Genomic DNA, 288,358 nt, shown 5'->3' with positions numbered 1-288,358 from the left:
ATACATTACAGGGCATTTAGCTGACGCTATTATCCAATGTAACTTACATTGCATTTTTAACCCTTGGCTTTTTACATTTTTGCCCGGGGAGCAATTACAGGTTAGGTGTCTTGCTCAGGGACACTTGGACATGGAGCAGCCGGAGCTCGAACCGCCAACCTTGCGGTTCCGAACGCACCCTCTCTACCCCTGCGCCGTGTTGACCCACATACATACTTTCAATTTAATGAGAACGTTTGTCCAAACGTTTGACTGGTACTGTACACGTGAAAAATAGAAATAATTGTTCCAAATAGCAATCGGACTACCCCTGTAATAGGACAACCAAGTGAGGGATGCTGAGGTCGCATACAGCTAATCCCCCTCTGAGTAATCTGGATGAGAGAAATTCCCCAAATCATTGTAAAAGAATGTTAGGTCATTGCAGTGATCCAGCAGAAGAGAGCAGAAGTGCAGGTCAGAGTGGCACACAACATCTATGAGGTATGAGATTCTGCGAGGTATTGCTGTTGTGTAAGATTTTATCAGGCACATCTGGAATCAGTTATAAATTATCTTGTCAAGAGTCAAAGTTGTATTTTCCATTTAAGTCTACAACAGCTATGCATGGACAGGCAGTGGAAGGCTTCTTATTGATGTTTGAGAGCAACACAGATACATTTACAACACAAAGCGTCGGGACTGTAAGGCTGTCCTTGCTATATTGCATTATGTTATCAGTTAAACTCATATACAATCAATGACAGTGAATACATGTGTTTATAGTTTGTTGTTTATTACATTTTATTAAAGAAAAGTATGTGTCTGCCTCAAAAAATGAAGGGAGTAGAGGGGGAGACAAAAGAAAGGACCTCTATAAGGCCTCTGGAAACAGGCCCAGGGTGTTACAGCTGAACCGTGTAATATGAAAAAAGCCTTCCTGCAAGTTAACACTTCCCCTGCTCTGTAACCATTAAGAGAAAGCTCAAAAAGTCGACGTAACTAATGAATCCATTCCGAACAGGCGGGCTGATCCATAATATGTGTGTGTGTTTACGTCCTGATTGGTGGAGCCGCCGCAGCCGCAAGGCACTGATTGGAGGGTCACAGACCAGACAGCGCAGATGATTCAGACTACAGTGTTTATGTTCAACAATATGAAATGTGGTCTTAGGTGTTTTAAATGACACCACGGTGGCGCATGCGCATGGGGTGGAGAGGGTGTGCTGGGAACCGCAAGGTTGGCAGTTGAAAACCCGAGTGCTCTATGTCCCATGTCGAAGTGTCCCTGAGCAAGACACCTAACCCCTAATTGCTCCCTGAGCAAAAATGTAAAAAGCCACAGGTTAAAAATGCAATGTAAGTCGCTTTGGATAAAAGCTGCAGCTAAATGACCTGTAATGTAACTTCCTCACAATTAAAGTTGTGATTACCTTTAGAAATTAATCTAAGTACATCACTAATGCCTGCTCCTCTGGTTTGCTCAGGGTTTGACATGCTGAAAAGTGGGAACAACATTTCAATTTAAGAAGCAAGTCCAAAACCCTCCTGGATGTGCACTTGGGGCAGATGAGATGAGTGTCCTTGCAGTGGCTGCAGATGTGGAGATAGACAGTTGTGGTCCATCGTGCTTTTTCAAGTTAATACTAATTGGGCTCTATGAATGCATCGTCACGTGCCTGAAGAGAGGTGATTTGAAATGGCACAAAGAGGCATGAGCTACTGTGAGTGACCTAAATTCCAGCAAGATTGACAGAACATTTTTTGTGTGCCACGACCTGTAACTCAGTGTGCACAACGGACAAGCTTAATCGGAAGGTGTATTGTGTTATGTACAGGGCGGCTTTATGGTGTTGGCAAAATATGTCCCCATATTTCAAATCTGAAATTGCCTATGTGTGTGATGTGTGGATGCCAAATTAACCTATAATCAACTGTGGATCTGCTGTCTTAAATAGTCCAGAGATGCTAAACTATGCTTTAATGCTTCAAACGTGCAGTTATATCAGCTGGTTATGGGATGTATGGCCTACGAGGGGGAGCAAGCAGTCCAGATGTCAGAGAATGTTGAGTGGGTTTGATAAGCGTGGAAGTAGAGGCTGAACTCAGCATGACAGCTGGTTGTTGCATGGAGACCTCCGTGGGGGCGATGGTGGTCGATGATGTAGAAGGAGTTTTGTGTTAGAGGGAGGAAGGGGAGGGATCAACTGGATCTTGGCTAACTGTAAGATTTATTAGCTCACGCAGCTGGGAGTGAGAGGCCTGGTGCCTAAACCACACCACAATCTTCAAGCTGAGCCATGAGGGCTTCTTGCTCGTCTGTGGGGGAGGTGAGTGGTCCTTTACCGGGCGCTCGTTCGGCTGAACGCCCGGCTTGCAACCTGACTTCCAGGAAAGGGTCTAAATCTGAATCCGATATTGTCTTCGTTACCACAAATTCTATGTGACAAAGGCTTAGCAAAACGCTTTTCCATAACCATCTAATACAAGCCAAAATGATAAATGACATCAGCAGAGAGAACATTTGACAGTTTGAACACAACCAAGCAAACAAAGGAAACGCTGCAAATGTCATTGGTTAATTAAAAGTAAATTAAATCAGCTGAGTAATCACTGTGAGTGACCGAGACTCAGACAACATGAATGAAAAGGAATGATAAGATATTCTTTGTGACTGAACTTCTGCTCTATTTATTTAAGCTTTATTTAAAGCAGACATATCATTCTCATTTTGAGACTCATACATATTTTTATTGTCACGCTTTGATGACTACCACTTGGTCTGATAGTGTCGGCAAAGACCCCGGAACTTCCAACGGGGTTAATTAGTATTAATTCATTACAAGAGTCATAAAATAACCACGCAAGTTATTTTTTTTCCAGCGCTTGGAGGTTGGTAGACAGGCCAGACGGCCACATTAATGTGTAGAAACACTACCATGGCAGAACTTTCATAATATGTCCCTTTTTTAATCAAATTGTTTTGATAGGGTTAGGGTTAATATCCTACAGAGTTGAGGATGAAGAGGTTGCCAGCTAAGATGGCCATCTGACTGTTTACGAGAGAAAAAAAATGGCGAAAGGTCATTAAGAAAGCTTTTGAGATTTGATGATGTGTCAACATCACCAGCAAGGACCAGGTTCGTTAGAAAGGACTTTCCTCTTGTTCTTTTGTGTTTTAGTAAGGGAAACCAACATTTTTTTATTTTGTTCCATGTAAAACCTTTTGGTATAGATTTCTATTAACCTCTGATCATTTGAATACCTTTTATTTTTGAATGTTTCAACTTGGTTAATAAAGTTGTTATGTACTTCGTCACTGGTGGAGGCGTTCGAAATCAGTTTTATTTCTTTTAAATATTCACAATATGGAGCTTCTCACTTCACCCCTCCTTGAGATTACTCTGTCCGTCTGGCATCTGGCACTGTGGTGCTTAAACAAAAACCTTGCTCTCAGCACTGGAAAGACCAAGTAGCTGCACACCACCAACGGAACTGAGGTTGAGCGTGTCTCCATCTTTAGGTTTCTGGGCGTCTATATCTCCGATGACATCTCTTACACCTCTCTTACACCTGTGATGTTTGTTAGGAGGTAATAAATTGTGATGAAGTTTGTTCGGAGAGGGGAACTGTTCTGGCTCAGACCGCAAGGCTGGTTAAAACGCATCACAGTCACCTCACTCCCTGACTTTGAGTCCATCCACCTCAAGCACTGCCTGCGAAGGGAACGCATCTTTAGGGGCACCACACACCCCAGAATCCCCCTGAGTCTATTTTAGGATGCTGATTGGCTAAATGATATGTCACTCATTTATATATGTAATCCGTAGACCTGCCTCTTTTGGGCCTGATCGATTTGGCCCCAGCCCAGCTGAGACATGCAGGCAGGCTGAGAACATATATTTTGAGCAGATCTTATTTAAAAATATTACTAGGTATGTTCCATATCTAAACAACACAAATATTGACTATTTGTAAAATGTATTATTAATATAAAAAAATATATATATATTTATATATATAATCTTTTTTTTCTTTTTGTGGCTCAAGGTGGAGCATGGCCCTCTATTGGCCAGCTGCCACTAATAATATTTATACATATCCACTGTATATTATATGTGCAGATTATATGCAGATTATATCTGCATTGCACTGTTCTATACTGCTTTCTTGCAATTCTGGTCAGATAATTATCTGGTCAGATAATTAATTATCTGACCAGACAGGTACTGAGACATCAACATGCAGTTGCATGTTGATGTCTCGGTACCTGTTCAATGACAATGAAGCTGAATCTGAAACGGAATCTATCTTACTGCAGCAGCAACAACAAAAGGCACATGCGTTACAGGAATGTCCACAACAAGGGCTCCGTTAGGCTGATTCTTTCGGTCCCAATAACGACCATTAAAGTACTTCAATACAATGACACTAAACATATCTGCATAATGTTAGGGTTATATTTACATGTTGTGCTTTCTACTTGCTTTCACAGAATTATTGTATGTTTAAAGAATCAGAACATGTCACAATGTCAACCCAAAGGGAATTTGACATTTAATTGAGTCCCAGACATAATCATCTCACTTCGACATCCCGTCCCCTGGTTTATTCTACGGCAAGGTGGAGCCCAAGTACGAAAGGCCTTACGAAGGAGAAAGGGAGTCCGCTACGGTCTCTAGTACCCAGGCAGACTCCGGATTTCAAAAAACAATTAGGACGAGGAGTTTTTGGATCCCAGCAAAGGAATGGAGTAGGTCCAGAAGAAGGTTCTCCCATCTAGGCTGCTGACTAAATGCATTCCTACCAGTACTGTTAACCAGGTAGGAATGCCAGAAAGTTTTGCAATTTCACATATTGGCACATCATTATTTTGAACTGGTAGGAGAAGAGGAAAAAAAGCTAAACACAGAGAATTGGAAGAAACAGTAAAAGACTTCTAAACTGTCTTCTAAACAATTTAAACTGCAACCACAAAAAGGAACTCAACAGCCTATTATCAGGAAATATTTAGATAAAGAAAAAATTCAATCATCTAATACGATACAGAAAATAAAAGCAAAAGAAACTTTTGTCACACAACTGGATGAAATATACACATTTTTATATAAAAATAAAAACCTGTTCTGATGATGCAGAACTCCTCGATCCTATAAAGCTAACTGAAGTGACAGAATCAGCAGCTGAGAAATTATATGAGCATATTGAGGAATGGGAGATCTAGCAGCACTCAAAAATAATAAAAGCCCAGGGCTAGATGGATATATTGATGAATTTCATAAAACCTTCAAGAATATGTTATCCCCACTCTTGCTAAAAGCATACCACCATGCATTACAATCTAAAACTAAGGCACTGTCTTGGACTGAGGAAACTATAGTGGTAATTCATAAAGACGGTGAAGACCCCACGGATGCCAATAGACCGGTCTCACTGCAGAACCAGACCCTGCGCATTCTAACAACAATTCTAGCAAGAAGAGTTAATCACATAATAACTGGAATCATCCATCCTGATCAGACAGGACCCATCATTGGAGGATAGTATGGTGAGAACTTTTTAAAACATTTATTCAACATAATATCCCATCAAAACGAAGGTAAACAGAAGCAATGATTTAGTCCCTAGATGTTCAAAAAACATTTGACCCTGAATCACAGCAATATTTATTCCAAACACCCAACTTTTCAGATTGGATACAAACATTCACATTCATCACCGCAGGCAGCTGTTAAAGTTAATGGATATATATCACAAAGATTCCCATTGGAACACGGCTGCAGACAAGGCTGCCCTTCATCATCCCTGCTGTTTGCAATTAGTCTCAAACCTCTGGCCCAGCTCATCTGCGATGATAGTAAAATAAAAAGAACTGTAATACATAAAGGAACAATTCGGGACACAGGATGTTGCATGTGTACAGACTGTAAAGCCCTCTAAGGGAAATTTTGGGCTATACAAAATAAAATTAAGAAAATAAAATTGAAGAGCGACCTGGAACGATGGTCTACACTCCTTCTGTGCCTGCTCGGCCCTGTTGAAAGTATTCACATGGATGCTCTGCCTGGACTCCTCTACTTATCCCAGCTGCTACCTATAGTACAATGATACAACTATATTCATTATTAAAAAATGCTTTTGGCAAATGAAGTGTCCTAAAATTAGGAGATTAGATTAGAAGATTTAAAACCTTACAGCTATCTAAGCGAAATATTAAAATATTACTTCTGGGCTGTGCAAATGAAACATTTGATATGTTTCGGAAAAACACATCACCGGCTCAACATTGACAAAAAGTCATGCAAATCCAGAGCAAAATACAGTCAGCTTTTGGGCTTATGAACAAGCATTTGGATCTATGAAGACCTTAGCATCTAACAATCCCGACACAGGCTTTAGAAAGTGGTCAGATATGGGACTGACTTACCTCCACCAGTTATTTAATGAGGAAAACCTCAAGACATTTGAGCAACTGAAAATGGACTTTAATCTCCCTAAAACAGACTTCTTCCAATATCAGCTGAGAAATTTTCTAACAACACTCAAAGGGTCGAGAAAGTTTGTGAATTTGTACACCTAGACATACGGATGGGAAACAAAGATACGAAAACAATAAGTTTAGCTTTAAAGCTTCTTTCTATTTATGAATTGATATTATTCCCTACAAATACATCGGAGATGGGAGGCAGAAATTAACAGGATCATTCCACAGAATACCTGGGAGGAAATGTGCACAGAGGCCTACCTAGTTTAAAAGGCAAGTCCTTGGAGAGAATTTAAATGGAAAGTAATCACCAGATTCCTCAGAGCTCCAGAAATAGAAGCCACGATGGGCCAAACACAGACCAACTTGTGCTGGCGGAACTGTGAAACACATGCTGCCAATCACACGCATATATTCTGGCTATGCCCCAAGTTAAATGCATACTGGATTCCGTCACAGTATTATTAATACAATGAGGGTTATCAACGTATGTTGCTCGGCCCTCTGGCTGAACTGTGACCCGTTAACTCACTTTATACACACACATTATACACTACCCTCTTCGAAAAGGATATGTGGCACCTACAATATTGCACTCAGGAGACAACCATTTGATGCTTCTTGTACTTTCTGTGCATTGTACACAGCACCTGAGTATTATGTGTACCAAAACAAAATTGGCTTATTTGATGAAATTGCACATTCTTGTTTCTTGCTCTTCTGAGTTTGTATCCCTATGGTTTAATGGCCGAGATTTAACAACTTATTTTTATCATTTTTAAAAATTGTATAATATGACGCAATTATTCCTGTGGAAACAAGTCTAAATGAATGGTAGCTCCCTTTGTGTGAGTGTGTGTGTGTGTGTGTGTGTGCAACCCTGTGTCTGTCTGCGAGTGTTTTTTTTTGCCTGGTGGCATCATTTGCCCTTCCAAGCCTTATTTACAGTACCTTAATGACAGGACCACAGGCATGATGATGCGTCACTGCTACACATTAAACACACACAGACTCAGAGACAGGCAGAGGGTCAGTTTACATGCCCGGTGTGACTGTGGTGTATTTAAGTATTTAAAGCGCCATAAACAACAAAGCCCACAGCAGGCCAATGACTCAGATGAGAGGCAAAATTACCCTTAATGGAGTGTAAAAGACTGCAGATGCAAACAGTGAGTCTGCGGGTGAACGTCAAACACTGGCCTAAACACTGTTTTAGGGGTTGAAATTACAGTTTAGCTGCTGGGCTGTCTACCCCCAACACACCAATTTCAAGAAGCTGCAGCGTCGCGCGCCGACGAGAGTTTATTCATTCATTCACTTAGTCATTCATCTCTCTACGTTTAACAGGGAACAACACATTAAGAGTGGAGCCTCTCTTACAAATGTAGCTGATTAAAGGACAGCCCTGCCCTCAACAAAAACATAGGGGGAAACATTAGGTTAGAGGAAAGTGCAACATTTTGGAAAAGAGGAATCTAGACTCCACACACTATATTAGAATTTTCAATTCAATTCAATTCAAGTCATTTTATTTTGTATAGCCCAAAATCGCAGATTTTTGCCTCAGAGGGGCTTTACAGTCTGTACACATACGACGTCCTCTGTCCCGAAACCCACCATCGGCACAGGAAAAACTCCCCAAAAAATGAAAAAACCCTTCCAAGAGGGAAAAAAAGGGAAGAAACCTAAGGGAGAACGTCAGGAGGGATCCCACTCCCGGGATGGACAGACTACAATGGATGCCATGTGTACAGAATGAACAATGTATAATACATGCAATTCCTATGACAGAAATGATTCAAGTAATTGTGAGTAGTAAGCCAGGCGCACAGCAGGATCACTGCAGGGGCAACCACCATCAGATAGAACCACCATCCACAGAAGCCTGTGGGGAGGGAGAGCACAGAGAATTTAGGAGAGGGTAATGTTGGTTGATGAATGAATCATGTTACCACACAAATGACCCATTGTCACACACAGGCCTGCCATTAACAATTATGTTCAATGGTGAATTCATTTGACAATTAATTTTCCTGATCAGTAAGTTGTTCGGTCTATCAACGCCAAAAAATGGTGATGTCATTTTTTGAAAGTCCAAAGTGGCATCCGCAAATTTCTTAATTATCTTGAACTCATTGATATTCATTTTTACCAGGACACAAGAATCATTCACGTTATTGAATTCTGGTGTCACAGAATTCACTATTTATGATCAAAAAGACTCCAATACCTGAGGAGAGACCAAATATCCAATTAGAGGAGGGATATCAGATTCATCTCTTCTCATCTGAATACGTAAAATAATAAATATTTCCAAAAGATGTCTTTTCTGAAATATATGAGATTAATATGCTTTACTTTGACAAAAATATTAAACCAAAATGTTAAACTCCCTCAGTACTCTTGAGACAATAATTAAGAAGAAAGAAAAACACAAAACCTGTTACTGTCGAACAAAGAAGCACTTTTAAATCAAACTTCAAACGTCATTATCATATCCGGTGCACCTGGGCCTTTGTGAGCCATGACGAAGACTTTTATCAGAGGCAAAAGACAAAACCTTCCACCGCTGCTAATCTGTATTTCCTTATCTGCCCCTCCTCAAACCACAATCGTATGCTAACATCAGCTGCTTTCTACTTCACACTCCATCTGTAGGGAGAACGGCAGATAACATTAGTGCATGGCTATCGTTAGCGCTATACTAACACCTATTAGACTATTAATAGCGGTATGCTAACAGTCAAACTTGAATAGAATTTGTTTTAAATAGAAAAAAAGCAAACACAAAACCTGATGACTGATGAAATGAAAGTATACCCTAAAGCTATGGGGTGTAGAGATATGTGCAAATGTGCAATGTAGTGTTGACATTGTTGACATTTTTATTATATACTATATATACTGTACATACCATTTATATATATATATATATATATATATATATATATATATATATATATATATATATATATATATATATATATATATTCACTATTTGTATTCAAATTGTGAACTAATCTGTCATTATTCTAAATAGAGTATACCTTACTTTGGAAAAGGCATATCCTTTAGCCATGTCAGGGAGACTTTCAAAGCTCTTGTGGTACTCCTTAAGCTATTAAATGGTTCTGGTTTGATCTGAGACTCCACTGCATACAGGGATGCGGGTCATAGGGAACATTCAAAAGTCTTTGACTTATAGTGGTAGCAGCTCAAACAAATCCACACAGGGAACAGGAAAAATCCCCGAACCAGAGAAAAAGACAATCAGCATATGAAATGTAAAATGCTGAATAGATGGAAAACAAGGTTTGCACGGTAGAGGAACAGGTAAAACAGCAGAGTATACAACAGAGAAGAGAAATGGCCCAGTACCACGTTTCAAGCTACCAATAGTAAGCAAAGATCGCTATTTAGTATTAGCATTTGTTTTGGGCTGCGTGACGTCATTTTTTTTATCGATGGCACTTGATTGACCTATTGGACACCCCTGCCTTAGTGACAAGGGCAGCGGCGGAGCCAATGGAATGTCAGTGGATGTCGTGTGTACAGAATGATAGCCGCAGGTATCCCAGAAGAGCAGAGACTGCTTTATTCCAGCTTCCCGAGAAAGGGAACTGGATAAAATGTGTCCAGACGGTCAGGTCCATTCCACAAACAGACGTGAAGACAGGCGGACAAATCTGTTATGGCTCTGGGTGGAAGTGCGGGAAAATCCTCTCTCGCTGTCAATATTCATATTTGTGATCATATATGTTTTTCTGTTTGAATAATGCTAACTGCTGGAACATTTTAATGCAAGTTACAAATAACAGTTTTACATTCCCCCACCCTCTTTAGCTGAAATACTGCAATTGAGGCTGTCAGGGGTTCCGTATTGTATTTCGCCTCACTCTGTATATGTTTACAGCTAATGCTCTCTTCTTCACTGGGCTTATTTCTCAGGGCCTTAAAACAGAGTGCATTTGTACGTTGAGCAAGTATACCATTATCTGTCTCAACTAACCAACTCAAGTATCCATATACGTAGTTTAATCCGGCAGCTTAAGTCCGAAATCGACACAGTTATATTATAAATCAACGAATCTTTGATGATGCCAGCCAGTAGATGCAAATAGGAGCCGTCTGGGAACAAGGCTTTGTAGACAGGCGCTAAAAGAAGGCATTTCAGACCAAAGGTCCCTACAGGTGTACGCAGGCAGATAGTATAAAGAAATTATGTATTTATTTAAACATGCACACATGTTCAAATTGCAACCCTAAATACTACAAAATGTCAAGAATTATAAACTTTCATGCAGCAAAAAATTCAAAGCGGTAACCACTCCACCTTGCCCTCTACTCACAGAGCAAAGGCTGGTTGTAAAAAAACAATGAAGAGAGAGCTGACACACTTGCGTGTGTTTGCTGTGTGCTAAGTGAGTGTGATGGCTGCATTTAGCAAGAGCAGGGTGATTATGGTGATGTATTACCAGGAGCTGTTATGGTTGGAGCTGACAGCTCAGGCCAAACATTTTCACACAGACCTATCTGGGGGGGTCAGGGGAGAGGAGTGGAGACGCTGTCAGGTTTGTTTAAGCTGAAGGAGCTTTGTTGCACTCTTTCATAATCTTTCTCTGTCTTTATAGCCTCCTCTCCTCGGCTCGCTGGTTCTCTCTTTCCGTCTGGGTTTTCCTTCTCTGAGCCGTGTCTGTCCCTCTTTCCCTCCACACAGCTTCGACCTAGGTGGGCTGGGGACCCGGTTCTGCTCCTCTCCTTTTTTATCCCTTTTCTTTCCCCTTTCTTCCTATTTCAGGTGCAGACACATAATTATGGGCCCGTACGGGGCTCAAGTCAGTCTCCAGCCCCCCCAACAACGTGCTGCCTTTTAACTTTGTCCACTCATGTGTTTGTTTGCTTTGTTCATGTTTCAGTGTGTGTGTATGTGTGTGTCAACACGTGCAGCCGTGTGTCTGGATGAATGTGCACCATGCACCATGCACCATGTGTGTGCAAGTTGGCTTCCAGTGGCTGAGAGTGTGTGTCTTCTCTTTATTTCTCAGCCTCTAAATAATAATAAGAGCAGAAGAAAGGGAAGAGGAAACCAAACACACAAACAAAGACACAATCACCTGGAATGAAAGACACACTTCTGGAACACAGACAGGATGCCTAATAAACAAATAGCCGTGTTTAGAGAGACTTTACAGAACGTCTCGTCTACTAAAACGCACTCACCCAGTAGGTAGGTGGTACTAACTCATGGAGGGACAACACAGATTATGTCAGAATCTTTAGTAAATACAAATATTTTTCTCCACCCCCTGTGTGAGAAGTTTTCCTGCTCAAATTCAACCATCACAAGTTCTCTGTGCTTACAGGCCTTCTGGACATGTTTGCATACTAGTTTTTGTAAACGAGATTTTCTTGCTTAAGCACTAAATGTGAATGAAGACTAAAGCATCAACATCTTAGCTTTTCCCTGCACATATTGCAACGTATAACACATATTCTGCTTTGCATTTTTGGCAACACAAGCCTGTACATATTAAAAAAAAAAAGAATTGAAGGCCATATCAGGCTGTGCATTTGCCCTCTGAATAGAACTCAAGCACGCTAATGTCTGAGAATTTTGCAAACAACATGAATGTCAGGGTTGAAGGGGTGGAAGGCAGGACTCAGACGCAGAGTTCAACAGGAACACAAAGGACTTTAATAGTCAATGGTCAAAAATCCAAGGGGGCAAAAACACACAGGCATGAACTATGGGTATCCAAGACAAAGACAGGACATGCGTGGCTAAAGACAATGACGCGACAAGTGACACACGGCTTAAATACACAAGGGAGGTGCAGGTGATTGGAACACAGGTGGAAACTATTAGACGAACACAGGGGATGACGAGACAAGGCAGGAAGTGAAGTTACCCGGGGACACGAGTGGCAGAAAACTACAAAATAAGACAGGAAGTGAACCACACCGTGACAGTACCCCCCCCCTCAAGGACCGACTTCCAGGCGGCTCACACTAGAGCAAAACAAGGGGTGGGGGGGCAGGGAAACCAGAGACGTTGGTCGGACCACCCGGGAAACTCTGGCGGGCGGCCCGGCGGGTGGCCAGACGAGCGGGGAGCCTCTGGGGGTCGGCCCGGCGGGCGGTCACCAAGCCGGCTCCGGAGCGGCGACTGCAGGGCACGGAACGTCTCTATAATGGCAGGTTCGGGGACACGGGAAACCTCCGGGGTCGGCGGCGGCAGCTCGGGGACACGGAACACCTCCGCGGTTGTCGGCGGCGGCGGCTCGGGGACACGGAACACCTCTGCGGTTGTCGGCGGCGGCGGCTCGGGGACACGGAACACCTCCGCGGTTGTCGGCGGCGGCGGCTCGGGGACACGGAACACCTCCGCGGTTGTCGGCGGCGGCGGCTCGGGGACACGGAACACCTCCGCGGTTGTCGCCGTCGGCTCGGGGACACGGAACACCTCCGTAGTCGGCTCCAGCTCGGGGACAGGGAACACCTCCGTAGTCGGCTCCAGCTCGGGGACACGGAACACCTCCGTAGTCGGCTCCAGCTCGGGGACACGGAACACCTCCGTAGTCGGCTCCAGCTCGGGGACACGGAACACCTCCGCAGTCGGCGGCGGCTCAGCCCCCCCCATAACCCACCCCATAGCCCCCCCCTCAAGGGCCGGATCCCAGACGGCCCTCAAATCACCAACGGGAGGGTGGGAGAGGACCATGGGATGGGAGGGAGGGAGCCTGAGTCTCGGAGCGGGGACTGGGGGCGTCGGGGGCATGGAACGTGGGGCCGGTACTGGTCGGGGCGGGGGCATGGAACGTGGGGCCGGAACTGGTCGGGTCGGGGGCATGGAACGTGGGGCCGGAACTGGTCGGGTCGGGGGCATGGAACGTGGGGCCGGAACTGGTCGGGTCGGGGGCATGGAACGTGGGGCCGGTACTGGTCGGGTCGGGGGCATGGAACGTGGGGCCGGTACTGGTCGGGTCGGGGGCATGGAACGTGGGGCCGGTACTGGTCGGGTCGGGGGCATGGAACGTGGGGCCGGTACTGGTCGGGTCGGGGGCATGGAACGTGGGGCCGGAACTGGTCGGGTCGGGGGCATGGAACGTGGTGCTGGTACCGGGGGCATGGATCGTGGCGCTGGCTCGGGGGTCGGGGGCATGGATCGTGGCACTGGCTCGGGGGTGGGGGGCATGGATCGTGGCACTGGCTCGGGGGTGGGGGGCATGGATCGTGGCACTGGCTCGGGGGTGGGGGGCATGGATCGTGGCACTGGCTCGGGGGTCGGGGGCATGGATCGTGGCACTGGCTCGGGGGTCGGGGGCATGGATCGTGGCACTGGCTCGGGGGTCGGGGGCATGGATCGTGGCACTGGCTCGGGGGTCATGGGCATGGATCGTGGCACTGGCTCGGGGGTCATGGGCTTGGGTCGGGAGGCCGGGACGGGAATCTGCTGCGGCCCAGCGCGGGACATCTTGCGCTGCGACCGAGCGGGGTCGGGACGTCGCTGCGGCCCAGCGCTGGACATCTTGCGCTGCGACCGAGCGGGGTCGGGACGTCGCTGCGGCCCAGCGCTGGACATAGTGCGCTGCGGCCGAGCGTGGGGAGCATAGGTGGCCTGTAGTCGGACCGCAAGGTCCATTACCCGCTCCCAGTGCGAATCGCCGCCAGACGACCACGAAATGGTCTCCTCCTCTGGGGACCATGTGGGGGGCGGCGGATGGTGACCCAGATGCCTACTGAGGGCTCCAGATGGGGAGACGGAGTAGTACAAGTACCCAGCTGGAACCCCCGGGAGGACCGTTCCCCCACTACGGGCAGCCCGCTGGAGACTCCGTGGACCGCCCATTGCCAGACGGGTTCCCCTGAACTCGTCCAAGGGAAAAAACTCTGCTGAGTCCTTTCTTGGTCGCGTCATTCTGTCAGGGTTGAAGGGGTGGAAGGCAGGACTCAGACGCAGAGTTCAACAGGAACACAAAGGACTTTAATAGTCAATGGTCAAAAATCCAAGGGGGCAAAAACACACAGGCATGAACTATGGGTATCCAAGACAAAGACAGGACATGCGTGGCTAAAGACAATGACGCGACAAGTGACACAGGAGACACACGGCTTAAATACACAAGGGAGGTGCAGGTGATTGGAACACAGGTGGAAACTATTAGACGAACACAGGGGATGACGAGACAAGGCAGGAAGTGAAGTTACCCGGGGACACGAGTGGCAGAAAACTACAAAATAAGACAGGAAGTGAACCACACCGTGACAATGAAGAGAATGAAGGAGGGGACCAGTAATGACATTGACTGCAATGTGGATGAGATGTTATAACCCATCTCTTAACAGAAGTCAGGATCCATAAACCATCGAAATTCCTTAACAATACTCACTATATGTTTACCATTGCATTTGACTTTTTACTATTATTGTTTTGGTTTTACAGTAACATGGTGTATTGAATACTAGGCTGTAATAGTTTCTTTTTGATTTGTATTTTTTGTCAAAACATATACTTAGATGTAAGATAAATAAGATATCGGTACAGAAACATGTGTACTGAATCTTGTGTGAACAAAATTTTTAATTCATACTACAAACAGCAGTGTTTTTATAGAGTGCATCAGTGTACTATTTATGCTTTGAAAGAGTTATTTGTGTGGGGAATTCTGCAAAAACGCTTTGTGAAGTTTCATGTTGACTGCTGGCGAAGTGGCCAATTCTGAATGTATGGCAGAAAAGTTTAGGGAAGAAGTGATGGGCTCTATTTCAAGTGCAAATATTCAGTCTTGGTGATTTAATTGATGTGATGATGGAAGGGGGGTTATGCGCGGGGATGGAGACGAATGGGAGTCATCAATGCTGTGTCAGAATTAGTGAGTGATTTTACTTTTACAAATAAAAGTTAAGAAATAACTGTATAGTTCCTATTCAGTGGTTGAGGACATCAAACATGATCATTGTCACCACATAATTAGTAAGGATAACTGGCTAGATTTATTCTACAAGATACCACTGCTGACTGTATGTTATAGTGTAGTCGTATTCAGAGAACTACTGCACAAACCCAACCATCTGATGGTGATCACGAGGAATGCAAATATTCCAGAAAAAAAACAGTATGTGGACCATGTGACATCTTTGCCCAATGAGTGTTTTAGCGCCTAGCATTTAAAGTATAGACAATACAAATACACACTATATGTCACTTTCCACTCTCTCTCACACTTTTCCCTGGTGTATTTTGAGCTTTCTGATCTTTCTGATCGTAGCTCGCTAATGTTTGTGGTTCTTTGTAAGGAAACAAGACAAGCCTCCTCTAGTTTGATGTGGTGTTAAGAGTGCTCCACTGCGAAACCACCATCTGAAATTAGATTATCATTTCACTTTGGAATAATGCCCTTCTCATTCACCAGGGGAGGCCAGGGCCACACACACTTTTGTGCAACTGTCCAACATGATTCTTCTGGAACAATTTTGCTCGGTCGGTTGTAGGAATTGAGGAATTTTTCCTTATTTGTATCTAAACATTTGCAAACAGTTGTTAGCACATTTGTACCATAATGAAGATACTGGAGTCTTTCATAATTCTGTTGGTCAACCACTTTGATCGAGATGGAATTAACTGTGCGAATGTTGGCAAATGTGCTTTGCAGCACAGTAGTAGTGGTATATTAATATTGGTTAATTCTAAAACTCATGATTCAGCAATTGTATTTGTTTTCAGCATATTCTGTTGTAAAAGCCATTCCACTACATTTGTATCGTGCATAATGAAACTGCCTTTTCTGTTGATTTATTTGTGATGATGTAATGATGACGTCAGGGGGCGTCGGCTATTTAAATGTCACCTGAGTAAGGCCAGGTGTGTTTTCTATTTCGAGAGCGGAAGGAGATACTATTTTTGACCGCATTACGCATTACGCATTGAATTCTCCGTTTGTTTTGAGTGTGATTTAGGTTGTTTTTGCCGAACAATGAATAAAGATTATTGAAGTGACAATACGAGCAAATGCGCGTTGATTTTACCGACCGCTCTGTCATTATAGCGCATTAACTTCAAGCATTTTTTCAAGCCCTCCAAGGCAAATTTGTAATTTGCGATTTTGGGCTGTATAAAATAAAATGAAAATAGAAACATATAAACTGGTTTTTACACATTAGAATACTCAGGGGCTCCACTTTATCCCCACAGACAAAATATTGCACAGATAAACTAAGTGGTTACAGAGTTATTTTTATCATGGGCATGTAAGTAAGCAGACCTCTCTGATCAAACATTAAACTGAGGAACAATAGCACATATCTCTAGGTCGGTTGTAAATGCTACTGGCATAACATTGTGTAAGGAAATATAAATGAATGTGTGACCTCAATAAAAGCTGCTATGTCATAAGTCATCTAGCAGGTATTTGCCCCAGTGGATTAATCTTATGCAGGAAGAACACAGTGAACCAATTTAGCTGCCACATCAATTGTTATGTCCGGGGTGATAAAAATACAGTTCATACAGATAGAAGAGCCGCTGTCAACTACAAAGAAATACATGTGTGGAAGGGCTGCCAATGATCTGTCAACCAGTGTCAGGATAAATTATCTCTTATTTTAAAGGTCTCAATGTGAGAAACCACAAACATCAGTTGGTGCATGTGTGTGTGTGAGACACAGAGAGGGAAAGCAGAAGAGAGATTAATTATATAGTTGTTGTCCTGCCCCAGGCTCAAATCGTGCTCTCACACGCAACACTGCTGACTGCCTGGTTGAGGAGGATTCAGAAAATCAGTTTTGGTTAGTCATTCCGCAATTGTCATGTATTCGAAAAACAGTTTAATATTTCAAATCCTGCATTGTTTACATCCATAAGCCTGTCAAGAGATCAAGAGATCAAACACTTTCTCATGCATTATAGCAACCTGGCTACTATTAGGGCTGCAACAACGAATTGATAAAATTGCTAATAACAACAATCGATAGAATTCATTTATCAAAACAGTATTATTACGGCCCTCAAATTGTCGCAGAGATGTTTGAGGATAAAAAAAATAGTTGAGCTGAACGTGGAGCAGAACGTTGAGTGTGAGAATTTGTGAGTGGGTGAGTCTTCACGGACTGGTTTGATGAGGTTTGGCGACAGGAGAGGGGCTGGGCAGGGAATGGGGGTTGTAGTTGTCGCGGACGGCAACAAAAGCGCTTGGCTGACATTTGGGAAATGTGTCAAGAGGGACAAGCGCATGGTACTGTCTGTTCTGTTTTTTTTTATACAGGGTTGGAAATAACTGCTTTTTAGTTTTCGTTAACCTTTTTGTTATTGTTATTTTACATCCGCATCATGCAGAAACTTCATTCAACTCTGACCTGCTCGTTGGTCGTGGTGTTCTGGCAGTGTATCAGCTGCTATTGGGTTGGTAGGTTGTCATGCCAAGATGCTCTGTGGGAAAACTAATATCAAATTTTCAATGGGTCCAGATGTTGGGAAAAAAGGAAAATGAGAAGAAAAGGGGAAGAGACAGAGTTTGTACAGCGTATGAGAGTAAAAGAGCTAGAGACGGGAAACGATGAGACGGAAACATCTGAGTGTGTTCCTTGGAACGATTCCCGCAGCAGTGGTTAAGACAATAAGAAAAGGGAGACAGCACAGCGTCAGACTGTCTTTCAAACAGTAAACCAGCTGATCCAGGTCTGGGTTCAAGTTTTACAAGGCCAACAACAAAATGGTTCCTTTATGCAAGAAAACACAAAACGGAGAAGGTACACTAGATCTACTCAATTCAGGTCTACTTTTGCAAAGACACTCGATATTTGGCGGTATTTTTGCCATGTACCCAGCATAATTTAAAGTTCCCGTGGAACCCTTTCAAATTTCAGGCCAGTCCCTCCAATATTTTAATTCTATTTGGATGACTAAGCAGCACACCATTTATTTCCTCTGCCAACCTTCTCTGCCAGGCCAGCGCAAGAAGAAACTTGATTGGGTGCAAACTGTGAACAAAAAAAATCCTCTTTAGACGATGAGAAAGAATAGATCTGAATCAAAGCAGTTTGTTATTCACGGGGTTATTTTTCTCAACATTCAAGGATAAGACTTGCTTTAAGGTACGGGTACCCCTGCAGGACATGAATGTAAGCCAGTGTCATGTTTCCAAAAGTCTCTGTGCGTTTGTGTATGCAAAATAGACAACTTAGAAAGAAACAGGGTTACCAGTAAAAACGTACACGAATCCACGCAAACCAACTACAGCCTTGTGAAGCAGACGTACAAGAGAGTGGCGGTGGAAACCTGTGGTGGGGAACATAGTTGGCTCAGAAGCTTGGAAGACAGTGCTGCACAACCCAACCAGTCCAAGTCAGGGAGGAGAGGGAGCACCCTCAGGGCAAATACCAGGCTGGAGATATTTCTGCCCAAACCTGACAACCTCTGAGGGATTGATGTGCCAGGATTAGGGGAAGCTAGATTTCACACATAATTGCTCGGGTTTGGATTCGGCTCAACAACCTTGTTGAAAAATACTATAAGTCATTTAGCAGTCAAAAGCCAGCAATTTAATGTTTTGTTCATGACTTGTGCTCAGGTCTTTTCTGACTGGAGTCAGGCTAGGAAACTGGAATGGAATATTACTTTTTGAAACATCTACCACCCACATAACCTACACAAAGATATCTGAACAATATTTACAACAACAACTTTAGTGAAATGGATATAAAATAGAGGCACAGCATTGATCCCACTTTTTCAGTCCGCTTAGAGATGCACAGACTTTGGGTATCGGCCGAATAATCAAATATTATTGTTGAAAAAAATAAACTTTGAGGAAGTGATTGGGATTGTTCTGTCGGTAAGATAATATCAGGCTTTTGCAGCTTTTCAAAACAAAGAATCAATGGATATCAATAAAAATTGGCATTGTTCTAGCTCAATCTCAACCCCTCCGCCACAGTTGCACCATCCCAACCAGTGTGTGAAATACACACTCGCAGAGGGAAGGGCCTGTCAAATATGAATTAGTCAATTATAATATTATAATACACCACAAGTACAGTTATCGTCTTCATCTTCAAGACAAATCGTCCACATCGATGGTTGTTCTCTAATTTGTTTCTGCCGTGTGACCACGTGCCATGACCAGGCCTGGGTCGGCTTGATTTTAAGGGGGACTGGAGGCGTCGGGGACACGAGTTTCGGAGCGGGGACCGGAGGCCAGGAGCTCGAGGCAGGCGAGCTGATAGCTCCTGGGACCAAATACGGAGTTTGTTTTGCGCTGCCAGAACGGGCTCCTCACATCAAGGTAGTCGGGTCCGTAATCTGGCAGCGGGTCCGCTGAGTCCCTTCGTGGTCGCGTCATTCTGTCAGGGGATGCGGGGAAGGCAGGACTCAAATGCAGAGTTTAAGCAAAAAATACTTTAATAGTCATAAACATAAAACACAAAATGGCCAAGGCTGGCAGGAACTAGAGACATCCAGGACAATAGACAATGACGCGACAAGTGACAAGAGACACACACGGCTTAAATACACTAGGGAGGTGCAGGTGATTGGACACAGGTGGAAACAATCAGACAATCACAGGGGATGAAGCAGAAACTACAAAATAAGGCAGGAAATAAAACCGCACCGTGACAGGTCGCTGCTGCCGCACCACAGCCATGTACGTCACTCCACTATATTCCAAATGTGGTAACTCTTGTCATTTGTTGCCAACATTTGCCAAAATTCCCAAAGTTAAGGCTTCAAAGCGGAAGTCCAAATACCAATTAATGACATCACAGTGACTACGTCCTACGCCCGTGCGGCTTAACCACTATAAAAAGAAAGTTTTGCTGCAGAGCTTAACATAGCATTTTATTTGATTTACGTTTGGTTTGTTTGTTCAGTCAAGCCCCATTGATAGAACGGAAAGAGAACATTTTCCTGCAGAAAGATGTGTGAAGAGGGTGAAAAAATGAGTGACCCGATGATTTACCATTCAAATGTTTCACCAAACACTAAGAAAATATTGAAATGCACCACCCAGGAGTACAAGGTTTACTCAGTTTGCTTGACACTCCATCTTAACAGTACGGTGCGTGCCAGTGGTTTAGGTTCAACTTGAAATGGAATACCGGATTCATAAAACAGTGGACTTAAGAATGGTGTGGAGGATTTGGGGAACAGAAAAATGGCTGATGTATACATCATGTAGGTGGTCTGCTTCAGTGTGACTAGTTTTGGGCTAATGGTCCACGGCGCCAAAAGAACACTTAAAGCCCAGGAAGAGTGCCACGGAGGAATGCACATGGCCTGTTTGAGTCTGCAGAGCCGTACACATGGAAGTGAGCTTATTCAGAATGTTTGGGGAATCAGTATATCATTAAAAAGAGTTAAGAAATGACTAAATAAAAGTTAAGAACTTAACATTTTTGATAGTTGGATAGTTCACAGTTGGACCAGCTGCCTCCTATGTACTCTTTATACTGTTACCATTGTTATCAGTGAAACATTCCAGGTTCATCATCTTAGCAGGGAAAGAAGTCCTAAGACAACCAATAAAGAAAATATCAGTACAGTCTAAGAATAGTACATTCATGTGAAATGAAGCCCAGCTTTGATTTGTTGTCGTATAAACAAAAGAAAAAAAACATTCACACAGGATTATTCTCTTTGCAGGCATTTGAGTGAGTGACCACTGCGGCCATACTTGGCGTAGTAACTAGGCACACACTTTTCTATCTGGACCATATTTAGGCCAGTAGATTCCTGACCCATTAGTTTTGAATGGAAACCTAGATTCTCAGGGATTTCAGTAAGTTTGAAAAAGAGTAGTTAGAAAAAGGTTTTTAACCCTCCTGGCGTGCTCACTTCCTAGTACGTATCATACGAGTCAGGCCGTGGCGCCTTTGCGAAACACTGAATAGGCTCATGCTGGGAAGTGTGGAGGTGCTCAGCCCCTGCAGATGTATTTGGCGCACCTGTAGCACACATGTGTTTTACAGTCCTTGTTTATGAGGCAGATCTGACACCTCTTCTTCTTACTTCCCCTGTCCGGAGCGGCACCAGCGGCCTGACCGAAGGCCACAGAGGCTTTCAAGGCACCGTACTACTCATTTTTTGAGGGATTTTCAAGGATGCTTACCCCAACGATTTCACGTACACTGTCGCCACCCTCCCACCATGCATCCTGTTACCGTGGTAACCCTTATTCCCTTGAAGGGAACATAGCCCACTTGCCATGGTGAATGATGTCCCTGAGAGTCCCCTAAACTAACACGTTTTGAATTCATCAAACAATTTTTAGTATTTTATTAGAATATGGAAAGCAGCAGATAGGCAGAACTTAGAAAGTACACTTAAATATCAATTTTTTAATCACAATTAATATTATTAGAGATATTCAGCGTATTTTATTCATATGGTTAAGCCTTAGTAATTATCCACTATAGTTTAATCTCAGACAAGTTAATCTCAGGTTCTACTCTACTTTGTATTCAAATAAACACATGAAAATGACATGCTTCCCCGCTTAAGGCTGTTACTAACTATGACTATACCTTAGCACTAAGTTTAAGTGCCCAGACCACGGGCTGGACTTACAAATGTGTGGCAAACTTCAAACATTTTTTAAAGGAACTGCAACACAATGTTTCTTAATTTCTTAACCAACATCCAATATAGATGGAGTAGTTATTCAAATGAGGCAGTGCTATAGAAATGAAAAGCTCCTAAGGCATTAAGATCCATTTGCAGGTGTAATTTATCCCTACGGAGAACATTTTTTTCCTCTTTCTTTCTCAGAACTAACAGACCCAACGGTGACAAATTAATTCTACTTTCCCTCTCAGAGTTACATATCCTTTATGTTTCATGTGCAGCTAACCTTAAAAAAGGGCTGCTTTCTTTCTGGCAGCATTGTGGCATTCTACATAATGTCAAATCAAGATCCAAACTACACACAAAGAGCACATTCCACATTAGAGGTGTTTCAGTGAGATTATTGTTAGTCATCTATTAGACATCCCAGGTTGAACAAAGCACAGGAGGCACGCCAGAGACAGCATCATTAGCAAACATAAATGATCTTGAAGCGGACATTGACCCAAGCGGGAAAACTTCACCGGTTGAAGTGCATTAAAAATATAAGGGAACGAGACATGCATTCTCTGCCCAGGAGACTACAGGTCACACAACATATTTATGTTAATCATGTATTATTACATAAGGCATGGTTAGTGCCCTTTGAAGAAATTTAGAGCAACACTATGAGAGCAATAACGTGTTCTTATATCGGTACCTAGTGTGTTGGTTTTTCTCTATTCTAATGAGAACTTTAGTGCTATTAGACAAATTAGTTTGTGTTATCCCAGGAAGACTGCCATGGAATATATGAGGCCAGTAAGCTTTTGACACTATTCGATGTTGTGTTGTTCCGAGAGATGGAAATGAATGGTATTGTGTAAATGTCAGCGGCGGAGGTTTTAAAAAAATGTGTTGCCAACAGCGCCACCTAGGTAAGCGCTAAGAGCCCGAGGAACTCAAAATAAATAATTAAAAACAAGGTTTGTTTGTTTGGGGGAGAGCAGTGGAACAATGACCCAAGAGGAGACAGGGGCGGAAATACTAATAAAAAATGATTTATTTTAATACAATTATTCAAATATATAGGAAAGCTAAAATAGTCTGTTCAAATTTATCACCGCAACAGAGCGAAGTCCTCTTCTGCTGTTCTGCTGCAGCTGCTATGTTTGCTTCTGCGTCTGCTGCTGCTACTGCTGCTGCTGCTGCTGCTGTTGTTGTTGTTGTTGCTGTGGTGTGCTTTTCCCCCATTTCTTTTTCCTTCAGTGTCCCGTCTTCCTGTTTAAAAAGACAAGTCCCACCCCTGGCCTTTCCCCATTGGTCCATTGACCATATGCCACTAATCGGTAGCTTGTCACTGGGGACGATTGTTAATTGATGGAGGATTCAAAGCAAACCAAAACTCAAAACACAATAAATCGTTAATCATCAAACATGCAAACAATCATAAATCAATATATCATAATAAAACATGCAATCATAAATCATAAAATATGCAATCAATAAAACATGCAATTGTCCTCAATCGTCCACCCTGTGACATAAAAGCTAAGTAGGCATCTGGATGCAGTGAGTACCAGTGTTCAGTTTAACTATATCTAAAGACAGATAGGCGTCTAGCTTCTCTGAATGTTTATAAGGCAGACGTACAGTAGGTAGAAGTGAACCGACTGAAGAAGGAGGCCTTCCGGGTTATGATATCCAGTGGGACTCCGGAGGCAGTTGCAGTGTACCGACAGGCTCGAAGGGCAGCAGCCTCTGCCGTGATGGAGGCAAAGCAGCGAATATGTCAGGAGTTCGGGGTAACTATGGAGATGGACTTTCGGTCGGCACCAAAGTGCTTATGGAAGACCATCCGACACCTCAGGAGGGGGAAACGAGGAAGCATCCAAGCTGTGTACAGTAAGGATGGGACCCTGTGGAGGTTATCAGGCGCTGGAAGGAACACTTTGAGGAACTCCTGAATCCAACTACTTCGCCCTCTTTGGTAGAGCCGGAGCTGGAGGCGGAGGAGGGATCATTGTCAATTTGCCTGGTGGAGGTCACTGAGGTAGTCAAACAACTCTGCAGTGGCAAAGCCCCGGGGATTGATGAGATCCGTCCAGAGATGCTAAAAGAAATGGGTGTTGGGGGGCTATCTCGGATGACACGTCTCTTCAACATTGCATGGAAGTCTGAGACAGTGCCTAAAGAGTGGCAGACCGGGGTGGTGGTACCCCGCTTCAAAAAGGGGGACCAGAGAGTGTGTGCCAATCACAGGGGTATCACAGCCTCCCGGGTAAAGTCTACTCCAAGGTGCTGGAAAGGAGGGTTCGGCCGATAGTCGAACCAAGGATTGAAGAGGAATAATGCGGTTTTCGTCCTGGTCGTGGATTGACTAACCAGCTCTATACCATGGCCATGGTGCTCAGCAGGAAACCGATGGATTGCCTTCTCCAGGTAGGGAATGCGTCCTTACCCCAAGTGAAGGAGTTCAAGTACCTCGGGGTCTTGTTCACGAGTGAGGGGAAGATGGAGTGTGAGTTTGGCCGGAGAATCGGAGCAGCGGGGAGCGGTATTGCACTCGCTTTACCGCATCGTTGTGACGAAAAGAGAGCTGAGCCGGAAGGCTGTGAAGAATTGCAATGGATCTGAAGACCTGACGGGCGGTATACCGGTTGAACCATTTATATTCCATAATAGATGCTTACTCCATGCTGCCGGGTTCTGGGAGACCAGGCAATATAGTCCTAATTTTTCATTGGTCCATTGGTCTGGGAATAATACCCAGACGAGAGGCTGGCAATGGCCCCAACCAGCGAGCAAAAACCCTTCCAATATTGTGACGTGAGCTGTGGTCAATGGTCGGAAACAATATATTTAAGGCGGGTATGTAGCAGAAAGCCATACGATTCCCACACTGTGGATGCTTTGTTTTGTTTTTCATTTTTTTTCACATTTCTATTTTTCACATTTTTGGTGGGGTATTTTACAATAATACTGAAGCTGAAGGGAATTTTTTTAACAATCAAAAACATTTCCTTCTCTTTCCATCTTTGAAATAAAATTCAAACTGGCAACACGAAAATGAACTAACTAAGACTGCATACATCCGTGAGTCAGTCAATGTAACAAGAGAAACTAAAATCAAAAACACTCAGCCAAAGCCTGCAAGTTGAAAACGTTTTTCTGGCTAAAGTGGTCCCATCCACCATTCAGTGACCACAATGAACCTGAGAAATGCTCCTCAGCATCTGGCTAGTGAGAATTACAGTACCTTTCTCCAGTGTCCCCGGGGCTCAGGGCTCCAGTAATGATCAGTCCCTGCCAAACACAAATGAGATTCTTTAACAGAACGGTGCTGGACAAAAACCCCCAGAGCACACGCAAACCCAGAGCAACAATAAATATTATGGTTGTTGAATCTCTGCTGGACACCAAACTGACCGCTGGAAGTAATACAGAAGTAACTCAGCACCCACGATGTCTGTCTGAGTGTTCATGTGTGTGTGAGAATGTGGTGCATAAGCGCAGCAATTGCTAAAACAGCCATCGTGGTCCAGTTCCAAAACGTGAATAATAAGACTTGGGTTGTGAAATATATCCTGTTAACACATATACGTTCTGCTCCAATCTGCCTCCAAAGTGTGATTATCTCTCTTTTAAATGCAATTCAACCGACCTGAGTGGGGAGCACGGCCGTCCTCCAATCAGAGGGTTGGCGGTTCAGTCCCAGGCCCGGCTAATCCGCATGTTGATGTGTCCTTGGGCAAGACACTTTACCCCAACATTGGTTCTGTAGCTGCGACTGCAGTGCGTGAATGTTAGTTACTGATGGGCAGGTGGCTCTGAGTATGGTAGCTCCTGTCATCAGTGTGTGAATGGGTGAATGGTGTCATGTAGTGTTAAAGTCCTTTGAGCGGTCGGAAGACTAGAAAGGCGCTATACAGTCCAAAGTACAGTCCATTTACCATTTATTTTTGCTGAGTCTGTAGGAGTCCTAACTGTGTTACTTAATAATATTGATTGGGATAAAAAGAAATACAATTGTAAGAACTCTATTACTTGCAAGCCAGTGCACTTTAGTGTATGATAAAGCTGCACAAATACAGTGCCTTGCGAAAGTATTCGGCCCCCTTGAACTTTTCGACCTTTTGCCACATTTCAGGCTTCAAACATAAAGATATAAAACTGTAATTTTTTGTGAATAATCAACAAGTGGGACACAATCATGAAGTGGAACGAAATTTATTGGATATTTCAAACTTTTTTAACAAATAAAAAACTGAAAAATTGGGCGTGCAAAATTATTCAGCCCCCTCAAGTTAATACTTTGTAGCGCCACCTTTTGCTGCGATTACAGCTGTAAGTCGCTTGGGGTATGTCTCTATCAGTTTTGCACATCGAGAGACTGAAATTTTTGCCCATTCCTCCTTGCAAAACAGCTCGAGCTCAGTGAGGTTGGATGGAGAGCGTTTGTGAACAGCAGTTTTCAGTTCTTTCCACAGATTCTCGATTGGATTCAGGCACTGTAAATATTCCAGTACATACAATTCATAAAACTGGTATAGGTTCCTGGTTCCTGGCATGTTGTTTTTGTCAGGCTACAATGGCGGACCCAAATGCACAACTCAGGAAACAGGGATAAGGGTAATCGGTTTATTGCTCCCAGAGAGATGCAGGCAACTATACAGGTCCAACAGGCAGGTAAACGTGGTCGAAGAAACAGGCAATAGGTCCAGGTACACGAGAAGACAAAACAAGAGAACGCTGGAAAGTGAGTCGACATGGAGCTACAACAATCGGGGGAGGGGAAGACAACTAGACACAGGTGAGAAACATCAGAGTGAAGACTGGCAATCAACAGGCAGGAATGGTAAATGGTAATGGTAAATGGCCTGTACTTGTATAGCGCTTTTCTAGTCTTCTGACCACTCAAAGCGCTTTAACACTACACGACATCATTCACCCATTCACACCCATTCATACACTGATGACAGGAGAACCATACACAGTGACACCTGCTATCAGTAACTACCATTCACACACTGTAGTCGCAGCTACAGGAGCAATGTTGGGTGTCATGTAAAGTGTCTTGCCCAAGGACACAACGACATGCGGGTTAGCCGGGCCTGGGATCGAAGCCACAACCCTCTGATTGGAGGACGACCGTGCTCCCCACTCACCCACAGTCGCCCGTGACGTGACGTGAATAGGGACGAAGACAAGTGACGTGAATAGGGACGAACAGTGGGTGGAAAATAAGACAGGAAGTGCATGGAAACAGACGGAAAACACAATAAGAGCAGAGGATGATCTTACAGTTTTTACAGGTCTTTTCACTTAATACCCCACTTAAATATAAAATAAAAATGTGTCTAATTGTCTCCTATCAAAGTCATTTAAAATGTGATGCTTTAGCCTACACCAACACTCATTTTAATACTAATTAAAAACAAAGAAACATTGCGTTTTGCTCAGCCAACAGAAAGAAGGCAAAGGCCCGAAAAACAGATGGAGGGCCACCTCCACCACCTCTGACAGAGCCTGAGGAGCTGGCCCTCAGCCTAAACAGTGGTTGCCCGGTGGCTGAAGGTATCCCTGGGGGAAGCTCTTCTGAACCTGTCACCCCCCAGGACACAAGTGACTACATCAGATGTATAGAAGTATACACTTCTTTTAAAAAACATTTTCAAAAGTTTGGGGTCACCCAGACAATTTCGTGTTTTCCATGAAAAGTCACTTTTATTTATCAAATGAGTTGGAAAAATGAATTGAAAATATAGTCACAATATTGACAAGATTAGAAATAATGATTTTTATTTGAAATATTCATTTTGTTCTTCAAACTTTGCCTTTGTGTGAAAGGATTTTCTATTAGTCCCCTTCATCGAGTGCAGGCGCAGTAATAGGAATATGTGTCCCATCTATGCATCCTTTCACATTTGGAAGCCCTGCAAAATGACAGCTAATTAAGCTTCTGAGGTCACAGCAGAATGTACATCATAATTTAAAAAAATATAATATATGATTTCTCACCTGCAATCCTGTGGAATTCCTCTTTGATGGTTGTAAGACGTTTGTGTCCGGGAAACACCACCATCACGGGTAACAGGTGTTTCAAACTACCATTTGCAAAAAAACGTAGCGCGGCGCATAAGATTTGCTCCGATGTGAGTGCACGTCCGCGGTGTGTGAGGTTGGTGATATACGGCCGGAGAATGTCAGTGAGATAAATGATACCTTGTGAGGAAAAGCGGGAGCGTTCTAACAGAAATTCCTCTGGAAATGATAAAACATCTAATCTGGGTCGGAAGACTCTCTCGCGATGTAAAGCATTTCGAATCACTAAGGCTTCGATGTCCATTGGATTTGGTAGGAATGGGCAATCCATGTCTACCAGCTTTCTTCATGTGGGAGGAGACAGTAAACGCCGGGTTTCTTATAGTAAACCTGCCAGCGAGCAGGTTACGTTCACAGAGTCTGTTACCATGGTGATTGACTGAGAGTTTCAGTTACCTGTCTATCTGGAACGGATAACTCAGAGTCTTCCTGATCTCAGGGTTAACTTACTCTGAGTTTTCACATAACCCGCTTTCTGGAATACCCCCCAGGTGTCACTGTGTATGGTTCTCCTGTCATTAGTGTCCCTTTTTTCCCTCTTGGAAGGGTTTTTTCATTTTTTGGGGAGTTTTTCCTGTGCCGATGGTGGGTTTTGGGGCAGAGGATGTTGTATGTGTACAGACTGTAAAGCCCTCTGAGGCAAATTTGTAATTTGCGATTATGGGCTATACAAAATAAAATGAATTCAATCAGTGTATGAATGGGTGTGAATGGGTGAATGATGTCATGTAGTTTTAAAGCGCTTTGAGTGGTCAGAAGACTAGAAAAGCGCTGTACAAGTACAGGCCATTTACCATTTACCATTTATGGTGGAATGCACTTATTGTAAGTCGCTTTGGATAAAAGCGTCAGCTAAATGACATGTAATGTAATGTAATGTATAGGAAAATTGGTGGAGTTGGTGGAGACCAACACCCAAGCTAAAAGAACACATTTGGACACATTTGTCAGGTTGAACACCTAAGAGATTTCGTGGAAATTGCTGGAACCTGAAAAAGTGTGTCTTAGCTGAGAAAGGATTTGCTTGTATGCATGCGCGTGAGATTGCACTTAGAATTATTTTTCTGAAATTGTTAAATACAGACAAAAACTGATTTGTTCTTGTGTGGGTTTTATATCCAATATGTCAATAATCATTGTGTTTTAGATGTCCATGCTGTGCGTCCTAAGAATAAACAAATGTCAGTAATGTTGTTGTTGTTGTGCTCTGTACAGTGTTTGTTTTTCATCTCCTCACGGAACAAAACGTAACCTGTTTGTCTGCTGGCTCGTTGGTTATACTGGAGATGGAACAGGTACCTGCTACGGTCAGCTGGCCTAAAAGAGTGACCAGTATGACAGTATGAACTGTCACATGCGACAAACTGTATTCTCCCAATTGCATGCTGAACAAAATCAGAATCTATGTTGTTGCTGTTAGATTTAGTTCCTGCCTGTTAGTGAGTGTTGTTTCATTGCACGGGTCTGCAATATGGCACAGTTTTGCTGGATTAAATTATCCCGTTGTTATGTTTTTTTATTTAACTATGATATACACTATGCACTAACCTTCATGCACACACGACTGGATTCCAACAAAAAACAGCAACCCACAAACTCATCACGCACATGCAAGTATCCACATTGAAAAATGCTCTGGCATGGCTGGAATAGATAATGCCTCCATATCCCCTCGACACCCCCCCACATCTCCCCACCTCCGCTGCAGTGACGCGTGTGTTGCAGGAATCCCCTCCTGGCTCTCGTTCACGTCTTTAAGCAGCCGTTCGCTGTGGTCTGGCAGCGGGGCCCTGCGACATTTCTTCCTTGTCAGGGCTGTTGCGCCATAACAAGCTGAGCAGTGGATTTACTGCAGGAGCTTCTTTGTAGACCAGCCAGGCTAATGGACAAGGGGCCAGCACTGGAAAATACCCTACATTTTGCTGAAAAAAACCCCTCTTTTGACACGCCTGCAACTCTTCAGGGATCGTGGAAGCCGTGAGGGCGCCCGGCCTGGCTCATGTTCTGCGCCGGTGTATGCGTAGAATGTACAGTTGGGTCTGAATGAATGAATGTGTGTGTGGTTGATGAGGGAGGATGTGAGCTCTGGAGACAAATTAACTGCTTGGCTAAACTCTCTCTCTCTCTGTGTGTTTGAGCATCGTTTCCCCTGGTAACGGTAAAAACATGTGTACTCTTTTTCTTAACATAAAAATTGAGCACTGGCAGGGGAACTATGCGTGTGAGTGTGTTGGTCCGTAACCCTGTGCAGGCACAGCAGTGAGCTCATATGGAGTTGATTTGACCGCACTCTCCGGAATGACGGCAGGAATGACTGCCATGAAGATGATGAAATGATGACGGCTTAACTTGAAATCACTTAGTTCCTGCTCTGGAGCGATGAGCAGTGGCGGTTAACACCCTTCAGCTGTGACGCTGGCCTTCTGACGTCCTTGCAATCCATGAAAACAGAGTTCACCCTTCATTACGTCTTTCTTAAATGGATGGAAAGCATTTTGGACAGCATGTAAGTCCATGTAACAAATAACTCTCCATAAAGGTTGCATTGTGACACATTGGAGAGGCAGTGGGCGGGGTCAAGTCTAACCATGTGCATTGTATGTCAAAGGCCCTTATTGCTGCAGTCCTTAAAGGTTTAGATGCACTGTAATTATTACGTTGATTCCTTTTGTGCATGTCCTAAATAATCAATTTAGCTTTTTCTTAAGAATATCACCTTTTATAATGTGTTACTTGGTGTTTGTTAAGTAAATGTTATCATTCACACCAAGTAATATCTGCTAAACCAGAGGTTTTCAACAGGGGGTCCCGAGGGGTACCGCATGGGGGCGTCGCAAAATTTTTGGTTGATAAGTCCTTTTTTTTTTCAACCGATTTTTTCCCCACAAATTGAAATATTTTCACAATCAAAATCAGAATTGTATTTATTGTCTTTAAATACACATTAAGATGAATCCAACATATTGAACCGGATGGTTAATTGATGGAGAAGACATTATCTTTCAGTCCGCAATACACACATTCAGCTTCCCACATGAGCTCTCTCAAGCTGGGCACCGGTTCACTCACAGCTCCTTTCATGCTGATACGACAGCACAGGCACCAGCAAATCAGATCGCTTTTATGCTCACGTCTAAAGAGCGCAAAGCTCAAAAATAAAAGATGGCAGACCAAACTCCGTAGAATCCCAGGTCAAAAGTTTTGTTCATTTGAAAAACGAATGTGAACCGGAAAGTTTAAGTTTTGTTGTTGAACATTGCAAAATACAATAATGTATTCAAAATAAAAATAATTGGACGATAATATTTTTGGGATGAATATAGTTTTGACTCGCTCTATATATTTTTTGAATAACATTTCTTTTTTTAATCTTCACTTACATATTTTTTTTGATATTTACTGTCTTATTTTTTTGGTTGCAGATTTCATATTTTCAGATTCTAAACTTATATTTTCATTTTCCGATTTTTTTTTTCTCACATTCACACTTTTGACCCTGATGTGGTGTAGGGGGCGGGGCATCAACTAGGAGCGGCTGTAATCATGAGTGACAGCTTCCTCAACCGCATTGCCTTGAGGAGACGTAGGCATGCAAGACTTAAGAATCAACCCTTTTTTTTCTTGATGTCTTCCAGTCAGGACCTTCAACAGCAAAATTTTAGTACAACTATATGTCTGACACTGAATTGTTGCAATTTTTGAAGGAGCTCCCCTTTTAAAAACACCAAAACCTAACATGTTACTGATGATACTGATAGTAATATTCCAATCTTAAGGCAGTATAAGATATTGCAAAATATGTCATTAGCTTAATGTCGCCACCCACATCATTCTCCCATTCAGCTTGATGCTGCTTCCCCCTGACTCCATGAAACGAAACCAAATGTAAAGTTAATTCATAATCACATCACAAAACAAAAGGAGAAAAGCAATACAGTTTGGATTCTTTGTGTAATTATTTTGAATGTTTGTAACATTACTGACTTAAAGTGATATTTCAGCTTCATAAATTTTCTAATTGAGCTCACATTGATTCATTTTTGCTTATAATATGATGTATAGCGCAGTGGCTTCCGCTAACATGAGCTGGTCGGTTGAGATATTTGTTATATATGTATTTTGGTACGTTGAGGTTCATAAGTAACAATACATGCACCCAAGGGAATTCAGGCGATGGGAAGAGCCTGGTTCAGGGGTGGTATCACAATTATGATGTGATGGTATATATGAAATCCTAGTTGGCCCATACATTATGAAGGGATATGCTGAGCCGCATAAGATATATCAGGTGTGTCCTCCAAATCGGCTGCGGCAGGCCCAGCGGCAACGGGAGAGCGCTGCGGCAGGCCCAGCGGGAACGGGAGAGCGCTGCGGCAGGCCCAGCGGCAACGGGTGAGCGCTGCGGCAGGCCCAGCGGCAACGGGAGAGCGCTGCGGCAGGCCCAGCGGCAACGGGAGAGCGCTGCGGCAGGCCCAGCGGCAACGGGAGAGCGCTGCGGCAGGCCCAGCGGCAACGGGAGAGCGCTGCGGCAGGCCCAGCGGGAACGGGAGAGCGCTGCGGCAGGCCCAGCGGGAACGGGAGAGCGCTGCGGCAGGCCCAGCGGCAACGGGAGGTCGGTGCTTCCTATTGCCAGGGCTCCTCCTGGGATTTAGGAGATCCCGGAGCTCGAGGCAGGCCCTCTGATAGCTCTTGGGACCGAATACAAAGTTTGTCTTCCGCTGCCAGAACGGGCTCCTAACATCCACGTAGTCAGGTCCGTAGTCTGGCAGCGGGTCTGCTGAGTCCCTTCGTGGTCACGTCATTCTGTCGGGGATGCGTGGGAGGAAGGCAGGACTCAAGCGCAGACTTCTTAAACAAAAGCGACTTTAATCGTCCAAAGGGCAAAAGCAAAAGGCCAACAGGCAAAAACGCACACAAACCAGGGGAAAAACAGCAGGCAGGAACTACGAACATCCACGACGATAGACAATGGCGCAACAAGTGACAGGAGACACACACCGCTTAAATACACTAGGGAGGTGCCGGTGATTGGACACAGGTGGAAAGAATCAGACAATCACAGACGATGAGAGGACAAGGCAGGAAGTGAAGTTACCCAGGGAGACAAGAAGCAGAAAACTACAAAATAAGACAGGAAATACAACCACACCGTGACACCTTGACTCACTATTGACCAGTTCACATTCTTCACATCCTCCACAAAACATCCACATCTTCTTGTAAGTGCTTGTATGACCTTTTGTATGAAATCCGACAGGCTGCTATTGAGACTTTACTTTTTATTTAAAGTGCTGTTACAATTTGATCACTGAAACCAAGAACTACTGATACTGCTTTCGAGCGCTGTTCGAGGGTATTTATAAAAATTACAAATCATGCCGGAACAGATGTAATCACGAGACAAACAGATATTCAACAACTCAGAGTCTCTTAGATTGTTCTGTGTCTTGCTGTAATAGCCTGGCTGTATACATTATTCTCTTAAGATTCATGAGATATTTCGCTTTCTCTTAATGAGCCTTCCCGATCTTTATCTCTGAAATGAAAGCATCTGACGGGGTAAATGAAAAGGCGAGGGAGGAGCCGTGATTCATGTTGGTCATTGATGTTTTTCTCTGTCATTGGTCAGCACTCCTTCACAGCTCGCTGACGCTCCGTTGTATTGCTCTGAAAACAATGAGACATCAAACAAGATGTAAGAGGGAGAAAAGGTCTGAGACCTGAGAAGTTTTGCAAGGCGGTTAATTATGTTTCACTCTGTTGCTAAATCATGATTCAGTCTGTTGCTAAATATCACATTACAGGTATTTATCTGGTTTTTGCAGCCTTTTAATTCGTTATTAAATAGGAGCTGTGAATCACTGCTGAGCTTATTGGCCTGAGTCTACCGCTAAAAAGCACTGTTTCGCTCAGTGACCATTTTAATTGAGTTACCTTTGAAGAATTTGTGCCTCGTCTGAAAGGAAAAGTCTTTTTTCTGGATGCACGAGATAATCAGAAACCGACATGCTGCCTGAATAGTGGAATATGGATAAGGCAGTTTCTCTGTTTGATTTTTTTTAACATATTGTGAATATGACAAAACTAGGATAAGTTTTAATAAAAGTATTGTGCATAATTAACATGATTGATATTCAATGATCCGTCATTGATAGATGTCACCTCAGCAGGGCTGCAGCTCCATCCATTACTGCATGGTGGCTGCTGTCTGCAGAGTCCTCCTTCAATACTGGACCAATTAAAAAAAAATCTATTCCAGATTAGTCACACAAAACATGGAAATATGCTCCAGGTTGAGCACAACCATTTATTAGTCTGTTGCTTGACAGTTCATGTGTATATGTGTGTTTTTGTTTCCAAGCTGAGTGTGTCTTGCAGGAAGGCTCTGGCGGCAGTCTAGACGACTGATCCCCCATCCGTCCACTCCCAGGATCCAAAAGTCCAAAATGTTGCATCACTTTAATGTGTCCTCAAAAGTGGTTGACATTGTCTGACGAAAGAAAAGGAGCGGCCCACTGAAGCTTGATCAAAGACATTCTATGAGCCCAAGTTCCCCTGTGTATTTTTCAGTTTCACAGAAAATGTTTGCTTGATTCTCACTATAACTACGTAGTGACAATAAAGTATACTATAACATAGATTAATTTGAAATGTCAGCTCTCATTTTGGGAATTACCTGTAAGCATCTACTTAGACATGAGTTGGTTTCACCATACAAGTAGGCTGCCTTCATGTGTTGAACTTTAAGTACCTCCCCTCCCCTAGAACCCAATAAAGACACTTAATAAGGTTTAAATCAAAGCAAGGGAACCTGAACTGGTTTCAAACAGGACACAAGCGACCACATTGGTGAAAGTCAAGTGAGTGACCCCCCCGAACCGTCCACGCTGACTTCCTCCCTTACGGCCATCAAACCACTTCATAGGTAAATTGATCCCAGTTCTGGCTTCTGGTAGAAAATCGGGGGCACTTAATGCAAACATTAATGCATACATTCAATACATTCAGTATGCATTAAGTGCTCAATCTATTTATTGATGAGTTAACATTCTCTGCTGATAGAAAGGCTTAAATATGTACTGCAGCATGGGAATAATAAAACAAACCTGAACCACTAAAACAACATTATTGTTGAGTTTCATCATGGAGCACTGGAGCTAATTACCACTAAGGAAGCAGAGTGATGTTCATTTTCATTAAAGACTAACTTAACAAAGAAGAATACGTCTGTAAAACTCTGTCACATCTGCTCTTTTCTCCCTTGAATAACACTATTACAAGAGCAGGTCCGGTTGCTCACATGGCGTCGCGGCATCGTGGGATTGGACTCAGTGAGCTGGTGACATTTATAAATTATAATGGTAAAGAGAGCATTACTAGTTAAACCACAGGTACGCTTGCAATGCAGACAGTAGATGATTGGTACCTCTTCTGGCTTTGTCCCATCGGCGGGACCCGCTGAGGTCTGCTGGGGAGCTTTGTGACAGAAATATGCTGCAGCTCGTGGGAATCTACTCCTGACGGAATGTGGCCATGCGGAAGAACTCGGGAATCCTAAACATGCTGCTTACCTGTACGGTGCAGCCAGCAAGAAAAGACTGCAAAGCACGACAATAGAAAAGACCTGAACAAGCTGTGTTACTCTCACTCCATGTTCATATGAGAAGGAAACACAAAGACAAAGTCTATTGATTCTGTTGACCCAGCTAGAGGTCCTCAACTGAAAGAGCGGTCAAGGGTTCTGTTTCTACTCCATACTCCAGTGGGAACATGGAGCATATTGACTTTAATGGACTTATTAGCACATGTTGGGGGAAATAATATTGTCTCAGCGTACTTCAAAGACTAGAAAGCGAGTCCGGTTTCAGCAGTCTGACTGTTGGTGCCGTTGTGGTATCAGGGAAGGCAGCATGAGAGAGGATCGATGAAAAGAGTAAGGGAATCCATAGTGGCCACTCTATTCAAACAAGAATACAAAAAGTACAGCGTACTGTAGAAAAATAAATGAGATCAAGCTTTATCCCCCGTGGGACACCAGAGTTGAGAGGGGAACAGAACAATCTTTGGACTGTTGTGCATTAACCACTTGAATGCAGTTCTTGATGAGCCTTTTAGTAAGCTATTATAATTAATAGTAAAATGAAGCACTGACATGAATCCATAGACGGGAATAGAGGAAACCAAGAGAGCCATTGACCTGAATTGATCTTGATCTATACAAACTTTACTTTTAAATCTGGGGAAAATCTCTACAGCCAGCCTGCATGGAATAGTGTATAGACAGTGTGTGTTTGTGTGTGTGCTGTTGGGATGGGGGTGGATCAGACTAGTTGGGGTCTCAGCCCCAGAGCAGCGGTGACTTTATTAAACAAACCTGATGGTCGGAATTTGTTTTCTGTAGCCCCTTCTCCTAACTCCACCTGCTGTCTGGGAATGTTCACCAGCTGTGGGAACACACTCACAAACACACACATACGTGGTGATAATGAATATAAAGGGTCCGAGGTTTACAGGCAACATGAAACATGAAGATTTTCTTCATCCAATCTAGTTGTTATGTGTATATAGGACGTGATCGGTGTTCTGACTAGTCCTCAATGTTGGTGAATTCAAAACCAATCACCCACAAAACCAAACTCATCACATTCCATATTCTGTATGTACTCTAATATGAAAGCGTTTTTACAGTATTTTACTGTTTTACCCCAGTATTCCCAGGTACAAGGCTAAGTTGTGTCAATGTTGTTTCCCCAGGCCTGCTTGTATATTCAGGGAGCAGTTGCCTGAAGAACAGTAAAAACAAACACATTCCTGTGCAGTTGTAACAGGTGTGTGCAGCTACTGGTAGCTTGGTAGGAAGGCCAGTGCCTCCATAGCAGTGTCACAACCTGCAAACACTGGTAGCCAGTGTGTTTTCCATCAGGAGACTGTGATAGCACAGGAGAAATCGGCTCTTTGATCCCAGCGCTGCTCGACCTCTTAGTGTTATGTTCCCCCTAAGAGCGCTGAGAGGCGCTGAGAGGCAAGGTCGGAGGTAAAGAATTACATGTGCAAGGGTTGTCTAGCACCTTTTTTGTAAAAAAGTTTTTTTTCAATATTACAATTCTACCTTGTTGCTTAGATGTGTACTGATGTGAGTAGTAACGTTAAAACATGTGTTTTAATATAGTTAAAAGAGACAGAGACACAGAAAGGACTGGTTATGGTGAGACAGAGACACAGAGAGGACTGGTTATGGTGAGACAGAGACGCAGAGAGGACTGGTTTTGGTGAGACAGAGAGAGGACTGGTTATGGTGAGACAGTGACGGAGAGAGGACTGGTTATGGTGAGACAGAGACGCAGAGAGGACTGGTTATGGTGAGACAGAGACGCAGAGAGGACTGGTTTTGGTGAGACAGAGAGAGGACTGGTTATGGTGAGATAGAGACGCAGAGAGGACTGGTTATGGTGAGACAGAGACGCAGAGAGGACTGGTTATGGTGAGACAGAGACGCAGAGAGGACTGGTTTTGGTGAGACAGAGAGAGGACTGGTTATGGTGAGACAGTGACGGAGAGAGGACTGGTTATGGTGAGACAGAGACGCAGAGAGGACTGGTTATGGTGAGACAGAGACGCAGAGAGGACTGGTTATGGTGAGACAGAGACGCAGAGAGGACTGGTTATAGTGAGACAGAGACGCAGAGAGGACTGGTTATGGTGAGACAGAGACGCAGAGAGAGGACTGGTTATAGTGAGAGAGACGCAGAGAGGACTGGTTATGGTGAGACAGAGACGCAGAGAGGACTGGTTATGGTGAGACAGAGACGCAGAGAGGACTGGTTATAGTGAGACAGAGACGCAGAGAGGACTGGTTATGGTGAGACAGAGACGCAGAGAGAGGACTGGTTATAGTGAGAGAGACGCAGAGAGGACTGGTTATGGTGAGACAGAGACGCAGAGAGGACTGGTTATGGTGAGACAGAGACGCAGAGAGAGGACTGGTTATAGTGAGAGAGACGCAGAGAGGACTGGTTATGGTGAGACAGAGACACAGAGAGGACTGGTTATGGTGAGATAGAGACACAGACAGAAGACTGGTTATGGTGAGACAGAGACACAGAGAGAAGACTGGTTATAGTGAGACATTGGTTTAAACATAAACCAATGGGAACAGACTGAGAAGAGCAGCTTGTGCATCCCATTCTCTTCATCTCTGCCACTAACTCAAGGTGGCACAGTAAGTTTCAATTATAAAACCATTTACTACATGCATGGCGAGGAAATGATAGAAGCAGACGATGTCTAACCCAGATGTTTGTTCCAGTGTCAGTCTTGAGGAATGTACGCAGTTGCCACAGGTCTAAACACTGCCCACTCTCTGTGGTGAGGAAGGGTTTAGATTCCCATTACAGGATATGTGTGTGTCTGGCCTAGAGTTCCCTCTGTGTGTATGTCTGCATATGGCATTATTGCCAACTACTAACCCACTCCTGTCTGGTGTGAGGCGTGACTCAACGCACACAAACACATACTCGAAAACACAAATAACACTTCTAGAACGGCGCAATTCATGCGCATCAAACCTAATATAAGATTATCGTAGTAAAATATAACCAATACCATTAAATTAGTAATGCAGAAATTGTGTTTGTGTGAGCCATTGACCAGAATTGATCTTGATCTATACAAACTTTACTTTTAAATCTGGGGAAAATCTCTACAGCCAGCCTGCATGAAATAGTGTATAGACAGTGTGTGTTTGTGTGTGTGCTGTTGGGATGGGGGTGGATCAGACTAATTGGGGTCTGTAGGATTAGACACAAATTAGAAACAAATTGACGATCCGGTTCATAAGTTAATTAAATGCATATAGTGTACACCAGAATACAGCCATGATTCTGAAACTGTGTAATCAATAAAGTAATGACAATATTGTAAAACCACTGTAAATCTGCAACTGCAATAGAATAATACCAATGCAGTTATGATTGTTTTTGATGTAATGTAATCAACTGGAATGCATGCATGAAATACTTGCACAACAACTGATATTGACTAAGGATCATTCAAAATCCGAGTTACATTGAACTCACCAGAAGACTCCCAGAGGTGTGGACACTGACTTTCACACCTTTAAGCATTGTTATAAATACCTGTAGGAACCATTGTTCTCGAGTTCGCTGGTGGACGCGACAGACGGGCACTAGGGATGGTCAAAGGACTGAGCTGGGGCCTGTTGGTTGCTGAGACCAGTGGCTCCTCAGCTGAGATGTTCTTTATACCACAACGCCATCTCTTTTATTAACTACATTTGATTTTAACCTTTGGATCAGCGATGACCTCTGTCCGTCCGGCGTTTCTTCATTTTTGAACACAACAGGTCTCAGCCCCAGAGCAGCGGTGACTTTATTAAACAAACCTGATGGTCGGAACACAAATATATATATATATATATATACATATATACATATATTTACAAGGGGAAATGCAACCTGCAGTCCATGTTAGTGGAACATGCAACACAAAAACTGGAATAAATCTCTGAACAAGTAGTACAAAAATACACAGTTGGGTAATAATTGCCCTTGGTCACAACAGAACAGGAACTAACCAGCATGTGCAGAGGTGTGTGACCAGCACGCACAAACCACAGTCTCCTGTTCACTTTACCAAGGAAGCATCCATTTATTTTACCTTCATATATATTTCTATACATTTACTATAGCTGTATTTTTTATACGTTTTGACAGTCTGTGAGTTCATGGGAACAGTATATGTTGGACGACCAGTATTTTCAGGTTCTCTCTGCTGTTTTCCCTACCTCAGTGGCAAGTTGGCTCTCTCATCTGGTTTCTTGCTTTGGTTTACAGGTTCTGTCTAGTTTACCACAATACCTCTGCTTTGACAAAGTGGTGGTTTTAGTGAGAGCTGATGGTCGACCCAGTCTCCCTCCCAATGCGCCAAGTCACCATTGGCGTCTCACCTAGAATCACCGATGCCTTCCTTTGCATGTGTAAGCGGCAAGCAGGGCTTTCAACCAACTCTTATGCAAAGCCCTGCGTCCTAATCGCACACTCTAATGACGACGTGAGATGAGAGGGAGTTGGTTCAAACAAACATAGGACTTATAACAGAATCCCTTCATATCCGAACCAAAAAGCAAGTGCAATTTCTTGTTCCTTGTGAATCGTCGATGCAAATGAGGCTTCCAATTTTTGATGTTTGCACTCTCCAACCATTGTACTGCAACTGCCATAAATATAAAAAATAGTCATTTTATCACGGTAAATGAAGGAATGGTGAATGCCTTTTAATGTTAGAAGTTAAAATTGTTAAAGTTGATACTAGAGTAAAAGTGATCAGGTCTCAAATGCACACCTTAAAATTCTGAGAAAGGTACATCATGACCTGGACATATGATAGGTATACAGATAACGTGACCAGAAAACCAGCAGGGGAGAAAACACAAAAAGCAAAAAGAGAAACAACTGTACTGTTGTCGTACAGAAGTTTGTCGTCAGGACTTTTTTCCAGAAAGCGACCACAACCTTTTCCTGAACCTAACCAAGTAGGTTTGGTTCCTTTCTTGTTCTAAGAAAGGCAAACTTCAAGAGATCAATTTAATACATACATTTCTATTGTCACATTCATATACAAACATACATGAAATTCCAATTTTGCCTTTAGGAGTTGTGCTGATATTACCGTTGCCCTGGATCAAGCCATGTGACTGGTTGTTTGAGTTGTGTCTATTAAATAAATCTTGATGTCAAGGCTGCACTGAGGTATATTATGCTCAGTGAGCTGTTCCCAGACAGGAAGCAATACATTTCTTTGAAGCAAAACTGAATCTCCATGCGGTTTCCATCATTAATAGTTAAGCATTGTGCAGTGACTGGTTGCCGTAGGTCACAGCGTGACAAAAGCTCAATGGAAGACTTTAATCCTGAGCAAACTGAAAAGTGCCAAACCGAACACTGCACCTCATGCAGAAGTTGTGTCATGAAGTGAAAGAGCTGGCATGTTCTGGAATTTAGGCTGAGCGACGTCTTGCTGTCTGTGGATCTAATCCCAGTGCAGAAATGTAACACTTATATTTACTTTACTTTATTGTGATTGCTGCATGTTGATTTTAGTTCTCTGCACTCTATACATCCATTCCTGAATTATACATTATCCTTTCCCTGACGTGACCCTTAAGCTAAAGTTTATATTCAGATTGCTCTCTGTGACCTGGCACTAAAGACATTCTCACGTCAAACGTTTAAACTCAAACCCGTTCTTTAGAGCAGTGTTTTGTAACCTTAGATGGCTCCTGGTCAGTGTTATTTGTAGATTGCTACACTTCTGACACACTGTGCCAATGGTGCTGTGATACGCACATGCATTCCCTCTCACTATGACGCACTTGTAAGTTTCATTCCGCTCTTCTGCAATTAGCACACAAATACCTGAAGCCAGTTCATGTTAAAATGATTCGTCTTCTTATCAAAGTTTTATACTCTAAGTCATGTTTAATACATGGTTTCTATTTTGTCTGTAGGTGAAGGTGTAGGTAGGCCCGAATAAAAACAACATTTCAATAGGGCGCAGTAATGGAAATAAAAAGTAAAAGTACAAGTAATTCCCAAAAAAATAAATGCCACAATAAAGTCCATAGATAGCTTGTAACCGTAAATCGCTGCCTTTGAGCACAAGTTTATGTTCAGTTAAATATAACACTCACCGTTTCTAGTAGAATTTATACTGTAAAATGTAATCAGTCAAGAACTGCAACTGTTTCCACATCACTCCCCAACATTCCTTTCTTTCCTGCATCCCAGCTAATATTAACACAAGATGCGATATTAATTTAACAAGAAATTTGACAATCAATTTAACATGCTTGGTGTTTGACGACAGAATTTCGAAACACCCGTCAACAGAATCTTCGTGGATGTAAACTGGATCAAGAATTACTGAATACTACCGCCAGCCAGCAATGTCTCTCAAATACAATCTGCCTTTCACCAGCTTCCATTTTAGAGATCTGTAAGAGTTTTAGTCCTTCTTATGACAAGCTGACCCTCCCCCTGGCAGAACACTGACACATGACGTTGCTCTTTGAAGGAAAGGGGTCAGGAAGGGAATTTTGTGATCGTTGATATACCAAAATATGTTTGTATATGAAGCATGAAGCTGTTACAGAATGAAGCTGTTACAAAATTGTCTTTTTGCATTTTTTTTTTATAATCTTTGCTATTAGAAACAAATCCAATATAAAATCAAGGCTCTGGCAGTTTGAGAAAAACTGCTCCTTTACGTCTTTAAGTTTGTAAGAAGATAGAAATAACAAATTGCAGAGGGAAAGTAAAATGAATTGGTGTGTGTTTATTGTTGTTTATCACGTGACTGGCTTCCAGGCAGTAGCTGCAAGACATTCACCTGTTAACACATGTTGACCTGCTTCCCTGCACAGTGGGGAAGAGTGAGGAGGACCAAAAACAACACACATGGGGAGCAAAAAGAAGAGCTGAAGGTAAAACAAAAGGCCACAGAGTTGGAGAGATCTAAAATAAAAACCAAAGTATGTAGCGATGGACTGATTAGGACAACAAGTACAAACAAAAAATGCACGAGATTAGTGATGTTACAAATGATCTGAATCTGCTGCCTTTACGTGAGAGTGTTAGCAGAACTTAAAAAATGTCTTCGTATGGGAAAACTATACGCACTATAACTATACGCAGTTCCATGCAGGAGGCTACAAACTGACAAACTCTCAAAAATAAGCTTTTTGAAGGAGTTGGTGCTGGTGATCAAATTCCATTGATCACCAGCATCTGTGACAGAAAATCCAAATTTGGATTCTGTTTTTGAGATCATAATTTATGTGAATAAATTCAATTCAACTCATTTTATTTTGTATAGCCCAAAATCGCAAATTATAATTTTGCCTCAGGGATTTACAGTCTGTACACATACGACATCCGCTGTCTCGAAACCCACACATCGGCACAAGAATAACGCTTCCATGGGAAAAAAGGGAAGAAACCTTAAATAAATATAAATGTTAAAAGGTACTCTGAAACCTCACAACTGCTGCATTTTTGCACCTGGGAAAATGCATGGCCCTCATGGCCTAGATGAGCGAATCGAACCGTTTGGATTATGGCTTATTCAGCATTAAATAAGCCATCTGAGGTGTTTGAATGTGCTAAACAGTTTAATGCCTTAAGTGCTGTTGCGTTTTGAACAAATTGCAGCTTTTTAAAACTTTTTTTCCCTGTGAAATTGGCCTTTGCATCTGACGACAAGGGCACTGGAAGTGAACTGCATTAAATAACTTCATGTTTTAATAAGTGCCCCTTTTTATTGCCTCGGGTGAAGCGTGAGAGGCAACCGCCTAACTTGAATAACAGCTTCGCAGAACGAGGTCAGGTACGACTGCAGGAAGATAGGAACAGAAACAGAACAGTCTGTCTGTTTGGAAATATGTGTGTACCTGCATACACAGGTGTGTGCCGATTGGTTCGTATGAGGACACCCAGGGTTGTGAAATGATGGGGAATAAATTATAGACCGACAGGCTGTTTGATTTATGTCTTCAGGTCAGTTCAAGTAAGGCTACTATTATAGTGTTGACGTTATTCTTTTCACAATTTCTAAAACTTTTAATGTTTTTATCTTCTGTGCCAGTGCATTGAGCAAATCAAAGACTGGATGTGTCAAAATTTCCTACAACTAAATGAAGACAAAACTGAGATCATTGTATTTGGTGCTAAATAAGAAAGGTTTAAAGTAACCCAACACCTTCACTCTCTGTCCCTGAAAACATCAAATAAAACCAGAAATCTGGGGGTTATTATGGATTCAGATTTACACTTGGAGAGTCACATCAAATCAGTAACAAAATCGGCCTACTACCACCTCAAAAATGTAGCACGACTTAGAGGGCTCATGTCAGCTCAAGACTTAGAAGCACTTGTACATGCCTTTATAGCTAGTAGGCTAGACTATTGTAATGGTCTCCTTGCAGGTCTCCCAAAAAAAACTGTCAGGCAGCTCCAGCTTGTTCAGAACACTGCTGCTAGAGTTCTAACAAAGACCAAAAAATGTGAGCACATTACACCAATTCTTAAATCCTTACATTGGCTCCCAGTATGTCAGAGAATTAATTTCAAAATCCTACTGCTCACATATAAATCACTACATGGTTTAGGGCCAAAGTATATCACTGATATGCTTCCACTACATAAGCCTTCAAGATCACTAAGATCTTCTGACACCAATCTGTTAGTGATTCCCAGAGTAAATACAAATCATGGGAACGCATCATTTAGTTACTACGCAACAAACAGCTGGAATAAACTTCCTGAAGATTTAAGACTTGCCCCAACTCTGACCACGTTTAAAACAAGACTGAAAACTTTTATGTTCAGCTTCGCTTTCTGCTAAATTTGACCTACATTGCACTTTTAACCTCTGCTTTTAATTAAACAATTTAAATAAGATTTTAATTTATAATTTTATTTGCTGTTTTTAATTGTCTTTTAATTCCTGCATTTTATTTCACTTTATTGTATGAAATAATGTGAAGCACTTTGAGTCTGCCTTGTGTATGAAAAGTGCTATACAAATAAAATTGCCTTGCCTTGCCTTGCCTTATAGCAAAACCACTCACTGAGTTTGCAAAACTAAAAGCACAAACACTGCTTTGCACTCAGGTTGCAATTTTGTAACACAAACTGCAAAACTGTAGGTACAATCCAATGCACGCAGTCACACGTCACATGTCAAAACTGTTTTAGATAACTAGTTCACTTTCCAATCAGCCTAAGCACTATGATGAGGTGAGCTGTCTGTGTGGAGTACAATGGAGGGAGCAGGAAGTGTGAGAATTAGAGGAGGCCGAGGAAGAGGACGAGGAGGTGAAGAAGTAGGAGGAAGAGCAGGAGGGAGAAGACGCAGAAGTGAAGAAGCGAGAGGGAGAGAACGACAAGGACAAAGAGGTAAAGTCAGAGAAAGAGGACAAGGAGGAGCAAGAGGAGGATGAGGAGGGGGAAGAAGAGTAAGGAATAGGATTACTGATGACATCAGAGCTACCATAGTGGACCATGTGATCAACCATGGAATGACCCTGATGGAAGCTGGCCAAAGGGTTCAGCCTAACTTGAACCGCAATGCTGCAGCAAGCATCATAAGCACATTTCGAAATGAGAACCGGTTAGTGCAGTCACTTTGCACTAAGTTTTGTAGCACCGCCATACTCTTATGAGACACAACAATACCATACAAATACTGACATTGTTACTTACAGAATTGCTAGACTGGGGGCAGAGGAAGAATGTTCACTGCAGAACAAGAGACCCATATAGTCAACATGGTGATTGCAAATAATTCCATTAGGCTACGAGAAATACAACAGTGCATAAGTGAGCATTTCTGTACTATGTTTCCTGCCCGCAACAGAATCCGAATGTCCCTTTTGAAAGAAACTGATCAAGGTTTTAACCTCCTTAAAACAAGGAGACGTGGCAGGAACATTATTGGACACCGTGCCATAATCAATGTCCCAGGACAACGTGGTGGTAACATAACTATATGTGCAGCTATAAGTAAAAATGGTGTTGTTCACCATCATGCAACCCTAGGCCCTGTGGTGGCGGGTGTGGTTTTTGGCTCGTCTGCAGGGGGAGAGAGGGGGGGAGTGGCTCAGGGAACGGTGCCATGTGGAGGCAATCGGCCTCAGCTCAGCTGATTGTATGTTGATTATGTTTGTCGTGACTTTAAAATGCAGTAACGGCAATCGGGAGCGAGAGAGCAACGGAGCAGCCTTACATGACATGCTCACTAATGTTCAGAGACCAGAGACGTCATCATATGGGACAATGTTGGTTTCAATAGGACTGCTTGGTCCGCAACTGGTTTACAGATCACCCACTCTTCACTGTACTCAACCTCTCTGCATACTCTCCATTCTTGAATCCAATTGAAGAGTTGTACTCTGCTGGGCGCTGGGAGGTTTGTGACCGTTATCCCAATCAACGCATAGAAATTTTACAGGCATTGGAGGAGGAATGTGGAGATATTGACCAGGCATCATGTACGGCATTCCAGAAGATATTTTCCCCGGTGCGTTGGACTAAAGGAAATTGCATGTGATGTAGATGAAATTTTGGGGCTGGACCCAGAGAGACGATATGATGTAGATTCATTTTTTTATTTTTCTTCTCAGTGAAATTACTATTCACCTTTTTAATTAAGGAATTGTGTAATGTTTTGGAGAGAAATGTGTGTTTACAGTTTTTTGCTAACAATTGATTGTTCAATACTCAAAACCACATTTTCAAAACACATTCAGCGACACACAAGTGTATATGGACCTAACTGTTAATCATTTTTCATTGCTTTCAGAAAAAATCCATTCAGTCTCCACATTTTTCAAAATCCACAATTATGTCATTCCTACTCCAGAATCTGCAAAAAACTGCATTGGCAGGATATATCTTTCATATGCTAACACAGCGCTTTCAAAACTGATAAAAGCACATTCAAACCAGAATGATGACAAATTTCACACATTTCTGCAGTAATTATTTTCAAATATAGAAATTCTCAGCAGAAAATCAAAGAATTATCAATCCAAGCTAATTGCAACTTCAGCTCAAAACCGACCGCTTTACTTTCATCACCATGTTTCAGTAAAAGGCGATAGCTTGAAACTGATTTTGTTTGGAAATAGGGATTACAGAAGACAGTTCGATGGGGAGGAGCAGTGATATGAGGGAGAGTGTGAATGGTACAAATGTTCCGGCAAAACCACAGGTGAGATGATACATATTACAGTACAATAAGTCTAAATTCTGAAACCTATTACAATGCAGTAATTTTTATGTTTTAGGATCCAAAGGTAGCCTTATACTGCGTTCACACCAAAATGGAAAGCAAATTATTTGCGCAAGTACAAGCAAATTTCAGAGAGTTTTTACATTATAGCCTGGGGAGCAATTAGGGGTTGGGTGTCTTTCTCGGGACACTTTGACATGGGACATGGAGCCGCCGGGGTTTGAACCCGGCTTACCCTCCCCAATCCATGCACCACAGTACGTAGAGTTAAACTGAACACCAAGAAGTGTGACACTGTACAGTTACATTTAAAACCTATCGAAGAGTTAATTTACATTAATGTCACAAATTAATCTGATATTGACACAGGACAATCCCTCCAGCGCTATCGTACAATTGACTCTGTCAGAGCTGAATCAACTTTGATTTCAAGTCTGCACTTCAACACTTTTGCCTAACACCGGAAAATTAACTCTAAGAATTTTGCTGTGTAGATTCCATGCAAAGTCAATGCACAGACGCGACTGAGAGATAGATATAAACTTGATTAATCCCTGAGAGGAAACTTGTGTGCAATAGCAGCAGTAAAGTAAATCAAATAAAAAATGCATAATATAGACACAGAACAATATAATAAAATAGCAGAGCAGAACATATTCAATTAAGTGAGGTGGAATATGTATTAAATTACATAGAGTGGTTGCAGAGGAAGCAAACTTTCAACAGGCGGCATGGAGGGCGCTAAAAAGTGAAAAAAGAGGATTAATCGCTCATTGCTTTCAGCATCTCTGGAGGGATTTCATCAATCCCCGGGGCTTTGTTTGACTGCCTCAGTGACCTCCACCAGGGAAAGAGTCTGCTGCCCTTCGAGCCTGTCAGTACACTGCAACTGCCTTCCGGAATTCCACCAGATATCATAACCTGCAAGGCCTCCGACTTCAGTCGGACGGCTTCCCTGACCACCGTTGTCCACCACGGGGTTTGAGGGTTACTGCCCCTTGATGCACCTAAGACCTTGAGGGCACAACTCACTGCCGCAGCTTCAGCAATGGAAGTTTTAAACATACACCACTCTGGTTCCATGTCCCCTACCTCCACAGGAATGTGAGAAAAGCTCCGCTGGAGGTGTGAGTTGAAAATCTTTATTCGTCACTCCTTCGGGCTGCGCCCGGCTCCACGGCAAACCCGGCCACTAGACGCTCGCTGTCGGGCCTTCCGAATGGGGGCCCCGGGCTCCCTTCGGGCCGGGTAGCTCCTTCCCTCCTCCGCTTTTTCATAGGGTCTTTTGAACCATTTTTATTGAGACCACTTTGCCAAGGGTTACCCTACCAGGAGCACAAGGCTCCAGACAATACTCTGGCCCTCAGGTTCATATGGACACACAATATGGTGATGGTTCCACCAATGCTGCTGACTGATGGAAATATAGTTTATTTGTCTCCATATACTCAAATTAGTCAACATGGAGATTCACAACAAGAAAAAAGTCCCTGTTTATATGCATCAAACAAACATAACATTGCATCCAGTATAAAAAAGATCTAAAAAAACTGAAAACACAATACAGAAAATGCTAAACGATCTTCCTCCTCTGTGGATTCTCCCTCTCACCCTCACTCTTCTCATTCCTTCCATTTTGATTGAAGAAAGATGAACGTGCTTCATTTTACAGTGCTTAAACCTGATTGGTGTGTCTACAATTAAGCAATCTTGTGTTTGCCCACCTGATGGCTGTGTTTAATTGGCACATGGGTGTGGTAATTTCAATCAGTGCTTTACACTTTCAAGGAAGTGACATCTTGATATACTTCTGTTTGTAATGTTTAGAAGTGTTTGCAAATCACTGTGTGTATTGTTTTACAAACGGTGTGAGGCTGACATTGTGCTCATAGTGGTCCAAATCCCGGCCAAGGTTTTGCCCCTTGAGTGTATGGTTTGGATGAATGTGTGATACTTATTTTAGGGTATATTGAATCTTAAAAAACTGTTTTGGATTCTCGCCTGTATAATTTATGACCTGCTGCTTATCTTTGAAGGAATCTTGGAATTTGGAGTAACGGATAGCTCAACTTTTGCACTTTCTCTCTCATACACATATATGCTGTACATACATAACACTGGGCAGATTGAAATATGCATAAAGGCTAGAGATTCGTTGATGGACACACACAATCAACTTGAAGAACAGTCTGTGATTTATGTCATGATTGCTTTAACTCACACTCAGCACATGGACACACGCAAGGTTAGCGCAATAGAAGTGCAATTTGCGTGTGCTTATCACTTAGAGCGGGGAAACTGTTCACTGCATATCTCAATTTTATTCGTTTTAAATCAGATCTGCAGTTAAGAGTCAGAGTCCAATGGCAGCCCCTGTGTTGCCAGGGGTAACTAGTCCGCTCAGAAAAAACAATAACACAGCTGTATTGTTAAACTTGCCGACAAATCTCATTCTGCTCACAGAAAGTGAGTTCACAGTTAGCTGCCAAGTTCTGAACGGTTCCATGCCAGATAACATGTAAATCCCACCCACACACATACACACGGGAAAATATCAAACATATGTATTCTGTTTAATCTAAATACATCCAGCTAAACATCACTGAAATTATAAGTAACACCTGCTGGAATGCACCTTGTTAAGCTGAAGCAAGTCAGTAAAGTGAGCCACGGGGAGAGCAGAAGTTTGGGACATTTACCACGGTGGGGATTTCATATGTCCACCAGAGCTGGATAGACCCAACGGGGAGGACAGGAAAAGAATACACTAGTGTCTAAAAGACACGGCAGCCACATGGGCCCTTCTGCAGGAGGAGGCGTCCTCTGTTGAGCCCCCCTGTCCTGTTAGACTCGGCGGGGGGACCACAGGCCTGTGGTTGGATCATCATCTTCTGGAGCTGGAACCGCAGCCTGAGGCATGTGAGGAGAAAGATTACCACGGAGCCAGATGATGATCCCCTCCACCTCTGCCCATCCCCCACCCGATGGGAGTCGTGCCACTGGAGTATTATAATAAATTATTGTTGTGTTCATTTATTAAACTCTGGAAACTGCTATTACTGTTACACTAATACATTAAAACTTTTTAAAAATACACTATTAAACATTTTCATTAAATCCTAACAATAAATTTAGATACAAAAATGTCACGGTGTGGTTTTATTTCCTGTCTTATTTTGTCGTTTTCTGCCTCTTGTCTCCCTGGCTAAGTTCACTTCCTGCCTTGTCCTGTGATCCCCTGTGATTGTCTGATTGTTTCCACCTGTGTCCAATCACCTGCACCTCCCTAGTGTATTTAAGCAGTGTGTGTCGCTTTCACTTGTCGTGTCATTGTCGAATGTCCAGGATGTGTCTAGTTCCTGCCTGCCGTTATGCCCTGGTTCCTGTGTGCGTTTTTGACCCTTGGCCTTTTGTTTTCTGCCTTTTTGACTATTAAAGTCTTTTTTGGTTTAAAGTCTGCATTTGAGTCCTGCTTTCCCCCGCATCCCTGACAAAAAAGAACATTATTTTTTCAGGAGTTTAGCATAACACATAAATAAGTGGTTAACAAGTGTTGGGAACAAACTACAATAATGACAACTTGTTTAACACATAACTTTAGAATATAACTGCGCAACGAAACTCGACTCAAAAATTGACTTGAGTAAACACAACAAGTAGCCTTAAACACTCACAGGCCCATTTAACAGCAACCAACTCCCCCAGTGTGCAGAATACTTAGAATAAAAAGTGTGTGCAGATGTACAAGCAGTGGGAGGTCACTGTGCGTCAAATTTACAAGCCAGTGTGTCACGGTGTGGTTTTATTTCCTGTCTTATTTTGTAGTTTTCTGCTTCTTGTCTCCCTGGGTAACTTCACTTCCTGCCTTGTCCTGTCATCGTCTGTGATTGTCTGATTGTTTCCACCTGTGTCCAATCACCTGCACCTCCCTAGTGTATTTAAGCTGTGTCTGTCTCCTGTCACCTGTCGCGTCATTGTCAATCGTCCTGCCTGCCTCTCGTTCCTGCCTGCCTTTTTGCCCCCAGTTCCTGTGTGTGTTTTGTGCTTTTTGACTATTAAAGGCTTCTTTTGTTAATCAAACAAACATTTGAGTCCTGCCTTCCCACGCACCCCTGACACAGTGGGTGAATAGGACATGTTTTTCACGGTTTAAAATAAATGTGATTGGACCCAGTACCAATCCTAAGAATTAGTTTAGGACATCGTAATCTTTCTCATAAGCTTTGTCCATAACAGGAAGGTAGATTGCTGCTTGTTTTCTACACTAGTCTACTTAGCCGTCTGATGCCTGGTCGTAGGACAGCAAGATGAACGGAAAGTGGGCTTCATAAGAACGAGAGGTAGATGACTAATGAGCCCACATCAAGTCTTTACAGAGTGATGCCTATAGCTCCATCGTGGCATCCCAGATCAAGCAGGACTCGAGTGGGGAAAGGGGAGATGTACTACGAGCTTACGTCATGATGCTCTGTGATCAAACAGGATCAAAGTTAATGGATCATTTTAGTGTTGAAAATGGGCTAGGAATGCATTTTGTTTACCTTTACCTTTAAATCCTTATGTCAAAAATGGTCGCACTCAAGGTGGAAACTGCAGTAATATTAAAGCCAAGCTACTTGCTAATAGGCCCTGACAAAACTTTTTAATTTTTTTTTGTCAGTGTGCACTTTAAACCCAGTTGACTTTTCCTAGAAATCATCGGTGTAGATAGAGAAGCTCTTCTTCTCTATTGAAACAACCCAGAGTTGTGTCACTTACACTTATCTGAATCCCCTAGTTGAAACATTATTATTACCAGATTGATATTAAGTAACAATCAAGTTGGCGTAAATCATTTGAGCCTTCTCAATGTTTCAGATATGGATTAGTTTAGTACCCTCATCTTATTCTTGCTTATTTAAGCCAATAAAAGATATTAAATCTAAATAAACCATGACGTTTACCACGACATAATAAAACTTTGGTAAACATTTGTCATGTGTAACATATACAAACTGATTGCCTTTTGTTCCTGCTTTGTACCACAGCGTAGCCAACTGGTCTAGCAGCAGCCTGTAGTCTGTCACTGCGTTTCTAATTGTAGCGTCCAAGTCTGCCGGGACCAGACAATGAATGGACTGCAGTGTACCCCCCCCACATCCCCCTTCTCGAACCGCGCTGTAACTGCTTGTCTTGTAACCATCACGCACTGCCAATGGTTTCCTACAAGGCTTTGGAGCGAGGGAACATGAAAGGGAGGAGAGGGAGACAGCTGAGGTGCCCACTTCTCCTCTGGATGTGGTAATAGATAGGTAGGGCCTGAGGCTGCTGGTAATTGGTAGCTTGGTGTTTAAAGAGGGGTCCCTCAACTGAAAAAAGCCTCATGGGAGGTCTCTAATTTAAGCTTCTAAATATGCCCCTCTCCCCTCACTCCAGGTTAAGGAAGCAAGCAATACAGACATTTGTGTGTGTGTGTTCCGCACGGGCACTCACACACAAGCACCATGCATTCTGTAGTTCCATGCATTTTTTGAGCTTTTTGCTGACTCAAGTTTGATATTGTCTCAAAGCTCTACACAAACTGAGTAAACTGTGCCATGTGTGTTGCACAAATACATTTCATGGTCACAGTGTTATTGCTATGGCAAATAGTGGGGTTTATGGGAGTGGAGGGGCATCGGACTCATGGGAGGCACTAACTGTGGATTTAATTATTTTTTTAAAGTACTCACTACTGTAATAACTATTATTTAGGGTATACTGTTTATATATATTCATATACATTTTTATTTTTAACACTTTTAGAACTTTTGCACTCTCGGATGTTTAGATTATCCTTTTCACTGTAACATGCTTATTTTTTTATATTTGCATTGTAGCCTGGAAAGGTTCCCTATGCTAATGATTGCTTCATTGTAATCATTGTGCTTCATTGTAATCACACAAAGAACTTCAATCGATTGAATTACGTCAGCTAAATTTGAAACCTACGTTAACCATAATACAGAAACAAACGTCTTTCGGCAGAGTGCTTATTTAATTAGATTTTATCAACAGCAGCAAGCTGAAAAGAGAAAAGCAGAGCGAGGGAATCTGGACTGATTGTTCCCATCCGCCGAGTCAGAATCCCCCTTTTCACTCCCTGGCTGTGGGATCTGGCAGCAGCTCAGAGACGAGAGTTAACAGAAACATTTGGAAGTCGTACACGGACAGGCCTGTGCACGTGGGCTCCCGGAGGCCTTCACCATGCGCTAGAGGCTGGTCAGAATTATTTGCAGATGAGACCCAAAGGCGCTCAGCAGGAAGCTTTCTTTCACTCTGTTTCCTCAGATTCATTTTATTCAGTCTTTCATCCACAATCAAAGGGCATTTGGTAAAAGCTTCAAACTGTTCACATTTTCATTGTCATTTATGGCAGTTTTGCCTCGAGAGTCGAGCAACCCAATAACAGCTGTGTATTGGACCACAATACATTTTTTTAGGCTTGAAAAATGTTTTTCCAATGATGATTGAAGTACAGATGTCTGGTTAAATTCCTCATTTTTTCAGTTTGTTATTGATTTACATCAAAATTAAGCAAGAAAGAAACAATTTAATGGTTCTTTGCAGTAAGCCCTTGAACACTATTTTAGATGAGCCTGAATTTGTGGTAAAGGCTGATAATCTTAAAACTTTATTAAGCCTTAATATGCGGAACCCTAACTTAGAATACTTTTTTACCCTACAAAACCGTGTAAATAAAAAAGGTCAAGTATGACATACATTAGAATTTAAGGTTGAATTTACATTTTGCTGGCAAAACATTTTCTCAAATGACAATTCTTCCATCCGACTAAAGCATTTAAAAGTGGGTTATACTTTTTGTATAATTCCTAGTAAATAGAGTGAACCATTTGTGAAAGCCACGTGATAACACGGGTTGAGTAACAAAGTTCAGAGGTAAACAAACCAGGCGCCACGACCACTTGTGAGATTCAATGTGCAACATGCAAGGACCGTCAACTTGTGGCGCGCATGCCGGCTTCACAGGCACAAGTAAAGACTATGTTTCCGGTGGGTTAGACCTTCTTAGCTACAATGACTCAGCTGACACAACATTTAGAAAAAGCTGGGCTAAAAATAATGATAAATGGTAAAGTTCCATTCGGAAAAAGTTTTAAAATTTGAGTTAAATATTTCTGCATTTGAAGTAAAACAGTACACAAGTAATTGTTAAAGAAAAGTTTTATGAGAACCCGCCAAATTTCAAGTATTGTGTCCTTGTAGACATTGACATTCTCCCCTCACCCTTCTGCATAAGACTTTTTTTCCTGCTCTCCGGCACTAGGGTGCATTCACTTAGGAAAAATAATCTATTCAAAATCAAAATTGTCAGACTAATGGCACAACAGGCCTTGTACTCTGCAATTCAATACAGTTTGAATAAGAAATTGAACAACAATATCTTGAAAACATGATCAGCGTGCGTTATCTGCTGCTACCATCGCTGCTGTCAAACTCTAAAAAGTGTTCTCTCTGCTGCGGTCAGTTGTCATTTCAGTGTCCATCAGATACCACCCTGTTCCCCCCAGACACCTCCAATCAGCAGCAAAGACCCACTTCAACACACATAAACTGTTTTCACCACCACCAGTGTCTGGACTCCATGGGGAATGTACCACATCCAACCTCAGCATCCTGACCCCTGGTTTAGTCCAAGCTGAGAAAACCACAATTCATATTTATTCATTTCGTCCATTATTGTTATGTTCTAAAGAAGTCCCTTCTGATTGAAATGTATTCATACACCTAGGACATGTCAACATAGACTAGCGGTGCCGACCCTCTCACTGTCTCCTCAACAATTGGAAAGTGCTGTTTCGCAGAAGAAGACACTTTGTGGGCATAGGCCTTTAATGTGAGGAACTCACAAATAAAAAACAATTTTGGACTCAACTTTTAATCAGCGAGGGATTAGCTCGCCACAATGCATGTGATGCAGCAGAGCCACTACAAAAGAGCAGAACAACAATGGTTCTACTCTTGGGGTTGGGCTCATGTACAATGCATTTAAAAAAGAATGAGTTTGTTTTTATTCTTCTGATTTAAGATTAACTAATAAGATCTTGGACTACACGCTTGGTAAACAGGCATGATGTTTGCTTGTGCATGAAATATTTCAAAAAGCGTACTTTATTTTGAGAAGTTGAGAAGCAGTCAAAAGCAAATTAAAAATAACTAATCATTTTGAATATTCCCTTGGGATATGTTATTAATCCTCCTCACTCCTAAGCACCAAGCACCAAGGTTATCAAAAACCCTGACCCCTGACCTTTAGCCTGCACTCTGACCTGCATTACAGGCACAATAGTGCAGCTGAGGGGCAGTCCACTCTGATTTCCTCAGAAACCCAAACAGGTTTGCCCTCAGTGGAGAGCCTGTCCCAACACGGACTGATTACTTCCTCCACCACGTAGCCTGACGCACGGCTTGATAGTGACCCTGTACGTGTGCATTCTTTATGTGTCTGCGATCTTGCTGATGTTTTGTGAAGGCGTTAACTTAGCCAAGAACAACGCTATAGCCCGGTCTGCTTCCTTCCTACCTTTTAGGGGGGGGGGGGGGGGAGGCTTTAATACAGGAAGCCATGCGGAGCCGCCAGTCAGGGACTTTACTGGCAGAGTTTGAATGCAAAATAGCATCAGAAAATAAATGACATGGCGTATGTTAAGAGCTGTGCGGTATCTGTACAGAGGCAGTGACAGAATGGTGAGGGCGAGCAGCAGAAACTGCCTCATGTTTTAGCTGTGAGGCTCTTGGAAACAGCTCAGCTGAAGTTGCCAATAGCCCACCTTTGCTAGTTCAAGCTTAATTGTTTAAAGATGGGCTGAAAAAAAGGATTTATTTTACAAAGCGATGGTGCGTTAGTTACCCCACGCTGTGCAGGTGTTTGGCAGATGTGGTCAGGTAGTAAGTGGGATTGTTGGCTACTTTTTAAAATGAACAAAAAAATACAATACTTTAACGTTACTGAAGGTATTTACTCAATTTATCACGAAGAGAAACTGTTGTAAAATCAGAATTGATCGTTTTTAGATACTCAACAGTCAGTTACTTGGCGTTCCTCATGAAGTTTTGTGCAACAAACACGTTACATATCAGCCAAAAAAGTTGTTGGAAAGATTTTTAACCTGGGGCCGGAAAGAACAGTTTGGTCTACAGCTCATCTAGAATGTAACAGCCCGGCTCGTCTTCAGGTTCTGACACACACCGTGATCCTCTTGGTCCAGACCAGGTTGTAGTCGACTGTCAGGCATTGTGACATTAAAAAAACACCGGCCTGAGACTCTAGAACGGCTCATTTTTCCTTGGCATCTTTTTGTGGCGTAGCGCGTACAGCCTGCCTTCTGTAACGTTGAGCTTGAACAAAACCTCTTTAACTTCTTTTCAATAGAAACCCAAACAGGTTTTTCAAGTAATGAAAAACGTTTAGGAGAATACTCTAGTCTATATGGGTGAATCGCATCCAACATCGTCGCCTCATCCGCCTGTCTCAAAGCATGTTGCCACCATCACAGTACATCAGTGAAGACTGTTTGTTACCTTCTAACAATACTAATCAGATTAATATTATTTAACAACAACGATACGATATCCTGATAACTAAACAACATATTATACCACGTGTGGCTAGGAACTAGAAGAGGTGTTGCTATAGGCCTTGTTTGTTCACCACGTGAAAGTGAAATGTGTCTTTGTTAGTAAATGATAAATCATCTTGTATCAATGCTCCCCGTCCAGAGCACGGGACCACCTGTGGTGGGGAGAGAGACATCGCACATATGTGTGAGGACCAATTCCATGCAGGAGTTTTATGTCGTGTAGCAGCACTGCAAACCGAAACTTTTCCTTGGTTTCATGCAGCATTCATACAGTATGAGTATCTGGCACTAGCAGGCGAATCCAATACGTGTCTGAAACTCGGATTCTCTCTACTAACTAGCAGGGGGCAACTGATCTGATGGCAAACATAAGCTCGATTATGTAGAAGTATGAGAGAGTGTGTAGATTGTGTGAGAAAGGATCTTACTTCATTTATTACCTCAGTAAACATTGTGAACATGAGTTTATAGTCTCAATCTCTAGTTTCAGGTCTTGTTTTTGCTTGGCTGTTGTCTTTGCGCCTGTCTTCATCCCTGCTCATTACCCTCAGGCGTTGTAGTGTGTTCTTACCTAGAAACCCCATTTTCAAACCTACGACTAGAAGCCCTTGGACTCCCTTGTTAGTCCCGTTGACCCGACGTCCCATCACAGCTCACCAGTTACCAAACCTCTCCTGGCAACTCACTCACCTCTTTCCTCTTTCTCTTATCAGCCCTGGTGTCCCCAAAGCCAACACCTTTACACATTCGTCATGCCATTTTGTTGACATTGCCATGCCCTTCTTATGTGTTTAACCTGTGACCTGATTTAGGAAATGATTACCTAACTGTTCGAATGTCTGCTTTTCTGCTTTGGATTTCTCGGCTCATTGGAATTCTGTTCACCCATGTGGATTAACTTCTTGGTGTTGACATGTAAGCCTTGTCCTAATAAATTACTGTTGAGTCCATAAGTTGGTCAAGCAACAAGAAACAAGCACATGTAAGCAAATCAAAATTCTAGAGAACAGTTTTTAAAAGTAACATTTGCTTGACACTCATCTGAGCAAGTGAATGCAACCACATTGATTCTACAATATTTTTTAGGATTAAAAATGTAGATTGGATTCAAATGAACAGATAATAAATTATTCCATCCCACATTCTTGCTCTGTTACTGGGGGGCAAAAAGCCTGGGTGGACTCATTTCTAGTCTCATGACCCATCAGACTTCTTCATCGTCCATATATTTCCAGTTCTTAGCATTTCGTAATATTGAAATAGTGAGGCATGAAAAAACTAAATTATAAAGTTTTTGATAAAACATAATCCTTTAAACGCCTCATTATTTGTGAATTATTTGTTTTGGGTTTTCCTACAGTGAATGTGAGAGGGCAGTCAGGCTGTGGAGTAAAGAATCACTGAAGAATCCATCCAAAACTGGAGAAACCTCACGGAAAACTGTCCCATTTCTATTACCTGATTGTGCTCTTAATGAAGTTTGGTTCATCGAATTGCACCAAAGCACAAGGTACAACTGCCAAGTGGAATAAGGCCATTTTACTCCAGAAACCAACTTAGCCACAGATAGCATTTAAACACAATGCCAATGAAGAGAACTGGACAGAAACCATTGAAGAGACAGGCATTGAGGAAAAGCAATTGTATTGTAAATCTTTGCCAGAGATGAGACACCGGAACCCAGTCAGTCAGTAAGATCAGATGTGATATTTGTTCAAATGTCTGAGAATATGTGGGGAGAATCCACGGGTCAAAGAAGTACACAGACTGAGACTATGAGTGTGACTGATTCCGAGCCGCCTCCATCATGACATGCATTTAAGATACTGCAATTCTATAGTCTGCTGTATGGTTGTGGTCAGTGTCGACTGTGTCGACAGTGACAAAAATCACATGAGAGCTATTGCAGCTTTTATGAAAACCAGAGAAAAAGGTGCTCAGGAAAAGACAACATAAGGCTGTCTATCTTTCAGCAGGATAAATCTTACGAATCCTTGTATAGGACTCAAATGGATCACAAAAACCCTGAGGAAAGTCGCTTTACTGACTGACTGCCATATTCAGAACTTCTGCCTTTTGCTTTTGTGCACCAAACAAATCAAATTAAATGATCCATAACTACTTCACCCTGGTTTCCTCTTTTCATTCTTAACCGGTAATCTATGCATATTACTACAAATTAAGGAAATTTCAAGTATTTCCCTTTCTTAAGTAAAGATTTGAATGAACATGGCAGGGTAGCCTCGTGTACTGGATGTGTCAGTTAAGATTTTTCTTTTGGTACTGTTTTTTTGTTTTATGATTGATGTTTCTTATAAAACAAATTATTGTGTGCCTCAAATTTGTAAAAAATAACAATTAATGCTTTTTTGATTTATGTGCAATAGTGGTAACACAATAACTGACAGCAACAGTGAGACTGGAAAACACACACAATGTAATCATGAGAAGCAAAAAGCTGAATATGAACACAAAGGACGGATAAACTCTTGTTACCATGGAGAGAAGGAGTGACAACTAAAGACACGCACACGATGTCCTCCTCTCCTTCACAAACATGTGGGAACAAAACTTGGGCAATATAGAGACACACACACACATTATTGGATTATACTAGAAGGCATGTGGAAGCTGAAGACTTGTAAAGACAGAATTAAGCTAGCAGCCTGTGATGACCTAATATGAGAGAGAGATTCTTGCAATACTGCAGGAACACATTACAACTTGTGGCTCCTAATCTGTCCGCTAATGCGCGATTACACACGTTGCAGTGACATAGCTTCTTGTGAAAGGCTGACACAATCACACAGCAGTCTTTGAGCTGAATCTCTATGTTTGCCTGCCAAAACAGAGGAAATTAATGAAAGCTTTTATTCAGACTTTAACAGGTGGATCCTAGGCAATAACCTACTGTGATGCCTTATTGTCATAGATTTGTGCTGATATTACAATATCAATAAATTGTACTTACAATGTGTTTGTACCCAAATCACTCAATTAAGTTTATGGTCTGAAGATGTCTTCAATACAGCAGGATGTCCATTGAGTCACTCTGGTTGCATAAATCAATTGGCGGCAGTAACAATGCTAATCTTTAAAACGCAAGTCTGCAAACCAATGAGTGACAGTTCACTGGAACTACTTCCACTTTTAAAACAGAGTCACTGGCCTTTGCAGAGATCCAAACCAAAACCTGTGCTCACTGACCGCATCTGCCAACTCACTAACATTTTTCACATTTCTGGTTGTGTTTGGATTTTTCAAGTGCCAACCAATATGTTAACTCTGAACTTTAGAGGTGTTTATGTGTTTCTTTTTACTTTGGAATGAGCCAGGCTTGCTTTTGATGGAGAAAAAGCTCAGTGTGTCTCAGCTCAGCATTAACAAAGAGAAATGCCTGTTGTGGTAAATTAGGACTTACTAGGTATTAATGTGCTAACGTAATAATGTGCTGTAACCTCTCTCATTTCTGATGATCCATTCACACACACATTCATACACTGAGAGCATATTACTGTCACAACATCTTATCAGCAGATAATCAAACCATTTGGGCTTCAGTATCTTCAGGCCTGGTTCCTTTATTTCCTATAAGATATTAAACACACGTACACAAAGCATTCATTTTTCCACCATAGCACAACATTAAACCCTTTAAGCTCCGCCCACCCTCACCCACACAAGTGCAAGACCCCCTGCTTCCACCCATTTTGTCCTTTTAATAAGAACTGCCAGCAAAAGTGCTCCCCTCACTCAGCAGCCACCGCGTCCCTGTGGCATCTTGTGTGTTGTGTGTATGAGAGCGAGTGTGTGGTACTGTTGGGGGTCTCGCCTCGGGCCACATTACAGCTCCCCATCACAAGTGATCCCGTGGTAATAGCAGGCCTCACCAGAAGCCAACGGCAGCACCCCTCGGATGATGTCTCCATTGATCCGGTGCTATTTTGAGAAAGCCGCAGTCCCCCCCCGTCCCACCCCGTCCCACCCCGTCCCACCCCGTCCCACTCGTCTCCGTCTTTACAAGGTGCCATTAGTTGAGGTCGGGCCTGTGAGGTGACTGTGGCCCGGGCTGGAAGTGGATCCGGGGCATCATTAAGATCAAAATGCCTGGGGTTAATTGAAGGCCGTTGCTCCTGGTTTGGGTTTCACAATGAGCCACTGCAGGGCTGGTGAGGATTTGTGGTTCGACTCTCAGCAACCAATTCTCCGGAGTTTATTTTTAAACCTATGCCAAACCAACAGCAAGACAATTGCTACTATCTTTTTCCCCTCAGAGAAATCTGCTCACCAAATGGTGTCACCCCCCCTCACAGCAGGGCAGCAGATAAAACCTGATTTTTTCAGGTTCCACTTTGTCATCTCTGCACATCAGGTTTGTTAAAACAGTACTAAATTAGGTGGAGGGGAAGACCTGAGTTCTTTTAAGGTCTACTTAGTTCTGGAAGATCTAGAGGGAGGGCTCATTTACCGATCCTAAGAGACTGATGTTCTGTCTGACGTCAACATGGGAAACCACTCACACATTTCGATCAACAGTAGAAAAAAATGCCTTTATCATCATTTTTTCCCCCGACTCTAGTTCTGCCAGGGGACACGTACTGTTCAGTTGCATAAGAAACACAACACTTATTTTTGCATGTTTGAGTTGAAGTTATTATTATATGGTTCTTATAAGATCGGAGACCATCCATGATACAGGGTACAGTGATATTAGGCCTTGGTCCCTTTAACTTCCCGCTCTTCCCTTTGGTAGAGCACATTTAAAGTTACTATATATTGTTGAAAAATGTGCTGTACTCTCACTTAACCCGTCTGAGTCATCTCTGCTGCTTGGTTCAGCTCTGATATTGTACAAAATATTATTTTGGATTGTTGTTATCTAAAAAAGCTACATGAGGACTTACCATCCAAACCAGGAAAAGCTGTTTTGATGTTACAGAGAGATAATACGTTTGAGTGGTCGTGGTGCTAGTTGTTCTTGTGGTTTGTCACATACTTGTGTGTGGTTTAACTGTCTTGTTTTACCAGTCCGCTATATTTGATTGTACGGCAGCTGGGTCTACTTTTTTGCATTGGTGTGAATGCATATGAATTTGTTTGGATACGTTCAGGAAGTTGTGTAGCAGAGTGACATTATGGAACATCAGACACAACCCGAGACAAGAGTTTACAATGGACTCGATCCCTCAGAAAGCTCAGGATGTGGTGTTGCATCCCACAGTCTGTTCCCCAGCAGATCCTTCCGTCTTTTGATTCAGGGGGGAAGAGTTTTTTTGTTTAGACGGCCTGGAGCAGAGAGAGCGCTGGACCTGCAGCAGCTATTTAGAGCTGGTCAGCAGTTGGTAATCTCATGTCATTACGCTTCATTCTGTTGACTCTCTACAGCTGATAAAGCTCATCAATGGATCTAACAAAATTGACTAGTAATCTGAAACTTTCTGGTTTATAAAAGGACAACCAGGGAGCCTAGCTGTTATTTAATGTAATTTTGATTTAATTAAAGTTGATCATTACTGTTCTTCTGGATTGTCTTGCTTCCATCAGGGTTCATTACATGTTCTAGAACAACAGAGTAACAGTGACGGTTTATATTGCCCCACTACCATTGTCTCCATTCCTTTGACAACAGTGCATCCCCATGGCATCATCTGTCATGGCGCATGCACATTCACACAAATACAAGAGAGACACCTGCAGCACAACAGAGGAACTGAGAGCTCTGTACATTTCAATTCAGCCTCATGAACTCATCCGTGTTGACTAAGTGGTGTAAGAAACACTCTATTTCTTACCTGGAAGCCAGAGATGGAGCACGGGATCCTAAACTTGACACATGTAAACCCTCCTTGTCCTTCTCACTGGGCCGGCCGAATTGGGCCATTATAAGATTCGCAACATGGCTCTTCACTTATCCAACTGACTTTACTGTTCCAACAGACAGAACCAATATCCAATAATGTTTCATTGTGTAATCACTGTTTTAATCACTGAGAGTGAGTAAAGCTGGAAGCCTTCATGGTCACTGACTGGTGACGGTGGGCTGGGTGGGCCCCCCAGTGGTGTGTCAGTAGTGTGTGTGGTGACGGTGACATAAAACCACCAGATGCATTTGTGCTCTGAACCACCTGAGTGGAAAGGAAGTTGTGTCGGTAGATGTGGATTATATTGCTCTAGCTCATGCATGTTCCGTCTCAAGAAGAAAGAACAAACATTTGTTTAATTTTAATAGTAAGAGACAAACAAATCAAGGAAAGATACTTGAGGACGTGGGATGATAGTCTTGATGGAGATATTTTGGCGCTTAAATGGCTACTGGGAGATCTGTGATCGAGGGGAGTCTGCCCTGAACCGCTGTAAGCAATACCCCCCATGGACTCCACTCGCTGGTGGCGGTGGCTGAAGACCCTGGTGATGCTGATAGGCTAAGACTGGTATATCTGTAAAGACTAGGCGATGTTGGTGAAGGCCAGTGGTGTGTGTGTAACATACAAAAGAGAATATTATTTAGAAGAAGACAATAGCAATGCAAAACGATATAGCTGTGCCCCGGAACTGCTTACAATTTAACTCCAACAAAACCTTAAGTCATATTAACCTAACATTGAAACTCAATATGTTTGTTTGCGCTTCCTGTAATGAAGGAGCTTGTCGATCCTTTATAGTTAGATGTGGACTTGATCTCAGGCCTTTTGCAGGCTGAAAGGATGAAATGTTCCATCAAAGAGGCGAGATGTGGCTGGAAGAATGCTTGTGACAAAATGGACATCAAGGGTTCCACGGTTGCTATGTTTTCAGGTGCGGTGACTCCCAGAGTAAATAATTTCAACCAAAACAAAGCCTCAGACGGTCCAGAAAGGCTTCTCCACCATTCAGTTTGACGGTTAATTGCCTCTACTAATGTCTTGTTATCAAACTCTTCCAGCGAGCCGGTCCACGGATCAAAACTCTGCCTTAAAGGAGATATTGATGCGCGTCTTATCCGCTCACAGATGCAGAGAAATAATACAACTAAAAGATCTTGTCACAATCCTCCAACACGGGGGTCGTCGTGGCGCAGGGGTTAGAGAAGGTGTGCTGGGAAGCACAAGGTTGGTGATTCGAGTCCTGGCTGCCCCATGTTCCATGTCGAAGTGTCCCTGAGCAAGACACCTAACCCCTAATTGCTCCCCGGGCAAAAATGTGAAAAAGCCATGGGTTTAAAGTGTAATGTAAGTCGCTTTGGATAAAAGCGTCTGCTAAATGACCTGTAATGTAATGTAACAAGAAACTGTTCCATGTGCCACCTCAGTCAACCTCCATCCAGCCAGAATCTTCAGTTGCTGCCTCCACCTGGAAATTGCGGTAGAAAGCTGCAACCACCACCTACAGCAACCTGCATTTGCCACTTTCACTTGCAAGTTGATAGCAGTCAACTGCTACTGAAATCTCCATCTACCACCTCCACATACAGCTCAGATTGCAGCCTTCTGCCAGATTTTGTAGCCCCTGCCTCCACCTGCACATTCTGGTAGACCGGTGTAATCCAACTTGAGCAACATGAAACCCCCCGCCTCCACCTAAAGATGAAGAAACTGCCATCTGCTTCCAGCTCCTGATAGAAAGCTGCTACCACAACCTCTACCTACTCCATCTGCAGGTTAATAGCAGACAGCAGTAACTTAACAACATCCAGGTGATGCCTTCAGCCGCAGGTTGACTGCAGACAGCTATAACCCAAATCCCCATCTACAGCCTTTGCTTGCCACCTCCATCAACCTCTACATTACAGGTCGTTTAGCCCTCTCTACCCCTACGCCACAACAACCCCTCTAACAGTAACCTGCAGTTTATGCCTCCAGCTGCAGGTTGCTACTAGACATCTCCAACCTAAATCTCCACCTATGGTTTCCACCACCAACCTGAAGATACTGCCTCTATCGAAGGTTGAGGTTGGATTCTTCTGCGGGGATCTGTGGCCTCCCCATTCTGGTAGAAATTTAAAACCTTAACCTACATCTTCCCCCAGCAACCTGCAGTTGATGCCTCCACTTACAGTTTGCTGTTAGACACCAGTAACCCACCAACCCTCAGTTGCTGCCTCCACCGGCTGGTTGTTGGCAGACACCTGTAACCCAAATCTCCATCTACAGCCTCTGCCAGAATTCTTAGTTGGCTCTAACAAAGACAAAACAGTGTTCCATCTACCACCTCAGACATCATGTCTGTTTAAAATGTAATTCCTTTATAATCACAACCTATCAGATGATTTGGAAATAAGATATCAGATTTTCATAAATGCATATGTAACTTTATTATTCACACATAACATAAGGAATGAAGTACGCATTTTCTTTTTTGTTCCATTGTCTGTTTTTTTTTGTTTTACAAAATCAGAAATGTTTTGACATTTGGCTATTGTTCTTTATTCTAATCAGACTATGTATTCTTCTGTCAGGGCCAAGGACGTGTTTTGTAGGTCACAATGACCACCAAATTCTAATAGCTTCACAACTGTCACTCTGTGGAATATTGTGGCAAAATCAAAAGAGTGAGACAGGAAAATAGCATTGGAAGAAAACATTTCTTTACTGAAACAAACAAATTCATTTTACAAATTCCTTCAGTTAATTCTTCTCAGGAGGAGCCAACAATAACAAACATCTCCTGGGGCAACACGAATCCTCTTAAAATAGACTACATGACATTCACACTTGATAGGTTTATGTGAAAGATACAGATAGAACATGTTTTACAAAACGACGCAGTAAAATAGAATAGAAAATCCCCCTCCTCATGTACAACTCTCTTAATACTTTATGAATATAATAAATTCATTCTCCACTGGACTGATGGAGTCCTTGAAGTGGAAAAGGTCCGTTCCTCTGAGTGCAGAGTTCACAGGCAGACGATGACCTCACAAGCCCACCACGTCCCGGAACTAGTGCAACGAGGCCAAAGAGCTTGAGGGCCACTCAATCCGTAAGACATTTAACAAACCTACGGTTAACATTCTCTTTTTTTTTTTTTACAAATACACAATGGCATCAAGTAAAAAAAATCCAATGTCCTCAAAAACAACTTAAATAAAAGTGCAATGCACAACTTTCAGTAAGAGAGCGAGGGAACAGTTGGGTAGACAAAGCGCGTTATAAATCTGAACGAGTTCTTTAAAATGTGTCTGTACTGTAGAGAAAATAAAACACACATCAACAACCTCGGCATTGGTGACCTTCTAAAAGCACCTTAAAAACTGGGCAGGTAAGAACAAGCCCCACCCACTTTGTCTAAATCAAAAGGTAAAGGAATGCAGTTCATTGTTGAAATTGCTCCTACTTAAAGAAATATTCCAACTTTATATTATTCATATTGTTTTGCATTTATTTTTCGCAATCATGTTGACCGAAATGGTGTGGTAAATGTTTCTACTTGCACGTGTGTGAAGTCGTGAAAGATTATTTTAAAACAGAACTATTCAGTAAAAAACATTTCCATGTCATAACCCACTGAGGAACTCAGTATGTCCAATACTGAAAACTCATTTTTGCACCGTATAACCTAGAATCAGCTCAACTCATATTGTAAAACACAGTTTTATGGTCGAGTCGCAAATCCGGAGAAACAAGTAAAAGGATTATTCTATGACACTACAGTGATAGAGGTCATGAATTGAAACCGTGCTCAGACGATCAACAAAAGAGTTGTCAAATACTGGTGCAGAATTTACTTGTTTGGGTACAAACCAAAATGTGTCCCTTCGCACCGATCACTGAAAGAAGAGCTGTCGGTGAGTATCTGGTCAGATTTGTAAACGTGTCTGCGCCCTTTTTAATCGGATAGTTTCTAAAGCAATTGAAATGTTTACCTTTTCTTTCTGATCCTGTGTTTGTGTTTCTTCATTTTCACAAGCACACAGCTGTAAAAAAACTTTGAGAAAATTGTATATTTTTACATTTCTAAGTAAGGCATCAAAAGAAGAATGCATTTGGTATTGGTGTTCACTTAGGTACTTACAGCACTCTAGAAATACGTTTAGTTTTGTCATATTTCTGCACATAAATACAGTTTATTTGCTGTTCAAGAAATGGTCAGGTACTATTTCGTGAAGGGCGGATGGGAATAATCTCATTATTAAAAGGATTTATGGATGAGGCACTATTTTCCTATGGTGGCCTCCTGGTGGTTTGCTTGTATCAAATGTAAAGAAATGGCTTTGACGATGCAACTGTTAGTTAGAAGTATGCTTCATAAGGTTACTACCCCACTGGTCGTTCGAATGACAGCTGCTCCCGACCATCCCGCTGCGTGGATTCAAATGGGAATGTCCGGTCTACTCTTATTATATTTTATTGAAGTAGATACAGCAAAAGAGGGTGAAGCTAATTTAGCCAGGTATTTCTACGCATTGAGGGTCATGCGTCATTCTTTAATATTGAAAGCCCATCTTGGAGACAGGCTTTTTCAATATCTCGTTTTAAGGACTTTAAGCAATTTGAAATGATCACGTGGTGCAGTTTTCATGGCAAATGTGGCCTCCTGAGACCGGAGAGGTCTTTAGAGGGAAATAATCAATCAGTCAAAAAAAATAAAAAATAGGAATTATTCTTTTAGTCTCTTTTTCTTCCTAGTAAAAAATCAGGAATCAATGAATAATTGCAATAAGGATGTTTGAAAAGGGATAGGGAAGTTTGAAAGTATTTATTCAGCCATGTGAAAACAAAATAAATCCAAACTAGTCTGAAGCGGATACCTGTCGAGCTCTGTATGATAGCCACTAATGGCAGCAGGAAAGAAATATAGAAATATATCATTTTTATTTTATTTGTAATTGAAAGGTTTAGCTAGGAGCAGTTTATTTAACATTAAAATCAAAATGTTCAAAAACTTTTTGCTTCCTAATTTTGTGTAATGCCAGGGCGGGACACCGTTTATCCTTTATGGGAAAAAATGACGCTGCTTTTTGTTGCTATTTTTTTGAGTGCTGTCAAATAACAAAGATAGAAATGCCTGTTGAATGATTTAAGATGGATGAATGAGAGAGACAAAAAAAAAGGAAAAACAGTCTAAAGTCATCTGGAGCTACACTCTCAGTGGCTAGCTGCTACGTTAAGGTTACATTGAGCGCCGTTCATTCTGTCAGTGCTGGTGTGTGTGTGTGTGTGTGTGTGTGTGTGTGTGTGTGTGTGTGTGTGTGTGTGTGTGTGTGTGTGTGTGTGTGAGTAGAAGCTACTCCATGATGGCTCTGTAGATCACAGGCTCTATGTAGTCCCCCCTGTAACGCGAGTTAATCACTCTCTGCCTCTTTGACTGCTTGATGATCTCCTTCCCTTCGAAGATGCCGTCAAATCTCATGTCTGAAGCTTTAGACTGCAGAGACAAAAACAAGTCCGCATTCATCGGCATTTTAGATTTCAGCTCATTAGCGGCATATCAGGTGGATCACAGAGTCTGGGGCGTATGGGTTGCACATACCAGTCTTGATTTGACTCTCTTAGGAAGTTCCTCGTCCAGAGCGTAGACGTCATCTCTCTTGGCTGTTAGCTGCGACCCATCCTCGAATTCCACCTGCACTCACCAAACGATGATGGTAGAACTATTAACATGCAGTCCCTTAAATAAAATCACTCAGGACGTCACACATGGCGGTGCAACGCTAGAAATGATGGAGCAGGTGGTGGAGTACTGCATGCCACACAGCAAGGATGGGACAAAGAAGCGGTGTACTGGCCTACTAGTATACTAGAGTGTGCGTACGCTACACAACACCTTCATTTCCCACCATGCGCCACGGAACTTCCCTGTGCGCAGCGATTAGTGGATGTAAAAATTAAATTCACAAATTTCTCTCTGTCACACACAAACTTACCAGGTACATGTGGATAGCATGCGCTGCCACAAATTTGGCCCCGTACACCAAGCTGTCCGTCCATCTCACCTGGACCACATCACCCTTGGGTGGCGGTCCCAGCTGAGCACAGTCTCTGCTCTAAAGAACCAAACACACACACACAAATACTGTAGAGAAAAACACCCCAAACAAATCTGAAGTATATTGAATTTTGGCATTTCCTTACAGCTTCCAACGCAATACTTCAAAATACAAAGTACATTTTTGATTAAATGAGAAGTGAAACCCACCACTATGTCTTCGGGGAAGAGATTGTCGCTGAAGGAGCCGTCGTCGAAGTTCACCTCGTAGAAGGTCTCCTTGGACAGCTGCACCACGTCACACTGGTAGTAACGGCCGTTCTTGTGCTTGCATATCACCTTCTGACCCACAGTCAGCTCGTGCATGGCGGCTTTGTTGCGCTGCCGGAGAAGAAATCCCATTGTTACAACACACCAACACATCAGCCCCGGACCACGGTTCACACGGGCCAACGGATTCCCAGATAGCTCCTTACCTCGATCTGAGTGGGGCCCTTGTGTCGGCAGCAGGTGACGTGCACCACAAAGGGCCACTCGTCGGGCTGCATGAGGACTCCGGCGGCCTGGGCACAGGTGGGGTGGTAGGCGGTGGGACAGCGGCCGTGGGAGCACTGCACGCAGCAGCCGGACGCCTTCTTCATCCTCTTCTTGCAGTAGTAACACTTCTGTATGGACACAGTCAAACACAGGGGCTCAGGAGGGCAAATGACTCGATGGAAAGTGAACAAACACACACACACACACACACACGCACACACACACACACACACACACCAGGAATCTTTCATCTATTTTCTCTCAGAGATCAGCCAATTTACTCCACATGAGACACCCCTGTTACGCGATGTTGATGTGGTGTGGCTAACAAGTAAAAAAACAAAAAAAAATTCCCCATTCGTCATTTCTTTTTGTTGCATATGTCACAAATAAATGTTTCAGATCATCACGGGCGACTGTGGGTGAGTGGGGAGCACGGTCGTCCTTCGATCAGAGCAGTGGCGGTTCGATCATAGGCTCGGCTAACCTGCATGTTGATGTGTCCTTGGGCAAGACACTTAATCCTACATTGCTCCTGTAACTGCAACTACAGCGTGTGAATGTTAGTTACTGATGGGCAGGTGGCTCTGTGTATGGGAGCTCCTGTCATCAGTGTGTGCATGGATGAGGTCATGTAGTCCAGCCCTATACAAGTACAGTCCATTTACCATTGGAGAAAGTAAGTGACACCGCTGTTGAACTCACCAGTTTAAATCTCTGCAAAGGGATTCCACTTAAGTCCACAGGACTTCTTTCAGTGATGTTGACAAAGCGTGCCTCCAGCACAGCCACTGCACACAGCACATGTACCCACCTGCAACACACACACACACAAACGCAACCGGTTAGATGAGTAAGAAGCCCATTCTGTTCATCTGCTACAAGCATGGATGTGACATAATGTGCATGCACATCTAGTGTTGCTGGATTCTCTGTTGTGTGAATCAGTAACATTAATCATATTTGATGTGTCGAGGGTGTGTTCACAGAACCCAGATTCAAACTTTAAATAATATGAGTTTACATTGCACACTAACAAGCAATTTCCTCTTTTTTTATTGTATTTTAATTGACATTGAAGGTTTTGATGAGCTAGTGTTAGGACGTTTAATAGGTCATCGTTCATCTTTGATATCTATTTTATGTTACTGTGAGACCAATTACATTTTTTTAATTTACCTTCCCTCAATACTCACTCATTGAATAGAGCTTGCGTTATTGTCTCTATTGTCTTATATCAACTCTTGAATTACAGCTGAAAATCTTTTGTGAGGCCACAGTAACTTTAAACTAGAGAAGAGAGAAACTAGAGTCCAGGTGGAGGTTTATGCCGTATTTTCAGAAAGTCTCTCCAGTTCTTGAGATATCAAGTTCACGAGAACGGGACAGACGTGAGGTTACAGCCCCCGTGACCTTTGACTGACAACCAAAAGGTTATACCTTTTCGCCAGCACGGATGCATACAAAGTGGGTGCATTAGAGTGTTTTACCCACAGGTGTGTAGTACTAGTTTGTAATGTGTGCAGTAATGTCAGGATTTATGAATCAGTTAGCAAGTGACACGCCATCTCATTCAATTGAAAGAAGAACTTACTTGTTGTTGTTGGCTTTCTGCAAGGCGCCACCCCTCAGCAAACACAAACAGCAATTCTGTAAGTAGAACATTATCATGTTGTCAATCGACTGTCCAAACAAACCACCCGTACATGTGAACCACTGAGTTCAAGCGGAGGAGCTTCCCTTAGCAGGCTTTGCATGGAGTAGCACAGGAGGCGTCAATACTCGCTGTATTAGTGCAAACGGTGAAGAATTGAGAAGACAAGGAGGGTAACGCATAGATGCCCGTAGACTGCTATAAACCAACCTTCACAATGATGGATTGGAATTCAACTTTAAAGTCATATCGCATGCATTTAATTGGTTGTACTTTAAAACACTGGTAACCACCACACCACCGCCCGGATTCTCAGCTATACAACAGAAATTCAGTAGAATTGAATAACTCTTATTCATGGACTAGTTCAGTGCCTTTGTACTAGAATTGTAAAGAAAGAAGTCAAGTGTCACATGCACGAAACTTGTCAGGTGATCACACAAAGAATGAGGTGAAGGCCCGTGATTAGGGCCTTTTCACTCATCTACCTTCATGTAAAACCTTCAACGTGGGAAGGCTCACCAGGAGTGCATGACGAGTGGTGTTAGGACAAAAGTACACACAACACTACTTATCGAGTTTTAAAGTACAAAATGAGGACCATCACATGCCTCAGCAAACAATGGAGGCTCAACAATACATAAGTGAAATTCCATGTTGGGATAGTAAATCCAGTAACAGTAGTGTGAATGGGATTAGAGAGAAAACGGCAAAGTTTAAGAGCTGAAACAGGGCAGATTTATTAAAAAAAAATGTTTTTTTCAGTTTTGTTGGGCATCTTGTTGGAACATCTTCTAAGATGTTGATGAAACTCAAGATTACCTTATATAAAAAGCACATGACATTAAATCAACTTTATTATTTTTTATATAACTGATAATAAATGTTGTTGGGTGAGTTAAATTTGTTTTTTGGGAAAGTCAATTTCTGAATGAGCAAATAGAAACCACAACAACAGTAATGTCGAACACAGAATGAGCTTCCATGGTACACAGATTTTGTGAAGAACAAGATAATGAAGAAATAACCCCCATGTTTGTGGGGCCATCAGAGGAGAAATGAGGACACAGCCTGGTGGTGTTACTGACCTCGTTCATGGCGTTGGCCTTGCAGCGCACACATTTCCACTCCTTGCTCACACTGGCAGGATCCACACCGTAACAGCCTGGGATACAAAGAAACACAGACTATCACTGTCGCGTCATTAGCTGAGTGGTTAAGACCCTGCAGTCTGCTGTCAAATGTTGGTGGAGTATGAATACAGTGGAATACGAGACACTGTCGTGTGTGTGTGTGTGTGTGTGTACTGACTGGTGTGGACCCGGATGCTGCACTGAGAGCAGCTGATGAGGAGGCTGGTTCCGTCTTCCTCCAGGTGCGGTGTGACGGGCTGCTCATCACACTCAGAGTCCTCCTCGGTGGTGGTGGTGAAGCACATCTCCGGGATCAAAGGCTTGGTCCGCATCCGCCCACCGGCCAACATGACAGGACTGTCTACGCTGCTCGCACATTCAGTCTGAAGGCAGCCACACAGACACCGCACTGAGCAACAAGTAACGTCTTAATCTGAATATGAATCAACGGGTTTACAGGACGGTAATGTTTGGGCCCTCAGTTAAGGTAAAAAGGGCATGGAGAGTGTAGCGGCTGGCCTGCTCTGGCACAGACTACCTGCTGGTATGTGTGGAACAGCGTGCAGATGGAGCAATATGGAGCTTTGGATCCCATGCACTGGTTGTACACTCTCTCTTTCTTCAGGTTGGGAGGTCTGTTCTGCCACAGGTGAGCCAGAGGTTTAGCCCAGCTCTCCCCTTCCAAACCACCCTCCTCTGCTGGGGGGGCCTCCTCCGGGGCCTCTGAGGGATAGAGAAGCAAACAGTAAAGTTAGCATACGCATTCACATCAGAAGCTTTGTTGACCGAACTCTCTGTTATTAGGAAAAATATAGAATAAAAGAGGGATGCACTGGTGGGAAAAAGAAGTTAGATTTTCTTCCTGCCCATCAAAATGACAGACAGCAAGACTGACGTAACCACCAATTCAGATCAAATAACAACCAGCGGATGATACTCTTCCTTTCATAACTATTCATCCTATGTTAAGTGTGAGGGTGTTGCTGTGTTGATTCCACAGACCTTCATCACTCAGGCAGTCCTTTATGAGCGGATGGTGGCCTGGAAGCTGTCCTAGATCACTTAGGTCTTCTTCTCCGGCAGACTCTTCTGCTACCTGCTGGAGAGACACACCCTCTGTTACAGGCTCCACGATTGCCACAGTGGAAGATCTGCACTTGTGTGTGTGTGTGTCTCCACCCACTGCTTTGCTAACATGTCTGCTGTCTCTCTCCGTCTCATCATCACTGTCGTCACTCTTGTCACTCTTGTCACTCTTGTCACTCTTGTCACTCTTGTCACTCTTGTCACTCTTGTCACTCTTGTCACTTGTGTCGTCCTTCATGGGCAGAGCGTCTCCTTCTCCGTAGTCTCCTTTAGCGTAGCTATGAACGTGCAGGACGTCCGCGGGGCTCATTGTTGTCTGGAACAGCTTGTGCGCCGGGCTTGTGCGCTGCTGCTGCTGCTGCTGCTCCTCCTCCTCTTCCTCCTCCTCTTCCTCCTCGGAGCACGGAGCAAGCGGCCGGCTCACTGCCGGCTCAGGAGGACATGCAGCCAACACGCCGTTCTTCTCTTTCTTTGATGCGCTTTGTCTGCTGGAGGTTTTCTTAGAGCTGGATTTGGACGGAGATTTAGCCTGAGACCTGAGATGTTTGTCCTTCCTGGGCTCAGTCTTTACTTTTACTGTGTCTGAAAGAATAAATCACGAGAATTGCTGCTGTTAAGATGGACGCAAGCAGATTGTCGCGGCCCTTTAGAATGCTTTCTATCATTTACAGAATGCACTGCGCTGGTTACTGAGCCAGCACTTACACACAGAAAACCCCAGCAATAATTAAAAACATGAAATAGCAGGCACCTAAAGCAACTTGTGTTTCAGAGCATGTGCAGGGCCTCAAAGGACTCCAGTTAAAGAGAGAATTATTACTCTGAAAAATAGGTAATTGTAAATAACACACAAAAGCACAAAACAGATTTCTTCAAGAAAAACTGGGAGTGAGGTCTGAAGAGTCAAGACCTTCGATGACGTACACAGAAATAATCTCCTCTTTCTTTGGTTTTCTACAACTAAGGGTATCCGGGTGGTATTGGGTACTCATCCATAGTCAGTGTAAGAAAAACTGTACAGCTTGGCAATGTACTGCTGTAGATGTATTTTAGACACCTTAAAAAAAAATCAAACCGGTTTATTCGTAAACTGCCTTTGGAATATTGTCACGGCTTAATGTCAGATAGCCCTTTCTGACAGGGAACCAAACTGAAAGGAAAGCCTATCTGTGCTATCCTCAACGCCACGCGCATGGGACAAGTTTGCCAAATTTCCCTTCAGGTCTCCCTGCAAGAGAGGGTTTATTTTAACACAAAAAAACCTCATCATGGATTTTTGTTGGATTAAGCTATGGAGGTGAGGCAAACATCTCATCTTATATAGTTCCACTCTTCTGTTCAGTTGAAATATTCTGAATATAATGCTACTGAATTCTTTAGGTGTCTAAACGATGTCCACAGCAATACATTAATTGTGCAATATCTCTTTGCTGCCTCTCCTGTCGAGTGTGTGGTAAAATTCCCAATGCACCCCACTTCTAAATATCCAAGCCGTCCCTTTAACCCCCAACGCGGAAGTAGGAGCTTAACCGACTGTACTGTACCTTTGTCTGGCTTGACTTTGGTCGGAGAGTCCTTGCGTGACAGCCTTGCCTTCTTTGGCTCCACCCCTTCTATCTCATTCTCCTTGACAGGCAGCTCAACTCCGATGTCTCCGGAGGCTTCGGTAGCTTGGAGCTGTCGCTTTGTTCCGGTCTGAGGCTTTGGACTGATGCACAGGAGACATTAGTGAAAACAAGCCCAACATGACTCCGGTTCCCAGCGATAGCCAAGCTGCGTGAAGCACATGTACCAACACACAATCTTCAGGTCTCTTTGCTGGAGACTTCTACACTACATTTGAGACCAAAACTCACATTTTTGCTCCACCACATTTACATACTTAGATTTAGATTTGGCATACTAAATGTGGCACAACTGATTAATGAGGATTGCTGTTTGAATTACAAAATCAGCAGCCCAGCACCACACAAAGTAAAGAAACGTAGCACCAATTTAACAGCTGCAACATTAAAGTGATGAATACACTATTGCATCAGTAATTATGATCTATGTAATGTTGATGGTTTAGACAAAATGAGTATTCATCACTTTAAGTGACTTTTACTTGAGTAAGCGTTTCAATGGAGGATTTTTACTTAATACAAAGTAGTTTTACAGTAGGAGTATTGCTCCTCTTATTTAAGTAAAACATCTGGGTACTCCCTCCACCAACCTACTGAACTAAAGGCTGAATCAGAGTGTCACACTGCAGTACGAATAACTGAGTAATTGAAAAAAATAACTAAAATTCATTTAGCTGAAATCTATTTTCTATTTCACCCACAATAGACATACATAGCGGAAAGTGGGACTCCAGACCTTTTGTCCTCTGGGGCAGGAGTAGCGGGCTCCTTGGATTCAGCCTCTTTGGGAGGTTCGCTCTTCTCCTCTCTCGGGAGCTCAGCAGCCTCCGGCGGGACTTTGGAGTGGTCGATGGCAGCGTTGTCTTTCCCAGCCTTCCACAGCTTGTAGCGGTCGGGCTGAAATTTGCGGACAAACACGTCCATGGAGATTTTCACCATGTCTTGACGGCAGGAACACTGGGAAGAAATTAACAAATGGAGCACGTAAGATGCGAACGGTGCAAAAAAAGCCTTTAAGAAGAGTTTGGCTCACTGGGGGGGAAGAAAAATAAGATCAAATAAGATCAAAATGTTCTTGTTCTTGTGCGTGGGTTAAAGGGATTAGTCAAAAGACGACTACACTGGAATGGGGTTGGTTTATGTACCAGTGTCGCCTGCTTGCCGTAATCAATCCATCGCTGGGTGGCAAAGTTGGTCGACTCGGCACAGTTGAAGCCGTGGTTGAATCCAGCGTGGTAAGCGAATGGGAACGTCACAACAAACTGCCCAGCCTCCTGAGTGACCTGAGTGGAAACACACAGAATCAGACACGTAACGCTACAAGGGCTGTCAACTAATATTCTATATTCGAATAGTGAAAATAAGTATTTGAATGTAAAAAATAAAAATAAACTGTCTGTCTGCTTAGCGGGCGGGCGCGCGCCTGACTACAGACTGTATATTGCATGAATAAAATAGACTAGATCGGCTACAACAGCTTCATGCATTGCTTTGATTATTTGCGGTTTCATGCCAATGAAAAGTTCTGTGCTTTTCAGCAGAGCTCGCTCAGAGTGTTCAATGTCGGTACTGTAAAACCTTCAGTTTCAATCACTGAATGAAGCCTGACGTATGTGGGACAAGAATCGCGACATTAAATTACTTGCACAAAACTCTTGATCAGCGCTCAGCAGTTGTTTATTGTTGTCGTTCATTTAAACCGCTTTGCGCAGAGAGCGCGACGGTGTGGCAGTGAGAGAGAGAGAGAGAGAGAGAGAGAGAGAGAGAGGGTAGGTTAGGTAAGGTTAATTTACTTTTTTTTGTGTAGGTAATATGTTCTTAAATATGTTTAAACTTAAATAAATTACCTACACAAGTAGTTATGTCTCGTTGTATAAATTTGTCCTGTTATTTACGCGCCTAATGCGCAACCTGATTTTCGAATATACGTCTTTTTTTAAAGCGAATATTCGAACGTCCTTTTTGAGCAATTTTGACAGCCATAGACGCTACTTTATAATACTTTTTTAATGTCAGGAAGTCAGCCTAAAGTAAAGGAAAGATCACCTTCTCAAATGGTATCCCAAATTTTTTCAGGATTGAGGGTGAAATTAAAGTCATCTTGTGGCGCAGGAAGGCCTCACAGCCTTGAGCATTCCCTGGAAAGAAGCCTGGAAAAACAAGAAGCCATCCAAGATATCAGTGCACCCCATCTGCATATACATTTTGAGTCACACTGTTAAATAGCAGCTGTGAACAAACATACAAAAACACTTAAGAAAGAAAATCTATAATATTTAATATAGGAAAAGGTAAGCTTAAATGACCTGTTGTCATCTGGCACTATATAGAAAATAAAATTAAACAAAATCACAATCACATACCTTTGGCAAGTCGTTCCAGTCGTTTCCCATGCTCTGGTGGGACGACGTACCTGCAGAACAAAAAGGCACAACTGTGTCATATATGATATTGACTAGCATACTAATATATCTTCTTGTTTGTGGTGCTCGATTTTTTTAAAGAGGCATTTCATACGCATTTCTATAGAGGCTTCATAAGCTGCTTGGATCAAACATAGACAATAGGCAGCTCAGAATTCACTATCTACTTTATATTGCAAAACATTACATTGGAACACAGTGAAATAACCGTCACCCAATACCCCGCTTTACAGAGAACATTAATTGGGATCAACGGCAGTCCGTTATACCACTGATAGTGTTCATACATGTTGGGAAAACTTACATAATGTTCGGTCTTAGTCACAGTAATTCCCATAGTCTCCAACCGTGCAACAGGCCCTTTAAACACACACCGGTTTAGCATACCTTGTGTTTTCAACCCTTCTTTGTAAACAGATAGTAAAGGTGATTTGTTTGTCAGTGTCCACATTATCTCACAGATCTCACAGCGATGTATGGTGCTAAATCTTGTGTCATAAGTGCTCAAAAGCAAAGTGTCCTCTTTACGCAGTAAGATTACTGTGCATTCAAACACGAGGTTTCTAAAAGCCACTGAACTCTTTTTAATAAAAAGGAACAGCAGGACTGTCTTTTACCAGTATCACACATTTAATGACCGTGGTGGCGGGTCGTGGTTCGGGTTGTTCAGGGAACATTGCCGGGCGGCGGCGTATGCCTCAGTTGCATCGTGTGGGGTTAATAGTTTCCCTATAAATAAGCAGTAGTGGCATTGGGCGGGGTTCCAGAGAAGACAGAGTAGAAAATGCCAAGCGAAAGGACAGACAGAACCGACGGAAAGAGACTTTTTCATCCACGTTGTCCATAATAATAAAGACGAGTACCCAAACAAACAAACGTGTGTATCCGCTTCATTGTACACTCAGAGAACCCACAGGTAACCCGGCACTTTACAGTCACATCGTTGTATCTGCAGTGGTGATTTGTGAATAAGGATTATTAGTCAGGTTGAGTGTATTTCGACATTTAGGCTCTTAAAACAGATGCAGCAGTGTGAGTTGTGTGTCAGCTACTGTACCAGGTCTTTGGCTCTCCAAAGTGCAGGTAGTTGATGCTGTACAGATCCATGTCCTCTGTATGCCACGCAAAGGCACTCTTCCACATCCCAAAGTACAGGTAAGGTGTGTTGACTCCTTTGATCTTGATCCCGCTCTCGTTCTCCACCGTGTCCAGGATGGTGTTGAGGCGGCCGATGTTCCATTCAGTCACATCCTAGAAAAAGAAAGGATTCAGCCGGGCTGTGAGACGCAGTGAGTGAGGGACTACAGAGTCTGTTTCCAAACCGTCATCACTCACCGGGTCATATAGGGTCCCGCTGACATCGGCCCCATAAAGGGGCGGGTTAAAGGTCAGGTTCTTCCAAAACTTCCTCTCTAGCTCGTCAAAATCCACATATCTGGGACTGCAGAACCTAGAAAGATAGATTCAAAGTAAGAGCTCGTTAGACTTAAGGAACACACAAATCATATTCTTACAGCCATTGATGCTCATTATTTGACCGTGCAAACTGACTTGTCCATGTTGGAGGTTTTGCGGAACTCGAGGACAGTCATGGGCTTCTTTTGGATGTTGTACTGAGTGAATAGTCCCGACTGGCCGGTCACCACCTGCTGAATGGGAGCGGGGATCACCAGGTCATCAATATCATTATAAGTCTGTCTGGGTTTCCAGTCTTTCGGTGGGATAACCTGCAAGAAAACACAAAGGCAGCATGAAAACCAGCGTCTCATGATGCGGTTGTGGTAGAGATGAGAGTTACGAGTTACCCGTGACGAGTTTTACATAAAGTGTGACGGCAATGGAAAATCACTTCAAATATTGAGTTGGAATTAACTACTGATTTATTAGTAATGTGGAGTGAGAACCACACCAGGCTCTGTTTCAAAGTGCTGCATTGCCTGTCAGCGAAACGGCCATTTGGTGACTTAGAAGCTTGGGAATCAATCAAATCGCAACTCCTGGCATTGACTCCTGCTGTTCTCCACCACTGCTTTGGAAGAACAGGAGCAACCAGCATTAAAGCCATTCTATTTTTAAATAAAACGAATCAAGGGTGAGCTGTATCGAATTTGTGCAATGTTTGGTTCCTGTGGGGGGGTTTGTGATGAATATTTATAGGTTATTTTAATGAAACTATAAACTTTTTGTCATATGTGCTCAAACTCAACCTTGGTGTGAAAGGGGTTACATTTTCATGCGCTGCCCAGTGAACTGGTGGGAGCGTGCTCACCTATGTGTGCGCACACGTGTCTGCGTGTCATTGGGGTGCAACTCTCTCTCGCAGGGAGCAGTGGAGAATTGTAAAAGGGTTTTATAATGGTAGGGGAACACTGGTAAGTTTACGGATAAATAATAAGTCAACCCACTTGGATTATGATAGCCTGACCAAATATAAGAAATGCAACTCACTTTAGACATTCCAGCTTTGTGGGCTCCTTGTGACTCCATATAGGCGATGTAGCGGCTGAAGTCCTTGAACTCCTCCTTGGTGGGGGTGAAAGTCATTATCCTGGAGCCCACGCTCTGGGCCGGTGTGTCCGTAGTCATCTTGGGTGCTGTTTTTTCCCAACTCTGATTGGTGGAAAACATAACATGATTGTCGGTAATGTATCTGACCGTCTGTGGCACACTGATTTCAGTGGCCCAATCCGAATCATCACTTGACAATAACAGACTATCTCAACTAAACTAAAGATGCTGTCAGATTTGTGGGTTATTCACACGTTATAGAGGCAGTACCAGACATCATAGAGCCGGATTCTGCTAAAAGGTTATACAGCCACAGTCGCCAAAGCAATCTACAGCTGTAGACATCGGCACCGGCTAAACCTACTTATAAGTTTTCTGTCATGGGAGTGTTCCCTTTAAACTTATTTGTGAAATTTAAATAACGTTTATCCTGCTTAAAAAAACAACCACATCCACTTGGAACTAGAAACCACTGTATACTTGAGCCAACAGGCAACATATTGTAAACTCTTGCATTACGGACATTACTAGCGAAACGATAACTACACGGGGGCCCGCCTGCTCGGCCCGGCTATTGGACAGCACCCTCACTAACGACGACGCTCAGGCTGTGATTGGATGAATACCACGTCTGTCACATACAGACGTTCATCGGAAAAATATTTAGCTAACGTTTGGCCGCTAGCTAACGTGCTAACTGCAGGCTGCTTCTGCGTCTTAGGAATTAAGTATGCCCAACAAAAACTACATCGCTAACAAATTCAGGAGTACACCGCAATAAACTAACATGTATACACAATGCAAGTCCTCCTGTCAAACAGGATAATGTGACTGGAAATAGGAAAACCGCTATGTGTGTAGCGGACTCGAATCTGACAGCTGCCTCCGCTCTCGGCTAAATCAACTAGCAAACATGGCTTGTTGCTGACCGTCAGTTTCTTGCGCCCAAACTTAAGAGTTACTCCCAGTTTCCAAAGAACAAAATAATTCGCAAGTGCCAAACACGAACTTACACAAGCTGAAGCAAGTTTTTTTCTTTTTTTCTTTCAGAGCAGGTAGTAGAGTAGAAGTACAGACATCATCAGTCCGGGTGGAAAAGACAGTCCTCCATTATTCCGACGACGCATGCTCAGTGTGGGTTTGTTTACATGGAGCTCAGTGGGAGGGGCTTCGATGGTCCCTCAGCCAATCACGACGTCCTCACTCTTCCCAACCGTGTCAGCACTAGTTTGTGTCATTTATTGATAATATGAACATCGAACCAATACATCTGATTCTTACAACCAAAACAATTTCCAAGAACGGACTACGGCAAAAGTATATGAACCTGTGATTAAACCTTGATTAATCAAGCCTTGTTTGAGACATACACAGCAAAATGGACAGACTCAAATTAACACTATTGGAGTTAATTTCAACACTTTTAAAGTGTCCCATGGGGTCCACACTACGCAGTGTCAATGTAACACTTTTTAAAGTGTTGCCATTTTAACACTGTTATAGAGTTAATTTTAACACTTATATAGTTGAAATTTAACAATACTCAAGCGTTAGTTTCTCAACACCAGTGGGTAGTGTTAGAAATTAATACTCATCGGAGTCATTAATTAACTCTTATAGTGTGATGTGCATACTATAAAAGGAGTTGCCCCATTAACACTATAAAGTGTTATTGCTGCCCCGCCCCCCCACACAAAAAAAAAATCTTTAAATGAAATGTGAATAATTAGAAATACGAATGACAAGTTCACTACTTTAACATTTTTATTTCTTCAAATGCATCAACATTACCAAATCTTTTTTCATTGCTGTACATTTATCTAAATGTAACAATAAGGCACTATGTATCTTTGACTATTGTCATTAGAGCATTGCTTGTCAAATGGTCTAAAATAAGTCAGTGCCTTCACAGATATGACAGAAAACACATTCATTTGGTCTTCTATACAGTATGCACTAAAGTGGTCATCATAGTACATTGTTTGTACATTACAGGATATCATGAAAGCGTGCTGTTCATGTATTATAATATCACAGATCTTTTTGAACACAGGAAGATCATCGGTACATCCAGTGCATAAGTACAACCCAACCTGGTACTCAGTACCGTAATATCTGACCCACCTTGTACTTGTAACATTTGAACAGGCGTCCAAATGTAATGTCTAAAGCTGCCACTGATGTGTGTGCCTTGCACGGGAGTGGTTTTCGGTCGATAATAAGGTAGAACCTTTGGATATTCTTCTTTTGCTCACCGATGCAAAGGAGGAACGGTTGTTTGCGTCGACACTCTCAAGGAAGGTAGGAATACTGGCTCCTTCCTGTAGGTCAGTTAAGAGACATAAATTACTATAACATCTTGATCACATTTCTGCAGATATACAGAGCAAAACTGTCTCAGAATCCCAACATCTATTAAGGGATTCTTGGTGTAGGAACTTTTGCATACCTTAAGATATCTAACAAGACGGCTGGTTGCTTGAGCTGAACTGATCTTGGTAGTTTTTTTCTGGCCCCTTGAAGTTGGAGGGAGTAGATGCAGCAGCAAAAGGATTGAAGACAGATCACTGTCCCATCCTAAAGGCATAAAAAATGTATTTATTTAGTACAACACTGAAATATATATTTCAAGAAAACGTTTTATACTGACCATTGTTATCTTCAGACTCAGATTCAGTTGCTGACAGCAACTCATCCATATTCTTTGCAGTCTTGCAGTCTGTGATGTTTGGCTTGAAGAAAGTTGACCACTTGGACAGGAACTTCTGAGACACTTCGTCACCAAACATCATTGAGAAATCCTGGTCGATCTATAAACAAGGAAAACAATATTTTAATATACAGGTTCAAGCATACATCACAAAATGAATGAAAGGTCAAATACTGAAATGGAAGATTGAAAAGAAGATTAAAGAGATTATAGTATAGTGCAGACAGATATTATATTGTTCTGCACTGGACTATATTACTGTTCTACACTGGACAACTACAACCAAAGCAAAAGAGTTTTCTTACCAATCCAGGTACATCAAGAAAACGAGGGAACACATCCAGGAATGAAGATGATGCATCATCCCCAACCATCTTCTGTCGATACTGGAAAGTCGCTCTCATCTTCTCTTTGACCACAGATTCATCGCTGGAATGTCTTATTGTAGATATCGCCTCCTTGCACTCCTCACCAAATAGCTGTTGGCAGGTTGACAGAGATTCTCGCCTGGTTTTTGGACCATCCTGAAGAACGGTCTTGGAACGACCCCGCAAGCCAGCAAAGGTGTTGCGTTGAACCGTCTTGATCCTCCGTGAAATGAAGCCAGTATTACCCTCAGGATCATAGTAGTGTTCCTTTTTAAAGAAAGACCCAAACAGAGGCATCTCATGCTTCAATTTAAGAATAAGTTACTCAACACAAAAATTGTAGACAGTGAATAGACTGCAAAACATTTTAAAAAACAGGTTGAAAATGCAAGGGTGAGCAACCTACAAAAACTCATCTGAAACAAGATGAGTACAAACTAGAAAAGTGAAGAAGATATTGAAATCACACTGATTTGGTTTTCAGATAGAACTTACATATCCAAGTTTGGAGAATGGATCACGGAGGTATGGAAAAAGAGTCACAATTCCCAGTGCATAATTGGTCCTTACACTTGACGGTGGAACCCTCCTTTAAAAATAAGTCATAGTTTACTTTTAAGCATGTATGTTTTGTAAGAATAAATACACCCTTACCACTTATACAGAACAGCATTATTTAGCTACAACACATGACATAACCAAGTGACCTGCAATTCTTACCCATGTAGCTCTATCATATCTGCAACCAGGATGTTCACCATTTGTTTACTAGTGTTTATTAGTGTTTTAGTCTTATCATACTCATTGAAGACTTCTTCACCCTTTGGATTGGCCCTCAGAACACCCTCAACCATCTGCCAAGAAATATTACATTGTTATGGCATGCTTACGGTAAAAATTAGTTTTTTTTTTAAAGAATTTAACTTTTCTAATGACATTACTTTATACTGCGAATACATTTACAAAAAATAATTAATTTTGGATTTCAAATGTATTTATTCAAAGCTCTACCTGTTTTGCTTCATTCTGGTCCATTAACCCTGTTGGGTTCTTTCTTTTTTTTCCTTTTTCTTGTGGACTCCAGAATAACGGTGGAATCAGATGAATGGGATAAAGCTGGGGATAGTGCAGTCTGTGCCACTACCAAGGATGAAGTTGGGGACAGCGATGTCAATACAGAGGAGGATGCTTGATCTGCAACCAGCTCAACATCCAGATCTACAAAATGGCAGACAGAACAAAGACAATTTAAATGTACCTATCAGTAACAAAACAATCTCAATCTTAAATAAAGCATTTAAAAAGTACTAAGCATATTATATTCTTCCTTAATTACTACCCAGTGACAGATCATATGTATTTAAGACAATGATTGTCAAGTGTTACGCCACACATCGTATTTCTCACGCTGAAAAAAAAGTCCGCGCTGGCTCCCCTCCAACCTTCCAGACGGTGTCTGTAACCGTAACCGCTGCACGTAGTGTCCACGCCCGGTCAGCCGTGGCGTTCAGCCCCCCATTCTTCAAAACTTGAGCCCTGCGGCGTTGAGTAACTATAGGCACAGTAAAACGTATTTGAGAAAGGAGTCCTTCCGATTAACTTTCCGATAGTAACTTCATATTAACTACCGACACTTCTGATAATCAAAATGTAATTTAGATATACATATACCCAGTCCTCGTATGAGAATATTTGCTTCCATGCAGCTAAGACGTGGGAACCGGTTCTGGCTCTTAGCTAGCCAGCTAACTAGCATTTATTTATTTGAAAGAATGTTGGCATTACTAAAGTACCGTCACGTAACTTAACGTTACATTAACAAACTTGAAACACTCAACAGGAATTCTATTTTGCTCACAGTCAGACTCAATAGACCAGTAAACAGAAAACGTGTGAAAGTAGAAGAAACAAACTCTTGCTAACGTTAGCTTGGCAAAATTAGCTTGCCAACGTTAGCTTGCCAGTTACCGTACAGTAGTTTGTCCGCTCTGGGCGTAGGTTACGGTTGCTAGCTAGCTGACATTAGCCTGGCTGCAGTAAAGGTGGCAGCATAACAGTTAACCTACATTAGAGCGGCTATAAATATATTACTAATGTCTAAATATATGTCCATCTGTATATAATAATAGCACTCATTAGGTTATCTAATTAACTGTTACTTACCGACACAATGCAACACGTTTTCTTCAATTTTGAACAAACTGTCCTCGAAAACGTTGTGCTGCTCGTTGCTCCAGTTGAGTTGTGCAGGTAAATTACTTGAATCCCGCCAGATTGTTGCTCTCACGAGATTATTGTTCGCGCGATGCCAGAGGGTAGTCACTCCTTACACCCGAGCTGAGAGACTGACGACCCATAGAGTTGGTTTCACAATAACAGTAATAACACTCCATTTTGACACCAACTCTTTTGTGGTGCAGTGTGAAATCAAACAGATTTAACAACATAGAGATTTAGATCAATTCCAAATAGAGTTCGATTGACTCTATCTTTATCAACACCAGAAATTTAACTCTGCTCAATTTGCTGTGTAGAGGTTGACATTGAAATGAAGAAAACTGTTTAATAAACTGTTTATCTAACCAATAGCTCTATCTTGTTCTGAACTAAATGAGAAAATGGGATCCTATGAAACAAATGACAAAGTAACAGTACATTTGCCTGCAAGTACAAATAAACAATTAACAAATAAATTGCCTTGTTGTATATATACATTGCTTCTCATGTTGTTATTGAATTATATGCAATATATGTATAGAGACATATGTCTTATGGAGTTTCCCATCGAAAAATATTAAACACAATTCTGCTTGGACAACCAGAGTGGCAATAAAACATGAAGAGTCATGAAGAAATACTCACACCTTCTAGTTAGCAACTGTCTTTCAACAAAGCAGCCAGGACTACTGTATGTCATTTTACATATGTAAACATTCTAAATTGTGTACGTGTCATTCTATGTGATGTATTCAGACTGACAGTTTGTCAGTGAGAAATATTTTTTCTGAACACTAAAACATGTGAATTTGTTCTAGTTAAAATCCAAAATAGTATAAACTTGGAAATGAGCATGACTGAGTTATAACAGAGCGACGAGAGAAAATAGTTCCATCACATTGATATTATTAAAAACCCTTTATTCAACTTTATTAACATCAAGGTCTTCAAGACGTTTTTTTCTGCTTTTTATTAACAAATACAAAACAGATCATGTATACAACAGATGGGACCCCTCTGTGAAATTAATTCGTTATATGGTCCACTTCATCCAACCCCCATTCAGTCATCTCAAGCGCGTATGCAAACAGAAAGGTGCAGCTTATGAGAGGAGTGTGGAAGTCTGAAATGTGTGGACATTACCAAATTAAATTCCCGTATGATCCACGCAAGCTTCAACCGAATGTTTGGGAAATGTTATGAAAGAAGTTTGAGCACATACCAACAGCATTTGTGTTTGGCTAATACCAAAAATGTAATGTCAATGTAAGTGAGTGGGTGCCCCCCCTGTTCTAAAATATCCACCAAGCCCAATGTTAATGCTTTCGAATAGGCAACGTGTCAGACATTATGGAAAAATCAGATATGAATAACAATGTTGGATATTCTACAGCATCGGTTTTTTCTTGTCAACAAATCCCATGTGAACATCCTAACAAACAGTGAATTGATCTTACCAACAAGTAAAGCTTCCTCGATCTCCTTCCTCTGTTAAAAACCCATCAGCGAGCCTCTTACACTGGGTGACATGTTTCTTTCATTTCCAGTTTTTTTTTACCTAATCCCACGATGGCTCACTAGACCAGTCCTCTCCCAGGACTGGGTCACCACCCACGAATGCGTCAAAGGAGATATTATTAGGGTGGCCAAAAATATATATATACTGTATATATGGCTGCGGTGCACTTTTGGCCCCAGGAGGCAGCCTGATGGTTTGTATTGTTCCAACAACTAGATCCTATTTAAAGCGGCCCTGACTCTAAAATGAAAGACTTGAGTACATTGTATTTTTTTTAACCTAAGAAATTAAAAGAACTTAGAAAGTAACGACACATACCTATTATACGTATATTTCTCATAAATGGCGGTTTTACTTATTATAAGTTGACATTTGTCATTTTTAAAATTTGGGTCCCCTCAAAAAAATGCGGGAAGCACTTCTTTAGATCACATAATGTACAGTAGATTAATCAACAGCTGCAAACAGTCCCCAACTAGTGCACTATTTATTTCTGTTTGCTTTGCTTACAGACCACAGTGCATTAACAAATCCATTTATTCTCATTTCTATTGATATATTTGTGAACCATTGGTAGTTTAAAGAATATTTTCAGTAGGTAGGAGCTGTGACCATGAGAATATAGAGTCACAATGGATTCATCTTCTTCTGTAGTGCACATAGCGTATAATCCAAATGCCACTGTGTTCGGTGTGCCTGAGTGTGTGTTGGGGGGGCACGACTCTTTCCACCAACTTCAGATTCCTTTAGTTGAAAGTCTCCACCTTTCCGACGTCTGAGAAAATGTCTCGACCCTCGTTGACTTGAAACATGATTGCAGTTGTTCAGATGTGAATAGTCTTTGCATGTTTATAGCCACGTGTTTATTTCATACTGTGATTGATCTGTTGATCATACTTGATCGGTTTGTGGGATATGGTCACCCTTGTTCGGTTGGATATCTAAATTACCCACTTATCCCCCCCCAAAAATAAGATCAGAATATCACATGTATAGTACAAAATAAAACTATTAGCAGCTGTGAGTATGCGCTCTCCAGTATTAATGTTCAAAATACAAGTCCTCTGTGCTAATAACATAAGAATAAGAAGAAAAAAAACATTAAGACATAATAACCAGTGTAGTAGGTGATTACAAAATAAATTCAGAATATTCATAACAACATAGTACTGATGAATATAAATGAAAGCAGAGCATTTGTTTTTGCTATAAAGAGGAGGCAGAAACTGGGGGGGCGGGAAGTGGAATGAGGCATGACCACCAGTCTTTCGGGGGTTGGTTTTTGGGAGGTTTTGGTGATGGGTCATAATCACGGCGCCGGTCCAGGAGGGCGTCATCCTTTCCACCCCCTTTCCTCTCGCCTCTTATCTCCCTCTGTGTCCCGCTGTGGTCATCTCCTCGTACTTTAGCCTCCTCATCGGGCCTCAGGGAGGGAGGGAGGGGGCGGGGGGCTGGTTGTGTGGAGCAGATGTGTGACTTAGAGGAGACACGGGACTCGTCTGACGACGTCTTTCTGTGCGGCGTTATGTTGCATAGTGATCGAAGCTTCCCAGGTACTCCAGAGCCGCCCGGTAGCACAGCTGGTACTGGTCCTGGGCACAAATCAACACAACGTTTGGGTCATATTGGTTTTCAGCTTTCAAAGCTCACTCCAATCCTGATTAATTCTACTCTGCAGCTGTTGTACCAAAATGCTAAATAACAATCTTTAGTGATGCGTTAATATACATGCAGCTGTTCGCGTAGCAATCATTTAAAACGTTTTCTGGTTGAAGCTACAGGATGCTGCTTGGACCTCGTTGTCGGGATCTCTCCATGATGTCCACTCTAGGTGCTGTGTCTGCTGTGTCTTGCTCAGTAGAGCATGGATCGGGACGACTTTTTCTCTCCGAGCCCGGCCCGCGTCCGACAGAGTTGGGCCCAAGTCCGACCCGAGTCCGACAGCCTTTAAACTATTTTGTCCGAACCCGACCAGAGCCCGACGGAGTCAATGCCTCAACTGTTCATAATAATGACACATTCACGAACTTTTTTTTTAATAAATAGCCTGCCTTTAATAAACTCAGGCATCAACAGATAAATATCCTCGCTAAAACAAACAAGCGCTGCTTGGGAACCGAGGTTCTACATCATGGAAAGCAGATGTTGACTTCCCTACTAATTAAGATATTTTAAATATGGAATGTTCAATGCCTTATCGCGCTGATGTGTCCGACCCCGACCCGAGCCCGACTATATTTTCAAAATATATATCGGAACCCGGCCCGACGGGTCCCGACGGGTACCGACGGGCTCGGGTCGGGTATCCACCCTCCTATCTGGAGCCTGTTCTGTACTTTGTGTTCCGACTGTTCTACTGTCGTCGCTATGACATTTCCTCCTGTCCCCTCTCGTGTTCAAGTCCCCGTGCCCTCCGGCCGCAGCAGCATACCTCTGTCTGCACCATCGCTGGCCTCTGAGTTCGGAGAGCCTTGACGGTCTGGAAGAGGTCTACCACTCCCTCGTACCTCATCCTCTCAAGGACGATGCTCAAGGTGACGAACACACCGGTCCGCCCGACTCCAGCACTGATGGACAAACACTTCATTAGAGTCTGCTTACCAATCAGCGTCACACACGCATACACATATGCAGAGCAAAGCGGGGACCTGGCAGCTCGGTCTCTGTCGACATGTCAGGATCCACTTAACTCTTTTCTGTCTGTTCTAAATACTGCTTTGGATTATGGGAATTTCATTAAAATCTCCAATCAAAATTAAAACGTTGACTGATAAACAAGGTATTTGTGGATTCGAGTGCCTTTCAAATGAATGCAACAGTCAATCAAGTCAGTTGTCACATAGCAAAGAAACAATAGTGCGATGTTGCATCACACACACACACACAAACAGACACACACAGTACCTGCAGTGCACCGAAATTGGTCCATCTTGTCCAAATTGCTCTTTAGTTTTATGGACCTGGCCGATGAAATCTATGAATCCCTCCCCGGTTTTTGGCACTCCTTGCTCGGGCCAGTCAGTGAACTGAAACTGCCTGATGGTCCTCGACTGTCCGTCCTGACCCAGGAAAAAGGGCAGAGGTAGTGTTAGTAACTCGCTCACAAACAATCTACACAATCTACACGGCCCATTTCAATTTAAATGCTTCTTTTTAAAAATAGTTGACAAAATTTAATAGAACTAAAATACGAAAAGAATAAAAAGTGGAAAAGTACAAGTACGTGATACATACGCCAAAACACATGTATAGAGTTTATATATTATAATGTAATTAATATAAAAAAAAGGAATGTGCAACCTAGGGCTGGGCAGTATGGCCAAAAATCATTATATCAGAAGATGTTGATGTTATTGCTATAAGTAAGTAATTCATTGACCCCGAAAAGGACGCCGGCACCTCGAACAGCTGTTCGACGGTCGCTAGGCAACTGCTCGCAAAAAACTTTGCAATGAATCGTTTTCTGATCTAACGCCGGATTTTCCAAAATCAAGTTGTGTTGGTGCATCTCTGGTCTCTCGTTGTAAAAATAAATTCTGCCAAAGAGCAACGTCAGTTGTTATGGCGTAACACTGGTATGAACGCTATGTTTGGACCGGTGTACCGCCCAGCCCTAAAAGAACCCTATTTCTTTTTTTCGGGGGGTGCGTTTGGCAGGTCGCCAGGCAGGAGTGACTGGCCGTGGCATGCTGCAATGTAATTGGCTGATTTTCATGTGCTGTAATAATTTGCTTGTAGTTGCCAAAGTTAATTGAGGAATGTGTCCAGTTGCATTATGCACCTGAGTGGGCAATAGAAAATGATGGCTGTTGAAAAGGCTTTTTTCTCCATTTTAAACCATTTGTGAATCTGTTGTGCAGCTTTGACATATTTATGTAGATGTCTTCTGATCTCACCTATCGGCAAGTGCACCGTCCTACAAAGTATCATGTCTCTTATCTACCTTTAACACTTCAGGTTGGACGGTGGTGTCCAATCACACCATTTACTTCATTCATGCTTGGGACACAAGTTTTTGTAAAGACGGAGATTGTGCTGCATTGAGCACAATCCTTAAATACATCCTCTCACACTGACTGATTTCTAAAAGAAGCTTGAGTAGAGAGAAAAATACTAAAGTTTATATTTAAATCAGGAAACATTTATTGCCAAAATATGTCAAACATACAAGGAATTTGTCTTGGCGGTTAGTGCGTGACAGTAGACACAAAATAGACAACAAGACAGCAGTGCACAAGTAATAAAATGAAATGAAATGCAATGCTAATGCAATGGGTTAGTAGAATAAGGCTATGGGTTAGTATAAAATAAGAGAATAGAGTTAAAAATAAAAAAAATTGTGACAAAGTGACGAGTGACAACAAAGTGACGAGTGACGACAAAGTGACGAATGAAAAATTACAGTTAAAGTGACATGTGCAGGAAAGTGACCGGTGGAATGTCATAGTCATAGTCCGGCTCTGTTGATGGGCCCGACTGCCGACGGGAAGAAACTGTTCGTGTGGCGGGAGGTCCTAGTCCTGATGGACCTCAGCCTCCTGCCAGATGGAAGGGGCACAAACAGGTTTTTTCCGGGGTAAGAGGGGTCGGCCGCAATCTTTTTAGCTCGCTTCAGAGACCTGGAAGATAACAAGTCACCCTCTCTGCAGAGCGGATGACACGCTGCAGCCTGCCCTTGTCCTTGGCTGTGGCTGCAGCATACCAGACGGTGATGGAGGAGCAGAGGATGGACTCGATAATGGTCGTGTAAAAGTGGACCATCATCGTCTTTGGCAGGTTGAATTTCTTCAGCTGCCTCAGGAAGAACAACCTCTGCTGAGCCTTCTTTGTAATGGAGCTGATGTTCAGCTCCCACTTGAGGTCCTGGGTGACCAGATGGTCAGACTCCCAACTGTAGGCGGACTCATCCCCACCCGAGATCAGTCCAATGAGGGTGGTGTCATCCGCAAACTTCAGGAGCTTGACGGACTGGTGGCTGGAGGTGCAGCTGTTGGTGTACAGGGAGAAGAGCAGAGGGGAAAGAACGCAGCCTTGGGGGGAACCGGTGCTGATGGTCCGAGAGGCTGAGACATGTTTCCCCAGCTTCACATGCTGCTTCCTGTCAGACAGGAAGTCTGTGATCCACTTGCAGGTGGAGTCGGGCATGTGCAGCTGGGAGAGTTTGTCCTGCAGCAGAGACGGGATGATGGTGTTGAAGGCAGAGCTGAAGTCCACAAACAGGATCCTGGCGTAGGTTCCTGGGGAGTCCAGATGCTGGAGGATGTAGTGGAGGGCCATGTTGACAGCATCGTCCACCGACCTGTTGGCTCTGTAGGCGAACTGCAGAGGGTCCAGGAGGGGGACGGTGAGGGACTTCAGGTGGGTCAGGACTAGCCGTTCAAAAGACTTCATGACTACAGAGATCAGGGCGACGGGCCTGTAGTCATTGAGTCCTGTGATCCTGGGCTTCTTGGGAACAGGGATGATGGTGGAGGCCTTGAAGCAGGCTGGTACGTGGCAGGTCTCCAGGGAGGTGTTGAAGATGTCAGTGAACACCAGAGACAGCTGGTCGGCACAATGCTTCAGGGTGTGAGGGGAAACGGAGTCCGGGCCGGCTGCCTTACGGGGATTTTGTCTTTTAAAGAGTCGGTTAACGTCTCTCTCCAAAATAGAGAGGGTCGTTGCTGGTGGGGGAGAGGAAGGTGATATAGATGAAGAGGCGTCTCCACCCTCCGTCGCTCGGAGTAGCTGGAAGCCCGCCAGCTGGAGCGCGGAGTCCGATATCGATCCGCAGAGCCACGTCTCCGTGAAGCACAAAACGGAGGATGTAGAAAAGTCTCTGTCTCTCCTCATCAGCAGCTGAATTTCGTCCAGTTTATTGCACAGTGAGCGCACGTTAGAGAGAAAGATGCCTGGCAGCGGAGTGCGAGAACCACGCTTGCGGAGTCTCACCAGCGAGGCGGCCCGTTTTCCTCTCCTACGGCGTCTCACCGTGTGACGAAAGGTGAGCGCACCTTTGACTAGACCGGTAATTCCTCGGAATCCACGGAAGATAGCCGTAAAGTTGGCAGTAACTCCGCTGGAGTTGTTCCACGGATGTTCAAGAGCTCATCTCTGGTGAAAGAGCTCCGGGAATCGCAAAAGGAAACACGCGCAGCCCCAGAGCTCCCAGGGGCACAGGTCATGCGTGAGGCAAGAAACTTGCCAGAAATAGGTGGAAGAAGAAACCTCTGACATGCACAGATCATGTTATCATGTTTCAGATTAAAAGCGCCACCTACCCTGGCGTCTGTGACTTTGAACTCCCTCAGGATGTACTGAGGCATGTTGTACTCAGCCATGGGGTCCACGACAAAGTACTGGTAGCGTGCGGAGCGCTCGGCGGGCCAGTACTGGTGGCACTTTTCCTGATGAACGGAGAAGCGTGTTTTATAACGTGTAGACCAATGTATCTGGTCCCTGTTGGGGAACTTGGGGTCCAGGGAAGAAAGGGTCAGATTTAATTAGCTGCTTGATTGACCTGCTTATTTAGAAAAAAAGGCTGAGATTCTATCCAGAAAGATCTGCTTCTGAACTTTTTTTCAAGAAAGGGGTTTTCAAGGGTTCTTTGTGAGCAAAGATTACATTAACAATCTCTTTCCAGCAAAAGAACCCTTTTTGTAAGAAAAAAAAAACACAATACGGCCAAAATTGAATATATATATAATCTATATATCGATATAGACAATAATACAGAAAATAGACAATAATGATAACAATGAATCCATTACATATCATAATGTTCCACGCTTAACAATATTTGACATGCCACAAAGTGGGACCATTACCCGTCCCATCTCGCGCAGTTTGGTGAGCATGACCACGATGGTGGAGTTGTGTTCCCACAGCATCCTCCAGAAGTCCTCTGTGGTCTCGGCTAACGGTCCCTGGGTGGCCATGTATGCTTTTTGCTGCCTGCAAAGAGGAACAGAGAGACACGTCTGAGTTTACTCCCCGGGTGTTGAAATAATGATGCTGTGGTTAGTTGTGACCTGAGGTCGTATTATAAACTTTTGTTTGAATATAGTTTTAGATAGATAGATAGATACTTTATTGATCCTCAAGAGGAAAATTTTGGTATCACGGCAGCATGTACAGGGAATAAAATAGAATAAAAAGATACACATTATATACAATATAATAAGATAGAAATATTAAATTATTAAATTAAAATAAATAAACTAAAACTGAAACAAAAGAATAACCTTCCAAAAGAGACAATAATAATAATTTGTAAAAGGAGAAGAGGAAGAGGAAGAGCAGCAACATCACAGCAGTACAGGGTTATTATTGTCATTATTTAGCCAGGGATGATTTATTGTAAAGTGTTATTGCACTGGGCAGGAATGATCTCCTGTATCGGTCCTTGTGACAGCGGAGCTGAAGGAGTCTGTTGGAGAATGGACACGCATGCTTTATGGACCAGCTGTTTTTTTCGGTGGGTATTGCCGGGTTTGACAGCGACGGAAATGGCCTCATACATTGATTGATTGACTACAAAGAATCAGTGACGAGCGAGTCGACACAATGCTAGAGAATGTGTACTAGTCTAGTGCACACAAGTGCCCGTCATTTAATGAATGCAGCAGAATACACCAGAGTACCAAAATGAGTCATACGCACCGTATAAACTAACTAAATAAGAAAGTTGAATAACTATTCAACCAGTCAATTGAGAATTTTCAAGTGGTCAAAAAAGAAGCGCCGAGAAGAAAAATGATGAAAGAAGAAAAAAATAATTCAAATGAGAGAGCATTACAATTGTTCTTCGTTTCCATGGATCTATGACATTTTATTGAAAAAAACTAAAACGTATGTTAACTTGCATTATTTGAATTGTTGAGCCCTATCAAACGTGTTGAATACATGAGCGTTAGCTGAGCTCTGAAGTATTTTATATCCAGCGTTCCTTTAGAGCTCCCACAGCTGTTGCACAAACCTCTCAAGTGTCAAATACATGTTACACACCCCTTAACGTGGATTAGCTGCACTCATGCCTAAATGGTCCTGCTTGAACACAGACCTTTTTTAACAGCACTGTTAATAGTACAGATGCCGCCCCGGCTGCCGTGCCAAGGCTCCGGGCCCTGCGGTTGTTACGGGACCCATCCACTAGGGGGCAGTGTTGAAGCGTGCAGCCAGTGTTGAAGCGTGTAGCCGAGGAGCTTGGGTAATTCTCTCAAGCTTGTTGGTGCAGTAATGCAATATACAGCAGTGCATTCGCGTTTAGTGTGTGTGTGTGTGTGTGTGTGTGTGTGTGTGTGTGTGTGCCAGTGATGTCTTGAGGCACCGTTGTTTTGGGTAGCGAGTCCGCCCTGTCCTCCTCTCAGCTTTACCTCGGTGCAACAAGTACTACAACTATTATTTTAATACTTCATAATACTGCAAACATATGCAAACGTAGGAGTCACAGCTTGTGCGTGTTGCTGCATTCTGGCTGTACAGCTACTGACTGATTTAACTGGTGCAGTTTCACGTTCACATGTCAAAGGGCGAATATACCATGTGCTGATCTCTGCATTTACGCAAACAAACAGTTTGGCTGCACAAGAATTAAAAAAATACATGTTCACTGTTGCTACCATAGCCTTTTACAGCCAAAATGGCCACTTCCTGTGACCATTTTGGCAATGCAGTGACCTAATGAGATGAGGCTGTGAAGGCGCCAGAAACCTGTCAATCACAGTAAGCCCGACCTGAAGCAAACCCTCCCTTATGGCCTATTTGACTTTAAATGTGCATCATGCTGTATTGAAAAAGACTTGAAACTAGAGATTGAGACCATGAACTCAAAAGACAAGTAGAGTCATTCTTTCACCGGATTAATTAACATTTTGTGCTTTTGTGGCAGCATGACGGTGTATTTGGGATTGAGTGAAGATATAATACTGTGTGTGGTAATAATAAATGGACTGCTCATTAGAATTCTTTCACTGGGGCCACAATGCACAGGCCTTCCCAATGGGGGCAACTTGGAGTGGTGTGTCTTGCTCAAGGACACTTTTCCAGGGATCAAAACCCCAACTGTAGTTAGTGGACACCTCTTTTGTGTGCTCTAAATAGTTTTTAGACCAAGCTTTGATCCAGTCAACACCGGTTAGTAGAGTCACTTCTTCGTTGTATTATATCTGCACATACAATTTATTGAAAATAGTAAGACATCTAGGATACAATAACCTGTATTTACTGTCCGCGTAGGTAGCAGTGCTGAGTTGTTGTACATAAGAAAGTATAATTGTACATTATTCCTATCCGTCATTAATATTAAAGTACTTACAGAGGTAGATGCATAGATCTAAGAGACAACTGCAAGTCTACTGTGTTTAAATTGATTTTGAGAAAATGTTGAAAAAGAAAACTTTGGCATTTCTTTGGGAAACTTTGGGAGCGTTTACAAAACACAAAATTGAACTCTGATCTATTATAATAACTGAACTTGCAAAGAAGGACTAGTACCAACATTGCATGGATACTTAAATCAAGATTTAAGGTTGAATTTAAATAACATACCAAGCCATGGCAGGCCGCTGTCATAAGATCATAAGAATTTCATTGTATTTTATTATTCTCTAACTTAGTGGTATTTAATATCCTGGTGCAGGCCTGTATCCCCTCGGACAGAAAACCCCATGAAAAGGCTCTGACGTGAAAGACTACAGCTGATAAAACTTGAAGTCACTGGACACCTCAACTAATTACCCTCATCATGTCTTTTCCTTTCCACCGTAATCCATCCTAATCCACTTTGAAGGCGGAGCTAAAGCTCCCGGTATCTCACCCCGCTATTAATTACTGCAACAGGAATTACAAGACACTCTTCCCCAACCCTCCCTCAGGTGGAAGTGCCCGGGGGACTTCATTAGGGCTGACAGCCGTTAACAAGACCCGCCCACCCTCACTGCAAGGAAAGGTCCTGCTCCATTAGCACACACTTCCAGTTAGGGGTTACATTTCCATAAACGCCATGCTTCTCTGAGATACCTTTGATTGGCTATTTATCGGACATATGACATAACCAGTGCTGGTCAAATATAAATGTTTGAGTTGGAAAATCAGGCAGACTGCCTTTGCCTCTATGTATACAGCTGCTGCGTCAACACACACACAAGACATTTTATAATCCAGTTTTTAGAGGACAATAACATGTTGAAGGATCGCTTTACAGAGAGCCAAGGAAAGTCGGGCTTCCATGCCAATACAACAGCTACATCTCAACTCAAATGCCCCTACTTACATTTGTACCTGTACTTATTGTGACATATGATTATGTGTATTGTATAGCACTGACACTGGACGGACGATGGAACTCATGCAAGAGCATTGTCATATTCTTATGAGTTATGCTTCCACAACAAACTCATCCCAAACCAGTTCAACAGCAGTAACCGCTGTGTGAGGGCGGGCAGTGCAGTGGGGTTCATCTAGCAGTGCCACACACACACAGCTTCATTGGATACCCATCATGATGGGGTGATCTATTGGTATTACTATCACTGGTATAGTATACTAGTATACTGGTATGTCAATTCTGAAACAATATCCAGCCCTGGAGGATTGTTCTTTTAACTTTTGGTTCACGATCTTGATGCTAAGCTAGGCTAACCATCTGTTGTACATACTGAAAACTACAGACGTCACACCTCGTTACACTCTTTAAAAGAGAGTGAATATGGGCAAGAATATTTCTTGACACTGTCAGAAAAAAAATAATAATAAAAAAAGTTTACTCTTTGCATCGTAATGCAAAATGTAAAAGAAAATGTTGATTGAAAAACTCCGGAGGACACGGACAGCAGCAGGCCTGCAACAGTCTGTTTGTTTCTCCGGCCTGTCAGCTATCTCCAACAGGGCATCCATTTACACAAGAGGGAAAAAACAGGAGAGAATTAACAAGCCTGTCAATAAGATCCATTTGTGTTGACAGCAGACACAAGGAAAAAATGGGAGGCGGTGAAACTGCTGTCAGCTGCCAGAGTAAAGGTCCACCTCTCCGTTCATTAGAGACTGCAGCTCCTGGTTGACAGTAGCTCTGCCTTCCTCCACAGTGTCCCTAATGGATTCACCTGTATCCGTCGATGAAGCTGCCGTTGATGTAGTCGGAGCCCTCCACCCCTCTGATCGGCTGCAGGCAGACGCGGGTGGACTCGAAAGGCATGATGTTCACCAGGCGGTTCTTGAACTTGTTGCAAGGCAGGTTGGCACTGATGAATCTTGAGGTATGTGCTTTACAGCTGGCCAGTTTCTGTGGATGCAAAGAGGAGGACAATGGGGTTTGTGATGCTCCACCCCAAATCGCTAATATGTGTGTAGCGTGTCAGCAAGGCCGTTAAAGGCCACGCGTATCGATAAATGGCGATGATTCACTGAGCTGATCCTCTCTCTGACCTCGATGGGGCACTGAAACGTCGGAATGACCTCACAGACATCTGTCCAGAGCCGACGTAGAGAAGGGTCCACAGTGCGTATCAAGCCGAGGGCAATAAAACGTCTGACAGAAACAAACCCAATTGTTTTTTCTCTTTGCTGATGCGCTATAACGTGATTCCTCTGCGAGGCCAGGAGTCAATCTGAGAAGTGCTCACGAAAGAAATTCGCAGTGAGTAGAAGATCAAAACCTCATTATCCTCAGTCCGGATTTACTCGGCTTGCTCCAACAAGCAGCTTTATTCAGGTTGTGGCATGCCTTGTCCTGTATCTTAGATATCGCATTTATGAGAATCAACTGGACGCACGAACATATGAAATAATATAATGACTCTGCCGACGTGGAGGCATTACAATCAAATGATGGAAATGGATGTTGTACCAAGAATGCACACATCTGCACTTGCTCTTGGATTGCATTGTTGTTGTTTTTTAATATTTGTCATTTTCATTTTACAATGGCCTAAACAACCGTTTGGTTCCATAATGCCAGCTGGCTTCATAAAGTCTGTCAATCACAATAAATTCAGGCGAGACAAACGTCAACATCACATCGTGATTGGAGTTCAAAAGGGCTTGGAAAGCTTCACAAACTTGGCACGCACAAAACAAATAAAAAAAACAGAACGCCCCACAGACCTTAAACTCCAGCTCCATGGCGGTGGCGGTCTCGCCAGGGGAGGTCTGGGCCAGCTTCTGGATGTGGGCGTACAGGTTTCGGGCGGGAACCTCCGTGTTGCCACATGTGGCAGCTTCCAGCAGGGCCTCGTGGATGAATATGTACTGGTCCTCCGTCTGCACCATGTAGTTCCGCTGAGCCCGCATGCAGGTCACATGACCATAAATGTCCACCGACTTCTCGTGTTTCATTCGCTCCAGCATGGCTTCGATCACGATGAAGCAGCCTGTGCGGCCCACGCCGGCACTGACGGAGGACCAAGACAAAGCATGCTACTATTTAGCATTTAAAGCCTTGGTAACAACTAATCTGTCTTGTGGCGCAAATCAATTACATACAGTCAAACAATATTTGCACTTCCACTTCTAACAGTTAAAAACAAATGTTACAAAATGAATTTTGTGTCCGGCACTGAAATGAGATCGAAACCATAAGCAAGACCATAACAATCTCAGTACACACAATGTGTGTAGCCAGTGATTGCCCTGAAACCTACCTAAAAGAAGTCCCCTGTGTTTCCCTGTGAGGAAGTTTACCTGCAGTGGACCACCATGGGTCCAGCGTCTGGAGGATTACACGCCTTGACTCTGCGTAGGAAGGCCAGTGTTGGGGTGGGATACTCAGGCACTCCATGGTCGGGCCAGGCCATGAACTGGAACTGTCGAACCTCTCTCTTCTCACTCGAGCCATTCTGTTGGAGGACAGATAGAATCAACCCGAGAGCACCCGCCCGCAAGACGCAGTTCAAAACTGATATTAACATTTCGTAATCATGTGTTTAGGGTTTATGGTAATATCACTGTTTACCAACGAAGGAATCATATTCCTCAGCTTCTTACCTTTTCAAAGGGGATCCGATTGATATAAGCCTTGTGGCACAGGAGTTATTCTATTGTTGATTGGGTTGTTGCCTAATTGTATTTTAAGTCATTTAACACACCCTGTTTCCATTATAAAAACTGTGGTTCTTCAAACAGTAAATGATAATTTTGATAATGTCGCCATCAGCTGCTATTAACATAAATGCATCACGGTAACTAACAGATGAAATCACAAATAATACGAGGTACAGTCAGTATACCATATGAGTTCTTACCTTGTAGAGGGCAAACGTGCGTACGCTGTACGTAGCCAGGTCCACAGTGTCCAGCATGGTCACCTGGATCATCCCATAGGTCTCTGTGCCTCGACTGGGCCAATACTGGTCACATTTCACCTGCACAGAGATGCACAACCAAGCCTTTTTATTTATAAGCAATAACCATGGGATAGGTTAACACAACTGATTGGTGAGAAAGGACGGCTTGGTTATGTTGGTTTTCTGATCATCTGTCTAAAAATTCATTCCCCATATTGGTAGAGACATCCATGATCCTCAAAGGGGGATGACTCTGAAGCATTTTGATGCCCCTGTTACCAACTAACTAAGTGTATTTTCGCATAAACCAAACGTCCTGGTCCAATCTAACAGATTGCTGCGATGTGATAACAAGGTTAATAGCGAGATTGCATACTAGCACTGTTGTAACTGTCAAATAAATAGAATAGCAAAAATATGAACAGACCAAACCGACAATGACTCAAGTGACATCACTTACATTTACCAGTCATAAAGCAGCTCCCTGGAGATACTAAGGGCTTCATATAACTTACTATATGCGGTAGTTCTTTCATTAGAGCAGGCTTTTCCTCTAATTTGAAGAATTGATGGTTCAACTTGTGTGAGCGTTTGCGCTTTGATTGGCCGTAATACTAGAGAGGCACAACACAAGTACATTCACCAACCTTTTACACATGTAAAAGCGGACTACTATGTGTAACGGTTGAACCTGCTGCTGCTGTGCATTATTAGCAATAATAATGCACCCACTGGTTTCTTAATGAGCTCTTTGGACTCCATCCCTTTCTAACATTGAGAACTGGGAAAGTATAAGCAGTACGCTGTAAGCAAAAGTTACACATGCACTCTCGGTGCATTCTAATGCAATTCAAAAAGGAACGTGAGGTGATGCAGAGGTCAGATGTTCCTAGAACAAATTGGTACAAGCAGTAGGTGCCCTGTTGGTGTTGCTGTTATTCCCCTGTTGCCTGTGCGGCAGATGGATGCAGAGGGTGAAGCCACATAGATTTGAAAATAAATGTTCACTTTAGGGAAGGCCGCTGGAAACTAGCCTGACAGATGGGGGAGGCTACGCATCATAGGCATGGGCGGTGGTGGAGATTTTGGAGGTGGAGGTTATTTGGCTAAGCACTGAGTCCTTTGCGTGCTGCAAAAAGCCCGTTCACCACCTGGACAGATGACACACGTCTCATTAAGTATTATATGTAAAAAGCTACTCATGGATCTAAGCGACTGCCCTCACAGTCATTTGTCGACACCTCCTGTAGCCGCGTGAACGCCTGTCCTTTGTGTGATGATTCCTACTGGGATGTTCTAGCACTGCGTATAACGTGTGGGACTTTGACCCCAGCAAAAGATCCTGTCTATTAAAAATCTATTAAAAAATCCAAGCAACCCACATGAAACCCTGCATTGGCTACAGTTTTAAAGCTTGCACCGCTTGCTTGAAAACATGGTTTATCTGTTGAAAAGCACGCACAAAACCGTTTCCGTATGGTCGCCATCCATCCACAGGGACAACCCAAAAGAAATGTGAAAGTAAATAAACTTGTAACTTATGCTATTTTTTAACTGATGCAAAATGTATTTGGGAGCTCGTAACATCAACACAATTGACATTGGTATCCGCAAGTATGTATAATGTCACAAATACAAAAGTCCTCTGGGGTGACAGAAAAAAGAGAAGAAGAGATAGAAAACTGACAGGTAATGTGATTAAGGAATCGTTTCATAGCTTATGGTTAACTGCCACCTAAAATTCATTGGAGTACCAACATTTTCTTTGAAGTGTGAACTTTAAGTTCTGCTGTTTCTTTGTTGTGTATTAGGACAATGATGGAGGTGGAATCGAGCTAAAGCCATGGAGTCGTAGGCCACCGGATCGATCAGGGTGGATCCTGAGTTTGAGTAAACACAGTTGAATATAAGAAAAAAAAAAACGTATATACGAGATGCTGGCATTTCAAGCTGTCTTAAGAAAAAAGCTAACCGACCAAGACACGAGTAAACACAGCCAGGTGTACGTTAAACCAGTGGTTTGATTGCTGTAAACATTCCTCATCTCCTAGTGTGACAACACATTAAGTTACAGGGTACAAAATTCCACAGTTATTGTGTCAAAGGTCCGACCGAAGCCATTACAAGGTGAGTTACTTGGCTGTTGGAGATGCCTGTCTGCCTGACCTTGATGGGCTGTAAAAAAATATTGTGCAATTTACTGCTGCTGCTTACACAACTTATCACTGCAGTTCTAGAACAAGATTGATTTTTCCATTTCCTATTTTTCACATTTCAGCCAGATTCTGGCAAAGCTCAGGTGCAGGATATCCAGTCAGGTCATTTAAAACATAGGATTGGATACCTTTAGGTGGTAGTCTTAGTAGGCGTAAGAGTTATTACTAGAGTTACCCTGGTTTTGTTGCCATGAGGGTGAGGGGCCCACAGACAATATTCTAGGTGTCTGGGTTGCTTTGTTAATGAATACTCAAATGTTTGACTTGAGTCCCTCACACCAGCAGAAACCCGCCATTACAGGTTAGAAGCCCTAATATGTCCTGCACCTCCGGTTGAACCGGGGTTATTGGCTCTGGCAGAGGGTGGATGGTCTCTGTCACAAATAATAGCGTGGTACTCAGTTTTGCCCCTTGGTTGTGGAGTTATTAAAGATGTGAAATCATTACTCGTGAAAAGTGGCCGTGCCCCGCCAGCTCTCATCTGCCATGTGACTGACGGCGAATTCCTGGACCCTGGGAAAAACTGTTTTAAGAGTAGCTGAAGGCAACAATGTCGTTTTTTGTTTGTGTACATATAGTTTCAATGCACACAGTAGAGGTTAAGAAATAAGAAAAAAGGGTTTTATTAGGGTTCTTTTTGAAGGCGGAAGTTCTAATCACAACTATTTGCTACCGAGAGCAAAGGGTTTTAAGGGTTATTTGTGAGGCTTATGCTGTTTTCACACCAAACACAAAGCAAATGTCATACTATCACTGCAAACAAGCAGATAGATGAGAGTAGACTCAGGTACGAATGTGGCAAATACACAAAATCCGGGCTAATTGGCGTATTCTCCTGATTTATAATATTCCTACTCAAGCAAATGATCCATGTCTTGCGAAAGCCTGCCTGTGCAAACGACAGCATATAGTTCCCCCGGATATCGGGGACCTCCACAACATGTAGAAAAACAGCAAAAGCTGTTTCCAGCCATGATTGATGAACGCTTGTCCAGGCGGAGGGAGCCCCCCACGGTGCGAATTACGTAAATAAATATACTATCCCATAAACTAAACCATTTTCAAGAAACCTTCGCTTAGCTTTTGGATGGTGAAGACGTCATTTAGTTTCCCTGGATATTTGGGACAAATATAAACTCACGAGAATAACATGACCTAGATATTGGGTTTACTTTTGTTGTGAACACAATTTTAGATTTTTTTTTTTTTTTCAGTTTACTGACTTTTGGGACGGTGTGCTAAAAAAAGAGTGGAGCCTTCTAGTGTTGTAGGAGTCCATTTAGTGCAGTGGAATAAGCATTGGATAGTAATTGGTATTACGTATTGGAAGTACGTAGCTGACGAGCTAACTGAGACGAGCAAATTAGTTTGCTTTGAATTGTAAAAGCATTATGCATTGTTTGTTTAACAAGTTGCTGCGTGTAATAATAGCAGTGTGGGAGGATCATGTTAATTCTTGAAGGATGGTTTATTGTCTTTAGTCAAAATCATTTTTGTGATGGTGGCAAAAAAAAAAGTCTGTATTTTTGTACTCTGGCCGCTATAATCAAACAATCTGCAAATATGGATAATCAAGCCCCTCGTATCGACACACTGTGGTCCTCTGCGACGTTCCTACAGTAGCCCAGATGGCTCCAGAGAGGTACGAGTGCATTTTTTGCTTTTACATGCTGGAAGGCTCACCCGGGACTTCTCCTCTAGGCGGGTCATCATAACTACGGTGCAGGTCCGCTGCTCCCAAATCATCCTCCAGAAGTCGCTCAGCGTCTCCGGCAGCGGCCCCTGTGTGGCAATGTAGGCGTTCTGTTTCCTGTAGCCATCAATGTAGTTGGCATTGACGTAGTCGCTGCCTGGAATTCCTGCGGTGAGGATCAAGTACGACAAAGTTAGCAATAAAATGACGGATACGGCTATTTCTCTTACTAAAACAAGATGGACTACACTAACAAGGGGAAATACAAAGCAAAGCGTTTGAATTGAAGGCCGGTGAGACGTCTGAAGAGGTTTCTCTCACCGTCCACAGGTGTGAGGATGACCCTGGAGTGGTCATAGGCAATGACATTAGCATAGCGGTTCTTTGGCTTGTTGACTTCCAGGTTGGAGTGCTCCCAGGTGAACTGCTGTCCTGGATCCACAGACTGGAGGAGAGGAATACACACAGATGGGAGCGAGGGAGAGTGAGCAGGTAAGCGTTTATTACAATACTGCCTCTCTTGCTGCTTCTTACAACCTGTCAGAGCGAAGAGTCCAAACCAATAAATATGACACAGAAAGTAAATCGCCATCCCTCTAGCCGGCCTGTGGCTCGATAATATGAAAAGCCCTGGATGATCTTTGAGTCTCCTGGATACACAATGGACTCTTTGGACACTTTCCAGCCTTCGCAGCTCAGAGACCGATAATAACAAAGGAGAGATCCGTTGACGAAGGTAAAGCGATGCCAAAAGGTTTTGGAGGAACGTGGCATACATGAGGTTGAGTAATGGCGGACCACTAGCGTAATATCAAGAGGGAACACATTGTGCTAGATTTGGATTTATCAACACAACCAAAAGGGACAGCAGGTAAAAACGGTTGACATTGGGGTCACTGCATGAGAACAGTCAGCGTGGTCGGATCCACATGTGCACACGTCCGTGGGCGGCAGACTTTTCTTTTAGCGCATTTAGTCAAAATTCTACTTCATAGATTTTATGATTGTTAAAGCTTGAATAGTTGAAGAAGGAATTCTCATCTAACCACAGTGCTGCCAACATGGACGTACAGTCTTCTTGATCTATATGGTAAGCTGTATATTTTAGTCATTGCTTTGTTACGCTGAATTACATCATTTGATAAACTATCTACACTTAGTTTTGCTGCTCCAACTACTTTTGGAAATTGAATCTCTGGTAGCAACCTGTCAATACAGTAAGCCCGCCTTAAAGCAGGCTCTGGTTTACGGGCTGTTCAAATCAATTCAAAGACTTTGAATAGACTGACTTAAGAATTGAAACTAAAGCACTTCTATACAAGCATAACAGGGCAGGAAATGCAGATTTAGGGGACTTCGGCAATGACTTCATATATACATATTAACACCTGTTTGCTTATTTGGTTAACTACCCTGTTTTCACCATTCATGTCTCCCTCAATGCTTTTCCATCTTGCAATGAAATGGTGGTGATGGTGAAAGATGCTTCTCTAAATAGTATTTTCTACTTCTTCATTCTTTTTCACATTTGCTGTATTCCAGATGTGTTGGAGTGCTGACATAGTGCAGACAGCTTTTCTGCTGTGCTGCCCGATGATTTGTCTCTATCGATCGCAGGCTGTGGATGCTGCTGCAGGTTAAGCTAAATAATGACATGCTGAAGATTGTTTTTCATGATTGACCTTTCACGCTTCTACTTATCTTGCATCATCTGGAAAACAAACACAAGTGCACACGCACGAGCAAAACAAAGCCGTGACGAGGATTCTAATATCCTCCCGCCTTTCCTCCTCACTTCCCCCCAACAACTGCTAATAATGACAATGGCGAGGTTGAATGCACATCTTATTTAACAGCCTGTTAGGTAAGGCTTCCAGCGCGCTGCACGGACAAACCCCTCACATTACTGTTAATGTGCTCCGCTGACGTGGAGCTCGCTTACCGAGTGCGTCAGTGCATCACGCTGACGGAGCTGTAGCTCCACTGACAGCGAACAACGACGTGCGCGCGGAGGGAGGAGGAGCCCAGCGCCAAGCGTGTGGATTGGTGTGTGGCAGGTTGGCCCTCGTCACCCGCTGCCTTGTTCCCCCAGTTAAGGATTGGAATCATTTTAACATACATTACAGAAGTCCTTGTTGGCTTGAATGTGATTTCTGACCTTTTATTTCTGATCCCTTCTGCAGCTTCAATTTCCCACTTAGACACACAAACACAGATGCACTGAACATATGTTTGTCTATGATTATTTCTTGCTGTACAGAAAAACCCAATAAGTATAAGAAAGATGAACTATGACCACAAAAAGACCAAACTCATTATTAATGCATTTTCATTATTAGTTTTATTTTCATTTATTTGGCTATTGGCACATTTTTATTAATTTAGGGCAAATTTGAATAGTAGGGAAGAGTAACAGTAGGGCGCCTGCGATGTAGTGGCTTCAGAATGTGACGCGGCCCCTGGTAGACCCCTGACTCATTCATCAGATGTAACAAGCTGTGAGATCCTACAGCCATTATCAGCTTTTCATTTCAAGCCCTGCTGCTCTTACTATGGACTAATGGCTGGTGGGCCCAGGAGGACATTTGTAAGTGTGCGTGTGCGTGTGTGTGCGTGTGCGTGTGTGTGTGTGTGTGTGTGTGTGTGTAGGTGTGGCTGTGTTCATTGCTCGTGTTGAGTCCGTTGCATCCGAGTATTGCCTCTTTTTTTGCTCGGCTCAACAAAATATTGTCAGCGATCTCCATAATCCAATGTTGCCAAATCGGACAGGAAAGTAGTTGCAAAGGTACAAAAGTTGATTCAGCTGATGTTTCATAGTTTACATGCCCCCTTCCTGCATAAACAGTGCACCCATCTGTCCTGGTTTATCCATTTGGAAATTCACCACTTTAAATGCAAATTACCTTCCTTTGTAGGACATCAACAAGCCATAATCCCTCACTGGCTTTTACAGTAGGTAAAGGCAGTGTGATATTATGCTTGCAGAGATTTATGCACACTTAGCAGCATTCTTTTTTTTTCCTTTTTAACAACCCTGGACTTTGCAATTCTGCAAGACAGCTCGATACATGAGTGGAAACACCAGCGGAAAATTGGCCTGTAAATTGTACCACGTTGGGTATTTCAGTGAGGAAGTAGAATGTGGATTTACCAGATGGCCAAGAGAAAATACATTTTCATTTCTGGCGTGACTGAAAGCAATAGCAATTTCCACAGAGCTACACGCAAAAGACACCTGCAGGTCAATAGAGCAATACTTTTACTGCTCTTTCCTGAACTGTCTTAAAACCAAACAGTGTCACCTTGCTAAGAGGAGATGCTCGTCTACATGAAACATGCTCATGGCTCTAAGTGAACCCTTTTCCCGTCCCCGAGCTGGGCTGTGGCCTGTGTAGCTTTAATTTGGAACCTAAAAGATTGAGTTCACATCCAAACGGAGATGAAAAAAAACACAGCTGAAGAATTAGACAGCTGTTGTAAAAAATATCGTACGTTTCTGCTGTAAGTGACAAAGATGACAAATATTTTTCTTATGTGCCTGCACACTCTGTGAAAAGCATGCTGGGTAGAATATGCTCAGAGTGCTCGTAAAAAATGAATTAATAAACGTTTAACTTCAAACTCATCCTTTGAAGTGAAAAGGCCTGACTTTGGAACATAAATGCATTTAATTACACACTTCGCAACGACAAGGAGATTAGCAGAAGCTTCTGACTTTCTAACGGATGAAAGCAAAATCTTGGAAAATGTGAAAGTGGAGAAATAAAGTGTAAAAACAATGTCACTGGATCTGTTGTTGACTAAAACTCAACTTCGTTCGTCAACTGTAAAAACATTGCAGCTGTCAAAAGTTGACCCTGACAGGTCAACAAAGAAATCCTTTGTCCCAGCTGCTTTTCTAATCATTTTGAGTTTCCACAACTTCTTCACATCTTTACAACAAAACGGCAAGGGCGTAACCACGCATTCTTTGGGGGGGGGGGGGGTCGTGTCCCTCCCAATATTAAAGAAATTCCAATCTGCCCCCCCCAATGTACAGCAGAAAATATGTAAATATATGTTCTCCTTTTATGAACCCTGTCAATGGATCGGTCTGTTGTTATGTCTTATTTCTTTAGGCAAAGCCACACGAAAATCACCATGAAAGCCCCCCCGTCAACATTAGCGTCTCGCTATACATACAGTCCACGGTGCTGATGGCTCGGTGACATCTTGCATGGTGGCCCATAGATCTTAATTGGTGAATGACATGTAGTGTTTAACAGCAGGAGTTTACCTCGTACTCCTGAGAGAAGCGAAGACTGTCGTTGGCCTTGAGCCTCTCGATGTAGTCTGTCAGATCGCACAGACTGACGGGAGGATGTTCCCTCATCCCTGTGGTGAGAGGGGAAGTGGTAAGTATAGTCCATCTCACACACACACACACACACACACACACGCACGCACGCACGCACGCACGCACGCACACACACCGAAACATGAACTAGCCAGTGCAACGAAGTGCGGATGCATGTTGGAGGTTCGAAGCTAACTTCAGGGTGATGTGGGACAGTGAGGGCGCTGCATGTGCAGGGGAGGTATGACCTATGACCTACGACTGTGCCGCTATTCAACAGCCATTACCACACTGTGGGCATGAAGGAGCATGGTGATTGGTTAAATAAATCCCAGTACACAATAGGTAAGTAGGAAAGTGCAGGAGTGTGTTTCTCACACTGATATTTTCTTTCTACTATTCTACTATACTATTTCTTGTATCTTTGTCTGTCTTTTACTATATTTCAGTTTTATTGACAACCATTTGGTGTGAACGGCTGTCATGGGCAGACCATGAGAGATTGTGATAGTGCTACATGAAAGGGCTCTTGTCCAAATAGATGTTGTGTACGACAAAGAAAGAAAGGGAAGTCAGCAGGAATGGGGGGAAGCATTAGTAAAAAATAATAGGGATGGAAACTAACTTGGAGTGTTCGGGCAACTGAGGACACTGGAACCTGCAGGAGGAAAGACCAGGCAAAACAAACAGAACAGGGGTCAGTTGGGAGAAGACAGAGAAATGAAAAGGTACAGGGAGCTGTGTGTCTGTGCTGCCCTCTGCCCTGCAAAATATTGAACGTATATCCTGGCAGAGATAAAGTGACTTCAGTATTAAGCCATGGCGGCTGTTGGTAATTTAGGATTGTTTGATTGGTCAGTCCACCACCTATAAGCCTGTCTCCTGGAAATTTACCAATTTACTTTATTTCCCTATTTTCTCATGCTTTATTTTGTTCAGGTTTTTTTTCTGAAATCCAATATCCCTTCAATCATTTGGCAAAGGAATCAGGTTCTGATGTCATCTGATGCTGGCTATCGATGGTCACTTCCTGATGGTCCAAATTGATAACACTTGGTAAAAGGTTCTCCAACTTGGCAGTGCTGTGGAAAGTATTTCCCTATTGACCCTGATCAGTCTAACAGGGCACCTTGAATCTAGACTTTTGTAGGTAATTACACAGAATTAAATATATATTTAAGTATTAAGTATTCATAAAATATAAAATCCATTGGAGAGTATATTTAATGTTACTAATAGCTTAATATTTTCACCAGAACTGTTTTAAAACATTATCAAAACGATTTTCAATTGAGCATGTACATCATTGAATTTATCACATAAACTCCCTATTAGGAAAAATAATTAAATAACTCATCAGCAATTTCATTCTACCCATAACTTTCAAATACGTGTTGTGAAATATTTTTTCTCAAGGACAGTGAAGCATCTTTAACTAAAGCTCAAATCATCCAACGTTTTTTGTGTGTTTGAGGAGATCTCAAAGTTTTTGAGGCTTTGAGGCGACCCAGTGAGCGTTCACTGAAGGGAGAACAAAGGTTGGCAGCAAAACGACTTGATGAGTGTCTGTTGGTGTAAACAACATCTGCCAAATTCCCACCCACTGCTACCACAGATAAATGCCAAACATCTGATTTGAGAAAAAAAAAAAACAACATGGATGGAGCACATTGACAAGTGAGTTTAAAACCACCCACTGAAAGACAGGTGGGAGAACGAGATAAGAGAAATAGTTGGAAGGGTTGAAAAAAAAAGTAACTGTGAGGGAAAGAAGTCTGACAGAACGCAAAGTGGGAATAAAATGAGAGAAAGTAATTGTGGGAGTCAGGTGATGTTATATAAATGTTCGTGACCGTCCTCTGTCCTTAACCCAATTTCCATTATAGTAACGTGAATCATTTCTGTGCCTAAACCGTAGTCATCATTTGTAGCCCTTTAGAAAAGCACAATGATATGTTGTCGTCCTGATGGTCGCTGTGCTTAACAGAAAACAATTGTGTGTATTGTCCTTAACATCATGGACAAACTACATATTTTGTTTTTTTATTTCGGTGACGGTACAATACAGTTGCAAAGTATTTTATTTTGTCGCCTCCTTTTTAAACTAATATTCGTGTAAACCAGGCACTAGAGGCTTACCCCCTTTCCACACTAATACTGTGAATTATAGTACACAACAGAATGTTCTGAAAGAGTCCAAAAACTAAACAAATAGCTGGGACTATTATTACAGCAACCAACTAAGCACACAAGGACCTCCAGAAGAGTCTGCTTCCAGGCATGACTATATGTGCACGTGTGTGTGAGTATCCATTTGGTGTGTGTGTGTGTGTGTGTGTCCATGCCTTGAGTCTGATAGTTGAGTCTCCTCATCTCCACAGGGTCTGATGAGTGGGCCAGCAATGAGTCCTTGACCCCCGCCATGTGCTCTTCCTTGGCTGGGGATGTTCGTTTTCTGGGGGGGAAATGAAGAAGTGGGGAGAGCGTTAAATGCTTTCTCACACCAGGAACATTTTCTTTCACACACAGCAAAGGTTAATGGGAAATAAAACAAATCAGGAGACATCAGCTGATGATCCACAACATATTGCATTACTATCTATAAAATGGTCCAGATGAAAACACAGTTTTGAGAAAACTATTGACAAAAGAAATGCGCTATTATGAATGTCTGCACTTGATGGATATTGGACACGGGGACACCACTGTGAAGAATGAGTACCACGAGGCGTGAGTAATGTCTGTGTTCAGATGGGACTGACTCATGGAGGAATGAGTTGTGGTAAAACTACGGGTGAATATTTGGATTGGTATGTTTTCAAGATCACTTTCTCTGTATGACAGATTCTAGGATTTGATCCTAGAGATAATTATCTGTGCATATATGAATGATGTTTATAGCTCGAAGTGTAGGTGGGAAAGAAATCTGTCATGTGTAAAGTTACAAAAGGGGATGATTTAAGAAGGACTTCACTTCTGTCTTTTTATAATAAGGTATGACTGGTATTTTTCTAATTTAAACTAATAAAACATGAAAACATTTGATTCTGAAAACATCTCCGCCACCATTTCAAATAGTAAGAAACAGGCTATTGGCAAAGGGAGGAAGGGATCCATGCGTGACGCCGCTTGTAACAGCCATATATTTATTTAACAATTTACTACATTTATGAATAGTTTGTGACTTGTGATTTTTAGTAATACCTTTTTCACGTCAATCCATTAAATCCACAATATATCTAATATATTGACGTATTACTTCTGAGTGATTCTGGAGTTAAAGCAAATTGAGGTGCTGCTGAAGATGTTGAAGTATTCTATTATCAAGTATTGAAGGACAGACGAAGTGAGCAAGAAGATCTTTTCTAAGTAGTTATTGATAAGGCTTCTCATCTGTGCTACCACACATACTGATATCTAATCTAATTTAACAATAATTCTACATCACAGTAGATGGTCGTTAGGAATCAAATACATTTGAAATAGGGTTTGGTCACTGATTACAAGAAAAAAAGGGAGGCCTCACCCCCCAGTGAGGAGACTTTTCATATTGAGAAGAATATGTAATAGAAAGCAGGGAATGTTAGAATGTTAGGCTGCCAGTCATTTTTAATGTCTAATGCCTACGTGGCTGTTTCCACACCTGGATTTAAAGTGTGTGTTTACACGCATTGCTTATTAATATTTCCACACATGAATGTGAAGAAACAAAGAGGTTGAGAGCAGGACTAAGGACACGTGGTGCTGCATCAGTATTAAGTACTGTCTGGGATCTGTCTAATGTGTGGGGGGGAGGAGGGAGAAGCAAAGAGGACATAAAAATAATGCATGTTTTTGCAGGCTTCTTAATGTTTACGCGCATAATTCATCAAGCTGTCATTGAGAAATGAAACTTGACATCCTGCTTGCAAAACTAGATCCGCCCCCCTGGAGTAGATCTGCTTGGCTTTGGTTTTCTGATCCCCCAGTCTGTAAAAAAGAGAACTCTACTGAATGTAACCCACTATTTCACGTCACATCGGTGCGTTAAGTATAACTTACTCTTAACAGTTAAAACATGGTTAATTAGGGCTTTTAAATACATAATGAACATTGCGAAATTTTTGTACACAAAAATAATAATTAAAGAAAAAGAAATGTAATTATGGGAAAGTCAATACAATAAAAAATAACCAATTTGATTAAAGAGAAGCGCACTGAACTTTCAAAATGTTCCAAATGCACTAAGCATTTCACTCACTTGTGTGATCGTTAGTGGCAGCAGGAATTAGACGCAGATAACGCAGTTCGGGCAACACTTTGTGAAACACAAGTGACTGGTTAGGTATGTGCTACTGATGAAGACCGTGAGGTCAAGCAGAAAACACAAGCAGAGAACTGCAAAGGTCATCGTGATGTCAGTCATGGCCTAAGGGTACCGCAGGTGGACTTTTTTTAAGGCCTGTCGCTTTGCAGCTGAAGGTGTGTGAGCTGAACCAAACGCTAAGGGAGGATTAGAGCTGAGCAGCAGAGGACACACTTAAAGAACGAAGTTAAACACACACACACACACACACTTGCGAGAACTGTCACTTTAAGGGAATATGTCTCAGATGAAGAAAAAAGCTCAGAGAAGCTGCCATGACAGTGGCGGGCTGAAAGGTGTAGCAGAAACAACCAGCATCTGTCACTGCACAGCATCGCTGTCAGAAAGCACCTCGAGGGTGTGTGTGGGTGGGTGTGGGGGGAGGAGGGGAAGGGGGAGCGGGGGAGAAGAACGAAGAGAGGCACTAACCTTTCTTGGTTGCTGCGGCCGCAGAATGCAGGCAGAGAGAGCGAGGAAGCAGAGAGAGAACGGCCACATTTACAAGTTGTCGACAGTGGGATTGCCACAGTGTCACAGCGACAGGAGAGCACATTACATTACAGCACCAACATGGACTAATGCTCACCATGTTTATATAAGTTATAAATAATAATAACTACAATGTCAAAGTTGTTAATTAACCTTTGAATTATTCCGTAAAATACAGAATAAAAACCAGTGGTGTGTAGTTCGCCGACTAGTTTCCATCTGTAGACTTTGCTGCATCGGCCATTTGGCCACTTAGACATTTGATGCATTACGGATGGATCACACGAGGAGTAGTTTTTTTTTTTAAAGGAGAGATGAATACAGGAAGCAATGACTCTACAACACTAAGCCTTTGGTGTAAGTGTTGAAAGGCCTCTTGTGTGAAGTAGAAGTTGCCTTTTAAAAAATATATGTGGTACATAAAGGGATAGTAGGGTACTATCTGTGTATAGGTTTGCCTTTTACATTTGGGGTTTCCTTCAACACAGTTTGTCAGTAAACACCATTTTCAGCACAATATTAGTCTTAAAATGTACTTTAATGTTGGGCAGTAACGTTCTAAATACTTAATTTATAAGAGTAGAAAAGGTCACTTTGGTGTTGGAAAAGCAAGTGCTTTCCTCTTACTGAACAAGGACGTCAAGTGAACGAGCAAAAAGACTAAACAAGTGTGTCCACTTAGAGCAGAGCAGCTGCCATATGGACGCCCCCGTCGGCCCGGTCAGCAGCTCCAGATGTTTCATCCGTGCACAGGAAGTGCGAGCTAACTGTTAGCCTGGGAGAGCTATGTTTGAATGAAAGTTGATGATTTAGTTCCCTTTGAACCATTGTTGGTTTAGTTCGCCAGACCGAAAAGTGAATCAAAGCCCGACTACCTCGGCCTTATGTTCCCTCTTTACCCACACACCCCTGTGGGACGTACCACAAGGGATTTGTTTTCACTGTCAAACTCACCTCTTGAAGAGCAGAATGGCAATGACTATGATGATGATGAGAATGACCGCCAGCACGGGACCCATGACCCACAGCATCTCCGCGTCCTCAGTCTGTCGGGTCATCCCACTGTGGAGCTTCACCATGATGGGCTCGGAGAAGGGGCTGGCCGCAAACGTCTGCAAACAACCAGGGGGAGGAGCCAGACTCAGTTCACAGTTCACAGTAACGAGGTATAATACTGTAAGTATGATGTTATTGTACTTTTTAGGTGTTTACCATCAACAACCCTGAAACCAATGTGATGTTTCCCCAACAACACTTATAATTCAACCAACCCACACAGCAACAACCCCGTTGAGAACTTAATGGATCAGTCTACTGTACAGTATGTGTCCCAACAATGCAAAAAGTCACATTGGGGGGAAAAATGATGCAAAAATCTGAAAGATGAATGGCATCCGCAGAGCCACAACAATTGAAATAGCAACAACAAAAGCAGCTGAGGAAAAGTAACGGCTTGTATAATTAAAAAAACGTTAACGTGCTATTAACGTAAACACTTGGGACGTGGTGACCACACTGGTTACTTTTCGTTGCCTCTTTTGGGGGTTTATAGTTTTGGGGGAATGAGTGAAGAATTAATGAATCCCTAAAGATATTTCTGCATCAATATTATCAGATATTTTAGTTTAGTTAGAAAAACAGCCGTCCAGATGAGGAGATACTGCAGGAAAGCCAGTTATTGTACACTATTATACAAAGTCCCAATGTCTTTATTGCTGATTGAGCAAAAACATGAACACACGTGTACCTTGTACACATCCTAGAAAGTAACAACACAGCTGTACAACAGAACGTTTTGAATACAAAAAAAAATCAAGACAGAGTGAAAGATTCCAATATAAGTCAAATTAATACACATTTTTGTCAATCTGATGAAACTAATTCAAGAAATTTAGCCAAAATGAGTAGCCGTCCTCGTCGGTGTGTACGCTAAGAAATGAAACTGCTGAGAATCGTTTCATACGACATCCTGGTGCAGTGCGACCCAAATAAATCATTTGTGCGGTAAGGGATTATGGATTACAGCAACTATGCTTTCAACCGCTGAAGGACTCTTTTGTTCAGAAAGTTCTTTTTGGTGAAAAGGTTTCTTATTGAAACGCTTGAAAAACCCTTTCTGGGTAGAACTCCAGCTCCCCAGGAAGAACCTGCTTGGAAACTCTAGGAGTTTATACCAATGCACTTGTGATTTTGATACATTTTGATGAACCGTTTGGAAGCTGTACTTTCTTCAGTATACCGGCCCTGAACAGTTGACCCAATTTGCTAAATTTGGATACTAGTGGGTGTATATTCAGTCAGACAGCATTCCATAGTATGCAGGGGAAATAATTCCTGCAGATACACCCACACACTATGTGCTGACAGGTTCATTCAGAGGAAGGCCGCTGGTTAATTGTGACAGCGGTTGGAAAGCACTGGAGGGGGGGAGCAAGGGAGGACAGTCCATACAGGGTGAGACAGAGAGGCTCTGCTGGATGTGGGATGATACGGCTCATTATGAAGAGGTGGACATTATGAGCATCAGTGATATCTAATAATAATAATAATAATGCAAACAACTTCACAAGGCCTTCTGGGCAGCAGGGGAGACATGACATGATGAGACAGCATGGCAGCGTGTCCTTTCCAAAGCACACTGCTGCTGGGAGACACACGGTGCCTGAGAAGCTATCAGGCTGAGCCACGTATGAGTCTATCTTTAGCTCACATAGTAGCTTTACCAATGATATAGGCAATTCAGTGCTGTATAAGTGTATTAAACCATACCTAAGTTTAGTATTCTAGTTTAATACAACTTCAACAAGTTAATTGCAGAAATATGGCCACAACCAAATGTCCTGGTTGTTCCGGATCTTCATATCATATCCCACATTTGGGATGTTTATCCCAAGACCTCGGATGTGGTCCACCCAACACGTCCTCATCCGAACACCTCACACACTGAGAACGTTCTTTCTTACTGCTCATTTAGGGAGTCACTGTCTTATCCTGGTTGAGGAATGCACGGTCAGAAAGCAAAGCAGAAAGTGCCAACCAGGCAGAACCCGCCAGTTAGAGACACTATTTAACACTCACGCTTTGTTCGTTATATTTTAGTTTATGTCAGGAGACCACACATTGTATGTCAGGGTCAACAGGTCCAGTTAGAGAAAATTTCTAGAAGCAAAGATCCGGAAGATCATAATGTGACTACTTAATGTGATTAAATAGAGGAATAGAGTGTCGGCGCCATAGAGTTGAATCAACATTTGCATGTACACGACTGTCAATACACGACTAATAAATCAAATTAATTCAGTATGATTCTAAAACTCTTTTTACAATATTTCTTGTTACGTAACAGAACTGAACATATATGTGTGACTGCAAATATAAATAGTGTTCTCTCCATTAACTAAATAAAAGTAGGGCAGCATTAAAAAAATAAAAAATACAATTCAGAAAAAAAAGATTAAGCTTGAATTTCGCTTTTTCTGCTTCACATTTGGACTCGACAGTCTCATCAAATCATAAATAATCAATCCAAACACATTTTAACAATTGATTAGTTTAATAGAAATATATATATATATTCGGAACATGAACATCAGATTCAAAGTCCCGTGGTTGTTTGACTGCTCGTAGTTTGCTGAGCATTTGGGTTTACATTGTAGTTATTGAAAGCCCTGTAATCACTTTAATCTAAGACTCGTTGGACTTTATAATAAACTGTGTTAATCTAGTACTGAAAATAGTACAAATACCATAAAATGTGCTCAACAATGAGTTACAGAAAGTATTGTTGCTTAGCCAGAGCCTACCTCAGCTATTGCATGCGTGAGATACCCTCTCGCTGCGAGGAACAGTGTGAAACAAGATTATGACTGCATTCATCTCTGCAAGGTTTGTTGTGTTGGGCAAATGTTCTTTGTTTGTTTGTTGAAACTTTGAGAACATTTTGCCATAATCGGTGTAAATGATTGCCTTTATGTTACTTTATGCTGTAGCATCAGGTATGGTCCGGTCAGCCATAAAACCGACTGTATATACATCAACATCTTTAAAATTGGGTAGGCATATTTTAAAAAAATATTTGACTTACAAGAAGAGTTCACTTTTCCTATCAAATATACATTTTGCTACTGGCTGCTCAAAAGATACATTTTAAATCTTACAATAAGTCGGATGAGTCAACAATGTGTTTCCCTTAATGCAACTAGCAGAACGTCCCTGTGAGACACGCCGCTGTATCGCGGTTGCATCATTGACCTTCAGAGAAAAACAATTCCTCGCCTCTACATCCTCAAGAGTGAGCTGCTGTCCAGATTTATAAACAGCTGGATGCCGGCTCTGTGACGAAGGTGAAATCGGAGTCACATGGATCAAGTTGTGAGGCGTGCTGCTCGTCACTTTTTGTTCTGTGAGACGAGTGCACTAGGTTGGACTGTGTTAGCCAATAAGGCCATAAATATTCTGGCTCAACGGGCCTGCAGCAGCAACTGAACGCTGTGAACGCGGTTGAAGAATGCTGCTTGTTAAAAACAATGTCACCCCCTGTTGATCCATTCATTTATATACAGTTTCCATGCACTCTCTCACTCCCAAAATACTCGGCGAGAGATTTTGATATCGAGGCCGACAACTGCAAATGAATTATACATGGCCTTTAAGGCTGTAAGAGATTTGCTGAACATTTGTCACGTTGTATAATGCTGAAAGTAAACAAATGTGTTGTGACCTGCCACGGTCTCAGACCCTTCCAATCACAGTAAAATCTACAAATACATAAATCTGGATGCTTGCTTTAGGAATTAATTATTCTAATCTCTCTGAATAGTCAAAGCAATCTCTTTAATCAGAGTGTATCTTTTATGCCTTGCCTTAAAAGAACAATTATATAATGTATTTTAGTTTTAGAAAAGGGACAGGAAACGAGATTTCAAAAAATATTTTTCCTGAGGACGTCTAGATAGTAACATTTTTTTCCTTCGTTGATTTATGTTGGAAATGTCTTTATATATATGAAGAGGAAAACATTTTAGATGCCAGGTAACAGTATGACCTATTTAAACTCCTCTATTTCAGAAATAATGTCCTTATATTACAAGAATAAAGTGAATATTAGAGAGTAGAGACTGGAATGAAGGCCTTGCTTTGGAAGAACAAAATACTAAAATCCCTTTATTCAGATTGAAGTCATAGAAAGAAAAAAAACTAATGTTAACAAGGCTTATGCTGCCTTCACTTTAAAAGCAAAGCGAATTATCAGCGTCAGTAGATTCCTTGTTAAATCAACGTACGGGCGCAAATTTTTTAAGGGCGGCGTGAATGCCGTGAATGGAGTGAATGGAGCGAAAGATACGAAGAAGCGGATGGAGCAAAGCGAATAAATCACCTTTTCGGACAAGGTTGAAATATCTCAGGAAAAAATGTGCCCCACTCCGTCTTGCGAAAGCCAATCTGCGTTGAGAGGCCCCGCTCATCATCACCGCCGTCCTGCGGCCTAAGCATGAATTGTCACGGTGTGGTTTTATTTCCTGTCTTATTTTGTAGTTTTCTGCCTCTTGTCTCCCTGGGTAACTTCACTTCCTGCCTTGTCCTGTCACCCCCTGTGATTGTCTGATTGTTTCCACCTGTGTCCAATCACCTTCACCTCCCTAGTGTATTTAAGCTGTGTGTGTCTCTTGTCACTGGTCGCGTCATTGTTGATTGTTGGATGTTGTGGTTCCTGCCTGTATTTTTGCCCCTTGGCCCGTTGGAGTTTCTGACTATTAAAGTCTTTTTGGTTTAAAGTCTGCGTTTGAGTCCTGCCTTCCCCACATCCCTGACATGAATATACTTTAGGAAACTGCCGCTCACCGGAGGCAGATAGTAGGCGCTGAGATTGAATGCCTGATCCGACCCAACAAGTCATCAAACTGGCTACTGGTAGCGAAGTAGCGCTGGAAGCGGCAGTCATCCAGGCGCACTTCCTGGAGAAGTCTGCTGATGATGTCATTAATCCAAACACGACCGCATTTACGGTTCCGACGTTTGTGGAGTTTCCACAACAAGTATGCAAACAAGATATGGGTCGTCGTGGCGCAGGGGGTAGAACCACAAGGTTGTGCTGGGAACCACAAGGTTGGTGGTTCGAGTCCCTGCTGCCCCATGTTCCATGTCGATGTGTCCCTGAGCAAGACACTTAACCACTAAGTGCTCCCCGGGCAAAATGTAAGAGCCATGGGTTAAAAATGTAAGTCGCTTTGGATAAAAGCGTCAGCTAAATGACCTGTTATGTAATGTAGTACAGTACAGAGTACTAGTACAGAGCAGAAATAGTGTTTATTTTCGTGGTGGATAACGAACATGATAACTGTCTTTATGGAGACAAGCCGTAAAGGAGAGATAAGTGCGAGTTAACAAATAAAGCGCTGTGAAAATTTGCTTGGAAATGAAAGCACTCCCACATCTTTCGGTTTGATGCTAAAAAGATTCCTACTGGCACCACACACACACACACACGCACACACACACACATCAATGTTTCTAATCCACAGATAAGGACATTTGTAGCTATAGTGAACTAGTACACTTTTACATGTTACTGAATTCACCAGACCTAACGTAAAGTGTTAAATGTGCATTGTGCATTAACAGTAAATTATAACAGAAGAAAAGTGACAATACAAGGAAACTGCTTCCTAAAATTTGATGGAAATATACCTGTGACAACAGAAATAATCATTAGTTAAGGCTGGTTTCTACCATAAACATGTTTTCCATAATATCTTGCACAAGGTTCGTCTTTGGTTAGGTACATGATCAAATAGGTATAGTTTAGGATCTGTGTTTAATATATCCTTTCCCTTTGGGTGGGGGTGGAGGGTTAGGTGGGTGGAGATCAGAAACAGAGAAGAGTGTGGACATTAGAGCAGAGCCATGTTTGTAAGGCGTAGCTCAAATCACGTGTTCTGATTGGTTCATAAACATAATACCAACATTAAACCGCAATTATAGGGAATTGTTAGCTTTCGCTTAAATGAATGATGAGGAAAGAATAATTCCATGTAATTACACACCTGTGCGGTCCTGTTGTGCTTTTATTATGTTCATGCTGCATACATTATCACAAACCTTATAAGAAGACTTCAAAATGTAGTATTCCACTTATCTGCGGGAATCTGATATCTCCCTTTCTCGACACCTGTATATACTGTCAACATAACTTGACACCGTACATGTGTTGCTGAAGTATTAACAATTGCCCGCCACATGAGAGCAGTGAGTGTGCACCATCTGGCAGCCGGCTTGCTCAGCCAAACGGCGTGTGCTCCTTCCTCCAATACAGCTGCACCACCCTAGCGTTCTTGGTACCCTTTGGGATGGTTCTGATATTGGCCTACTCTCTCCAATTGGTGTATGAATGACATGACAATTTCTAAATCATTTTGCATGTAATTCGTTGACGATGAAGTCTGGACTTACGGAAATGGCAATGGTTAATATTCTATGTGGATACGATAATTGAGGTATATGAAATGTGAGAGAGACTTTCAACCAGGAGGCCGGTGTATGACACCCAACCTGTTGTAAGTGGCGCTTTCCTGCGTTTCTTTCACAAATATTTCATCAGGATACTTAGTTGAAGACCAACCATGAAACTTTACAAAACATTTTGCTGCTGTTACTGTTGTTGCCTAGACATGGCCGTGACCGTTCCACGGTAGCGTGAAACAAGAAAAGCCTAAAATGATGACGTTCACAAATGTTGTGCTGTATTTAGGCCTTGTATGAGATCCTGTTTGCTCTGTCATCCGTTTAAAACGTGTTACTTTTGAAAACAGGAGCAATTGGACAGGGAATTCTGGGGATTTGACTGGTTATTCGGGATTTTGGTGGGAAAGCTTGCATGGGAGACGCCATGTAACTAAAGGTCTTTCTACCGAAGCCAATGAGTACTTTGATGAAAGGGTTTTTAATCAACAAGAGGAAGGTGTTTGTCATAAAAGAAAGTACTGGAAGGCGGAATTGGCTGAAGGCCAAATGGCCAGAAAAGGAGGTGTAGAGTTTGCAACTCACTATAGTGAGAGAAGATGTCGTGTTTACCAAATGAAAGATCAAACCAACTCACAAATTAACTCTGTCATTGGGACAGAGAGTTAATTCTGTCCCAATCTGCTAGTCTGCCTGTGCCTTGCTAAACTGTAGAGGAAAACCTAACTGCTGAAAGGCAGAGCTTGATAATATCGTCTCATTCGTCTACTCGGCTCTCGGGCTTCTTTTCTCTGACACACTTACTGGCACTTTCAGCAAAGTCTTGCTTGAGTTCCAGCAACTTATTTTTTCTCTCTCAACTGACAGTTGTTATGGCGTTTAGAAGGCACAGAAGCATATTCTAAAGGATTTTTAGGAAATCTCATGGCTGATCAATCTCAGCGGTGCTCGCTGATAGAGAGTAAACCTTCAGTGAGTGAAAAATGTACCGCTGCTACATCTGCCGGATGGGAGGAGGTGGGCTGAGCAGACGAAGAGTGGATTAATAGCAGTGGGAGGATGAACGTTTCACTGTTGTTTCCTTTGTCTATAATCTCCCACCAGAAAAGAGAGCCCCTGACTCATAAAATAAGAACAGACAAGGTGTGATTCTAATGCGTTTTGACAGCTGTTATTCCCCAGAACTCTGGAAAATTTGCACATGATCCGGAGCCTTCCGCTCAGTGCTCCACTGTAATGCGACATCCAAGCGGCTCACTGTATTTACCGCCTTCCCCAGTCCTGACCACTGCCACCGCTCCCTCCTCCCTCCGTTCTTCACTCTTCAAAGTTCATCAAGCCCCCCGCCCGCCTCCTCTGCTGTATATTATCATACTGTTTAAAGGGGCTCTTTTCTTTTATCCAATTTCCCACACGTCCCGACATGTTTACCACCGGTGGGGGCCACAGAAAGCCGCAGTGCCCTTTTGCTTCATTCAGCACCCCTCCCCCTCTCTCCCCCCGCTCTTCTTTCTTCCTTCTACTTTGCCAGCAGCTTTGCAGTAGCAATAGAAGCTTAGCTTACTTCCCATTTTTCAATGAATGTGATTAGGGTTCTATTTTTGTACAAGCTTGAATCACCCTCAGCCAAGTTTCATTTACTGATCGGGCTTTATAGCTCTGTTATTATGTGCTTAACGTAATGAAACAACCGTGTGTCTGACCAACAAACAAGTTTCCTAGAAAAAATAGCACACCCAGCATGTGCAACTAATGGGTGAATTTTAAGGTTTAACCTAAACGTTTCCTACAAGCCTGCCTTAATGAAATACATCAATTTGATGTAATATATGACTAGGATTATGTCTCTTGTTAACATTACAGAATTGGAAGTTGCTGCACTTGTTACAGCTCCTCTGGCGGGTAGGAGCAGGACCGAGCGCGGTTACTATGCTATGTATGGATTTCCGACAAGTCTACAGGGGCGGTTGTCCCAATTCATGTGGGAAAACCAACCACAAACTCTCTAACGAGGGGCAAGTCCAAGATTGAGGGGACCTGGAAAACAGGAGGTGGGGTTAAAAAGAACAAGTAAGGGTAACGACCCCCAGTCCTAGCACTGGATCAGCCCAGGAAGGACACAGGATAGGAGAGCGCCAACTCAACTCAATGTAGATCTAGTAGTTCTAGATCCTCACCAAGGATTACCTGTTAGACTATCCAAATCCAAGTCTAACTTTCATAGCTGGACGATGCTAAATCTATCTGTTCCTGGAAATGGAGAACGCTTGGCTGCGAGCAAAAGCGAATTGGTTATAAAAAATCTGAACGCTGGTACCATTTGACTGAGGAATAGACTTCTGAACCAAACCCCACCCCTAAGATCATAACTCATTTTAAAGAAGATGCCACGGGGGAAATGAGACATATGCGGAACAAAAGCAATCGCAATTAGTCTGAAGATGCTGTGACCTGAAAGCAAGGGGTTAGGGTCATGGCTTTACAGTCTGAGAGACATACCTGAAGGAGCAGGAATTTGCATCCCTGTGTCATGGACAGCATGCATGCACTGCACCCTGAAGGGCTGCTCTTTTTGTTCCATCGATGGCAAAAAACGGAGGAGAAACACAGTGCCACTCAGGACAAACTCCGTTTAGTAAGCGAATATGCATGCTGGGAATAGAGTTTTAGGAGAACGAACTTACAGTTTTAAAAAGGCAAGGAATGATCGGCAATAGATCTGCATATTAAAAACCCATGCACGTTGCCACAGCCATCCCCTTGTCCTTTGGTGTAGTTTCATGATTTATTAAAGGGTGAGAGGTGTCAAGCAGGAGCCTTGGTGTGGGTGAACTTTTCCTGACACGCCGTTGCTGCATGCAAGGCAGACTGTAACATAGAGCTTAATGTCTTTCTCCCACAAGGTTGCGGCTAGCTGTGGCCGGTGTATTTCACTGCTATTAGAATGCAAAACTACATGGCATCACACAATTGGTTCTGCGTCGGTTCACGCCCCCTCTGGAATCCTGCTTGTATTATTGCCCTGCTTGGTCCTGCCAAGGTACCATTGATCTAGTGCGCCCAAACATTATAGCGTTGAGAAGAGAACAACAAGAACACCTTCATATATAATGCAATCCAATACAGCAACAATATGGACTGTGGCCTTAGGAGAGAGCTGAACCACATAATTGCAATTTTCCCAATCGTTAAATAGAACTTTCAGAAAAGTTGCACACACGGCCAGCCTGCAGAATATCAGATGTGTCCACTCCCTATCAACATGAGTATAAAAAAGCAGATTCAGTCAATTAAGCAAGATTTAACCTTGAATTGGCAGCAAATAACTTTGGCTGTGGTTGATGTACAGTTTGAGGTCGGAAATGATTGACAGCAGATCAATTCCTAAAACGATCAATGTGGCTGTGGGTTAATCACACGGCCGTCTGGCAGGGCAGACATTTTGTTTGGCTGATTTCCCACATGGCCATTAGGAAAGATCTGTTGTAAACTGCAGTGAGATTAATTAAATATCATAGGAGTAGAATGTAAAGTGTTGTGGCTGAATGTATTCAATATAAGGATCGCAATGAATTGTTCGCAAAGTTTAATAATTCTTAAAAAGTAGTGGATTGTTCACTTTTATTAAGGCAAACACTTTAAATAAGGTATACGTTTTATCAAGACTATTCTAGGACTAATAGTATTTGTTATTGTGGGGGGGGGGTGTGGTCGGGTTGGTTGGGGTAAACGGGAGGGCAGTGGTTCAGGGAACATACTAGAACTAGTCTAGTTGTCTTCTCACCCTATATGTTGGAAATCGTTAGTTGCGGTGGACACGGACGATCCAGACAGGCTGCGTGGAGTTAGGTTTGTGTCTGCAGCAGTCTTAGGCTCGCCCCCAATGCTCTTGTCTGTTAAAACGTGTGATACAATACTAATCAACATCGCATCCTCACTATGACCTGTGCGCCTGTATGTGTATTCCAAGCCAGAGCCAAATGAAGTTTTAAGATAATAATCATTTTAATTTTAAAAAAGATGCCTTAATGCACATTAGAGAAATTGTCAGAATTCTGTTTTCATTACGGGTAATGAAAGTGGCGCATGGAGTAGAGACGGTGTGCCAGGAACTGAACCCGGCTGCTCCATGTCCCATGTCAAAGTGTCCCTGAGCAAGACATCCAACCCCTAATTGGTACCCGGGCAAAATGTAAAACCATGGGTTAAAAATGCAACGCTTTGGATATAAAGCATCAGTTAAATGACATGTAATGTAATTATTGTATAATCACCTGAAGCCAAGAAACGTTGTGTTTTTCATAGCTTAGATTGATCGCATCTCTACTTGGACGACGCAAACGGCGTTACCACGGTTTTGTACTAGATAGCTCAAGTTACCCCAGTCTTGGAACAATTGAGGAGTGAGAAGACGGATCAATCCTATATATACGTTCAAATCATCGTGTTTCGGATCACTTGTGCCCTGTGAATCAACCGGTATTTATTGAATTCTGGATTCATATTGTAAGCATCGGGTAGCGTGATATTTATGGTAGGTATTGCATGGAAGTCATAATTTTGGTATCGTGAAAAGCCTACCCTTAATATCAATTTCAAGTCAGTAAACCGATTTAAAACAGCAGCTTGTTCATGTGGACAAAGCGTGTCACGATTATTTAACGGCGAAGGTCACTGCGAGCGGAGGAACCTGAGAGGCCACCGGCTTCTTCTAAGTCGCAAGTTTGGGAGCATTCAATTCTAATGACGGTGTAAGGGTGGAAGACAAAAACATTACAGTAAGTCAGCATTGTTTACAAAGAGAGTCAATGTGTAAAAGTAAATACATGGGGGAAGGTATAGATGGGTGCGCTGTGCGGGTATATATGTGGATGTGTATGGTTATATAGCATCTGTCGGTGTAGATGTGCATGTACGTAAAGGTTACATTTATACTCGCTATAATCTAACTAGTAATATTAGTATAACTGTCTTGATTATTTACTACTTTTTTATTGTGTTTATTTAAAATGTCAAAGTGTGCCTTGTTGTGTTGAAAATACAAAACAGAAAAAGGGAAGCAAAGTTATATTTGACTCCCCTCTTCTTTGCTGGTACAAAAATGATCCGAACTGTGACTCCTGAACCGTGATCCAAACCGAACCGTAAGGTTTGTGATCCGTTGCAGCCCTTTTGTATTCTGTATTAAAGGTCAGCATCAAATTAAACTATTTAAAATGTTAATCTTTGCTGGCATTCTCTACTGGCGTCACCTAATGTCACCGTCCCACTGTTGTCCACGAAAACGATATACATGTATGTGGTATGTTTCATTGGTTACGTCAAGTAGACCTAAATAATAGTGTAGACTTCCCACTCCGCTCAATGTACAGTATCGTAGGTACTGTATACATAGGCTCACATAAGCTTATTGACATGACAATCATCAAAAGGGTTTACCTGCCAAGTAAAATAGCAGAAGTTATTAGTAAATATTTGAAGGAGATCAATATAAGATGAGTACATAAGAAGTAATAATAGTCAAAATATGAATGGTACCAATTTACTGGGCTTCTGGTACACATTTTATTATCATGTTTTTTTTATATATGTTTTGTCTTGTATTTTACTGCCATTTCTACATTTTTTTATGTTTGATTTATATGATTCAAGATTTTATGATTAATGTTTCTATATATACACACCAGCAGTCACATTTAATACAGTTGGCTGAAATTTTGAAAAGCACAAATTGAACAGATTTTATTGCGATTGGCTTTGGAATTGTCTCTGTACACCGACTGGAGTGTACGAGTAACGTCTCTTGTCCTGTGAATGAACATTCATTGTATCCCTGTGCACATACTCAGTGAAGCACTAATTCAACCACTCAAGCTTTCATATGGCGAAGGTGCCGTACTCTAGATGTTCACATAGCTCACTCACAGATTCGTGGTCCGTCAAGTCGGCCAGAACGAAGCAGCGATACTGCTGCTGGCCAGGTAGGGGCTTGTTGTAGTAGCCGTTATATTTCTTCTCGTCGCCTAGCGTGAAGATCTCGGGCAGAGCGTCCAGCTTGGCAGCGATGTACGGCTGCAGGACGTCCTGGCTCTGTCTCTTCCGTCTCTGCATACTGGTGTCTGCACCGGCCTCCAGGAGCTGCCGGAAGGACGACACACAACAGGAGACTGTGGGTTGAGCTTAACAGGGCTGAACATGACAGGAAGTGATCACGTGTCAGAGATCCAGGTGCCTCAGTGATGAGTTGGTTCCCTCTTACTTCTAATACGTGACTTTTGTTTTTGCAAATCTCATTAAAATTTTAATTCTGATCTATTTAAATTCTTCACCCCTCCCTAATGAATTCCTCTTTACCCTTTCAAAATTGATTGGAGCCAATGATTAATTATTTGGATTTGTATTACATGCGATCTGCTATGAGCAGTGCTTTCCCCATCCTATAACTATCATTCGTAACACAAAATACATTTGTGTCTATGAATAATACGCTGATGATATTCTGGTCATATAGAGAGGTTAAAGAGAAGGGCAGACCGATATTTGATATAAATCGAAATTGCACTGTTAACAATCTTTATTTCACTATGGAACAGCATGATTGGCCTATCATTACACTTAACACTAAAACGATACTTCTAAGACTATGATTTACTGCAAACCCAAAGCTGAGGATAAACACTCAACAGCAGATCATCTGCAACACTCCAATTGTTGAGTCCACACAGAAACGGCAGAATTTCTATATAGTTCCAGTCCAAAGCTGTTAAGATGACATCTCCAAATAATACAAGCTTTGCTACTGTTATAGATATAAAACACATAAACAGCACACAATGCTGAAAGGTAATGTTGGATAAACTGAAAGAGCTTCTAAACACAAAACTGCAATACATACACACAAAACATGGATTATTTAGGACTCGGCCCTGTGCTCTGCAGCGCCATTAAAGCTTTAGGGAATAGACAACATTTCACTCTCTCCTAGAGGTGGGGGCATTATCAACTCACTGCTCATGGGAAGGCATATTGGATTCACGCTCTAAACACATTTGGCCTAATTGAAGAACTGAACATGTCCTTTACATTTCCTCTAATCCATTACACTTGATGGATGCAGCATTTTTGTACTTCCATCTTGGTAACATTCCCAGCAGGTGGAGCGAGTAGGGAACAGATACGTCAGTAAGAGACGGGCATATTCAACGAAGACAGTTTTAATCAAACAAAGAGTTTTATAGGTTTTATAGGTTCTGAAAAAAGCGACGGATGCTGCATTCAAGAGTCCAAACTCTAACTTAAACCCCACTTCACGTGGAAGCATTCGTCTTCCTCATTGTAAACAGTGAAACATCAACTATATATATATATATATATATATGTATATTAACACGGGAGCCATGTTGTCTGCTGCTGTTCATAGAGCATTTTAAGAGACCCAACTCCAACCCAACATCCACCTCTGGGCTCTGATATATGACCCCTCCCCACCCTGCAGTGACAAGCTTGGTATTTCCTTGTTGGCAGAGACGATGACGTCACAACCTGTTTGTCAAGTAATGCTGTATATTTCAAATCCACACAATAATCTATTCCACATGTGGTGGCTGGCTGTGATAACTCAAATCAATGAGCTGTGACCTGGGTGAGGGAGAGGAATCACACCAATCTCACCAGAGACTGTTCTTGTATTCATTTAATCTAAATGCTAAATTCTACCATCAAACGCTAAGCATAGAGCCCTTACACTGACATGGTCCCTTTGCTAAGCCCTAATGTAAAACGTATATAAGGAGACGGTAACACATTCACACTGATAAGAGAATGGAGTGGATCCATCCTGGTGGGAAGTGTCGACGCTGCTAGGTGTTGTCCTTCTGTGTGATCTGGCTGCGCTCTGGGGAGCTGGGGGGGGGGGGGGGGGGGTTGCACAAAGATGCAATACTGTGTGGATCGGTCGGTGCTCTTAGAACAAGAGCGCAATACAAACGGTGAATTGTTAGTTGGACGGTAGTTCATGACGGACAATTTATCAACCAAAATGTGTTTTCAGGAATTTGTGAATCAGTGTTAAGTTTTAAGTAGAGCTAAAGACATTTTCACAAACAGCAATAGCAGGTGTCATGAGGATCTGGGCGACGCGATACTTAGCCCCATGTTTTTCACAGATGTGATATAATTTCCTTGTAATTTCTATGATGCAACGGGGAAAGGATTCAATTAAAGCCTATGTTTATAACCATCATAGTGGTCTTTCGTCTTCAGATACAGTATGAAACCCAAAAACCACACTTCCTTTAGAGCGCTCACAGAAATTATTCTGGGGATTCTGTGAATGAGAGCAGAAGCAGCCTGTTCACCTGCAGGTTAGGAAACACATAACATACGCCTGATGGATCTTCACTGACAGCCGGTGATTACAACATACACAACTGCAGCCGGAAGAGCTCTTCTCTCGAGCGGCGGCCAATATCAACTGAAATTTGATGACTTTGGTGACACCTGGCATTCCTCAGTGGTTGTTCCACATTTCCTTGGTAGGGATAACTCAGTGCTTAATCTTCCACCCTGCAGGTTGAAGACAAATATAATCCGTAGAGATGATCTGAGACCTGAGAGTCGCAACACCAACTGAACACTAAAATACACATGTCAGTGGGCTTTAATTTGACTCAATATGTTGAGTATGAATAATGATCTGTAAAAGATGATCGAGTACAACTATGTCTGACTTTTGGAGATATCCCTTGCAGGTCTATATTCAAGGTAGCGTTAACCAGAACAGACTTTCCATAGAATCTTTGTAAGCCTTCAGTTAAAAAAAAGAAACGGAGAGGATTTTTATTTACTCTTTTAACTACTCTTCTCCGCTTTAACGATAATATGTATCTAAAACAAGTCAAAGTTATTTCCTCTCTAAATCCTTGAGAAAGCAGTTGCAACCAGTTGTGTGACTTTCTACATAACAAGTGTTAGACTTTTAGAGGCCATCATAAGACTGCGACAGCAGTGGTGAGAATTGAGAATGACCTTCTGCTTGCATCCGACAAAGAACTCGTCTCTGTTCTTGTCTTTTTGGACCTTAGTGCAGCAATTGACACCATTGACACTGTTAAAATCATTTTTGCAACCGCATTGTTCTAATCCCACCAGAGATTTTTGATGGGTTCAAGCAGAGCGACTGACGGCCGCTCTAGAATCTTCTATTTATTCTTCTGAAACGAAGCCATGGTGGACTTTGAGGTATGCTTCGGAAAATTGTCCTGTTGGAAGGTCCAATGACGCCCAAGCTACAGCTTCATTATAGACAGCATGAGGTTTTTTGCTAAGATTTTCTGAATCCATCGTGCCCTCCACACGCTGCAGGATTTTAGTGCCAGAGGTAGAAAAGCAGCTGCAGAATATCACGAGCCACGGACATGCTTCACTGTAGGCAGGATGTTCTTTTCACCATGTGCTTCATTCTTCTTCTTCCAGACCACTGATCCATAGGCCCAAAATGTTCCAGTTTTGTTCACTTTGGTGGCTCATTTATATGGTTTTCAGGATATTGGACAGGCTTTTGTTGTGCTTTTGGGTTCAGTAGTGGTGTGCGTCTGAGGAGTCCGGGCATGGAACGCCTCAGTGTTCAGTACGCACCTTACTATGCAAACTGAAACCTCATGGCCTGCTGCCACCAAGTCATGCTGCAGGTGTTTTGCACTTACTCAAGAGTTTTTGACCACTTGTCTCCTTGGGAGTCTTTCTGCCACGTCCTACCTGCCACGGTTCGACCATTAGCACAACCAATGCCCCCAATGTGCTATATTAGGCTTTTGCAGTATAATGCACTGATTGTAGCCTAAAACATAATTTCATGAGGTTCCAGAGTGTACAAAAACACAATTTAAACATGTGTTTTTATAAAAGGAAAAATAAGTATGTCCTACTACAACCCAAAATCAAGTCGACTCGAGAGAGAGACTTTCTCCACACTTCCACTCACCTCATGTATGTCCATGTCTTCGGGGTTCTCCCATCTCCTCCGAGAAAGTGGGTTGACGGGAACAACCACTATGTAGTACCACCTGAATCAAGCACAGGGACACAGCTGCATCACACCGCCATATGCCAAGAATACACACATTCAAAACACAGCTTCAATGGGATTTACAAACCGTCTCTTCAGTTATATATGGCAGTTGTCTCAAGTGTTTTTGTAATATTTGTTCTGAACTTTTGACATTGTGGCCTGCTCTTCTCCTTAACACCGTTGAGGATATTAGGAGGAGTTTGTTCTGCGACTAATGAAAAGGTCTGGGTCAGGCATTCATATAGAAATTGTATTAGTTTGTGGGTTTTGTTAATCAGACCTGCTTGTCTTTTTACAGCTTACTACTCCTCAGAGAAACAAACACTTGAAACACAATTATGTCCAGTAATTTGCGGCAGCGGTCTCCTCGATCGAGCTAGTTAATATTAAAAAAGTAACCTTCCACTGAACTGCTGCCTTTACATTTTTAATTTCTTTTGCTGATCAACTGTGGTTTAAAAGCTCAACACTTAAACAAATTGCTTTTTAATGTCGAGAGAGCTCCAGAGGGGCACCGTAGTTTTGGTTAGGACAGCCATGTGGCGTTGTGCAGTGGGACAGAACGTTTTGTTTGCTTCTGAGATTCTGATTTGAGAGGCCTCTGTGCAGCAGCCGATAATTGGCTGGTTATAAACTCGCTAGAATATAAGAAGTAAATAACCCATGCTTGTAATGGATGCAAAAAGGCTGAGTTATTGATTTAACACAAAAAATCTGTCTATGTCCATCTTTTGTGTGGCTCCACTTATGGGGCGCCGTTTGTAAAATGTTGCACGTTCTAAAATCCTGCGCAGTTTTGGTACATTTAGAATTATCATATGGAAAAAAAGCACGACAATATTCATATGTCACTTTTTCAAACATTTAGAGACAAATTCATGTAAATTCATGCAATAACTTTTCAAAGTTTGGCAGTAACACAAAGTTGTTAAATAATCTAAATGTTAAATCTAAATCTAAATGTAAATGTTAAATGTAAATGTTATATCCAAATTTTAAATATAAATGTAAATGTTAAATGTAAATGTTACATGTAAATATAAATGTTAAATATAAATGTAAATGTAAATATAAATGTTAAATGTTCACTCTACATATCAGACTTGACGACTGAACATTACAATATTTACGGTAAATATCCCCCCCTCCACCCCCGTATGACATCAAAGTGGACAGTATGTGGCCGCGTACCTAAAATGAGTTTGACACCCCTGTTCTATAACAAGAGCTAATTCATTTGGACTTGCAAGCTTGTCTTGGCGTGAATTACCGTAAAGATTGTAATGTTCAGTCGTCAAGTCTGATATGTAGAGTGAATGTTTAACATTTACATTTAACATTTAGATATAACATTAAAACAACAATGAATGCGAGCACATGGCCATCCCTGATGGCAGGGCGTCAAGCTATAAAGGGGGAAATTTCCCCTGTAAGAATTCCGCAGTGGTTGACTTTAACACTCAAGTATGAACAAACTTTACAGCTATTATTTGCTTTTTATACAAATATATAACGACCATGTGCAACAGATTTACATTAATACACACAGAGCCACTTAATAAAGTCAATAATCATCCCTTGTTTTCTTCAGTACGGTTTCAATGAACAAACAGAGAAACTAAACAGACCTGACTGTGGCTTCAGCAGGAGCGCTGGACAAAGTGATGGTCACTCGGCCTCCCTCCTCCACATCGTGCTGGTGCCAAGCCGGTTTCATCTTCAGGAGGTCTGGGGCTGTTCGAATGGAAACCTGCTGCTGGAGACCGCCGGCACTGTTCCCCCGGCTCATGAGCACAAAGGAATAATCTGTGTCCGGCTGCAGCTCAGTGATCAGCTTCCTCTTCAGGTCGCCTTGGACTTCCACACTCTGCTGGTTGTACAGGATCTGAAAGCACGAGGGGTTTCCTTTATAACACTGATGCAGTTTTAACTGAGGACATAATGTTTACTACACTAAACTGAACTTACTCCCAGTGCCTTTTCATCATAACTTAATAGTTATAGTTTGCTCTCTGTCTACAGTGGTCCATATTATTTTAAGCAGTTTGATATCGAAGCTGTGTAGAAAATGAGTGTTCATGAATGTTCATTTGTCTGTCCTGTCACATACTACTTGGTTCTAGATTATCAGTAAGAACCCTCCTTTGGTTATTAAATTGAGTGGGTGTTTTGTCTAAATGCTGCTGCTTGGTGGAAGCCTGATGGGATCTTACCCTGAGAGGAACTTGGGATTTGTAGGTTTCTGGCACTTCCCACGTCAGCAGGACAGAGGTTTTCATCACAGCCTTCACGGCAAAGTTCTTGGTGAACACTGAGGGAAGGTCTAGATGATTATTAGGTGGTTAATTTAATTGTGAATATGACTGTGATGATTCAAAGTTGAAGCTAAAATGAGAAAACAATCTAATATTAGGGCACACATTTGCGCGGATGGTACAGTCGACGGGGGGAGGTGGGGGTGCGCGGATGGTACAGTCGACGGGGGTTGCGCACCGTCATTTTAGAGCGGGCGCTGCTGCCTGGAGGAACGCTCCTTCGATCCTCCTGGTCTGACGCATGTGCTCACTCACAGAGTGCGATCCCCAGTGAACCTTTTAGGAATAGCAGCTACTTTTATAGAAATGCAATTTATGTCTTTCTGTCATTTTTAAACTTAGCAAAGTCATCTGACTGGCCGCACTGGACCCCCCCCCGGCGGGCCCGATCCGGCTGTATGTTTTACATCCCTTCCTTAGGGAGAACATCCACTTAATAAAACTAACATAAGGATAACACGCACAGCCGCAGCAACTCCATTGAATATTCAAATGTGCTGACACAGCAACTGGCTTTGTCAGGGTTTACCAGTAAAATATTACATCTGCTGAAAATGATATGATACAAATGAAGCGCACCCACAATTCTATGAAACCTATATTCCCACAAATACAAAATGGGGTTTAACTCTTTGAATGCATTTTGATTATTTATTACATTACAGGTCATTTAGCTGACACTTTTATCCAAAGTGACTTACATTACATTTTTAACCCATGGCTTTTTTGCCCAGGGAGCAATTAGGGGTTAGGTGTCTTGCTCAGGGACACTTTGACATGGGACATGGGGCAGCCAGGACTCGAACCACTAACGAACCCTCTCTAACTCTGCGCCACGATGACCCCATTTATATTAATCAAGTCCAAATATGTGGATGTGGATACTGCAAGTTTGTAATTAGAAATATTTGCAGTTTATGCCAGTGGAAGTTGACCTTTATGATCTGAAAACAACATGTTCACTTGTGTTACCTTCTGCTCAGAACTAACGGCAGAGGATAACACTCACACCTAAAATCTTGTGCACTTCACACAGCTGGCACAGTGTGAACGGCGTGGTCAACTTTTCATTTCCAGTTTGTTTTCATCTATTGAATAAATAAGAACTAATACCTTATACTATACAGCGTCTTTAACACTTTGTCTCGTTTATTTTCAGTGTTTTCAGAGTTTAAATGTACCAATTAGCCTTTATTGAGTGTTTGGACAACTGAGGAAGCCTCTGGTTCTCACCTGGCATGGAAGTGGACATGGTCCGACTCTGAATGCTGGGGCTGATGGGCCCCACCCCCTTGCTGGTGAAGGCTTGGACTCTGATGTCGTAGGTCGTGTCTGGCTGCAAGCCTTGGACGGTCATCCGCGTTTCTGTGGTGCTGTTGGTGCTGTTGTGCTGACTGTTGATATCTCGGTACACCACAGCGTACTTGATGATCTTCCCGTTCCTCTCGGCCAGAGGAGGGGGCTCCCAAGCCAGGTTGGTGGAGGTGGCGGTCAGGCCGACCACGCTCAGGTTCTGGGGATAGCTGCTGGGAACGTCCTCTGGCGTGCTGATCTCCTTCACGTACTCCTCCCCGTTGCCTGCTCGGTTTTTGCCGCACAGTTTGAAGATGTAGGTGGCTCCCTTGTGGAGCCCGGTCACTGTGAAATGATCGTCTGCCTTCCTGAAGTCTTTGATGGTGAAGGCCTCCTCCTCTGCTCTCTTGTACTGCAGCTGGTATCCCACATGCTCCCCGACCATCTCCTTGGGAGGCTGCCACTGGATCAGGGCAGTGTTCCCAATGGTGGTGCTGATCATCATAGTGGGCTTACCAGGAACTGGGGGAAATTCACACCCCTTTATTATACTTGTCGCCTCTATTTATTTATTACCAAATATTACACACTGACCCTTTAACACATCCATGGGAACTAGTTCTAAAAGATGTTATGATGAGATTAGTCCCTGCTAAATTTAACGTACCTAAAATACCCCTTAAATGAATCAATACCTAAATAAATAAGTAAGTTTACCTAAGATTTTGTGTATTAACTAGAATTTATGCTAACCATATATTTTATGGTTTGCTCAACTACTAATCCCCCGGGGAAACACTGTGTACCATTAGAAATGTCTTGATACTCCAGATGTTCACTATTCTAATTCTTCTAAAAAATAAGTTTACAATACACAGGCCATTAAGTTATAACCCGCAGCTTTGGTCTTAACCCCTTTAAAATGTTTTGTCTTAGACTGGATAAAACTGTTCTCAAGCCTAATACAACACCATTATGAAGCATAATAAAAAAGGTTCCCTCACATCTACGAGTTGTTGTTTTTAACAGAAACCTAAATATGAATCAGTCCTTAACAATAGTGCTGGAAGAAACCGTAAACCTTGAAGATGGAGGAAACAAATATTATAAATGTTCATTGGTGGATGCAACACGCAGCACACACCTGCTCCTGTGGTGGTGACCACCTTGGCCTTGCTGCGAGCTCCATCGCCCTTGGTGGTATACGCAGCCACAGTCACTGAGTAGGTTGTCTCCGGAAGCAGACCTGAGACAATGGCCTCCTGAGCGTTTGAGAGACACAGACAGGATTGGAGACAGAGAGAAAGAGGTTGAGATAAAAGAGGTTGAGAAAAAAGGTTGAGTTCAGGTTGAGATAATGGCCTTATTGTATTGTTGTGCTGTTAGACAGCCTACTTTATAATGCAAATGAGACAAGGGACAAAATGAATGTCCAACACTGTTCTTTGACTAAAAGGTGTAAAGTTCTGAAGCGTTTAGATAAAATTCTCAATGAAGTTCATCCTAAATGGTAATGTGAAACTGTAGCAGGGAAATTAGTCTATAAACTGTTTCTTGTATTTTTCACAAGTTTGGCTAACCTGGAAGTCTCCTTACTGTAAGTTGTTGGGTAAAATGTTATTCTCATAACCCTCCTTGGATTTAAAACATCAGGGTTACATCAACGTGGAAGAAAGGTCCCACTGGAGCTGCAATTCACATGGCGCTTTCCTCTCGAGGAGCGTGAGAGCTGACGTCCCTTCAGCACTGCTATTGGAAGAGTGAGGGCATTCAAAAGAAATACCTCGATGGTTCTTCCCAGAACAGATTGGTCAGAAGCCCACTTTAGTTTCAGCTGACTGCATTAACTAGTGCCTAGCTTTACAAAGATATTGCATTAGATCTAATTAACCGGTGATGTCATGCTTCTCTTTCCCATATGACAGACACAAGTGTTTGCCGTATGGCAGCAGTGATCATAGAAAGTATTCAAAGGCAAGACACCTCAGATGTCCCCTCAAGAAAATGTCTGCTCGCACAGATCACAGAGTGCACGTCCATACTTGCTGCCCCGCTGCTCAAACATGCTTTGTTTATACAGCAACGAGCATTCTGTCAGCTGCTGGGAGTCCATTAAAAGCCTTGGGAAAATGCTCACTCCTCTCAGATAGCAGCGAATTCCTTTCTAGTGGTGCTCCTGAGTGATGAGTGGAGAGGAATTGCAGAGATAAAGAAGCTTGTGATGAGAGAAAAATGGCAGTTGGATAGCAGCAGAGGTGTGGGTGCGGGATGATAGTTCCAGCAAAGAACACCCAGCAGGTTATACCCCCCCTGCCCCCCCATCAGACTGGCGCCTCCGCCTACAGCCTCGGGCTTGCGGTGACATCCACCAAGATGACAGTGCAAATTAGCAAGACCCTGCCGGAGGAGCCAAGGGTTCCAGCGACTACCAACGCTCTAATTATTATTTCATGGCTGGCAATTGTATATCTATTACAGGATGTTTAAAAAGGTTCTTCTGTGCTTTTAAAAAGGAGACATGTAAAGGGTAGAAATCAGCGAGCGCCTAAAAAGTTAAGAAACATCCCTCCCTCTTTCCTGTTTTCCCTGCGGGGCCATGTAGGTGAAAGATAAGAGGGAAATGTGACTCATGCAAAGCTACAGAGGTCCTCTAAACCCTCATTATTGTGATCTGGTGGTATTCCTTTTCACTTTTTCTGCCAGAGACTTTCATGCATTTGGAGAAGAGAATGAACAAAACGTCTTTATTTTTTCCACACAGCTAAGTCTTTGGTGATGAATTCCCCAAGGACTGAACAGATGAAACATTCTACATTAAATGTCCAGTTTAATGGGAGCCAATCAACTGGCAGTGACTTCCCATGTGTCAAACATGAAATGCCACTTTTCCTCTCCTCCTTTCTTTTTCAACCGTTATTTCCAAGTGGGAACGGGGTCAAAATTAGGGTTTTATTTAATTTGCCATTTTAAATTGCAGCCAGGGAACCTTGACTAATGTCACGGTGTGGTTCACTTCCTGTCTTATTTTGTAGTTTTCTGCCACTCGTGTCCCCGGGTAACTTCACTTCCTGCCTTGTCTCGTCATCCCCTGTGTTCCTCTAATAGTTTCCACCTGTGTCCAATCACCTGCACCTCCCTTGTGTATTTAAGCAGTGTGTCTCCTGTGTCACTGGTCGCGTCATTGTCTTTCGTCTTGGATCGCCGTAGTTTCTCGTCTGTGTGCTTTTGCCCCCGGTTCCTGTTTTTTGAGCTTTGACTATTAAAGTCTTTTGTTTTCTGCAAGTCTGCGTTTGAGTCCTGCCTTCCACCCCGCAACCCTGACAACTAATAACTTTGTGCAAAGTGTTTAACTTTGTATCATGGGTCTAAAGTCTGTTTCTTCACTCACATCAACCACCCAAAAAAAATGTGTGTTTTCAGATTTTATAATAACTCAAATCCGGTTCAAATAGAAAAATTAATTCATCAAATCTTTGTCCTAGCCAGAGTGCAAGAAAAGTGCAAGAGCCATCTATCCAAAACACAGTGACAAAAGGACTATTCCTTCATTTCATCTTCTTAAAATGAGTTATTTGTAATATCCGAATGAAACTGGGATACTGTCTCTATTGCATTGAAGCGGAAGCAGAAATCTCAAAAGACGGATACATCCTGGAGAACTGAAACCCTAAACCATCTTCATAGATATACAACTAGAACCTTTAAGTTGTCTTATTTTGCTGACGGACCGCGATCCGTCATGGGTTGCTTTGCCCAGAGGAATTACGACAGCCGATGTCAACAGTGAATACCTTGAATAAATCATTAAACTTCAGCAGCACCTCTTCAGAAAAACGCTCTCAATGTTTTGGTGTCACCAAATTGTACCATACCCTCATATTTCTAAATGTTTCATGCTCACTAATTATTGACAGCGTTAGGACCACGTTCCCTTCTTTCCGCTTAGTGTGACATTGTCAAATTAAAGAGCATCTGTTCTGTCCACCCACAATTCATTGCAAAACTGTCCAAACATCTCTCAGAAGTGTTCTTAAAAGAATCATTCGACTTAACAAATGTTTCGATCTTTTTAATTTCACATTCTTTCAAACTCATAATTAGCTACTTATTAAAATGATGAAACTTCATGTAAGGCAATATCAAAGCTGTGAAAATTAAATTATGTGCTTGAGTAAAACATTTCAGCTGCAAGGGACCACTACATGAAAGCAAGCACCGTGACTACCAAAAGTTGGTCACAGTTAGTCCTCAAAAGAAGCGCAGTCTGGACAAACTTACTGGACATACATGACGTTTTTATTAACACCAGTTAAACCAGGTTTTGTTTTTAAATTTCCCCTTCTTGTCCAATAGTATTACATTACTAAAATGTATATAGACAAACAGATGGTTATAGTAGTTTGGAGGGGTAGTTTTTTCACAACCAATGAACAGAGGTTACCGTAATTGGAGTGACGGAGAGAAGCCGTATACGTCTCTGGTGGCAGCAACAACCAACAGCACTAATGCATAGCCTGCTTTATGGTCTGTTTGACTTAAATTGTTGAACACCGGAGTCCCCCAGGGCTGTATGCTCAGCCCACTCCTGTTCATGCTGTACACCTAGATGGGGGCTTTGAACTTAGTAACAAAACAAGTATTGTTATCAACATGATTCAGATCAACTGACAGCTTTAACAGCACACAGAGGTCCCAGGTCAATGGAAGAACTGTCAGACACTGGGAAGTAAACATTTTGAATACTTGTCTTTCCAGTCAGTTTTTAGCTTTTTATTATACCGTTTAAGACATTTGACAGCTGGTTTTGATGAAATATATTTTTTTGGACCATTTTTGTAATGCTTTTAATAGAAGGAAGTGTTTTGTGTCCTAGTATTTGGTACACCTTGTGGTGTACTTGGTATGGAAAAGCACCCAATGCCAATACCGTTTTTTTTATATATGTTTTTGACTTTAACAGTTGATATGATCTGAAAAGTAAAGAGCAGGCCTCAAGACTGACTACACAAAATATAAGCTGGTTTTCATACAGTTAAAGTGCTAATATCCACTTCTATTAACTATTAGCATAGTAGCGTTAACCTAGCGCCACGTAGCATCAATGATAGCTCGCCATTCATCTATCTGTCCATCTAATGTCCCAGTGGGCTGTAGAGATGACGATGCAAGCCAGACCCTTGAATTGCATTGTGCATGTATTTACTGTGAAATGTCTATTTCATGCAGGAAATATCCCGGTTTTACAACTAATAAATATAAAAAAACTAAAACAGGTATTATCATCATCATATTTTCATCTGTAGTGGTGGTTTGAATAAAAACATACACAACAATTAAAATGATTAGGAAACAAAAGAGAGCATTGCAATTAATTCAAAAACTGCAGGCAATGGTAGTGTTAAGAAAGCATTGAAATCTGCATAGACATCTCTTTTCAAATGACTGAATAATTATTTGAATATATCATGATAAAGTTAAAAGCCCAATATGCATTTTTACTGCATGGTGCTTGAGTGCAACATTACATTACTAGATGGAGCCTCCAAACCAGGATCTCTGCCCTGGATACTATAACAACAGCTGTTAACGTCACTAGCGCTCTTCCTTCAGATCAAATGTATCATTGCTCCATTATAAAACCAGCAACTAAAATATACATCTACATATCACATAAGTGTACATAATCTAGGCCAGAGGATTGGCAGTAAAACTTAATTTCACACTATGATTATTAAACTCTAATTAATCCGAGGCTAACATGACTCCCTGGTGTTTTCTGGATCCAAAATGCTCCCACAATGCCGATTTAAAGCACTTTTTGGCGAATAGAGTGTTGGTTCTTTTTGAGATTTTACCGTACAAGTAAACAACAGCATTCTAGGCTGGAGTCAAGACACCACAAATATTGTAACTTCTTCAATTCTTACTGTTACGGAACTGGGACTTTTGTAACCGCTATTAACCTCTACTCCAGCATCAACTTTGATCCTTCCTGATACAGAGACAATATCTAAATATGGATACCATGATAATTGTGGGTGCAAGTTAAGTTATTGAATCCAAGGGATATTGTCTTTATAGTGCCAAGATGTAACATTAAGACATCAAATAAATATGATATAAAATAACCAAACGTTAAAACTAAAACATGTTTAAAATATCTATCAACAAGCAAACATTACCAAACAGATGATTTCTGTGCAGACTTAAGTCATCCCTTATGACAAACGTCTGTGTTGCACACACTGTACCTCAAAGTAAAATATCATGTGACCACACAGATTCACGTGGAGCGAGAGCGGAAGCAGCCGGAGACACTGGAGCTCGAGGCTGACCACTGGTTTGACAATTACTGCTGCACAATCTCCACGTCCACATGTGTGTTTTGCAATATTCTCTCTACAAGGCCGGTATACAGCCATTCATCAACCGGCTCTAACAAACACCACATGCAAACACACACAAAACACGCAAACACACACACGCGCTGTAATCAGTTTTTGCAGATGTCTTCCGGCAAACCCTTCACCATGAAGTCTTTTGTCACAGTCTGGGTGGGTATCAAAGCACATTGTCAACCCCACCTAATGCACACTTCAAATGCATTAGAATACACACACATACGCACACAAACAGCCCGTCACACAACCCCGTTCCACTCTAGAAACAAGCCTGGCACGCAGAGGAATGACTGAAAAACGTTATTATTATTATTAATACCCGCCTATAGTTCTCTGCCTCCTCCAGCCACTAAAGCTCCAGTTCACATCAACGTCTGTCAAAGATGTCGCCCCTTCATTTGTTTGAAATTGTCTAAATTGGCACATAAGGACACCAGATTCTCATCAGCCGGATTTCCAGGTGAAAAAGAGGCCAGGAGGAGTTGTAAATAAGACTTGCTTGTTAAGCTGCTACACACCTACACAGGAGAAGCTGTTAGTACTCAGTCGGAAAACAGACAATGTTATGACAGAGAGCACACTCTCCTCGTGACCCCCAACAGCCCCCTACACGCCGCGGCTACTCACTTAGTCCGTTGACTCCTCATCAGTCCACTGATCAAAAGGACGGACAGGAAAGAGGAGTCAGAAACACAGCGTGAACGCTCCCTTCATGGGTCATCACCATGCTGCCATGACGGGGCTGGTTTAAGTTGTTTGTGCTAATCAAGGTAACGTGTGTGTACGATGGGGGCTCTTCTTCATAGAGCAACCAAAGGAGAGAAGTTTAGTCCAAGCTGATCCGTGGCTGTTTGACACAGCAGCAACCAGGCAGGTAGTGTACGTTTTCCAGCTGCCCCCCCTGTCCATGCTTAAAGTCAGCACACCCAGACTGCTGACTCGCCTGTGTCACCTTTACTTTACTGACTTTAGACAACAAAATGTAATCAGTCTCAAATCTGGCCAAAGCCCAAGTAATCCAAATATGGTTTGGTTGAAATGATTATGTTGTTTATTAATCTTTCTTACTGAGCATATTCAAATATACAAATAACTAGCTTTGTATATAAGCCCCCAAATCTATTTAGCGTGACCTCCACAGTCCACAAAGCTTAGTATAGCTGCAGTAGAGGAAACACTTTACTGTAGTTTCATACTTTCCTTTAACGTCGGAGCGTGTGACTGCGATTTATTGACGTCATGGCCCCATGTTGTTGCATATTGTATAATGTGTTTCTGTTTTAACGCAATTATTACAACTTAACTTAAAAATATTTTGTATGTATCCTTCATGGCTTCTATTCAGCCATATATTAAAAACAACTTGAAGTTCAGTTAGATTGGGTGATTTTCTCCCTGTAAGTTCATTGTTATGTTGTAGCAAAATTAATGAAAACTATGCTTTGGACAGTTAGAAAATCTGCAATGCTAGATATGTATATTGCTAACAAGGTACTAAATTATAATTATTATAATACATACATTTATAAAAAGTAAATGTGACTCACAGATAGTGGGCTAAGGAAACTGACGTACTGTGATGTTGTCAATGTGACGGTGCCAACGCCACATCACAGACAATAAACCATGTTGTTTAAAGGGAAGCCTATAAATATAGCAATAAAAAATCAGAAGAAAATATCAAATCCAACAATATATTCGTTAGTCAGAATACCTTCTGACCTTAATACCCTGTCTGCTCAGTAGAAAACCCTTTGTTTTTCTGCAGATGTACACTTAGACAATGGCTCAAACCTAACAAAGATTCCAAATATTTCAAAATAACAGTGTTTGAAAAAAAGAAGATCTGTTTCAAAGATTGTTTTTCATCCGTCTATGAATGTGCATGTATGTAATGTTAATATTGTTGCCAGGGTTTATTAAATAAATTTCACTTGATTTGTTTCATAAGAAATAAATGTTTCAAATGTACCGAGCAAAAGTTGGCTAACAAGTAACCAAGTAAGACGACGTTGCTATTTTCCTTTGTGAGACTGCATCTCTTGAGTGAAAGAAAGACACAAGTCCTTTAATTATTACTACACTGTTTTTCGCTCTGTTTTTCTGTCACTGTGATCTATTCATAGTCAGTAATCTAGGCCATGAGTAAATCACTTTCTCATGTATTCTTTAGACATCACAGCTCCTCCCCGAGGTGGTGCTCAGAGAAGAATGAGAGAAAGAGACAAACAAAGATGAAGAGGGAACAATACACAGGGTGGTGATGAAGGGTTGGCACTTCCATGGAGTCAAATGATATGTCACCATCAGTTGTTGGAGTCCCGGGAATTATTTGGGGTGACAGACAGTAAACGGACTGTACTTTTCTTGCACTACATTTGAATATCACCCATGTGTACACTTATGGCAGGAGATGCCACACAGAGTACCACCTGCCTATTAACACCCTACATTCACAATTCACAGTCACAGCTATGGAAGCAAAGTGTTTTGCCCAAGAACACACAACATGCGAGTTAGCAGAACCAGGGATATATATATATATATATATATATATATATATATACTTCAACAGCAGTGATTCAGAGGCACATAGCACTGCTAGTTCTGCTTCCCAACCTTGCAGACTCAACAGAAATACAACACAAAGTGCTTTTACCCTCTCAGACTCTTACAGGAAATAAATAAAAGCTGGTATTGTAGACAATGGAACGGTGAGGTGAAAATCAGCTCCAAGTGCAGCTCCTGCTAAGATTGTCTATCTGGAGCAGCAGGGAGGATAAGTGGCCGCAGTGTTGAGTAACTATCATTATTTCCTAAAGCAACTGACGCATTACCGGGGTCTCTGCCTGGATGTATCACTGGCCCTGTCGGTGAACTTGTACATTATGAGAATAGAACTCACAATGACTGCCAATCAAAGTTCCCGTAGACCCTTTCTGGTTGGAGGGGGAAATGTGTGAATCAGGACCACTGATGCTGAGCCAGAGTGCGTTTCTTCTCGGGTAGACAGATGACAGATGTTGTTTCAGATTTATTTAAACTGACAACTCTGATAAGATAATAGGGGTCGTTGTGGCGCAGGGAGTAGAGCGGGTGTGCTGGGAACCGGAAGGTTGGTGGTTCGAGTCCCGGCTGCCCCATGTCTCAAGTCGAAGTGTCCCTGAGCAAGACAACTAACCCCTAATTGCTCCCTGCGGCAAAATGTAAAAAGCCATGGGTTTAAATTGTAATGTAAGTTGCTTTGGATAAAAGCGTCTGCTAAATGACCTGTAATAATAATATCACTGTGTGCAATGCTCTCAACTTGCATGAAATGCCATTCAATGCGTGGATAAACGCCACCACGGGTGGGAACTAAAGATTCAGCAGCAGCCCTCGCTCAGCGCATTAAGCTCAACCTCGAGGAGACAGAGCCAAAGGAGCCAAAAGCCTTCCAGGATACACGCTACACTCTGTTTCATTTCATCTTGTAAAGAAGAGACACAGTCTGACATTTAATAAAGAATACAGAGAGGTGGTTTGCTATGGCTACCTACAGGATGGGTGAATTATATTGGGAGAAGTCAAATACTTGCTCCTGAGGTAAGGAGCAGGTATGACCACACGGCTGGTGTGGTCAGTTTACATTTAGCTGATGCTTTTATCCAAAGCGACTTAGAATAAGTGCATTTCAACCATATTGATACAGACACAAAATAACAAGAAACAAAAAAGTACAATTTAATTAAATAAGCCGATCTACAACTTATAGATATAGATGAGAGCCATTATCAGTGTGACTTAAAGATCTTCAAATATCTCTCTGTTGTTGGCGCTGAAAATGTGTTAACATCAATATTTTAAATCAATGCAAATCGTTTCTTTCTGATCTCATTAATGTGTCCAAGATTAATGCGATAAAATATGTTAACGCAACTTTGTTTACTTCCGGTCTTTCGGTGTGCTGGAGGTAAACAAAGTTGACCCCGGAAACAAAACCGCCACTAGCTGCAGTCAGTTAGACAGGAGAGAGGAGAGACAGTAGTTGAAGATGGAGAGAGCTTTTTGCATCGGAAGTAAAACAAACAAACAGAATGGCGATGAGTTGCAAACTTAAGGACTGCTTAAGGAATTCTGCCTCAAAGATGCTCAAATGTGTGTAGTTTTGTGTTTAAAATAACATTAACAATTAAACAACAGTGTCTAAAATACACGCTGTGTAAAGTGATTAGTCTCCAAAAGAATGAAACACTTTTAATGAATTTCAAAATATGTGATTAATTACAGAATTTCTAGTGGATTTCATAATCTGTTGACAGCCCTAATAAATGGTAAATTGACTTTTCTTCTGACCAATAAAATACTGCATATCACCATACACCCATTAACATCCATTCATGCCTTGATGGCAGGGTCTACATTCATGGTGCAACCTGCTCTGTAGCAGTAACTAACATCCATCCCCCATGTATTTGCTGCGGGCAAAGCCTACAGGAGCAACTCCTAGTGAAGTGTCTTTCCCAAGAACATATCCAAGATCCGCTGGTCCTTAGATTAAAGGATTACCCGCTGTAGTACTAAACCACAGTGGCCTCCGACCTATTAGTTGAATAGTTGAAGGATCACGTTACGCTTTGTGTGCCCAATCAGAGTACACACTAAAGGTCAAGCTCCAACAAAGCCAACAGAACTACCTTATCTAGAAAAAGAAGCCTTCACTGTGTTTCATTTCATTCATCTATTCAAAAGTGATGCAAATGGACTAAATAAAAAAACATGTTTTAAGAGACAAGGAAAACATAAAGTGACAGATTCATTCTGTAGGATATGATACTAAATTCACCAAAATTTCAAAATATGTGATTAATTACAGAAAGTCACACACACTTTCAACTACAGAAACCGTTTAGCTATCAATTTATAAAGGTTGTTTTAGTTCTATTGAGGTCGTTTTAGGAGACTCCTATTATGACTCACGTTTCTACCTCCCTTTTTCAAATATTAAGCAATATTCATATTTTCTTTAGAAGGATTACTGCTCCCACCAATACTACTACAACTACCACGGCAAAAACTATGATAACTGAGTGACAGACAATGAAGACTTTGTCTCCTGCAACTGGCTGGCTGGGTTTTTCTGGGTTCTGGCAAAAGGAGACGAGCCGCAGAGAGGTGGCTGTATCTTATCAGATCAGGTGATTCTCACGCTTCACAGCCATCAGCGCTGTGAGGGATGAGAGGCTCCTTCAAGCATTCTTCAGCCAACCGAAAATACGCTTCAACGGGATCCTCAACCCCACAAGCTTGCTAATAGGAAAAGATGGAGGGAGAGATGCAGGGAGTTGGGTCTCGAGCAAACAGTGGAGAAAAGCCAGAGCTGGGAATGAACAGCCAATGACGGCTTTGCTCCCTGCCCGTAAGCTGAGATGGTTTGGCATGACTGTACTTATTTTGTCATCTCGTCTGCAGTAATCTCAAGACTGTTGGCAAGTCAAACCTCCGTGAAACAAATAAGGGGATTTCACTGGAGACAACACACAGCTCAGCACGCAGAGCCTGCACTTTGCTTCGAGTGACGTACTGCTGAGGCTGGGCAGCAGAAACTCATGAGCACAGCTGGAGGCTGCCGTCCATCACATACAGTTGTGTGATACACACTAACTATTAAACTCTCCACTAAGGGGCCAGTCCATCTTTTATTTCATTAAACGTAGAAGTGTCCACACAGGAACAGGAACATGTGTCCAGCCCCATGCGCTCTACCAAAAAGTGTCTTGGACAACACAAGTCCCTCAATAAAAGACATTCTGAGAAAAAATTATTGTTGACATCACCCGCTAAAGCCTAGTTTGGTTTGCGACCAAATTTTTGGTGGAACATTGTTGGACTAAAGAAAAAAAGTGAAATCCAGATATTGATGAATGAACTCCAAAGGGACGTGGATAAGCACATAACTAGACCAAAGTCCACAACTGTTGGGCCAACAATCACATACCCTGAAAAGGTTGTCACATTGACCCGTAGAGGGTGCTACAAATGCAACCTGATAATGTTCTGTCAATGCATAGATGCAGAATGCTTCAAGCCTGCATCTCACAATCAAGATCTTTCAACAGCTATTTAAAAAAAATCTCAATGAAATTAAATTAACCGAGCTCTGTGATGTGACGTGCTAGTAACGTGGAAAAGATTAGTCATATTCCATCCACAAGTGCCTAATCACCAAGTTTCTACTGCTACCAGACCGGGCTCTGGTCTGAGATGGATCTTTTCTTAATCATTTCCAAAATTATTTGAAAAATAATTGTTCATGAAGAGAAAATGCCTCCTCTGAATTTCTTTATTGGTGACAAATGACACAAATTGCTCCCACATTATGGGATGCGGCATAGGGCGGCTTAAGTGAGATCTTAGAATGTGACTGAAAGTTTTATGTAATGATAATGATAATAAGAGAACCTGACTTCTTTACTGTCAAGACGAAGTGAGAGGGTTCTGCCTGTGTGTGTTCATGTGTGCTGGGGAGGAAATTGTTTATTAAGTCACACCAAAGACTGTGACCATCACTGACGCCAAGGGGGGAGACTAAACCTATCACATATGAGATTGGAAGACAGTTCCTTAAAGAATAGTCCCCTGAGAGGCGTGTGATGTGTGTAGTGTTTGTGTGTGTTTGTGAGAAGCTGTAGATGGGTGGTGAGATGCAGGACCTCCATCAGGCCTTCTGCCTTGCACAGATAAGACAGGAATGCTGCGAGTAAAGGAAATCAGGTGAGACGCTCCTACTGGAGACCAAAACAACTGAGGGGAGAGGATCAGAGCGCTTCCAAGCATCCACCCTTTAACTTTGCTTGCGTGCTTTGAGGTGCCCGCCCCTGCTGCTGCTAACCCGCTACAACATTCAACCTCTGGTTTGACGGCTGGCTGACAAACAATAATGAAAAGTTTAACAGTAAGATCTTCCATGGTACCAGTGAGAGATTTACACGATTTATTTTCTGTGTTTCTCTATTTGAATCTGATAAAATGTCCTCATCACTGAAAACCCAGTGGCCTAGGATTGAAATATACAACCGTATCTTTGTTTAAGAGGTCTGACCACGTAACCTTAACTAAAAGGTAACTATATTTTGTCACAGATTTATAGTTCAGGATAGCTCTTAAACTTTGAAATGAAAGTTAGTTTAACTTATATATCTATATATAGATGTATATCTATATATGAAACAACTCAAAATATGGCTCATAGCATTGTTTGATCCATGGAACTGTTACTACGGAACCAGATGCACCTACAGTAGCTCCTCCCACTTATAATGTTTGATTTTTACAATGTTAATGCAGTTTCTAACATAACTAAGGGTCCTTCTATCCTGGAAACACTGAAAATCATCCTACCATTGCTATTCAGACATGTATTGTGTGAAAACATGGTTAAAAAAGCATAAACTAGAACACATGTAGTACCACTCACATATAGATTGATGGCTTTTCTGAGAAGTAATACTTATACCTAAAATAACAGTGTGCTGTGTGTATTTATGACTAGGCACGTTGTGGAATGAGAACTCAGCAATTAAAATGGGAATGGGCCAGTAAGCAGGTGGACGGACGAGGAGAGGAACACACTTACTGTACATAAAGAAATATGATTCAGTCGGCCGTAGTTTCCACCAACGGCAGTGTTCATACAGCACGTGTTCGACATTGAAACGAGTTTGCAGAGTGAGTCAGTACCTGGGCGTCGGGGAGGGAGACGTCCATGATGACCGGCTGCCCGTGAGGCTCTCCATTCTCCAGTCGGGAGTACACCACCTGGTAGCCTCTGATTTGGCCATGCTGCTTCACCGACAGCGGAGGCTTCCACGTCACCCTGAGCGCCGTGGAGTTGAGGGCATCCGCCTCCACCTTCCTGGGAGGAGCTCCAGGCACTGCAGCACAACATAGCACACGACTTCAACGTTCTAGTTTGAATGAAATGGTCCAGCTTGCATTCATATTGATTATGTGTATGTATGTAGGTAACCAATATGATCAACAAGTCATAGCTTTATCGCAAGCACACAACCAATTGCTTCTTTTTACTATCGCGTCCAGAAATAACCACATGCCATTTAACATTAAAAGGTCAATGAAAGAGACACATGTGCACATGGAACATTATGATCACATTCACACTACACTCCTTATTTAAAAAGCTCTCCAGACTAGTGTTTCCAGGTCGTTCACCATCCTCAGAGAAAGACGAGAGAGAACATAACAACAGCTAAACTTCTTCTTTGCAACCCCCTTGGTGACGAGGAACAGCATTGTTGCAACACAGAATAAAGTCAACAGCTGTATTGCCAACTGACAAAGTCACAGAGAAGGTTTATAGCTGCCGAAAAACCTTCTCAACTTCATAGAAAAACAGACCCCGACACTCACTGGCCAGCTTAATGTTATCAATTTGTGAAAGCTTGGTTTTCCCACCAATAAACTCAAATATTCCCTCCCCCAGCTTGTCTAGACCAATGCTTATTTCCCTCTGCAACGGACACCCACTGACGAAGCACTCTAGCATTTATATGAGACGTATGATTATCAATCATCTCAATGTCCTTATTTTACATACACTTCCATAAATCACCATAAACCAAGTCATCATCTATTCCTAAACCTATAAATTTTCTTTCAGGAACCCTAACCAGCTAGTCGTATTGCCTTTACCTAAACCAGTACTACTGTTTTTGTAAGTAAACCTACGTTGGACGTTTATTTCTTTTATTAATAAAAGTTATACAGATATGCAACCGCAGAAATCGTTTAGGATGCAGAGGCATGACCTATGACCTCTGTTATATCAAGTCTGTTCTCCCATACACAAACCAGTGGTTTCTCTTTCCCAATCTGATAAGTAACCTCAGAGTTTGAAGGTTTTCCTGTCCAGCTGAGATAGTTATGGGCCTGGAGATGCACACGGTAGTGTGAAGGTTGCTGGCTACCTTTTATACACATCAAAGCTTGTCACACGGAGCCCTCAGAGGATGCTGGGAGCAGGGGTTATTCTACTTTATAGAATATGGAAAATGAGCTCATGAAGATCCCTCCAGACTGCTTGGTCAGCTTTACAGGGAGGTGCAAAGGAATACAAATTTTACTTCAATAAAAATGAAAAGGATGAGGTTGTGAAAATATTAATGGAATTCGAGGGAGACAAGGAAAGGAAAGGAAGCGTTAAGGTTAAAGTGTCCTGCGCTAAGAGATTAAGACATGTAGAGAAGTGCTAAAGCAGCTCAAGTATCAACCAGCACAGCAGGCCAAGGCAAGCTGCAGAACTCGGTGTCAGCACTATACGCGCCTTAGACTAACTCCAACCGTTTAACCTCGTAAAATATCAGCAAGCCCCCACAATCGTGCTCCAGGAAAGAACATCAATAAACTTGTGTTATGCAAAATACAAAGCCACAGCCAGTGCAGTGTGGAAGAAGAACAAAAGAAGCATGTCAAAGATGAAACACATCTTTGCACAGGACATGTTAGCAGCTGCTGGAGAGGATAGTTCATTTTCACAGTTCAGGGGGCCTCAGCGTTGTAAACCAATCTAAAGCAACCTGTGTTATTATTATTCAATCAGTAAGTAAGATAGTACACCAGATGTGGTGTAAGGGTCAAACAAACACAGGACTTTTACCCAGGAGAGCGCTGTTTGCGTCCAAAGCTACATGAATTGCAAGTTACATCTACCACTGTCTTCTTTTTTAACCTAAACAGGTGGTTTGTGCAATTTTCTTTTTTGTTTAATTGAGTCCAAAAGTGATGCTCGAAGAGTTTGTTGAGTGTTAAAGCCTCGGAGTCCAGACGGAGTTGTACTACGACTATGAGTTTGGGTGAGAATGTGTTGAACGATAACGGCACAAATATGTCTGCTCTACTTGTTGTGGGCTGCAAAGCACACTGCTGTAGTTTGTCACGTGACAAAAGATTAAAAAGAAGCTTAATAGCTAAATTTGTTTGCAAAACAGCACTACTTTTTCACACATGAACTGCATTTCCAGATTTAGCTAGTTGAAAGCTTTTACACACCGGGGGGACTTGACCAGTTCAGAAACAAAAATGCCAAATACTTGCAGCAAATATCTCGAACAACAATTAATCATCCGATTTGGCCACAGCACTTGGTCATTATGTTTTTGCGCAGGCATTGGGTCAACTACTAGGATCTTATTGACCTGAAACTGAAACTGTTGTATAGCCTAAAGCTACTGTAAACTATTTGATTTCGTGAGTGATTTTGTGTTCCCTTTGATAAACAGTTATAAATGCTAAGGGCTATTATTGTTAAAGGTAAGAAGAGAAAGGATGGATCTGCTATACGTAATTAAATGATGCGGAGTGGGTGGTGGATTTAAAATTGATCTACAGCTGTGGACGAATACCGACCTTTGTGTCCTGTTCTTCTGTCTCTCCCAGCTTAGCTGACCCCCATTTTGTAAAAGTCTTTCACGGTTTCCGTCTTGTAGCCTCACTAATTGTGCTCTGCTACTGCAGTTATTTTTTCATTATTAGGACTTTCCGCTGTTGTGTGGAGACGGCTGATGCGTTATGCAGAATTGCAGGGCCGGTTCATGTGTCTGTGGGTGCTGGGGAAGCTCTGCAGCAGCTGTTAAATGGTGGGCCCGTTTTTAATTGTCTCCTTAGTGTCTCTCTCACTGTGTCCCGTTTGCATGTGTTCATGTGTGTGTGTGTGTGTGTGTGTGTATTCTGTATATTGTGTATTCCCTCTGCCTGCCTTAAAGAGCCGCACAACCTGAACAACCTCAAGATGCTGTTGTGTCTCATTTGCATTTACTCCCTCATTGAATAACACTCACTGTGTTTTGGAGGAATTCTTAAGTAGGTACAGTGTGGAGAGCAGCAGCTAGGCAGCCTCTCATTTGTGACGCATTTTAATGACAACCCGCTCTCCAACGAATCACTGTTGCAAACAACAAACATTTCTTGTAAATCATTTTTCAGAGGAGACATCACAGCAACAGCGCAAATACATTTCTAATCAATGTTTTATGATATGTGTGTTGTGTGTCCCTGATTGATCTGTTGTAGGAGCTGATGGGTGAAACACACTTGAGCCGATGTGTCTCTTCCATGTATTTGTTTTCGTCCAAAATTGAAATACAACATCGAGCTTGTTCCTCACCGCGGGTCAACAATTGATTGTGCTCCACTTCTTCACTGCACCCTCTGTCTCTGTCTTTTGTCCATCTGTCTCCTTGTATTTGTTCATAACCGCGGGTACTTAGTGCCGTACTATGTAGACCAATGTTGGGAAAAGGCTGAGTCCCACCGATTAAAAAGAAATGACTTAATTGGGTTTCATTTAAATACATCGGCAGTTCCAGAGCTGCGCTGTGAGATGGTGGAGACGTCAGGGAGCGAAAGGAGAAAGCGTTGTGTTAATCCGGCAGCAGGCTGATACTAATGTGAGCTGAATGAGCTCGTGGCCTGAGCACAGAGAGAGTCCAGTCGGTGTGGAGAACGGACACATGCCGCACAAATCCAGGCGGCGACGAGAGCTCAAAGTCAAACGGGGAGCAGAGCGATGAAAAGAGAGACAGATTAAAATTCTGTGGGTGCGCACTGACGGAGCGAGGCGGGAGAGGCTGAAACAGAGCGAGAGAGAGGGAGGAGAGGGGGGACAGCGGGTGGAGAAGATTAGTGTGAGGGAACTCCCCACACTTTCAATTTATCTCAGTGGGGTTTTGTTGTAAGCAGACAAAAGTTTACCCTCCGTTCTACTTACGAAAACACATTAAGTGTGTCTTTGAGCTCTAACAAATGTATTATATGCAATTAGGGTATATATATATATATATAGCTACCATTTCAATTAAGAAAAGGGCTACATCAGATTGAAGCACAATAAATACAAGTTTGGGGTTTTCCGATGATCGTGGTTCACTCTGGTGTCCACAAGGTTGATTCGAACATCCTTCTCTCAGATAGAAGGACACATTTACATAATTCTCAAAAGGTGGAATCCTTTATTGAAGTTGTTGGGTCATGGCTAGATTGTGTCAAAATAAGGTCTTCATTTGGTGAACTTCTTGGCATACGACGGAGTTAAATTGAATGTGATTTGTCTCCATAATCCATGTATTTGAGCTGATTATCTCGTCAGCGCCATCCAGAAAAAGGGTGTTTCCCTTATTTTTACTAGAAATCAAACGGTCTTAATCGTCTTAAAGTCTTAACAACACACACACGATACGAGGTAATCAAACTGATTTGGAAGAAGAGGAAGAACTGTGTATGTGTGAGCAGTCGGACAGGTTCCACACCATGACGCTACACTGTCTAAGCATCATGTCGCCCTGACATCGTATCCGCCTTTGATACTTTGATTTCCTCTTGTAGCTTCACAAAAGGGCCTATTACGCTTTGCTCACATTGGTCATGATATGGCCAATTGTGCCCCCACAAGGAACAATATGAATGGACTTGTGAAGTTCTAATGGTGTCTGTCATGTCGCTGCTACGCGTTCTGCTTCTGATTTGTCTCCAGCAGTGACTCTAATAATGGCCGTGTGCAAATGCTGGTTTTTATCTGACTGAAGACAGAGAAAGAACATGTCCTGTTGCCACTCAGGCGCTTCCTCAGACAGTCAGCAGGAAATATGTTGGCATTGTGCGCTTCAGCAAACCACCTGATACGTAGAAGGGCCAGGATTCTGGAATACGTTTCAGATCAGTCTCATTTCCAGATCGCAGAATGCCAGGTGTATAACTGGAAACAATTGGTTTGGATTAAGCAACAAACCTAAGCAAAAATTAAACTTATACTTGACTTATACTACAGGAATTTTGATTTTAAACAATACCAATGAAGGAAAAAGCAGCATTGTGTCCCAGATGGTTAACCACGTCTGGCACTGACCGTTAGTCAGCTGTTTACTGTAGTTGCACAATATTTTTTCTTGTTAAAACTAATTCTGGGCTGCAGTAACCTGACCTGCCGTATGTTTTAGTTTTTACATTCAAAAAATAAATGATTGGAATAGGAATGATCCATCATCTGTCAATATGAAGTGTAAAAACATTGTCAACCTCTGAGGAAAGCCTTCAGGGTCGTTCTCTGCTCTCCTTTCAACTAAGAAATACTCTCTGGTTGTGATAGAACTGATGCTGTTGCAGGATCTAACAACGGAGATGTCGAAGTGCATTACTGTCTTGTCTTGCAGCTGTGAAAACTTTAGGTACCGTGTTTCAGAAGTGAATGTTCCCCAACCAAATGTATCAGGAAAAGTGTCATGAGCTTGGGAGCCAGAGGCAGTTGCCAAATTGTTTCAGCCATGCCAATACAAATCTAATTAATGATTCGTAGCACACATTCATTAAGAGCTTGCGAGACTGAACGGCAGCAGCAGGAGAGGGACGAAGTGGGTATCGGGAGGGTTAGTATTCCAAAGAGCCATCAACATACCATCTTCCTGGGTTCTGCTCCCGGCTGCAGAGCTCTCCGGGCCGGGCCCGACATCAGTGTGAGCCCTCACCCACACCACATAATCAGTCCACTTCTGCAGGTCCTCCAGCACATAGCTGGTGACATCAGCTCCTATCCCTGACACCTGGTGGCGCTCCACATCCTCCCCAGTGAGCGCCTGGTAGACTAGGGAGTAGCACGTTATCTCCCCGTGGCGGCTGTCTGTGGGTGGTGCCAACCACGTCACCTTGATGCTGGTGGAGCTGAGGCTGAGCAAGCGTACATCCTGGGGAGGGGCTGAGAGGGCTGATGGAGGGGAGGAGGGAGGGTAATGGTCAAGGGTGGATAATGGAAGACACAGCTACTGACCCTCTGGACTGAGAGATAATCCGCTAAGATGTTACTTAAAGAAGTTTGACTTTGTAAACTGGTCTATATCCTATTTATGGTTTATATTGTAGGACTATCCTTCATCATCAGGGTTTGAAGGAATCGTTATTCCATAACCATTGGCAATGTTGTTTGAAGTCAGAGAAGTCATAGACTCTTAGAAGTAAATACAATAAGTACAACCATGTAGGGTTCTTCCACGTCTGTCTCGACTGGTACTTAATTCTAAAGGTTCTTCACAGAACCCCTTTTGAGAAGTTCTACCGAGAACTCTTCAATAGTGTTATGATTCCTCTGCCAAACCATCTGTGAAGGTTCTACTGAGAAGCCTGCTAGAGACCTGCATTTGCAGATCTCAGAAAACACATCAGTGTTTAGAGTGCAATCATTACATGAGCGATTAATGCAGTGACTCATTTCATGACAATGAGACTCAAGCAGATATAAACCAGAATAGTCTTTGAACAAGGTATAATATAAATTATATTATCCAAATAATTAGCAGCATAATGTTTTCTACAAGCCATATTGATATCAAATGCAATTTAATTCTCAATTTATTATGTGGTTCAAAGTGTATGGTTCATTGTTTTCATTGAACAGGGATTATTCTTACAGTCCAGAGAGCAGAAAAAAACCCATGGTGAAACTTCACACTGTAGCTGCCTTCCTGGGAAACAACACATTACCAACACAGTGTGAAGTGTCGCCAACTGAAAAGTAAAACATGTACTCCACAGATGAATGCATGTATACACAACGATACACGAGAACAGAATTCAGTCGCAGGAGAACAGACGTGATTCCATCACACGTACGAGAACCTTCGCATACATCCACAGAGAAGACATGAAGATCCACGAGTGGGAGGAAATTACAGAACTTGGTGAAGAGGCAGGGAGCTGCGAGAGAAAGGGAATTAAGATTCATCTAATCCCTAACCACTGAAAAAAAACAGATTTGTTTTTCATTTGATTTTTCTTAAAAATATTTAATTTTGAAAAATGACCTGATACTCTCCCAATTACATGCGCTTGTCCCACTTAGGCGACCTGTTATTTCGTCGTGTTTATCCGCCACACCTTGAAGATCGGTCTGCGAAATAATATCTGACATAAAACCGGTCCGTGAGACAAAAAAGGTTCGGGACCAGAGTATTAAAGGCATTTGTTATATTATGAAGTAACACTGGCAAAAGCAGACCTTTATCATTATCATTGCTCACATAGAAGTGTTATTATGGTACGTATTGCCTCTGATAAGAGAAATGGTCTTAAAAGATACATTCATGTTCTTTTTCAGGTTCTGTCTCTGTGCCTTATTATTATTATTGTAAAAGGTTGCAGGGACGCAGTGACAAACAACTTCTATCTATGACTACACAGGGAGAGGGTGTCTTTTATTTGAGCACCAACGCTAAAAACAAACCCACTGCGTACCCATAGTTTCACAATTACCTTTTAAGGGCCCGTGCCACTGTGTCAGCATGCGACAACAAGCAAAAAAGAAAGCACATAACTGCTTGTGCTGAACCAAAGATCATGGAGAATGCTCGCTTTAGAGTTGGTACGTGTGGAATATCCTGCTGCTCGTGTGACTCGGCCCGGATTAGAGATAATAGTGTAAAACACCACATGACATCATCTTGCTTTTCAGTGCATCTCCTCTGAGGGCTTGTCTATTTTAAGCTTGTGATATACACAGTATATGGACTGGTAGATGAATAGATGGAGGGAGTGAGAAGCAGTGACCAGTTGGCACAGGAGTGATGGCAGACTGAACATCAGAGCGACTTAACTCGTTTGTCTGCAGCGTGATTGCTGGCGCAGGGGTTTCTCTCCTCAGCGGTAAAAACAAGAGAGCGGGCTTAGATTCCTTCTGGGAGCCGTCATAAATACTGCAGGTTCAATTCCACATCTCCCAGCAGGCCAAAGAGGCACAGACCCGTTGCTAGTTACGCAGTCCCACTCTGAATGAAAGGTCTTCAATAGCATTAGTATGTGAGTGTGGGATGACCCTGCACATCGCTAACGCCGGTTATCATGTTTCACATGACAAACTATCGTTGCAAAGGAACACGACAGTCATGATGAAAGCTGTCTCTCCGTGCAGCAGCGGTTTTGTGTTTTCTTGGTCTTACATCATCATATGGGGTACATATCGACTCGGCGCCTTTATTAGACTATTTGTCAAACTAAGCACCGTGCAACGGCGGGTGATTTGTTACGCAAGGGCAGCAGAAAGCAGAAAGAATATAGAAATATCAAGCAGTAGTAGCGCGCCTATGAATGATGGATCCTGTGAGGCAGCATGTTTTTTTTCAAAACTCCTGACATTTTCTTTTGTTGTCGCCTCGGTGCTTGAACTTTGTAATTGAGTTGCATGTTCAGCAAAATGAAGCATGACTGACACGTGGAAGCAAGTCTTCACATAATTAAGAGTGCACTGGTAATTACATTCTAAGAGCTTGAACCAGCAACAGCGCGGCGATGCAGCGCTGACTGAGCACACACAGTTCAGGCTGCTTCGGTACAGGAAGTTCTGCTCTTTTATTACGTTGGGAGTCAGTGTTATAAAGCTGGTCTCTACTTGGCTGCAACTGTATGACCACACCACATTGTTGACCACAATAATGGTCCTTACGTGTGCACAGTAACGGAATCATTTTCAACTGGGGACTTTGAGCTGTATTAAGCTCTCTTTTTCGTTTTTTGTAGCATAACAACAAAAGTAACAAATGCTGGAATATGTCTATTTTGGTTCTACTCGGTAATTTATGATCTATATATATATATAGATCTATATCTATATCTATATCTATACATATATATATATATATATATATATATATATATATACATTATGGTGCTGTTAGGTTGGTGGGAGTATATTTGGTTGGATATTAACACAATGTGAGTTCTGAGAAATAAATACATCGATCCTTTTTTAACAAAGAGTGTTACTTTTGACTGTGACCACCACAGATGAAAGGACTGATACCTTAAGAGTGTATATGGAGCTCAGAACTATTCGCACAGCCTAAGTAACTTACATTGCAGGGTTTTCCATTTACAAAGCATGTAGGAGTCTGTCATTTTTAATCATAGATACTCTTCAACTGTGAGTGACGGAATCTTAAAGGGTAGGGGAGAATATGTTGCCATCTCTAGCCAATGAATGTCAGCGACACACTGAATATATTTATGTATATGTGTGCATTCCTTGCTGTAAATACCAAACTGGGTGAAGTCTAAACCAATTCCCCCTTTTCAATTATTTATATACCATTTTACAATGTTTTCTTCTTTGACAAAGTTGATTCATGTGCGCTTGACGGAGCAGACACGGCTACAAAAATACAACTAAAGGCAAAAAAGGTAGAGTCTAACTAACATGTGGTAGCATCAGATGCTGCTCACGGCTGGGAAGTTAGGAGAGAAAGGGCACACACACACAGACACACACACATACTGCTGTTAGCCACGTTCATTTCATTCCGCTTGTTGTCCATGTGTCCCTGGTATGAAACATGACATCAGGCAGTCCAATGACTCACCTGTCAGCCAATATGACGTCATCCTGACACCTCTCGGTTCATTTGTATTTGGTTGATTTCAACAGAAAAAAGTCATTGTCCGTACTAAATAAACGAAACCAGGGTAGTACTCACTGGATTGGGCAGTCCTGGCCCGAGCAGGCTGAGTAAAGACTCCTAAACCCATCTCAGATTTTGCAGCCAGGGAAAACATGTAGAGTGTGTCTGGCTTCAGACCATCCACTGCATAGGAGCCTGCCGGGTCAAAAGTGGCATGTCGCTGTGGAGAGAGAGAGACAGCGTGAGATCGTCGAGGCCTCCATCTGGGTTTCGACAGTCCCACAATTCAGCACAAAACCCTCACAAGCAAAATCTTGAAGTTTAATTTACCTTGTTTGTTGGATTGTTCTCCTCCCAGTAGAGCAGTTCAAAGCCAATTATTGAATCCTGGACAGGCCAGAGCCATGACAGCATGATGCGTGAGTCCAGCTCGGCCTCAGCCTCAAAACCGGACGGCTGAGCTGGAACTGGAGGCAGAAACAAAGACATGGAGAGACTAAAAGACAGGAACAGACAGAGACTGTGAAGGGCTGTAGTCAGAGGAGGAAAAACAAAGTAAAGGAGTCACGAGGTGAAGTGGGAGGCCAGGCAATGCTGCAATCAATACTCAAAACTGAGGAAGTATAGAGAACGTCATCACTTTCGAATCCTCTGAGGGCATTTCAAAATCCCAAAAGTGTTTCATGTCCACAGGTGCCAAGAATTTACTAAGGTGCGTTACGCCAATATTGGAGGGCCACAACCTCGCCTCTCTCCGTCAATGGCTGCGTAGGTTGGAGTTGTGGTGAGCCGTGTACGCGGCAGCCATTACAACTGATCTGAGGCTGGCTTCGGTCTGCGTTTTGTTATAAGCTTGCTCCACTTACCTGAAGTAGCCAAGAAGTCATTTAATGCATCTTTAAAGCTCCTACACTGATACAGTGTTTTTTAATACAAGCTCTCATAGACAGTATGGGTGTGTGCACACTGTGTTTGATCGACATCTCCCCTCTCTCTCTCTCTCTCTCTCTCTCTCTCTCTCTCACAATCTGGTTCCATCTGTGAGAAAATGTGATCACATCCCTATTGTTATATTTTGTTGCTTGGTAACGCTTTTGCACCTTAACTTGACCCAGAAGGTTGGCACGCGGTTAAGGTTAAGAAGGGGGTCTCGGTGGCTCCATGTTCAGAAGAAACGCAGAAAAGAGCCCTCTCAGTACAGTACAGTACAGAAAATATGGTGGTGCCCTCAAATCAAAGAAAACATGAACACTGTCATATAGGCTGCATTGCATGCTATGGAACTGTTTCTTTTTTTCAAAAGATGGGTTTACAGGAGTTAGCTGAAAGGTCTGCTAACATAGTGCCTTGGGCATCAGCATCAATGCATGAAATGGCACTGACCAGGTGTCTGTCTGTGTGACGCTGTGGCCGCGAGGCCAGTCTGATTACATAACGTACTTACATTATGTAATTCCCAGTATACTACATGCATAAGTCTAATTAGCTACCTGCTAATGCTACCTTTGCGGATTTGAGGTAATTGGTTGGCAGCTAATACAAGGCAACTGCGCTCCATAGATGCTGGGTTACTTGTTGTTCTTATGGTTTTAAAAAGTAGGCTGGGGGCCAGAGCCTTCAGTTATCAAGCTCCTCTTTTGTGGAACCAGGTTCCACTTTCAGTCCGGGGGGCAGATTCGGTCAGCTCTTTTAAAGTAAAACTTAAAACGTTCCTCTTTGATTCTGCCTATAGTTAGGGCTGGCTCAGGTTAGCCCGGACCAGCCCTTAGTTAAGCTGCTATAGGCTTAGAATGCCGGGGGAATTCTTAGGACACACCAAGCTCCTCTTTCACGCTCTCGTTCTACCATAATTCAAGTTTTATTAATGCACATGACTAATTCAGCTTCTTTCAGGGAGTTTTTTTTGTGCTTTCTCCCCTATCAGGTCTGCATAGATCGTGGTTCCTTCTGGACCCTGGTCCTGACACCTACCGTGGCCATGCTGACGCCTGCTGCTGCCATCATCATCATCATCATTATTTTAGATATTAATCATATTACTGTACTCATAAACCAACATTACACTCTCCTAAAGTCTCTGTGCTCTCGCTCCCCACAGGCTTCGGTGGATGGTGGTTCTATGTGATGGTGGTTCTATGTGATGGTGGTTGCCCCTGCAGTGGTCCTGCTGTGTGCCTGGCTTACTACTCACAGTTACTTGAATCATTTCTGTCATAGGAATTGCATGTATTATACATTGTTCATTCTGTACACATGGCATCCATTGTAGTCTGTCCATCCCGGGAGTGGGATCCCTCCTCTGACGTTCTCCCTAAGGTTTCTTCCCTTTTTTCCCTCTTGGAAGGTTTTTTTCATTTTTTGGGGAGTTTTTCCTGTGCCGATGGTGGGTTTCGGGGCAGAGGATGTTGTATGTGTACAGACTGTAACGCCCTCTGAGGCAAATTTGTAATTTGCGATTATGGGCTATACAAAATAAAATGAATTGAATTGAATTGAATTAATAGGTGCTCCTCTGCAACGGACTGGACCACAACGCCTTTCCCAACATTTCGACACTATACATCGATTTTACATACAAGTTGTAATATTGACAGTACAAATTACTAATCCATGCAAAAACTGATACAAACCTCCCAGGGTCTGTAAAGTCCTGAGAGGTAATTGCTAAATCAAGTCAAAGGTTTGATAGGATAAGTGCTAATTTAAACTGATTAAACTGTATCCAACTGTACCATACCTTCATGATCCACGAGGAAGGGACTCAGATCTGTTATTTAAAAATAAAATGCCAGAAGAACGTACTCTATGTGTTGCATTTGATGCTCCTATAAAATAGCAAATAATGAACCAGGGATTCTCTAACCGAGCTGACTCCGACAGCTCATTGCTTCAGATAATACGATAAAGTAGACAGCCACATAATAGATGGCACGACTTGGTAATATTGTACATTAATCGCAGCGATGACTTCATAAAAACAACCCCTCCCTTCTCAGTGGGACACTAGTTACCAGACTTTGTAATATCAATTTAAGTCAAAATGATTTATGCCGGCCTAGAAGGGTCCTGAACTCTATTCCAAGTATAAATAAAGTGGGCCAGCTGAATTTGGGCATCTTTATCTTCCAATGCAGCCCTGGTGTTTGTGTCATGGTTCTTCCAGCCGAGTGGAAGACATCAGAACGGGCTCTCTGTGAATGAAATACTATTATTATTCCTCTACGTTTGTCCTTGGGGATAAAGTGTGTGAGACCTTCGTTCTACACACATCCCGCTGTATGCTCCTGGGTATCCTTGTGCATCAATTACCCCACTGTGCCCATTTCAGCTGGTGGAGATCTGTTGACTAATGTATCACATTATAGATCTGTATGATGGGAGTTAAACACGGAGAGACTACATTTACCCCAGACATTGTATGCTCCAAATAACTTCTTTTGTATTTACACTACGCAGACACACATAAGTGTAGCTTGAAGCTTGAAATACCTACGCAGATCAAATCAAACAAGTCAGATTCTGGAATGTAACTGGCAATTAAAAAGTCAGAGGAAACAGAATACTGTAATATTCATTCTTTACACACTTGCCATTCTATGTGTTTTATTTATTTACAACAATTAAATATGTAATTCACCTTCCGATATCAGATCCATTATTGTGTAGAAGGGTGTACTTGGATTGTAATGCTTTTACTATCGTAACCATTGGTACGTAATGGTTTTAAAATGGGACGATAAATCATCCAACAGTAGTTATTGTGACAGGCCGAGCTGTCCTACTGCATTTCATGCAGCCATAAACAACACCTTGGCTGCTCATCAACACGTTCCTCCTCTTCAAACGCCAAAGCTAAAGCAAGTAATAGTAGCCGATAACCAACCAACAATAACGTATCCCGAGAATGTATCGTACCTGTAGTTAAAGGCCGTTAAAAAAAAGCAGAAGAAGAAAATCCAGAAGAAAATGGGAGTTATCCGACGAACTGAGAGTGTTCTCACCTCCCTGCTGGGTCTTGATCTGCAGGACCTCAGAGGGAGGCCCGTCTCCCACTGAGGTGAAGCCCAGCACCTTCAGGTTGTATGTGATGTCCGCGGTGAGGCCCGAGATGGTGGTGAGCTGGCTGTCGTCGGTGTTGTGTTTCTGCCAGGCGCTGATGGGGCTGCCGGGATCGGAGCTGTAGTAGACCCGGTATCCCCTGATTTGACCGTTGGGCTCCTCCGGAGGCTCCCACTGGACCAGCATGGTGCTGGAGCTCAGCATGCGCGCCTGGACGTGAAGAGGAGCTGAAGAGGGCGCCTGTTCACTTGTGCGGGTGTCCACCACGCCGCTGGGAAGCCCCCAGCCGACATTGTTGACGGCCATGACGCGAAATTCATACTCAGAGAAGGGGCTGAGGCCGCCGATGCTGTATCGAGTTGTGGCCACTCCGTCTATTTCCTGGAAGCCATTGTCAGACAGTTTGGCGTGGTATTGGATGACGTAGTAGGAAACAGGCTCCGGGTTTCCAGAGTCCCAGGTAAGGGTGACGCTCGTAGCCGTGGTTTCTGTCACAATGAGGGAAGTGGGTGGCTTGGGCAAAGCTGTCAGAGAGCAGAAAGAAAAGGTCATGGCGTTCCGAAGGTTCAGATTTTGAAGCCCTCAGTACATTTTCAACACTGATAGGTAATTCATTGTTTTACAGGAGCCAGTCTTTGGCCTCTCTGGATCTGCCAAGGTCAACAGGTGGGGCACATGTAACATGTTGCCAAGCATGCGTGTGCAGGTAATTCCATGCAAATCCATCTGTAGTCTACTAAACCGGATCCCTGCACATATCTATTATGCAGCCACACAGCAAAGTACTGCTATCCGGAAGATATCCCAAAATGTATAATCCCTTTTATATCTAGACCGCTAGGTGTCTTTGAGCAAAACAAAGGACTTATTGAATTGTATCACTTCTTCGCACAAATGAACAGAATAGAATCATTATGTCACTGAGAAAGTTGTTACAGGCATCTAAATATCTCCGTATCACCGAATCAGAAATAGAGCTGTATCAAATCAGAGGTGCTTAGATTAGGATATCCACGGCCGACGGCCATCACTGTTTGTAGATGGTCACCAGTGCTGAGGCCACGTTAACTTTATTTCGATGGACGGAAAAGTTTGCACAGCCTAATAAAAAAATTATACCAACACAATATGAGGTTCTTTCGACATAAAAATGTCTTGCAGCCCTAGGCTTCACCCACCCTGAATCTTTAAAACTCCAATACCAAATCATAAAAAGGTTTTATTGCACCTCACATCAGCAACATTTAGTAATGACATGAGAAACAAGCACTCGTTTAGACCTTTGACAGTGATCTGGGCCGTGGTCTCGATCATGCCCAGGGAGGATATGGCCACGCAGGTGTAGTTGGCGGACTGCCGGATGTTGGTGAGTTCCAGGACGTTGCGGCCAATAGGCATCTCTTCCTCCCGGGTGAGCTCCACCTCTCCGCTCACCCACTTGACGAAAGGCATGGGCGCTCCGACCGCCACGCAGGTCAGGTTCACGCTGCCGCCGGGCATCACCTCGTGATTGGTGGGCGGGATGGAGAAACGTGGAGGCACGCGGCGCACTGCGGGGTGGAAAGAGAGGGAGTGTGAGAGGACACGGAGGAGGAAGGGGTGAAGGGGTGAAGGGGTTGGTGTTAGGTAGGGACCATTGGGCAGACATCATGTTTGACCAGCCTGGCTTGTACTGTGCACCAGTGTTCATTAATTGTTTAGGGTGATGGAGCCTGAACAACAGCTTGACTATCCCATCATGCTCTATTCAGGGGTTTTCTAAAAAGCCAATTTATTTGATTCTCCTGCTCAATAAATAGGATTCAATACAATTTATTTCTCTCTTTGTTTAAATAGATGTTTCAAAAGTCTACAGGTAGAAACATTATTACTAGGTCCAGTAGTTTATTTTTTAACATCAAGTCTAACTTCCTTTGTGTTGCTTATAGATTTCTGCTTTTACAGCCACATTACCTTCGAAGCATCAATAATTGAACAGTATACTGTAACCGCCCGGGTAACACTTTAATGTTTAATCGTTGAAGAACAATGAGCTCAGCAGAGGTTCATTGCAGTTCCTGGTATTTACTGGATGTCAGAGAAGACGTTGATGCTTTGAAGCTGGGCAGAGAGTTCGAGAGGACGTTTAGTGGTTGCTCCTGTTGTGCGAGCAGAAAGGTTGAACGTAGGGTGGAAGCTAAACGGGCTGTTAGAGAGAGTACAGGAAAGCTGTGAGGTCCACGGCGGACTGTGTGCTCGTGAAACCGCCTAACGTCTTGTAGCCTTCTTACAGATGGACGCTGGCTTCAACAAACAACTTTAGATTGACATACATTAAAGCAGAGGGTGAAAAAATAACAAAATCTGTATAGAATGAACATTGGATTTACTAAACCTGGTTTGATACTGTTTAGCTTTGTTTTTCCTCGGAGTGAGCTTCCACAGATGGCGAGTAGACACTAAGGTGAGTGCCGCAGTACTTGTGGAAACGCCTGCCGGCGTTCCATCCAAATATTCTGAGCAGAAGCAAGATGACGACAAGAGTTACTGCCTTCAACTGCATTAATCAACTTCTTCTGTCTCTCACATCCATGGATAATGCAGCCTTCATCACTGTCCCGAAAGAAGCTGAGTAGTTAATGCTTTCTAAAAATGCAGCAGTTGAATTTGTTGAGAAAAGCCATGTAATGTCAGGGCTTAAGCACTTTTTATTATTTACCTCAGTTTTCATTATGGTTTATGTTTTACTTTCACAATCGCTATGCCTCCCTCTTCTTTCTCTCTTCTGGTATCTTCTCTGTGTGCTGATTGCAGCTGCCTCCCCTATTGTGTCCAACGGTGCATCGTACCGTTCATCAAGCCGTTGCACCAGTTTTTACTAGTCCTGTTATTTTGGAACCAGGTCGTTTGTGGATTTTGTCTCTGCCTTTGCCTTCTACCAACTTTGTGTTCCTGGACCGGGCCTTTCCTCCACCCCGTCTAAGGACCACCCATCTGTGACAACCGTTTGTGAGTTGTGCACTTGAGTCCTCGAGTTGCTCTTCTAGACCGGAACTCTTTACAGCAGTCTGTCGGGCTCTCCCTCTCAGAGCCACACGGTGTATATATTGTATTACCTGGTGTTATTCCAGGTAGATGTCACAATTAATTTAGTGTTCGCTGTGAGTAAATTGAGGCCCTGTGCCTGAGGTATGTATGGGGATTTCTGCTGGATTAAGGTCCAGGCCCTTGGACTCTACCGGGTTGAGAATATTGAAGGGGAGAACTCTACAGTAAGCCGTCTTCTCTGATCTCATTTAGCTGCGTCTGGATTGGCGCGACAGTAGCTTGTTAGCGTTAAACATGCAGACGTGGCTATGTGCAGTCCTCGCTCTCTTGACTCAGCAGAGCAATGGGTCACGGAAATCTGACTCACAAAGTGGGATTTAAGCTGCGGGCTGGAATTTGCGCGTGGAGCGCTTTGGATCAGAAGCTTTTTTCAGGGTTTGGTCTTGGTTTAACTACAGAAGGGGACGAAGGGCGGGGGTTACAAATCCGATCACTGGGCCTTTCCCTTAAAAAAGAAAAATGGATGTAGAAGTGATGAGGCTAGAGTTTGGAACGGTAACGTGGTACGTTGGCTGAATAAGTGAGCTATGCCTGGGGGAGTGTTACTGTGGTGCAGGAGAGAAAGCAGTTTGTTTCGGGGAAATACAAGAAGAGTATTGGGTGCCTGCACGGCGAGCAGGGGGCTCTGTAATGCAGAAGGCATTGATAGAGTGCTGTGGTAAAAAAAAAAAATTCTACCGTGGCATTGATGCTACAAGATGGCCGTTTGATTAGGATGCAATATTGTCAACTTGCATTTTTGCTACTTTCTGGGTCGATTCCATAAATTCCAAAACTCAGTGAGCCAGTGTTTATATATATACGGACTACTGGAATGACTTAGTATGTGACAACATTAATAAAAGTCACATATTAATATGAAAATGTATTATGTCATGAATGCCGTTGCATGTTGTTGAATGTATGTGACTTATTACATTAAAGGAGCAGTGTGTAACATTTAATGTTAGTTTCAACCAATTAAAAACCTCTCTCCCCTCTCCTCCCTCCCCAAACATGTCAGGGAACTAGTGTGTGTGTGTGTGTGTGTGTGTGTGGAAGAGAATTTAGCTTTTGGATGCTTCATTGGGGTTCTTGTAGAAACAGGACTATCTCCCTATCTCTATTTCCCTATCCAGATATGAAGAACTCACTGTAAGCTAAGAGAGACACACCGATTGATTCAGGTCATTATACACTAAGCTATTACATTACATGTCATTTAGCTGACACTTTTATCCAAAGCGACTGACAATAGGTACATTTCAACTGAAAGGATACAAACTCTAAAGAACAAGAAACAAGAAAGTGAAATTCCCTCAAATAAGCCGATCTACAACTTGCTATGGGTAAGAGCCTTTACAAGTACAATTTTAAGCTATAAATATCATATTCCATTTCCTCAAACAAATCCTAAACAGTGTTCTTACAAATGCTAAAAACAATATTCCTTGTGTATTAATACTTTAAATACTAAGATTTCAGGCTAGGTTTAGCCCTAACATCATTGGGGAGAATAAACTTTTATTGCATGACAGCATATGGGACTAGAATCTACTGGTGCCATTATATTTTAGGCTGGTGCAGAGCAAAGCCAGACTCTGACATTTCATATCCCCATTCCTCTTCCAACACACGCAGTTGCCTGTCTTTAATCTCTAAAGTGTTTCCTAGCCATTTTTTTCCTCTTAGCTGACTCCTTCCAAAGAAAGATTGGCTTCGACAGCTAGGAATAAGGTTTTCATTTTGGGGTCGATGTGCCGGATGAAGGGTGCAAAAAGACCCACTCAAAATCAGGAGGGCAAGAGAGGGCTCCGTGTGTGTTGGTAGATGGAAACAGAAGGGCCAGTGATGGAGATCTCACTGATTATCACATCATAAAATGGTAAATTACCTGTTGGTATCCTTACCACAGCAGAGTGGGGGTAGGTATGGAACTAAGACAGGATGTGTTAGCCTCAGCTGGCCAGCAGTTACATTAGCACTCATTTACTGAACATAAATATTGGATTGGAACCGTTTGGCAAACATTTCAGTTTCACGTGACAAGTGCAAGGAGAAGTGTGGGGTTCGTAGTCTATCTGTACTATTTATCCTCTCAGGAATAATGTCACTCAACAGGTATGGCGTTTTATCAATTTATTCTTAACATATTTTAAATATGATGTACAGAATGACCGTTGTCTGGCCAAGTATTGAGATGTCTAAATCTAACCCTCTGTGGTAAAAATGTCATTTTTACTCACAACTACTGCTACTCTCAACTTTTTGTCTATTAATGGTTACTTGAACATTTAATAAACCTTAATTATGAACAATTTTTTCATGTGTATTTCATTTTAGGCTGAGAACAATCGACTGTTCAGGAGTTATTTACCTCCCAAGGTCCTATAATGATTAATGTTGCATGTTAACATCAATCACCAACAACGTAAACATGCAATTACTTCAAGACGCCATCACTTCATTTTTTTATCGTAAATGAACATTTTGTGAATCTGTCCAAATTTGCCTATAAAATATTGATTAATGGCGAAAATTTGTTTTTGTAATGGCACGGTGCTCTTTCACCAACATTGAATTGGTTGATTTTTAACTGCAGGAAATATGAAAAAAGAGATTCCCAGAGATTCAGGAGAATGGACCCGATGTCGTGCGTAGGTACAGATGGACTACCCCCCCCAAAAAAACACCTCCATTGCGAGTTGGTGGCGATTGTCAGAGGTCAGTGCAAATCTGATGTTTCCAACACGTCAGTTGCACTTCTATAAATTACAGGGTCTGCAGCTTAGGGAATGCATACATATTTGATCCCTCCCACAGCCTCATTAGCCATCTCCCTCTTGCGGATGCCAAGTCACTGACACTCATGCTGATTAACAACTGCAGTGCACTTTCACACATAGATATTGATTTGCACTTGCCAGGTGAATACGAGCCCTTCCAATTGATTTGAGTCACATAACAGCAAGATGTGTGCTTGTTGATTAGTACTACATCATAATGTGCTGGCCAGCACTGAGGAAACCAGGAAGTTACCCAAGGACATGGGAGACGGTCACAATGTCATGACAATAGTTTAGAGTCAGCTGTTAAAAGTGATGTTATTAGTGCTTCGGTTGGCCTGATGGGTCGATGACACAGAGTAAGACTCAATTCACCACTCGGTCGCCACAATTATATTCAGGTAGTAGCAGATGCACATTAGGAGCAGCTGAGAGTTAGAATGCAGACACACTTGTATCTTTTACTGGCATGCCAGAGAAAGGAGGCGGGAGGAGAAGGGTTAGAGAGAGAAGAAGGTTTGGGAAGCCCTGTCCTAACAGAGAAAGAGCTGCACTTGTAGATGGAGGTGGGGAAGCATGTGCAATGCTGAGGAGATCATGCAGTTGCGCAGGTGGAGAGCCAGTGGCATGCTTACTGCAGGATTCATGGACATCGCAATGAAGAATGTTGTGAGCAGCAAGTTGAAGCAGCTTTTTTTTCTTCAACTGGACTGAGGACATCGCAGATTCAAATCTAAATCTCCTTTGATATTTTTCTATTTGCATCAATTTAGTACTTGGTATTAAATGTCCTGTGAACATGGAAGTGTGTTTCAAAAATACGCTGTCTATGTGATGGAGAAGCTGCTCCCGCGGGTCCAGAACTGATGCTAGAGCTGTAGATGGAAGGTCGTAGTTTGAAGCTAAAGGGCCGCTGTATACGTCACACATCAGTTGTGATGGATGCTAATCTCTGCTGACATGACAGAAAGGCATCTCAGAAATGCTTGGAGAATTTTACTTTCTGTAGTAACAACCTTGGATTTTTGTCTATGGTGTTTTTGTTCGTCCGTTTAAAAAAATGTTGGAGCAAATGCTTTGTAATCTCTTTCAATTACTTATTTCTAAGAGACGATAAACAACAAACATTCAGGCAACATGACGGCATTTTAAGTCAGTTGAAGGACACGTAGGGCAATATTGAATGCAATAAGGTGAATACCTTACATAAATAATCCACAGTGTTACACTTATGTGACAAGCCAAAGCATTAACCATAACAACTAGTTCACCATCATGTAAACATGATTGTATTACCTGATTCATTGCTCTTCAATTTCAGTCCTGATGCTCCATAAAAAGTCATCAGTATGCAGAAATTTAGCCTTTTAAAAGCGAGACGCTTGCGGTACAGAAAAGCATGAGGTGCCTTCGATAACAAACTCAACTTGGGAAGCAGAATCAAAGTGTGCTGATGTCCACAGCGTCCATCAGCACGGCCATGACAATGCGATGGTAAGTGCATCATCCAATTACTGATTTAAGTCAATGGAGTCTTAGATTCAAAGCACCTTAGTGCAGCGGGGGTTCCAGGGGCCCGGGGACAGGCAGGGGATCTGCTCATTGTGTCAAAGTAGTGCATGAGCCAACCGTTCAGGAGGTTGCTCTACACTGAGCGACACCTGGTTTGAATCATGCTCCTTTCCTTTTCCTTATATCAGGTGAAAGGACGTTGACACAGGAACTAGAACATGAAATAAAACATCCTGATGCTGAGTGGAAACAAAAGTAACTTCCTAATCTATCGTTTGTGAAAAATAGACTATGAGGAGAATGGATGAGCCTTTACTCAGCCAGCACCGTAGCTCACAGGCGAAAACACCTTCACGTTCAATTCCAGAACACCTAATCAACCAACCAACTACCGTTTGGTGTTAGGGTTAACTCAGTTAGGATGTGTGACGATAAATCAAGTTAGGTCAGACTGATTTATGTTTTGCTATGTTAAGTTAACATGAGCCAACATTTAGTTCAACTTAATATTAATAATATTTTTATTAAAATAGTATTATTTAATACTTAAATAGTAGTGAATATTTTGTTGGTCAAAAGTGTCCGTACACTAACCCACTGAGACAGAATATTAAACCGGAGGATTCTTTGGTACGTCAAACTGTCTCAGGACTGCAGCAGCGGGGATAGTAGCTCCCAAAGGTTTCCTCCGGAACCCACCCAGGAGATTTTTCAAAAAACGCAGTTATTTTCCAAAGGTTTCCATCTAAGGTGGTCAAAAGGTTTCATGTGGAACGCACACAAGAGCAATAACAAGAACTATTTTATATTCAAAGGGTTTCATCTGGAACCCACAGACGGGATTCTAGAGAGAAGTCTTTTATTCTGCAAATGGTTAATAGAGACCTTGGTGTCTCAAGGATCTCGACCCCTCAGGATGAACCCGTTTGGAATACAGTTGTTGAGGTTTTCGGTTTTAAAGGGGCTTCTATATTTAGTTGCACTTCTGCAACTACATTTTTCGAAATTCTTTCTGCATCCGAAATAACAGTATCCTGTTCCATATTCTTTATCTTTATATTTTTGGGGGCATTTTGACCTTAGCAGAGACAAGGTAGAAGTAGGGGAGGGAGAAGGGGAGAGAGAAAGACAAAGAAGGAGAGGGGACATGCAACAAAGGTCCCAAAGCCTAAACCTAGGATGTTGTGTTATTGTGGCATACATGACCACTCAGCTACTTGTGGTGCTCGAATTAGATCGTTCATGATTACATTTGTGGGATTACGGGTGCGGTGGTTAGCACCGTCGCCTCACAACAAGAAGGTCCTGGGTTTGACTCCGCCCGGTGGCCTTTGTCTGTGGAGTCTGCATGTTCTCCCCGTGTCTGCGTGGGTTCTCTCCGGGTTCTCCGGCTTCCTCCCACAGTCCAAAGACGTGCTCTGGGGATCAGGTTGATTGGTGACTCTAAATTGCCCGTAGGTGTGTGAGTGTGAGTGTGAATATCTGGTGACCAATCCAGGGTGAACCCGTCTATTGCCTGAAGTTGGCTGGGATGGACTCCAGCCGCCCCGCGACCCTGTGTGCAGGATAAGCGGTTTGACAATGGATGGATCATTACATTTGTCTTAATGAGAATTCCCATTAAGTACATGTTAAAAGGAAAGTGTTTCTTTTTTCCAAACTCTATAAAAAATATTCATTCTCCTGTACAGTCTGCTCTGCCATTTGTCACTGCGGCCGTTTCCAAAATCAGCCACCTGAGCCGGTATCACAATAAAAGTAAAATAGCTTTGTGCAGGTAACAGCAACAAAAGCAATGTGTTCGATTTTAAAACACATATAAGATTCCTTGCGCTCATGCAGCATGTTGCTACGCATTCTCTGGCCTCACACATAAAGCCCCAAAAAAGGACGCATCACAAGTCTGCAAATCCACATACAAAACACAAACTAGAACAGCAGAGACTGCAGTTATCTCAGTAGTATCATTCTGAGCTCTTCAATGCTTTCCTGCTAATGAAGGGTCTTGGAAAGGCCTGTAAACATGTTGAAGGGATTTCGTTCTATCCAGGATGCAGAGATAAGAGGAGCGCTTGGTGAAAGCAGTTTGAGCATAATGATGGTCAGAGCTGGGACGAGCCATGCCTTTGAATTAGTAGAGACAACAAAAACATAATCAGCATGCTGGAGAGGGCTTCATGGGACTGACATTTTGTGAAGTGAGCAAAAACTATGAACTCAGAGTATGTTGTGCTCATGAATCATGTAAAGATTGTTTTCCTTCATCAAGGAGTGTGACAAGAGCACATAGAAGGGCCCAAGTAGCCCCCGCTCGTTGCAAGGACAACTCAGATATTAACATCACTAGTTCTAATCATTAATTACAATCTCATCAGATGAACAACATGAAGTACAACACATTATCGCCCTGGCAGTGCACCTTCAAAATAAACTTCCATCTTCACAGGAAGTTAGGTTAGGTATCAAACCCCTTAGTTATGGTTAGGACAAGTGGTTTACATGACAGACAGCGCAGGTGGTTGATGGCTGAAGTGGGTAACCACTCAGGGGGCTCATGGCTCACGGGACTAGTGGGAGACTGAATGACAACTTGCGTGACTAACGACTAGAAGACAAACATGAGCCCCTCACACAGCTCTCATTTTTTTAATATAATTGTCAGTGTCTCCAAGTTAGGTTAGACGTTTTTCAAGGTAAAAAAAAACAAAACTGTTTAGATTTGGAAAATGTGATGCTATTTTCAAAGCAATGCCTATGTGCACCAATGTTTTCAGGGATGTAAGGGATCAGTACCTGGACCAGACCTGCTGTCAATATTAGAAATGTAATATTTTCTTACTGCCAGCACATGTTTGGTTGGCGACTTCCATGTACTAATCTGCTGCACTTGAATACAAATAAAAATATCTGCTGTGTGAGGTCAAGTCACAATAACGCATTTGTTTCAAATGTAAAGTTCATCATTCCCAAATCTGTGTAGAGAATAAAGAGTAATTGCAGGGGAAATCACTTCTCTCACCTTGTAATGTTTGCAGAGTATAAAAAAAGAGATTTCCCCTGCAATTACTCTTTATTCTTTATTATCCTTGCAAAGTTCCTACTTCCTACAACTCAAACTCAGTGTGAAATATCATCTTTTGTGTGAAAAGAACATCACTGGCCTCAAAGCCCTGCCCATTTCACAAAACTTCAGAGAAACAAGCTGCACGGAGTAACATGGGATGTAGCGCAAGGCAGCATATACTGTGTGGGTGGTGGGACGGGGGTTAGTTGGGGTAACAAGGGGGTAGCACTGAGGGGGTTGAGGTCGTGAGAGAGGGGCCGGGACGGGCCTGAGGCGCCCAGCGAGACGCTGGCGCAGCACGGCTCCAGTCTGCCAGGCCTCGGCTTTAAGGGGGAGGTGGGGGGGTCGAAGAGTGAAGAAAACCAACCTTCCCGTTGATCTGAGTGGTGAGATTTTGGATTGTGATATTTGGATGGCGGAGTGCAATGACGATGGAGGGGTTTCAGATAAAGTGAAAAAGAATAAGAAACAAAAAGGAGTAGGAGGAAGAAGACAAGGAGAAACAGAGTAAAACAGGAAAATATCTGCTTATCCATTAACGAGTGAGATAATCACAGTGGAGGCGACGGCCTGTGCAGTGAGGTGACCAGCACGCAAACACACACACACACGGCATATAGAACATAACAATGCAGTGTGCACAAGGATACAGTCTCACATGAGCACAAAGAAACACATTTTGATGCCACTGTACAACATCGCTATTCCTGTGTTTCCAGTCGACACACACTTATGAACCACATAAACAAACAGACACAAGATTGCAAACACGCACACACACACACATACGTTTCCCCGTCCTTAGCTCTGCTGCAGTGTTCCGAGGCCCTTAGAGCTGGTGAAATGAAGGAGTTAAGGAGGCCAAGGCTCAGACAGCCAGACCAGTAGAGTAGAGAGCCGCTGCTGCCCACATTTATTCTGCCCCTGGACTCTGAGCGAGCTCGGCCCCGAAAATCAATGAGCGCATAAATATGGATCCCACTGATCGGATTAGTCAAACACTCACCTCAGAAATCTGTGCTCCTTTTGCCATGTGCCTCAATGGGAACAGATTTTTTTACGGAGGGAGCAAATGGTGCATAAAAGACGGTCCTGTTGGTCCACTTACTTAAAACCCAATGTTAGCACAGGTAAGTCCTCACAATTCAGGTTCCCTCCAGCGCTCAAGGAGTCTGATTTCATGGGCTGAGGATGTATTTTTACAACGCATCCCATTGCCAGAAAAAAACACTTTGACTATCTGATAATTAAAAGACATGTTTCCGTGGTTACGGTGGGAGACACCTGCTGTGCAGTGCAAAACATGGCTCATTATGTGTAGTATACGTTGTTGTTGTTGTAATAAAAATAATAGGAGTGGAAAAGATTTTACGGGTGTTTGCATTTTAACCTTCTGGATTATAGATACATTGTACGCTGTACCTGAATGTTACAGTGGATCCTTTCGTCTATCAAATGAGTGTATTAAAATACTATCATTGAGCACTGAAGGCAACTATCCACAGTGTGATTGTTTGATATCGTAATTATTTAGTGGACCAACAGACCTCTTTATGTTCCAAGTAACGTCTTGTATACTAATAGCAACATCCAAAGGCACACATTCTCACAAACAACAAAGCAAACTTAAAAACAGCATAAGGATAAGCATTGTAGAGATAAACAGAAACAGATAGTGTGTGTGCGTGTGTGTGTGTATACGACAGAGTGTGGAGGAGGGATTGTGAACTGGGACACAAAATGCGGAGGAGAAAAAACAAAAAGCTTGGAAAAAAAACAAAAAAGACAGAAAGAAGAATGAAGACAAAAGAAGACGGACACTTTTGGCAACTTGCGCCCCTGGAGAGTTTAAAGGTTAAAGCAACACAGACAGGAACCTTGAAAAGAGAAGCAGAAATCAAATCATATACTGAAGACCTGACCTGGTTGGCCACGGCTCCCCGTTAGTGAAGGACTCTTACCACAAAGAACCCTCTTGTTGCATAAGAATTCTGATAGTAGGTAATGAATCAACTCTCTCGATGGATTTCCTCAATAAACATTCTAAACATGAGTTTATGGTCTCTCAAATAAAACCTAGCATGCAATAACAAAAAAAATGGCAAAACCTGACTTGGCACCAGACAAGAACCACAATTCCGAGAGGCAAAAGCGACCATGGAAACAGAAAGAAACAGACACTGAAGAACAAAATAGTGACAGAGAAAAACTTGATATTTCTTCATTACAGCAAATCTGTCACTTTGCATATGGCAGATGAACATTGTATCAAGATAGAGGCATACAACCATTCAAGTCTAACAACCAGTCAGGATGCAGTTTGTGTAGCAGAACAACTTCATTATGTTATCCTGTTCCACATTTGTGTGAAATGGGGATACTTTTGAACAGGACTGTAAAGCCTGAAAAGAACAACTAAAGCGGTAATGAACCAGCAGTGGGGTTTTCAAATGGCCTATGAGAACCTGATAGTGGTTGAGGTTGTTTGTTGACGCGGCCCCGGAGCCCGTGTCTGGGAGCAACTTCAGACAGGGGACACATACGGGCGAGTGGTGTCGGCTTCTCTTTGTGGCAAGAGTCTACACGTAAAACTGCCCCTTCCCCCATATAGCCAACCTCCCTTTCATTAAGCACGGCGAGGTTAGCCAGGTCAAGAAACGTCCTAGATAAATACATAAGTCAGCACCCAGAAGATAAAGACGAGACCGAAGGGGAGGCGGCGGTATGACAGGCATCAACAGGTTCCACTTTCACCGCGGTAGAATCCGAGCTCCTATTAGCAGTCAGGACGCAGCGCCGGCGTGCACAAGAGAGGACAAGAGCGGACCTTGATGTTGGAGGCGGCGACCTGGGCGGCGGCGGCGGGAGACGGGGGGGGGGGGGTCAAGAGGGGTCTTACCTCGAACATAAAGGTTAGCGGGAGCAGAGTAGCGAGTCCCGGCGCTGTTGACTGCCACACACTCGTACTTGCCCTGGTCCGACTCCTCGCTGTTCTCAATCTGAAGCGCTCCTGGGGAGGGAGGGCAGAAGGTCAGAGTTCAGGTCCTGAACGAGCACACGCACACAGATGGTGGTGGAGTGATGAGAATCATACACCCACATACTGGATACCTTAAAGATATCTTTCAGCATGGATGTTTCTTGTTATCTATTATTTATTTTTTCTATAATTACATCACATATTAACGTTACACCCGTAAGTTACTATTTTACAGCAAACTTTTGTCTCACCTTAACCCAGGAGTATGGTTGATCAAACTGAACCACATGACATTTTTACAATATGAAAGTGTTTTTCGTCGAACATGTTATTATTATGATGGGAAATTATTGACCTAAGTGTCATTGGCTCAGATGTTTGAAATAAAGCATTACATCACCTAGATCAAAGCTGGGAAATGACTGAAGCTTTAACTTCAAAGACTACTTACTGAATATCGATTGCCTCTTGATATTATTTCACATGGAAGGTTTGTTGTTTTGTCAATTCCGGAACTGATTGACGAGCAGATTTTGTCTCAACAGCTTTGAGCAAACCAACTTGGGATTGGTGTATACACTATTTTAGGCGCTTTTGAAATGTGAGCAAGAGGATATGCAAAGAGAAACGTGTCAGTTCTGCCACAGGACATTTTAATTTCCTGGAAGAAACTGGTATCTGTGTTGATTTTGATGGCCTGTGTGGACAAAAGCGGTAGTGCTTCCAAATGCAACAACATTTTGTGTTTTGAAGACCTGCAGCTGTTGGACTCTCCACAAATGGACTGCGTTCTGTCCTGTTGGACAGTCTTCAGCAAAGCTGATGTTGGTCTGTCGTGGGCGGGCTGCTCACTGACCGAAGACAGCTCCAGTAGAACGGTTTGGACTGATCTTGCACAATAATTAAGAATAACTATGCAGAAATAGTCAATCCACCCTTTGATGCTCTTTTTTGCTAATGTAGTTATTTAGAGGCATCGTTTTTGAAGACAAATTTTCAGTACCAGTTAAATGTTCCTTAAGATAAGGAAGTAAACACACTGTATTGTTTAAATCCAAAATGAGGAAAAACGTTTTCAACCCGCTGATTAGTGAAAGCATTTAGTTAACAATCTTCTTAAGAGCTTTACTTTCAGGGGAAATGAAAGATAAAACCTAGCAGCAGAAACTCCATAGCATTTATTCAAACATTTCATATTCAGAAGGGATGTTAGCTTTGAGATAGAAAACATGAATGCATTATTAACAATTACGCAATATTATACATCGGCAGTGAATGTGACATACATCATGCAGCTTTGTCGTAGACAATAACAAATATGAAAAAAGAAATGGTTAACAATGTACATATTTCAGAATACAATCCTGAAATGTAACATGAGATGGGTTTGTAACATGATTTTATGAACTCGTTTTAAGAAAATCAGCCGTTGAAGGTAATGCGTATGTGTGGAAACATCCCTGGTTAGTCACGTGCAGACAGGGCGCCCAGAGATGGAGGCAGAGCAACCTTCATCTGGGATGCGTGTCCTCAAACTACTCTCTCCTGTCTCACACACACACATAAAGACCACACACACACAGAGCCACACTCTCCTACATATCACAGAACATCCCGTCACAACGATAATGAAACTGCTCCCATTGAGAGTCAGTCACCGTAGACCAAGTGGAAAGTAGCATATCTAAGCCAAGATATTGCTCTCTAGTTCTATTATCTATTTGAAACTTTCCATTATGCAACGATCAGAGTATTGCTTTTAGGAGCAAAAGCTCTATTCTGTCCTGGTATTTGCTAAAACGGATGACGTCAGCTCTGACCTCTTGCCGGAGAAGGTGTTTGGGAATTTTGGCACATGAAGCAGAACAGAAATGCTAGAAGCTGATAAAACTTCCATTTGCAAGTAGGAAGTGGAACCTTCAATAATGGAGCGCGTGTTCCCTCTCTGTGCAGCTGCCAAGGACAGCGTGCCGACAAAGAGGTCAAACCTTCACACCTTGAAGAAGAGCACTTTGCAGACTATTAATTCTTTAACAGTTATCTCTCTGGACTCACTTTAATGACCCGGCTCACTGGAGTGACCCGGGCAGTGACGTCTACAGCTGAGCTGAGCCTTCGTATGTGTTAACGTATAGTTTGTTCAAGGTGCTTTACCAGCAAACTTGTTTTAGTGCAGTCCTTCCATTCAGTTACGTTCATTAAGGCGGATAATGTGTTCTGGTTCTGTCTATTTCATGTATTCTAGCAGTATCTTGTAATCATGTAAATCATAATCCTCCATTAATCCATTTTTTGCTGAAGATTCCCACGTGAGGGTCCCAAGACAGAGCTTGTAGCTGGTGTAAAGATTGTAAAGCGGGAAATTCACAATTTGTGATTTTGGGTGGTATAAAATAAACTGAATTGAATATGCTAAATGAGTGCTGACTAATAAATGTCTTGCCACTGCGAACATATTATGGACCAGATGTCCAGGTTGGCTGGTTCTGGTGACCTGTGTCATCATTTTTTCACAGATGGCTGAGAAAAAGGTGCCTCTGTTTTTTTTGCATTTAACAGGACTTGAACAGGAGGAGGCTTTCTTCACCATCTCTGGTATTTTAGAGGCAGTTTTTTGTTTGAGACCGTATAAAACTAGGATTGGTAATGTTCCTCAAAAACAGTTTGTATTATATGGTATGTAAAGCATTAAATAAAAACAATGTTGTCTGTTGCATGAGAGTAATAAGCCTGCCTGCCTGCACATTCTTCCTGTACACTCATTGCTCCGCTCCAGATTATTCCACTAGCTGTTAGCTGGACAGCCCGTTTCATGTTTATTGTAATCATTTTGAGGGCGTGACTTTGTAGGAACTCAGATGGCAGCTCTCTCGCTATATTTAGATAATATTAGAGCGAGTGCTGCTGCCTCCTTTCATTGGTAAAAAGTTGTTAACTGGCAATGTTAACAACTTTAGTGGCAACCACTAAACCTGTACTATTAAAATAGAGAATTATTCGGTCGCTCGAGAAATAACAATCATGACCGATAAACGCAGACCATGTAAGTAACCGTTAGCATAATTCATTTCTAATGTTTAATACTTTGAACCTGGTGGTTTTATGTCGTCTGCATGACTCTGGAACAACGCTGAGTGAAAGTGGAGTCGGATTCCCTAAAATTTCACTAACTATCTTTCCTTGACCGCGTGACGTTTTCCACAGAGGTCAAGGAATAGTGGTTCGGAATAGACGTTAGGAGGTCATTATTTCGACAATTCAAATCCAGCCTTTGAGTTTATGGTGAGATGTGACAAAGTCAAGCAAAGTCACATCCACTCCGAACTCCCTAAATACCGGTCTGATACCGACTAGGCTTTCACCTGTAAATCCACCCATTTTACAATCAAACCAATTAAGTAATGTATAAAGTGCAGTAAGGTCCGCTACGGGCGGGTTAAATGTTTGGGTCAAACTCTCACGTGAGTAGTATTAACAGTCATGACTCTTTCGTCAGTTAAGTTAATGTCAACCGCAATCTACCTCATCTGTTTTGTTGCCCAAACGAGTTCATATTGAAAAAACGCGATCCATGTAACGAGCGTATATCGACACTTCATCTGTGAAATGTCAAAACTGTCGGAATTGGGTAGCTGGGACGTATGTGGGCAGTTGGCACATTGCATTGGCACACCTAAGCGTTGGCATTTGGCTGGTCGGGAGTTCGAGCGCGTTGACAGCGGCAGGATCATCGGCGGGTGAACTGTCAAAGTTAAGTCAGTGGTTCATTCAACAACATCGTCACTAGCAAGCGTGTACTTGTCTCCATCTCTCCCAAGACCACACACGCTCCTGAAGAATGTGGTGACTGCAGAGCCAGTGGACAGAGAAATGGGACACACTGAGGTGACCGGAGGAGGAGGACAAGGTGATGGAGGGGGACGGGGGGGACTGAAAAGGAGGATGAGAAGATTTTTTTTGTACCCAGCATTCTTACCTCTGATCGGTGTACCACCTGGCGAGGTAATTTGAATGCAAATAAGATTAGAGATAATCATTAGCATTAAGAGAAGAGAAAAAAGTAAAACAGAGAGAGACAAGAATGGCAGGAGAGCAAAGAGAGGAAAAACAGAGATAAGAGCGACCGCTATTCTCACTATTCAATAAATAAAAATTCAATAAAAAAAAAATTGTTTCACTGTTAGCTGAACGTAAGAAAAATAACTCGTCATTTTCAATCAAATAAATGAATGACAACTGTGCAAAATGTATTCCTGATCTCAACCCTTTTCTTCTGAACAAATGTTATTTTCCCCACAAGCACAAAATGATAAAGATTTCAATAAGTATGCATTCATAGGTCAGCTACAACCAACTGTGTCTATTGTGCACCTGGTTATTTACTTTCAGATGGCGCTTATTTGCTTGATACACCTGGCTATTTGCTCCTCAGAGCTGGCATCCTGTTGTCATCATAAAGCTCCTGACTTCACCACACCTGCTTTACTTTCTTTGGGTTTTTCTCTCCGACAGCACCTGGCTATCAAGCACTTGACCCCTCATCCACCGACCATGCTAAGGTCATCCTGCTGTAACAGGGCAGATAAGAACTATAGCTGCCTGCTCTCCCTCTGATGCTGTGCTGCGTGTCGCTGGCTCAACGGTGGATAATAATATCACGCTCCAACATTGGCTTTTCTACTATAGCCCACGAGGCAAGCTTGTGTACATAAAAGGTTGAAGGAAGACGTTCACCTAAACTCCCAATGAGTATGTTTTGACAAGCTTCGATCTATTGATATCTGTATTGTGGATTCACATTGGGACAAAGTGGCTTCACACCAACCCTAACTGGTTTCTTCTCCAAGCAAGCATTATGGATTTAATTTATTTGAATCATCATTGAATTTATTGACTGAACTAGCTACATTTGAATACATTTCCTGGCAGCAGTTGTCATTATAATTGATGTAAAACTAAACCTTGCACCTATTTAAACGTATTGCTGTTAATAACAGGTTAAATTATATCAATTATAGCTCCTTAATATCATTTTTTTAAATGACTAATTGTTAGCCCTTGTAGTATTCATTGTGGTAATAGTAACAGTAGCACTGCATCCTCTTATAATCTTGCATATGGTTGGTGTTGGGCAGAAAGAGGGATGGCTACCATGCAGATGCCGGCGATCTGGATGATGAACCAAGCCACTCTCCAGTGTCAGCGAGGTGGTAAGAGAAAACAAACAAGGGTGGGCGGGGGCGGGCCTGGAAGCTGTGTGGCCCCTGGGGTCTGATGAAGGGGGGCATCAGCAGCTTTCAAAGGGCCCGGCTGGGCAAGATTGAGACCTGCCATGACTCCCCTCCGCGGCCTTTTCTCAGAATCCAGCGCTTCTTCAGCATCAAAACAGGGTGTCATGACAGGTTTATGGGGTTCATTGTGAAAAATAATAGGATTTTATTATATTTTCACAATGAGGAGGGGGTTATGTCTGTTGTAGAGTCCATATAGAACAGAGTTAAGACATGGATTGGCAGCCTTCATATTTAGTTCGAGAACTTGAGACGAACTAATGTGAGCTTCCATCTTCCATCTTTTTTCTTTTAAAAATCTGTCTGACAAGCGCACCAACGTGTTGGAGTGTCCCTTTAATCGTCGATGACTTCAAACCATTCAGCTAGAGGCCACCTTTGTCCAAAAAGTGACCACTAGGGATTTCTGCTAGTACTAACAAAAAAAGGTAAATAGTCTTCCATGACTTGTGGCCAGTGAAAACAGAAAGTCGTTACTGTTTGAGAATCAGGAACTTTTCACTCCAGCATTGGTTTCCGCAGAAGAGCCTTTATCCGGTTGTCTTTCCCACGGTGCTGGGCTTTCAGGTGCTCGCTATGACTGGTTTGGGTAAAATCACTCTCCAATGGGCAAGCTTTGGGTTGTAATTACTTGCAGACAGTTGAGCTCTAGAGAGCCAAAAGAAGCCTTACAGAAGCATAGGACATATTCTTTCCTTTTCCCAGAGAGAGCAAAGGTCTCAAATTGAAAAATGAAGCTATTAGGGTGTCATTTAATAGGACTAACTAATTCAGAAGCAAATCCAATCGCTCCTCTATATAATGAGTTCTATTGTAACCAATACATTGAGTAATTGCGGAGTAGTGACTTTGCACACGGCTACATATTCTTACTTTGCCTTGTGAGGCTCAGGATAACTCCGATTTGTCATTGAAGGACGCTAGCCATCTGTGCTCTGCTGCTGTGGGACTGCATGTGACAAAGAGGCTCAATGAAACAAATTGAAACAAATTGCTGTGCTATTTGGTTAATAATAGACAGTGTGTTTGTCTCTACCTAAGGCGCAGATAGCCACACGGGAAAAAAATCTTCAGAGTGGACTTCAAAGCCTGCGATCTCCTATAGCCTGTCTGTCTGCTCTAGGGCGAGAGGAGAGGGGGGGGGGCCTGCTCTTGACTCTTGCTGTGAGGGCTGGCGAGGAAAGTTGGGCCCCGGGTACGTCGTTCCGATGATGTGTAGGTGCTTGCAACTTTTTGGCGAGGAGCGAACGGATTCAGGGCAGCTGACAGGGTGTGTGCGTGCGGCTCAGTTGCTCAGCCAGCAGCCGTCTAGTTCTGCTGCGAGCTGGAGAAAGATGCCCTCTCTGCTCCCTTGGACCCCGGCCACCTCCTCACAGAGCCCGCTTCACACGCTCGGCCTCTGCGTTAACATTCATCGCTGTCTCTGGAGGGCCAAGCACTGTTGGCACGCCGCTGCTCCCACACAGGTGCTGCTCGAGGCAATGACTGCAATCTAAGTCTGGACCCTTTTATTTCCATCACAAGCTTATTGTGCGTTCTGCTTTGTGAAAAGTCCCTTAGGTGTTGGTATTTTGGTCGGAAATGATCTTTGGTGCATTGGTAACCCTCACCCTGTCAAGTTCCGTATGGGCCCGCCTGCTATGAATGCTTGTGTATCTCTCAGTCAGTGCGCAGATTCTGTACCTGAACGCAGCTGTTTTATCCGCCCGTTGCTGCTGCCGATGTCCACGGGCAGGAAGTCTTTGAACCAGTAGATCTCCGGGTCGGGGTTGCCGCTGGCCGCACACAGCATCGTGGCCGTGCGCGTTCTCTCCACAACCTTCAGCTGGGGTCCCATGTCAATGGTGGGGAAGCCGTGGGGGATCTGGTCCTCTGTGACAAAGACGCACACAAACGGGCATAAAATTCAAACGAGGCAAATTCAAACTCCCACGTAAACACCGCCGAGCCACTGCACGACTGATCCTTCGTGGAATTTCTCGTCATGCGATTTCTCCCTGAGCGGAACAGGTGCTGAAAGCGGACGGCCCTCCGGCCAAGCTCACGTGATCTGAGACAAAGTGCTGCCAAAGTTATCGATGAAAGATAATAACAAGATTGGGCCAAATACGCCCATTTAACACCTCCATCCGTGTCAACAGTCTAGAGCCTGTAGACCCTCCTCTCACAATCATTATTCAAGGATCTTCTGATTGTTGCGTGGTTGATAAGGACTTCTTGCGGTTTGTGCATAAGGATTTAAACCGGTTTTCTCAATCCTACTGCAACTATTGGTTTTGAACTGATTATAAAAACCAGAATGATCACCTTCGCAAATAAATGAGAATGAACATGACAAAAAATGGGCATGCAAATTTAAGCTGCAGTGTAAAAATATTGTGCTTCCCCAAAGTTCTTGTCTCCTTATTGTAGTTGTATTAATGAAGCTTTCTGTCATTCCAGAAACATCAACCAGCGATTTCTGTTTGAGATTTTCTATTTTAGTTGTTTCCCTTTACGCTCTTACATTTCATTGTTGTTTTGTATTCACATATAACAATGACTACTGTTTTTCAACCGGGGTGAACAATCCTCCACCAAAAAATGACAGCAAAGATTTTCCTCAAATATCAGCATGCAGCGTGACGAGCTACGCCTGCCACACTGGGACAGCCTCTCACACACATCTTAGACTAGAATCATTCTGTTGTCATGACAAGGTCATACAAAGTCCAGGGGACGAAGCAGAGGGGCTGACCATGCTGGGACACTGGAAGACTCCCAGTGTCAACAAAGTCTCAAAAGAATTGTGTTTATACACCACTGTCTGTCTGGTGTGTTAAGGAACATTTTGTGATGCGTGTTTTTTTGGTAGCGACTATACTATGTATACTATGCACTGTACTATGGTTGGACCATGAGTGTATGAATTTACATTGAACCCAATGTCAATGACAACCTGCATTTGGTGCCAAAACTTGAATAGTCTAGGAGCCACAAGTGGCTTAACATTTGTTTGAACACACTGAAAGAAACATTGTAAAGTCCTATAACCTCCATCTTGTCTCAGATGGCGTACCTTCAGCTAATGGAGCTGGAGGACATGCTGTGTGACCGTAAAGCACAGCTGGTTACACATGGAGGATTCTGTGCTCCTCCCAAGCCACCTGATATCCATGCATGATATCTGTTAACCTAGTGAATGAACAGTAAAATTATTACAATAAATGTAACTGTTCCAAGGCCACACAGAAAGGGGAGGGATTAGCACGCTTTTTAAAGTAGACCCTTATCCACTGTAGTTCCCAAAGAAACTCAAATGTTTTAATATGTTATATTCCTGCTCCGAAGATGAAAACCTTTGAGTAGACTTGGCCTGTGTCTCCTGTTTGCAACCATTAAATATCCTGTTTTTGCAACAGCCACATGCGCCACCATTCAAATATATCATACGGAAGTGAACCCTCCATCAGTCCACTCTCATCCCGGATCTGGGCCTTGTCACGGGAGCAGCAGGGTATTCTCATCACTCTACCCAGCAGATCTCTTCTCAGCGGTTGTTTTGAGTCTTCGCTTTGCTTTTTCCTCCTCCGTGTAGTTAAAGACAGAAGTTCTTCGGCTTCCCACAACATGGACAATAGAAATTACTTTTATTAAAAAGCATGTATGTATTTTTCAAGATCTCATGATCACGCACAGGCCATATTTACCACGAGAACACTACTTAATGAGCAACATAATTTAGACGGCTGGCGTTAACAATTTCATTCTCATAAATGTATGACTTCTCACAAATTTGCGTGGGTTCCCTCCAGATACTCCGGCTTCCTCCCACAGTCCAAAGACATGTACTGGTTAGGTTGACTCTAACTTGCCCATAGGTGTGTGAATGGTTGTTTGTCTCTGTGTTAGGCCGATTGGCAGGCTGTGTACCCCGTCTCTCGCCCAAGTTAGCTGAGATTGAGCCCAGCCCCCCCCGCAACCCTGTGTGAAGGATAAGTGGTTTGAAGATGGATGGATGAAACACGTGCACATTGAGACAGACGCAAAGCTTCCTGCAATAAGCAAACCAAATGTCCAAGTCAAACACAGCACATGATAGTTCCAATATAACAAAAATATGGGATCATTTTAGCTGGAACAGCTGCATGGAATACTATGCTAATGCAATTACTTTCAGTCATATTAGAAACATGTATTCCTTATAATCATCAACAGCCATAAAAGTTAATGGACTTTACCCTATATTTCTCTTTTCTTGTCTTCTAACCACTCAAAAGTTCTTGAACACTACACGTCATGATTCACCCATTTACACTGAATTACCACAAACACATCAGTAACTAATAGTAACACATTGTAGTCACAGTTAAGGAAACAACTTGGGATTAAGTGTCTTGCACAGGGACAAACCCACATGCATACTAGCAATACCGGAGATCCAACAGCCGTCTCTAATTGTAATCACATTCATAAAATGACTCATGTCAAATAGAACAGTGAGAATAACAACAGCTCTTTTACAGATTACTGCTTCACATTATTACTACAGTAACTGTATTTAGAGGAACCCTCTCTTGGTCAATTAGTTGAGTGTAGATTGTACTTTTGTGCGTCTAAATGTGATTATCCAAAGCATGATGATGGATTGTGGCAAAATAGAAATGTAGCCTCTGTGCCAAGAACACAATTAGTAGAACAATGGAGAGTGAAAGAGAAATGTTCAGACGGCAAGCTACAACTCCTGAGTTTGGGGTTTAATATCCCAGTCTATCACTGCTTGTGTTGTTTTTGAATGAACACCACAAAAAACACATGATTTGCAGTAAAGAAGGAAAGGAAAATAATATAACTCAAAGTCACAAGTGCATGATATACATTTAACACCAACTAACGCGCAATTCATTATAGTCTGGTGTTAGGGATTTAAGCCAGAAGTCAGGAAATTATAATACGTGTAATAATGTTTAGTGTTAGAATTGTAGTTTGTGATGTTAGATATTAGTTATTACATTAACATGTTAGATGAAGTGAATACAATTTGAATCAAACACAGTTTATAGTAATTAAAATCATATAAACACTGTACACATTAACATTCTGTCACAATGTGATGTTAAAACCTGGGGACGGATGCTAATTGCCGTCCTTTATGGATTTCTCCCAATTTTATCCCCAAAGAGGGTTTTTGGGGAGTTTTTTCTCCTGTCAGGTAGTAAATGAACAACTGAATGTGAGGCAGCCAACTGAGGCAAATGTCTTGAGAATTGGACCACATGAACTGTCTTAGATCTTATGATGAAGTGTGATGAACGGTGATCATTAATGATGTGTCGTAATTAAGGTGTACTAGTTATAAGATGAAGACAAACTATGCATGCTTTGTTATATTCACTCATTGAGGCATAAAGCCAACTGTCTCTACATTGAATGTATTGGAATGTGAGGGACAGACAGGACAGTGAGGTTTCAGGTTACAGCTGCAGCTTCACACCTCGACGTGAAGGGGACAATACAGGAGGGGACACTCTGAAGAAGAATCCAATGACATTCAAATGCACCAAAGAAGACACACCTCAGGAGTTTTCAAAGGACCAAGGACTGTTAGAATTTTCCTGCAGCCACTTTGATAAGTCGCTTTAGACTTGCTCAGAGACTTCTCTATTTCGCGAAATATTTTACTGTTCGCTTTGTATTTCACTTTGTAATTGTATTCCTTATAACGTTGTTTAGTTATTAAATACTTTTTGATTTCTGAATTTAAGCAAGCTGACTCTTTTCATTCTTCGTTTCCGGTCGGGACGAGAACAAAGGAGTGAGGCCTCCCTCGACAGCTTTCCGAAACCCTAACACTGGACTGAGGTGTTTGAAAAGGATGGCGCTGCACATGGTTTAGGGCGGGGCCACTGTGATTGACAAGTCCCCCGCTACCAAAGAAATTTAGGTTATCCCTATGTCCCTCCTCATTAGCTCATTGGTAGTGAAAAGGGCCAAGTAGGCAGTGGCCAAAATGCAGAACTCAATGATTCAATGATAAGTCCACAAAGCAACAAGAGATGTGAAGACTGCGTTCATTTCTTTTACAAAGTATATGACCATGACCAAAGATTTGTTCTCATGACTGGTGCTTGGACATCCACTTCATTTTCGGTTTTAGAAATCACACAATCTTTTTTTAAGTAGCCGATGAACTGTGTGCAGGCATCTTTGGGGAGAGCAGATCAGATTCACGTCTCTTTTTGTGTTTCTGAAAGCATTCAGATGGAACATCACTTAGAAAGAATCATCCATTCGAAATGACAAGTTTGAGTTCACAAGGAGGACTTTGTTTCTCACTGTCGCATTGAGGGAGTGTGTTCCAGCGCTGCGATCACTCCACTTGTTATTTACCACAGCTACGCTGGCTTGACCCCCAGAGCTGCATGAAAACAATTATCAGCTCTGGGAACAGTTAACGCATGTCCGCCTTGACAGCCATTAGAGTCCAAACAATCACTGAGCAAACTTTTTGGCATTCAAGCAGCGCCATGATATTAGCTACGGGCCAACGACTGTTTAATGGCAATTGCCAACGATTCACTATCGACAAAAAGAAATGTCCTTCCCCATCGACATTCATCACTTTGATAAAGCGGATGCCAAAATTCCCCTCTGGAGGAGCTTTAAGGTCTTAAGATCTACCTTGCAAACGTAAAGAGCTAAAGGGCATCTTGATGTGATCAGGGATGATATCAGGGGGAGGCGGACCAGATCTTAGCAGGGCAGTTAGAATATTTGGCCAGTGCAAGACCAATTAAAAACAACAAGCTGTCTCTGTACCTTTTTAACGGGCACAAATGTACCTCAGTAGAAGGGGAAAAAAAACGTGATGCTTTGGAAATACACACTAATTCTGCTGCTTCAGAAACAATCTTGATTTATAATCAGAGATCCATCCAGATATCTACTCTACATGCTTCTCCTTGGCTAGGCAGTGGGAGACAAGATCCACAGTCTTATTAGTCAACGAAAGTGCTGAGCACATTTCAACGTGATCCCTCGTACATTTTAGGCCTGCTGGTGGCTCTAGAAGGTTGACGTTTCATTTTGAAAGTGAATTTTGAGGTGGAGCGAACAGTTTTCTTTGGTTTGGATGATGGTAGTGGGGAGTACTATTTGTACTATATGTACGGAATTCTGGACTAGACAGAATTTGTCTATCGTGAGAGATTTGTGAAATCTTTGGTCATTAATCCAAAAAGGTGGTCCCTTTTGGCCTAATTGACTCGGCTGAGAACATCAGTCACATCGGTGACAGAAACCTGCCAAACACAGAGCAGACTGGGAGAAGTTGTAAGTAGGGGATGTACCATTATAAATAGTTCAATTAATATTTCTTTTTTTCCCAAAATTGGTCGCCAGGGTAGACACTTGGAAAGGTTTTGGACATGACTGACCTTCCATGTCTCCATCAAGAGTGAGAAACCATTTCCATACCTCATTTATCTCCGCTAGTCTCTGCTGCGCACAGGCACGCATGTACACAAATACTAATGGCTGAACCCTACACACAGGAACACCATCCACACACACACACACACACATGCTAATAAACTGTTAATGGGAGCTTTTTGAAGCCATGCCTTTGAAGACACATCCCTTCGGCGTCTTGTGGAGTTTACTCAAAGGCCACAGCGTTACGCTTAACAGCTTCAGCACATGCGCACCTGTCCCCCTCAAGAGTTCGCCTTTCTAACCGAGAGGAGGGCAAAGCAGCTGGCAACGTTGTGATTGTAGCAAACAATGGAATCAAGTAGTTCCTGCGGGAAAAGAGGCCACACCAGCCCGGGGGAAATAGCTTGAGTAATCGGGTCATGATTTCTGGAAACACTGTTGCTTACAACTTACTTTGTGTTTTATCATTTGACTTTGAACTTCAGTATAACTGCACAAATAATCCAGGCAACTCAACATATCAAACCATACCATCAAAAACAGAGTTGTAACAAATGAATGTCCTTTATAAGTGTATCAACATTATAGGGGCAGATTATATAACACAAGATAAAGTATTAGTTAGTATAACGGCTTGAGGCAATCATGAATTATTGATGGAAAAATGTGATGGAATCTGAACATGGCCAGTCTCTACAGGTGACCAGTCTAGATAGCAAAAAACAAAAAGAGATTGATAGATCCATCAATCTTCAAACCGCTTATCCGGTACACAGGGTCGTGGGGGGCTGGAGTCAATCCCAGCCAACTTCGGGCGATAGACGGGGTACACGCTGGATTGGTTGCCCGCCAATCGCCGGGCTACACAGAGACATACAACCATTCACACTCACATTCACACACCTACGGGCAATTTAGAGTCACCAATCAACCTGATCCCCAGAGCACGTCTCTGGACTGTGGGAGGAAGCCGGAGAACCCGGAGAGAACCCACGCAGACACGGGGAGAACATGCAGACTCCACACAGAAAGGTCGAACAGGACCTTCTTGCTGTGCGGCGACAGTGCTAACCACCACAATTCTTATATATTTGATTTGATTAAGAAATAACATGAAGTGAGAACAGAATTTTCAACACGGTCCTAAGACGTAAACGCCTACACGTGGCCAAGTCACTAGTTGCCCAGATCAGCCAGCACCTTAGATGATGTAGTTTAGTGTTGAAAATGAACTCGCTATTACTTATGTTATCAAAAACTATGGACAGCCAACCTGGAGCCCTCTTCAAACCGCGTTATCCAGCCATCCAGGTTTTAATGATCCTTCTAAAACTCTCAAGCCCATCATCAAAAATGTAGCTATAGGCCTTAAGGCCAGATGGGTAATGGAGAGGGGGAGGGCGGATTTAGCTTAGAGTGAAGACATCACAAAATTGGTTGAAGTGAGCAAAGCCACTTTACAAACAGGATCCAGCTCCTCCTCAGTGTAAATCTCAAAAAGAGAATATAACACGAGTACACACGCAAGTTTACACAAGTCCTATAAATATTTAACGGGTTAAATCCTATAGCGGGAGCTATAATATCTAGACCGGAGACATTTATTCTCATCATCAGTCATCTATTGCAGGATTGAGCGTGCACTTGCCCTGCCGAATGTGCCGCTGTGTCCCGTGGAGATGATTGGAGTGTCATTCAGTCTGATGCCAGTGCAGGTAACTTCCTGACAGATGGGCCTTCATAGCTGGACAAGAAAGTTAAAGAAAGTCGGCGCCACAAGCTTGAGACGACACAACCAAGCACGGAAAAGAGCGAGCGCGGAGCGCCGACTCCATGCGGATGAATAAAGTGGCTGTCAATGTCACCCAATGAGATCTAGGCAGGCGGGTGTGAAATCTGATGCTTTAATTGCTCCTTTATCAGCCAGCAAAACCCAGACGTCGGATGTCACTTGTTGGCGTGCATGCGCCTCTGTCATTGTACCCCCTGCCCAAACACACACACACACACACACACACACTGTGCTCCTCTGTACTGTAGGATGTGTGAGCGTGTGAGCCTGGAAGCCGAGTGCTGGGCCTGTTGTGGGGAGATAAACACCGGAGGAAGATGGTAGATAGTTGAGTTGGGAAATCTCTTTGCTGCAGAAGCCACTCCAGCAGCATTAAATCTTTAGTAAATATGCCATTTTTAAAAGATCACATGGGGGATTGGGGAAGGACGAGCAAATCCCTACACTTACATTTGGGGACCGAAGGAAGCATGCATTAAGCACAGATGTAAAAGTTAGATTGAGCTGGGAAATGAATGCGTGTTGTGGAGTCCAGCGTCACTCTCTGCAGACCACTGCCCTCGTGTGAACGCAAAATTAGGTACGCTGAAGTCATGAATATGTGAGGCTGCACCCAGTCGGGAGAGGAGGGGGTCCGGGTGCTCAGTGTTCTGGAACCATGGCAGAGGAGGAGGAGTCGGACCGTTGGACCTGAGCTGTAGCTGTAATTGGCATTGTTGCTTTAGAATGAAAGGATTTGTATTCCCCTTTAGAGAGCATTATGCACGAGGCGGAGCTGCCATCCATCATTCTGAGCAAGGTGCCGTTGACAGATAGAACGGGATATCTCCTTTTATTCCAACCCAACGAGGGCTCAAGTGCTGCACGCCTGTAAACGTGGCCCCTCCAGGCCACACAAGATAATTAGGTTCCTGGCGGGGGACTTAAATGGTAGGATCATGTTTTGTTTCAGGCTCTTCAGAAGATTAGGTAGGGACACAGAAGCATTCATGTTTGTACCTATTGGCCCAATTAATTGCAACTAAATGACTTACTCAAGACAGAGATTGATTGGCTTTCCTGCTTCGCCGCTTCTAGATGAAGAGGACATAGTGGTCCTTATAATAAGCAAAGAAATGGAATTCTAGACCACAACAGTCAGCGTCGGATTTCTTCGAAGTACATATTCATGGTTCCTAGAGGATGAGTACCTACAACACATTGACATTTTCTCGTTTATTTTCCAAATGTCAGGATGCCTGTCTGAGACCCTGTGTGTTCACCTCTGTGATCGGTAGTATTCAAACAATGGTCCTGAAGTCCTGGTTGTCAGTCCATACAGTCTTTTAAGATGGTTCCCCGTTACCGCAGTATGTGAGTGCCGGTCTCACGAGGTCATTTACCTCCCTCCTCCCTTGACACTTTTCTGTTCCTTCCTGTTTACAGCCGTTCTGTGTCGTTCCAGGGGAATTCACACAGTCAATCCTGTTGCTATTGAAAAATTCTGAACTCCCGTGACATCGACGTTATGGAGACTATTGGTGTCTGATGATTTTTAAAGGCCCAAATATGAGAACAATTTTGATGGGCTGCTGCTGTCCTTCTTATTTTAGGTTAAACTTTAACATTTGTCCTTTGGTGTATATTTTTTGAGGTTAATGTATGTTAAAAATTTGAAGACATTCAATGGATGAACAATTTCTATAACGAATGCTTCCAGCGGTTTGTCACAACCATGAAAAAAAGAATACATAACATTTGCAAAGAATATTACTGATCTCTAGATAATGAACAGTAACCTTTTTGTTGATCCCTCGACTTGTTCATGTATTGAGTGGATATGATTAAAATGGCATGGTCCCCAGAAGATGAACCCAAAAGTTCAAATCAGTAACAAGGTGACCACCAATAATTTTGTAATATAATGTTCTAAGAATACCCCCACAGATTAAGATTTAGTCATGTTAATCATCTAGGATATGATACCTGTTATCGAGAAGCTATTGAATGCCCATATACGCAGCTGATGCCATGTTTTCTAAATCAGACACTTATTTTCCCAGCCTGATTTTTATGTGTGCTTCAGTTTCTCTATTTCATCTTGAAGTCCTCTTAGGCTACAGCACCATGACTACACATCTTAAACAGATACGTGTCAGTGCATTTTGATGAACTCATTCAATCTTTCGTATATGCTGCTAATACGTGACTTAGATTCAAGACTCATTGTACAGTTTAACAGGTTTTTAATATATATATATATTTAATAATATCAAATATTGCACATTGAATTGGTGACACAAAGTCACAGCAGCAGTCAGTCCTAGATCAATATGTGTATGTCTGTGTATGTGTGTGTGTGTGTGTGTAGTGGGGCTGTTTGTGCGATCTGGAGTGTGTTGTGAGACACCCCAGTCTCACAGCAAAACGTATACTAGCTACGTTGTGGACCAACGTTTGTATTGTCACGCTTTTTGGGGAGAAAGCGTGACAATACAACGTTTGATTTAGAACTAGGTCACGTGACTATGAACTTTCCCTCAGCTAAAAAAAAAAAAAATGGCGGCCTGTCGGTCTATTATCTGTGAAAAACACAATCATCAGCATTTTTATGCATTTTGATGGCATTTCTAGTATGTGTTATATTTTCATAATCTTCTATCAGAGAATGTAGAAGACCTTCCGTTTATTAGTTTCTAGAGACGTAGTCGCAAGGCAATGTAAATGAATAGGCCAAAATAAAACGTAGTATTGTCACGATTTTGGGGAGAAAGCGTGACAATACTACGTTGGTCCACAACGTAGCGATTACACGTTTTGCTGTGAGACCGGGTTGCGTGAGATGAGGTGATGTGGGTTCCAAGGAATTTAAAGGCTTTCACCTTTTCCCCCTCGGTCTCAATGTACAGTAGTGTGTTGTGCGCCTTCTTCCTCCTTGGGTCGATAATCATCTCCTTGGTGTTGTCTGTGTTTAGGGAGAGATTATTATTATGACACCAGGCCACAGGTTCCTCCACTTCTCTTGTGTTCGCTGTTCCATATACGTAGACTTCGGCGAGTCTACAGTGTCTGGGATCATCTTTTTTAATGTGGGTCATGACTGTCCTCTTAAAACACTTCATCACTATTTGGGTGAGTACAACGGGACGATAGGCATCCAGGCATTCGAAGCAAAGTAATGCAAAGTTAAACTAGTGCTAGAACATTTTTACTCGACACCGCTGTAAAATTATTAACAGGACATTTATTCAAATACTTGCAAGTATGGAGCAGAGTTGAAACACATATAGATCATGAATCAAATCTACTCAAAAGGATTCTTCCTTTGGCTTTGAGTTGTATAGTCTAAGGTGACACAAATCTGTGCCCCCTCCTCAGGGGAGGGGAGGGCTGGATCAGCTCCCACTGGTCACCTCCACATCAAAGAGAGAGAGATAGCATTGTCCTTCATGATTTAAGTAATGGAAGAGAAACTCTGTTTAAACCTAAGCAATAAAACTTCACAACACGAGTTCCTTGGGAAAATACCCATAACTGTTTATCACAGGAACACCATGTATCAGTGCAAGAGGTCACAGACATTTTGTCCACTCAAGCAAACCATTATTTTAGTGACATGGGCTAGCATATCAGGGGATTAAAACGCCGATCCCCCGATTGAAGAACAACCCTGTTCTACCACTTTTTCCAACAACTAGACGTAAAAATATTACAAGAATATCTCTAGAAGGGCTATAGATTCCCTCTCTTAGAATAAAGTGAATCACAGTTTGTTTATCAGTCTTAATTATTTTAACTGAACAGTAGAGCTCAATGCAGCAATGACATTACCAATCAACTGCATTATTATTGTGTAGGATGCCGAATAGGATGCTGCATCTATTTGTGTCTGTGCTTCACATTACAGCCAGTTGCCACATCAAGCACCTTTTGTCCCAACACATAATAGTTGCCAAGGTTGTCAGATAAACACACACACACACACACACACACATGTTCACTGACTCAAATCATGCCGTTTGAAATTCTGTTTTGTTGTCATCGAGTGTTGGTGTCGTTTTAGAGTCTGGGTGTAAATTACACAGGATGCCATTGGTTCCATAATAATGCTTTATAATGTGCTCTCTGAATAATTCCCATACCCTATTTAGCACATAGTAACGACTTCCTTTTGATAGAGACGCAATTTACTATGGGTACCATAGTAACGTCAACAGTTCATTCCTGTCTACCAAAGCAGGTCGTATCCAACAGAAACCTGACGCCGGTGTGGGTCCGTTAATTAAAGTCAGTTACAGGCAAACTATCAAATACTGTTTGTGCCATTAGCAGCTGGTCATAAATTATCTGTCTCGTCTCATTTCTTTGAAACATGAACAATTACTCTGTTAAAGTTGGGTCCCATATTGTTTGAAGTGCATGTTTGCACTACGTCCCATGGACACCTGATGGAGCTCCCACTGACAGAGCAACAGGAACTGATTGGGTTGATGTGCTTGAGCAGCTTGTAAACAGCCCGCAGCTTCTCTGTCTAATGTTGTGTGAGTCTATAACCCATTAACTGCATGACTTCAGGCCAGAAAGAGCACTTACAAATCATTTCCAGAATCCCCAGAAGCCAATAAAGACTGAGGGGTGACCACTGCAGCAGAAACCTCATCTAACCAGACCGCATGGGGTAATCCTACAGCTGGATGAGATGATGTGACTTGGTTTCATGATGACTGCAGACAACTACAAAAAGTGTTGGGTCTTGAACACGTTACTTAATCAATTAACAGTTACTGAAAGTTGGTTTTGCATTGCTGATCAGATTCGTAATAATTTGTAATGTTACCAAACTGTTGCCAATGTCACTGTCATTTAGGGAAGGTTGTTTGTGCGGCTGCTTGTGTTGCGTTTCAGCACTACAGAGCTGTGGCAGTGACCTGTGCCCCCACGGTGCTCGGGAGTAAAAGGGTAGCCAGGAAGGTTAGGGCCCTTGACCTGACCTTGCAGGGGCCCTAGGAGTGTTCTGGACATGTGTTGGCTTCACACACCTGTTCCCGGAGGAGGACGTGACCTAACTGCATAACTGCCACTTTCACTGGGAGTCATGTGGTGCTACGCACGCTTCCACGCTCTGCAACATTCTGTCCGTGAGCTAAGGCGAACGTCTCATTGACTTCACTCTATATATAAATATTTGTTTCAGTTTCAACGATGTTCCTTTTGAGGGAGATAGGTACCTAGGTTAGGTATATAAAGGGACATTAAATATAAACTTATCAGTCTGCTGTATAAACTTATCTTACCTTACTTACCTTAATGGCCTGAAACAAGCAATTGGGATTATACAGAAGGGGATATAATGATAACAAATGTTATATAACCCTGGACAATGTACGCCAACTGAACTGTACGGCCCGCGAGGGGGTTGTGCTGACCCACCCGGCGGCAGCGGCGGGCTGGATGTGGTCCGCGGGCCGGAGTTTGAGACCCCTGCTTTAAAAGATTAGGGTTTAGGGGGGACGTTAGGATTGGGCCAGACGGGTTTCTCTATAATAACCCTACAAAACTTTCATTTACTTTCTAAGGGAGAACACAACAATCCAGAGGAAAAAAACTTGGTCATGTGGAGCATGTTATTGTGTTTGTGTATGTATGAAAAAAAAAGGGTTTGCCAAACATTCCCTCCGCCTCTCAGCCCAACATGGTGTTACCTGACAATAGTTGCGTGTGTTCATTATTAGATTTCCGTGGTTCCCCATAGTTAGGAGTGTTAATGTGCAACGCCTTCCAGACAGGCAGCAGACAGCGCTGAATGCCGCAGATACGTGCAACGAAATCCAATGCCGTGTTTTAAAGCTCACCCACGCCTGGTGCTATTGTTTTCCTGCCTAACTACAGGCTATTGGGTTACAGATGGGATTACATAAATAGTGAGCATAATACACCATGGCGTCATGTTCACACAGTGACAATATGTTTTGAAACTTTAGACCGCGCCAAACTCAAATCCCGCGTGGAATCCGATGTTCTCTCACGACCCGGCCCACCAAGTTTGAATAGACACCTGGGGTCATTGAAAGGGAGTCACCTCTGTGTTTCTCAATGCCAGAGGGGGGGGGGGGGGAGGGGTATCCTGTTTCCATGACGTTGAAATGGCAAACAGTTGTATGGTTAACATTCCTACATTTGAGAGCAAACTCATTCGTTTTATGTCTGACGGGACACTGCTGGATTAAGAAAAGAAATAATGGCACTAACAAGCTGTCACTGGGGGAACAAAGAAAACTTTTCCTCACTCTGTAAGGGGTGCACAGGTATAATTGAGCGTTTCAGGCTGACTTCTGTCTAACTAAAAGTGATGTTTCAGAGTGTGGATGTTACGGTCTGCCTAACAAGACGTTTTTGTATGAATATGAGCTCCACCAGCAACCTTCATCGCCAGAGCCCAAATCTGACAGTGGACAATTTTCTGATGGGGGATTTCTACATAGTTAAAGCAGAGACAGCAGAAAGGTGTTTCTTATCAGTGATAAAACCGACCTGCAATATCATCAGCCACATTCATGAGTTCACAAAGCCACTGTGCTTCAACTTACTGCAGTTACAGTATATGTACGGCTTTCCTCTACAATAAGACATCGATGGGGATGTTTAGGTGTCCTCACATTCAAGTTTGACCTCCAAACAAATTGGTTTAAAGCATCTGGATAACCGGCTGCTGTTTTTTCGACTTTGTCAGACCTTGTTGCAGTGATGTCCTTGTGTAGCCCAACTTCAGCAGCAAATTTGCTGAGTACAAAGTTCTAAGACCTGATAGTAACGAAGGTCAAATCTACCTTTAATCTAAGATTAAAAGGCGTTTCTGTGATTTGGTTTAGGGAGGGCTTGCGATGATACAGAAGTGAAGATCAGAGAGCGGTAAAACTTTTGATCATTCCATGTCAAGATGCCGTGACACATTTACCTGACACTTTTACCAGAACAACAAAGAAAGTAAGAAAATCTTCAAGGAAGCCACACTACAAAAGTGCTATACCTGCCATCATAAATGCTAATAAGATGCTAACTAGTCCAAACTCTGTATAAGCAGCGACAGAAGGCTTGGTGAGCCTCAGTTTGACTTGAAGTCGTTTTCTTTATTTACTGATTTGTGATGAAGAGACAGAAACGTATTACTTGTACGAGTGCATGCCAATAAAGATGATTCTGATTTTAATTCAAGGGTTGGAGTAAAAGTGCAAATCTCCGATGACGTCGGAGGGATAAAACGAGGTCCCTGGTACAGGCTGTATCAGGATACCTTGGCATGAAGATCAGCAGCTCTAATTAGGGCTGTTTTTTGTAGGGAGGGAGACGGGGAGAAGCAGGGATGGATCAGCGGCCTGCATGCCAGAGCCACACCTGCATTTTTCAACGGGAAGAGGACGGGAAGGTAGATATTTATGAGCAGAGAGATCAGTTTACTTTGGCAGAGCTGATTACGGTTTGAAGGAGGGAGGCTGAATGGTTCCCACACACAGGACTATCAGCTAAGAGACGGATCAGTTATTAGTCACATGACTCAAAAGTCAGTTCTATGCAGGCAGTAAACTCTGGTTCTGCAGACTGAAATCATGGTGGAAGAGTCATAAATCTGGCATTCTCTTTAGTGTCTATCAGGCAGCTTCCAAACAGCAGTCCACAAGCCAATGGGGAACAGGCAGCTGAAGTGAGCATGGATGGTAGAATTAAGTGTGCACTTATGTTCAATATACAGTGAATAGCCTAATTAATATAACATATATCCCAATGTACGTGTAATAAATATAAATAACATAAAAAATGGAATGGTAATTTATCACATTTAAAATAATCACTGGAGTAAAGGTTGCTGCTTAGCATGCCCCTGTTCCCTTCATTGAACGTGGGTATATAAATAAATTCTTAAGATTTAATAATAAAAAATTCAAATTCAAGTCTTTCTCTGTGTCACACTCTTTAGGGCTTATTCAAAACAAACTTTAACAAATGAAAAAACCCTTTAAATCCCAAAGAGAAGCAATCTGCGGGTGTAGTATTGGTTCTTTTTGGGATGAAATCACACCCTGTGTTTGTCTTGACGGCCGAGTTAAATGTGATTTGTTTCATAAGGAATGGAACCATGTACTTGGACTTTCCTGATGTAAAATACATTTTCTGAGCTCATGATCCAGCACCTGCTGCACCGACGACGAACGCAGCCTCTTGGTTTCCGTTAGCTCCGCCTCCTCCTCCGCAGCAGCTGGACCGAAAAATGTCAGGACACGTAAATGTGTCCTCGCTCATAAACACAGGCCTGTGTCAGCTGAATCTCTCCTCAGTAAAACGTGATGTGTTTTCTTTATTGGCACGTCTGACGAGACAAAGGAAAGCACATATGAGGTCTAAAGATAGCGAGAGAAAGGAGAGAACCTTTGGATGATTACCTGAAATTAAAGAAAAGACCAGATTTGCAGAGCTCTTTTAGAGTGCCGAGATGGCACCTAGACAGCAGGCGCATTGTTCCGTACGGTGTGAAAGGAAAACAGATATCGACCTACGCACATCCACCGATCCTCCTACTTCGCCCTCACCAACATTTTAAAATTAGTTTGGACAAACTTTTGGGAGTTCACTTCAAACTCAGGTTTTCAGCACTGAAAGAAGTGGCAGATCAAACCCAATTTCTTAATGAAGTCGAAAGTGGAAGATTAAACTGGATTTCTGAACAGTTGGAGGTTTAAACTAAATTTCTGCAAAAGTAGCACTGTAGAAGGTTGTAGGTTTACAGCGTTCAGGAGGCGATACAGAGCAGAGCAGAATTATAAAGGCGTGACAAAATAGAGACAGAAATGACAAGATAAATACCATAAGGCTATTTAGTTTGTTTAATAAAAAACAAGGATGAGACAAGAGTGGCTGGACTCTCTGCTGCAGAGCACCATCCTGCAGCTCTTATATGACCATTAGGATGGTGGATTACAATATTTAATAACAGCATTGTTATGCATACATTTCAGATTGTAGTATAATCTCGTAAGAATCTTATTTTCTTTATATATGCAGACTTTTAGTCCGTAGTTTGGGCATAGCTAAGTATACTTTCTACAAAAAGCTTTTTACCTTGAGGCCATCAGCAGCAGCAGTCAGAGGTGTAAAGAAACAACAGCTGACAGATGCCAGCCGATTGGTTAATTGAATCAGTTGGCTGGTTCGAGCTGCTCCCAGTTTAAAAGGACAAAAAACAGCTCTGTTCTTTTTTAAACTAACTCTTGTTAGTTTTCAATACCAGTGGATGAACCAATTCAAAACAACATACACTGAATGATTGACATCTGTATGGGTGGAAATAATTCTGATTGTTGCATGTTGCAAATACCATTAACTTCGATACACCAGCTGACTGTGTAGAGCAAATAAATTAATAGATCCAATAGATAACGTACCTATAATTTAAAGATATCTCCTCGACAGTGGCGCATGGGTAGAGAGGGTACAACGTCAATCTGTGTGAAACACTGCAAACTAAACCCCGTCAGCTCAGCCCTCCCTTTCCAAGCAGGTAGGAGAACTACAGGTAGAGAGTTATGTTAAGGTGATGCTGTAAAGTGTAACGTAACCTGGTTGACCCAAGATTTTTTGAGAGATATTTGCTGCTTATTAGTAGATACTGTACAAGTGATTTGTAGTGGACATAGTTAAGCAGAGACCTCTAAGGGTGTGTCCACACTACACACCTCCCCTGTCAAAGTGCCCTCAAGGAAAGCATCCCAAAAGGAAAAACACAAACAACTTTAGTGCCAGAGATCATTGCTGACACAGAGCGAGCAGCAGACAGGAAAGCGGCTCGCTGTGAAAAGGCCCTAAAGTTCATTCAGTGCCCATCAGTACAACCAGCAGTTCCACTCGGGGCCGTGACAAGTGCACGAGTCTTGTTTCGAGTGATGTGCCCTTGCTCATTGAGTGACATAATCAACCGAAAGAGAAAATGTGTATGATGTCTTCAGCGAGAAAAGTGCCCAACTTTGCCGCTGTCTTTGCCGTCTCCCCTCCCTGCATCCCTCAAGCTCCCTTCGTGACTAACGCTGCACTCTCATTACCCAGAGTCCCGCTGTCAACTCCGCCGCATCTTCATCCTCTACCTCTCGTCCCACTCTTTTGTCTCTCTTCTCTGCACACTTTTTTAAGGCTTTCTGCCGTTTAGTTATTTCCTCTTGAGCTCTCACTCACAGCTGACACACACACACACACACACACACACACACACACGCAGACCCTGAATCACAGAGTTTTTTTTCCAAAGACAAAACCCATCAATTGAACACCAACAAAAAATGATGTATGTAAAATATGCGAAGGAAATATGTAAAAAACTGGAATCTGTTTTGTTTAAGTTGAGGCTTTTATCACGGTTAAATAGTAAATGGAATGTAATATAACAATTCTCGTCATCCGACCACTCAGTGCCTACAAGCAGAGCCGGAGATCAAAGCGCCGATCCTTTGTTCCTCTGAACCACAGTCACCCAGGTTTAAACAGCTGCCATCCAGCCTGGGGAACACGATTGTGTTCACCCAAGTTTCACTCCACTTATAAAGAGTTCGCAAGTACTTAGCGAGGTGCACATATGGCTTCTAACAAAATTCATCACTTTTACACAAAGAAAGAATTTCTTTAAAGGAAAAATATATATATTTGAAAATAGTTATGTCTGATTTCTCCCCTTTGCATCCTGCACAATCCAGTCTACAAAACGGCTGATAGTATTTTTTAATAACATCATTGAGCCTTCAAAAAAGATCTCTGGTTACATAATCTCTCTAAACGTCATCTCTTGGTGACTCGTAACAGGTTCAGACTTCTCCTAAACACCAGTAGAGAAGGAAGGGATTTTTATAAATGAGTAAAGTTGCTTTTAATTATATACTGAAGAACCTCCTGTTTTTGAGCGCACAAACGAGTCCTTCTAAAAGTCCCTCGGAGAGACAAAGAGCTCATTTTTCAGAAACTAAGATCAAGAACAAAAAAATCTGTGTGCATTAAATATGTATTTGTTGACATCAACATGGTCACTGTCTTTTAACAAGGCCCAGAGTGGTTTTAGAGGGAAAGGCCTGTTTGTTTGGGGCAGCTCTGAAGCTTTGAAGCCCCAGGCTGTTGCGAATATCTACATGGCAGAATAAGTATAATAAGTCCTGAGAGACTTGGAAAAAGCTTCCAGAGAGACGCCCCCTTTTTTCTATCTGTGTGTGGTTGTTTGTCTACCAGTCGATTAAAAAAATGTGTTTTGGGCTCCATCTCGCTGGCAAAGAACAGAGCTGTCTAGAGACACACCTACTGCAGGTTCCCAGCCAAAATCACTTTCAACACATTCCTGCTCACTGAACACCAGCGCAGAGAGGGACTGGGCTCTATTTGTGGACTCACACATCCAGCAGCCAAACCACATACTGACACGCATAGCTGCAAGCCGTGTCTGCTGTAGTGTGGTCACTGGGGCACAAACGTGTCTTTGCTGGAGACACAACCTGTGCAAAGCACAAAATAAACTGTTTCAATTGATTTCATAGCGAGAATAAAGGCAATCAACTAATTACATGGACTGATACTAGTGTGAAATGCAAATGTAAGGGGAAGAATCTTTTTTCTTTAGCCTCTACTTTTCTTTTTCCAAGCGGTCTTTGTTAACGACTCAGTCCCAGTAGCGCTCTAAGCTGAAAGTTGGCTAAACAGCTTTGGAAGCAGACTCTGGTACTTCTGTCCAGTGTGACGTGAGCCCTGTTCAGACCCAGCATTAACATGATCTGATCCCAAGTGGACAGCTCCAAGTAAGCCTGGCATTAGAACAAGAGCGTAGACCTTTTTCATAAACCCTGGACCGCCTCCGCCCAACCCCCACCCTCGCCCCAGACCAGAAGAATCATTGAGAGTGTCCACACGTGTGCCTATGAGCACACAGGAACAAGAAAAGCCCTTCAGCTTCAGAGGGTGGAGGAGGCTGAGTACAGCACCATGAGGAACGTCAGTGAGACGGGTCTTACCCTCCAAGACAGTGAGCTTGGCGCTGGTGTTGATCTCTCCCACGCTGTTGGTGGCCGTGCATTCGTAGATGGCTTCGTCGCGGTGGGTCCTCAGAGGCTGGATACGCAGCACCGAGCCGTCGTCGAACTCCGTCACCTGGCCAGACGACAGCGGAGGAGGATTACAGCATCGCCTGGGACATTTCTATTCAAACTCATGCTTGCTGAGTGCAATGGTGTTTCCCCGAACAGAATACTTTCCCATTTGTTTGATGAACAAAGAGTACAGACTCAGAGGTCAAGGCCCTGGCCCGTACACTTCCGTCCTACTGTGGTGTGTGTGTGACCCAACAAGCCAACTGGCAGGAATTACATTCTTGCCCCAATGAAGGTGGTGAAGAGAAAATATAAAATCTTGATCTACTTTTAAAGGAAACTAATCCCTTAATCCCTATTAATAAGTAAAGTGTCTCGTGCTATGACATTGCAAATACTAAAAAGATATATAACAAAAACTTGCATAAGGAAAAATTGCTCAATTAGTGTCTCCTTGAATATATGCAACCGAACAGACTGCCCAAAGTCTGCACATGAATTGCACATGCACATGAATTTGGCATTTTTTAAATTAAGGCTAAAAACATTTCTCTTATTTTCCTATGATTGAGAAACTGAGTTTTCACGATGTCTTTGTGGTAGCGAGAGTTGTTCGCCCAGCTGCAGAGGGGAGAGCGGGGGAGTGGTTCAGGGAACGGTGCCGGCAGCTAGTTAACAAGCACATCTGAACAACATCCCGACTGATTGTCTCCCCTGTAAAAGCAGTGAGCAGGACTTGGAGAGAGAGACTGAAGCCGACGCTCAGGGGCGAGGCCGAGGAGCGGAGCAACCAAGCCACCAGCCTGCTCGCTGCCAAATAAAATAAAGTATATTGTTAAGTAGACCCGCGTGTCCGTGCGTCCTTCAACGGACCCGGCGGTAGGAGCTCCATCACGGCTACGGTCTTTATTCTAGTTAATTACTACTTGATGTATTTTGTGCTATCTTTGGATAGTTTTATATAAATGGATATTTTCCTATTCATTTATGAAAAACACACTGAATTGCCAATTACTTCTATAACTGTTCTATCCATTTGTGCTTTTGGGTTTAATGGCTGATAGAAGCAGTGCAATGCGGTATCAGGAGGTGGCTCAAGCTTCCTTTTAATTCCTCATGGTGGTGATTTATCAAATTGTGTGGCGTCTTCAATGTCGGTTATCTTCATTCTAGTCCAAGAGCCCAACGTTATTTTCCTATTGAGATCCAGACACAGAACTGAGATGAAGATAACTTTTTTTAAAGCTGATGTAAATGCAACGGCCCATGATCATTCAGCGGAATGTATAGACTGCTATATTAGACATCCACTCAACATGTGAATCCTAAAACACTATTTATCAACAGACAGAATATTTATATTTAAAATATATGCAAAATTCAACTGAATGTCACTAGTTCATGCATAGTCGGATGAGGGACTTTGTCCTGATGCAACACAATACATGGTTTGTTTTGTCAAAGCTCAAGGAACGGAAGCTGGACACTTAAGAAATGTCTTCTAAGACCGAGATCAATAAATCTGTCCTCCTGGGTCCATCAAGGTGGTCTCCTGACTTCTAAAAGCAGTGTTTTCCCCCATCATTATAACAGGGGTACACGTCTGTTTGAGTAATGCTCAGCAGGCTGGTGGAAGATAATTCCTATTATTCACAACGACATGAACCGAGTGTCTCTGTCCCTTCTCTTGAAGTCTTTTGGGGAGGCTGGCAGCTAATGAGGCTCCCAAGGCGCACACAGTCCTGTTAAACAAGCAGTTACTGTGTGCATCGACGCAGCTGCAGTGTGCAACGTCTAGATTCTGGTCAGCTTCTCTCAAAGATCCTGCATATTATAATGCATTAAAGACTTCAGGACGAAACTGAGGAGCTGCGGACCAATGCATATGTCTTATCGAGAAACGGTAGCAGGTAATTAAACACATTGAAGATTTCTTTCCAAATTATTTCGTCAAACCACATGAGGTAGCTGTATACAATTTCCGGAAGGAGGCTAACGTGGACACGGTAGGGGAGATTTTTGCACATTTTGATTTGTTTGGAAGAAGCCACCATGGATGAATATTTCAGAAATCATAAACAATTTGAAGTAAGCCCATCCTTGTTTTTCTAAAGAAGTGCCATTCTACTTTTATTATGGCTCATGCAGTTAAAATCAAGGCCACAGAGACGTCTGACTTGTGAGGAAAGCGGTGGCTTGGTCCTCCTTTAATAAATACACACACATGCACACTGGATGACCCGGACAGTTGCTGGCCTCTACAGTGGCTTATCACACAAGCCCACTGTGTAACCTGCAGACACTCAACGATGTGCTTACTGTGGTGCTTAGCCTCTGGTATTCAGGCTCAAGCTGCTGCATGGGTTTCAGTGCATAGTGGTAATCAGCAAATACAGCCCCAACCTGCAGCTCATCCACCAGGGTAATGATGTTGACACACTGTAAAATGAAACCTCACAACCAATCCTGCTCGGCTTTGATGCGCATGAGGCGGAGCGCTAATGAGCAGCGACGCGGTGGGACGGGGTGCTTCTGGGAGCTTTGAAGGCCTGCTCCCGAGGTCCTACCTCAAAGCGTTGAGAGCTGACTTTCTTCCCCTTCTTCCTCCAGGTGATGCGAGGTTTGGGCTCTCCCACCGCCTGGCACACGAACGACGCCACTCCTCCCGAAATCCCCGTCTGATCATCGGGGGACTTGATGAAGTCGGGCATGCCTGAGGGACGGAGACAGCGAGAGGAAGAAAGAGGGAGAGGGCAGGGAGGAGGAAGAAGACCTGGTCAGTTGGAGACGCATGACATACAAGTAGCTCCAGGCAAGTTACAGGTGTTTTTTTGTTCATCTGCAATAACAATATGCTCTTTCTAAAACCCAGAGCTGTTCGTCGCACATTTAGCAGAAACAGCTTCATCCTTTTCAAGGTGCCCTTGAGCAGACCACGACCCACAAACACAAACATGCTTTTATCTACACTAGGGGTCTCAAACTCATTTCAGGTGCGGGTCAGATGCAGCCCACTTCCACCGAACGCCGGGCCGGACCATTAAGGTGGTGGTGGCGCTGAGGATCCCACCAGTGCAAATGGAATACACACATGGTAAGAAAAGGATCTTTCCTCTGTAGTTTCTGAGGATACGGTGTAAGGAAAGGCTTCTTAGTAGTGGTGGAAAGGACCAGTGTCGATCCACGCGGACCCCCCTTCACAGTTCTGCCCACATAGATTCATTAAGCAGTTTAACATTAACCAAGTGATACATCACGATGTGATCAGGCTCAAGGATCTCTGGAAATAACGTTTTATTTTGTGCTGATCCGATTCGTGAACCGTTCCAAACCTTTTATGATCTGCTGTTTCCCTACTTTTTATATAATAAAAGGATCCAAAAAAAAATAAAATAAAATAAAAACAGGCAAGGGTTGGGTTTTCAAAAGCAGTAGTGACAAAGCGTCCATGGTGATTTTCTGGATGTTACCACTTGAAGCTCTGGGTTATGGTTTAACAGGCTACTCATCAATGGAAGAACAGATTGTTCCTAAATGCACTGTGAACAATTTGAAACGCATTTATTCCACCACGTATCTCATCTACAAACGCTTGAAGAGCCATTCACGTGTGTGATGCACTTAGAACATCCGGTAATGCGTTCACTGCACTGCTCTGCTCTCCTTGTACGAGTCAGGCAGGCGGGTGGGGGTCCGCTCCCATTTTCTCTCAGCAGGGAGTCATGATGAGCACTCTGCAAGGCACAGCCAGACATTTTCACTGCAAACTTTGGGAACTGACTAAATTCTATGCGATTTAAAACCTTTTTTGCTCAATCGGAGCCAAGGGCTGCTCCCCAGGTTCATCTCCATGGAAACCCAGAACTGCAAGTTGCAAAACAGGTTACTTCCCTTTTACAGTGCTGTGATGGTCAGAGTCAAGCTGAGGGTTGGATAACAAGTATGAAGAAGGCAGAGGATGTGGGCGGGGGAGCGGCCAGTGGGTCGTACCATTATCAAGCTATTTATTTCCCATGGTGGCTGTTGTCTGACCCGGAGGCTTGACACTAAACGTAGAACACGCTGGGTCCTTTGCCTCACTTCACCGGCAGCTGTGAGTTGTCTCTCCTTTGCATCCGCCTCTGACCCTGCAGTACTTGTTCTATAGGAATGTGTCCGTTTGACCTCTCGCGCGTAATCCAAGGATGGACGTTTATGATGAGGAAGACTGTAGGAGTGAAGACCAACTTAAAGAATCTTTCGAACCAGTGTAGCGAGACTATCATGGATCGACAATTGCCCATTCCAACACTACATCGCAGCCTGCGGGGAGTTTTTCACTCTTCATAGCACCTCATCATACTCATTTTCTCTGACAATCTAATAGTAATGCAGATTGGTTTACATTAGGTTACTTGACAGCCCGTGTCATATACACTTTAAACAAGCGGAGAATGGCTTCTCTGGACGGTCCAACATTTATACTATACTGTCTGCTGTGTGAGCATGCACACCTCTGTGTGCACATCGGTACAGAACTCCCCCGTGCGCAGAGATGGATAATTATAAAAGTTGAAACACTATGAAGACCATGTGCTGGCTGGAGAAGGGAAAAAGCTGTGGGTTCGTACAAATCATTCAGAAACGTCCCGTTGAATCCTTAAATGTGGAACGGCTTGGTGAGCCTCCTCTTGTTCGTGGTCTGACTTGGGTTCAAAGCAATACGGAGTGTATCCGACAGACACTGAGGGGATGCGCAGAGACTTTTACTCTCAGTGGTTCTCTGTCAGCCCACCACTTTAGAATCACTGGGCCAGCTAAAAGGTCTCGTACACTTACTGCCGATAAGCACAGTGCCCACCTTCTGGCTACAGTAGCTCAACGTTACACACAGTGTTGTTTCTCTTCATTTCAAACTGGGCTGAAAGAGCTCCTGACCTCATCTATGGCACTTTACCTATACATGCTTTACTTACTGTAAAAATGCTTTAAACCTCTATATTCATGTTTACATGCACATAGCCCAGGTCTACCAAAATAATTACATTCCTTTCTTTTATACAGTATTTCACTGATGTTTGTATTTCATTTAACTTACACTAATTTCTGTCTTAGATTCTCATATGACCTTTACCTTGTTTACCTTGCGTACTTGAGCATATTCATTTTGAAACCAGTGTTCAGACTTGCGTACATAAAACTAGACTCCTTCAGTCCGTTCGCACCAAAAGCTTACTGCCGTCAGCTCATGTTGAGAAGTGTGGAGGCGATACATGGGGATTTTGTATTGGGCACCTTTTAATATCTTGGTAGTCCGTTACTCAAGAGTTTGAATTATGTGATTGAACATATATCCTGTTTGACTCAGTATATCAATTGAAATAACATGGGGTTTTTTTATGGCAACCCCTGGAAATACTGTCTGGATATGCCTGGATGAGCCTGAGGGGAAAGGTTTGAGACTTTTAAAGACCCCATTGGAAAATGAAAAAAAAGGTGGAGCATTGGCACATAAAGATGTGCACAAATCAGAGTAAAAAGTGGGACTCTTTTGGCTCAATGAGTAACCTCTCTAACCCCCATTGCATCAAACTCTGATTGCTTCCAGTGATTTATTCAGACATTGAATTGAATTGCATATGAGCAAGATAACAGATTAGCGTTATTAGCGTTAGCAGATTCGTTTAGACCACCTTTACTGGCCCAGCCTCACATCCCGTTCTCAAACACTAAATGCTTGTTTTGGTTGATACCCAGTCAATGGATGGAAACAATAGTCTCTGAATCATGTCTCAGGGACTAGTTCATGTCAAATATCAAGTCTTGTCATAAGCGCCAATTTAAGCCTGGAAGTAATGCTTTTTCAAAGCATACTGAGGAGAATAGTTAGATGCAGTAAAAATCACAGCAGACCAATGCTTTGTTGTTAAGATAATAGGACAAAGTGGAAATGGCATTTTTTCGTACACTCTAGAAGACACAGAGAGAACGTCTCTGATGTCAGCAGCCGATCGGTACCAATGTAGAGGTATTAGTATTACTTAAGTCACCTTTCTTTCTGCATCAGGCTATCAGCCCTGTATCATGTGACATGTTCTGCTTTTGTCCTTGGGTTTTTTCAGAAGGCTAATCTTCCATGGCTGTCTTAGACATTTTCCCTTGCCATGCCACTACCAAATCCAAGAACACTATACTCTGACAGACCATTTAAACCGACTTCAGGTCGAATGCTGAAGGCAAGCAAGCAGCAAAGCTCCAACTGAAAAGTGAGCTTATATTCCGCATTCAGAAATACAATTAAAGGCAATTTGTAGGAGAAAATCAATGGACTAGAGTCTGGCCTTTTCATTATTAATGAGTACAGATTGGGCTCTTAGATTCCTTTAACTCATTGTACATCATGTATTTACAATGCTTCCAAGTATTTATTACGCTCTAACAGCACTGCAAAGTGCAATTCAACCAAATACAGGCAACACGCCCAAAGTCACACAGAACACAGCCAACATTAGTTCTAAAGGAAGATTCCGTCATTTGACTTCATCAAAATAAACAACACATGTAATGTGTATTATTTATTTAAATGTTTTGGTGGCATGCTTCAGATATTGTGCAGTATTACTTGTTAACTATAATAAGCAAAAAGGGTAATGATGGGTTATCAGCAAATATCTGAAATGAGAATGGAACCAAACAATCAGAATGCTAAAATGAAAAAGAAAAAAACATCTTCTCGTGCCACTAATGGATCAACGTCAGTAACACCAGCCGTCACCATGGTAACAAATATCGTGTCCCAGGTCCCAGCTGTGTGTGGACATGCTCATCACTCACCCTGTGTGACATGCAGCATATCTGTGTGTGATTGTTTTCCTTCACTTTGCAGCGCTCTTTCTACCCTATTCCATAAACCATTGTTTATATCACTGTCTTGTTAGTTGCACTTCAGTGAGCTCTCAGGGCCGCTATAGTTTAGGGTTCAAAAACAGGAGCGTGAGAGGGCTTAATATACAAATGTATATTGTATTACGGGTAGATGAAATCCAGCGTTCTGATTGGTTGAGAGTGGGTCCCAAGGGGTACGTTATTGGACAATAATGTACAGTTGCTGTTAGACCCCAGCGTTCCATATCACTCCGCACTCAAAGTAACAGGTTAGCTTTTGCGTGACCGTTAGAGGCTGGCGCACGCACTCGTTTCAATCCATGGTTCTAAAAGGCTTGCGGGTGTTGCAGAGCAATTCCGACGATTACGGTGATCTCCCTTCATGAATCCAACCCGCCAATGACGGCTTGTATAAATAGTCATATCAAAAGCTCTTCAATCTGATCCGTTCTCTCGTAAACATTCTTTGTTTTAATAATGGCGGTATTGGCCTGTGAAAGCGGAAATGTGAGACTCCGTAAAGGATGTAGTTAGCAGACCAACCGCAGCCTTGCGGGCTGCGGGAGACTTGCGAGATGGGTCGACGCACGCAAAGACGCAGTGTGAAAAGGCAAGCAAGGGACACGCAAGGGGCTCTTGTGTCTGCGTTTCCTTGCGTCGCTCTGAAAACGCAGAAGCATAAACTAGGCTTTAGTTGACATTTTAGCTTTTAGCTCGGTGGCGATCGTCAAAATAAGTGGAAATCCCACAAATGATTTCGGTTTCGGGCAACGCAAGCTTTCGCAACCGGATAATTAAGGTGGACGTCATCAGCGATGTGAATGAATGAGATGGTGCAGGACCCAATGCTGTTTGCTCGCACGTACGGGACAATTTTTTCTCTATATTACTGAAATGAGATACACAACGTTTGGTGGCTACAACTATTTTGTGCTGAAAGGCAGCTATTTACTTAGTAATTATAATTTAGCTGGTAACCGTATTATAAAAGCAATGAGGTACTTGAGGCAGTACTTTAACTTTAACAATAATACTTTAACAATAATGTAACTGTTCCCGGGTTGCCGGCCCTCCGCTCTACGTCGGGCCTAACAACGCCCCCGAACATTATTGGACAATAAAGTACAGCTTCCCGTACCTTATTGCTTTAATATGACATGATGCCCAACTTCATATCTAAACCGTTTGTGTAGCCATACTTGATGCGCCAAAATAATGTCAGCCTCCCCCTCCCCCCCATTCGGGCAGTATCTGGCTCGAACCTGAAATGAGTTTGAGACCCCTGGTCTAGACCAAAGACACCCACACAGAGCAGGAGGGCCAAACAAACACAGGACTTCAACCACAAGACCTAAAAAGTTGTTCTTTTTAAAACACTGTTTTTGAACCATGATGGTTTTCCTGAAGCTCAATGAATGGTCTTACCCTGTGTACTAGAAAGTGACAACAAGGGTCCTGACCGAGCGTCCAAATGCAGCCGGTCTCATCCGGCATTCTCAGCTGTACCTGCTAAACTAATACGCCGTAACTCATGTGTTGGGTTATGAGCTCATTCCTCTTACGGGTGGTTTAGTTGGGAGTGTATTTCTCATTCAATTACTCCAGCAAAATGATGCCAAAGTAAACAGGAGATGCTGCTTTTTAACCCATTGTGCAGAGGCCCATGGCTGCACATGTAGGGAATCCATCCAAGCAGCACTTCACGCTGCTCACACGCTACACTAACTGCCTCATCCTGCTGCTTGTCACCTTCCATGACGACGCAGAAGAAGCCGTGTTACATCCTGCTGGCTCGCATCCCGTGAATGTGAAGTCTGGCATGGTGACTTTTTAGATTGAAAAGAATCTGGTGTTCAAAATGTTGCTCTCTGCCAGCACTTTACTATAGGATTAAAGTATCTAGGGTTTTTCCCCTGGAAAGGAGTAGTTACCAGGTTGAAATAGCCAGGGAAATGGCATTGAAAGTTACAAACCAAGTTTATGACGCAAATATTGGCATCATCACTATTCAAGCTCTTTTTCAATATGTAAAGTGGTCATGACAGATGTGCAAATTACTCTCCGGTGACCTTCGGTGTCTAAAGGCCTTTAGACCATTATGGATGAGTTGTTTGTAGCATGTTCATCTATAAGCTGATAAGAAATAAAACAGGTTTAATTTCAGCTTCCTACCTGTATTTGTATTGCCGTATTCAGTCATCATTGGGTCCTTAAACACAATTCTGTGCGGAGGTTGAATGTTATTGCAAATTTTAATTTCTTAACTTGTATTATCCACTGCACCAGCTAAGGTTTTAGTGTTGCAACAATGTTTGATGTTACAGGTAAATTGTCATAGTCTACCTTAGATGATGGGTGAGCAGATGGAAAATGACAGCGGTAAAGGACATTCCAAAAATGTTAATCTTAATGCTATTCCAAAGTCAAAACTAGCCCTCAACTCATGTGTTTACAGCCTCTTGTTTCACGTGTCATTGTCACTCACGGCGGCACACTTGTCTTGCGGGCCTGTTCCTCATTTGGGCTCGATAATTTAATGGTGTCTAGGCATGCAGCCAGGCAGTCAAATGTTGTGTGAGGCGGAATAAAGCTGTGTGTCGGAGGCAATTCACAATGACAAGTGACAACAGTTTCACACAGGGTGTCTTCCCCGCACAGAGACTCATTAGGCTGCGGCGTTGAGAGGGAGCAGCCGTGCAAATCCGCCTCGTATCAGACAAAGTGACACAAAAACAATCTGGCTCCCTACTTCTGGACACCCAAGGTAGAAACTCAATGCTTTCACAGTTTAAAGGTTGTCTTACCAGCCTTCTGTTGACCAGTAGACAACTCTTGCAACTGTATGCAAACTTCTTCAATAGCAATAGAAGACAGAATTGAATACATTGGCAATGGAAATCTATTAAGTTGTGCAGAACACAATAAAGTTTGCCTCAACCAGAAATACAGGCACAATAAAATGTGCCCCTTGCACTTTTTAAAAGTAGCATTGCCCCCCTTTGTTACCAGCTTCAATCAAAGAGGAGAAAAAGACTAAATTGTTGGCACAAACAGTGGTGAACACTGAGCTGTGGCCAAAAAAATGCTTACAGAAGCATAGCAAAATATATTCTGCAGAACAATTATTTGTATCCTAAGTAAATACATTGGATTTGGATGCAAGCAGACATTGTTAAAGTCATATTATAAAACAAGTTGTAAACAGGACAAAATTTTATCCAGATTACCTAAAGTATGTTATCTGAAGGTAAAAACTGAACGTGAGTCAATTAAAGTTCCTAGACAGGGAAATTTGGTATGTATACAACAACAAAACACACACACAGGTAAAACCATATAAAATTAAATTATAACATATACATTTGAAAACAAGTTGAAAAGATGGATTGATATATATGATCATATACACCTAAGAAATACAAATTAAGAAAACAAAGTAGAAAAGTGAGGTAATATGAACTTATTTTAGGAATATGTTTATTTATCATAATGCAATTCATTCAAAACCAAGAACGTACGACACATGTAGGGGGCCTTCAATGTTCCTATATCATCAGAGGGGGGCTTGACAGAAACGGGTTGGAGAGGTCTGAGGTTGTTGCTCTGCAAAGTGGCTTGTCATTGAAGTCATTGAAAGAAAAAAGGAAACCCTGTGAAAACCTAGAAAAGAATAGGCATGTGTTCCCAATAATCATTAAATAAAGTAAATGGTCTTCTTAAAGTGTTATCACATCGGCTATTCAAACTGTGCTACCCAAACAGAAATAGCATATTTACATGGCCGGTCAAGTAAACACACTCTACAGAGGATGCAGGAAGAGCAAATGTTTGCTGATTGAGCAACTGAACGACCCTGCAGAAAACCCTGTCAGTTCCCCAGTGCTGCTCTCTGAGGAGGCCCGTCAGCAGAAGCTGTCAGCCGTCCACCGAGTAGTCTCATACATGGCTGCACGGAGGCAGAAAGCGTCTCTGAAGAGCTCACTGCCGTCACGGGTCAGACATACAGCGGGACAACTACAAGATGTGCCTCCGCAGCTTACATTGGACATTTTTAGTTTGTGTCACCTGGCAACTCTTTGGAGAGAATACTTTTTGACAAATGTAATCAGTAAACTCTGCAGACAGTGATTCTTTATTTAAACCAACCGGCATTCAGTTTGGCCAGGCATTAGTCAACAGGATTAAATGGTTGGTGCATTGAAAGGGGCATTGGAGAGTCAATGCATCCGTTTTAATTCCAGCACACGGTTGTATTTTTTAGAAAACAGCCGACTCAGACTGTTTCTAACTCTATCTAGAACTACCCGGGTCCCAGAAACAGTTTTTAGTTTTTCTAGTTGACACATATATACATATATATATATATATATATATATATATATATATATATAGGCCTGTTTATATTTATAACACCTCTGAATAGACTGGCTGCACTACATATACAATAGGTGCAAGTCCTTAATGAACTTAGTGAACATGCATGTGTTTGGTAAGTAGAGAGCATATGAGAGGAAAATAATGTAAAGGGATATTTTCATAAAATTTACTGTAATTAACGTTAAATCAAGAATACGTTAAATCAAGAATTTTCTTTGATTTGTTATCGTCCAGGTCTACGCTAATTCGTGTCGAACAGCCAAACGCATAGTAGAAATTCAACCTTAGCAACAAAATGGCGTGACACTGTGGCCTATCTACGGTGGCCCTGAAGCAGTGTTAATTTTGGCAGCTATTTTTGATATAGTCTTAGTCTTTAGACAAAAAATGCATATTAGTTTTAGTCACATTTAGTCATTTTAATCCTTCTTAGTTTTAGTCTAGTCTTCGTCGACGAAAACTCAGGACATTTTAGTCTCGTTTTAGTTGACGAAAACGAGACTAAAATGTAATTAGTTTTAGTCTAGTTTTAGTCACATTTAATAGCCATATTAAACTCCTTTTCTTCCCTTCTCAGGCCCAGGGACCCCTGTGTTGTGTCTACAACTGCATAATAGTCTAGCTTGCAGTACTTGGTTGTCTATTAGATGTCCCTTTTGGACAGGTCTATAGCAGGGGTCGGCAAGCTTTTTGACTCGCGGGCCACAATGGGTTGTAAAATGTGACGGAGGAGCCGGGCCAAGAACAAATGGTTGAAGTGTCTGTGTGAGCGAGTATAAATGACATGTGAAAAATCATTACATGAAAGGATTTGGATTTTAACAAATAGCAATGCATTTATTTACAAGGCAATTTAACAAATTGGCAAAGGTGTAACAACTTCATGAGGACCTAAACGCAACACTTTGTTGTCTTTGTCTGTTTACTTGCAATGCTTTTGACATGGCCTCCTGTCACGTGTGTGGCGCGCTCTATGTTGCTTAGTAACGAGCGTACGGTGGCCGAGACGGTTTAACACCGTCTTCTCACGATGTGGCGTGTGAACTATAGTTGAAATGCGTGAGGCTTCAGAACCTGCAATGAGTTTATTACGTTAGACGCGTTTGTAAAGAAGCGTCTCATCCACCGAGGAAACGCTGCCTGCCGTCGCCAGAGAACAGAGCAGAAAGGTCCGACAGTCTGTTAAACGGGTCTTCATGTTTCTGTGAAGCAGCGCGGCTTCAGCCTGCTAACAGGCAGCTAAACCGAGACAGCTGAGCTAAACTAACGAAGCCACATTCAAACTCGCCGAAGCGTAAAATAGTCGTTGCGGTCCGTAGTCGGTGCACAAGAACCACCGCTGCACCGCTGAGAGCGTTCTGGGTTCGTGGATGACGTCATCATGACGTACTTTGTCTGTCTGTTGTCTGTCAGCTGCGTGCGAATTTAGGGGGAAAAAGTATTGTGACTTCGTCAACCGCCAACATGTTCGTCTCGTCTCGTCTCGTTAACGAAAGTTAGAATAGATTTAGTCATAGTTTTTGTTTTTTAAGATCGTTTTCGTCTCGTCTTAGTCATGGAAAAAAAGTTCGTTAACGAAATATTTTCGTCATAGTCTTCGTCGACGAAATTAACACTGCCCTGAAGTGCAAAACACAACGGCAAAAAGGAACGCACAATAGCAAATAGGAAAACACAACGACGTTAACTTCTTACGGAAAGGGTACGGCCTTATAGCAGAGGACGGACCCTTCTGATTGGACAGACGGACTGTCTGGAACGCACAACATCAAATAGGAAAACTTCTTACGGAAAGGGTAGGGCCTTGTAGCACGATGTTGTGTTTTGCACTTCAGGGCCACCGTACCTATCAGCAAACCTGATGCGAAAAATTAGCAGGATCATTCTACGAGTGAATTATTTCTTTACACTGGCTACAAAATCCTATTAGCCTATTTTGTTAGCCATGCTAACATACTCCAAACTCAACTCACTGTGTTGTTGTCGCTGTGCAGGAATCTACAAGCAAGTCCACCGGCTCCGGGGCTTCATTTGTGCTTGCTTCAGGGTTACTGACTCACATCTTTTTAAATAAACAATAGCATCCAGCACTTGTTGAGATATAAAAGCATACAAACAATAATGGTAGTAGCTCATCAAACCGCTACAACAGCTTGCTTGACTGTTTTACAAGGAACTGTCCAACTGTTCGTTTATAGTCACGTCTAGACCCCCCCCCCCCCCCCAAAAAAAGAGCTCCAGTGCTCCACTTCCCCCCCATGACATGATAATCCAAACCTCTGCCAAGAACAGCTCATCTCTATCGAGACAAAGCTGTACCTTCTCATGGACAAATCAATTAACTTCTTTTGTCAATAGCAGTCTGCCAGCACGTACGCTTGCACATCCAATACTTTCAACGGACCCCGAGCCACAAAATCATTTTCAGTAATTAACTCAAATTCAGTGATTGATGATTCATAACGATGTAAAAATGTGTGGCTGGAGTATTCCCTTTAAGGTGTTTTTTGAAGTCTGCAGAGCTTTGTTTTCTCCTTGGAATATTGAATTGCACCAATATTCCAAGGAGAAAACACAATGTCAGAAATAAGCGTCAGTTATGAAACTTAAATCCACACAGACAGGTGGAATATTTCATTACCTTTCTGTTCCCACATAACACCACCAAACAGTCGGCCAGTCCAGCAGAGCCTTAGCGATCTTAACTTACAAATGGAGAGCAGGATGCAGAGACCCTGCTGGCCCTCGTGTTTGTTTTCATAAATAATACATTGTTCGCTCCTTTTTCCATCCATCAACCAAATTGCATCCTACACAAGTGTGGCAGCAGAAGCCGAATGCTGCACAAAAAAAAGGAGGGAGGCGAAGGAACAAGGAAAAAACAATATTCATTTTTTGCAAATCATTATGTGTATGTGACCCTGGGGAGCAAATCCAAACGCAAGCAGTGGAGTGTAGGGTAACAGGAAGGTTACGGCATACTAGTCAAAAAGTGATCCCAGGCTGGATGAGTGAATACAAATGCCTCTGCCCTGACAAACTATTGCTATGTTTGCTCAAATAAAAGAGTAATGACTCCTAGTAAAGCATTTTAACTCAAGAGGAGAACATCTGATGAAATGTACAACACATGTTTGTTTTTTTAAGCCAACCCTATCAAATGTTTTGGCATACATTCATGAAATCACTAAATCAGAACTGGTGTTAGAGGAATACGATTTAAGTGATTTGAAGTTTAAAATAAAAGCGACCTGAAAGCTTCTTGAAATAATGATGTCAGCAAAACTACCCGAAAAGTCAGTTGATCTACATAGCCTGATTGGGTCATATTCATTGCTAAAAGAATAAATATAACAGAATTCAGAACGTTCTAAACGTAATTAGAACGGGGCTGTGGATCTATGGGCTCATGCTGCTCACTGGCTTAGAGCTGCACTGCTCTTTTTGGAAGTTTTTTTCTGCTGGTGCACATGGTCATTGGAGACAGATCCTTGGCTGTGGATGCGTAATATCCAGTGGATTATTGATTTAACAACACATCTACATGTTTTTAATTATGTGGCAAGAACTTGAGTTATACGGAATGCCTTTATGATATTTTTGTCAAAAAAATGGTTGTGCATAACTACTTTGTTAGGATTAGGAAAATCTTGGGGTTTATGTGACAAGAGAGGAAAAATCTTCATGGTTGCAGGTACATTTCTCATCACCATAAGTACTATGTCTTTTTCCAGGTTCAATGGATTTGGTTTCTAAATTATAGGAATGATTCTCATTCCCACGCAGTCCACACAGCGAGGTAATAGCTGACACATTCCCTGTGATGCATTCCTCTCTTCTGTTAGAATATTTACACAATGTGTTCTTTAAAGCAACTAGTCTCTAGTATTAACCTGTTGTTCAGAAGCACCCCTCAAAGGACCCTGTGCAGCCTGATCTCCAAAACCTGTTCGTAAAAATGTATACGAAATCTGAACATAAAAATTTGTAGTGATACATACGAAATAAATACGGACTGCTACTGGTGACGTCACCCTATTCAACGTGAACGGGGACCTGCACCCCGTAAACACACTTTGTGGAGTCTAACCATGTAAAATAAACGTGTTATGATTGCATTTTTAACGAGAAATCAATGTTAACTTGTAAGAATAGAATACTAACCCTAACCCCCTCAAAAAATCCAACATGGCGGACAGACGTTCACTCAAGAATCCGACATGGTACGCCAAGTCGTTCACTCAAGGGGCGTGGTTAACCACCACCAATTCGTATGTATTGTTACGAATTTGTATGTTCAAGATTTTCGTATACATTTTTACGAACAGGTTTTGGAGATCACGTTGCTCTGTGTGGGGCTTAGCGGCTACATCCTGCCCCTGCATGACAACTGCCCTCCACATGCATCAGCATAGCGGCTTCAAATCATGGTGCTGCAGGACCTGCTGTCTGTCATTACTTCGACAAACAGGGCACACAGACATATGCTCGCCGAGCAATGTGCCATAAAAACAGTGACTGTGCTTCAAATGCCTGACAGGGGGTTTACTTTCAGAAAGACGGACTTAAATGGGGCAAATACGTGCCTTCAAGGAAGCACTTGCAATCGAAAGAAACACGTCTTTTACACAAAGAGGAATGAAGGACTCAGTTTGCTTCAAAGAGCTAAATCTTATAATATTTCTTCCACCATGTAGCAACACAAATCTGATTAGAGTTGAGGAGGGATAAGCATTCAAATGAGGAGATCGCTTGAACAAATTCTCATTCTGAACGCGTCACATACTGACATACTAAAGTGTCTTTAAACTAACTAACTAATCCACTCCCAACTAGGGCTGTCACAATAACTACTTTTTTAATTGCGATAAAAGATATTATTGTAATTTTTGGACCATTTTATGCCACTGATTACATAATGACAATATTACAATATAATAGCATAATAATGCAAGTACGCTCTTTCAAAGAAAGTAAGGGAAACACTGACCTTATATACACTGACCTAATGAATGCTTGCAATGTTTCTACTCTGACTAAATCGGGATAACTTTCTAATGAACATTGTGGCCTGAGGGGCATTATTCCTGACCATAGAATATGTATATTTTGGCTGTACAAACCTTCTGAAGCCAAACATCTGCAGCAAGATGCTTGGTTGCTGATCAGATAGCACTGTTACGGAATGACACGTCATCTAGAGAATTTAACTGCCAGGCATCATCGTCCCATTGAGTTTCAGTCTCAAGGCCAGACCTAATCAATTCCGCGTCAGCTGTAATAATGTTAAAGCCATTTCCCTTTCGGACTCGGCTAATATGAAATTTAATTTTCTTAATGTGTCTTAAACCTTTCACCTTTACCCAATTCACCATCCCCGACATACAATGTTGTGCTCATTATACGTAGCTGATCTTCGATGGCATCCTCATGGGAGAACCACAGAAGCATCATTGCATTAGCCAGGGCCAGGTCAATTCATCAACATCATGCTGAAGTCTGCAACCCCAACTATGGCCTCCCCCATGTCTGCGTCTGAGTCCTCAGAATGGCGTTGACCTTTTGACGGATGCTTTGCAGTGTAACATAGTAACGGCACACACACAGTAGTCACAACCAAACATTACTATCATGGTTGTTATAACAGAGTGAAGCGTGTTTCTGTGGTTTATTAACCATAGTGTGTATGAGTAAAACCTGCACCCCTTATTTTCCTTCAGATCTCTCCTCTCGAGCCATCCAATGTCTGCTGTATTCAGAAGTGTTGCACGGTGTGTGTGTGTGACAGATCATATCTATCTAATGAAACAATAAAGCAATACGGTACGAGAGGCTGTACTTCGTCCAATAATGTAACAGTTCGGGGGTGTTGTTAGGCCCGACAGGCGGAGCGGAGGGCCGGCAACCCTCGAACGATTACATTATTGAAGATAAAGTACTGCCTCAAGTACCTTATTGCTTTTATAATATGGTTACCAGCGAAATTAATAAGTAAATAGCTGCCTTTCAGCACAAAATAGTTGTAGCCACCAAACGTTGTGTATCTCATTTCAGTAGAGAAAAAATAGTTCCCGTACGTGCACGTAAACAGCATTGGGTCCTGCACCATCTCATTCATTCACATCGCTCATGACGTCCACCTTAATTGTCCGGTTGCGAAAGCTCGCGTTCCCGAAACCGAAATCATTTGTGGGATTCCATTTTTTTTTCGCCACCGAGCTAAAATGTCGCGCAAAATCTAACCTGTTACTTTGAGTGCGCAGTGATACGGAACGCTCGGGTCAATGTGAACAGCAACTGTACATTATCGCCCAATAATGTACCCCCCCCCCGTGACTCACTCTCAACCAATCAGAACGCTGGATTTCATCTACCCGTATTATGATAGATGATAATAAATGACTCACAGCGCCTGTTTCTTCTGCAGCACTTGTGCTTTTGCCTTTCAGACTGATTTTGTGAATACAAAAACATTTTTTGATAAACCGAGAAGCCCCCCAGTGCTCTCAGCTGCGGTTTTAAACATCGCCGATAAACCAAAGAATTGAGATATTGAATCCCTCTACTGCAGAAATTGGTTGAGTCATTTAGAAATTGAGTGTATGACATAAACAATCCCTGGTTTTGAGTGTTTTCAATAAATCATTTCAATCATTGCTCCCCAGTTCAGGGACTGAGAATAGTTTTGACTGGCAGCAGATAACATGCATCATCTACGTGATATTGCTATACTAAACTAAACCTCTGGTAAAAATAGTCTGACTTAACAAGAAACCATTCTCCAGGAAAAGATGGAAATGCTGAGAGGGGATAGTACATGGAGATGCTTTTAGAGAGCTGTACCAGGTTTTATTAAAACTACCAACAAGACCACCTCGGGACATAGACACAAAGAATGAAAAGTTAGAAGTATCTTCCCACATGTTTTCTGCCCTTCTCTTCCCGTTTGAAACAGAGGGAAGCCCACAAAATACTATCTCCTATCCTATTATTTCTTTGCAACAATGAAAGGTCTTCCCACTAATGGAGAGGAGAGACTCCAGCTGGACAAAGTAACTACTTAACTGTATTTTATCCAATCATTCAAACAGGAGGAAAAAAGCTACAGGTGTTGTAGAATAAGCACACCTCTCTTTACTGTATGGACTCAATTGTTGCAATGGCACAACTACAAAACCTATAATATTATCCATTAGATGTTAATGGAGCAGATCACCTAGTCTAGCAGGAGCTGTGACAACAAGAACCTCAGCAGAACAGCTAGCTTGAGCATTCCTAACCACTCAGCAAGACCAAAGGAAGGCCAGACCAACTCCAGGCAAAGCTGCAGCCATAGACTGCAATGAGACGTAGGCGTAGTCATAGTGACCTCACCCATTGGTTTCTGGACTGCGGCTATGGAAGATGATGATTTTGCCTTGTCGTCTTGGATTACGGCCACGGTCCCCATCATGCTTTTTTAGTAATCTATAAAGAGAATTTACCATATACGGAATGTGTGGGAGTGGCGCAGAGAAGGCGTTCATGAATCTGCTAGGGAATGTCACCTGTCAGTCACAGTAAGCCCGCGGTCTATCTGACTCCAAATGGACCATGATGTACTCAATGAACATCATACTGCATTTAAGAAGACTTGAAACAAGTAGACAAAACAGTTTGTGCTCCTTCCATCTGGCAGGAAGCTGAGGCCCATGAGGACCAAGACCTCCCGCCACACAAACAGTTTCTTCCCGTCGGCAGTCGGGATCATTAACAGAGCCCGGGTCCCCCACTGACTGAATCCATTTAAAACACTTTTGGACACATTGTGTATAGTATTCGGTTTGCCTGTGCACATTTTTTTTACTTTTATATTTTACATCATTTTATATCCTGTTGTTCATTTAAATTGTAGATTATTCTTTGTCTCATGTATGCACCATCCACCATGACAATTTCCTCGTATGTCCAACATACGTGGCTAATAAAGTTTCAGATTCTGATTCTGACATCTGATAATGTTACTGACACATGGGCAGAACTCTGAGCCGTGTGGGTGATGTTAGTACTCACTCTCCGTGTGAGAGGGCAGCACCAGCCTGGCCAGCAGCAGGAGATGAAGAGCTCCCCTGCTGAATCTCAGGTCCATGGTCTGACTGCTGGTGTGCTCTTCTTTGGTCCTGACGCTGCTGCTGATTGGCTACGACCTCCAACAATCAATGAGTGACACCTGCAAGAAAGAGTGAGCAGATGTTGACAGAGGTTCTGCGGTCTGTGAATCTGTTAATATAGTTCATTACCTTCTAACTCATGTTTTGAGTCCCATCTTATTGAAGATAGCTATTTTAAAGGAATCTTCTACATGTCACTGTCTTTAGGAAAACTTCCTTCTTAACTTAACTATTGTACAGGAAGTTAGAAAGACAAATTTCTCTCTAGACACGTGGACCATATTTGTTGAAAATGTCAACGGGAAGAACATTAATTCAGCACATTACAACAAATGATGTTTCACTGAACAGAATTATCTAGCATTATTCAAAAACACAAAAAGGGTCAAATGATTTCTAAAAAAGGTGCTTTACCAACAACTTGACAGCTAAAAATGACATTTTTTGCAGTATAGTTCTGAGAGTTCTACACACGTAACTCACGGAAGCGCAGCTGCACATTGTGAACAATTACAGGTAGAAGAAGGGTTCAGAGAAAGCTTAGGGACGATTTCCAACATCTTTGACCTGTCGCTAGTTGTGCTGTGACAAGGGGGGAGGGGACTAAGTGCTGGATTCCTTCCGTCACAGACACTTCATATCCATTTTACACCCCAGCTCTTCTCAGCAAGGTGCCTTCTGGCTCCATAAGTGTGGACGTCACCGTTTTGGCGTATTCGTGACAGGACTTTTTTAACAAGCCTAAGAAAATGTACACTTTTTTTAGTGAAGTAAATTGAAAGACAAAATCAGAGACAATAGTCTACAAAGGTTGACGTTTTTGTCAGGTAAATTGCATCATAAAGTGACTTTAATATGGAAATGTTTAAGAATCTAAGAGTCATTAAGCGTATGCATTTGTTGTGATATCCAATCAGCGTTCATGAGGACATCGTGTTCTCACTCCCAACGCGACACACACAATGCTTGGTCAATAATAACAATAAAATCTTTATCTATATAGCACCTTTTAAAACTAAGGTGCAAAGTCCTTGCCAATAAAAACAATAAATAAGAGGTTTAACAAGAAGGAGCAAGATAGTGCATGTGCAACATATTGATATTGAATAAAGCAAATAGTAAAAAGTGAGACTTAAAAGAGCATATAGAAGTTGCTTGACTTGTATCTCCAGACAGGGAGTCCCACAGCAGGGGTCAGGACTGCAAAGGTCACCATGCAGTAGTCTAGTCTAGAACAGAGGGAAGTACAGATGACTCGTTTCGGTCTGCAGATGAAAGCAATGACCTGATTTTGTTCAGCTATCTCAATTGAGCAAAGCACCCGAGCATCAAAAGTTATATATCAGAAGTCAACACCTGTGTAATAATGTAAATAATGTGCCGAGATTTGGAGATATATATATATATATATATATATATATATATATATATATATATAATCTCTCCAAATGTAATATAAATAATAATTTATATTATTATTAATACAGAATGTATGCATGTAAAAATCTGAAAAATATACAAACAGTATATACACAGATATTTATACACATACATATAGAAAAAGGGAAACTGAACATTTCTTGTGAACAAGGACGTTTACTTTAAAATATACATAAAATAAAATGAAGAACTAACATTAGTGGGGAATCTTGGAGCGAGTATGTGTAGAATGTGTATTTTGAACAACAAATCCGCGGTATAAAGTCCACTTATCAATGAATGAGTTTAGGACCCAAAGTTTTACTGACAAGTGGCACCGGCATGTCCATTCAGGGCGGGCTCTGTGTTTTAGCCTTTCACAGCGCGTCTTCAGCTCATGAAAGATAATGTTGGATTGAAAGATGCATAATTATTCATGATGATGAATAATGCAATTGACTGTGGTATTTTATGTTCCAAATATTCTGTATTATTAGCAAAAACAATCATTCTATAGTACGACCATTGGATGCAATCGCTCTCCAGCCAGCTTCTACCGGCCAGAAGCACAGCCACCTCCACAGGGGAAGGTAAACACTTGCTGTTTAAAATCAAGTTCGACCCCAGTGAATCCCCAGCGTCGGCATGGAGCTTCTGCTGCTGTCTCCTCTCAAAGTGAGCAGCTATTCAGTGAGGTGGTGATGATGCGACTCCCCCGGGAGGAAGCACACCCCGAGGGCCACTCTCCCACACTTATCTCCCTGCATCCCTGGAGATGCAGCTGCATTGAGGCGCTGGGGAGGGAGGGAGGGGGGGTTGGCGACACCTCCAGCCTCGGAGTGAGAGGCTATCATTCGTATATTCACGCGCCCCCTCGGCATGTCCAGTGGACATGTCGAGCGAAGGTGTGGGCGCCGTCTGCCTCAGGACGTAATGATATCTAACCACTGCTGGGGCATCTGTATGCAGCTGCCTTCTGCTAACAGACACACTTTGACCTAATCTGTGTAGACATGTGGATGAAAAATTAATACAAATTTGAAAAAAACAAGGGAAAAAGCAGGTGACACAGCCAGTTAAGAGCTAGCTGGCGGACATGGTGAAGCATTTAGCAGACGTTTATTTCTCTCAGCAGATGGTGGAGACCAAAAACAGAGGATATTGGATATAGATGCATTAGGCCGACCAAAACCAGATATTACAATGTTGCTTGATAACTAATGGACATAGCCAATGTGTGCTAACAAGTTTGACACTTTCTCCCACTGCCTCTAAATATACAAAAGAAAACAGGTACTGCAGGTTTAATATTTCATCTTGGTAAAGCAACAAAGAGTTCCTACAGGGCCAGTTTGGCTCCGGTCACAGTACCCAGGAGAGTCCGCAGGTGCCCTATGCAGGTATCCCGTTAGGGAAACACTACTGGTCTACTGTGGAACACAAAAAGTAAATAGCAAACTATGCAGATGACTAGTCTGAGTTAAGAGGTCATTTATTATTACTCACAAGCATTGCACAGCCTTTTCGAAGCTGCAGGCGGTAAAGACTGAGACATTTGAAAGTCAAAGCGATTTGGCACAACAGCACAGTGATGAGAAGGGCGTGACATTGCCACCCACCAATGATTTCGACTGCGGCGGGTAAAGGAGTCTCTCTCACTAGCCACTTTGGCGGATGCAATTTTATTTTTGGGATGGTTTGGCGTTTGAGATAGTCCCTCCAGTGTGGTTGGTTGAGGAGTGAAAGCAGTTATTAATGTGTCGTGAGTGCATCATCCACAAACCCATAACGCTCGGTCACATCTGTGGTTCATGTAAACAGATTAAATACCACAACGACATGAGTGCACACACTCAGCTCGCAGGCTGAATCCGCTTCAGAGAGTTCAAGCGCCGCCGGTTGAAGACGTGCTTGCAGATGAAGACCCGTTTAACAGCTCAGGACTGTTCGCAGACAGCCGACAAGCAGAGATCCATGTGGACCTGCCTGCTGCTTTTTCTAAAATAATAAAGTCATTGCAGGGTTCTCAAGCTTCACACATTGACCGTGAGACACATTAAAAGGCAAAACAAGTTGTCCTGCTAGCGTTGTATCATGCACGTACAACGGCCAACGTACCACATTACTAAGCTACATAGGCGAGCGAACACACGTGACAGGTGGAGGCTTTGGATAAAACTTGAGACCTGCTCAGTGCAAGTGAAGGACGTGGCGGCACAAAGCAGGTGTTGGAAAACCCGGAGAACAGACCTCCACTTTTGATTGAACAGTCTTTTCCTTTTCTTTGTCTTATCATCCTTTTATGTTTCTTTGTCAGTTTTTCTCTTTACTAAGCAGAATAACTGACAAAGAAACATAAAATGATGATAAGACAAAGAAAATGAAAAGTGGAGGTCCAGTCGAGAATGGCTGGTTTATGATCCTGCCATGGAAATATTGTAATGTACTGATTGTAGGACGTACGACAGTGAAAGGTTAAGTCTCTTTGGTAGTACAAGCAATTTCACAGTGAAAACAATAAAGGACCATGAGATTTCCGTTGGCCACGCCAAAAGCATTGCAACTAAGCGGACAACAAAACACCCCTGCACCAGTTATATACAAAGAGCTACTCTTTTTGTCTTTGTCTTAATCAGTTGCATATTTTTTCATACCATACGTACTGTACATAAACATTTGATGTAGTCTTGGTGTTTACGATGGTCATTTACATTTGAAAGGATTTTAAATCTAGTTGTTCAAGTAGATTGTAGCAAACCATAGTCAACTTTAAATGAATTAAACAACCAACAACAAAAATTGTGGCTAATGAAATTGCTGAGAGGCCAGTAACTTTGGAAAACCACTAGCTACAGTGGCCGGTGAGCAAAAATGTTCATGTCAAGCCCTGGTGATGACACACTCCCGCTGAGTGATTCCAAATTCCACACGACCATTAGGAGAAATATTTGTTGCCTGGAAGGCAGCATTGCTTTCATATTTCTAACAAGTCATTGTGGACACAGGAGTGCTGAGTTAGGGCACAACACGGGGCATGTTTTTCACATACATTTTTGAAAATATTCAGTACATTTTAAGCATAAAAGATGAACTCTGACTGTCCAACCAGGCTTTGGCGTTTTGAGCTTGGCCATTCAAAACCAAATTCTTAGTAGTCGCAGGTGTGAAGAAGTATCATGCCCATGTTCCAGTTAAATTATGCAAAATTTTTATAGGCAGATACTGTAGTGGTTTTTTCATCAAATGAATAATACGAGAATAGCATGAGAAAAGTAGATGTTACATAGAAAAGGGGAATGTCCAAACAACAAGCAATGCTACTTTCCAATTGTATTTAACTTTCATACTTAAATAACTGCACAATCTTCCCTCATCCGAAGCAAGAGGCAGCTTTTTTTTACTAAAGTTGAGCATTTAAAATGATCTTCGGTTTTCAGTAATCACTGCTACTTCTCGGATGTTACAATCTCAGTTTTACAACATCTCCGGAGCACAGAATGGAACAAATGGGCGCAGCATTCATAGATCCCCTTCTATGGGCCACATAAACAGTGAGCGTTGATATGTGTGAGATAACGTGCCTACATTATCTACATATACTACATGTAGTAAGTGCTTTACAAGTGTCCAGACTCCTCAATGTCGGCACTGTAAAAAGCCGCTCGTCCGTTTCTTGACAATTCCATTAATTACGAGGCTGCAATTGATCCGCGCAGTTCATGTCATATAAACATAACAATCCAGCAGAAAACATAACTGACTATTTCTGATTTCATTAAAAATCCCCAGCTGGATGGCTGACAATACAAATTGTGTTTTTTCTGTTCTAAACTGATGATGTCTTAAAATACATGAACAGCTTTCTTATTTTACATGCTCCTAGCTGGTTTGAAAATAAGGAAACCTTCAATAGTCCATCACTAGAAGACTCCAGATACAAATGTTTCATTTTTCAGAAGTCAAAGATTAAATTATAGAGGTATTAAATCTAATTAGTGAATTTAGTTTTTTGGGCTCACAGCAGCATCAGAACCAACAAAGAACACATGTGAACTGTTCAAGGGAAAGTAACCTTTACTGAGAGTAACTTCCATTCAATTCAAACCATGTCTATTATGATTTTATCTTCATTGTGGTCAAAGGTCTGTTCCTCAGATTGCATCATTCAACAAATGACACAGGAAACCATTTCCGTACAGCGTTATGGAATTCTCTAAAACAACCTCTTGTGCAAACTCGGTGCTTTGATCACCATGGCGGTGCACACAGGGGGGAAACACCAACCAGCTCCATAACTCCATTTGTTCAGAACATTTCATTTCAGTCTGCCGTTAACTACCACCCTAGTGCCTCACAAATGTGCCTCATGCAGGAAGCAATATAAGAACTAACGTCCTCTTTTCTTTATTTGTATATTCACCATTCACACTTATTTTGTTAATTAACCATTTGTCTTATTCTTGTCCTTCTCAAACAACATCCTGTTCCAGTCCACAGATTGTTGGGCTAATGCAAGAAAAGTTTCAAAATCAAGGGAAAAAATCTCCCACCTGATTATAACTTAGAGTTCATAAGATTTAGAGCAAATTATAATGATTGGATTGTAAAAGAAAATGATTGGTCTGGATCTAAATTAAGAATATGAAATTCTTGTTCAGCTCTGAACATGTTTGCTTTGTGTAATTTAACCATTTCCCAGTTTTGCTGCTGCCGTAGCTCTTGTTTTTACAGGCTAGGTTTGGTGGCATCTCTCCATTTCCTCAGCATACATTTGTGTACAGCACATCAGCTGCTCTTACAAAGCGTTTAGGCGGCGTAACCTATGCCAATAATAAACAATCCGCCAATCAAATGGGATGCATCATTGGGACAATTAGGTTTGGTGCTTATTTTTATTTATCTCTAGAGAAAAAAATATTAAATATTTCAAAGAATGTCACTCCCTGAAGCCAAATTAACAACACACTTAGTGTAGTCTTGTTTCATGCTTATTGTATTTGCTACATTAAAAAACATGTTTTAATGCAATCTTCAATCTTGGAAGGAAATAGCTGTCCATATGATTTCCCGGTATACTGCAACAGACACAAGAAGAGACTGTATTGCAGTCAAACACAAAAAGCTCCAGCAAACATTTTGTTCTACTAGTTCTGAGATTAGCTGACTTTTTTTTTGGAAACGAGGTGTGAGTAAATAGCGGCCCGAGAAATTTTAATTAATCCACGATTCGTAATGCAGCTTTGTGAACTATTGATGTGCAAAGTACAGAATAAGTTTGATGTATCCATAAGCACGGAGGGCTCTATGGTTATTTCACAACAGTGTGACGCTGGTTGCACCAGTGTAAAGGAAAGCCCGCAGTATAGTACGAACCGTTGTGGATAACAGTTCTTTTTTAGCTTCAAACTTGTTAGAAAGTGTGGAAAGAAAAAGATAAATATAGGGATTTAACTTGGTGAGACCAACCTGAGGTGAACAAAAGTATCTTTGTGTGAGCTGTACACAAAGAGCCCGAACCGTCTAAGTCAGAGGTCTTCAACGGGGGTCCGCAGAGGTAATGCAGGGGGTTGCAAAACTTTTGGTTGATAAGACAATTTTTTCCCCACAAATTTAAATGTCTTCCGAATCAGAATCAGAATTGTATTTAATGTCTTTAAATACACATTAACATGAATCCAACATATTGTAGCAAAAAGATCAATCGGTGGAGAAGACGTTATCTTTCAGTCCGCAACACACACATTCAGCTTCCCACATGAGCTCTCTCAAGCCGGGCACCGGTTCACTCACAGCTCCTTTCATGCTGATACGACAGCACAGGCACCAGCCAATCAGATCGCGTTTATGCTCACGTCTAAAGAGGGCGAAGCTCAAAAATAAAACATGGTGGACCAAACTCCAAATAGGGGGTCCCTGTTCCATCTCGCCATGAGTTTGGGGGACTTTAGACCAGGGGTCTTCAAACGTTGAAGACCCCTGGTATAAGTCAAGAAATTGAAGCACTCAATGTGTGAATCACTTGCTGGTGGTGGAGACAGCAGCACCCACACCTATAATCTCCGAACCTAACCCGGGAATCGTCACCTCTCATACAATTATACAGCAGAAAGTCTGTCTCATAAGATGAGAACACGATACATCAGAGCATCAACAAAACAAAACAAGTGAGACAGTTATTTTCATTAAGTCTATTAATTTTTTTAAAAAGGTCAAGAAGACCTTTAAGACTTTGAAGAAGGTAGTAGGCTTCGGACAAAAAACAAGTCTTTTTAGCATAGGGAGACACTTCCTCGAGTTTTACTGAAAGGGATGTTGTGGGAAGCTTTTTTTTGTCATTTTATATCCCATTTCTGAATAAGAATTAATTTACAGAAGCCTCTGGAATGGTCTCTCCATTGAGCGCAGTGGCACTTAGCTGCCGATGCTGAACACTTCACATCAAGTGCTGTCAGACCGCCATTGTACTCCTTCCGTAATGATGCTAAACCCATCAGAGGCAGATCCCAGAAATGGGTTTCATTTGGGGTAGTGTACATTCAATTCAATCAGCTCTGAAGAGGGAAATGATGTGTTCACTCTCAGAAAAATAAAAAACACCAGAGGAGGGGGTAAATTGTGTTGTGATGTTTCCTGATTCCTGATTCCTGATTGAACTGCTGAATTCGTAACAAATCTCACAGTAACGTAATAGAGTGAAGAGCAATAGAAAGTTCACTGATAGCCTGACACCCAACCTCTCAATGGATGCTTCCGTCAACCTTACAAATAAACATATAAAGTCATAAAAATAGCATCAAAACAATGCTTTCTTCAGGGATATAAAAATATATTTAGTTGGTTGTGAATCTATTGTTGTTGCCAGTACTTAACATAGTATATTACTATAGTGATGGTAGACTGTAGACTGTACATTAGAAATGGATGTAGTCACCCATTGGCTGTTCTGAAGTCTCGAGGCTGTCAAAAACATTTCTTTGAGAATGAAAAGTGACACGAGAGTGGAGCTGAGTACAATCCGACACTCAATTTAATTCAAGAAAAAGATATTAGGATTAACTTTCATGAAGTGAAAACACATAGTGAAAAGTTGAGTTGCAAGACAAAACTCTGACAACTTTGATTTGAAAATAGAAGTTGAGACCACAAACTCATGTTCTCAGTGTGTACTGAGTGACTAAATTAAGAGAGAAGAAGAGTCTGCTTCTCGTAGCCTTTTATAGGACCAGAGCCGTCGGCCCCTTATGGGAGACGCAAGTTTAAGGTGGTTCTCATTTGCTTTACTTTTCAGACCAAAGATGCCTGTATATCAGGCATTAGGTTTATTTAAATAAACTTTTTAAAGATTGTTCTGAGCATAGATAAACCTGAGTGTAGATGATCCCCACTCCATGCCACAAACACACTACAGGGTGTACAGAGCTGAGGAGCTCTGTACAAAACTCACATTAGATGAATTGACGCCTCATATTCGCGATAGCTTCACAGTAATTGAAGTGTTCCTCTGAAGTAACTGATCTCATTAAGCTACAGATTAAAAGTGTTTTCTTTAAAATTAGTCAGCATCAAAAGTGTGGTGACTTTATATTAGCATCTCAAAATCGTATTTATCTGAGCCATTGATACCGTAGTCAGATGCACAGAAGCAAAGGACGGATACACACAAGGAGACTTAAGTGGGAGCAGTTGCAGAATAGGTTTATTGTACACTGCTAACAAGCTCCATTCTACCAACTATAAAAGAGGATTTAATGGTTGTGTTGATGTCTACATCCCCTGGCTTTGGTGTATTGTTAAAAGTGTTCCTTTATTTTGTCTTAGATGGGCCACTTTGAGTCCAAAGTCCACAGAGATAAGGGCAGCAGTCATGCGGACAGGACGGAGGGAGGAGGTGTTGGTGTAGGTGTCAGGGGTGGGAATTAGTGAGCTGCCAACACCACTTTCTGGACTAAACAAAGCTGAACGCTAGGACCTGGCATGTGTCCTCTAAGCCTGTTACACTCGGGCCATTGAGCAGCTGATCATTAACTGCCTACGAGAAAGAGCATTTGGCATATGAATAACTGAATTCAAATGATCAAATCATTACATTGTACAATCTTCCACATCTGGTGTAACTGGACTCTGTAACATAAATGGAGGAGCAGAAATAAGGACATCTTCGCTGCAAGCCATAGGAAGTCTTCACTCACCGCACTGCGATTGGCTAGTCCAATATGGCTAAACACACATTCCTGGCTGATTATATCACGCAACATGATATGCTGCATCTCTACCTGGGGATCACCACCAACAAAGGGGATTACTTTGCAGAGATTTCAAATCCTGTGTCATAGTATCAGTACAGTCTACTAGGCAGCCTTTTTACATCCAATAAACTTTCATGTTCTTTAAATCAATTACTAAACTGAAGTTCCTAGGTTATAAAGTGGTTTGTCCATTTATAAAATCAATTTAGAGAATCCACATCTTAAAAATACAAAGCTGTATAATGTTACAAGAGCTTTACAATATCATTACATTTTTTAAGAAAACAAAAATAAACTAAACCCAAAAATGATATAATGCCCTATGTTTACAACTTGTTTGCAATAAGCAAAAAGTATTTGGTATCATTTTATTTGATATTGTGTGTGTTTGTTTGTTTGTTTGTTTTTGCCCCTTTAGTTTAAACCACCCCCCTAGCGTTGTGTATGGTGAGGTGTTGTTGTACATGGCGTAGTGTACATGGTGTAACCGGCCGACAGGGGTGGAGGTAAGGACCACTAGTGTAGTGTGCATAGTGCACCAAGTAGTACCAGTTTTTGCTAAACACCTACAAAAATGAGTGGAGTTGAGTAGCGCCATGCGGTACCATGCAGTGGAGTACAGAATGGGAAAGAAAGGATTTCCCAAAGGATGGAGATGAGACTTGTCAGTCTACCATTGGGCTGAAACACAACTAATCAGCATTAGAAAATCATTTTAAACTCAAGAGTTAAGTGCCAACAAGCCAGACAGCTTAAGAGTGCGAAGCTTCGGCGTGGCTGTTGGAACGATCTCTTTAAATGATGGTTTAACAGTGCAGCCGCTCCGAGTTAGACGGGCCTACAGTCAATACCAAACCTGTCTCCCATCGTGGCTCTCCGTCCCCCACAATGCTCTCTGCAGACGCTGATTAGTCCCCCTCATCACTCTGCGGAGACACTGTAAAGGCTATTTGTTTCTCTCTGTTATTCACTTACTGATGGCCCAGACAGCTGACAGCAAGAGAGACTGGCTGGCAGCTCGCATCCTCAGCAGGAAGACAAGAAGCAGCTTTGATAAATGAATGTTGTTGGATGAAACACTGCACTCATCAAGCACCAATCATTTCAATCTTTTCATTTGTCTGACATTCAACGCCCTAATCAATTATAGTGAAAAAATGCTCCTTATTCACAGTATTTACTATTAGGCCTGTCCCGATATGCAATATATTGACTCATCAACAATAAATGAAAATGAGTGTGATAATTGCTGGTGGTGCCATATTCATTTTACATATAAATGAACATCACCAACATTACAGTTCTCTCTGTACAGTTCTCTTTCATTGCCGAAAGCGGAGGCGGGGCTTAAGCAGCGCCTCCACACGCGCACACGCAGAGCGGAAAGGGAATTTATGAACCCACCATTATTTTTCGTGACGGCTACATACAATTAGGCCGCAGTCTTGCACTAGATTTGCATTAATTAGATCATGTCCTTTGGTCATTGACCATCTTGCTCCATGCAGTTTATTTTGACTATTTCTTACTATATTTCTATTTTAGGTTTTATCAACATTAGGTCATCGAGTCATGGTAACAAGCAAAAAGCTTGAAAAAAGGAATATGCAGATGAAATGGGTGTCACATTTAAGCATGATATTGTGACTATAAAGGTGCATCCAAGCTGGAGCAAGTCGTTCGGAATTCAGAAGAACAAACAGAGCTTTGTGGGGGTTCACTTTCCTGTGGTTGTGGTTGAGGAGATGGCTCAGTTGAATAATTGATGTCCTTCTAACAGCCGTCTCTCAGCCAATTACTGCCGGAGCAGAGGGCTGGTGTGTTGGCAACCCAGGGCCTCTGCAGTCCTAAACCTGTGTGAAACGCTGCAGATCTGCAGACCACCAGCAGCACACTGCGTGTTGAATAGACAGGGAGGGGTTCTGAGTGTCCAAAACAGTGTTCCGTCAAATGGGTTTATCGTGGATCATCACTCAGCAACATTTAGTGATGTCTTAGCAAAACCGCCGCAATCAAAGCTGTGTTAGACGTAAGCGCTTTCATAAATGTATGAATCGAAAGCAGAAACGGAGCCCATGATGGTTTGTCAACGTGTGCGAGAGGAATGATTACTGCTTCAGTGAAACAGGGGAGTTAAGGCTTTAGTTTAGGCTTTAATTACACATATTATGTTTACTGCCACGGTTTTCACATGCCTATAGGAAAATGTATTGATCCTAAGAAAATAGTACCAACCCCTCTTGTTCCTTAAGTGATACTTTGGAGTTAGATTACATTCTACAATGACTACAATGGCGTGAGAGAATTCAGCAAAGCAAAGATACCCTGAAAATTGAAACTTGCTCCAAAAGAATTCAACCTCAGAAATCTGTACAGAACAACCGCTGTCACAATTAGAATAAATCAAAGTCTCTCACTGTTTACTGAAGGTGTATTTACAACCTGTCTCTTAAGCTTGGCCTTATTGGTCTGAGGTGAGCAAACTCCACTCCAATAAAACTTTGATCTGTGGTTAAAAGCTCTAGAAACTGAAAGTGCAGTTAAGAACTTAACTTTTGTCAAACGAAAGTGTATAATTCAGAGGGAGGGTTTACCCTTAAGATAGCCGCAGTAGAACCCTTATAACGATACCGAAGACTTCTGGTAAGTCAGGTGGTGGAAAGCCAAACATTTAAAAAGGCTGTAATTACATTACACATCACATTAAAATGCTTCAAGTATCAACGAGGACAGGTAACAGAGTCGTAACCACAGAAACAAAACAAAGCCTTTCTTAGCCTTTGGGCCAACAAAGCTCAAGTTTCCTGAGAGATGTGAAGTACTTTTGGAGAAATATCTCATGCATCTCAGTGTCTGCAGAGACCATCAAGTAGCTAAAGAGAGCAAGTACTATGAGGATTTTAAAAGAACAGTAGACAGTATTACCATGGAAATAAAGAGGGAACTACTCTAAATGTTTGTGCTGCTCAGATTATGATTTGATCTCAGTTGTGTGGATTCTAATCTTTAGCAATCAAATGAATGAATAGTTGTTTGAATATGTTTTGACAGCAATACAAGAAGGGAATTGTGATCTGTTAACCTTTAACTTCTTTGCCTTTAACGCATCTTAAAATGCATCATTAAAATGCATCATTAAAACTTGAAGTGTAAAGCGTTTTCAGGGATGGAGGAAAAAGAGCATTGTATACCGGCGGCTTTAACAAAATTATAATGAATTATTAATATTGGCCGAAATGTCTCTTTACCATTCGGCTATTGGTACCAGCGGCAAAAAAAATTGATCTGGCCATTTCTAAATAATATATTTGTTTCCATTTCTTGTTTTACGAATCTTGATCTTTTCCCCCCTTAATCGCGTCCCAAAGAGTGAACATATCCAATACTGTATCCATCAGAGGTTGAATAATATTTTACAATTCAAAACTTATTTGTAAAGTCGTAAAATGTACAAACTTAACATGACAGCTGATCAATGTTTTGTAACTCAAGCCACTTGGTTAAAACCAGGGAAAGATGGATCCTTTCCATTTTCAATGTTAAAACAAAAGCTCAATCTTGACTGACCTTAACCGAACCCAATAACACGCCTGATACAAGCCCCGCCCTCTGGGGTCAAAGTCCTGTACGTGCTTATTAGAAAGAAAACACTTTTAGACAGCACACTTCCTAAAATCAAAGAAGGCCTCTGCCTCATTTCCATCTCAACAGCAATTTTACCAACAACAGAAATGTCATTATTTCTTGATTGAGCTGACAAGCTGCCGTGCTGAGGATACGATCGGCTGGTGTTATTGTAAGAAAGGGTAAAAAATAAATGTTCTTCTGGCAGAAAAGCTGATGATCAGATTTGGTGGTCGGCCTTGTAATTACAGCTCTCCATTTGCTATAATTATGTTGTAATTAGACAACAATACGGTGCATTATAGGAAATTAAAAATCAGTGAATCCATCGTTACTGCATACGTGTTCTTTTTTAACATCTCCATTTATCGTCAATTTCAAAAATCTTCCTGACATTTTGAGCCTTCTCCCCACACGTCACCACTTTGTGTTTCAGTGCAGACCACAGGTCACGGACACAGCGGAGCTTTTTAAGGTGCCACTTCCTGCTAGGACAGCTGCTCAGCGACCGTCTTCGTAAACACTTAAATGTGAACGCCGCTCATCCGTCACGCTACATCCCCACACGCTTCCACTACAGGAGGCCGTGGCAGCAGACGGATCAATGGGACCTGATGGATGATCGCGTGGCTGAGTGACGGCTACAAACCTGTTACCATTAAGGCCTGTAGTCTGACTGAGGTGCACATAGCTCTGATTTTATGAATCACCAGTTTGCCTTGAGTACTACAGTCTGTACTACATCCTCTATTGTAGGATGATGCAGTACAGACTGACAACTTTTGTAAAGTGTGTCATATTTTTTGGAAGCACTTCTTTTGTAAATGGTTGTGTGTAACAACCCGTCTGCAGGGTCAGTTCTTCTATATAGATGCACTCAAACTTAAACAAAATTAAAACTAACAATGATTCCGGTCATGACCATGACATAGACTGTGTAATAAGTGGACGTAGATGTTATGTTACTGGATTACTGTTTTGAACCCACTTTGGATTTTAGGTCACCAATAAATAGAAGCGCCCACGTTTGAAATGCAGAAGAGTGACGTGGAGGCAACGTATAGGGCTCTGATTACAACCTGTCAATCAATCAATCAGTCCAAAGTCGCCCTGCCCAAAGGCATCCCCTGATCTGTTTGACTATAAAGCACTTAAATGGATCCTAGTTTACTAAATAAACACCCCGCTGTATTGAAGAAGACTTGCAGATCGAGACCATAAACTCTTGTTTACAATGTTTGATGAGGGAAAAAATAGTGTAGTGTAAATAGAAGTGTAATTTTCTCATAGAATTCTATACAACCAGAGGAGCGGCCGCCTGGTGGTCAGTAGAGAGAATGCAAGTTGAAGCCACAGCATTGCTTCACTTTTCAGAACCAGGATTAGCTGTCCAGTTGTGAGCCAGGATTCTCACATACTGACATACCGGACAGAGAATCAGGGAGTCTTTCCAAAGGAAGTTTTCAAAGAGGCACTTCACTGACCACCTGGTTATTTAAGATTTCAATATAAAACGTTTGTGTTTGTGCTTGGAAAAACAATGAAACTTCACTAACCTTATCCTCATTACCTGAAAGATAGTTCCATGTTATGGGATACAGAAATCCAGGTCTACAGAACAAAATTGAATGCCTGCCAGCACAAATGTCTGTCCGTACCCAGCAGGATCACTCAGTCACTTTTCATCTCCCTCCACATCAGCCGTCAGCATGCTAATGTATCTGTAGACAGACAGGTAGGCCGAGAGGGGGGTCCTTCAGATCTGTCTGATGATTAATATCCCCCTTCATGTATGAATGATGGCACATATTTAAAGAATCTCAGTCCTCCCTACTCTTCGTTGTATTGTGCCATCTAGCCTGGATCAGTAAAATGAAGGCAATGAGTGGTCTTAGACCATAAATCCTGTCAGTTGGGCGTAGCCCCCCACCGTGAGGCTGCTCTGGAGATCTCACCGCTTCATCATTCATATTCCCGGCGCTCGGTTACATTAGCATTTCTCACAACGATATTTCCAACCTTCCTGCCAGACAGTAATGATTTTTAAACAATGACTAAATATGTTCTAAATATAATTTTTTTCCATGACGAGAGGCCACTACACTACAACTATGACGTTACAAAAATGCATAATTGTTGACCAAAATGGAAGAGCAAATAAAAAATTAGTAGAAAATAGGCTAAAGGTTACCAAATTCTCTCTTAACTTTTGTCGACAATAAAAGAATATACCAAATATTAAAACATGTTTTGTTGTTTTGTTTGAGTGCAGCAGTTGAGTTCATTGATGACGAATCTGAGCAACTTAAGCTAAATGTAAGAACAAAAACAACAAAGGGTTTGGGAGAAGAAACCGGGTAACCCATAAGCTTCAATAAGTTCATTATGATCTGAGGACTAGGGTCGCAAAATCACGGAAATATTCAAAGTTGGAAACTTTCCATGGGAATATATGGGAATTACCGGGAATAAACTGGACATTTGGGGTTCATTTAACTGTATTTACCTGGTTATCTATGGAAAACAACATTTTGTTTTGTCATAAGAAGACATGCATGCAAATATTTCTAATACACATTAAATGTTTTTGTATTTGCAAAAAGAGAAAAATACCAAAATGTCCAAAATTCTGAAGCTTTACCTTCGATGGGAGGAAATTTACCAAGTTCCACCAGCGGAAAAAGCTGGGGATGGTTTATTGAAAAGGAAATATACCTCAAAATCATATTAAGGGGTGACCTGATTAAGTTCATTGCAAGGTTTTAATGACATTTGACTTTCATGGAACATCACACGGGTGATGCAGTGCTTTGACAGAGGACGTAGTTAATTAGGAATCAGATAGGCTTCATAACAGTCCATGTTAGGATTTTCTTTCCTTTCCTAGCTTCCCTTGACGAGCAGCATACTTGGGGAAGACGCTGCAGGGAGCCTGGAGCTGGCCTCTGAAAGCTGCTTGACAGCAAAATAAGTTTCCCTTAGGCTGATATAATACAAGGAACATTTACATAACTTTACTAAGTAACAGTGTCACGCGTCTGCTATTATCTATAGCAGGTGAGTACACAGTAAAAATACAGGGATATCGCAGAGAAAAAAGGTCTCACAGTGAAACTCCCTTGCGTACATGAATGGATTACTGAATGGGCCTAATGGACACAGTCCCAGGGGCACAGAGGGTCTCAAAGAGACACATATCAACCAGATGAAATCAACTGTAAAAAGGGACAAAAATCAACTAATACAAATTACACTAAAGGGACAACAAGCAGAAAATTCACATAAGAAATATGACTACAAAACAACAAAAAAGTGCAAAGGCCGACAGAAAATTAGCTCAAACTCATATGACAGAGAGACATGAATAAACATCCCAGCAGGGCCGGAGCAGCGTGTGCTACGTCTTGCCTCATATGAGAGCTGCTGGGCTGTTGTCTCATAATGGGCAAATACCTATGTACTCTTTAGCAGTGGTCTTGTGTCCCAGTGGAAACGCGACAGCTCCCTGATCTCCTTGTGAAGCATTCATCAGAAACACATCGACACACAGAGCCTCAATGCTAATCAGGTAATACATGCGACCTCACACAACATCCTGGCAAACAAGCTCAAATCTGGAGCGCTAACCACACAAAGGTGGGATTAGCTCCATTAGTGCAGGAATCTCGGAGGCAATTAACCTGCCGTGAGCAAAGCCCTCTCTCAGATCCCATTATGTGGCGCAGAGCAGGAGGAGGTAGGTGTACTTTTGGAAAGCTCTCCGTGCTTCTCACTGGGAGCTGGTACATTTGTATTTCATAGATGCATGGCCTCCTCCCGTTGTGCATCCGCTTTGGTCTTGATTAACGGTTTGTCGTTCAGTCCAAACACATCTTAAACCTGACCTTTTCAAGTTTTCTAGAAGGCACAGAAAGTCAACCCCCATATTTGAGAGAGATGTAGTAACACTTGGGATGGTGGCTTCTTTAACCTAAGCCCAAGCCTAAATTGGATCAGAGACATGAGCCACATACATGATTGAATCCAGCCCCCAATGTACTTGATAAATCAATTTCAACAGAACAGTATCAATAGATCACTGAAGTTGTTCAGCATGCAGAAGACAGGCTGAAACTTCTCCAATGGGATGCTTTGAATTGGGATTTATATCACAGAAAACTGATGGATGGATACAACAGACACATTTTATGATTAACATTTTACACACATTTTACACTATTGTCAATTTTATGATTAAACGATAGAAAGCTCTTCTTCACTCAGTAAAGTTAGTTAGTGGTAGGAACATGCAAAACCCAGAAAAACATTAGAATGACTATTACCACAAGGCTTTGTTCACAACAGAATGTGTAGCAGCTGAACGGCTGCATCCAGGCTGGGCAAACATGTGTTGGGAGGTTAAAAGCATCCAACAAGGAAGGCTAGCAGAAACTGGTTGTGCTGATGGGTAAACCAGCGCATCACATGTCTATGAAGACCTCACACAGGGTTTCTACAATGAGGCTGAAGCCCTCACACTCAGGTCTTCTACAAAGAGGCTGAAGCCCTCACACTTAGGTCTTCTACAAAGAGGCTGAAGCCCTCACACTCAGCTCTTCTACAATGAGGCTGAAGCCCTCACACTCAGGTCTTCTACAATGAGGCTGAAGCCCTCACACTCAGCTCTTCTACAATGAGGCTGAAGCCCTCACACTCAGCTCTTCTACAATGAGGCTGAAGCCCTCACACTCAGGTCTTCTACAAAGAGGCTGAAGCCCTCACACTCAGGTCTTCTACAATGAGGCTGAAGCCCTCACACTCAGGTCTTCTACAAAGAGGCTGAAGCCCTCACACTCAGGTCTTCTACAAAGAGGCTGAAGCCCTCACACTCAGGTCTTCTACAAAGAGGCTGAAGCCCTCACACTCAGGTCTTCTACAATGAGGCTGAAGCCCTCACACTCAGCTCTTCTACAATGAGGCTGAAGCCCTCACACTCAGCTCTTCTACAATGAGGCTGAAGCCCTCACACTCAGCTCTTCTACAATGAGGCTGAAGCCCTCACACTCAGCTCTTCTACAATGAGGCTGAAGCCCTCACACTCAGGTCTGCAGGGCGCAAAGTGTGCGTCAGAGCACCGGGGCACCATGGGGAGCTGTGGCTGTTCACAGCAGTCCATGGACCCTTTTTGATGGCGGACAATCACAGGAGCTTCTAGAGCCTCTCTCACAGTGTCAACGGAACAGAGAAAGTCTCCGGGGCAAGCGAGCACGTGGCCATGTTCGGGGGGAAAGCTCCGCGAGCGGCTGGAAGGCGCGTGCATACCTGAGCTCGGCTCAATGGAGAAGCACGAGAATCCTGAGGAGAGCAAAGTGCTGGCAGACTTCTCCTTAAAACAATCCCCCTCCCAGCCGATGGGAGCTGTAAGGGGGATGGTGGAGGAGCGGGGGTGGAGGGGGTCAATCAGTCACAGGTACAGAGGCTCCGGAACTCCGTGGTGGATCCGAGTGTGTTTAAGTTCCCTGCGGCTGTCAGCGACGCGGTCCGAGCGGCGGGTCTCTCCGGAGAGTGAGGAGCTGTGAACATCGTGCAGCGGCTCTGAGTGAGTGTGTGAGTGTGGGGGGGTGGGGTGTGGGGGGGGGGGGGGGGGGTTGTCTACGTGCATGATGTCACAGGTGTCGGGTTTCCGCTGGAGGCTGAAAGGGCGGGGAGGCAGGTGAGACAGACTCCTCCCTCGTGTTTTACCTGGCCTCGGCGGGCACAGGACGGGATGGTGTGTGTGTGTGTGTGGGGGGGGGGGGGGGGGGGACTTAGGTCAAGCGGGGCTTTTACAGCTATTTTCACTAAAAAGCAGGTGTGCTTCATAGCGGTGTAATGCAGAAGAGAGTCACCTTTTGACAGAGTCACCTTTCAGAGCTCCTATTGTCTTAATTCTACACATACATAAGAAATGTCAGGTTTTTTTTACTTCTCTTTAGCCTTCTCCTTCAAAACTGGACCAATTTCACAACAACACAACATGGGACCGTCCTGGACCATGTTACAGTCCTTTAGGTTTATCTTATGGCCGCCAGTTTGAACTTTTACAAACTGCTTATCTGATAGATAATGCTTTTTAATTGACAGCTCCAAACACTACATTACCCATAAGCCTCCGTTACCAGTTTTAATCATTTATTAAAGAAAACAATGTTTGCAACCTAAAACATGCACAGCTGATGATGGGGATTAAATTAAAAATAACAAAAAAGGAATTATATCACCTTTAACTAGCGTGAACTCCCACAATATTTCCTTTTTTTAGGTTTAGTCAGTAATAACTGACTGGGTCACAAACTTTGCTCTACAGATGGAGCAGCACGTGAGCTGCCAAATCCAGGACAAGAAGCAAGAAGGAAAAAGAAAAATACAGTGAGTTTGGAGTCATGTGGGTTTTCTCAGAGCTCATAAGCAAACAAAAGCTGCACAGTATGGGCAAATATTTTCCTGTCAATTAAATGTCCGGAGCTTGCAAAATTAATGAGCTATAATTACTTCCATTCACTTGGAATGTAAGAGGCTGAGATCGAGGTGGGAACACAACTACAACTATTTCATACCTTATGAGTTAACCAGAAACTTAAGATGAAATCTTAAGTAAGCACAGGGAAAAAGAAAAAAGGACATGTAAAACCCAACTTGCTTTGGACAAAAGCTCTGCCGATTAGCAGACTAAAACATGTGAAATGTGTGTGAATCACCACCACTGACCATTCATATGCGTGTGTTCCATCCTTATCAAGTCATTTACTATTAGCTATTATTAGTTATTGATTGTCAAGTCATTCTTATTAATAATCAGCATAGAGATGAGAGATGACTTTTACTTTGTCAATAACCATTTGGGATTAGATTATTAATGTGAATTATGTGATGAGTGCTGCTTAATATTAGTTATTATTTACCAAATTCTGCTTTATTAAGTGTTTACTATTGTGTTTGTTATCACATTATTATTGTTATTGACTCTTTAATTCTAGGTTGTTACAATCCATGGGGGTTTCAGTAAAATAAATACATCATTTCAAATTGTCATTGTATGCCATCAATCAAAAGTTTATTTCAGTTGACACTGAACACTTTTTAATCAGAAAGTATTTTCAGTTGGTTTATTTTATTTACCACTGGGCAGTGAAATGGAGTTATCAAAACTCATTTTCATACTTTTGAAATGCTTTCAGTTAACAGATTAGAGATCAGAGAGCCGCACACTGTCAGGCCGACCCTGTCAGGACCAATAACTGAAGAAAATGGAGAATAACACAATGAAACAGAAGCCCTCCGGGCACTGCGTTGACTCCGGCGCCGGAGGAAAACATTCACACATGGCAGTTAGGTTTTGTTGCCAATGTGAATTTGTTGTCCATGAGCCGTGAACCTTTGAAGGAAATGGGGTTATTCAAACGGTTCTTGTCATGCTGTTTAGTTGTAGTTGTTGGATTGTCTTGATTGGGACAATTCACATTCAGTCATTTAATCACTCCGAAAAATAAAGGAAGACTTTAACATGTCTCAACATGACTATTAGTATCGTAATAACTCACCACGTGGTTCCTTGATGTCATGAATGAATGAATTATTTTTGGTGGTGAACAGAGAATATAGAAATAGAAAAGTCCTGATGAATTGAATTAAATGGAAGCAACAGCAAAACTATAGGAAAACATCCTCCTGTCCTCTCCTGCACGAACACTGCAGCACAAGCATGATGCGGTATGAAGGAAGTCTTTGGAATAATACAGCGTATACTGAAAACAACACCAGATAAACTCTCTGTCAATTTCCTGAGTTGAGTTGGCGAATTATTGATGTCTCTATCGACTCAAGGTCACAGGGGGTGAGTAATTGATACACAGGTAATCCTTGAAACATCTCTCCGACTTTCTGTTCAGAACACCGTTTAAAGGCTCTAAAAGGTTTTTGACAATCAAATGCTTTCAGTGTATCAATCCAACCAACTTCCATGCTTTTCTGTCTCCATCAATGTTTTAATTCTTGTAATTCTTGTCAAGCGCCTTTGGTTTTTGTACAGGATTGTTCTCTACTACTACTACAACATAAAGTCAGGAAACAACTTACGAGTTCCTCCTCAATTCAGCTACTAGATGAAATGAACATTAGACAAATGATGACAAGAGACTCCCCATAATAGTAGCAGTGGAATCGATTTGGTCCAGAAAAACTTGGTTAAAGGGAACAATGGCACAAGGCCCTGTAGCCACTACCCGGAAAGCTGATTGACAGGCATCAGACTGTTTTCTGGCTCCATTAAGTGACAAAGATGGTGGCCAGCTGTGTACTTAAGGGGTTGTTTCCACCATAGTGTTTTATATCAGCTGGATCGCCGAGCTAATAGTGTTTAAAAAGCGTTTTGGAAATGCCAAGAGCTTCGGTTGTATGCGGTTGCTATGATACGGATAGAAACTGTTGGCCCAAGATGGAGCACTTGCTCTGGATGGAGTCGGTAAGGAGATTAATGAGACGTAACATCTCAGCGAGCACCAATTGTCACGTAAAGACATTCAGGTCGCCTTTATTATCCCACAGCGACTCACCAATAAATATGACAAACTCAACTCCAGACACGAAAGAAAATAGGTGTTTTCAGAGGCTCAGTACCTCTTTCCTATACTGTTTATTGCATAGCATGAATATGCATGCAAATAATAAAATTCTACTCACTTTAGTAATCAATCATTGACAAAAAATGCAGCCCTGAAAAGATAAAAAATTCAAACCAAATCCCTCTCTGTCCCTGCTCTCTTCAGGAAAGACTTGTTCTGTTAAAAAGGCAGAGTAAATGTTCCAAAAATAAGCTTGTTCAAAAATCTGCAAATAAGCTTGAACCTTACATTTAAAAAACGTTTTTTTTCTCCTGAGCGGTACCCAATTTGACACAAAATAACCAGCATTAAATCCTTCCACCACAAAGGACACCTCTCTTTACCTCTGCTGTGGCTGCTCTGTCAGGGGCTATCCATTTCAACATCACAGGGCACATTTTTTCAAAAAGCCTGCCGGCTCATGTTCCTCATAAAGATTTATCATTTCAGCAAAATGAACCTCCTGCAATTTTCACGGAGGTCAAAAGACACATCAAACGAGCCGTGGTTCCCCCTGGAAGTGAGCGCCCACCTGGTAGAGGAAGCTGGCTGCTATCCTTTCCCTTCATTCAGTTACAAAGGGCCGCCTGGCGTCTGTGATTAGAGATGTGAGCTCGCTGTTAATGATCCTCTGAACTCATAGTTACTGAGGCAACATGCGTCCGGCCAAAACACAAGGATCCTGGGAGTGAATTGATCCCCTAACTTGAAAAAATGTAGTCTTGAGTCAGCCTGTGTTCATCCGGGTGGCAATGCATCACTTTCCTCCACAAAGACAGAGCTCTAACACCCCCTTTAGGGCCGCACCGCTCACAGGAGGCATCGAACTGACATTTACAGTGTGTTAAAGCAGCATACTGCTCATGTCAGTAGCTCTCTTCTTAAACCGTTCATGTCAAACCGCTTCAGATGGTCAATACGCATTTTGCAAGGAATATGTCATTAGTTGACAGCTACAGTGATGTATACAATCAAGTATGTGTTGTAATGCTGTTTTGTGTAGTTGTTTTAAGGTACATTTTTAACATGGGACTGTCCGGACCATGTTTCAGTCCTATAAGTTTATTTTATGGCCACCAGTTTGAACTTGAGGATGGGGATTAAATGAAAAATAACTAAAAAGAAATTGCTACCAAAAGGCTGCGCCCTACAAAACCAGTTAAGTCATAAATAATCATGCAACCAGAATAACACAACAGCAAGGAACAGCATTTTACTAAAAAGTCTTCAGCTCCAAAATCATTTGTTGTTCTGCAATTGTACTATAAAAGTGCTGCAATTGTTCAAATTGCAGTACTTTTGACTCTAAGTACTTTGCTAGCTCATTAACTCCATTAAAACTGGTTAAGCATGATAGCCATAAGTGATTTTCTATAAACGCATGTGTGTGCACATTTTACGGACTAATAATACTGATAACAATTACAAACGGTTACTTCTTACTGAGCTTGCCAATGCGTCGAATATAATTGGTCCTAAGGATGCACGAAGACAATGGCTAAAGCTCTCTAATGAACAAGTTACTAGTTCATCAGTTCTTCCCTCGTGCCACTCTGAGACTGGAAAAATGAGTTCCAAGGTTATGAAAGATCTTTATATAAGAGATCACTGACCACTTCAACTTTCTAATGCTTTCTATTTTTAGGCTTCGCTCATCGTGACATAGCAGTGACTAATACACCATTTTGTTTGAATACACAAAGCACACAGGCATTGTTTGGATACAGTTTACATCCACTATACCTATTATGAATAAGACATAAGGTATTTTAGGCCTCTGTAATAAATATCAACTCACCAATGCGTTGCATTTCTGTAACAAATCAATTTCAAACTGAAAATGCTGATGCAGAGTACCTGCAGGTTTCCATCGAGCTCTCCACAGCCTCTGGGAATAAAAGTCAATTGCAATTTGGTAAAGTGTCTGATTCAAGCTTTTTTATTTCACTAAAGTCCATGCAAGTTAGAGTCAATCTACAGACGTGCTGAGGTTGTGTGTACTTGTCCTGTTAGCAACTAGTGACACACAAACCCCTGGAGCACATTGTCTCCGTGTCTGTCAGACCTCGGTCCTAATCATTGTTCTCTAGAATGCATGGGGTGGGGGTTTAGGTGACCCTTTAAGGACTCTCTCAGCACGTTGAGCGCTGCTGATCGGCTCGGGTGGGTGCCGGTAACAAATAATGTTGAACAGCACAATCACTGATTGCACACTTCATACAATCAACCTAAAAAATAAATCTTATGTTGACAGAAACGTTCAAATCCGTAAATTTGTTGCATGAAACTAAATTAATTTATTAAGAATCTACTCAGTGAAGTAGGGATAGCCAATTCTTCACTTGTTTCTGAAGAATAAAAAGGTTTTGATTGCTGAAAGAGTTCCAAGAGAGGCTTTCTGCTCTGCTAGGAATATGTGCCAGGTACTTGCTGGCGCTCACAACTTCTTCGTAGGTATTGCTACAACAACCTGTACTTTGCTTATCGGGAAAAACATTCCACATATGTCCAAAGAAGATAGACAACTCCTCATGTAAATCCACTACCATTTTTATATCTGAGTTAATGTGAAAGTGCAACAAATGCCAATTCTGTGAGCTTATCTGGAGAAACATCAACTAAAAGGTTTCCACAGAAAGCAGGGGTCTCCTCTGCGGCAGGGGGGTCGCTGTGCAGAGAGGCCACACCGACCGCGATCAGTGTGGCTATGAGATTATTGAAGTCCCAGACACAGAGTTATTATCCTCCATAGAATGCATTAACATTTTCTTTTTCTAATTATAAATACAGCTTCTGTTCATCAGCAGATAATTAAAGGACTGTCTAAAGGTTTCCTGGTGGCTCTGTGACAGACGCACACAATGCTCTGTGTCGCCGCCCCATGCATGCTGGGAGGCTTGACAATCAGTCCAGTCACGCCCACTCAGCACGGAGGGGGTTGGTTCGACAGGAGAGTGTTTACATCAAGTCAGCTGTTAACGCGCCATCAGTGTAGGCGGGCTTTATACCAGGGAAACCAATGCTGAAGGGCCTAAAACTAGAATTCCACTCCCCTGGTCCTATAGAAGTCTATGAGAAAATGACTCGACTTCTCCCTTGATTTATTCCCTCAGGACACAAGGACTCATGTAAACATGAGTTCATGGTCTCAATCTCTGATTTCAAGTCTTCAGTACAGCATAATGTTCATTTAGTAGATTATGAGTCAAATAGACCATAAGGGAGGGTATGCTAGGGCATCATCTTAAAAATGGCTGTTTTTGAATTACAATTATCATATTTAGTAGATTCTACTAGCTTATTTGTCCAAAATGATTTTAGACGATTGGAGTTTGAGCATCTCTGTGCCTTGTATCAGCTGAGAGTATTCATATCAAGAAAATCAACATGTCAGCATATGTCAGGGATAATACAACAATACAGAATGGGAAGGCCATGAGCCTGAAGAAGTCTCGATAGGCAGTGAGGAAGCTGAAGCCTGGTGATGTGCTCCACCACTAATGCTCTCAATCTAAGCCAATAAGCCGCCACGCCATGATTCCAATCACACAGTCAAAAGCACTCCTATTAATGCCACGAATCTGAATGTGTTCATCAGCGGCAATCAGAGGCCTGCTTCCAAGCAGCGTGCCTCATGATTGCTGCTGATGGTGTTTTATAGCGCTTCATAACGCCCACATGGTTGGTGTGTGCGCCGTCCCTGGGTGGAGGGGGTCCACAAGAAGACGCTGATAACAATCCACATGTTTGAGCAAGAGATGATGCTGCAGTTACGAGCTGCATATCTGCACACATCCTCACCACTACCTTGAGAGAGGTTTTGTTTATTTAGCAACAAAATGAGATCTAATGATGCATGATGAAGCAGATGCAGCAGTAGAGCGTATCCCAAAGGGTGCTTCTGAGCTGAGGCTGATTGATGACTCACCGCGCTGTGATCGGCTGAGCACTGCTTTCATAACTGCAACCAACGTAAAAAACAAATCCTTATGTTGGGATTGCATGTTCGCTCCTAAATATAGTTGGATCTACACAATGACTCCGTATAGCACGTTTCCTGCAGTGGACGAGGATGGATGGCTGCTCCACAAACATTTCTGCCGATGATGATTGATAACCATTGCCGCTATAACATAAGGTTCTGCAGCAATGCACATGTTTAGAAAGTCCATGATGCACTGGAAAAACCAAAACGTAGCTGGGTTCATAATATTCACACAAGAAAAAAGTCAAGTCAAGTCAAGTCATTTTATTTTGTATAGCCCATAATCGCAAATTACAAATTTGCCTCAGAGGGCTTTACAGTCTGTAAAAGGTCCCATATACAGTGCATCCGGAAAGTATTCACAGCGCTTCACTTTTTCCACATTTTGTTATGTTATTCCAAAATGGATTAAATTCATTATTTTCCTCAACATTCTACACACAACAACCCATAATGACAAAACTGCAAATCTGTTAAAAATAAAGAACGAAAACATCACATGTACATAAGTATTCACAACCTTTGCTCAATACTTTGAGCACCTTTGGCAGCAATTACAGCCTTAAGTCTTCTTGGGTATGATTCCAGCGTGGCACAAATATTTCTGGGCAGTTTCTCCCATTCTTCTTTGCAGAACCTCTCAAGTTCCATCAGGTTGGATGGGGAGAGTCGGTGCACAGCCATTTTCAGATCTCTCCAGAGATGTTCAATCGGGTTCAAGTCAGGGCTCTGGCTGGGCCACTCAAGGACATTCACAGAGTTGTGCCGAAGCCACTCCTTTGTTATCTTGGCTGTGTGCTTCGGGTCGTTGTCCTGTTGGAAGATGAACCGTCGCCCCAGTCTGAGGTCCAGAGCGCTTTGGAGCATGTTTTCATCCAGGAGGTCTCTGTACATTGCTGCATTCATCTTTCCCTCAATCCTGACTAGTCTCCCAGTTCCTCCCGCTGAAAAACATCCCCACAGCATGATGCTGCCACCACCATGCTTCACTGTAGGGATGGTATTGGCCAGGTGATGACCAGTGCCTGGTTTCCTCCAGACATGTCACTTGGCATTCAGGCCAAAGAGCTCAATCTTTGTTTCATCAGACCAGAGAATTTTGTTTCTCATGGTCTGAGAGTCCTTCAGGTGCTTTTTTTGCAAACTCCAGGCGGGCTGTCATGTGCTTTTTACTGAGGAGTGGCTTCCGTCTGGCCACTCTTAACAAAAACAGGCCTGATTTGTGAAGTGCTGCAGAGATGGTTGTCCTTCTGGAAGGTTCTCCTCTCTTCATAGAACAACGCTGGACTCTGTCAAGAGTGACCATCGGGTTCCTGGTCACCTCCCTGACTAAGGCCCTTCTCCCCCGATCGCTCAGTCTGGCTGGGCGGCCAACTCTAGGAAGAGTCTTGGTGGTTCCAAACTCCATTTCCGGATGATGGAGGCCAATGTGCTCATTAGGACTTTCAATGCTGCAGAAATCTTTCCGTACCCTTCGCCAGATCCGTCCCTTGATACAATTCTGTCTCGGAGGTCTACAGATAATTCCTTGGAGTTCATGGCTTGGTTTATGCTCTGATATGCGCTGTGAATACTTTCCGGGTCCACTGTAGGTTGGATGTGCATGGACAGGTAAAAGGCTGCCTTACAAAACCGCTGCAGAGGAGCCCGGGTCACTGGCCCTGTGACACGTGCAAGAATTGCGAGAATTTGTATCTTTGCCTGGATTTTGTGCGTAATTGTGCTGCGCTGCAAAGTTTGCTAGGTGTTTGGTGTGAACACACGGTGTTGTGCAGCGACATTGTCTTATGTGAGAACTCACCTACCCATGGTCGTCTATGTTAGCCCAAACACAAGCACCGGCTTGAGTTGACAGCTTTCCAGAAGCGCATACATTTTTATCCCTTTTATTCTTTGTACTAGAAAATCTCAGCTACTGTATCTTGGCTGCAGGTGAGTTAATGGTTTCGCCCTACATGAAGGGGCCTGTTGCGCTTTAAGAGTATTAAGTCACAGATTGAGCTCAGTGATGCTAAAATTCTCTTTGTAAAGAGACTCAGTTGAGTCTGAGAGAGAGATGCTCACCATCGGGCAAAGTCCTTGACTTGAGAGTTGGGTCTCTCCCACATACAAGCCTTCGGATTCAAGGGTCAATAAAAATACCATTTAAAAACTCTTATATCAGCCACTGACCTTAAATGGCCAAATAACAATAAAGCATTGTTTTGCAGAAGGACAGGAAAAGGGGGTGCTTAGTATCTTGATTGATATTATCAGGGTTGAGGGTGGAAGGCAGGACTCAATAGGCATAGGCAAAAAACTACAGAGATCCAGGACGAAAGACAATAACAAGCGTGGCAAAAGACAATGACGCGACAAGTGACACAGGAGACACACGGCTTAAATACACAAGGGAGGTGCAGGTGATTGGACACAGGTGGAAACTATTAGACAATCACAGGGGACAACGGGACAAGGCAGGAAGTGAAGTTACCCGGGGACACAAGTGGCAGAAAACTACAAAATATAACATGAAGTGAACCACACCGTGACAGATATCATCTACACACAAGCAGTTGTCTCCCGTTGTCACAGGGCGATAGACCTAAACAAATTGATCAATGGCGAGTGCACAGAGCGAGAAACACTCGTAAAAACTGAAGCAACTGTCAGCCAGTGGAGTTTCAGAGGAAGATCAGATTGGAGATGACATGTTTGATCTCTGTTTCAAGACAACATATTAGGTTTTGAAGGCGGAGTGGACAAATGTTTGGTTTCCACTTCCACACTGTTGGAACAGGACATGTCTGTATCAGACTTTGATCATGGGCATGCATTGAATAAATCCCAATAAGCCAGCAGGCCTGCTTATTTGGTTTAAGAACACCTCGGACTCGTTACAGGCTAGGCCATGTCAGTGGCCATGCTGTACTTAAAAAATGTGCAACATTGAGAATGCATTTAAATGTAATGTAAACATAGAAGTTGGGATGTTTTTTGCTTTTATTGATGGAAAAAAAGAATTATAACAGGGGAGGACAACAGAAGAGTGGAAGAAAAAATAATACTTGGGTGGTCATTCCTAATCATGACTGTCGAGCTGAGATGTAAATGATAGAGAATCATTACCGTATCACCACATTGTCCACCGTCACCTCCCACATACAGTATTATCTCTGATCAGCCCAGTGATGGGTTGAGTCCTCATGTAACAGTATAAAAAGCTCCCTTTTTATATTTTATTTCTATTAATTATTCTACGCGCCATGTGTATTTCAACACATGAGGACTAAAAACAAGAAGGTTAAGTGCTAATAGAATTTTAGGCTGCTGAAAAGGTTTGTCAACACAAAAGTTCAGAAAGGGACTTCACCGTTATGGATTCTTCAAAGAAACACGGCCATATTTCAATGTACATATTCAAAATTTGAGATGATATCTAGAATAATTGACAGGGCTTTAGCAGTGTTGGGAATTCTCAGTGTTTTCCTCTTTGAACTTCGACCCTTTGAAAGTGTGTTTTCCCTTCATGGAAGTTCATAGTAACAATTTGGTCTGAAATTGTCTTTTACAGTGTTCGGTTGTACCAAACCAGGATGGTGATGGTCAACATGTGGATCTCCAAAACCACATTGCAAAAACGCTGTTATGGGTAAACCTGGCACACACGTTGTACGGGCAGTAACAGCTGTGGGCTTGTGTTTGCTATTGATGGACCCAGAACTAAAAACTCCTTTTCCTGTAGACACAGCAGATTCCAGGCGGTTGAGACAGATAAACACCAAGAAAACCCAGAGAGTCATTGTTTCGCTGCTGGCAGCGTCACCTCCCCCGATATGTCATTGGCGATGTGTCTAACAAGGCAGCTGGATCACGGTGGACAGGTATGAGGACAGAGCCGCGTGGCCGGGAGGCCGGCACCTGTCAAATGAATGTCTTCTGCCACAAGCCGCTCAATAAACTCCCACAACGGTGCTGGATGAGAGATGTGCTGCTGCTGCCCTCATCGATCTCCGGTCCAAATACAATACACACCTTACTGCCGTGATGTGACACTGCACAGCCCCATGACATCCATTACTAATGAGAAATGTTTCTTTTTTTGCCTTTTGATGGTTATTTAGATAGGATTCATTTTGTTTCTGTTTTTGTAATTGTGCTGTACTGTTATATGCAATACTGTGTGTGTCCATGTGCGTGTATGACATGTCTTGTCTCTTGTTAGTGCTTGTATTCCCATGGGTGTCCGCAGCAGGACTGTGGAACCATCCAGCATCATGTTGAGTGTGTGTGTGTGTGTGGGGGGGGGGTGAGCAGGCTGTCCCTTGGTGCTGTCATGGAAGTGCAAAGTCAGCTTTAATAAGTCATTGATTCAAGCTGCTGGTTCTACAATTCCACCATTGCCACAGATTACAGCCGTCACCATGTTGATTTTTTTTTCGCAATCAATGAACTGAAGTTCTCATATTTGAAATTTAGAGGAGTAACATAGTGGTGCAGAATACAACTTATTAGTGCAAAACGCATAGACATCTCGCATAACCCGACAGCTTCATGGGGGCAACCTGTCAATCACAAGATAGCCCCGCCCATAAAGCATACCCTGCTTTATGACTGTCTATTTGAGTCGAAATGGACCATCATGTTTACTGATGTAATAAATCTCGTGATGAGTAGGGATATTTTACCAAGAACCTCTTTGACTCTGATCTGACTACAGAGCTACAGAGCAGTGAGTTGCTCTCCATTCAGAGCCCTCCAATGTGATCTGTTCTACTCTTCTGACCACTCAAAGTGCTTTAACACTACATGTTGGGCTGGGAAGGGGGCGTATTTGGTTAATAGGAAGTTAACATGAATACATTTGGCAATCTCAAATGTTTAGCAACAGAACTTAGAAATAAATGGACAGGCAAGATTACAGCAGCAGGAACACAATCAAACATAACTCACTACTCAATCATAGCATACTCTGTGACCCGGGCTATACTGTATACTACCACGATATGACTCTGCAACTAACTAACACGGTTACTTTAATCTGCCCGTAATTCCAGTCTCTTACTGTTCGGTCAGTCAGTGTTTCAAACGGGTCCTTGGATCCAGCGATCAGCTGTTTTCATTTTATAGTCCTCCTAAATACAGCGGGATGTTCATTTAGGATGTTTATTTAGTAAATTATGGTCATTTTAGAGATAAATAGAGCACCCTGCTTTAGGGCGGGACTGCAGTGATTGACAGGTTGTTACCATGGTATTGTCCGATATGGGAGTTGTTTATATGTTTGTCTTACATGTGTACCCTTTCACATTGTGCTTTCACTTAATAAAGATTAATAGTAACATTTTGGTCACCTAAAAATGTCTTCTTCAAAGTCCAGTTGTACTAACCTCCCGCGTTTCTTCTGAACGGTCAAAATGCCTCCAAACTATGGTCTGCTATCTCCACTTCCACCTTCTATGGTCATGAGTTGGGCCTGGACATGGGTCCTGTCTGCAAACTGGCATTTGTAGCAGTCTCAAAGTGGCTGCAAAGAACATTGTGATGGCTACTCTACTGAGTAAGTTCTCAAACTGTCCTTTTACTTTCTTCTAGACTTAAGTTACATTACAGTCAAATCAAACACATTTTGTTTAAGATTCTGGATATTTATCTTGATTCCTACCTCATCTGGACCTCCACAACAACCTGTGAGCCTGTCGCCAATAGCATAATACCCTCTGTACGTGACTCCAGAGCGGGAACGGAGTTCTATTAATATTCCTGAATGCAGCTTTACTAATACCAAGAGGTCTGCTGGGTGCACGGCAGAGGAAGCACTCCCTATGTGATGCACCAGCATCGTCTCCCCGAACGTGCCACTGCAAAGCTTGTTTGCCCACATGCCATTAACCGGCGCACTTCAACCAGTAACACCATCTGTCAAGAGCCCCTCTCAATCCTGGAGCAACAGAAAAACCGTCTATTTTAACTCAGCCTCGCTAGCAGAAGAAACACATACATAGTGAGACGCAAATAGCCTTTTTATACTTTCAGTTCTGTCACTAAGGCTTCTCTTGGCAGGAATTTAATATTTAGACAAAACAAACATGACACAGTGTTTATGGGTTATTTGTTGAGGACGGGGGACACTTCCTAAATAATCCATCTTGGAAGTGTCCTATTGTCAAATTCATGAATACTCATTAATCTGAAATTTCCAACTCAATTGTCAACATTATGATTGCCTTAACAATTGTGTTGCTGTCTGTTCCCTACCCAGCAGACATAATACTTTGTTATAAGCAAAGGTAAATGCAAGGAGAGTTGAGGTGAGATTGATAGAGCTTGAGCAGCTGATTATGCACACGATTACCATTTGCCGCTTAACACAGGAAGGGGGAACAGAATCAAGAAGTGGATTCCAATTTTGTTCATGGATTTACACCCCTACAGGTTGACAATCACTTTTTGAGCTACACTTTCGAATCAACCAAAGTCATGGAGTCCCTCAGGGAAGCGGGTCGGATGGTAGGAACACGCTATGCGGGACGTTCGACTCCACACAACGTGTGTGATCGTACCTGTGCACTTTATCACTCTATGATGGTCGTCGTGGCGCAGGGGTTAGAGAAGGTGTGCTGCGAGTCCAGGCTGCCCCATGTTCCATGTCAAAGTGTCCCTGAGCAAGACACCTAACCCCTAATTGCTCCCCAGGCAAAATGTGAAAAAGCCATGGGTTTAAAGTGTAATGTAAGTTGCTTTGGATAAAAGCGTCTGCTAAATGACCTGTAATAATGTAATGTAATAATGATTAGTACAATCCCATGTACCAGGAAGTACATGTGTTTTATTTTTATTAAGATGATGCAGCTAAAATCTGTCTTTTATTTCTCTTTTTGTTGGTTCCCTTTGCCGTGCTTGAAAATGTAGCCCACCAAACTATTTGCTGCCATTTGATAATGGAAATAAATGTATCCGTTTTAACTAGTACTAGTAGATAAAAGTAGATAATCACAGAAATAAATCATCTATAGAAAAAATGTTGATGTATCAATATCAAGATGCATCGTAGCTCTCTGACGCAGAATCAAATCGTGAAGTGCCTAAAGGTTCCCACGCGTAATTATTTGGTTGCTTGTAACACGTTGCATCCTAAATCAAATGTTTAATGAGAAAAACAGGAGAAGCAATCAGCAGCAATTATTATACATATATGTATATATATATATATATATATATATATATATATATATATATATATATATATATATATATATATATATATATAAATATATATATATATGTATATATGTATACACGTTATGGTTTAGAGGAACAAGCTCAAACATTGTTTCACTGTATTCAGGGCATGCTTCTATTTATTGTTACACGCTGAAAGACGACAGTCTCCATTCAGCATTTCAAATGGGTTTATCCTGCGATCCGCGACAGTCAAAAACATAGATGAACAAAACGACTGTATGTCCTTCCGTTGCTGGTCTGACTTACTTGTTCTATACCAATTGTGAACACACAACCTGAACATATAACAAGATAATCTTGGTTACTGGCGCTACAAAAACACTAGCGCGCGAATAGCTAAGAATGCTAACTCTAGTTAGCTGTCCTCCGCCTCAGTACTAACAATTAACTGAACATTTAAGACATGCCACCACCAAAACGAGCAAACTAGCATAAATATACATCGTGCTTGTGCACTTTTCCAGGGGAAAGTAGGTGGTTTCCAACATAATAACCAAAACAAAACACAGTGACAGGGGAATGGTACTGACTAATACAACAACTTAAACAATGTTAGCCCTTAAAATGTCCAGGGTGCCACAGTATTACCAGTAGGAATTGGCAATGATGATTATTTATCTATTGATGATATTGTTTTATATAAAATTGATTTATGACAAGCTTTAAAGAGACAAAGTCATATTCATGGATGTCCAATTTTAATAAATAAGCTCCATCATCTATCATTTTTTGCCATTGCAAAAAGCCTGATGATAGAGCGCTGTGTGCTCTCCAGCTCTCCTTCTACGTCTGATGGAAATACACAGATTGAAAAATTGAAAAAGAAAATCTTGAAGTCTACATATAATTTACAAGATGTTTTATCAAAGAAAATGCACCAAAATAATATTCCATAATCCGGTGTTCTCCAACCACCGGGCCGCAGACTACTACCGGTCCGTGGCACGCAGCACCACAGAAAGAATATACTTTTTGAACTTTGAATCGTACTTGGAAGTTTGTTTGGTCAGGGCAATATGAAGCCCAGAGGTGAACTGCGAGGCTTGTTAACCTGTTGTAAACTTTGTCTGCAGCACATATCTGTTTGTCGCTGTTAGCTGTCAAATCAGGCGGTACTAGCGTGTGATGTTTGACCTGGCCGTGGTTCACAAAATATAATGTGTGTTTCCTACTCTGTAGAAGCATCAGAGAGATGATTAACGATGATTTAGGCCTGCTGGGGCTGAATTCTGAACAGGAATCGTCAGCTTTAAGTAATGGGCTAAACATTGGGGCCAATTCATTACAACTGCATCACCATGACAAATAGCCAGCAGTGTGCAAATGCCTGTACACCTCCGTACTTCTCTGAAAAGTCATTGAATTACGTTTCCAGTTAGTGTTATACGAAAGTAGGAGTACATTTTCTGTGTTATTTTTAAATAGAGGCAGCTGCGATACAGTTCTTTTTCCACCCTCCAATCCAATATTCATTTTATTATTCAAATGTCTTTTCTTTACAATATAAATACAAATTCAAATAAAAAAGATTAATTGAGAACCATTGACGCTATATCCAGGAGAAACCCTCCTATGAGATCAGTGCCTCCAGGACCACATTTTATGCCGATGAGCCGCAGCGAATGGTGAAAACAAGACCACAATCACTGTCCCAGCTGGCAACTCTCAGCAGGATGCAGAAAACAATCAATAAAGAGCAGTGTTGATCCAGTGTATGTAGGAAATATACTGTTTTTGAACAGTATATTTTTTAATCGGTTTGGTTTGATTTATTGTCAAGAAAACAATCCTCATCACAGCGTACTAAAGCCAGGCCGTAGATCAATTCACTTCACCATCTGTAGAGAAGCTGTGAGATTCACTTGATAAATTACACAAATGATGAATTGGATCAGAATAGTCAGCAAGTATTTTTTTCAAGAAAATCCTCCAAGACAACAAGCTCAATATCATATTTAATTTAGCATTTGGGAGACTTGTTTATTGGTTAACCAATAATAACATGATGCAGTCTCAGCTTGGTACATCCATGTATATCAAGCGCAAATAAGCATTCTGCCGTTGAAATGTTCTAGATGTTAAAATATGAAATAGATAAGAAACATTTACTTGTGTGTGTGACTCTTTGTTATGCAACCCAATGGTGACCATTGGACAACCAGATACTGTGGTCCAATGGTCCTACTGCTTATGGTCAGTGTCTCTTGTGTTACGTTGTTTGCAAAAGTTGTGAAACATTCTTCCTTTTTTTTGGCACAAAGAGAGAAACAAACAGAGAACTGGTTATTCAGGCGGAAACATCTGCGCCACCCAGCCATGTTAAACCCTTCAAAAGACAGCAATCCCATTGATGAATACACTTAGAAGAGAAAACCTGAAATGCCTCAAAGTTTCAAAGTGGGTAACAACCCAACATCTGCACACACACCAGGAAAAACATTCAATTCAATTAATTATATTTAGTATAGCCCAAAATCACAAATTTACCTCAGTGGGCATTACAGTCTGTACATATGCGACATGTTACAAGCAACTTCATTGGGTGCCTTTACTCACAGTGCAAAAGAACAAAACACCTTTTTATATCTTTTTACAAGTATATTTATGTGTTAAAGAATCACATAGCAGGCCTTTGGGCCTTTAAACCTCAATCCGTGTCATATTTTTGGCTGACTGAGTTCACAGTGCAATACAACTAATTATTCCATGAGTAATGGTAAAGATTAGGTCAATATGAGTTGGGAGATGTGGAGGGTGGTTGCATCCACAGTCAATGGTTTAAAAACAATATGAACCCCCAGGCTTCCAGATCCAGCCGATTCAGAACTCTGCATATCTGTTTGTTCACATGTTGTTTCAAAGTTCATGCTCATTCTTGGCTTGTCAGTTATGTGTGAAGCACTTTGAACTGCACTGCACTATATGAAAGGTTTGATTGAACAGAAACCAAACCCTGCATATGATGTTATACTGAGTGCAGGACAATTGCTCTGCATTAAATGGTGCAGGTGTTAGTTTTACTGCAGCTGGGCTTCCACCTTGAATTCCCCCCAGTAGCTGCCAAAACACTTCCAGGAGTTCAGCAGCTCAACCCATGTGCAGCTGGCCATAAAAGTATACCGTGGACCGCTCCCGGGAGAGCCCCGTTAAAGCCCACATCAGACTAAAAAGGACAGAGACAGAGACAGAGAGGCACGGGAGGACTGCAGGAGCAGCTCATCGGATCACACAACTAATTAAAGTGGCAACAGGACTAAAGGGCACCGAGAGGACAATGACTGCTCATTATTTACTCTTTATCTCTGTTAAATGCGAAAACCAGGCTCTAATTGCAACAAATTAGTCTTGCCAGAGGTTATGTGGAGCTGCACATTAAATCATTAGAAGGTTCAACCCCGTCTGTCTCTGAGTGTATCCCTCATTTGATTTGTCCCCTGACATCTGACACGCCGCTGATGGATACTAGTCCGTGTGAGTAAGCGGCGAAAGGCCTTGTGGAGTTTGTACCATATCGGCAACATTGACTGTTAGGAATGCACACTTTTGCAGTGGACAGGAGTCTTAAAACTAACTCTCACAAACTAACCTTAATTTTTTCACAATTATTTTGCTAGACAAAATAAGTAGTTTGGTTGCCTGAACCTGACCGAGATTCCTGTCATTATTTTGAATATGCCATATGCATGTGAGTATAAATTTACACATGTTGCTGGCCTTCGTAAGAAAACAAAGATGAACAAGGAATTAAGGAAGGTAATGTATGAACTGTTTTATGAGCACACCTTGGTTAGTGTATCTGTGAGGCTGCCGTGTATAGAAAGCCAGAGAGAGAAAGAGAGAGCCTGTGTGAGGATGAGGATGAAGTCAATGCCACCTGTTCTTTAAAATGTAGGTGTTTAGCATCAAAGTTAACAACAACTAGAGCTCGGGCTAACTTAAGGTGGGCCATCTGTTCTTCTTTGATAAGCCTTAATATTATTTTCAATTATTTAACTCATAGCCTTCAAAGCTCATATGGTTGCGTAAAGGTTATTATGAACATCCCTAGAAACATTGCAAACCTCAAAGGTTCATTTCAACCGCATCACCTTTTCGCTCTGAAAAAACATATTCTTGAAAACAAATTGGAATCAAAGAGCCAGTTCACCCAGAACACACAAGAAAAAACTGATCTTGGTCACGCATCTGGATAATCCACAGACCTGATCAGAAATTGACATAGAGTTTACAATTGGACGTCTAATGTTTGGCTTTGTTCGTGTGTTGTTGCTTTTTTTGGCATGACGCTCCCCTGATGCTGTGACATACAAGGCGACGCCCTGAAGCCCTGCCCAGCAGTATCCAGGGGAGCAGCAGATTGCCGGGGCTCAGGGCTCTGCCAGCCTCAGTGGGTCACATCCCCTCAGAGCCTGGGCCAGGCTGCCGACGAGCCAGAAGCCCAACCTCCTGCCACCGGGGACGTCACGTTCCCTGAGAAACAAGGCCAGCACCCTGCCGCCCCCCTCCTTCTTCAGCTTACAGTTGACCGTGCAGGCACATCATGTACTGGACATATGGGCATGATTCATATCCGCCCTAGGAATCTTTTTGTGTAACCAAATAATATGTACAACCTTGAAGTAAAGGCAAGTAGGGAAAGATAATGGTGAACCACAAAGACTACACTCTGTGAGGCTAAAGGTAGGAAGCCATTAGCGACAATGCAGGAGACCACAGCAGGACATCAGCTCCAGTCCAAGGCATGAACATGCAAAACGTCTGCTGTGAAACAGTGGTCAACTATTACGACATTGTAATAAATACACAGTTGGTATCGGCTCCACTGGACTTATTTTACCAGTTAACAGTGGGGTTGAACTCATTGGCATTGACTAGTACGTACATCCTCACTCTGCATAGGCTGGGGCGGAATAGCTCGGAGACAGCACCACCAACACATAGGGAGGCGTTGCGGCAATAAGAGCTAATACAACTGAAATACCAGCCTTTATTCAGGGGATTTCAGTCTCACTTTGACAAAGGTAACTTTTTGAGCCTATTGTCAAATTGAAATGGGAATACACAGCCAATGTTACAGTGGACTCTGTACAGAATTTAAAACGGGAAGTGGTTGGCAGTGATCTTAGGCTGAGCCACAATTACTCACTCAGCGCCACCACGTACTTGGCAAACATTCCGATATGACCGGGGGCAAAAATTCAGGGGAGCAAAGTCGGTGGTAAAGCGTGGTTAGAACAAGAGGGTCCAATGAGGAGGTTAACACTGTTAGCCAAGAAAGGAGCATCCAGTAATTTTGTTACTATCTTGTGTGAAGCCAGAGAGATGCTGCTGCTAGAGCTGCTAGAGCAGCAGCATCGTTTAGGTATCCCAACCCGTGGCTGCCACTAGTAGAGGCTGAAATGCTGAATGAATAGTTGTAGACTTCTTACTTGTATTTTATTTTTTTACAAGATGTTATTATTGAGGACCATTATAAGTAATTGATCCTATAAGCACCACGCCTACATTTTTTTATGATTCTGTTTAGGATTCATACGATATGATAAAAAAAGGATAATGTTTGACAGTAACACAGTAAGTTGTTAAATAATATAAATGTTAATTAAAAATGTTAAATATAAAAGTTAAATGTAAAATATAAATGTAAATGTTAAATATAAATCTCGGATCATCTTTGTGATACTGCCAAACATTATCCTTGGAAAAGTTAATGCATGAATTTAAACGAATTTCTCTATTAAATGTAAAAAAAATTAAATGAATATTGTCGTGCTTTTTCTTTCATATGATAATGCTAAATGTACAAAAACTGCGCAGGATTTTAGAACGTGCAACATTTTACAAACGGTGCCCCATAGACAACTGTAGATTTACTTTGTTGAGGTTCATTACTGTCTGTGTGAAGAGAGCACAATAAGACAACAAACTAAAGCGTTCCCAGCCATTCACAATATATATACGGTATCCACAATACATGTTGCTTAAAAAACAAAGGGGAAATATATCAAACTAGATTTAAAGTGCATGTTATTGTGTTAAAAAACAGTAAGGCTAAAGCATACTGTAGTATACGTCTATGATTTCAGCTTCCATGCACCTCCAATTGTAGATGTTGTGTGGATACCACTAAAACGATAAAACAAAATTTTCTTAGCTCTTAACATTATCACATGAAAATGATTTGGTTTTGACTTCAAAAGGTTGCTCATGATGAAAGGTTTGTAGCAGATCTGACTTAAAATGATGCCTATGAATGCTAATGGCTAGGACATGCTTTTCCTTAGTTCTTGGTTGGGTGGATAATTACGAATCAAAATAACTCATAACTCAAATAATTAATTCTAAAGACCACAATGCCCTGCCCTGACATTGTGGCTGAGACTGCAAATATTGACGATAATATCTCAAATTTTACTAAAGGACACAAGGAAAGTAATACGGGCCGAAAGTCTAGGTGGATGATATGTTGATATGTTTTTATCAGTGGTAATATAGCTTTAGCTATAGTTTAAAACTGTGCAGCACTTGATGGTAGTTGTAGTTTGTTTAAACTCCTGAATCCACTTTTACGCAACCTGTTATCTTCATGGAGATGATAATGTTCTCTGGGCACCTTCCACTTGACTACGAGGTTGGACGGGATGGACGGGTAAACAAAGCGTGCTATGCGCCAGCCCCATTACTCTCTTATATCCAGAAACTAATTTCTATTCATAGGTCCTGTGTGTGCATGTCACTTTGTATTTCAGGTTTAATCAAATAGTTTGTTTAAAGCCATGTATAGAATATCATGGTTCTAGATTGCTACTGAGGGGTTTAAAAAACTAAAAAGAATAAACTTGACGGAGATGTGATTGTCTTTGCCTGCCTCACACTTTGTTAGAGCGGTCTCTTTCTTGCACCCCTTTTCTCATATTTTATCTCTAGTACTCACTAGCTAACATTAAACTTGAAGTCACTTGTTAGGGTCCTCAGAGGATGAACCCACAAGGGGCAGAACAGCAGCTGGTGGGTCCTTGGGCTGCTGTAAACTTAGTGTTTTGAAGCACACCATCCTATCAGGAGAGGAGTGACCCACATCTCGTGCACGGTGTCTCAGAAAATTGAGCTTTGACTTGCTTGCAGATGAAGACAATGTCTTCAACTGCAAGCAAGTCACATTGTGGATGACATCAGCTGTCAACGCAACAATTCTACGGTACACTTGTGAGTAAGTCATAAATAATTATGTTTCTGAAAAGAATCAAACATATATAACATAACATAACACAAATCTTGTATAGAGGCTATTCGTCCCTTTGAGGCTTAAAGATATTAAAAGACACATTCACTAAGCATCAGACAATTTTTTCCATTCATCTTGCATCCAGGCTGTGGCATTCAATTTATTTCAGGACTCACATTGAAATCCCGTTTTCCTTTACATCAGCAAATTATTGATATTGGCATGCAGTCTTCTCATAATATGTACATCTTTTAGAATTAACGCCGCTCTTTAGCCTGCTGTGGTTTACTCAGTCTGATTGACTCAGTTCCATGATGATCATTTTATGAAACTGTTGATTCTGGTTTGGTTGATGGATTATTATCAGAAAAATGTATAAAACTGTGGATGTCACTGCACATATACAGTGCAGCCACACCCCATAGTGATCTTCATACCAGGTTTGAATGCAAAGCCTTGGATTAGAGGCGGTAATCCAGATTACATGTTAATACCAGGTGTTATAATCGCAATCTAATATATCTTTGATGCCTGGCAATTTCTATGTACATACGCAATCCGTTTAATTACAAGAACCCACAAAATGGAACCACAGAAGAGTCTCGTTCCCACCAGCTACGAAACCCAAAGAGAGAACTAAGCAAAGATCCACATCCAGAGGTCTCTCCTACACAGCAGTGGGTCGATGCTGTTAGCATATACAGTAGTAAGGCGAAGGATATGTTTATAGATGACCTATTGGCAGCCAAAAAGATATGTTTGGTTATGCCAAAATACAAGTGAGCCTTTGCGAAGCCCCTCCTCCCCAATTGATTGATATCAGATAGCTATCCAATATGTCCATTACCATTGATGTATTTTCTCTTCCTAATCTGTTTGTGTACTTACTCATGTAATCTACAATAGGAACAAGGCACAAGTGGCCTTCTAAAGCACACCTGGACATGTGGTAAGACAGGATGACACAGCAGATTCGTTCCACTGAGCTACTCGTCCCTTCGGGGGGCTTGAATATGCAGAAGAATGTCTTGATCATCATGCCACACAGCCTTCCTTTCTAGGTCTAACATGATCCTCCATCACTTGTATACACAAACACAGCAAAAGTGTACTCATTTGAATGTGCTTACAATGTGAAACGACCAAACTCATTCGTCTCAATTCCCCAGCAATGGGAACCTGTTTTTGAATTGTAGATTCCACGTCATTGAGTGGACGACTACAACACTGGTCAAATGCATCTACTGGGAATCATTAGTAAGCGTCTCATCATGCAAGACTAACAAGCGATGTGGACAGAAACCATAAACATGATGCATCAGTATTCGACGACACGGCCGCTCGGAGGAGAACTAAGACATCCCCATTAAACCTCCACTGTAGGTTACCTTCATTAAGCCCATTATTCTATTCACCATACTAGTTTATTGGTAATATACGTTAGATGTGTTAAAATGTCAAAAGGAGGCACGATCTGACCAAAACCTGGTATTTAGGCTGAAGTTTCCATAACTTTGGGTGAAGCTATGGTGAAAATCCTTTTCTTCTTAGTTTGTTTTTTTATGGTGTGAGTGTTTGTATGTAATAATATACAACTCATAATAGTTGTCCCATTCCATTACGCCACTGCCTTCCCCCTCGCAAGGAGATGCACATAACAGACTGTCAGCACTAATCATGTGGAAATAAAGAGGTAAAATCAGGTGAAGGATGTAGCTGGGAGCATTCTAATGTGTCGCGATGCGTTCAGGGGGGCTGTGCTCTGGTGGGAGCTGTCACTCTTTGTGGGGAATGTAGAAAGCGAGGGTTTCCTCTCCCTCTTCAGACATCATGAAACCTAAAGGTACCTTATGTTGTGAGTTCCCTGTTTCCTCAGCAGGGAACACTGGATGTGTGTAGTGGGGCTGGAGTTGTATGTACGGAACACATGAAGAATATCGGTGTGATTAGTCACTTCTGTTTAAGATTCATAATCGAAGAATAGTGTTTTGTATTACGTTTGGATGTCTGGCTACCTGTGTGCTTGAGTTCCAAGAAATTATTACACAATTGTGGCCAATATGTGAAAATGGAATAATCCATGGAGAAAATGTTCAGGTTTCTAAACATGAGATATAATTGATTTTGTTAAAGTAACTGATATTATACTTTGTATTTAACCATTTGAAAAACAAGAGGTTTTACCCCCCAAAATACTTTTTATTTTTAAGTATTAATGCGTCTGCGTCGTTGTGTCAACGCACTCGTTTCAATTCATGGTTCTAAAAGTCTTGCGTGTGTTGCAGAGCAATTCACCGCCAGAACAACAGGTGGAGTACCGTGTTTTTGTTGAAGACGACCTAGAGAATCACGTCTATGTATGTGGAAGTCATTTGTGTGTTTTTTTTTTTTTATCATAGACTTTATTGCCCCGTGCATCGCCACTGCTGCTTTTCATCGCGGACACATTTGTCCCGTATTTTCCTCCACAACTTTGTTCCCCTCGACCGGCAAACCGCCGTTTGTGGAGATCTCCCTCCATGAATCAGAGGCCATCCGCGTCCTTATAGTCCGCCAAAGACGGCTTGTAGAAGCGGTCATATTTACGCATTTCTTCCAACGAAAGCTCTTCAATCTGATCCGTTCTCTCGTAAACATTCTTCGTTTTAATAATGGCGGTATCGGGCTATGAAAGCGGAAATGTGAGACTCCGTAAAGGACGTAGTTAGCAGACCAATCGCAGCCTTGTGCGCTGCGGGAGGCTTTTGTTGCTTGTGTCGCTTTTGACGCAAGGTAGAAAAATGGGTCGACGCACGCAAGGAGGTGTGAAAAGGCACGCAAGGGACACGCAAGGGGGTCTTGCGTCTGCGTTGCTCTGAAAATACAGAAGCATAAACTAGGCTTAAGGCACAAAAAGTAGAATTTCTTCTGTAACTTATTTTACAAAAACCGATAAAATATCAGCATTTTAAACTTAATTTTGGCCTTTCTCTGACAGAAGCCTTGCACATGATGCGTAGAAAGAAAGACTAAAATGTGAAAGTGTTGCGTCGTTGTTTCGAGCTTCTGAAACTCAATCCCGGCTGCGGGTTTAGGGGTTCAGACGTTCAAAGATACTAAATGATCAATTCAGGGTGAACCACATAGTGGAGTTCTGTCGACCAATTTATTTTACATCCAGAAGATGTATCTTTTTTTATTCTCAGCATTTTTTGTTTGTTGTTTTCAGTGAGAGGTAGGGAGATGTTAGTGTGTGTTTGTGTACACTTGAGAGGGAGACTTTATAGTTCAAGTGAGTTATCAGTAGCAACTAGATTTTCAGTGTTTACAAAGTCAGAAACAAAAGAAACTCGGAAATCCAACCTCATTTTAGTTAAAAGGTATTAATTTGTATTGACAAGTTTCAGAGTGTGGGAGAAAGAGTCCAAAGAAATGCTCCATTCCAGCTGCTAACGCGATACTGAATATCCAGAATGTCCAGAATATTTATTTGGATGGAGCGTTGGACAAAAAGCGAGAGATAAGAGAGCGGTATGACCGTTCATCCTTATCCACTGGGTATTAAAACCCAGCTTCCTCCTGGCAGCTCCCAAACAACACCACCCTCTGTCATAAATCCACACGCCCTTTTTTCTTCCATATCCCTCAGAATTTATTGCTGAGATAAACTTGAATTGTGGCCCTGAAAATGCCTATATCCCTGCCGGTAACATGGCTAACTGTTTGTTGCATCGGCAGCCATAAATCAGGCAGCTGGAAGCCCGTCTTGGCCCGAGCATTTCAGATCCATTCACCACTGACAATGCCTGCTGTTCCAGCAGGCCCCCGGGGGCCACAGCCAGATCCCTTCATGAAAATGCAGTCTTGCTCTGCCCTGCAGCTTAAGGCCCTCAACTGGGTGCTCAGCAGCGGAAAACAGCGCACACTATTAGCAACCAGGCCTAGAGAGCTTCCATCAGGTGAAACCTCGCTCATCTGTTGTGGTTAGCTGTAGTTAGCTTATGGTATGTAGCTCCTACGATTAAAATTGACCCTGTGAAATGCTCATTATTGGCTGGTTCCAGACTTGTGGAAGAGTGAGAAAGAGTGAGAAAGCATGAAAACGTAAAAAGTTAGTGCTGGGACAGATGCAGCTGAGTAAGTTTGACTAAAAACATATTTCTAAAAACGCTAAGACGGTCATTCAAATAACAACAAGACGGACAAGGGGCAGAAAGCAGCCAATCTGAATAGATAATGTGGAAACTGTGTTGATTTATTCTCAGGCTAAAGATTCCTCCCCTGTCTTACTCCATGCAGCCAATAATACACCATGTAATAAAAATAGGCTATATAAGCTAACCACATGGTTTTGTATGCTCCTGTGTCAATTTAATAGACAAGAAATAAAAGAGTTATTTGTATTTTACTAATTCATTCATTAGAATGCAAAATAATCAAGACTCCAATCATCTGGACATTTTTATGCATTTACACAACGCCATTGTGTATCAAGATATCTCTACATATGATTCTTTCACTATATAAATCTATGACAAAACCACAAATGATCAAATTGTAAATATGGTTGTTTATTTACTATCGTAAAGCCCTTTGGAGGAAGCACTGAGCCACACTGTTTTAAAAATGTGCCTTTTAAATGCTCCATCGTTTGTCAGCAACCAGTCATATGGTAATTTAGGCAATCTGGCCTCCTGAGCTCTGATTAATTTGGCAGGCACAACGTCATAATTCAGATTTAATGAAAACTTGAATCCTAAAGCTCGTAGTATTCTTCACCACTCTTTTGGAAGAAGGATGTAAGTGGTATGACAGGAAAACCAGTGATTTAGAAGTGAAGCATTTTCTGTTATTTTCAATGTGAATGTGGTTCATGTGGATCTAAAAGTTTAAAAAAATTCTAAATTTTAAAATTTTAAAAGTGTTAAATTTGAGAATGGAATTTGGTGGGTTGTTTAATTGAGTCATTCCGTATCTGACCTCTCCATAATCCTTAAACATCTTGGACACGTCTTGGATTCCATAAAACCTACAGCCACAGGCAACTTCCCCATGAAAGGTTTGTAAAGCTGCTGCATTCTGTCTCTCTTGAAAACAAGACTGTGAAGTAAAACCATCTGACCATGTGAATTCTGCTGTGTCAGAACGGCTATGTCAGTGCCCGAGGGAATGAAACACACCTTGGAGTAACATCAGAGAAATGTGCTTCTTCAGATGTGTTTGGTCACTTGTAATGATTTGTTTTTTCATCTTAGAACCCCCCACCTGACATGAATACAACTGTGGAATGAAACCTACTTTACTATGTGTGCAGAAAACGGAAGGAGCACCCCGTGTATACCATTATTTTATTTTATTAAACCCATGTTGAGCCCTGGTGGAGCAGTCTATCCTCTGTAACTGGCCACTCCAAGTCCTCTCTGCGTCCATAAAAGACACATCAAAGACACTCTGACTTTACAGGTTTTATTTGGCTTCCGCTGGCTCTGAAATGCATCAGGTCATAAATATCAATCTGTATCACAAGTCATTTGTCATGGATCATGTCCCTTTGAGTGACTGGATTATGCATCACTTGAAATATTGCTTGTAAGGCAAAATAAAGAATCTAGTATGGCTAATGAGATTATTGCTGAAGCACTAGTCATATAACCCGTATGATTGTGCTCTGTGGCATTTCATGCTTTATAAGGCAGCTTAAGAGCTTCTGCTAAAGTCAGATAGGATGCATATTCAAGGATGCGCTTATTCTAAAGAATAATCAAACTCAACAGAGATTTTTTAGTAGTTTAAAATCAAAATGCCTTATTGCATTAGATCATGGTCTTCTGATAAACAACCTACTAAATCACATTATGTGATCTCCCCACTCCACCATCAAACCAATAAACACAAGTCAATTTGTTTACATATACATGTTTCAGTTATATATGTATACAACCCTGAAAACCACAAGACTCCATCAAAAATACGGCAATTTTACCACGATTCTTTCACGGCCGACAGAAACTATACCAGCCAAGTCTGTTGACTATTTCCACTGTTTTAACAAGCACCAACTGTGGTTAGGTCAAAATTCAAATTTGAAATCTGAAAACAATCAGCCCGAAAGCTCTATGCTCAAACATACAAGCCTCTTTTGACACAGTCATTTTATTTTAACCCTTTCTAAGTTCACTTAAACTCATAGTTCTTAGCTCTTTCCACTATCCCAATGAACGGTTTAGTGGAAATCAAGTCTTAATTCAGTGAGCTAGATTCAATATAACTCTACCCTAATGTCTTGCCGCTATTATCAATACATCTCTGAATTATTCTAAACATACCTTTAAATTACAAATTTGGGGATAATTTGGACTTCATCCAAAACACCGTCAACCAGAACGCACCCAAGTTCAAGAGGGAAGGCGGCACCATGACACCCTACCACCTGTCGAGGGCAACCAGGGGGGAGAGGAGAGTATGGTTGTCCTGTAATCCATGTGTCCAAGACATTTAACCCCAAATTCCTCGAATGATGACAAGTTTAAGTGTTAAAGAGCTTTGAGTGGTCCGAAGACTAGAAGCGCTTTACAATTACAGTCAATTTACCACATATTGGTCATAATAACGTGATTAGAGCTGATAGCAGGTCCACTGCATTTCTCCATATTCATTTGTTATCTGGGGCAGTGGGATCTTACCCCCACCCAGGCCTTTTAATGTCTTTTCTTCAAAAACAAAAGAGTACAAAACTACAAATACGGTTACTATCTTTGTGTCAATGAAGAGCGTTTAGCAAAACAGAGTTATTACCCGGTAACATAAACACCCTTTAATTCATACTAATATATTAACAATTTCAATTATCAAAAGATTTAACACTGCAAAATGATGTACTTCATACAGCAAATCCCAACAAAGAAACATTTGTATAGTTAGCCTCAAGAGGGTCTCCAAAACATAGGAAAATGGAAATAATAAATGCAATGCTATTTTTCTATAAATGAACCTCACTTGTGTTTCCAAGAGAGGAGAGCTCTGTTTCGTTTAGAGCTGCGTTTATTTCCTTGTTGCAAGCATAGTTTCCCTGCAGAGTGCTAGCAGCTAGAGCAGCAGGTTTGTTTGCTTGGTTGGATTGCAGCCCTGATTTTGAAAGAGCCTGATGACCAAGTGCAAATAACTGGCAGGTTGTCATAAAGGATCTTTACCAGGATTCTAAATACAAGGTCTGCTGCATTGATCGTAGTTTCTCGGTGAATAGATTTATGCTTGGTTGTCATGGAAATGTATCTTTTCTGAGATATGATTTCATCCATAGTACTTCTTTTGTCATGATTTAACAAAACAATACCAAATCCAGTGAGATTTGTCCGGCCCGTTAACTGTGCTCAGGTTGCACGTCCATGGGACTTGATTTGGTATTGTCTGATCAAGCTGCTATTTCCAAGGTCATGGTCTGTTCCATCCTATGCATCAGTAGGAGTATCATTATAATTAAATGTGTGCATAAATTGAGTTCACGCTAAATCAGAACCGCTGCTTCTAAAAAGTGAAGCCAATCCAGCTTTAACTCACGCATTCTGTATTATGTACTTTTTTGTTGGCTGCAGTTTACAATAATTCTGGTGTGATATGCAATTCATTGTGTTGTTTTGTTGATATCTGTTTTTCCGTTCGTTTCAAACATATATATGTAACTATTTACTCGTTACTATTTCAGATCCGCCTATATCCTTAATTTTGCAAAATTAAGTTGCAAGTTACCCCTTTAGGTTTTCATAATGGGAAAATTGTTACATTACATTGTATACATATACAACTGGTACATGTAAACGTAAACAAATTGACTTATTGTTTATTGGTTGGTTGATCTCCCACAGAGTGGGGAGATCACATAATGTGATATAGTAGGTTGTTTATCAGAAGACCATGATTTAATCCAATAAGGCATTTTGATTGTACATACATATGTTGACAAATATATTTTCCTTAATTCTTCTCATCTTTAAATGCCTTTTTAATGAGTGAGAATGGACGGCATCGACGGCATTAAAGTGATGATGAACGAAGGCTTTACTGTGATGATGAGCGAAGGCTTTACATGCAGGGAGCATTCAGGAGAACGTCCTAGTGTCAGCTCCAACACTGCCGTCTATTCATCCACATCATCCAGCAGTTGGAAAGTGGGGGTTGACAGTCTGGTGGGGACTCTTTGCCCAATCACTTCATTTCTGTCTTCCTTGTCTGCTCTAAACCCAGCACCTCATTTCAATGATTTCACATATTGGCAAAACGCGTTGGCTTTAATCAACCGCAAAGTATGTCTGTCGTCGCCTAACAGCTCGGATATCAGCCCTCTCCGCTCATTAGTCTTATTAACTGATGCGCTGCAGTTAATAGCAGGCTCATAGTTCAGAAGGGGGGAAGCAGACCCAGCTAAAGAGAGGACAGCCAGGGGGCTTGGAAATACATTTCAGTCTCGGGCACAAAAGGAGAACGGTGGATTGGCATCTAAGCAGAGCCGCTCAACAGCTGAGCAAAAATGGAATGAAACGGCTTCAGATGAAAGTGTCTTGCGAAAAGCATTGCTACTGATATTTAAAAGTGCAAAGATTACAGCTTTAACAGGTGATTGAGCCAACAAGTGAACGTTGGGGCCTTTGAGATGTATCACAATCCAAATAAGGACCAGACAGACATCCATACAGATGAACTAAGCTAAAAAGAGGCATAACAAAAACATGGTAGTACTTGTATCAAACAAACACTGAGACACTAAATGTACATAGTAAGAATGTCCAATCAAAAGTCCTTTTCATGGAGACAAGTTTACAGCAACTGGGTCTTGCCAACGTCTGGGACATTACTTCAAAAAGGACCCCAGTCTCCTTGGAGACCCTTTCAACCACCACGGGCTACTGTGATTGACAGGTCGCTGCCGAACAGAGCCGTATGCGCTACCTCTAAATCTCTCCCCCACATTCAAAATATGGTAACTTCTGTACATGGGTTGAAAAAAAGACATAACATAGTGTTGGTCGTAGTCTAAGATGGCGATATCACCGAACTACGTCCACTTCTTTTATTCAGTCTATGTTTATTAATGATGCATCGCTCACATGGTGTCCATTGTGCACTTTCTCTACCTACCTCCTCAAGTCACTGGCTGTTTGCTGCTGTGTGTCAGGTGTCACTGAGAGCACCAAGTTAGTTTTTTGTTGCACACTTGGGAATGAGAGAAGGCACCATCATAGATTGGCGAATTCGAGGCTGAGACAATCACAACGTATCACATTCACGACTTTCACCACCTATAAATCACAGGCCTCTCCCCTTCATGACGCTCTGACAGTTTTACAATTGAGTAGAGGTTTCCACAGAGGAAACATTTTGTTTTCTCGGACTTGATTTTGGCACAGATGGCTCGTAAAAGCCACACATCTACTTGTACTATGATTAGAAATCTCCTCAATACAATATGATAGGCTGTGGAGTGAGCTCAAATATAAGACACAAATATTGCTAGGAATACTGTATAAAATGTAGCAAATGTACACTGTCCAGGTGTATTCCAAAATGTATGTTTATTGCTTCCTTTATTGCTATCACTGGCTGTCTGATGAGAAGGGAAGATGGATAAGTGGGTCGACGACTTCGGTTTAGAAACTTTGCAAATTGTGAAATGTTCTCTCGATATAACCTTACTAAGTTATAATTACCAGATGCTTAATCAATCAATGAATCATTTAGTTTAAAGTATGTCAGAAAATAAAGAACCATAACCAGCGCAACTTTCCTATGCTCTAGTTTGACATTGTGTTTGCTTGTTTGAAAAGATGTTCAAGTTACCATCATAAGCAGCATGGCAGCATGCATCAGGACACTAGTTAGTGAGCTCATTTTCCCCTGTGGGCCTCCTTACAGGTTACCCATCTATTACACAGGCAGTTCAGCCTATCGGACGCTGGTGCTGTCTCTCTGCACCGCAGTGTCTTCTGGTCAAATCTCAGACCAGACCAACTTTTCTGCTACTGAAGTCCCTCTACAGGTCATGTCTTACCCAAACATGCGGTTTATCAGAAATGCAAGCGGGACACATGAACATGTGTGCATCCTGTGTTGCTGTGGGGAAATTTCTGGTCTGCCGGTTCTGATTGCATTTCCTCTCTGAGGTGAGATGAGACAACAGCAGCGCCGGCCGGTCTTTAGCTGAACACAAAACACTCAAGAGTGTCAATGTAAAGGCTACGTGGTCCGGCCCTATTGTGAGCGTGAAAGGAGACGAGCATCAGCACCAGGACAATGTCACGACATGCAGGAACAAACTCAACACGTGTTTACAGGAAACACAGCCTGTTGCTATCAAACCTGCTCCAGCAAAGTTTTCTTTTTTTTATTCACACAGAAAGCATATACGACCCCAGTGTGCACCGGCAAAATGAGAGCAGGCAGCGAGCAGGCAGCGAGCATCTGCTCGCGCTTATGTTTACAAGAGAACAGTAAATAAAAAGTGATGTTTCCGCTGAGGGAAGAAGTACAGGAATCGGTTTAGGCCCAAAAACAGTTCCAGAGACTACAAAAATGTCCTTTAAGCAGTGGCCACGCACCATTGCCCTCTGAGCTACAGTGAATTGTTTTTAGATCATTTTTGTTGTTTATTATATTAAAAATACATTTTACAAATAGTCTGAGCTGGGCTCGGGCACGGTCCTAAAGCGGCGGGTCTAAGAAGCAGTTAACCAATCACTCATAAAGTTAATGAGTGACATTATAATTTCAGCGTCCTAAAATACATTGAGATTTGGGCTCGTCCTTCGCGACCACCCGCAATGTCCTTCCAAGGGACCGTTGTGAAAAGGAAGCCACACAGATGTCGCTTCTATATATACACATAGATTATATATATATATATATATATATATATATATTGATACTGAATTGTTTGAATAAGATGTCCTTATTATTTATAAATAGAGAAAAAAAAATTCCACCAGCCGCCACTGCCTTTAAGATGTCAGTAAAACACCACAGGTTTTAGGCCTGAAAGTTTTTAGTTTGAAAATCATTCACTGAGAATGATTTAATGTTAGTGGAGTCAGCAGGGTATTGAAATCATTGCGCACGTCTTTTTCTCAAGCCTAGTTTATGCTTCTGCGTTTTCAGAGCGACGCAGACCCTCTTGCGTGTCCCTTGCGTTTCACACATCTTGCGTGTGTCGAGCCATTTTTCTAGACTTGCGTCGAAAGCGACCGCTTTTACAAGCCGTCATTGGCGGGTTGTATAAGCGGGTTGGATTCACGGAGGGAGATCGCCGCAAATGTCGGTTTGCTGGTCGAGAGGTGCACAAAGTTGTGGAGGAAAATACGGGACAAATGTGTCCGCGATGAAAAGCAGCAGTGCGATGCAAGTCTATGATAAATAAATAAACAACTAAATAAATAGACGTGACTCTCTAGGTCGTCTTCGACAGAAACACGGTACTCCACCTGTTGTTCTGGCGGTGAATTGCTCAACACACGCAAGCCTTTTAGAATCATGAATTGAAACGAGTGCATCGACGCAACAACGCAGAAGCATGCGCCGGCCTTTAGAAACTGAACACAGATTTCCAGAACAGCAAGCACGCTTTTAGTTTGCAAATCAGAATTTGTATTATTAGAATTATTTTTACTAGGAGTCAATGAGCCTTGGCAGACTGCAAAATAATACATTATATATATATATATATATATATAGGTGTGTTGATTACAGAGTTGGGGTATGAGAGATCAGATCTCCTTTTTATGAGTCGACCCTAAAGTAATGTCTTCATCTCTCTTGTTTTGAGCCAGTCCATAACCCAAATCTATCCCCAAATTACTATCACATATGTACAAAAAACGTGTGGAAATTTGGCGGGTTTGCTACTTCTGTCAGTGTGATTACCAACTCATCAAATAATGACGTTTGGCCAGACATTTTTCAGTGTGTACTGAAGGGTTGTGTCAAGTACATCAGTTAAATACTTCAGTACTTTACATAGCTACTCCATTGATATAAGGAAAGACCAAATTAACGTATCTGTAAGTTACGCACAAGTTCGGTAGCCCATGCTTTGTAACTTACACATGTACTGCAGAAACAAAAAAAGAGGTGGTTTCTTATGGGACAGGAACAGCAGATTTCCAGGTCAAAGTCTTGTGTTTGTTTGAACAGAACACCCTGCTAATGCTCTCCGCTCTTACTGCACTTGTAACAAAAGGCAGCCGTGCAAATCCAGAAAGTGACGCTAGAGGGCTGAGTGGAGCATCTTTGTTGACTCAAATATCACCAGTTATTTTTTGAGTCAGGCTCTGAATGTTGATGATGCTGCTCTACACTTGATGTGACTGGCAGCATTAAAATTGCTTTTAATATCTCAACCAGGAAACATATCTGTATTCTGACTAAATTCATACAAAACAACTAATATTCTCAATCATTTCTCCCTGTTGGTCTCAAAGGACCACAAACAAAACAATTGTTTTCAGAGCAAATGTCTTTCTTTCTTTCTAGTTATTGTTTGATGGTTACGGGTTAGTTTAAATCATTGTTTAAATTAACTTCCACCTAATCAAGACGTAGTGGTGAAGAAAAGGTTATGTGTATCCACCTCAAAGCTCCAATAACGCAGTCATCATCTATTTGATACTACAGACACGTTCAGACAATAGAGCCATAATGGTTCTGAACGGGGCCATCAGAAACCAGTTCCAAGCCAGCGGGGATCTGCAGTCCTCTCTATGTGCAGCGGGCTCCAACCGCGATGAAAATGCTGTATACACACAAGGCCAAAACATCGCGGCCCTCTCCACCCATATGTTTTCATGCTTGCTCATCCCTGAAATTACACACTATTTATCAACATGGAGCGGAGGGCAGAGTGTGAGCGGGGAGGGAGCCGGCTCCACATACAGCCGGGCTACCTGCCGCCACGGCCGCGGAGCGAACCACCAAACATCTGGACGCATGTTGGTGTCAAGTCAAGTCATTTTATTTTGTATAGCCCAAAATCGCAAATTACAAATTTGCCTCAGAGGGCTTTACAGTCTGTACACATACAACATCCTCTGCCCCGAAACTCACCATCGGCACAGGAAAAACTCCCCAAAAAATGAAAAAAAACCTTACAAGAGGGAAAAAAGGGAAGAAACCTTAGGGAGAACGTCAGAGGAGGGATCCCACTCCCGGGATGGACAGACTACAATGGATGCCATGTGTACAGAATGAACAATGTATAATACATGCAATTCCTATGACAGAAATGATTCAAGTAATTGTGAGTAGTAAGCCAGGCGCACAGCAGGACCACTGCAGGGGCAACCACCATCAGATAGAACCACCATCCACAGAATCCTGTGGGGAAGGAGAGCACAGAGTCTCTTACTGACTGAGGCTCAACGCTGAACACAAAACATCTGTGGGTTGACAGTTGACTGCAAGGTGTCACATGTCACAGCGCAGCAAACAGCAGAATCCATTCCCCCTCGAAGTGATGGAGGTAACAACGTCTCTGTCCGCAGCTGTGTATGTGTATGTAAGTGTGTATGTGTGTGTGTGTTGCTCTTCTCCACATAATAAAGGCTGTGAAAGCCTCACACTGCTGGTGTTCAGCTGATGAATCCATCAAGGTTGGCGAACAACAGGCAGAGCATCACGCATCTCTCCCTCCACCATGTCTCCTTCTCGCTGCTGTGACTCCACCTCCTCCCTGCCCTTACTCCTCTTCCCTCCGTCTGTTGCACACATCCAGTCCTCCCACCTTGCCACTTTTACATTTGCCATCCGATAATGAGCTATATATCTAATCCTAGTGAACTGGACGCTGCTGCCTTTCCTTCTTCTTCATCTAGCTCTGCCTTAATCAGTCCTAAGGAACTTAGATGCATTTTAGCAGTTCCTACTCTTGCTTTAGAAAGTTACATTACTACACATCGCATCACATTACTATTACAGCATCATTAACCAACATTGCCACCGACTTTGCTTCTTTACCGGAGGTTATGTCTGATTGTGGTTATGTCTGATGGTGGTTATATCTGGTGGTGGTTATGTCTGATGGTGGTTATATCTGGTGGTGGTTATGTCTGATGGTGGTTATATCTGATGGTGGTTATGTCTGAAGGAGGTTATATCTGATGGAAGTTGTCCCTGTGGTGGTCCTGCTGTACAGGTGGCTTACAACTCTCAATAGTTGTGTCTTTTCAGGTAGCCTCTGAGGAAAATTATAAATTTGTGATTTTGAGCAGTATGCTACAAACTAAAATGCATTGAATCGAATTAAATATAAAACCGGCAAAAGACTGAAGCAGTGAGACCAACAACACAAAGCTCTCCTTTTACTTCAGTGTGTTATCCTTGACATTGTTCAATGCGTAGTACACGAATAAGCAAATATATGTATATTTATATATACATACAGCTTGGAAAGTTTGAACACATTTTCTCATATAATTATTAAAAATGATACTGTACATATGTATATCTATATAAACACATTTGTGTGCATGTGTGTGTGTGTATCTATTAACGATAACTGGCCTGACGTGTTACAAATACAGTGAGCTCATATTTGGATGCAGTCCGCGTGTCGCGCTTTTTTGACTACACACACATTTCAACTTTAATAAACGCATCAAAGCGGCGTGTTTTGCCACTGATGTATTTTCTGCATCATGTTAGTCACGCGCAGAGTGTGGTGCACGTGAAAAGAATACCGTGGTCACACAGACCGCAGATGGTCTGAGGGGAGAGCCGTGGAAATAATGCAAAGGAATAATGCAAGCGTCTCTGTGGGTTTGCACGCGGTTCATACCGAAATGCCTTTTTCACGCCTAATGACGTGCGCACTGTTATTTCTCATATACAGCATGGGGCTATATTAGGTTTTTTTTCTCTTTTTCGGAAAGATGTTTTCCTCAATCTGCAAGAAAAAGGCATATCTGTCCATCATAAAGGCACAGAATAATCAAATGACTCATCGTGATAAACTCATGACAGATACAACTTTAAACTATCAGTCTAAGAAAACCTTCTCTTACCCAATTCCGCCTTAAAAGTTGACTTGAACCACATTATCTAATTCGGGGATTTACATGACGAGCTGGACACGAGTTGTCATCATCATCCCCGTGAACAGATGTGTGGTGTGATGGTGTCAGTGTGAGGCGGTGGAGGACGTGTCGGACGGACTTGGGGATCGGTCCTGCATGCAGCGGGTCAGGTGGTCAGGGCGCTCCTGTGACGGGCACATACATGTTCGCATGTTTGCGTGTTCACATCCATCATAATATCACTTACCATCTTCTACCGTTTCCTGGACGTTTGCATTTCGGAAAAGACGTTGAAGACGAGGGGCAGCTTCCCGCATTCAGACACGGTTCAGAAAAGAGTCTCCTAAATTCCTCTCGGGTCCGCCAACACTTGCAACTCTAATCCCGAGCAGGTGTGTTGCAGAACAGGTCCGTAAACGCACCGCTGCGGAGCGACAGGTAAATCCCGCTCAGCAGCCGGACGGTGGAGTCCCCTCTGTCCCTCACAGACAGTAGCATCCGCCTCTCTCTCGCTCTCTCCCTCCCCCCTCCCTCCTCCTCTCATTCCCTCCGCATAAACCCAGCGGGAGGTGTTGGCCCACAATAATGAGTTAGTTAATCTTAAAATAATGACTTGGTATCTCACAATAACGATTTAACTCACAGCAATGAGTTAGTACCTCAATAATATTAAGATCTCAATACAATTACTTTTTGTCTCAAAATAGTTTGTTAGTACCTCATAGCGGGTATAGCTCACAATAAGGAGTTAGTAGCTCACAATGAGGACGTAATACATAACTAGTTAGTACATCAAAATAATGAGTTGGTATCTCAATACAATTACTTGATGGCTCACAATGGGGAGTTAGCAGCACAAAATAAGGAGTTAGTACCCCCAAATTAGGAGTTATTACCACAAATAAGGTGTTAGTACATCACAATATATCCGTTAATACCTTACAATAATTAATTAGTATGTCAAAATAATAACTCATACCTCTAAATAATGAATTGGCATTTCAATACTTCAAAACAATTCTTTACATCTCAAACATTTGCAGTAAACAAACGGTTGTCATTTTCCACTTTTTAACAAACAATAACATAACTTATCAAAGGGGTTGGGATTTGAAACAAAGTCTGCTATTTGGCGCCACAGGCTATATATGAGTGTAAACAGAGTAGAACAAGAAAAATACCGGAAGCCACACACGTCTCCTGGGCCATCCAACAACTCACAAATGAAAAACAGAGGGGATATCCGGAATTTGTTTCTGTAGAGGAATATATAAATATCAGTGGCTGCTGGCTTCAGTACGGGAGGTCAGTATGATTCCATGCAAAAAAGGGTATCACGCATTATTACTTTGTAGTTAAATAATTAACATTTATTCCAACAGTTTAACATAATAAGGACATCTTATTCATATATATATATATATACAAGAGCCCCTTGCGTGTCCCTTGCGTGCCTTTTCACCCCCCCCTTGCGTGCTTGCGTCCATCGAACCATTTTTCTAGACAAGCGTCAAAAGCGACGCAAGCCTCTTGCAGCCCGCAAGGCTGGTATTGGTCTGCTAACTACATCCTTTCTGGAGTCTCACATTTCCGGTTTCATAGCACAATACCGCCATTATTAAAATGCCGCCACAGGGGCTCCCCTGTGGCATTTTGCCTGTCACAGCAGATACCTTGCCACTGAAGGAGACGTACCCTTGGCACTGGAGACCCTAGAAGTGCCTTTTGAATCCCCGACACAGGTGGACCTGATGGCTAGTGGCCAAAAGGGGTATTTCTCTCCTTGCCATCGCAGCCGCTAAACCTATATGCAAGCTGCGCGGGGCGACGCGACGCGGCGCAGGAGTAGAGTGGGTGCGCTGGGAACCTCAAGGTTGGTGGTTCAAGTCCTGGCTGCCCCATGTCCCATGTTGAAGTGTCCCTGAGCAAGTCACCTAACCCCTAATTGCTCCAGGCCACCTACTCCCTCCACGCTGGGCCGCAGCGCACCGCTTTCCGCGCTGGGTCGCAGCGCTCTCCCGTTCCCACTGGGCCGCCGCAGCGCTCTCCTGTTCCCACTGGGCCGCCGCAGCTTTCCCGCTGGTCCGGCGCAGCAATCTCCCGATCCCGTTCCCCGACTCGCTCTTCTGACCCCGCCAGTACCGGCCCCGAGACTCTCGGCCCCAACTCGGCCAGTGCCGGCCCCGAGCCTCTCGGCCCCGACGCCGACTCGGCTACTACTGCGGAGGTGTTCCGTGTCCCCGAGCCGCCGCCGACTACTGCGGAGGTGTTTCGTGTCCCCGAGCCGCCGACAACCCCAGAGATTTCCCGTGTCCCGGGTTGACCCCCAGAGGCTCCCCGGTCGTCTGGCCGCCGGGCCACCCGCTAGAGTTTCCCGGGTGGTCTGACCAACGTCTCTGGTTTCCCTCCCTCCCACCCCTTGTCCGCTCTCTGCTAGTATGAACCGTCTGGAATTCGGCCCTTGAGGAGGGGGGTACTGTCACGGTGTGGTTTTATTTCCTGTCTTATTTTGTAGTTTTCTGCTTCTTGTCTCCCTGGGTAACTTCACTTCCTGCCTTGTCCTGTCATTGTCTGTGATTGTCTGATTGTTTCCACCTGTGTCCAATCACCTGCACCTCCCTAGTGTATTTAAGTATTTACATCACTTGTTGCGTCATTGTTTGTCGTCCTGGATGGTCCTTGTCCCTGTCTACTGTCTGGATGTTCCTCGTTCCTGCATGCCTTTTTTTCCCCCGGTACTTGTGTGAGTTTTTGCCCGTTGGCCTGTTACTTTGTTGGAGTTTTTGACTATTAAAGTCTCTGCGTTTGAGTCCTGCATTCCCATGCATCCCTGACACCTTGTGCCAACGACCAGGACGAACCATATGAATTGTTAGGCAGAACCATCTGAAAAGCAGTTGTAACCAATTGGAAAATAGTTACCATAATATTTGAGATTATGTCCATACATTATTCATTATGTTGTTTTAAAAATCACCACATCTTTATTTCATCCATTTTCATTTATTTGGTATTTAATGTATGAGGAGAATCTGGATTTTTGCCTTACTCCGCGTGTTTGTCCGTTCTTCCCCTTTCAACCACTTTTTGACTTGTCTGATCCCATTGGATACAACTAAACCCACATAGAAAAGATTGACGGCTTCCTAAGCCACTCAGAAGCCAAAATTGGTAGAGCGTAAATTACGTTTCTGAATGACGTCTGCCTATAAAATTCGCCCCTCTAACCCAGGGATTTCCAAGGTGGGATGCGGGGCACTAATGTAGTAGTAATTCATATTAAATATAATGTGTAAAAAATTGATCAAGGGGAAGTGAGAGCTATGCTCGGGTGCTCGGCAGTAAGTCGGAGGTGTTTCCAATGGGGGTTAGCCTTCGTCAGGGTTGCGCCTTGCCACCAATCTTGTTTGTGGTTTTCATGGACAGGATATTGAGGCGTAGTTGGGGGGAGGAGGGTCTACAGTTCGGGGGCCTGCAGATTTCATCGCTGCTTTTTGTAAATGATGTGGTCTTGATGGCCTCCTCTGTCTGTGACCTGAAACTCTCACTGGAGCGGTTTGCAGCTGAGTGTGAAGCGGTTGGGATGAGGATTAACACTTCTAAATCTGAGGCGATAATTCTCAGCAGGAAACTGATGGATTGCCTACTCCAGGTAGGGAATGTGTCCTTACCCCAAGTGAAGGAGTTCAAGTACCTCGGGGTCTGGTTCACGAGTGTGGGAAAGCTGGAGTGAGTTTGAAGTCACTCTCATCTGATTTCGGAGAAAATCAATAGGGTGTCTGGTTGTTATATGTTTATACCACTCATCCAACCACAATCAAATTCACTCTATCCGGATGGCGCGATTTATCTGGATAGGTTTGTTTTTGTGTGTGTGTGTGTGTGTGTGTTTGAATGACGACAGGGCGGGATGAAAACAAGCCAAAGTGAAATAGGAGTAACAAGGCTATTTTCTAAATGTAAGGAGTAGAAAGTACAGATATTTGCGTGAAAATGTAAGGAGTAGAAGTGGAAAGTTGTCTAAAAAAATATATACTCCAGTAAAGTATAGATACCCGAAATTGTCTACTTAAGTAAGGTAATGTAGGTAAAGTATTTGGATGTTACTCTCGTGGCAACTTTAATATCTGTAACGTTATCTTTCTGTTGAACCGCGTTACCAGCAAGTTATTTCATTTTCATTGACACACAATTTTATTTGTCAGCACTTAAATCAACGAGCAAAGTTAAGTTAGCCAACATTAGCTTGGTCTTACAGATTTAGCTAACGTTGATGCTACGGCAACAGCATTTGCTAACTTTGTGTTCATTTAATTTTGTTAATTCTATGGTTCCACGTATGATCCTTTTCCTATTCATTTTGTGATATCTAATTACTCTTATGTAAAAGTGCTGTCAATCCTCACGTGGCCACGCTGATAAATACCTCTTGGACTTTGAGTGGGGCTTTACGTGGCCGTCTGCGTATTTCCACACAGGACATTGGAAAAAAGAACACCAAGATGCATTCTGTTACCTCTCCTTCCTCCTTAGATAACACTTTTTAAAATTGTGTTCAGTTCCCTAAAAATGTAGTTCCACACTGTCTTGTCTTGTTTTTGGGGCGGGGGTTCAATCACTGTTCCTTAAATGTTTTTAAAATCTTCTTGCTTCATGTTTGGATGTTTACATGGTTTTATGTGAAGCGCAAAGCACAATTGCCTTATGGTTAAAATGTGCTATTCAGATAAAATTGCTTTGTCTTGTCTTTGTCATTTTTACAACGTGTCTTTGTCTTTTAATATATTAGTTCATGTCAGTTTGTGGAGTCCATGGGTGCTAATTTAATGCTTTACTGTTTACATTCAATGGTACACTGTTGATGATTTATAATTCAAGTATCTGAGGGGTCTTATACAGTAAGTTTACTTTAGCTGGTTTCTAATTTTATGTTTTTTTTCTTCTACACGTGCAATATATTTTAAGTGTTCTTGGATACAAATGTCCCTCAAATGTTTGCCTTGAAGACATTTAATAAACTGCAACAGTTATGTATTGATGTTATTAAGTTTTCTTTTCTTTCCGTTATTTGTGTGGAATTAAATGCAAAAGTGTATATATATAAAAGTATATGTAAATAAACGATAACATTTGGGCATATACCATAATATTGCCACACAAAAGTCCTAGAGTAACATACTGTAATGTAATATACAGTAACATACCATAAAGAGTTACCGGCATCCCTGATGCCAGTAAGTTACTATTAATTTACAGTGAAATTGTTTAGAGTGTTATATTATTAAAAGGCTATCACTTCTTTGAGTTCTTTGTATGTCCATATAAAATCCATATAAAAACACAACAAGCCTCATGTGTCTGAAGCGAGGAAACCGTCACAACCATTTCATGCACTGCGCGTTGGGCCCCCATAACATGATAGAATCAGAGAATGAACACGATGGCGGTGTACCACCTGCCTGAGGGGAGTGCTGTACCTTTCTTATAGGTTTTGATTACTAGCAGTCGATTTGAAGGGAGACTGATTAGGGCTGAGTTGATAAGGAACTTGTGGATGCCGGCTCACTCTCTCCCTTTCTCCAACTACAGCCGTAGGGATCTCTGATTGGACCATAGTAGATTACAGCCTGAAGGCAGTCTGGGTAGTTGAGGGGTGAGGAGCCCTTTTTGTTTTCTCCTGTTTTCTCCTAAGCAGGCAGCTAAGGCGCCTGTAGGTACGTTAGAATTTGGGGTTTGTTTATTTTTTGGGGCCAGGCTCACCTCGACGCTTAACACTTGTTGTTTTCAGGGTGGGGGAGAGAGGGAGACCCATCATTAGGCTGTATTTCATTTTATTGTCTCCATCACCAGGTGCTGTGGTGGTTTACTCTACACTGAGCTGTAGGCTTTTGTTTCTATTTTCTATCAATACTGCATATAGTTCGACATTCTGGACATATCTTTCAAAACACCTATTTTATCCGCTTCTGTAAAATTCCTTTTTCGTTTTTACAAGAATGAGTATCTCCTTAGGAAGTGCAGTTTGTCACAGTGTGGGCTCCACAGTATGGTAGCAGCGGGTGATGGGCCTTGGTCAAGGGCGAATTGGTTCTCTGGCTTACTTATTATCACCTTCCTTCACAGTCTGAATTTAGATTTCTGATGTCGGCTTTCTTTCCATTCAAGCACATTAAATGAACCTCTTCATCTGTCCATTTTCTTCAGCAGACTCCACAAAATGAAACAGTGACCTGGTTAATTTTTAATTACTTTACTGCAGAGCTGGTCTAATGGTTCAGATAAGATATCCCCACCCAGGCTGTGGAGCATGAGCTGCTCTCCAGTGGGTACAGTATCAGCAGACTCCATTTGACTGTAAAGCTTTCATTGGCAACTGTCCTCCACATTAACTGCTCCTTAGGAAACAAAAGTTGGAAGGAAACTGAGTTTGTTGGGCACTACTTTCTGAAGCAGATGAATCCACAACTGGTGTTCTAGTGAGTATTTGTTGCAGCAAGATAACATTACATTACATTTAGCTATCGCCTTTATCCAAAGGAATTTACATTGCCTTTTTAACCCATAACAATTTTTCCCGGGGAGCAATTAGGGGTTAGGTGTCTTGCTCAGTGACACAACATGGGACATGGAGCAGCCAGGGCTTTAACCGCCAACCTTGTGGTTCCTGGCACACCCTCTCTACCCCTGCGTCGACCCCCACATGATATTTGTGGGATTAGGTCAAGTGTGTATGGTCAATGGATCCTTCAGTGGATCCTATGATATCTTTGTAAAAGGTTTATGCTGATTTATTAGATTTTCTACAAGAGCCAGCTACATGTAACTATAAGCTGGTTACATACATTCATGCACGTTTTTTTATTTATTTATTATTTCAAGGCGGCACGGTGGTGTGGTGGTAAGCACTGTTGTCTCCCAGCAAGAAGGTCCTGGGTTTGACTCCGCCCAGTTGCCTTTCTCTGTGGAGTCTGCATGTTCTCCCTGTCCCTGTGTGTGGGTTCTCTCCAGGTACTCTGGCTTCCTCCCAAAGACATGCTCTGGGGATCAGGTTAATTGATGACTCTAAATTGCCCATAGGTGTGTGAACGTGAGTGTGAATGGTTGTGTGTCTCTGTGTTAGCCCTGCAATTGGCTGCTGACCAATCCAGGGTGTACCCTGTCAATTGCCCAAAGTTGGCTGGGATAGACTTCAGCCCCCCTGCGAACCTGTGTGCAGGATAAGTGGTTTGTGGATGAATGGATCCTTCTTTAAACACCTTGGTTGCATATTCGTTTCATACTTCAGTAAGATAAATTCACTGTTGGTTTGGCTCAGCACAGGACATGTAACAATAAGACAGCTGATTTGCAGAATTTATTCAAAGAAACCTTCAGCTGCTACAAAGAGAATGCACAGGATTTAATCCTGAAGAAATATGATTTCACCCTAAACATTGAGACAACACCAAACAGGAATAATTGGTGTGTTGTTGGACAGCTTGCGGCAATAAAAAGTAAAAGCGCATCATTCTCTTTGCTAAATCTAAATGTTGATGGAAATATTACTATGGCAGAACTGTTGTTTTGATAGAGAACACTCTTTGTAACAAAAATAATTTTGGTGGCTAAATATTGCATTTGAAGTGGTCTAAACTTAATATCTTTCTTCCAACCAGAAGAGATCAATCCTGACTGTGGATAAAGGAATCACTTATTGTATAGATTATACTGTTGGTCACTCCAAATCCTGTACTTTATAGTCCAGTAATGTAACAGTTCGTTGTTTGTTACCCCTCGAACTGTTACATTATTGAAGATAAAGTACTGCCTCATTCATTCACATCGCTCATGACGTTCACTTTAATTGTCCGGTTGCGAAAGGTCACATTGCTGGAGACCGATGATTTGTGGTGTTGGAACGCTCGGGTCAATCGCTGAATAATGCACCCCCCGTGATTCACTCTCAACTAATCAGTACGCTGGATTTCATCTACCCGTATTATAATATATGTAATATATATTAACAACAAACTTATTTACATAAGTATTATTATATTTTTGTTGTTCATATTTAATATTTTAGATATCTAGTTTTCTTATTTTTAATTATGGTTTATATTATACATATTATTCAATTTGCAAATCAATCACAAGGTCAAATTCCTTGTATGTGCAAACATATTTCTTATAAAATAATGAGATGAATAAGCGGCCATTCGTTCATTCACCTACAAAATAATTTCTCTAAATTCAGTTTTTTTGTGAATTGTCAGAGATCAACAGTACAAAGAGTTTATTTAATGGTGGTTATCAAATGAGTCCTTGGTGAATTATTCTGGCGTTTCACATCCTGTTTCCAGGATAATGGAAATGCTTGTGCGCACTTCAGCTCATAAACTGGGATCCACTCTGGTCAACTGTAGACTGGGAAAAAAAGCAAGCAAGAGGGCTCTGTCCTTAGCTACATCCACTATCCGCACACAAGGATGTGTCATTCTGGGGGACGCCTTGAAAGTGTTATTTTAGTACCTGCAAGCAGGAAGTCGTTCTGTGTATTGCAATTATTTGAAATGGAATAATCATTGTTGATGGTTTTTGTAGCTATTTTCAAAGTAACTTTTTTTCATTCGGCCCTAATAAGGACACAGGAATTATTTGAGACCATTCTCTAAATGGTATTTTCTTTTCTTAGAAATCCCATTAGAAAGCATCTATTTTAGGCACTATTGTTTAATTGTTAATGTTTTTTAAACACATAACTTCACACATTTAATCCAGAAATCCACCGGGTGGAACATGTTGAATTAGCGACTCTGCACTTTGCTCCCAACTCACCATAATATAACGGCTGTGTCTGAAGTTCAACAATCTACCCACATTTAACCAGGACGTTTTCAAAACACATTCTTTTAGGGCTACAGTGGTGGTCCTCTGCAGACTGTGTGCCGCGCAGGGTAACATAAGATGTTAAGATGAAAGTAGCCTAGCAGCTAGCTTAGCCTAGCAGCAAGCTTGGCATAGCAGTGCTTTGTGTGGTCTTCTGTTTGTGTAGTAATTCCTCTGCACAGTTGGTGCAGTTTCGGGGCCGGAAGTAAACAAACGTGCATCAACTACGTTAGGATATTTTGTTGCATTAATCTCGGCCATGTTAATTGCATGGATTAACGCGTTTAGTTTGACAGCCCTAGTAATCATATTAGAACCTTTTGAAAATATCTGCACCACAACTGTGGAGGATGTTTTCAAACAGTCTGCTTGTGTACACTATATATTCATGAGTTCATGAGCAGACCAAGTAGACATTATTGGTTTTCTCTCCAAGCTCAGTAGGACTGGTAGAGAATGGGAAAATGTCCTTTTTCATAATGCAGTATTTCATGTTTGCAGAGTATGCATGCTGTAGAAGAATAGTGTTGCTCTCCCTCCTCCTTGTTGTACAAATCCTAAAACAAGCCACCAGATGGTCATCCCCCAGGACACAGTCACTGAGGGGATGTACGCTGGGAGAAGCTGCTAATATTAGACGTATTCGAGCATTTCTTAAGGTACTTCCACTGACAGATGGCATCGAAGCATTTTCGACCCGCAGCACAACGTGGATAGAATGGAGCCGCAAACTGTAGCATCTACTCAAGAGATGAGACTGGAGATTCAGATGTTAAATACATTTTACTCAATAACACCTTTCTTTATTGCACATGCAAAGGAAATTGATTTTGCCACATTTTAAACAATTACTGGCTAAGTGTAACATTTCTTCACATTCACATCACACATGTACAAGATTCAAAGATTTTTATTGTCATTTACACACGCCCTGTGTATTGAAATTCTTGTTCTTGCCTTTCCGGAAAGCCGACCAATATTAAAATTAAAATTAAAATACAATATTTACATAAATGTACATGAAATTAAAAAATAAAAATGAGGTAAGGATAAGGCAGAAATGAAGTGAGGAGGAAAAGTGCAAAACTGAGCAGGTTGTAAAAGAAAAAACTTAAATTAAATGAGTGCAATATAAATTAACAGTAAAGTAACAGTAAGTGAAATTCTAACAAGCTAAAGTGCAGACCAGTTGTGGATTAGGTTATAGAGTCCTCTCAGCTGTTGATGGCTCTAATGGCAGTGGGGAAAAAAGAGTTTTTCAGTCTGGTGGTCCTGCATTTGGCCCTTCTGTACCTGCTGCCTGAGGGTAGAAGCTTGAACAGAGCATGTTGGGGGTGGGTGGGATCTTTGAGAATGGAGGCAGCTCTCCTGTGAACCCTGCGGTAGTAGATGCTCTGCAGAGAGGACAGTGGGGTCTTGATGATCTTTTCAGCTGTCCCCACCACTCTCTGAAGGCGTTTGCGGTCCATGGTGGATTTGCTGCCGTACCACACGGTGATGCAGCTGGTCAATATGCTCTCAATGATGCAGCTGTAGAAGTTGCTGAGGATCTTAGGAGACATCCCAAACTTCCTCAGCCTCCTCAGGAAGTACAGCCACTGTGGAGCCTTCTTGACCAGCTGTGTTGTGTTGAGTGTCCAGGTGAGGTCCTCACTGAAGTGGACCCCGGGGTATTTGAAGCTGCTCATCCTCTTAACTTCAAGCTCCTTGATGAAAAGTGGTTGAAGTCTCCTCTCCTTCCTCAGGTCCACTATCAGCTCCTTGGTCTTGTCAGTGTTGAGGGTGAGGTTGTTATCCTCGCACCATGACACCAAACTGGCCACCTCCCTCCTGTATGCCTCTTCGTTCCCCCCAGTGATGCGTCCTTTCACTGCGGTGTCATCAGCAAACTTCAGGGCGATGTTATCCTTGTGGGAGGCAACACAGTCGTGGGTGAACAGGGTGTAGAGGATGGGGCTGAGGACACAACCCTGTGGGGTGCCAATGTTGGTGAAGATGCTGGCTGAAGTCCTGTTTCCAATCCTGACAGACTGAGGCCTGCCAGTCATAAAGTCAAACAGCCAGTCACAGAGGGTGGGGTGCAGACCAAGTGTGGAGAGTTTATGGATGGATTTGTGGGGGACGACCGTGTTGAAAGCGCCCGTCCAATTCAAAAAGCCAAATATGATTATCTGGAGCAGGGGGAAGGGAAAACTTGTCCCTGCATTCATCGTCCGTGACTGGACTATTGGATATTAATGTAATATTAATATGTTACGGTGTTTACTGGTCTGTAAAAAGTCAATCAGAATGCTCCAACTCGAGTCCTCACTAAGACCAGGAAAGTGGATCAGATCATTCCAGTTCTGTGGTATTTACACTGGCTTCCTGTCCTACAAGTTCTTTGTTGGTTTATAAAGCACTGAATGGTTTAGGCCAAAATACATGTCTGACCTGCTGCTACCTTATGAACCATCAGGCCCCTTCTGTTGTGGTCTGGGAGGTGCCCCTCCCAAAAATTGATTGGCACAGCGGAAGGTGTTTCACTAATCAAGCTCCAGGCTTTATATTCTCCAGCCTTCCACTCAGTCCCCGCCAGATCATCAGTTCACAAACCTGGAACTTATGCAAAGGCTTAAAACGCACCACAATCTCGCCAGCCGTTAACGCTCTTTGTTTGCATTTGGTCCCCTGCCACGCTGGATTCCCTGTAATCTGCATTCCGGACTCAGCCAGCTCCAGCCTGCCGACCATTCCCCCCCGCCTGCTCTCAACATTGAAACCCCTGGTTTTCTATAATAACGACTGTTGAACCTTTTCTCCCGTGTTCTGCTCTTGGGTCCAGCACCACAATCAACATGACAGAACAACTGGCCATGTGGACCCAGCAGAACCGGATCAGGAATCCACCTTCCAACAAGCCATTTCAAGCCAAGGAGCTCTACTTGGACAACATCAGCAATATCTCTAGACCCTTTTTGAAAACAGCCAGGCTATGGTAACCTAAATTGCTCAATTATCACATCAGGTGACTCGGTTACCCGCTCCACTTACCCCTGCAGCCATTTCTCCACAGCCCAGCCCGCAGCTCCCTCCGGCTTCTTCCCCAGTGCCTCCCTCACTCAGAGTCCCATGCTTCGGACCTGGAACCCTACTCTGGAGACTGGTCAGCAAGAAGTGT

The 288,358-nt window shown here is 42.4% G+C and overlaps 3 protein-coding genes across 15 annotated transcripts; all 3 read right to left on the bottom strand.

Annotated features, from left to right (window-relative positions):
* Window positions 1–65,082: 65,082 nt before the first annotated feature.
* Window positions 65,083–80,559, bottom strand: kdm4aa (lysine (K)-specific demethylase 4A, genome duplicate a). 3 transcript variants are annotated; one of them, XM_040183503.2, is made up of 22 exons: window positions 80,420–80,559; window positions 79,347–79,508; window positions 78,450–78,625; window positions 78,234–78,348; window positions 77,956–78,149; window positions 76,839–76,888; window positions 76,522–76,625; window positions 75,621–75,758; window positions 75,212–75,432; window positions 74,395–74,558; window positions 72,948–73,432; window positions 72,767–72,863; window positions 72,303–72,487; window positions 71,943–72,147; window positions 71,720–71,796; window positions 70,572–70,627; window positions 69,683–69,791; window positions 68,917–69,105; window positions 68,651–68,821; window positions 68,379–68,498; window positions 67,985–68,077; window positions 65,083–67,879 (listed from the first exon to the last, which is right to left on the bottom strand). In XM_040183503.2, exons 2-22 carry the CDS (start codon window positions 79,482–79,484, stop codon window positions 67,739–67,741), a joined length of 3,228 nt encoding a protein of 1,075 aa, XP_040039437.2. In that variant the 5' UTR covers window positions 79,485–79,508; window positions 80,420–80,559; the 3' UTR covers window positions 65,083–67,738. The 3 variants fall into 3 exon arrangements, with proteins under 3 accessions (XP_040039437.2, XP_040039438.2, XP_040039439.2); XM_040183504.2 differs by having other exon boundaries at window positions 72,767–72,860; XM_040183505.2 differs by having other exon boundaries at window positions 72,960–73,432.
* Window positions 80,560–81,156: 597 nt separating this feature from the next.
* LOC144411340 (uncharacterized) lies at window positions 81,157–83,633 on the bottom strand. The gene is made up of 7 exons (XM_078107510.1): window positions 83,496–83,633; window positions 83,205–83,338; window positions 82,980–83,073; window positions 82,422–82,751; window positions 82,057–82,216; window positions 81,856–81,983; window positions 81,157–81,727 (listed from the first exon to the last, which is right to left on the bottom strand). Exons 1-7 carry the CDS (start codon window positions 83,517–83,519, stop codon window positions 81,572–81,574), a joined length of 1,026 nt encoding a protein of 341 aa, XP_077963636.1. The 5' UTR covers window positions 83,520–83,633; the 3' UTR covers window positions 81,157–81,571.
* Window positions 83,634–85,604: 1,971 nt separating this feature from the next.
* ptprfa (protein tyrosine phosphatase receptor type Fa) lies at window positions 85,605–276,720 on the bottom strand. Of its 11 annotated transcripts, none has more exons than XM_078107550.1 (34): window positions 276,581–276,720; window positions 220,863–221,019; window positions 204,137–204,282; window positions 201,495–201,630; window positions 181,965–182,153; window positions 178,967–178,984; window positions 174,910–175,020; window positions 162,863–163,132; window positions 161,525–162,106; window positions 157,854–157,990; window positions 157,599–157,743; window positions 153,539–153,844; window positions 147,814–148,007; window positions 134,838–134,955; window positions 133,634–134,215; window positions 132,299–132,408; window positions 131,714–131,970; window positions 129,999–130,080; window positions 125,942–126,154; window positions 113,513–113,670; window positions 110,070–110,179; window positions 108,350–108,382; window positions 107,665–107,762; window positions 103,710–103,833; window positions 103,379–103,554; window positions 99,438–99,557; window positions 98,878–99,032; window positions 98,302–98,587; window positions 97,302–97,480; window positions 93,027–93,153; window positions 92,481–92,606; window positions 89,125–89,279; window positions 88,652–88,787; window positions 85,605–87,812 (listed from the first exon to the last, which is right to left on the bottom strand). In XM_078107550.1, the coding sequence occupies exons 2-34, from the start codon at window positions 220,936–220,938 to the stop codon at window positions 87,744–87,746; spliced, it is 5,724 nt and encodes a 1,907-aa protein (XP_077963676.1). In that variant the 5' UTR covers window positions 220,939–221,019; window positions 276,581–276,720; the 3' UTR covers window positions 85,605–87,743. The 11 variants fall into 11 exon arrangements, with proteins under 11 accessions (XP_077963676.1, XP_077963675.1, XP_077963677.1 ...); XM_078107549.1 differs by lacking the exon at window positions 276,581–276,720 and adding an exon at window positions 239,551–239,841; XM_078107551.1 differs by lacking the exon at window positions 276,581–276,720 and adding an exon at window positions 239,551–239,841 and having other exon boundaries at window positions 132,299–132,396.
* Window positions 276,721–288,358: the final 11,638 nt, after the last annotated feature.

The sequence above is a fragment of the Gasterosteus aculeatus genome, chromosome 8 (genome assembly GCF_964276395.1).
Source record: "Gasterosteus aculeatus chromosome 8, fGasAcu3.hap1.1, whole genome shotgun sequence".
Classification (NCBI taxonomy): domain Eukaryota; kingdom Metazoa; phylum Chordata; class Actinopteri; order Perciformes; family Gasterosteidae; genus Gasterosteus; species Gasterosteus aculeatus.
This window is presented reverse-complemented; position numbering and strand designations above follow the sequence as displayed.

What these genes read in the sequence shown, in the direction of transcription:
- kdm4aa (XM_040183503.2), bottom strand. Translation starts at nt 79,484, where the DNA reads ATGACTACGGACACACCGGCCCAGAGCGTGGGCTCCAGGATAATGACT. An exon ending in ACAAAGCTGGAATGTCTAAA is followed by an intron (nt 78,626 to 79,346) that starts GTGAGTTGCATT and finishes GTTTTCTTGCAG; the next exon opens with GTTATCCCACCGAAAGACTG. An exon ending in CAGAAAGCCAACAACAACAA is followed by an intron (nt 69,792 to 70,571) that starts GTAAGTTCTTCT and finishes TGTGTGTTGCAG; the next exon opens with GTGGGTACATGTGCTGTGTG.
- LOC144411340 (XM_078107510.1), bottom strand. Translation starts at nt 83,519, where the DNA reads ATGGACCAGAATGAAGCAAAACAG. An exon ending in CATTCTCCAAACTTGGATAT is followed by an intron (nt 82,752 to 82,979) that starts GTAAGTTCTATC and finishes TTCTTTAAAAAG; the next exon opens with GAACACTACTATGATCCTGA. An exon ending in GTCTTGTTAGATATCTTAAG is followed by an intron (nt 81,728 to 81,855) that starts GTATGCAAAAGT and finishes ACTGACCTACAG; the next exon opens with GAAGGAGCCAGTATTCCTAC.
- ptprfa (XM_078107550.1), bottom strand. Translation starts at nt 220,938, where the DNA reads ATGGACCTGAGATTCAGCAGGGGAGCTCTTCATCTCCTGCTGCTGGCC. An exon ending in CAAGCTCACTGTCTTGGAGG is followed by an intron (nt 182,154 to 201,494) that starts GTAAGACCCGTC and finishes TCTTTGTCACAG; the next exon opens with AGGACCAGATCCCCCACGGC. An exon ending in CATCCTCACACCTGTGGACG is followed by an intron (nt 103,555 to 103,709) that starts GTGAGAGAAACC and finishes TCCTCACCGCAG; the next exon opens with GAATTCCAGGCAGCGACTAC.